The 275860-nt window shown below is 36.9% G+C and overlaps 3 protein-coding genes and 1 pseudogene across 3 annotated transcripts; 1 reads left to right on the plus strand and 3 right to left on the minus strand.

Annotated features, from left to right (window-relative positions):
* Positions 1 to 2202: 2202 nt before the first annotated feature.
* On the minus strand, positions 2203 to 2971 carry LOC118838173 (annotated as a pseudogene).
* A 69323-nt stretch (positions 2972 to 72294) lies between these two features.
* Positions 72295 to 94430, plus strand: HSPA13 (heat shock protein family A (Hsp70) member 13). Its single transcript, XM_036746925.1, has 5 exons — positions 72295 to 72412; positions 75822 to 76162; positions 82949 to 83162; positions 88952 to 89119; positions 91279 to 94430. The coding sequence occupies exons 1-5, from the start codon at positions 72388 to 72390 to the stop codon at positions 91956 to 91958; spliced, it is 1428 nt and encodes a 475-aa protein (XP_036602820.1). The 5' UTR covers positions 72295 to 72387; the 3' UTR covers positions 91959 to 94430.
* A 14506-nt stretch (positions 94431 to 108936) lies between these two features.
* On the minus strand, positions 108937 to 215138 carry LOC118838340 (multidrug resistance-associated protein 1-like). Its single transcript, XM_036745602.1, has 28 exons — positions 214969 to 215138; positions 198808 to 198869; positions 193627 to 193780; positions 192649 to 192791; positions 189799 to 189976; positions 178678 to 178932; positions 177436 to 177501; positions 175848 to 175985; positions 172581 to 172727; positions 171939 to 172023; positions 171771 to 171837; positions 170815 to 170941; positions 168920 to 169096; positions 164765 to 164932; positions 162254 to 162416; positions 156867 to 156942; positions 144095 to 144155; positions 143594 to 143813; positions 138502 to 138656; positions 133046 to 133201; positions 132108 to 132307; positions 122861 to 122987; positions 120388 to 120489; positions 114705 to 114848; positions 113252 to 113410; positions 110143 to 110309; positions 109491 to 109685; positions 108937 to 109309 (listed from the first exon to the last, which is right to left on the minus strand). The coding sequence occupies exons 1-28, from the start codon at positions 215038 to 215040 to the stop codon at positions 109180 to 109182; spliced, it is 3894 nt and encodes a 1297-aa protein (XP_036601497.1). The 5' UTR covers positions 215041 to 215138; the 3' UTR covers positions 108937 to 109179.
* Positions 118971 to 119204, minus strand: LOC118838339 (U6 snRNA-associated Sm-like protein LSm6; the record flags this gene model as incomplete). Its single annotated transcript, XM_036745601.1, is given in 1 exon segment — positions 118971 to 119204. A coding segment is annotated over 1 exon segment (234 nt), but the record flags the coding sequence as incomplete, so codon positions are not given.
* Positions 215139 to 275860: the final 60722 nt, after the last annotated feature.

The raw sequence follows: 275860 nt of genomic DNA on the forward strand, positions 1-275860 counted from the left end.
GTACTGGGGCATAAAGACTTCATGAAATATAGAAAAGCAGGTATATGAAACCTTTGCTGATAATTATTCAATAAAGGGTATTTAAAGAAAGAATTAAAAGGCAATTGGTGCCTAAATAATATAATACTGAAGAACAAGTAGTTCAATCAACAAGTTATAGAACAAATAGAAAGTTTCATCAAGGAAAATGACAGTGAGTTGTTGCTGTTCAGTCATATCCAACTCTTCATGACCCCATTTGAGGCTTTCTTGGCAAAGACCCTGGAATGATTTGCCATTTCCTTCTCCTGTTCATTTTATACATGAGGAAACTGGGCAAATAAAGTCAATGACTTGTCCAGGGTCACACACCTAGTAAGTGTCTAAGGCTATATTTGAACCCAGATTTTTCTGACACCAGGCACAACACTCTATCCACTGTACTACCTAGCTGCCCCAGTAAAGAGATAACATAGCAAAACTTATGGGATAGAGCTAAAGCAATTCTGAAAGGTAGATTTAAAAAAAGAGACAAAGAACAAACCAATAAGATCAGCATGAGTTTTATTTTAAAAAAATTGAACAGCAAAATAAAAATCCTCAACTAAAGAGCAAAGTAGAAATTATGAAAATTAAAGAAGTGATTAAATTGAAAGAAAAGCATAGCACTTTTTATAACAGTTAAACAATTAGATGATTTGAGGGAAGGAAGGAGAGAGAGACAGAGAGAGAGAGAGAGAGAAAGAGAGAGAGAGAGAGAGAGAGAGGAAATTGTTTATATTTTTTAAAAAGTAGGTTCTACAGCAATTGAAGAAGAAAGAATGGAAATTGTCAGAAACTCTTCTGCCCAAATATACACTAACAAAACTGGGAGAACTTGGAGGAAAAAAGATAAATGCTACAATTATTAAATACCCATAATTAACAAAAGATGAAACATACTATTTAAGTAAAGCAATATTAGAAAGAAAAATTGGACAAGTAATGCATGAATTCTCAAAGGAAAAATAAAAACTCCATGCTCAGATGGATTTACAAGTGATTCTAATAAGCACAGTGACAGTGGCAGGGTAGATTAAAAAAAATGAGAACAGAGGATGTTAAAAGAGTCACAATTTTTAGGCCATCTATAAATATTAATTTAATTTTTTGTAATTTAAATGTAAGATCTTTGACCAACAACAAATAAGTTGATATACTAATAAAAGAGTTAACTGACATCCATATTGCAATTTTTGCTATATGAAACAAGAAGAAAATGAAGTTGCATCAATGAGACAATAGCTCACAGTTTCTTCAACAGATAAAAGAGTTAGCAGAGTTATTTTTAGTTTGTGTTCGGGAATAACAAGAAACATCATTTCAGAGACATGTTGCAGGACTTATTAATGATAATACCTAATATGTTTATAGCGCCTATTCTATGCCAGGCACTGCACTAAGTGCTTTACAAATGTTTTCTCATTTTGTGCTCACAACAACCCTGAGAGGTTGATGTTATTATTCTCCCCATTTTACAGAAGAGGAAACTGAGGCAAACAGAGGTTGTTACTTGCCCAAGCTCACACGCCCTATTGTCTGAGGCTGGATTTGAACTTGTCTTCCTGATTCCGGGTTCAGCACTCTATCAACTACGCCATCTAGCTGCCCTAATTGAGTATAAAAACAAAGGCTAAGGTGGACTTCCTGTTAAGGTGGTAACGTGAAAACCTAGTTCTCTGACATAGATCCCAGCAAATATCTTTAAAATGTGGAGGGGCCCCCTGAGCTTGCTTTCTTCAGGAGCCCTGTTTTCCAGAAATGAAGCGCCCTTGAAGTAACATAATAGTTATCTTTTGCAACTGAACTCTATTAAACTCTCGGGGCACTTGAAGCAAAGTCAGCAACAATCTTGGCTCCAGCCGGCCTATCCCAGACTGATAAGCTGTGCAGATTAGGCTTTTCAGATGAGCAAGACCATCCTACCTTCATGGTCTAGCAGTTCCCAGGAGGGGCCCCAGCAATGCTTCATTTTTCTCATAACTTGATTCTAAAGAATTTTCCCTTTTCCCCCTCCTTCTCCTCTTGTAAGTTCCTATTCTTGATGTAACATGGATACCCAAGGCTTTGCCTGCATCCCTGGGCTCCTTTGTACTTGATATAGGGCATTCCCACATCCATGTACGTTTCTCTTATTTTTTTTTGTTTTTGTTTTAAAAAAAAGATTTTATTAAAGATCTTTACAGAAGAGCTTCAGGCACACCATTCCAGGTGTCACAGAGTCCTGTTACGCAGTGGGCACTGGCTGGGGCATAGCTGGTTGCTCTGCCTTCCCACTCTATGGGGGTGGTAGGAAGAATCTCATCCTTGGGCTCTACGATGCTCACATGGTCAGGCAGGGGCTTCTTAGGGCCAATCTTGCCACTTGGGTCCCAGGGCAACATGATTTTGACTTTAATTCCCAATACACCCTGTCTGAGGAGGACATGACGCACAGTTGTGTCGACGTAGTAGTTGACGGGGTCTCCACTGTGGATCATCAGGCCATCCACCAACTTCATGGACTTGGCCCTCTGGCCTCTGAGCGTACCAGACACCACCACCTCACATCCCTTTGCTCCACTCTCCATAATGAAGCGGAGGACACCATAGCAGGCCCTACGAACAGCAAGACCTCCCAGCAGTTTGTAATGCAGGGACTCAGCCTGAGCAATAGCACAGAGACCTCTGGTGGTTACCTTCTCAGCATACAGCTCTACACTGCCTTCAGGGAAGCCAAACCTCTTTTGAACCACCGCTGTCAGTTCATGAATCCGGCGACCCTTCTCTCCAAGGACATTCTGAGTCCTGGTGGCCAAGATGATGATTTCTGTCCTGGTTGGAGTAACTCGAACCTCCACCCCAGAATAGCCATCCTCAGCCAGCTCCCTGGTGAGAAACTCATTCAGCTCGGCTTTGAAGATGCCATCAGCAACAAACTTCCTCTTCTTGGAGATCTGCACCACCATCTTGCACCGACAGGAAAGGACCTTTCTCTTATAGTGAATCAAGTTAGTGCTCATATCTTGTGGGGGTGTGTATTGGTAATTAAGGTGGGACTTTTTACTCTTTTCCCTTTTGGAGCACTGAAGTAATCAAGTACCTTTGTTTCTTTGATTAAATAGGGAATCTTTGATGACCTGCTTAAGGAACAAGAAAACCTAGTTCAAATAGGTTTAAGTCGCATGATTGTGTTGCCATTTAACCCTGAACAGGGTATATAGACTCAGAGGTTGGCATTTTGTTTGGGGCTCTCACTCACTAGAAGAGTGTTGTGTGATTTGGCCAGATGAGACTCTGGGTAGCCGTTGTTAAGGAGCCCTCTGCCTTGAAAACTCAGATGTCAGTGCTTCCCTGGTAACTATGTACTGAGATGTTGGACAAATCCATGTTCATGAACTCTGAAATTCCTTTATCTAATCATAATCTGTTGTTGTTCCACCCCTTTGTTTGCCTTGCAGCTCCTTCTGTTCTTTGTCCTGATTGTGACCTTGAATCCCTCAATCCTTCAGTTTTTTCCCAGATCATCTCCCTTGTACTGGCTACACTCTTTTCTCTTCCCCATTTTAACTCCCTTTTGTTCAGCTTTACCTTCCATACTCTACAATTCTCTTGAGTCCCCTGTCCCTTTATCCTATAGAAGACCTTGCCTTTCCAAATCCCAGCCTTGGATTATTCTCATCATCTGCTGATACATAACTGCTGGTGAACAAAACTGGAGAAAATCGTGGAATTATGCTGATTGGGTTCACTGCAAGTTTGTCACATAATCTGAAGTGGGCCCTCACTGTGGCAAGCAATCCTTTTTAACATGTCCCAAATCTATTCACTATCTTAGTCACCCATACCTTCTACCTTGGCTCATATTTCTTTGAAAAAAATTGACACCATCTGCTGAAAGCTCCCACTTCTCCCCTCTTTTTCATATCACATGGCTCAGATGCCATCTTCCCCATCTCCCTCTTCACTGTAGCTTCACATAAAGAGATATCCTTTCTCCTTGCCAAGGCAAAACCCTCTATGGACAAATGATCCCATTCTATCTCATCTTATCCAGAAGATTACCTTCCCCTCCCCTTTATCCCTACTTTCTTACTAATATTAAATTGCTCTGTTGTGTTGGTAAGCAAAATGGCCTTTGTTTTCTTTGAGTAGCTCAGTGTATTTCATTGAGCCTTGCTGGGTGCTGGGCCCCAGGCCCAGAGCCCTATTGGGTGTGGAACCTATGTGGATGCGGATTGGTGACTGGGGTGGGGCCCAAGATGGGGCTGGCTAAGGGGAACTGTTAACTTCAGAACCATGCCCTATTGGGTGTTAACCTAATCTATGTGGATGTGAAGCTCCCCGGGGTCCTAAGGGGAGGGGCCAACTCAAGAACCAATCACCAGAGCCTGGGCTCTGGTCATTCAGACGACGCTTGATGATGTCAAAAACTCTATAAGAGGAGAGAAGACAGCTGGATGATCCTTTTCTGTTGGAGCTCTACCTGCAGCAGTGGTGGCGAGTGTGGCTCTGGGCCAGCCCTTGTCCTGAGCTCCCGGTCTGAACCTAGATGTTGGTAACTATGTATTGTGTTGGGTCTGTCTGTTGATGTTTGTAATTTTCTTTTATTTTATTCTGAAGTTCAGGGTACTGGCTTTTTCCCTTGAACTAAGTGAATGATATTTGTATGCTGAATTAAAGTAAGCTTTTCTGTTGGAGCTCTGTTACTCACAGCAGTGGTGGCACGTGACTCTGGGCCAGCCCTTGTTCTGAGCTCCCGGGCTGCACCTAGATGTTGGTAACTATGAATCTGTATTTGGTCCATCTGTTAATGTTTGTAATTTGTTTGTATTTTGTTCCGAAGTTCAGGGTGCTGGATTTTTCCCCTGAACTAAGTGAATGCTGTCTGTATTCTGGATTAAAGTAAACTTGCCAACCCCTTCACCTTGCTTTCCTTATTAAGGCAGATCAAAAGAACCTGTGCTGTTGGCAGCTTTCCAGGTGCTGGCTGTGGGTGGATCTTACACCTCCACAGAAGCTGCTGGCCAGATTGTGGAAACATCTGTCTACATTGCTTTTCCTATTGCCTATAAACATGCTCATGTCTCACCCATCCACAAAAATATCTGTCATCCTCCCAGTCACCCAGATTTGAAACATAGGTTTCATCCTCTACTTCTCACTCTCATTACCTCCTATACTCAACCAATGATCAAGTCTAATCATTTGTACCTTTGTAACATCTTTCATATATGCTTCCTTCTCTTTTCGAACATGGCCACCACCCTCATACAGGACCTTATTACCTCAGTTCTGGACTATTGCAATAGCTAGATGGTTGATTTCTCTGCCTTGAGTCCAACCCAGTCCACATTTGACTCAGGTATCAAACCGATCTTCCTAAAATATAAATCTGATCATATCATCTCCATGTTCCATAAGTTCCCATGTCTCCTTATCATCTCCAGGATCAAACATAAAATCCTTTGTTTGGCATTCAAAACCCTTCTTGTCCTGCCCCCTTTCTACCTTTACAATCTTCTTATACCTTACTCCTCTCTGGGCACTCTTCAATCCAGGGCCACTGACCTCCTCACAGTTCCTCCCCTGTGGCACCTATCTCTCATTTATTAAGTATTTTTCATTGGTTATTTCCTCCTTTCCATCTCTTATCTTTGTTGGCTTACTTCAAGTCTTTTCTAAAATCCCTCTTTCTGATCATAAAAAAGGGAAAAGGACCCACATGTAGAAAAAATATTTATAGCAGCTCTTTTGTGGTGGAAAAGAATTAGAAATTGAGGGAGGCCCATCGATTGGGGAATGGCTGAAAAAGTTGTAATATATGAATGTAATGGAATACAATTGCCCCATAAGAAATAATGAGCAGACAGATTTCAGAAAAACCTGGAAAGACTTATATGAACTGATGCTGAGTGAAGTGAGCAAAACCAGGAGAACATTATACACAGTAACAGCAACATTGCACAATGACCAACTTCGATAGACTTAGCTCTTCTCAGCAACGCAATTATCTAAGACAATTCCAAAAGACTTATGACAGAAAATGCTATTCACATCCAGAGAAAGAACTGTGGAGTCCAAATTCAGTTCAAAGCATACTATTTTCACTTTTTTTTGTTTTTTTTCTTTCTCATGTTTTTCCCTTTTGTTCTGATTCTTCTGGAAACATGTTTAATATTATTGTACATGTATAAGCTATATCAGATTGTATACTGTCTTGTGGAAAGAGGAGGGGAGGGAGAGGGAAAAATTTTAGAACTCAAAATCTTATAAAAGTGAATGTTAAAATCTAAAAATAAGTTAATTAAAAAATAAAATAAAATCCGACTTTCTCCAGGAAGCCTTCCCCAGTTCTCCTTAATCTTAGTGCCTTCCCTTTGAGATTACCCTCAATTTATCCTGTATGTATCTTGCTTGTACATAGTTATTTGCATGCTATTGTCCCCTATTCAACAATGAGAAGAAATTGCTTTTTGCTTTTCATTGTATTCCCAGTGCTTAGCAACAGTGACTGACTCATAGAAGGTATTGATATATACTAGTTGACTGAATATCTAACTGACATATGCTGCCTGTCAAATGATCAGTATAAACAATAAGAATTATCTATGCTTGGAGGAAGGAGAGAATATTATAAATTGCGTTGCTCAGGAAATTTCTTTCCTAACATCATTTACAATTTGATTTAAAATTTATGGCTTTACTACCCCCAAATAACTTCTTAGGAGGCAAATCAAACATATGACTAAGCTATTGTGAACACCATTATTCATGTTAGTGAAACATCTATTGCTGATATTAACAATGCTTTTTATACCGCTTAGCAATTATCACACCCTGTACCTCCTATATTATATAATGCAATCTTATTGCAAGCTGTGTGACTTAATAAAAATGTATTTTCCAGAAAATACCCCCAAATAACTGACCATTACATTAGTGCAGATGTCTGTTTACTGAAGAAGATCAGATGATGAGTTTGTACATACAAATAAACTATCTCCATGCCCTTCAATAATTTTTGAGAAGTAGAAAATAAATGTTAGTGAATAAAAATAACTATTTTTTATATATATTTCTAAGAACTTTTAAAATAACATTTTATATGATTATATTGTTACTAATAAACTGTCATTGAATGTCAATACATAAGGCACTATGGATCTTGAACTGCCTGCTAGATATCTCCATCAGAATGTTCCACAAACATCACAAACTCAACATATTCAAAATAAAACCTTGTTTTATCTTTTCCTTTAAACTCACTCAGCTTCTAAGTTTCCTATTTCTATCAAGGGTAGTATCATCCTTCCAGTCACCCAGAAGTTGCCATTAGGTCCTCCTCATTCTCCTTTACTCCCCATTTCCAATTAGTTGTCAAGTTTTTTAGATTCAATTTCTTGAACATCTCTCATATCCACTTCCTTTCTCTACTCATACCACAGCCACCAAAGTTCAAGTCTTCATCACCTCTTACCTAGACAATTGCAATAGCCTCTTGATGCCAATAAAAACCAATCTCATCCCTCCAACCTGTCCTCCATACACAATTGCCAAATTGATATTCCCAAAGCCCAGATCTGATTATATCAGTGGCTCCCATTCCCTCTAGGACAAAATATGAACTCTTCTGTCTGGTCTTTAAATTCCTTCACAATCTAGCTACAGCCTACTTATCTAAGCTGATTACTTACTAGATGGGGATTTCCTCCCCTCATAACTCTTAGCACTAGTAAAATGTATTTGCTGCTTCCTATAAAGATATGCTATCTTCACTTCACACTTTTATAAAAGGTTGTTCCCCAAGCATGTGATGCTTCTCATTATCTCTACCGCTTGAAACTCTTGGCTCCATTTACAATTCAATTTCACACCCTTCAAAAGTCCTTTCCTAATTCCTCTAGTTAGATTCACCTCTAGATTACTGCATTGTGATATAACTTACATGTATTTATCTATAAACATGCCATATCCCACAATAGAGTGTAAGATCTCTTAGGGCAGAGGCTGCTTTGCTTTTGCATTTTTATCCCTGGCACCTAAACATACAATGGGGTGCTTAATAAATATTTTAATAAAATAATTAATAAACATTGATTGATTGATTAATGCTATAAATACTGAATGTGCAAAGTCCCATCGTTCAAGGGGTTTATAAATATGGAATAGCTATAAATAATAATATAGTATAGTATGATAAATGACTATCAATAAATAATACCAATTGTGTGTCATAGAATTCAAAACATTTACTATAAACAAGAGATCCCTTCTATGTCCAAGATTCTATAAGAATTCCAACTGTTAGATTACATGAGTCTAACAAATAATAGCTTTCTGGTTTAAAACTTCCAAGACATTAACTATGTTCACAGCATAGAATTTGGCATGAGAGCATCATAATTAGTAATACCATCATTATCATAGCAGCTCAGATAATACTTTAAAGTTTGTAAAATATTTAATGTACATGATCTTATTTGATCCTCACAATGTGGTGTAATGTTAATGGAATAGGAAGATCTTTCCCGCCCATTAATAGGCCTGTGTGACCACATGTGGTGAATCACAGATGTCTTGCTGCTTTGAACTCTGGCCCAGCTGTGATACATCTTTAGTCACATAGAGCCCATTGGGGGAGGAACTTGTCCAAGGAGGAGCTTGCTTAGGGGGAGGTTTATTGGGAGGCTTGCTTTTAGGAAGGCTTTCTCACCTTTGGTACTAAGCTAATTAGGTACTGAGTCACTGCTTTCTGGCTCTAAGCCTATTAGCCAAAAGTGTGTGTGTGTGTGTGTGTGTGCGTGTGTGTGTGTGTGTGTGTGTGTATACATACACACACACATATATGTACATATATATATATACACATATATGTATATAAATATTCTGAGGTGAGATTTTGCCTTGGGGGCTTGCTCACAAGACGGACCTTTTGATTCCCTGGACAGGACTCTTGAGTAGCCATTTGTTAAGGGTCCCCCAACTACTTAGATGTTAGTGCTTCCCCATCTGGTGGTGTATGTAGGTGGTTGCATTACTTTGTTCAGACAGTTGGAGCCCTGTCTGTTGAATCTCTGCTAATTTCTCTGACTGTATTTTCTACTTATCTGTAATTAAAGTAAAATTGTTGACCCCCTTAACGTTGCTTTTCCTTTAGAAAAGCAGATCAAAGAACCTGTGCTAGCAGGTCATCCTGGATGTGCTAGGGGACTTGCTGTTACATGCTGTGAAATAGCTAATATTATTCCCATTTTATAGTGGAGGAAACTAAGTCTCAAAGAATTTTAAGTGACTTGCTAAAAGACACATAGAGGCAGGTTTCAAAATTAATTCTTTTCTGTGAGATAAACATGCTCTCCCCTAGGCCACACTACTTGTGAAACAATAAAGTGCTCAAGGGGAAAGATCATATCTTCTACTTCCTTCTCAATTCTCCATTTGCAGGTAACAAATTATTCTGCTTAATATAATGATATTGTATGAAACAAGAATTCATTAATAAAGAGAAAAATTCCTCATCTACCTATTTCTTACATCCTCCCAACTCTGTCTCATCCTGGAACTGCCTTTGGCAAGTGAGACCTCCATGTCCTGTGGTCTTCTCACCTTGGGATATTGCCCAACTAAGCCAGTTCCCTTCTGCTACTGGTGAATTCCTCCTTGTGCCTCTGTTTTGGGAAGGAACCCAGACCAACCCATTTTCATTCCCCTCCTAGCTCTGCTCCTGACTTTTTGGACTTCAAAAACATCCCCCAACACTCACTCCCAAACACACTACCTCCACTTTTCAGCTCCCTTTTGTGTCTTTGTCTTCACCCTGTTAAAGTTATCTTGACTCAGTTATGCATTGCTCCTAGTCCTACTTACCAATTAGTGTTGGAGGAGGCTCTGGTGTCATGTACCCCATCTGCAAATTGTCACATTCTTTTTTTTAATTAATTCATTTTTAGTTTTCAACATTCATTTCCACAAGATTTTGAGTTCCAAATTTTCTCCCCATCTCTTTCCTCCCACCACCCAAGATGGCATGCACTCTGATTACCCCTTCCCCCAGTCTGCCCTCCCTTCAATCACTCACCCCCCACCTCTTGTCCCCTTCCGCCCTACTATCTTGTAGGGTAAGTTAGATTTCTATACCCCATTGCCTGTATATCTTATTTCCCAGTTACATGTAAAAAGAATTTTTACCATTTGTTTTTGAAACTTTGAGTTCCAAATTCTCTCCCTCCCTCCCTCCCCTCCTACCCTCGTTGAGAAAGCAAGCAATTCCATATAGCTTATACATGTGTAGTTAAGCAAAACACTTCCATAATAGTCGTGCTGTGAAAGATTGACTATATTTCTCTCCATCCTATCCCGCCTTACATTTATTCTATTCTCTCCATTGACCCTGTTCCTCCTCAAAAATGTTTACTTCTGACTACCCCCTCCCCCAATTTTCCCTTCCTTCTATTATCCCCCCCCCCACTCTTATCCCCTTCCCCTGTACTTTCCTGTAGGGTAAGATAGATTTCCATACCCAATTGAGTGCCTATGCTATTTCTTCCTTAAGCCAAATCTGATGAGAGTAAGGTTCACTCATTCCCTCTCACCTCCCCGCTCTTCCCCTCCACTGTAAAAGCTTTTTTCTTGCCTCTTTTATGTCAGATAATTTACTCCATTCTACCTCTCCCTTTCTCCTTCTTCCATTACATTCTTCTCACACCCCTTAATTGTGTTTTTTAAATATCATCCCTTCATATTCAACTCACCCTGTGCCCTCTGTCTATATCTATCTATATCTACATATATATGTACATATATGTATATATTCCCTCCAAATACCCTCATACTAATAAAGGTCTCAGGAGTTACAAATAGCATGATTCCATGTAAAACAGTTCAACTTTAACAAGTACCTTATGATTTCTCTTTCCTGTCTACCTTTTTATGCTTCTCTTGAGTCTTGTATTTGAAAGTCAAATTTTCTATTCAGCTCCGGTCTTTTCATTAAGAAGGCTTGAAAGTCCTCTATTTCATTAAATACCCATTTTTCCCCCCAAATATTATACTCAGTTTTGCTGGGTAGGTGATTCTTGGTTTTAATCCTAGCTCCTTTGACTTCTGGAATATCATATTCCAAGCCCTCCAGTCCCTTAGTGTAGAAGCTGCTAAATCTTGGGTTATCCTGATTGTGTTTCTATAATACTTGAATTGTTTCTTTCTGGATGCTTGTAAATTTTCTCCTTAGAACTCTGGAATTTAGCTACAATGTTTCTGGGAGTTTTCCTTTTGGGATCTCTTTCAGAAGGTGATCAATGGATTCTTTCAGTTTCCATTTTACACTCTGGATCTAAAATATCAGGACTGTTTTCTTTGATAATTTCTTGAAAGATGTCTAGGCTCTTTTTTTTAAATCATGGCTTTCAGGTAGTCCAATAATTTTTAAATCATCTCTCCTGGATATATTTTCCAGGTCAGTGGTTTTTCCAATGAGATATTTCACATTGTCTTCTATTTTTTCATTCTTTTGGTTCTGTTTTATATTTCTTGATTTCTCATAAAGTCATTAGCTTCCATTTGTTCCATTCTAATTTTTAAGGAATTATTTTCTTCAGTGAGTTTTTGGACCTCCTTTTGGCTAATTCTGCTTTTTAAGACATTCTTTTCCTCATTGGCTTTGTGGACCTTTTTTGCCATTTGGATTAGTGTATTTTTATAAGGTGTTATTTTCTTCAGTATTTTTTGGGGTCTCCTGTAGCAAGCTGTTGTCTCATTTTTCATGATTTTCTTCCATCACTCTCATTTCTCTTCCCAATTTTTCCTCTGTTTATCTTGATTTTCAAAATCCTTTTTGAGCTCTTCCATGGCCTGCAACCAATTCATATTTTTCTTGGCGGCTTTAGATGTAGGAGCTTTGACTTTGTTGTCTTGTTCTGGTTATATATTTTGATCTCCTTTGTGACCAAAGTAAGATTTTATAGTCTGAGGTTTGTTTTTTTTTACACTGTTTGCTCATTTTCCAAACACTTAACCTTTTAACTCTTTGTTAAGGTAGGACTTTGCTTCCAGGGTGGAGGGTGTACCTTAGGGGTTTTGTGCAGCTGTTTTCAGTGATACTTCTCAGGGTCTGTAAATTTTCAGGCACTCTTTTCTGCCTTGGAACTGTGAGGATGATTTCCTCTCTGCCACAGCCACAAGCTCCACCACAGTGGTCCTCCTCACCCCAGGACCGCCACACAGGACTGTGACCCAGATCCACTCAAGGCAAAGCAAGAGAATCCTGCCTCAGAGCCAAGAAAAGATTCCTGCAATCCTGCTCTGATTGGCCACTCAATCCCTCCACTGTGTGCGGGCCGAGAGCGCCAGAAGCAGCCACCACTGCACTGCTGCTGCCTCTGCCATCATATCTACAGAGCCAAGGCTCGGTCCAGGACTGCACTCCTCTCTCACCCTCATCTTGTGAGACCTTTCCCACTGACCTTCTAAGTTGCCTTTGGCATTTGTGGGTTAAGAAGTTTGGAAACTGCCACAGTTGCCAGAGATTCAGTTCCCTGAGGCCTGCTCCAGCCCTGTCTGTCTTATGTGGACCAGGCTGGACTGTTTTCCTGTCCCAGCCTGGTGGAATAGACCTTTCCTGTTGACCTTTCATGTTGTCTCAGGCTAGAAATTTGTTTCACTCTGTCATTTTGTGGGTCCTGCCACTCTAGAATTTGTTTGGAGTCACCTAAGTCAGTACTGAAGACCTCATTTTAATATAGCCCACTCCCATCATGTCAACAAATCAGAATTGATTGGCATCCCTTGGTAATAACCTATACCTCCAAATCCCAAATCAAGCCAGTTCTGAACTTCTCCCCCTAGGGTGGGCCAAGTTTTGTACTGTAAGTCCCATGCAATGCATGTCAAGCCGGCTTGAGAAAAATTAAATTGTGGACACACACCCCTAACTTCATTTGTCTCTTTCTTAGAATAGACTCTGTTTCAAATTCGTGGGGTTCTTGGGGTTCACTTATATAAAGCACTATGTATCTTCAACTGTCTGCTGGACATAGAGTGCTGGACCTGGAATCAGGCCTGAGCTTTAATCCACCCTAGACTAGCCATTAGAGTTAGTGACCCTGGGCACGTTACCTAACTACTCTCTCTCAGTTTTCTCATCTGTATAGGGGTATAGCAATACCACATGGTTGTGAAGAGGATTAAATGATAAAATATTTGTAAAGTGGTTTGCAAACATTAAAGAGTTATATAATTGCCAACTAGTATTATTATTACAGGGGAACAATACTTCACAGATCATGCCTGTTATTTGCATTCTGTCGGTCAACTAGGAAAAAGATAATACTTACTATAAGGTTTTGAACACAATCAGGGCCTTGTAAAACAACATTTTGATTAGGAAAGTGAAAATAAATCATGAGTGTTGGCTTAAGGCTATGTCGGTTTCATTCAAATCGTGATTAATTGGTTAAGGGGAGATGAAAAATCAAATAGAAAGATTCACTCTAGAGGGAGCATTTTTTTTTATCATATACCTAGATCCCCACATAGGGTCCATGCCTTATTTCTCATCAGCTGCAGATAATAATTTTACAAGGTACGATAATGGAAGGCTCTAAATCAAAGTCGAGCTGCTGTGTCTGCAAGAACCTCCTTGTTGTAAGCTGGCCAGCAAAGATTTGCTTGCCTGTTAGCTGGCACAGTGGGTCTTATAATTGGCACAGTAATAGTTTCTACTTTAAATCTTCCTATGATGTGCCTTGATAGAGTAATTCAGCTAATTGGAGATATTGGTCGTAGGAGGGGGAATCTTTCATAATGCTAGTGCCATTCCTGACTCACTGTGAAAATGGTCCAGAACCAAATGGCTGAATGCAACAAAGTACTCCCTCCCTAAACAAGTGGTGTTCCAAAGAAGACACACAAACCAGGGACACTTGAGAATCTGTCATTGCAACCAAAATTGGTAACAGAATATATTTGACAAGATTGCCTTCATGAGAAGACAAAGTTGCCCAATAATGCAAATGGCAAAAAAGAAATGTTTCCCAATCCTTAATTTCTAACACCAAAAGATGGATCTAAATAAAAAAATTTTTAAAGTATTTTTGAAATTTTTCTCAAAAGTAAATAATTTTTTTAGAAAATGTATAGCACAAAGTACTTTTTTGGAGAAGGAAAAAATGTTAAAATCAAACAATGATTAGATAGAGGAGGAGGAGGAGGAAGAAGAAATCTAAGAATTGAACAGGACCTTTTTTCTCTTTTGTTTACTCCTTTGCCTTTTTTTTTTTAAAGAAGCAACCATAAGCGGAAGGAAAATAAACCAAATAGAATTTCTTTCACAGACTATTAAAACCAGCTGAGATGTGACTTCCTGAGAACTATGTGGGTAAAGGTTGGAGGGTTTGAGTTGTTTGTTACTCATTTCATTTCCTTTACATTAGAACTAATTTTCCTTAATATCTAAACCACAAATTTCTTATGCATTTTTGGTAAGTGAGCAGGGGTACAAATACTAGGCTTTAAATGGCAGGATAAACCACAGACCAAGACTCTATCAGCACACATAGTTTTTCTATGAGTTTAGAGGGTTTTTTTGGACGGGTGTGATTCTATGGGTTGGTTTGGGGGGATAGCATAAACACAATTATAAATATAGAAAAAAATCTGAAATTAAATGATTTTTCTAAAATCATATTATTAATAAGTGATGGGACTAGAAATTCAGTAACTAGACTTGTAATCCAGTATATTTAATAATAACACCTTGAACAACTGGAGGATCACTATGGTGTTCATATGGGAGGTGAGATTTAGGCTGAATCTTGAAGGAAGCCAAGGATTCTAGTAGGTAGAAATGAGGAGGGAAGGTATTCCAGGCATGGGGTTTAGGAAACTTATATAGTTATGGAGGTAAAAGATGGCATACCCCATATGGGCAATAGAAAATGGGCTGCTTTAACTGGAATGCAAAGTATATGAAGGTAAATAATGTATAATAAGCTTGGAAAAGTAGGCTGGAGACAGATAGTGAAAATTTTTTTTCCATTCTTTTTTAAAATTTTATTTTTAACTTATGGAATGAAACAATAACACAGTATAATAAAAAAGATGATTGAACATGAAACCACAAAGTTACTATGTACAACTTGCTATTCCTTTCAAATATACAGCAAAATTATCATGTAAATTTATTTTTCCCTCCCCCCCCGAGATGGCTACCATCAGATAGAAATAGGTATGTGTGTGTATATATATATATATATATATATATATACACATATATGTATATATATATATATACACATATATGTATTATATATATATATATATATATATATATATATGAAATGATTCTATATATTCTTCTAGTTAGTTCTTTCTCTGGATGCAGATAGCATCTTTCTTCATGTCCTTTATGATTAATTTTGTATTTATAATAGTCAAAATAACTTATTCATTCAAAGTTGTTCTTAAAGCGACATTGCCCTTACTGTATACAATGGTCTCTTGGTTCTGCTCATTTTGCTCTTCAGTATTTTGTGCAAGTCTTTGAATGTTTTTCTAAGATCATGGAGCTCATCATTTCTTATGTGTTCCATCACAACAATATACCACAACTTGTTTAGCCATTCCTCAATTGATGGGTCCCCTATAATTTCCAATTCTATGCCACCACAAAGAGAGCTGCTATAAACATTTTAGAACATGTAGATTCATTTCTTTTTTCCCTAATTATCTTCAGAAATAGACCAAGTAGTAGTATTGCTGGGTCAAAGGGCATAGGTTGTTTAGTAATTCTTTGGGCATAATTCCAGATTTCTCTCCAAAATGGTTGGATCAGTTCACAATTCCACCAAAAATGAATTAGTGTTCCAATTTTTCCACATCCCATCCTACATTTGTCACTTTCCCCTTTTGTCATTTTAGCCAATCTGGTAGGTATAAAATGATATCTCAAGGTTGTTTTAATTTGCATTTCTCTAATCAATAATGATTTCTAGCATTTTTATATGACTATAAGTTGTTTTTATTTCTTCATTGCAAAACTACCTGTTTACATCCTTTGACCATTTATTATTTGGGAAATAACTTGTATTCTTATGAATTGTGCACAATTCTTTATAAGACCTTTATCTGATAAACTGTCAATAGAATTTTTCCCTCAATTATCTGCTTTCCTTCTAATCTTGGCTACATTTATTTGCACAAATCATTTTTAATTTAATGGAATTAATATTTTCCATTTTACACCTAACTTTTCTCTCTGTCTCTTGTTTATTCATAAAATGTCCACCTACCCATAAGTCTGTTAAGTAATATGTTCCATGCTCTTCTAATTTTCTCAGAAAACCTCTCTTTATATCTAGGTCATGTATCCATTTTGACTTTATCTTGGTAAATGGTCTAAGATATTGGCCTATGTCCAGTTTCTGCCACATATCTTTCCAGTTTTCCAACAATTTTTGCCAAATAATGAATTCTTATCCCCAAATCTTAAGTCTTTACACTAGTCAAATACAAGATTATTACATTTATTTGCTGCTATAAATTGTATTTCTACTCTATTCCATTGATCTACCTTTGTATTTCTTGGCCAATACTACCATATTCAAAGTTATAATTACTTATTTATGAATTTCACTCCATCTTATTTTTAACTCTATTTTTCCTTCTCAGCCTCTTTTTTGCCCTATCTCTGTTACCCTGATGTTTACCCTCTTATTCCTTACTTTAGCCAACCCCCTAGAAATTCATCCCTTATCTATTCACCCTACCCTCCTCATCTTATTCTATATACTCTTCTAAAAGTCTAGAAGCAATTACTAGCCACTGAAAATTCTAGAGAAGGGAAATGACATGGTCAGCCATGCTTTAGGAATATCAATTTGGCATGTGGTGGATGTCAGATTACATTAGAGATAATGAAGGGAAAGTTACTTAGGAAGCTATCATAATAGTTCATTGAAAGGCATTTATTGGTTCTTCCCCAATAAACCTGGATCTATTCATAAACAAAATGGGCAGCTACCAACAGGTTGTGACTAGAGAGGCACTTGACTAAGCTTATCTCTTCTCATGTACCACCAAAAGGCCTTGCTTCCAGTAATATATTACACAGATTAATTTTTCTGCAGAATGCAAATCTCTGACAAAATTGCATGCAGAGCAGTTAAGTTTTTACAGTGTATATGAGAGAGGATTTGGTCCAGCAGCATTGGAGGTAGAATGGTTATCATAGGAGCATTAGAAGGGGCGTTAGAGGTTTTTAACTACAACCCTCTCATTTAACAGGATAGGAACCAAAGGTGCAGAAGGGTTAAAATAAGGATTAAATTACTAATCTATAATCACATTGAATAAATAATAGAGGCAGGATGCATACCCAGGCCCTTTGATTCCAAATCCAGAATTTCAAGTCTTTCTTTACCTGCGAAGTGTAAAGAGGTGAGAAAAGCACTAGATGCCAAATCTAATGACTATCTAGTTTACTTCCATTAATGATATGATTTTAGAGAAGTCATTTAATCTCTCTGAGGTTCATTTCCTCAAAATTCACATACTCACCTTGTCAACCTCCCATAGTTGTTGTGAATCAAATAATCTAATGTATATTGAAACATTTTGAAAAGAGTAAAAGGATATACAAAGTTTTTATTAAATATGCTAATTTAGACCTTGTTGTAAACTTAGCTATTTGGACCTGGCAAATGTCACTGCTCTGAATCAGGTCAGTTGGAGCTGTCTTGAATAGAATGGAAGGCTTGAAATACAATTTAATAATACTCTCTAGTCCTATATGACCAGCTTTTTTAGTTCACAGAGATAACATATTTGTTATAACATATTTTGTGAATATTCAGAAATATCTAATGGAATCTGATTGAGACTATTTGGTGCTAAATTCTATTGTGTTACCCATTTGGATTCTTGTCACCCAGACAGGTGGATAGAATCATGGGAGGCAAATATATCAGAATGATTGTTAGTTTCCTACTGATTTTCTCGCTGGGTGAGGTGGGAGGGAGACAGTGGTGATGGCAAAACATCCCAAAATTGCTGAATCATTAATCTAATCATGAAATGCATCATAAAAGTGTCCGTTTATAGGCTATCCATGACATTTAATTGGTAATTAAAATGTCTTTTGACTCTTCTCAACACCTGTTTTAGTGTAATTATAAAGGGTAATTCATCAAATTCTTTAGTCCATAATGTCTGCATTTAGGGGCAGTTGCCCTCTAATGTGTGATTTTGTGACAAAATAAACACCATATTCAGAGAGGAATGAAACACATATCCTAATGAAATTTATTGAAACATAATCTTTTGTCAGTTGAGGTATCCAGAGGACTAAAGATGAAATGAGACACTCTGCAGGCCTTTGTCCCGAGCAGGTATAATAATAATGTTGCTAGCAGCTGTTATGGGGTGAAAGGCCAACAAGAGCACACAGAACAGCTGCTAGCACAGGTCCGTTGATCTGCTTTTCTAAGAAAAGTAACTTTAAGGGGTTTACAATCTCACTTTAATTAAACATACATATATCATTTACTTAGTTCAGGAGGAAAAGCCAGCACCCTGAACTTTAGAGAGAATACAAACAAAAATTACAAGCAGGAATTATATAAACAGAGCAAATAACACAAACCAGCAGGCAGGCTTCTAGCTGTCCATCCAACATCTAAGTACATAGTCACCAGAGAAGCACCAACATCTGGGTTTTTCACAGCTCGGGGGTTGGGGAGACGCTGATTCAACGGCTACCCACAGTCTGGTCACCAACACTCTTTCAGTAAGTATGCCCCCAAAGGCAAAATGCTAACCTCTGATCTTATATACAAGTCTCAGGGTCAAAGGAATCATAACCATGTGACTCAAACTCATGTGAACTTGGCCTTCCTTAGTGCTGAGAAGCACTCTAAAACAAAGACAACAAAAAGTCCACTTTGCTTGCCATTACATTTGAAAGGCAGGACTCATCAAAGGTATTTGATTACCTTAGCATTCCAAAAGAGAAAACCATGAAAAAAAGTCCTACCCTGATTACCATTACAGTTGGGTCAGTTATCCAGGCGAGGCAGAGGTCTGTGATCTTCTATCACCTAGGGGAAAGGGGATGAGAGGAGATATGGCAACTCTCTAAATGGGTAGAGAGAAGTTGTGGCAGCCTCAAATATGGTTATCTGTTAGGGAACTGAACAGAGCCTCAGATCATCTTGTGAGGTGTGGCAACTCCCAAATGTTTCACTGTATCTTGTGGCACCAAAGATGAGATACCAGGACCAAAGAGGGCTGACTCACTTTGTTTCTCTTTTTTATACAGGAAAAGTCCCATCTCTAACATGTATCATTACCTGACATTTATGTTTCAGTTTTCTACCTCCCAGCAATTCTAGAGACTGGCAAGAAAAAGATCAGAAGGCTCATCTTTCTTATTATTTTTAGGATTCAAAAACCCATTATATAACTGTGGTACTGGCTAATAAATAGAGTAATTGGTGGAATGGATTACATTATAGTAACTGACCATAGTAATCTAGTATATGATAAACCCAAAGATCCAAGCTTTTGGAACAAAAACTCATTACTGACAAAAACTGTGGGAAAACTAGAAAACAGTATGGCAGAAACTAGGTATAGATCAACATCTCACACCATATATCAAGACAAGGTCAAAATGAGTACGTGATTTACACATACCATAAGCAAATTAAGACAGCATGGAATAGTTTGTCTATCAGATTTATGGATAAGGGAAGAATTTAGGACCAAAGAAGACATAGAGAGCATTATGAAATATAAAATAGATCATTTTGATTACACAAAATTTAAAAGGTTTTGCATAAACTAAACCAATGCAACCAAAATTAAAGGAAAACAAAAGGGAAATTTTTTCAACAAGTATCTCTGGTAAAGGCCTCATTTCTCAACTATACAGAGAACTGAGACAAATTTATAAAAATACAAGTAATTCTCCAATTCTCCAATGGTCAAAGGATATGAACAGGAAGTTTTCAAACAAAGAAATCAAAGCTATCTATAGTCATATGGAAAAAAAATGCTCAAAATCACTACTGATTAGAGAAATGCAAATTAAAACAACTCTGAGATATCACCTCACACCCATTAGATTGGCTTCCAAGAACTACTCCAAGGAAGATCTGCTAAAGATCTCAGAAGAGCACCTGATAGAGTAAGGATCAAAAATCTAACGAAAAACCGTAGTGGGTTATCTTCTAATTACAAGATCACAATTTTGACCCATAGTCAAGTGACTAACACAGGAACTATAAAACGAGGGTTAAGCTGATCAACGTTTTCAATCCACACCCCAGGAGTTAAAGAGGTTAGCAGGTATTGCTGTTCTAAACCAGGAGAAGAGGTTGCAGAGCCAGTGCCTCAGAAGCAGAGTAGGGCCATCAAACTTGTGCTCTAAAGCAGGGAGAAAGGATCTCTGACCTCTGAGTATCATAGCATCTTTGTTACTATGGGCAAGCCATTCGGCCTCCCTATTCTTCAGTTCCTTAGCTGTAAAATGAAAATAATAATACCTGTAGTACAGAATTACCTTGAAACTCAAGTAAGACAATATATGTAAAGTGCTTTGTTAATCTTAAAGCGTCATACAAATGTCAATTATTATTAATAACTTTCTGTTGTCTCCATTGGCAAGCTTTTATATCTACCGACTCTATGAGGTTTGTTAAAATAAAAACCCCTGTGAACTGCTAAAACAGAAGAAACCCAGATCCAAAAGGGGGACCTGGAATGAACCAGGGTCTGGTCATAGTTTACAAAGATTATAACTGCACAATTAGCTAAATGCATTTATTGCCTGAGAAGAAGAAGCCTTTAAGCTGGAGCAGTGAGGCAATGTTCTCATCTTCTCAGAGGGGAGTGGGAAAGGGTGAGATATTTATACATATTTGAAGTATTTAGGACTTTTTGAGGTATTTATCTCTAAGTCAGGGTTAAGAGAGAAACACGATAAATCGGGAAGTCAGGAGGAAAGTGGGGGTCTAGGGAGAAGATATCTGTAAATACAATAAATCATAAAGCAAGACTTTTGCTGTTCTTTAGATAAGTCAGGAACTATGATGTTTGCTTTTGTCTCTGAGCCGGTCAACCCTAGTTTCAGCAATAGCAGGCATTTCTGAGTTCAGGGAACGTTTATTTCCCAAAGGATCACTGCTATGTCAAGCAGCCCTGGCCATCAGAACTCTTCCTGATTGGCTAATTGTGCTATTCCATTGTCTGGCTCCCCTGTGAAAAAGGAAAGCTCTAGCATATTTAATTGGTTAGTACAGTCATTACAGAGCCCATATTCACAGGTTCTTGTCCCTTTTCCTTTCGATTTCGTCCCATTCATATAAAGTTTTCTATTCTACTTTCTTGTCATTTGTTCTCTCCTCTCTTTTCTATGGTCACCTAAAATTCTTCCTTAGACTCTTGGACTTCTCATCTATCATTTACCCTAGTTTTCTCATCATCCTTAGCTAATCTTCCTTTTTTCATGGTCTTTTATATTGTCAAAATTATGTTGTTGTTACACTTTCTGCAGGAGGCATCTCCCAGTCTCCTAACTCCCTCAGTGCCTCCTTTCCTATTATTTTTTCAGTACTATCCCCCTCTTGTTTATGTAGCTATGTCAGTTATTTACATATCTCCACCTTCATTGTGAGATCCTTTGGGGCAAAGACTCTGTTTTTGCCTTTCTTTCTATCCCCAGCTCTTAGCACTACACCTGGCACACTGTCATTGCTCAGCTGTGTATGACTCAGACAATGGGGTTTTCTTGGCAAAGATATTGGAGCGCTTTGTTGTTTCCTTCTGCAGTTGATTAAGGCAAACAGAGGTTAAGTGCCTTGCCCAGGATCACACAACTAGTAAGGGAGTCTGAAACCACATTTGAACTCAGGTCTTCCTGACTCCAGGACCAGCATTCTCTCCACGGTGTCATCTATCCAGCTGCCTCACCTGACACATAGTAACTGGTTAGTAAATGCTTATTAACTGACTACTGAAGGAGCTGCATACTTTAGCAAGGGCTTTCAAAAGAAGCAGAAGACAATGTCCTTACCAACAAGGAGTCTACAATCTGGTAAGACAGAGCTTAAATATGTGCAACAGCTAAGAAAGACTGGAGAGAACTTATAATCAAATACAAGGGTGTAGTACAGACCCTGAGTGGTATAGAACTTTAGAGGCAGAACTGGAGTAGGCAGAGAAAATTTCATGCAGTATAGATATGGATTGTTGGAAAACAGAGGGGAAGACATTCCAGTTACTTTAGAAATGCATGAACATAGTCTCAATAGCCAAAATAAATCAGCCAAATTGACTTGGAAACACACCTTGAAAAGCCAGGAGCAATCAAGTTGAATAGATAAGGAGGCATTTCTTGAGTATCTTGAACACCAAGTTTAGAAATTTGGTGAGGCAAACTCTGGGACCCACTGTAGGTTTCTTAACGATATAGTAAAAATGCAGTTTTGGGGAAATTAATCTGGCAGAAGGTATTGGGGGAGGTAGGAGGAAAGGAGGGGGATGCGCTTTTTTATTAAACTATTTTAAATCATTTTCACCCACATGGGAAAGCAATATGATTGTTTAAGAGTAGCAGAATATAGAAGCTCAGAAATAAGTTGTCGATGGTCAACATCGTTTAAATAACCATGTTTTAGTTGTTACTAACTCTTTAGCTCCATAATGACTAAAATCTCATTCAAATTTGAACAATGGATACAGCTAGGTAGTGCAGCAACAAAGTATTAGACTTGAAATTATGAAGTCCTCAGTTCAAGTCCTGCCTCGGACACTTATTAGCTGTGCGATCCCTGGGAAAGTCACTTAAGCTTTCTATGTCTCAGTTTTCATATCTGCAGAATGAGGATAATAATAGCATCCCAGAGTTGTTGGGGGAATAAGATGAGATAATATTTGTAAAGTACTTTGCAAGCCTTAAAGCACCATATAAATGTCAGGGATGAGTGATGAAGAAGAAGCAATAGAAGCAGAAGAAGAAGCAGAAGAACAAGCAGCAGCAGCAGCAGAAGAAGAAGCAGCAGAAGAAGAAGAAGCAGCAGAAGAAGAAGAAGCAGCAGAAGAAGCAGCAGAAGCAGAAGAAGCAGCAGCAGAAGAAGAACAAGCAGAAGAAGAACAAGCAGAAGAAGAAGAACAAGCAGAAGAAGAACAAGCAGAAGAAGAACAAGCAGAAGAAGAAGAACAAGCAGAAGAAGAACAAGCAGAAGAACAAGCAGAAGAAGAACAAGCAGAAGAAGAAGAACAAGCAGAAGAAGAACAAGCAGAAGAAGAACAAGCAGAAGAAGAAGAACAAATAGAAGAACAAGCAGAAGAACAAGCAGAAGAAGAAGAACAAGCAGAAGAAGAAGGGAAGGGGTGAGGGGAAGGGGAGGGGAGGGGAGGGAGGGAAGGGAAGAACAATTTCCTCTGCACTACAACGTCACAACCTCTAACGTGTGCCTGCCCACAAAAACAGCTTAATTTACTCCTTTCTACCTCAGACTCTTTTTTTTCCTCCAGCATAGGGGAAAACAGATTTCTTCCATTCAGATAAGAGATTATCCTTTTCGCCTAGGTGTATCAAGAGGACATTCAGAGGATGTTATTTGCAACTCCACACATACAGTGACTTTCACGCTCTCTTTAAAGAATAAAGGATCCAGCGGGGTATGAGGGTGGGTGGTTAGAAGGAAAGAATATGAAGACAGTGGGGTACACTAGAAAAAAGATAAGAGGTGATCATTCAGTCTTTTAATACCTCAATTTCTCCCTGTCTTGCTACAATCCATACTTTGGGCTGGGTTAAGGTGGCAAGGCTACAAAAGGATTGTGAAAAAGCTGTATGTTGTCTAACTATAATGATCAAGCTTGACTCTGAGGAAGAGATAAGAAAATTCACTCCCTTTTTTCATTGTGGAGGTGTGGAGGTATGGAGGTCTGTAAGTGGGGAACATTGTTTATACTGTTAGTTGATGTGCTGGTTAGTTTTGTGGAATAGATTCTGAGGCAGCTAGGCCATGCAGTGGATAGAATGCCAGGCCTGGAGTCAGGAAGACCTGAGTTCAAATCCAGCATTAGATACTTAGTAGTCGTGTGACCCTGAGAAAGTCACTTAACTCCTATTTGCCTCAGTTTCTTCATCTGTGAAATGGAAATAATAATCGTATCAAATGAGATAATAATTGCAAAACTCTTGGCACAGTGCCTGGCACATACTGGGCACTACATAAGTGTTGGTTGTCATTATTATTTCCCCTTTTATTTTTAATTCTTTGTTACGAGGCACAGCTTTTTGGGTAAGGGAGAGGACAAAGGTATATTTGGAAATGAGGATGACATAAAAGTAAAAGATGCCAACTTTTTAAAAAAGCATTTTGTATAAAACATCTCTGTTCTTTTGGCGAAAGAATGATATAATCTCCCTGATCTTTCATCCCTCAACATCCTTTTGCTAATAGAATGGGCACTGGTTTGTGGCATCCCATTCTCTGCGATACAAAGAGCAGACTCAAATACTGAAGCAACTAAAAGGAGAGAGCATAAACAAATAAAGAAAAGTGATGAATCAATATTTGTTCTTAACACATTTAGGCAAGGAGATATATACATAGCACCGGGATGTAAAGAATTCTGATGAGAGTATAGAAGCCACTCCATTCTTGAGTTTGCAAATGTGGGATTTTCTTCTTTGTTATGCTAACAGCCAAAATAATGGACACACTTTACAAGTCCGAGAAAAGAGCTGTGCAAAGAAAAAAGAAAAAAAATTGTACAAATTCTGTGGCTAAGCACTTTGTTGCCACAAATAGAGCTATATGCATCAGTTTGATTGGAAATATTGTTTTTGTCAATCTGAAATAAAGAAGACTACCAAAGTAGCAAAAACTAGGGTCTTTAATGGAGGCAAGGGAACTGCAATCTGGTGCCACCACCAACCCCAAAGTACTGGAGTATCCAAGAGGGGCAGGATTAAATACATTTCACCAGGGAGGAAAGCTTGTGGGAAGTACAGCCTCCAGAAGCTGTTACATAAGTTGTTTTGTATAACAAGCTGAAAATCCATAGAGAAGGTTGGGGGGAAAGGGCAACATCTGGTTAGAATAGCAGGCTCAGGCTCCAGGTGAAACAATGGAGAAACTGGTTCTCCAGTCTTTAGGTCAATTGGGATGTCTGATGTCTGCATTCAACATTCTTTTTTAAACTAGTTGCCATCAGCCTCTTTTAGCAGTTTTTGATTGCTTTGAAATTTGTTGCTTTAGAACAAGGCTAGGTCAGTAGATGCATTTAACACTTTGTAAAGATATCTGAAACTGGAAAATCTGTTGGAAGTGTATATATTCACCAGCTATGCAAAACTTCACTTTATAACTTATCAGAGGAAGAATATAGAATGACTTATTTTACTCCCTGCTTTAAAGGCAAGCAAAGTGTGACTTTTTGCTGTTTTTTCTTTTGGAGTGCTTCTCAGCACTAAGGCAATCAAATGCCTTTGATTGAGTCTTGCCTTTGTTTGAATCAAGAGTCTTTGATTGAATCAAGAGTCCTTGATTGGAAACAGTATATATACTTTGAGTTAGCATTTTGCTTTGGGGCTCACTCATTGGAAGAGTGTTCATGTGATTTGGCTGTGAGAGCCCCCCTCTCCCCTGCCCCCCCACTTCAAAAACTCATATGTTGGTGCTTCTCTCTCTGGCAACTATGTATGTATTGTCTTGGTCAGACAATTAGAAGTCCTGTCTGTTGATTTGTGTTTATTTTCTCTGTTTATAATTTCTGTTTGTAATTTCTGTTTGTATTTTCTCTGAAGTTCAGGGTTATGACCTTTCTCCTGAACTAAGTTAATGATATATGTATGTTTAATTAAAGTAAGATTGTTAACCCCTTCAAGTTATTTTCCTTTAAAAAAGCAGATCAAAGAACCGATGCTAGCAGCCCTCCTGTGTGCTGGTGTTATTGGTGTTACACTCCCACAGCAGCTGCTAGTAACGCTGTTGTTGCACTTGCTTCTCTTTTCACTTTCTCAAAAATAAATCCTTTGCAATCAAAGAAACAAAGCTGCAAAAGCATTTGGAGATCATTAAAAACAAAACCAAAAGATTTAACTTCTAATTTAATATTGCAAGTTCTTTCTGAATCTGAATATTTTTGACCTTGTAAACTCTTTTTTTTGTTAAAGTTGATGCTTTTTAGAAAATGAAGGTACCTTAGAGATTACTTAGTACAAATCCCTCATTTAAAAGATAACAAAATCGAGCCCTAGAGAGGTTAAATAATTTATGCAGGAGTGAACGGCCAGTACCCATACCAGAAATGGAACTCATATCTCTAAACTTACAGTCTTGTATTTTTTCCAAAATAACATGACAGAGACAAATCCTGTTATTCCATTTATGATAACAGAAATCGTATCACACCTGATATTAATTCTGTTCTCTAGAAAAGTCAGCTTCTCTCTGCTAAAAAATATTTTTCTTTTCCGGAGTGGGAATCACTTGGAAAAGATTTTTTTAATGTATAGTAGTAGAAGCCTTTATACTTCTATCAGGTGAAGACACATATATCAATAGTTTCAGTCAATCAGTGAACTAAGTGTCAATAAGGACTTGGCACATCCATTGAACCCATCCAACAATCAATCAAAGGCGTTTCTACTAAGTGTGACTAGAAATCTGCTTCTGATTAGGTGAAGGGTTTGGTCTCTCACGCCTTAATGCATTTCTAAAGTTTATTACAGGGCATTTGAGTTTCTGGTGGTATAGTGGCAGAAGTCTCCCAGCCAAGACACTCAGAGAAATCACTTGTAATGAAAAGAAGTGCCCCAGCCTGGGCCTTGGTCTTCTCCCCACTCCTTGACCTTAGGAGGAGGACCTTGCCAGGTAGAAGGAGTTTTGCATTTTCCATAGGCAGCAACAACAAATATGAAGGGGGAAAAAGAATTGCAAACAGCCATTTATGCCCCCTAAGCTTGAATCAACTTTCTCCTATACTCATTGTGGAAAGCCTGTCACAGACTTTTGTAGGGAAATTTTATACCAATTCTTCTTTTGTGCAACTTCAATAAATACTGAATGCTAATTGTCTGGCTGACCAGCCTCTTCTCCTGCCCTTTTCTAAGAGAGATTTTAATTCCTGCCAAGAGGAGAAACAGGAGGTTGGGACCAGAAGCTTAGACACTTTGCTCTCCTCAAAGAGATAGGGTACTAGGCTAGAATTATATCTATTCGACCTTTAAGGATTATTTGTCTAGGAGATATGTTTTTTCAGGTTCAAGGTAACTTCTGATAGCTTTTATTGGAGAGAAGCATGGCTCCAAATATTCAAAGCTTGACTTCCCACCAGTTCTACAATGAATATATATACTAATTATCAAAGAAACCCATTTATCCAAATCAATAGCAAAACAGAAATCAGAGAAAGTATAAATGTGACAATAAGAAACAGAAAATACAGAGTGAATGAATTCTTCCACTGGGGAGAAAAGTAGCTCAGCTCAACTAAGAGTCCTAGATCTCTCTCTCTCTCTCTCTCTCTCTCTCTCTCTCTCTCTCTCTCGGAAGTTCCCCAAATTCTCTAAGTACCAAGCTGGAGATAGGGACATAACAGAGAATGCCAGCTCCTCTAATGTGGGCTTCTTCCCAGAGTCTTATTTTCCCTTCAGCAGTCTGAAGTGGGGTTGGCATTGTCCATCTTCTTTTTAAAGCTGGAAACCAGAAGATACTACAAAGACTGAAAACCTTGAAGAGATTCCAAGCAATCCTAAAGGAGGCCAGAACTTTCCTTTCCCCATCTCTCCAATTCTGTCCTGACCTTTATGCAAGGATGGAGTATTGCTCTCTACCCATAAGGAGTCTCATACCAATGAGCTTTCAAACTTCGGGTACATAAATATAATGAAAAAGCCCTACTTTAAAAAAATACTAATAATAAAGGGTTTAGTCCTAAGGAGATGGCTAAAAAATTTTCCCAAAAAATATTCCTGTGCTATATTTTCATAATCAGTAGTATGATCTTAGTAGATATGCCTCTTCTTGATCCCACAACCTGATGGGATGATAGGACATGGACCCCTAGAAGGAAAAGATCATGTCTTTGAAAGCAACTCAGTCCTTGAATTTTCCCATACATTTCAGCAGCCCCAATCACTGGTGCCTCCACCCAAGGCAACTGGCCCACCCTAGCCAACTTAGGTATTCAACAGTCCTTTCACAGTCTTCTTGGCCCACCCCAGTCCCCTTAACTCATTTTGCCATGTGTACCTGGCCCACCCCAGGCTACTTACCACTCCTTAGTCCCATCTAGATCTTTTCACTGATCATTTTTGTATATAAGTATCAAGTTACAGATTCACTGGGAATCTAGCCTGCTGCTATTAGCCTTACAATAAACCTTGCTACACTGACTGAAGGCTTGCGTGCTTGAATTCTTTCCAGGTGGATCCCCTTATCCCCAACATTTCAGGGTTCCCAGCATCCCAAACCACAATAAACCCACCTCACTTCTCTTATGCATGTGGGCTTATTTTCACATAAGCATGTCCCAAAAGCTATAGCAGATTAAGGAAAATGGATGACCTAGTCACAAATGTTTACATATCCAGGGGCTTGCTTTTAAATTGAACTTGAGCATGATAGACCAAAAGAAGCACTTGAGTAGCCCAGTACAGTATTAAACTTTGTAAAAAGTGAGAAAGCAGAACGACCAAGTCACATAAGTATACACGTAGACATATGAATGAATAAATAAGAACATGGTGTTCGTGCTGGGGTTCTACCCTATTATGGGGCACAAGTAGTTCCAGGAAACATTACAAATCAGTATTTTCTAAGAAATTAAAAAACAAAATGGAATCTCTCCACAAAGAATGAGAAGTCTTCTTACTTTACTTGTGTTTCATGTCTAGGTGGTATTTGTTTCTGCTTGAAGTTAGAAAAAATTTTGACTACCTGGACTATTTTATTTATATGTGTTTATATACTGCAGCTTCAGAAATTTTTCCCTGCAACTTTCCTGTTTATTGTTACCCATTGTACCAATCCAAAATGCTGATATTCTGATGGAAAAGTTTTGCTCTATTTGGATGTCAGACTGCCTGAGTGTGTGATAGGATTCTTTTTTGTCTTCATATCAACAACTGCCACCACACTAGAGACAGACAGACAGACAAACAGACAGATTCAAACAGAGATACAGAAACAGAAAGACACACAAAGGGAGAGACAGACTGAGAGACACAAACATAGAGACAGTGACAGATGCAAAGATTGATAGAAAAGATAGACACAGAGACAGAGAGAGATCCTTTCAATTGATTGGAGCTTCCTGGCATGAGGACTTGGAACTGAACAAAAAGAAAACATATTTATGTTTTTATGGTGACAATGTGGATCTGCACCAATTCCTGGTGAAAGGAAAGTTTGGAGTTAGTATTCTTTAGGTAAGAGTCTGAAGTACTTTATCTTCCTTTTGTCTTATCTTAGAAGTTTTGAAAGAAAAGCATCCTCACGCTCTGAGGAGCAGAGGCTAGAGAATTAACAAAAGAGAAAGCTGCCAAGAAGGGAGGAGCTGAGCTACCCAAATGAAGGTAGATGCCACTAAGAGGAAATAAATAACCTTCCCCTCACTTGACTAATATAGTAACATACACACAGCCAGGTGCTAAATTTATAAAAAAATTACTTGCTAAACAGAAAATAAGTGTTATGGGATGACTTTGTGCAAGAAGATTTAGTGGAGGGAGTGGAACTTAGGCCTAGAAGGTCAAGTAGGGTTTGAATAGCATAGGTTAAGTGGGTGGGGGCCCCAGGCAGGAGAGACAAAGCGAGCAAATCAATATTGAGCAAGAACAAGGGACCTTGCAGGGTCATTTAGCATAAAGTGAAGGGATGAGTCCTTTTATACTTCCAAAAGACTATGAGGAACACTTAAGAACCCTTTTACATCCTTGCCCCCAAATCCTCATCCTTCCTGCACAGTCTATGAGGAGAGAGAATTAGGCTAATAAATAATAAAAATAATAAGATACTTATATCTTTCTAGAATAGACTCACACACCCTATTTTCCACCTGTACAGTATCAAAAAATACTTTACACGCAGTGTCAGCACTGCATGTTGCTGTTTCTGCATATGCTTTTGCTAGTCTATATTGCCTTAGCAAAGGGCCTCCAATCTTCCTCAGAGTCCAGAAACTTTTAATTTTCCTAAACTCTTAAGACTGCATGGAGTTGGGGAGACATTGGTGATGGGGAATGGTATGGAGATGGCGTGAGGCGGGATGGAAGGCAGAAGGATGGTAGGGTAGTGTCGATATATATTGAATGTTAGGAAAGTTGAGGGTTAGGAATGCTAAAATTGCTGGGGGAGAAGAACAGGCAGGAGACTAGGCAGAGAGGTCCCTCATTAGTCAGGTGTGAAAATGGACTTGTTGGGTAGCTGCCTTGCAGTTTTATAACTTTTATTACTTTACTATTTTACATATAGAAGGTAAAAAAAATCAGTAGAACTAATGAATCAATGTATAATCAAAATGATGGTTAATGGTCATATGCCATGTACATACATATAATTTGAAATTTTGTATTTAAAGAATATACTTACCTTTTTCCTTTAAAGGCTCTCCAATAGAACAATAGCTGTATTTGGTAATCATTAACACTACATTATAGGTCATTCCACCATTGTGACTTGACTACAACGTAGGACTCATCCCCTTTTCATATGATCTGGCATAGAAATAATCATTGTTATTATAACCAATAATTAAAAATAGAAAGGATCCCAAGTTTTGTGATCAATGTATATTAATCAGAAATGGTAGAAACTGCTTAAAATTCTCAATAAACTTCAGGGTGCAAAAATTTAGCAGCTACCAAAAACCTAGCAAACCTACTCTGGCACACCAACCTTAGGGCAAAAGTCCCTGATGGGGTGCTGGGGTGCTTGTGCGTGGACCCCAATTCCAAGATGACATTTCTCCCCAGACTCAAAACACTACCCTGGCACTTTCTCCCCAGCTCAAGGACACTATGCCTAGGAATAACTCATGATTGAGCCCCAGCAAAACACTTGTCTCTCTCCCTGTTCTAGTAATAAACTGCACCCATAGGAATTATTAGTTTGAATTGGCTTTGTATTGGCTCATAAAGATATTCAGTACCCACTGTACTGTCTATACCAACTCTCTAGCTCATTATATTCATCCTGGACTCCTCATTATGTCTATCCTAGACTTAAGACACAGGTACACTCCCTAAATCTATTTTGTCAAATAAGACATTGATTGGTGGCACACTGGGCAATCCTTAGCTGGTCCTGACAGCTAGTTAACTTAGTGACATAGCAGACCTAAAAACCACACCTCCCTGTGCCCCTGTCCTCTCCCCACCCCACCACCTTGGGCTTTTCCTGGTGAATTCTGAATAAAATGCCTTCCCAGTAGATGCTAAAAGTGCATGTTCCTTTAAGAACTGACCACTCCTTAACCACTCCCTAATCCCACCCTGAATCACCTAATTAGCATACCTGGCACATGCTTTACTCTAATTTATCCTATATAAACTTTAACTGTACTTCTCTAAGGTCGAAGTTTCCTTAAGAACTTTTGCCCACTGAAAAGCATAAAAATAAAGCTTTGCCTACTTGACTTAAAGAATTTTTGAGCTGTGAATTCTTCCGGACAACCCTGTCCTGCACCCTAGTCCTCCATGTAAGAGATGAATTGAACTTTTGTTTCCACAGAAATCTTGTAACACATGTAATACCAGAAAATCTTTTATTTGCTGCCAAATGCAGGAAGATAAATTGATTAAAGGGAAAGTCCTGAGGATATTGATTAACACTTCATTCAGCCAGATGTGGGGAACTTTTCTTATGTTAATGGTAAAGGAAACTCAGACATCCTGGGTTCAGCTCTTATCAACTAAGAAAATTCCTTTAAAAGTATTTATGACTTGTCATTCCCTTACTAAATAAAGTATAAAGCAAATGAGAATGGGGGAGGGGGAAGGGGCCTGAAATATGAATCAATAGTAATCAGGGGCAGAGACGCATGTGGGGATGGACTTTAGGCATTTTCTGATAGGCTGTGAACCCAGAAATTCCCAATCAATGGGAACAAGGGAGGGAAATGCGAATCAGGATAAGGTATAAAAGTTATATATTTGCCTTAAACAAATGCGCCTATGTGTAGGTTACCCACTCTTGCAAGAACATAATAAGTGCCTTCCTGGGTTCAGTAATTAATATGTCCTCTTCTTTTTGGGAGCACATTTCTCACTTTGAGGATCCCTGAACCCCTCAAATCTGCATCAGTCCCCACCCTGAATCTGTTACTTAGTATGAGGTGACAAAGCTGCCAGATGGCATCTATTCCCATCATGGTGCCCAGGTATGGGTCTGGGACCCCCTCTCATCCTCTTGCACAATGTTTCCCTCAGAGTCTCACTGTCAACAGAACTCCCTGTCTGAAGAGGCAGTTGGTGGTGCAATGGATAGAGCTGTGAGCCTGGAGTCAGAAAGACTTGGATTCATCTGGAGCCTTAGTCACTTCATTAGTTATGTGACTCGGGGCAACTTACTTAAACTCTGCTTCAGTTTTTACATCTGCAAACTGAGAGTAATAACAGTACATACATTACAGGGTTGTTATAAATACTAAATAGTAACTGTTTCTCTTTTGGTCAGGAACCTTGAGGGTCTTCCCCTCCCAGTTTGATTTTTTTCTCCTTTTTCCGAGTTTTGCTTAAAGGGGCCATCCCTTAACTTCTTAAAGAGGCCCATTCACTGAATGGGCATTACCTCAATCAAAGTGAGAATCTGAAAAGACCTCAGCCTGAAAGGGCCAGGGTCTCCCAACGCATCCTGAGCCATCTCTAGTCATCCTGGTAGGCCACTGGACCCAGATGGCTCTGGAGGAGCAAGTGAGGCTGGTGACTTTGCACAGCCCTCTCTCACTCAAATCAAAGTCAACTGCAAGTCATGCCATCATTTCCCTGATGTCATCATCTTCTTCCAGAAGAAAGACAAATACAACAACCTGTTATAAGTATTAAATTATATATTTGTAAAGCAACACCACTCCAATATGCCTACTTCTCTCCTCTGATACTGCTACCACCCTGGTACAGGCCCTGATTTCCTCATGCCTAGACTATAACAATAAGTGGGTTGGTCAGCTACAAATCCTTCTTCACCCCAGTCTATCTTCCATTCAGCCACCACAGTGATTTTCCTAAAGATCAGATTCGGCCATATGACTCTCCTAAGCAATTAACTCCAGTTGCTCACTATCACCTCCATGATCAAACAGAAAATCATCTGTTTGGTGTTCCCTTTATAATCTAGCCCATGCCTACCACTTTTCAGGTCTTCTTATATCTTATATGTCCTTTATGTGGTTAGTATATTAGTCAGTCTAAGTGTGCGGGACTTGAATACCAAAAGAAAGAAAAAAAGACAGTTCTTGTCCTCAAGGAGTTTGCAATCTAATGAGTCAAGATAACACACAGTCAAGGAAGCAGAAAGGGAGGTTCCTGGCAAGGTGGTAAATTGGAAAAATCCAAAGGAGTTCAGTGGAGTGGGAAAAGAAGAGAAGGTCCACCTGCACACCCATTCCCCAAATGGAGACTTTGGGAGGAGTCTCAGTTCAACCTCCAAACAAAGCAGAAGAGGTAACTGATGAGGTATGAACACCAGGTATGAACCAAAGTAACATAGGTTAATGAGTCTCTCAATGATGAGGTTCCTGGCAGTCATGCTGGAGAAGTCCTCTTTGATGTTGCTCAAACAACATGTCTTGGCTCTGGGCATTTTCACCCGTTGTCCCTCATGCTCAGAAAGCTCTCCCTCCTCATCTCTGCCTCCTGGGTTCCCTGGTTTAAGTCCCAGCTAAAATTCTGTCTTCTTCAGGGAGCCTTTCCTAATCCTTCTGAATTCTAGAGCCTTCCCTCTATTGAGGAGAGAATTATTTATTTATTTGTACTAGTTGTCCTGTTCATAGCTTGTTTGTTTAATGTTGTTTGCATTTTGTTTCCTCCTCGAGGGCAGGGACTTTCTTTCACCGTTCTTTGTATCCCCAGGGCTCAGCACAGTGCCTGGCACATAGCTGGCACTTAATAAATGCTTACTGATTTACATGCCAATACCCTAGAGAGCCTTGAATCTAATGAATGAGAGAAAGGACAGTACAGTGGAAAGAGTACTATACTTGTTGGAAGATCTGAGTTTGAATCCTACCTCCTTGGGCAATCTATCAGCAACGAACATTGATTAAACATACACTAGGCACTGTGTCAGGTCTTAGAAATACAAAGACAAAAGTGAACCAGTCCCTGCTTTGTAGAAACTTTAATTCTATCAGGGAAGAGAACTAGTACATAGACAGCTACCTACAAAATAAATACAAGGTAATTGGAGTGAGATTGCAAGGAGAGGGCTCATTAAAAGCTGAAGAAAATGGTATTTCACCCAAGTCCTGAAGGAAACTAGGTATTCTCAGAAGGCAGATCATTTAAACTTGCTAGGCCTCTGAGGTCCCTTTCCCCCTAGGTCTATCATACTATTATCTAATGAGGGTCATTAAAAATAAAAAGCCATGTACAATCAAAATGAATTTTTCCTATTCAGATTTTAAAACTGTCAGAATTCTTCAAAGTTCCTTTTAAAACAAGAACCACCTTTACTCTACTGTGCATGTCTCCTAAGAATAGATCTGTTATTTGTTGCTGCTCTTTTCAGTTTGCATGGTACAAATGAGAGAATAGTAGGTAATATAAACAGTTCACTAATGAACATTCCAGGGTTAAATCACAATGGATAGGACTGTCACAGATGCTCTGGTAAGTATGACTTAAATGTGCCATAATCCCCTGAGCATAAAACAGAGCAAGATTCCCCAGAAAACTGATAAAACTTGCTGAGTCACCCACATTTCCATTTCCCTGATTTCCAATGCTTTCTTTTCCAAGTTTTTTTTTTAAACAACTACTAATTAGCTATTATTTACAATATCCCTCTGGAGTGGATCAATACTATTCTCCTTAGTATATGTCAGTGTCAGAAATCCTATAACTTTTCATCAACTGGTTAATCTAATTATGTTATTAGACCTGTATAGATGTCATATTTCAATACCACAGCACTTAATTCAATCCTGCAGATAGATTAAAAAGACTTTGAACCTTCAGAAATTTCTACAAACCGGTAGCACAATCTCCAGCCCATTCCACAACATGGCAAGAATATATCTTATGGCAGATGACTCAAGTTCAATAGGATTAGGAATATTCAACACCACTCATGGGGTTTAAAAACATTTCCATTGGTCAATAAACCAATGATCACTGCCTAGTATATATGAATGTTAAAGGAACATCCCTTGGACAAAGGAGTACTGTCAGTGTTCACTATATCCACAAAACCCTTTAATTCATAGTTAGAGATGTAGGTGACCTTACAGAAGAGTAATCCAAGTCCCAGAATGGTTAAATGACTTGCCCTAGTTCAAATGCGTAGTTCATGGCAGAGCCAGGATCTAAATCAACTTTCTCTGACTCTAGAGCCAGCCTTCTTTCCACAACACAACACAACATCACCTCAGTTATTTAGTGAGTGCTTTGGCTGTCCTAAATCACTTTCGTGTAGGAAATAGAATGAAGGTGAAAGGAGATGGGAAGTAAATAATAATAAAAATAATTATAATTCATTTATTAACAAGATACTTTTCAGTTTATAAGGAACTTTCCTGATTTTAAAAAAAAACTCTCTATGGCAGATAGTTTATGTATCAATCGTCCCCATTATATAAATGAGAAAACTAAGGTGAGAAAGTTCAGTGACCCTGGGCAAGGTACTAGTTCTCTTAATTTCCTCATTTGTAAAAAGAGGACTTTAGACTAGATTATTTCTAAAGTCACTTATATTGCTAACATTTTATGAGTCTGTGAGATCAAGTGAACTGCCAAAATTACTCAGTTAATTAACATCTATGCCTGAACACAAACCTGAATTTTTTCTAAAATCAAGTATGGTAAACAGAAAGTATAATAGGGACAAGGCTCAAGATCAGCTTTACTTCACCTCACCTTACCTTACCTTATGCTCACACAATATCCAAAGCTTATCCCTAGTTCTTTCAACTGCTCTGAGCATTTGAGAGAGGCAGGTAGCAAAAAGCCAAGCAAGCACTAGACACCTTGGGAGCATGCTTCCCCAAGTTCCATGTTTCTGGCCTTTTGCCACCGTAGAATGTCAGGATCAGGAGCCTTGAGGTAGTTGCTCAATAAAATGTATCTCCATTGATATTATTCTAATATAAGGATTTCTGATTAAGGTATGATATGACAAATTGAAACTATATCCATATCACTAATCATTATGAATAGAGACTATTTAATGCCACAGGTTCAGATGATAAGGAGAAATTAAGCAAAATTAAATCCAACAGGACTCTCTTTATGCCCATATGCAACCTACCCTAGGCTCCTTACCAGATTCTCCATGTTAGACTCCTTTAAAGCCCAGAAATTACACAAAAGATAAAATTTGGTTTTACTTTTCTTCTTAAGTTTCTGGATTTCTTAGTTTAAAATTTACTCAAGACTTTCGACATCATGATCACAAAACAAATTATTTTTATCAAACATCCTAACACCAATAGCCCAGAAGATTTAGAGTCAAAAATTTTAATAGAAAAATCTTCCATTTAAAAGATTTAACTGAAATCTCCATTTAGAAAACAACAGGCTACAGGAAAATAGAATGGAAAGGGTAAGAGAAGGGGGGGTAATAGAAGGGAGGGCAGACTGGGAGAAGGAGTAATCACAATGCATGCTGTCTTAGGATGGAAGGAGGGGGGACATGGGGAGAAAATTTGGAACTTAATTTATGGATTCAAGCAAGCATTTCTATAACAGTACAATAAAAACATGACTGCACATTAAAAAAAGAAAATAACAGGGTGAATCCTTTTCTTTTAAGCTCTCTGATTCACTATAAAGGAATAGCACTTGTCCTAATGGTACTAGAAAAGCAACACTATTATAGTACACTAAAAAACATACAGAGGCATTCCCTGATCAACTAGATAAGCTTACAGGTGGGCAAGCCTTTTGGAGGACTTTTGATTCCTATGGAGGAAAGGGACATGCTCTCTGACATTTCATAAAAATGAATCTCAGTAATTGGAAATGAGTTAGCTAGTTCCCACTCTTACAGGAATGGCCTGCTGTGAAAGAAATCACATCTTTGTGATAGCCTATGAAAGGGGAATATTCAATTGCAGCCTGGGACTTTTCCTTCTTCTCATTTAATACTTAGGAAATTTACTAACCCAACATTGTAGACTGTCAAGATATTTTTGATCCAGATTCTTTCCAACAAGTTAACTATTGCTCCTAGATATTTGTCATTCATTTATTGGATAATCATGTCATTTATGCCTCTGTTGAAGTTATTGTTAAAATAGAATTGGGCCAAGCAAATATCCCTGGGCACTACAATAGAGACTGCTCCAAGTTGCTAACCAGTTCTAAATTCACCTTAATGTACTTAGGCATAAACAGAAGATACTCATGAATTATCCAGAAAGTTGTTCTAATTTTCTACTTTCCTTTGGTTGTAGAGACCTGTCTCTGAAACCGCATTAATCCTGCTACCACCATCAAAAGTAATTAGAAGGTAGGAAAAGTAGCAACAGGAATACTGGAATGATATGGATAATTATAGAAAGGTTTATATTGTTATTTAACTTCACCTAAGACTCAAGGTTTCTGTTGTTATTTAGCAACACCCAAGACTGTGACCACACTTCAAAATGAAAACTAGTGCCTTCTGTTATTACTCTCAAAATGACACAATAAGTAAGAAAATCATTAGATGTAAACCAGGAATAAGAAACTTATATACCCCCATGTAAGATGCTGTGGTTCAAGGTAATTCTTGGGTGATAACCACATATTTGGTAATTCTTTAGTTTTTGTTGAGTAATTTACATTTTTCAAAATCAGTAACACTATGTTTTCAAGAAGAATGTCAGTTGGCCCCTGACTTGAGGAGAAAGAAAAGTAGAAGGACTTAAGAAAGTGGAGTGGGAGGACACTGACTAGAAGAAATTAAGAAGTATTAACCTAAAGAGAAAGATTCAAAGATAAGGAGGAAGTGGGGCAGGAAAAAGAAAAAGAAGTTAGTAAGACAAGAGAAAGGAAGTTGGTTGTATCTGTCAGTGTGCTAAAGAGGTGAGAAGGTAGTTAACAAGATGAGGGCAGTGGCTATTGGATAGTTGAGACACTTTGCCATGGCATTTCTACATCAGAGTTGGCACACGAGCTACAAGCAAGACTAAAGTTCTAAACGGTGACTGAGAATCTTGGCTGCCTCTCTGCTCAGGGGAGAGACAACTTTGCATTGGCCCAGTGTGGCCTGCCCCATGAGATGCTCCTCTCTCTTCCAGGGGCTTTCTACTACCTTCTGAGGGTATTTTTGGGTGGGCAGCTGCTTTGTATGAATGAGGGGAGGGTTGCTCCTTCTGGGCTGCTCCTGAGGGGCTTACAAAGCTCTCCAAGGTTGGCATAAAAAGTCTGATTTTCCAAATCCAGATATAAATGTTCAACCTGGATGGCGCTATCAGCCAGTCAAGGAGCAAAAGTGAGGAGATGGAATACACACAGGTGAGCTTTGGGTTTTCAGTCTTTGACTCTCTGTTGTTACTACAGTGATTTGGGGGAAAGGTGCTTAGTGTTCTTTTCTTCCTTGAATCAAGGCAGGATAAAGTTCAGATGAGCTGTTTTTTACCTTTCTGGCATCAAAAGGCTGAGTATAAAGGAGGTTTTTATTAAAATCCAGACATGAGTTTCATTGGAAAACAAAAACAAATTGGCTAAACAAAACCATTCTCCAAGGAAACAGTATCAGTACCAGCAGTCACTACTGCCACCACTACCTACAAATGGGCAGCTGGCTAACAGCCAGAATGAAGGTGTGACTATTGGTTGATTTGAACAGTTTTTGGCAGCCAGGAAAGAAGATTCACCTAAGTGATTGCCTCTTTTGTGGGCAATCTCTTTCCTGACATCACTGAAGAGGAGATAAAGAAATCGTTAGAGCCAGATGGATATAGGAGGTGGTATCAGCATAAACAAAAGAGGATTTGGGGGAGTGTTAACGTGCCAGCTCATGCCCCAAGTGCTCCAGGGCCTGGTCTAATGATGTTAAGTGGACCTATGGGAATGACTCCACCACCCAGCAACCACTTTGGCCAGAGTAGTACAATAGAAGGACTTGGAGCAATAATGGGTAAAAATCTTCCCACATAGTCCAAGCAGAACTCCTGGAGGGCACTTTGACCTCAACAACTATTGAAGATAATAACGAAGTGTTCAGTTTCCTCTGTTCCTGCAGAGAAGGATCCTTTCTGCACTAGCCAGAATTCTACCTTAAAGCGGTGTCAGGGGCTTTGCTCCTGACCACTTGTACTTCTCTAGGAGTACCGAGGGCAGAGGGGCTTAGGAAGGGGTATTTAGTGAATCAGTTCTAATAGTGCAATCCTAAAATTTCAGTGTGAAGACTACAGAGAGGCTAGAGGGAGGAGGCCATGGCATAAGCAGACCCAGTTATATCCCTAGTCCCTTGACCATTCTACTTTCCTCCCTCACTGTTCACTCAGCAGCTTAAGACACAATTTGCTTAGCCCCATTTCCTCTCTGATTAGGACTTCAGATGAGTCCATGAAGTTCAGGCAACAATTCCAGTAGAAAACCCCTTCCCTCTTCCCAACCCAGTGTTCCTTTATTTCGTGAGAAGGTTTTGTTGTCTGTTTTTAGGTTTTCATTACCTGTGGGTTGTTTGTTTGTTTTAAACTTCTCTGTTTCATGGATGGGGGTGACACAGCCCAGAGATGAGGAGCTTTCTCTCCCTCTGGGAGGTGCTGGTATGTCCGTGTTCGCAGCCTCTCTTGTTGGTTCAAGTACAAGGTTGGGGTAAGTAAGGGGCAGGGTTTCCGTGTGCTGATGCTCCCTTAACCTTACCTGTCTTCCTGGATGTGTGCTACACAACTTTTACCGGTGTATGTGATGTTTGGCCTTCTCACAGTCCAGAATTTATTTGCAAAATGAGACAGGAATGCAGTGGCCATATTATTATTATTATTATTAAAAACTGATTTCAAGCCTTTAAAAAAAAAGCTGAGAATCTTGCTTCCAGCAAGTATAGAGAACAGTAAGATTTTGCTCTCACCTGCAAAGAATGCACATCTTGTAACAGCAATGTAACTGTTATTTGTTCAAACTGAAAGCTGTGTACCCTTCTCAAAGACAAAGTAAAGGACTTCCTGATCCTATGACTGGCCAGATGGCAGATTAGATACTATCTCCAGACTATTTTTAACTCTTTAAACCTCCAAAAAAAGAAATTATATACTAGATGTAGAGTGATCACAGCTCAAGCCAGAGGACAAGGAAGAGAGAAGGTTAATGAGGTAAATCCATACAAATTAATGTCAGAGAGTTATAATCCTTAAAACACTCAGAATTCCCACCTCATCACCCTCTCTACAAGCTCAGCAAGGACGCAAAGTGTATTAATACACTTGTGCCTGCATCCCATCTTGATCTTTCTTTGCTACAGAAACTCTGACAGCATACTTCCTGTCTGCGTCATCCTCTCTACCCACAAATGGCAGATACTAACTGTACCTAAACATGTAAAGAGGAAGTAGGGGGTTAAAAATATTCTGGCTTGTATGTAGTGTCTAGCCAGAGATTAGGAACTCCCAAGTGTGCTGGGTGAAAGATGAAATGACTGAGGAAACAAAGGTTTGAGCTTCTGAGAATATTGATTTATCAAGTAATGCATGCCAATTGCATAAAATATCAGAACTTGGCCTCCTCAGTTTTGGCACTGGATCCTGAATACAGGGGGAGACAGATTTTTATGCCTTAAAAACAATTAATCAAATAAGACCAATTAATTAAAAGAAAACAATTAACCAGGATATAAAATTAGATATTCTGATTTCTAATTGGAGGAAAGATTAAAGGCTTTCCAAGTTGGAAGGGTGAGAGCAAATAGGTACAATTCCATGAAATCACAAAAAGAGGTATACCACTCCCTTCAAGTGCCTCTATTCAAAGAAACATGGAAACAATAACTGATTGACCAGTACAAGGCCAATTTTCAGGTAAGACATATAGGTTTCTTGAGATGTATAATTGTGAGAAAATTCTTTGCGTCAGTCTTCAGATCTGACTGGGTTTCTGGTCAGCTTAACCTATGTCCTTAGGTAAGGGGCTCTAAGCAACACATAGAAGTAGTCCAGCTTCCTGGCCAAGCAGGACTAGATTCAAATAATGCAACAAAGTTTTCTCACAGGACAGAAATTGGAGTAGGCCCATAATTGAATAGAAAGGAAACGGAGCCAGATCCCAAATGGAGTCAATGTAGTTCACTCAGTTCCCACAATTCCCTCACAAGGATGCAAAGACTCTATTCCAACACTCTCTTTTTGCCTTCCTTTCTGTGTAAAAATCAGAAGATACTGATTCAGCCAAGCCATGAGAAGAAAGGAAGGAGAAACAAAAGAGGAATTGAGGTAGAGAATCTTCATGTACAGATGCACCAGGCTTGAAAGAAAGAGGACTGAATCAGGTTGGGGGCAGTCCTGTCCCCAAGAGGCTGCTCAGAGCAGGGATCCAAGGTAGTGAACCCTAAACTTCCCTACCTATGAAAAGGCTAAAGCAGCTTTGTAGTCCAGAGTCAGGAGTATACCCAATAGAAAAAGGGGAAGTATCAACAACTTACTAACAAAGGACTATAAAAAAAGAGGTTAAAATACCAAATATTTCAAGAGGAAAAGAAGTCCTTCAAAAAAGTCTAGAGTACAAGCAGATAAATCGATAAATCAACAGAGAGAATTCTACAACATGAAGAAAGGATAAATACACAAAGAGATTTTAAAACTTTTTAAACAAATATTACAAGATAAAGACAAAGGAACCTTATCTGATGGAATATAGAATTCTGTGGACTCTCAAGAAATCATGGAGCAAAAACAAAAAACTCTGAAGTCATTCAAAAGAGAAATGAAATCCATAAAAGAAATTAGGAATTAGTATAGCTCAGAACTTAGTGTTCTCAATGCAGAATTTAAAAATTCAAATAGCAGGGGGAAAATGGAATCCATAATGGAAAGTCTCTAAAGAAGTGAGGTTCCAACAGATTCAGAACACAAAAATATTGATAGAGAAAGAAATATGACAGAAGACAATTGAAAGGCTGTTAAAAGAATACATGAAATTTAGATAAGCCAAACTGATTGAACTTGAAGACATGATGCATAGAAGCAAGTTAAGCATCATGGGTCTCCCAAAATAACATGACAAATGAAAAAAAATTGAGGACCGTACTTCAAGAAATAATAAAACTTTTATACACAGAACTTTTGAATACAGAAAACAAAATATCAGTCAAAAGAACTCATAGATCATCTCCAGAAAGAAAAATTGCTCCACTTTCCAAGATACACAGTGCTTATATTTAACAATTTCAGAGATTTTGTTGTTGTTGTCGTTCAGTCATGTCTGACTCTTCCTGACCCCATTTGGGGTTTTCTTGGTGAAGATACTGGAGTGGTTTGCCATTTCCTTCTCCAGTTCATTTTACAGATGAGGAAACTGAGACAAACAGGGTTAAGTGACTTGTCCAGGGTCACATAGCTAGTACGTGTCTGAGGCCAGATTTGAACTCATGAATATGAGTCATCCTGATTCCAAGTCCAGTTCTCTTTTTAAGGAGCCACCTAGCTACCTGAACAATTTTAGTGGCTCACAACAAATACTGCAAGTAGCCAAAAGTAAAAAAACAACAACAACAAAAAAAAAACTTCAAATACAACAGAAAGGAAATCTGAAATATGCAGGAGTATTCTGCAGGCATGAAAACCGGAAAGAAAGAATAGAATGATATATTCTGAAAAGTAAAGCAGCACATGCTGCAAACCAAAATGGCATGTTACCTGTAAGCCTGAGGCTAATGAGCACTGAAACCTAAGATCACAAATATGGATGTTCAACAAAAGAGACAACTGAAGCATTCAAACAACAGCAAAAACACAACCACATCTGAGCACAATATTTAATTAGCAAACACCCTCAAACAAAAGAAACACAAGGCAAATTAGTACACTTACAAAAGATAAGTAAGGAAATAAATTACTACATGTTCAGAACTTATTTTTTTTCCAAAAGAATAAGAGAGTAAAGACTGAGCTACAGAGTTTATTTTTTTAAATGGTGAGAGAATCACACACACACACACACACACACACACACACACACACGATGATCAAAGGATAAAAAGGCACACAATCAGCTAAAAATATAAGAAAGAAGAGAAATGAAGATGATAGAGAAGAACTGCATGATGCATCTCTGCCCCACCCCCAAAAGGAACTGCAAAAGAGCTGAAGAGGCAGAATAAAGTAGATATTTAATCTAGGCATATAAAAGAGGGGAGCGAAATCTATGAGTGGGAGAGAGTGCCGCTAAAGAGTGAGGCTGTGGAAAAAGAGGTGTAATGCCTGGGGTGACAGATCAGGACCTGAAGAGAATTTGTGACTTGGGGCACCAACTTCACTGACATGTGAAGTCATGCAAAACACATTTCCATGTTACGCATGGTGCAATACATATACATATATATATATATGTGTGTGTGTGTGTGTGTGTGTGTATATATGTGTATATGTATGTATATGTATGTATATGTGTATATATATATGTATATATACATATATATATATATGTAGAATCATATAGAAAGTGAAAAAAAGTGTGCTTTAATGTGCACTCAGATTTCATCACCTGGAGGTAAATGGAATTTTTTTATCATGGGTCTTTTGGAATTGTCTTGGATCATTGTGTTGATCAGAGTAGCTAAGTCTTCCACAGTTGATCAGTGTTATAATATTGCTATTACTATGTTAAATGTTCTCCTGGTTTTAACTTTACTTTGCATCAGTTCTCGTAAGTCTTCCCAGATTTTTTGAAATCATACCGCTCGTCATTTTTTATAGTACAATAATGTTCCATCACAATCACATACCACAATTTGTTCAGCCATTCCCTGTTTGACAGGCATTCCTTTGATTTTTGGAAGCTTGCCCCCACAGAAAGAGCTACTACAAATATTTTGGTTCATATAGGTGCTTTTCCCTTTTCTTTTGTCTCTTTGGGATACAGACCTAGTTGTAGCATTGCTGGGTCAAAGGGTATAATCGGTTTTATAGCTATGAAATTGAAAATTGATTTTTTAAAAAATTTTATTTTGGTACCCTTTATTATGTGAGTCTAAATTCCTTACCCCTGCAAGTTTACTTTTCTAACCTCAGGTCACTTGGGTCACAATTCTATTCTTGTGCCTTGGACTTCCACCCTTGTCTCGTGACTTATACCTCTATTCTTGTAACTTCATCCACTGCCCACATTTTGGAGAAACTTGATTAACTCAAAGGTCAAGCTTGTTCAATCTACACTGTTGTAGCAATTCCCCAATTTCCTGAATCACATGTCTTATTTGTGGTTAAGTGGGTTTCAGAAGGGGAGGTCCAGATGTAGTAATATCAAGCTGATACTAGAGGTTTTTTACTTTTAAAAAGTAAATTGGAAGAGGGCACACCTAAGTTAGTTGAGATTTTGTCATCATCTTATAAACCACTGTAAAAGACCCTGTCAACCCTCACTTGGGGTCTTTGGTTTTTGAAAGTTCATTGACCCCATTTACTGGCATTTGCTAGTCTTGCTAAAAAATTGATCGTGCTTGGAACTTCGTTTCTCAGAATTTCTCACAGCATAGCCCTTTGGAGTCAGATTTTAAAAGAATAACCTTTTTATTAAAAGGATACCTCAGTACCAATTGTCTTTACTATACTATTCACAAACAGAACCATTAAAGGGGTGGGGAGAGAAAAAGAATCAAAAATGAAAAAGGAAGTGAATTTAGAGATTGCTAAGATTAGCAAGTAACTGCAGTCAAGTGGGAAAGAACACTAGCTTTCTAGTCAAAGGACTTGTGTCAAACCCTTACTTTGAAACTTATTCCCTGTGTGACCTTGGGCAAATCACCTAAACCAAATTTCTCTGGACCTCAGGCTCCTCTTATGTAAAATGAGGTTTGACTAGAACCCCTGAGGGTCCTTCCAGCTCTGAAGCTATGGGTCTATGACCCAGTGTTTTTCAAATTAAGAACCTGAGTCATAGATGGACTAACAAGTTACTGAAACAAGATTAAGGATGTTAAAATCTCATTTGAAAGTATCTATCTGCCTGGCACCTTTTTTCTCTTTGAATACAGTGGTAACTTTGTGTTCAGACAGGATACAAGGGAAATAGGGAGGAAATAAATCAGCATCGTCTTTATTATCCATATAGTTAAATTATTTAAAAAGTTAACACAATTATTCTACTTGAATGTGTGATGAGTGGAGAATGTGGAATTTCTCGTTTTTCTGAAAGATTAAAAAATAGAAGAGGTGACCCTTTTTCTGGACCCAGTCATGTTTATCATCTGTCCTGCTGCTACTGCACGCTTTGAGTTGGGCATCCAGAAACCATGCCCTGGAGGAGCTAAGTCACATATCTTTGCAACTTCTGACCTGGAGCCACACTGTACTTATTTCTGAGTGTCCACTGTATCTAGCCAGTCTCAGATTCAGCCATGCTTTATCTCAGCCTTCCCACAGGAAACCTGCTTTGTACCTCTTGCTCTGAGAACTACAATTAAATTAAGATTACTGCTGCTATGAAGGAAGAGGTTATCCACCCTTAGAGAAACAGAGGATAAATAAGTATAGTAGGGTCTTACATAGATACATATGAATATATATGTCTATATATGAGTATGAGTATAGCTATCCAAGTATATGTATGTGTATGTAAGTGCATGTATGTATGCGTATATGTAGGTATGTATATGTATATATATTATATATATATATCTTTATGTATATGTTTATATATGTATGTCTATATGTATATGTGTGTGTGTGAAAGTGTATGTGTGTGTTTATCTGCGCTTAACTGTAGCCTTGGAGGGGGGATGAGGGGGGGGGCAAAAGAACAAAGTAAAAAGTACCCAGCAGAAAACAAAAGAAAACTTAAAAAGAAGCAAAGAAAACACAGACAGCTCTCAACACAATGCACTGTATTTATCATATAGGCTTTCTTGAAATGGAAACGTATTGCTGTATATTTTGAATCCTCTCTTATGTTCCACTGTGCACATGGCAATGCTTTTTTTTTCTTTTCTTGTTTTATATTTATGTTTCAATATTTAAGTTTAAAACATTTCTTTTTCTTTTCTTATTTTATATTTAAGTTTAAAATAAATATTTTTTAAAAAGGATTATCATTGCTTCTAGTATGGGAGCATCAATTGACCACATTATTGCTACAATCACCAAATCTGAGACCAAGACACCCCTCCTAGGCTGTAGTTCCCTTATGTGTTGTCTTCTCATAAAATTCAAGCTCCTGAACCACAGGAGCTTTTGCATTTGACTCCCTAGCTTTTTACACAAACAAGGCCTTTTTAACTCAAATATTTTCATTTTGCCAAGTACTTTAAAAAGGCAGGGGGATAAATTATTTATGGTGTGACCTTTTATATTCAAGTTGCATATCCATTTTAAGCTTATTGTAGAATATTATATAAAATATTGCTCTCAACCTAATTTCTGCCAAGCTACTTTCCAATTTTCCCCATAAGTTCTTGTCAAATGGAGAGTTCTTTTCCAAGTAATTTCTTTTCTGGAACACTGGGTTATTGAGTTTGATTGCCTCTGATTCTTCCCTTTCTAAACTGCTCATATTTTAATTCATGCTACAATAATCCTGTGAGTTCAGGAACTAACTTGTATTATTTTCTGCCTCTCAAAGAGGAGGAAACTGAAATATGAAAAATACAATAATAAGAAAATTGCCTATATTTTCTAATTTCTACATGCATACCCCACATGAAGTACTAATTAAGCTTTTTCACACGATGATCCACAAGCAAACTGTTGAATACACAAACACACAGGGAGACAGGGAAACAAAAGTACAGCTTTCCTTTTTAATTTGCTTGTTTTACAGGAGAGAGGCCAAAGAATTGTATTGATGAAGTGATGACAGGAAAGAGCAGCAAGCATTTTAGAAGAGAGGAGTAGCCGAGGCAGACAAACATGGCTAGTATGGGGGGAGAGGGGGTCGGTACAGTGGTAACACAAGCAAAGTATCATTTGGGATTCTGTATTTCCAGTCTTTAAGTGGTTTTAAATTCTTCTGCAACAAATTTGGGAAAAAACCTACATTGACTGATATTTTAATATTTTAGGCAACATGTAGGCAAAAGTTTTCTAGAAGCCAAAACAGAGAAAAGATGTAAGCTATTCATTTGCTTATAAATGACTAATTTAGTCATTTGGCAGTCATATATTAAGAACTTATTATATGCAAAATACTGAACTAGACACCTGGAGAGCTATAATATCTCTGATCTGATGGAATTTGTAATCTAACAAGGACATCATTTCAATAATCCTAACTGGCTTACAATTGTCTTCTTTTTCCTCTCTACCCATTTTCATTTATCAAATCAACACCTAATATGCCATAGTGAACCACCACAAAGGATCAAATTTAATACCAAAATAAAATCAATCCCAAGTCAAATTTAATGTGATCTTTTTCAGAAAAATTTAAAAGATATTAGTAAAAAATAAATAAGGATGCTTGTTATTTTTCTGTCCATTTAACACCAAGCCATCGAATAGGAGTAGTGCAGTGGATAGAGTTCTGGATTTGGAGTCAGAACTTCAGAAGCTTACTAGCTGTATGACCTTGAGTAAGTCACTCAACTTCTATCTGTCTCATTTTCCTCATCTAGCAAATGAAGATAATCATAGCACCTACCTCTCAGGATTGTCTTAAGGAGAGGAGGAAATGTTATTTAGATTTAATTTAATTTTCAGATTTGCATTCTCTTCCTGCCTCATTGAAAAAGGAAGATAAACAAAATCCATTACAAACATGGATAGTCAAAGAAACCCTAAAGTACTATACAAATGCTAGCTATTATTATTATTAACAAAAAAACTAATGTTATTTGCATTTCCTTGTCAAAATAAGGAATTCTGTTTCAAAGTTCCTGTAAGACAATAAACAAAGAGTATGATTCCAATTTTTTCATTTCTTTCTGAGGCATGAAACTTCTAATATTTTTTGAAAAGAAAATATGTGCAGTGGTTAAGGTCATAACTACACCAAATGATATAGGGATTCAAATTCAATTAAATAAGCATTTATTAAGTGCCGAAGATAGACATTTTGCTAAGTGCTAGGATACAAAGAAAAAAATGAAACAGTCCCTGCTCTCAACATTCCTACCCAGTCTTCTTACACTTTATTGCCTTTTAGAAAATTTAAGATAAAACGATATTGGCTACTTGGAATTCTTCAGACATGCCATCTCCTGTCTCTGTATTTATACTGCCTTTTCCCCATGCTTTTGGTTGATTCAATACAGATGTTCTCACTTGATGGCAGTATTAGGTAATAAAGCATCTTGTCAGGTACTTTAAGTGGGGTGGTTGTGATTAACTGATTCAATCTACCTCCACTATTACAGAGTATATGCAAAATGGATATAAAGTTAATACGAGATAATTTCTGGCAAGAAGACAGATGTTGGAGGCATGAGCTGGATGAGGATCTAGTGAAGGAGATAGAGGAGTGGTCAGACAGGAGGAGAACCAGGGGAGACTGGTGTCGCAAAAACCTAGAGAAAAGAGAGTATCAAGGAAAAAATGAGCAAGTGTCAAAAGCTGCAGAGAAGTCAAGGAGAATGAGGATTGAGAAAGGGCCTTTGGATCTGGCACTAAGAGATCATCAGTAACTTTGGAGAAAGCAGTTTTGGTGGAATGATAAGGTTAGAATCCAGGTTGTAACAGGTTAAGAAGACAGTGGGAGGAGAGAAAATGGAGGCACCTGCTTTTTAAGGAGTTTAGCTACAAAGGGCAGAGCAGACATAGGACAATAAGGAGGGGGGCTGGAAGGATTAAGTAAAGGTTTTTTTAGAATAGGCAACTGTAACCAGAATGGCCTTTGTTTTCTTTGAATGACTCAGCTTACCTCATTGAGCTTCCCTGGACGCTGGGGCTTGCTCTTCCGGGGCAGGACCAGAACTTCCTGTGTGATGAGTCATGGGGCTGGCTGAGGGGAGGTGTTAATGTCTATGCTAGGGGGAGGGGCCAACTCAGGAACCAATCGGCCCTGGTCATTCGGGCGGAGCTTGATGATGTAAAAAACCCTATAAGAGGGGAGAGGACAGCTTGAGGAGTTCTCTCTTTTCCTTTTCCGGTTGGAGCCAGCGACAGTTACGTCAGTTACAGCCACAGCCACAGACACAGCTGAAGCAGGAGCTGCCAGTAGCAGAGCTAACCTACGGGAGAAAGCTGAACAAAGACTTCAGGCCGTTACAGCGACAGTTACATCGTCAGTTACAGTTGCAGCTTCAGTTACAGACACAGACACAGCTGAGGCAGGAGCTGCCAGTAGCAGAGCTGATCTACGGGAGGAAGCTGAACAAAGACTTCAGGCCAGTGGGTAATCTTATTACCATCGAGGGGGAAGCATGATTTTGCTTTACGCAATCATGCTTCTCTGTAGCCTCCTGGTTACTCTTGCAAGGCCTCTTATTGGGCCTGGAAGATTTTGATCAACATATCAAAATGGGGCTTCTGGTTCATGGGTTGGTTACTGTGGAGCCTAAATAAATGTTTTGATTCTTCTGCCTTCTACTTTGAGAGTTTCTTATATCCGGCGGTTCCGAACCTTTCAGACATGTTTATGATCCTCTTTGAGATTATAAACTCTGCCCTCCTATTACATTTGGCGTCACGAACAGGATCACTAGGTATAAGATCTCTATTTAGAAGCAGAACAATTTCAGAGGAAGAGATGAATATCCCAGGATGGGAGGATCCATTTTATTCCTCCCTAGCAAAAGAATTGGCTAAAAAAGCTGGACCCTGTGAAAACTGGGAACCAAGGCTACGGAGAGGAGATCCTAGGGATTTGGAAAAGTGTTTACGAGAAGTTGGGATTCAGTCAGGGGCATCACTATCTAGGCAAAGCTGGATAGTGTTATCAGCCTACCGGCTAGTATACGAAAGATTGAGATTAAGTGAAAGACATGGGGGCACTCCTACCCCACAGGAAGAAGAGGAATCTCAGATAGCAGGAGACCAAACTGACTCAAATGAGAACTTTTCTATTAATGTGGCTAAGAGCAACAGGAGACCAAAAAGCCCAGAGTGCATTTCAACCCAGCCCAGAAAGAGCCTGACTGCCTGCTTCGTCCTAGCCATGGTGGCAGAGGAAGTGAGTGGGGAGAGAATGAGACGATGTTAGGGGCTGAGGCACAAAACACTACTGGGGTTCAGGATGTGCCTCACACAGAGAATAGGAGATGGTTAAATGATCAGACAAGGGCTCGACCCATACAAAGGAGGAAGACAGAAACCCGAGGTGAAGATTCAGTTACAAGGGAAATTCAGGAAGATTTCTCACCGCAAGAGGTCACAGATATTTTGAGTAGATTCAGCCAAAGAATAGGAGAACCATTGATATCTTGGATGGTAAGACTCAGTGATCAAGGGGCCGGTGGAATATCAGTAGATGGGACAGACTGCATGAGATTCATAGGTATCAGCCATGATCCTCTAGTTCAACAAGCTTTTAGGGAACATCATCAGCAAGGAGATGGTGATAGCAGGACTACTCTGTTGGCATTAGCCGCTGTGGGATGCAATAAGAGATATGCTACTGATTCTATGTGGCCCACTGAGCACAGACCCTGGTATTCACTTAGAGATTGTATCATGAGACTAAAGGAGGAGGTAATGAAGACTGCCATTATGACAGGAACTGCAGACAAATATTACAATGATTCAATGGAACTGCCTCATAGGAATTTAATAATTAAGACAGCTCCCCCTGCTTATAAACAACTAATTTTGAATTTATTACTTGGAGAAGTAGGGAGCCGTCTTACAACAGTGATAAATAAGATTTTACAGTTACATGACTTAGGTGACTGGGGAGGGGATAGATCTCCTCGAGAGAGAAGGGTGAATAACCAGCAAACTTGGCGCCAAAGGAGAGTAACAAGGAAAGAAATGTTTACTGCTTTATTGAGAGCAGGAGTAGGTTTTGAAATGATAGATGGAATTCCAACCAATGAATTATATAGAATGTACAGAGATAAAGGCCTTGATAACAGGAGAGATAGGGAAATCAGAACTGCTCCTGCAAATGCTACAGATGTTGAACCTTCATACCCAAGTGAATCACATGAAAGGGAATACTAGGGAACAGGCCAGGCCCCAGCCCAAATTAAGGAAATACACAGGCTGGATTGTAGACCTCACATTAACTTGACCATATATTGGAAAAATGGGTCAAGTACGGTAACTGAGGCATTAATAGATACTGGGGCCGAGGCCACCCTTATTTATGGAAATCCAGACAAGTTCAGCCATGGAACTCCTATTACCATTACAGGACTAGGAGGGACTGAAATATCAGCCAGACAAGTTAAATTGATGATGAAAATTGGACAGTTGCCCAAGAAAGAATATAGTGTGGTTATTGTGCCTATTCCTGAATACATCATTGGAATAGACATTTTGAAGGGTATGACCTTAAATTTACCTGAAGGGAAATACCAATTTGCTGTGAGGAAAATAGGCATTAATGCAGTCTTAGTGGGGAAAATCAAGATGGATCCAATCACTTTGCCCGAACCTTCTGAAGTAATTACTTTGAGGCAATATCGTGTGCCAGGTGGGCAAGATGAAATTGCCAACACTATAAGAGAATGTGTTGAGGCAGGAGTGTTAGTCCCTACAACTACTCAATGGAACAACCCTGTCTGGCCAGTCCGAAAATCAGATGGAACATGGAGGATGACAGTAGATTATAGACAGCTGAACAAAGTGACTCCTCCCTTGTATGCTGCTGTCCCAGACACGGTTACTTTAATAGAGAGAATACAAAAACGTGAAGGGACTTGGTATGCAGTTATTGATTTGGCCAATGCCTTCTTTACAATCCCAATAGACCCCAAGCAATGGAATCAGTTTGCTTTTACTTGGCAAGGCCGACAGTATACATTTACACGCCTGCCGCAAGGATATATTCATAGCCCAACTATTTGCCACAGGATTGTAGCTGAACATTTGGATGAATTAAAGTTACCTGGTGTACAGCTTACACATTACATAGATGACATCATGATACAGGGAAAGAATATAAAGGAGGTGGAGGAGAGTTTAGCATTATTAATTGACCATATGAAAAGCAAAGGATGGGAAATCAACCCCGCAAAGGTTCAAGGGCCAGCTCAAACTGTAAAATTCTTGGGGATACAGTGGAATAGAGGACTGCGAGAAATTCTCCCACAAGCTCGACAAAAAATCCAGGATTTTCCCACCCCTACCAATAAGAAAGAGGCCCAAAAGTTCATAGGGCTGTTTGGTTATTGGAGACACCACATCCCACATTTGGGACAGATTTTAAAACCCTTGTATAAAGTCACCAGAAAGAAATATGAATTTGACTGGGGACTTGAACAAAGTAGAGCTTTTGAGGAAGCAAAGGCTGCTATTCAATTAGCTCTAGACTTATGGCCTATGCAAAATGGGCCAGTGGAGTTACAAGTGACTGTACAAGATGACTACGCAAATTGGAGTCTGTGGCAAAAACAACAAAGCCGAAGTGTACCTTTAGGCTTTTGGTCAAGGAAACTGCCCTCATCTGGAGTGCAATATACACCTTTTGAGAAGCAGCTGTTAGCTGCATATTGGGCTTTAGTAGAAACTGAGCAACTAACTCTGGGTCATGAAGTGGTATTAAGGCCTGGAATTCCAATTATGACTTGGGTAATGAGTACCCCAGCTTCTCACAGAATTGGACATGCACAAGAGGCAAGCATAATCAAATGGAAGTGGTATATTCAGAATAGGTCCAGAGCAGGCAAAAATGGAGTTTCTGCTCTACATGAATCTGTGGCGAACATTGATACTGAGAGCAATGAAAAGCCCCTTGAATCTAAGCAACAGATGGTACCATCCTTAGTGAAATGGAATAATGGATATGACGGACTAAATGAAGAACAGAAGAAACATGCTTGGTTTACTGATGGGACAGCAAAATATTTAGGACAGAAGAGACATTGGAAAGCAGTAGCCTATAACCCCTGTACAAGGAGAACTCTGGAAAGTTCTGGGATAGGTGGAAGTAGCCAATATGCTGAACTGATGGCAGTGCATCAGGCCATCAGAGCAGAGAAAGGAGGACAGTGTCATATATTTACTGACTCGTGGGCGGTAGCTAATGGATTAGCTACGTGGATGCCTATATGGAAGAATCAGAATTGGGAGATTCATGGCAAACAAGTTTGGGGTAAAGAGTTATGGGAAAATATATGGGACATGTCTTTGGTTACAGATCTGTCAGTTTTTCATGTTGATGCTCATGCAACCCTGACCACACCAGAACGTGAGTACAATGCACATGCGGATCGACTAGCAAAGATTGCTACTGAATGTATTGTCCCTACTCCGACTCCAACTGATGACCCAGCCTTAGCAAGATGGGTCCACCAGACTGCTGGCCATTTAGGGGTCCAGGCCACCCATCGATGGGCACAGGATCGAGGTATCAGTATTTCTCATGCGTTGTTAAAACAAATAACAGAGGAGTGTTGTATATGCCAATTAGAAAAAGAACGAACTCTTCCTAGGATAGTTACTGGAGAAATAGCAAGGGGAAAAGTTCCAGCCCAAATTTGGCAGATAGATTATATTGGCCCACTACCCCAGGATAAAGGATGTAAATATGTATGTACGTGTGTTGACACCTATTCAGGTGTACTAGTGGCTTGTCCTTATAAAGACGCAACTCAGAAAAACACCTGTAAAACTCTAGATATTGTAAGTTTATATTATGGAACCCCAATGCAGATTCAAAGTGACAATGGGTCACATTTCAAGGGCAAAGAAGTGAAAAGATATTGTGTGTTGAATAATATAGAATGGATATATCATATTCCATATTACCCACAAGCATCTGGGCTAATTGAAAGAATGAATGGATTGTTGAAAGAACAGCTGAGAAAATTAAGCTCAAATAATTCATATCGACATTGGAAGGATAATTTGTCTATTGCCTTACGTAATTTGAATAATAGACCCTTAGGGGGGAATACACCTCTAGCCAGAATGATGACCCCAAATCTGCAGATCAGAGAACAGCAAACATGTGAGATCCAAAACATTGAATTTTGGACTGTGAGGGAAGATGTCCCACTACCAAGTCCAGGAACACCTGGTTCAGCAGGATATGATTTACATTGTATAGAGAATTTTAGGTTAAATAGGAAAGAGATAAGAAAAACCCCTACTGGAGTATGTATGAGAATCCCCAAGAATCATCTTGGATGGATATTACCTAAACCAGGATTAGCGGCTCAAGGAATACATGTATTGGCTGGAGTGATAGATTCTAATTATCAAAAAGAAATTGTTGTGACACTCCAGAATATGGGTAAAAAACCTGTACAATTTTGTAGAAATGATAGGATGGTTCAAGTCATTATTATCCCCTGTGAAAAAATACCCTTTGTGAAAACTGACCCTCCTCCCAAAATAACTACTAGAGGGGCAAAAGGGTCTTGCTCCATTGATAGAATAAAGTCAGGAGCTAAGGTATGGGTAAAACGGAAGCCAGATGATATTCCAAAGGCTGCAGAAGTTATAGCCCATGGGAAGGACAACACTGTAACAGTTGTCTATTCAGGGGAAAATAATTACCAAATCGTACCCCTGAACCATATATTTTACCGTGAATAGGTTATAATAATAGATTCACAGACTATTCTTTTTGTCCTTTGTTTTGGCTAACCTTGTTGCTAGTTTTGTTTCCTTCAGGCTTAAGCACCCTGCACTTTCCGGTGACTGCCTAAGCATGTAGCATTCTTGGAATTCCTGCCAGCTTGTTAAAGAAATGACCTCTGGAATGGGACTTTTTGGGGGCAGGGCCATCTCTACATCCAATTTCAGCATGAAGAAGCTATGGAAAATGAGACCTTCACCCCTCACCCCAAGATTTTGAGCCCCAATCGTTCAAGGGGGGTGGAAATGATGATAGTGTTCTGTTTACTTATTTTGTGTTATCCTTGCTGTGTTGTTTTATTGTTATGATATTATTGATCCTATGTAATGGATACAAGGATTTAGGGGTGGACATTTGAATTATTAATAATTATTTTGGGGATGATTGATTGAAGAGATTATTTTGCTGGGATCTAGGGGTGGATCGCATTTGAATCGTTAACCAATGTTTGGGAATGTCACTGAATGATATGTTTTGCTTTATAATGAATGATATGTTTTAGTTTCCTTTGTAATTGGATCACAATGTATGTTCTAGGATACATGGCTGATTAGATTATGTATCCTATAACAAGGGGTGGAGTGTAACCAGAATGGCCTTTGTTTTCTTTGAATGACTCAGCTTACCTCATTGAGCTTCCCTGGATGCTGGGGCTTGCTCTTCCGGGGCAGGACCAGAACTTCCTGTGTGATGAGTCATGGGGCTGGCTGAGGGGAGGTGTTAATGTCTATGCTAGGGGGAGGGGCCAACTCAGGAACCAATCGGCCCTGGTCATTCGGGCGGAGCTTGATGATGTAAAAAAACCCTATAAGAGGGGAGAGGACAGCTTGAGGAGTTCTCTCTTTTCCTTTTCCGGTTGGAGCCAGCGACAGTTACGACAGTTACGTCAGTTACAGCCACAGCCACAGACACAGCTGAAGCAGGAGCTGCCAGTAGCAGAGCTAACCTACTGGAGAAAGCTGAACAAAGACTTCAGGCCGTTACAGCGACAGTTACATCGTCAGTTACAGTTGCAGCTTCAGTTACAGACACAGACACAGCTGAGGCAGGAGCTGCCAGTAGCAGAGCTGATCTACGGGAGGAAGCTGAACAAAGACTTCAGGCCAGTGGGTAATCTTATTACCATCGAGGGGGAAGCATGATTTTGCTTTACGCAATCATGCTTCTCTGTAGCCTCCTGGTTACTCTTGCAAGGCGTACTTATTGGGCCTGGAAGATTTTGATCAACATATCAAAATGGGGCTTCTGGTTCATGGGTTGGTTACTGTGGAGCCTAAATAAATGTTTTGATTCTTCTGCCTTCTACTTTGAGAGTTTCTTATATCCGGCGGTTCCAAACCTTTCAGACATGTTTATGATCCTCTTTGAGATTATAAACTCTGCCCTCCTATTACAGCAACAAGACATGGGCATGTTTGTAGGCAGTAAGAAATGAACCAGTAGGCAGGAAAAGATTGAAAATGAGTGAAGATGACAGAGGAAATAAGATGGAATGGGACTGTTTGAATGGGTAGAGCATTTTATCTTTAGTAAGGAGTAAGGCCACCTCATCAGGTGAGACAGATTGAAGGTGATAGGGGCAGAAGGCATCTGATTGATAAGAGATAAGGAAGAGGGGGAGAAACAGGAACTTATGGCAATTTATTTTCTGTAAATATGAAGCAAGGTTCTCAACTGAGAGGGTAGGGGGAGGCAGAGCCATGAGTGGTTTGAGGAGGGATAGAATGATTTGGAAGAGCTGCTATGGAGAGTGGAATAGTGAGTTGCTAATGGTGGTATAGAAAGATTGCCTAGCTGCAGTGAGGGCCCAGTTGAGGTTGTATAACATAAATTTGTAGTGAATCTAATCAAAATGGCTGTACGATTTTCTCTGTCTTTATTTAGTAGCCCGTGTGTAGGATTGAAGGTGGGAGTGATCCAATGCTGAAGCTTAGCCAGGTGTAATTGGCAATATAATGAGGAGGCTAGGGATTCAAGAGAGGAAGACAGTGTAGAGTTGAAATAATTCAACAAGGGATCAAGATGGGGAAAAGAGAAGAAATAGTGTGATGGAGTCCTAACAGAGCTGCTCCCAGCCCCAATAGTCTAACTTCATTACAGGCCCACGGTACCTACCTAGACCCCCCCCCACCTGCCCAATGTCCTCACTTATGCCTCACTGCTCACTAGAAAAACAGGCGTGTTCCTAAACTCTTATTTCCCATAGAAACAGAAACCCAGCACTGTCCTACAGACCCTTTCCCATGAAACAGGTGTGCTATCACAATCACATCATCCATCCTGACCAGACAGGACCACAATAGCTAGCCAATCAGAAGATACCACGACTAGGATATAGAGCAGGATGCTTGACCACCTAACCATAGAAGGGGCTCACCCTACGACAGTGCCTGAGCAGTTCTGCTGAGGCTGGGACCCCTCCTCCATTACCTCATCCTTTAACAAACTCCTCCTCCATTTTTAATATTAATCATATTCCTATATTCTATGTAAATTTTGATTGTATGATCAGCATCATATTCTCTATAAAATTGTATGTCTTGCTTTACTAAAGTTGCTAGTTCCACTAGGGGACTTAGTCACTTGCCAGACCCTGAAACCTCAAAACTATAATAAATCTTTCCAACTGGCTTGGAGTTGACCTGAGTCTTTTTAATTCTTTAGAGATGTCCCACCACAACTCTACCTGAACTCATCAAGTGCAAGGGAGAAAATTGAGGGGTCAAGGGATTGAGGGCATTGTGCAGGTCAAGAGTAGGGTTTTATAAGAGAGAGGTAAAAAGCCAATAGGTTATGATCAGATAAAGGGATTTCAGAATCTTTGAACACAGAAGTGGTACACTTGTGGGTCAAAGATATGACCATCTTTATGTGTATTTGAAATGGAGTGGATGAGTAACTCATAGAAGATGAATAGTTAGAAGTGAGTGGTGAGGGTGTTTTAGGAAGAATCAATATATATGATGAATCCCCTAGTATTAAGGCAGGAGTTGGTAGGAAGGAGAGGAAAATTGTAAGCCAGGTATTAAAGTCATTGAGGAAAGAAGGGGAGTGACTTTCTGTAGATAGCAGCTACCAGGATTTTGATTGGGTGGTAGAGATGAAGAACATGAACCTCAAAGGAGGTGAGGTTCTGAGTAATAGAAGTAGGGAGAGAATGTGGAAATGGCAATGGGGTGCAAAATGTATTCCAACTTCCTGGCTTCAACCAGTAAGCCAGGAAGAATAAATGAAGTTCTAGCCAGTACTGGAAAGAGTGGTCAGGGAGGCTGTGTCAACTGGTGGGGAGCCAGATTTCAGTAATAGCTAGTAGATGGAAAGGTTGAGAGAGGAAAAGACTTAGCATAAAGGGAAGTTGTGGCCTATGGAACAGACATTCCAGAGACAATAGTGGAAGGGCTAGGTGACGTTTTGTTGAAATTTTGGGGTGGGATCATTGAGAGGAATGAAAATAAGGAATCAGGTGGTAGGGGTATGGAATGGGGTTTGGATGTTTATCTACAGGGATTCAGAATCACAGGGATGTGAAGAGCATGACTAGCTGTTCATCATTGAAATGAGGGTGCCAGTCCTTCTCACAGAGGTTGGAGAATAGTTTAGAGGCTGGTGTAGTATGAGATGGTAAACATTAGGTCAGATGGAAGGCCCTGTTTCACTTCTCTTCCTTCCAAAGGGAGGAGATTAGAAGGAAAAGGGAACAGCAGGAGATGGAAGACTAACTGGCATAGCAGAACTTTCCATTTCTTCTCCCATAGGACAATTGCAATTGGAGATGGAAGGCCTGAGGCCAAAGGTGGTTCCTCTTTGCACAAAAGGTTCACCACACCCCATTTGGCAACTAGGCTGGTGTCAGGAAGTTGACGCTGGCACAGATGAAGTTATTGCTTTGGGGCAGATGGAAGATGCCTGGCCCAGCCATCCCTCAGGGGACATATTACACCCAGCAGGAGACAGAAGGCATAAAGCTAGGAAAAAGGAACATTAGGCTCCTCTTCTCACCTGGAGAAGCTGTTGATGAGGTGGTAGGAGGAAGTGACAGACTCCCTACACAGGTCTCACATAGAAAGTGACCTTTGACCTCAGCTTTGAAGGAAACCAGGGATTTTAAGAGATAGAGCTGAGGAGCTATGAAGCAAAATGAACTGCTCTCCCCTCCCTCCCCACCCCCCCACTCCCCTAAAAAAAAATTTGGTGAAAAGATTGGTTTCAAATTCTTAATATGAACTTGTCAAGTATTCTAAATGATACTTAATTTTCACAAAGCTTCTGAAAATGCAGTTGTGTTTCATTTAGAACTTCAGAGTCTCAGAAACAGCAATAAAGTAATGATGATCAGCTGTGACTTAGCTACTCTGATCAAGACAATGATCCAAGATAATTCTAACAGACCCATGATGAAAAGTGTTATTCATCTCCAGAGAGAGAACTGATAAACTGAGTACAGATTGGAGCATACTTTTTCACTTTATTTTTCTTGGGTTTTATTTTTTTGCTTGTGTATTTCTTTTGCAACATGGCTAATATGGAAATATATTTTGCATGATTTCATATGTATAATTGAAATCCTATTGCTTGTCTTCTTAAGGGGTGGGGGAGGGCAGGGCAGGCAGAAGAGAATTTGGAACTCAAAATTTCAAAAAATGAATGTTAATTTTTGAAAATGAGATTGGGAAATATTTAATGAAGTAAAAAATTTTAAATGAACTTCAGTGTCAGAAGATGTTATAAAAATGCAATTAGAGAATTATTAGGTAGAGCCTATGTTATACAGGGTGAGGACAATATTAAAAGAAATATTGAGGAAGAATAATAGGCAAGTATGGAAATACAGTGGAGGCTAAGGATTCCTTAAAGCAGAAGATGGGGAAAATTAACATACAAAGTGGAAAAGAGGAAATTTTGGTCAGATGCAAAATAAAGTCATTAACAGAAAAACTTAGAATTATAGGTATCCTATATAATAGAGACACCTACTGGCCATTTAATTTCACTCATCTTACTTAAAATCTTTTGAATATAGAATTCTATCACTCATCAATTAAGTATTCACATCATGAATATGATACATGATTTATGCCAGCAATTTAGTGAAGTGCATTTTGTTCTTTGAGTCTAGAAAGAAAACAGTGCTACCATGTCAACTTTGCTACAGTCATTTTAATAGATTTTTAAATTAAACTTGGTGCCTAATCTGCTATTAAAGTATTTAAAACTCATTGAACAAGTCTACTTAATAGAAACAATGAATTATTCCCTGCTTTTAAAGTACAAAATAATGCTGACCAAAACAGAAAGACGAGTTACTAAAGAACAGTCATTCCTCAACAAAATGATAAGCTACTTGGCATCAGGGATCATGTCTTATGCTATCTCTGCATTCCCTGAAGCACCCAATACAGTACTGAGCAGAGCAAGTACTAAATAAATACATGATTGGCTTACTATGGTAAGTGTATGGCATGCATAATTCATTTATACTTTATATACCTGAAAATCCAAATTTTTCAAAGTATTTCATTTTAATTTGAAGGACTAGAGTTTTTAAGTTTTAAGTGAAAATGCATGTTGTGGTTGTCAACATCTTATATGCATATACAAGTATATTTATAAAATTTAAAACAAAGAATATATTATCACTATTTTTTCATTTCCTTAGGGGATGGTTCAGCAAATAGTTAATTAGAACTAATTGGTCAATTTTCAAATTGGATCTCATCAGTCTCACTGCTGGCAAACACTATTCCATGCTTTCCCTCTCCATTTTGACGAACTGAAAAGCATATGATTACAGATCTAGTTAGTTCACCTTTTCAAAGTTAATTAACATTAGGTTAATCTTCAACATTTGCCCATTTAACTTTGACAACTTCAAGCATTCATGTGACTTTATTACTAACTTCATTTTCACTTTCTCATTTTATGACTATGCACAGTGGAGAAAAAAAATGAGAGGCCCAATGCAAACAAGTTTGTGGAGCAGAAGGTATTTTACAAGGTGCTTCACTGGTCTTGTGCATCCTACCATTATAAAGAGCAACCCAAGCATTCCTTGCACATTTTTATTGTCTACCTTTAAACTCAAATTTTGTGTTGAAGTTAGGGCCCCAAAGTATAATGCAAATCCTTTGGGCTGTAAGCCCAAGTGTGCAGTTAGTGATGCGGCTTAGTGATAAAATAAAGTTAAATTGTGCCAAATGCCTACAGTCACTGTTGGCTGCAAAAGATTAGTTTTTGGTGGTCATGGGAACCTAATCCCCTATTTCCCACAAATTTAATGTATCAACATACACATTTTTTACTTTCATGCCATTTTCTAGGAACCTTGCCCCTGCAATTGACTATATATCAAAATTAACATTACGTTCCTTTTCTAAGATAAAAGCCTTTTAATGTACTAGCATGACTATCTCTTTGGAGAGCTTTTCCATCTTGGCATTTTTATCATTAGCTTCCTTTTCTAGCTTTTAATTAAATAACCCTTTAATTACATATTCCAGATTTTTTCTAGGAATTGAAGTTAAGCCTCCTAAACTCTAGTTGGCAGGTCTATTACCTTTTTTGAAAATTGAGACATTGGTCCTCTATTCCTACAATGCTGCTATTTTTTTCTAAGCTCGTTCAAACATCACTGACAGTGATACAGTAATCATGCCTGTAGTTCTTTCCATACCCAAGGATGTAATTTACCTGGTTAAAGCGCCCTGCTTCATCAAGGGCAAGGAAGTGCTTTCTATCGCCATACTTAATCTTGTGTACCAACTCCCTGTTAGCCACTTTTGTTCAGTTATTTCCAGATCAAGGAAAATAAAAATTAAGTCTCTGCTGTCTCTCTGTTGTTAGTACCATGTAGTGCTGTAGTAAGAGATGTATACAAGGGAGATACTTATCTTTGCCAAGGCATGTGAGCTCTAGAATACCACCCCCTACCCCCCAAAGAGATTGGCTTCCGACAGAGAGACTGCAAACTGAGAGTGTCAGAAGAGAACTGTTACCATCTGTTGGAGAACCACAGGCAAAGTGATGCTTCACAAGACAGAAGAGGTTCAATGATAGCAAACTGATGGGGAGCGATGATCTCACCATCTGCTAGGAATGAGAGAGAATAGAGGTAGAGTAATGAGTTGTACTGTGCCAGAAGAACTATGGAGCCTCAGTAAAAAAAAATATATGAGATGCCACATAATACACAGAACCAATCTGCAAATATATTTGTTCATTCTTTGAGACTTTTGAATTGTGTGTGCAAAGAGAGTTGGTAAAAACAACACGGACAGTGTCAGACACTAATGTTCTCAAATTCTCTTAGAGGGTACAAGGAATCACAAAACTGAAAAATCCTCCAAAGCACAGCCAGTTCTATCGGAAAATCCAAAGATGCTGCAAAGCTTCTGACAGAAGGGCTATGCTCATGATTATTATGGTTAGTTAAGTGTGGGGTAGAGGGAGGAGTTGGCTAGGATGCCCATCAGCAATTAATTCTCCCACCCCATCCCTAGTCCAGTTCACAGAAATGAAAGTTAATATAGACAAGGTGATAATATGTTCATCAAAATGCAAAGAAAGTGTGAAGAACTTCTCTGATGGAATTAAAGAACAGCTAGTGATTGCTTGGCCAATCCTGTCCCAGTCATTCTACATCTAGTAGACTCAAAAGAAAGTCTTTTTTTTTTTTTTTTTTACTAAAAACATATTCCAATATTATCAGGTAGAAGAGTTTTTTTTAAGATTAAGAATATTGAAATAGATAAAAAAAAAAACTGCTGGCAAGGAAGTTCCCTGACGTCTCAGGAAATTTCTGCAAAAGTCCTAAATCTGGTATTATACCCTTCTTTCACAAAGGGCCCACAGCTGTATCCCAAAGAAATCCACCTGGGGACAAAGTTAACACAAACTACCTCAGATCTGCACCACAATTTCCTTGCTTACAACAGCCCAAATGGTATTGAGGAAATATCAGAGGCTAACTCATACCATCCTAGTATTCCCAGTACCCCCACATAAAATGTAGGTCATCCCCTTTGGAAGCCTTTAAAATGAAAGACACAAACATACATGCTCAGTTGAGTATAGAAATATATCTTATCATACAGGAAAGAAGGATAAGAGAAGGGAGGGGAGAGGACTGATAGATAGAAGGGAAGACAGAATGGGGGAGGTAAAAGTCAGAAGCAAAACACTTTTGAAAAGTACAGGGTAAAAGGAGAGAAAGTAGAATAAATGGGGGAAATAGGATGGAGGGAAATACATAATTGGAAAACATTACTGTGAAAAACAATTTTTGTAGTGAGTTTCTCTGACAAAGACTTTATTTCTCAAACATATAGAAAACTGAGTCAAATTTATAGAAATAAGAGTCATTCCTCAATTGATAAATGGTCGAAGGATATGAACAGGCAGTTTTCAGACAAAGTAATTGGAGCTATCTGTGGTCATATGAGGAGGTGTTCTGAATCAGTATTGATTGGGAAGGTGCAAATTAAAACAACTCTGAGCTACCAGCACACATCTAGCAGATTGGCCAATATGATAGAAAAGAAAATGTTGGAGGGGATATAGGAAAATGAAAACACTAATGCACTGTTGGTGAAGTTGTATACCGATTTAACCATTCTGGAGAGCCCAAAGGGCTATAAAACCATGTATACCTTTTGACCAAGCAGTATCACTACTAGGTCTGTATCCCGAAGAGATAAAAAAAGAAAAGAAAAGGACCTTTCTGTACAAAAATATTTATAGTAGCTCTTCCAGTGTTGACAAAGAATTGAGGGGATGTCCATCAATTGGGGAATGGCTGAACAAATTTTTGTATACGATTATGATGGAATACTATTGTGCTTTAAGAAATGATGAGCAAGATGATTTTAGAAAAACTTGGAAAGACTTACATGAACTGATGCAAAGTGAAATGAGCAGAACCAGCAGAACATTGTACACAGTAACAGCAATATTGTATGATGATCTACTGTGAATAGCTTAGCTATTCTCAGCAATCCAATGATCCAAGACAATTCTGAAGAACTTGTAATAATAAAAGGTGCTGTCAGAGAGAGAACTGGTGGAGGCTGAATGCAGATCAAAGATACTTTTTCTTTATTTTTCTTGTTTTTTTTGTCTGTTTTCTTTCACAGTATGACTTACATGGAAATGTGTTTTGCATGATTATACATGTAAAATCTATGTCAAATTGCTTGTCTACTCACGGGGTAGGGAAAGAGAAGGAGAGAATTTGGAACTCAAAATATGATTTCTCATAAGGTCATTAGTTTCCATTTCCTCCATTGTGATTTTTAGTAAAGTATTTTCTTCAGTGAGCTTTTGGACTTCCTTTTCCATTTGGCCAATTCTGCTTTTTAAGGCATTCTTCTCATTGGCTTTTTGGACCTCTTTTACCATTTGGCCTAGTTTGTTTTTTAAGTTGTTATTTTATTCAGTATTTTTGTGTGTCTTTTAGCAAGCTGTTGACTCTTTTTTTCATGATTTTCTTGCATCACTCATATTTCTCTTCCCAATTTTTCCTCTACTTTTCTTACTTGATTTTCAAAATTCTTTTTGAATTCTTCCATGGCTGCAGAACAATTCATATTTTTCTTGGAGGCTTTGGATGTAGGAGCTTTGACTTTGTTGTCTTCTTAGTGTGTGTTTTGATCTTCCCTGTCACCATAGTAACTTTCCAAAGTCAGAGTTTTTTCCTGTTGTTTGCTTATTTTCCCAGTCTATTGGCTGACTTTTAAGTCTGTTAAAGTAGGCCTCTGGTTCTAGGGTGAAGCACTGTGCCAAGCTTCAGGGGTTTTGTGAAGCAGTTTTGAGAGATACTTCTAGGGACCTATGAGTTTTCAGTTATTCTAAGGTGGTGTGATCTAAGGAGAGGTATTCACTCTTCTCCAGGCCTGTGCTCTGATCTGTGAGTGACCACAAGCTCTCTTTTCTGCCCTGAAACTGTGAGGAGGGCCCCCCTCCATTGTGGCCACAAGCTCTGCTATGCTAGTGCTCCTCCTCACCCTGGGACTACCACCTGGGACTACAATCCAGACCTGAGTATGGGCCAAGCAACAGAGTCCTGCCTCAGTGCTAGCTAAGGGCTCTCTGTAATCTCCTTCTGACCACTCATCCAACCCTGCTGCCCTCTGTGGACTGAGAGGTCTGAAAACCACCACTGCTGCCAGTGATTCAGTCACCCAGAGGACTGCTCCAGGTTTGTTGGGGCCAGGTCTCTCCTGGCAAGGCCTGCACTGGACTGTGCTCCTCTCTCACCCTGGTGCAACAGACCCTTCCTGCAGACCTTCCAACTTGTCTTGGGCTGGAAATTTGTTTCACTCTGTCTTTTTGTGGGTTCTGCTGCTCTAGAATTTAAGGCCATTTTTTAAAGGGATTTGGAAGAGCTTGGGGGAGAGCTCAGGCGAGTCACTGCCTTTACTAAGCCATCTTGGCTCTGCCTCCCTGGAACTCAAAATTTGAAAAAAAGAATGTGAAAATTATTTTTACATATATTTGGGAAAAAATAAAAAAAAATAAATTAAATTGAGGACACAGGGGCAGCTAGGCGATACAGTGGATAGAGCACCAGCCCTGGAGTCAGGAAGACCTGAGTTCAAATCTGGCCTTAGACACTTAACCCTGGGCAAATTATTTAACCCAGATTGCCTTGTTCTCTGCCCCCTCAAAAAAAAAAATGAAGGACACACTTTCTAAAAAGGTAACAAGGGAGGAAAATCCAAGGATTTTCTGCCAACAAAGAAGAAACTTAGACCTGGCAGCCAGGAATCAATCTGTTTAGAGGAACAATCAGGGAAACCATCTAAGTGATATGACCGAGGAGAATCAGTGAGATGACACTGTGGTGAATGATAAATCATTATAGAAGATCCTCCATATTATAGTGTCAGCCCCCCCCCCCCCCCCCCCGCCCATCCCTCAGCTCCTGCAAGACCTTTTAGACTTTCTGGCTTAGAATAAAGAATCAGACATTCCTCTCCAACTGATAAACCCTCAGAAAGAATGAACCTCTCAGACATTCCTCTCTGGTGATAGGCCTGAACAAAGGATGGAATACACTCCTGAACAAAGGACAGGAAATATTTCTGAAGCTGCTTCTTGAGGACCTAGCCAGTTCTCAAAAACAAAATGGTTGACAAGATCTTCCCTTCCCAAAGGGAGTGGCTACCCTCTCTGGCAGAGAACATGGGGCAGTTAGCAATAAATCTCCCCTCTCTGGCGGGAAAAACTTTCTTTGTTCAGCATCTTATGAAAGTCACCACATGGGACAGGCTCATTGGGATCTCGCCCATGGGGAGGATGCTTTGCCTAGGACCATTTTCCCTCTTGGGCCTTGATCAAGCTGTGTAAACCGGCATTCCCTCAGCTTTGAGAGGATCAAGTGCTGAAGTTCCTCTGAGAGGTGATGAATCTATGTCCTCTGTGTCTTTGTCTTTGTTGTGTTCCTGTCTTTCAGTAAAATTTGGTTCTGTTGGGAGCATGCCTTATTGCCAGCGTGAAACCGAATCCGAACCTAACTTAGCTTAACCAAACATATGGAAAGAAAAAAATAAGAGTTAAAACAAGGACTTGGAGCAAAGTCTATTATGCCTCAGGCAAAAACCAAACCAAACCAAAAAAAAAAGCAAGGTTAGCAATTACGATTTCAGACAGGGCAACAGCAAAAAGACTTAATTTTCATAGATAAATATGGAAATGACATTGCTTAAAGGTAACGTGGATAAAATGAATTCATTTCAATACATAACATATATGCACCAAGTAGTATGGTTTCTATATTCTCAAAGGAAAACCAAATCAAGTATAAGGAGAAATAGACAGTAAAAGTATAATAACAGGAGATCTTATCTACCCCTTTTAGCCCTAAATAAATCTAAGAGAAAAATAAACAAGAAAAATATTAAAGACTTGAATAGAATTATAGAAAAATTAGATTATTGATATACCTCTATTATTGAATAGAATTAGAAATAAGTATTCAATTCAATTAAAAAAACATTCATTAAGCACCTACTACATATCGAGCACTGTACTGAAGTGCTGAGAAGAAAAAAGAAGTAAAAAACCAGACCCTGCCTTCAAGGAGCTTACAATCTAATAGAGGAGACAATATCATACACACACACACACACACATGCACACACATATATACACATGCATGCATACATATATGTATGTATATATACCCACATATATGTGTGTATATATACATACACACATACATACAAATACACACAAATCAAGGATATACAGGATAAATAAGAAATAACTAAGAGGGAATGCACTGGAATTTAGGGCCAGGGAAGGCTTCCTCCAAAAGGTGGGATTTTAGTTGGGACTTAAAGGAAGCCAGAGTAGCACTTAAAGTAATCACAGCAGAGAAAGGAGAGGGTTCCAGGGAAGGGGGAAAGAGAAAAGGCCCAGGGCCAAGAGATGAGTTTCTTGTTTGCCAAACAGCCAGGAGGCCAGAGTCGGTATTGAAGAGTAAGTGTTGAGGGGTAAGGTGTAAGAAGACTGGAAAAATAAGTAGGCACTAGGTTCTAAAGGGTTTTGAATGCCAAAAAGAACATTTTGTATTTGTTTCTGGAGGTAATAGGAAGCCACTAGAATTTATTGAGTGGGGGGGATGACATGATCCAACCTACATTTTAGGAAAATCACTTGAGGTGCTGAGTAGAAAATGGATTACAGTGGGAAAGAGACTTGAGGCTAGTTATTTTGCTGATAGGTTGTCTCATTATCATTCTCTTTAATAAAAATTACTTGTCACTTCTATGACTTGTTCTTTCACCTTCTCATTCTTTAAGATTAGGTTATTTGGTTTCCAATTAATTTTTAATGTTTCCATGGTCCTTCATTTAATGTAATTTTTATTGCATTTTGATCTGAAAAAGATGAATTTAATATTTCTGCTTTTCTGCATTTAACTATAAAGTTTTTAGGGCCTAATATGTGGTTAATTTTTGTAAAGATGCTAATCTGAGATTCTATCCACCTCCTTGACTTCTTTCTTATTTATTTTTTTGTTATGGTTCTGAGAGGGAGAGGTTGAAATCCCCCACTGTTATAGTTTGGATATCTATTTCCACCCGTAATTCATTTTTTTCTTTAAAAATTCGGATGCTGGAAATGCGCAGACACAAGTGCCTGGATCCCCCCATATAACCCAGCATGACCAGACAAACAGGTAGACATCAGTGCCTGGACCCACTACTTGCTTCAGTATAGCCCTGGACAAACAGGCAGGGACCTGCCATGGGCCTCAGCACACAGACCCCAGATAAGCACTAGGGAAGCTGCCAGACCCCTACAGCCTCCAGCTGTGCTAGCCACTTACCACCTCAAGCCCCTCAGCACAGGACCGGACATAAGGCTGTCCCATGGGCCTCAGGGCAACATCAGTCCTGCACCAGGTAAAGAACCAGGTTCTGTAGCCCCCAGAACAAGAAGCTTGGGACAGTGTTCCTTTCACCCCAGGAGAAGAGCTCAAATTTAAAACTAAAGGAAAAGGCTGGAAACGATGAACAAAATAACAACAAAAAGAATCTGACCACAGTAACTGGCAAGATCAAGACACAAACTCAGAACAGGGCAATGTCAAAACATCCGTGGGCAAAGCCCCAAAGGAAAATGGGAATTGGCCTCAAGCCAAGAGATAACTCATGGAAGAGCTCAAAAAAGAAGCTTAAAACTCAAATGAGAGCAAAAGAAAAATTGGGAAAAGAAATGAGGGTGATACAAGAGAATAATTTTTTAAAAAGAGTCAACAGTTTAGAAAAAGAAAACAATTTTGAAAGTACAATTAGGTAAATGGAAAAGGTACAAAAATCCACTGAAGAAAACAACTCCTTAAAAAAGTAGAATAGGCCAAATGGAAAAGGAGGTACAAAAAGCTGAGGAAAATAATTCCTTAAAAATGAGAATCGGGCAAGTGGAAGCTAATTAATCTATGAGACCTCAAGAATCAATCAAACAAACTCAAAAGAATGAAAAAAAAATAGAAGAAGATGTAAAATACTTCACTGGAAAAACTGACCTAGAAAACAGATCCAGGAGAGATGATGTCAGAATCACTGGACCACATGAAAACCATAATAAAAAGGAGGACCTGGACACCATGTTTCAAGAAAACTGCCCTTATATCCTGGAACCAGAGGGCAAAATAAATATTCAAAGAATTCATTGATCACATCCAAAAAGCGATACCAAAAAGAAAACTCCAGGGAACATTGTAGCCAAATTGCAGAACTATCAGGACAGGGAAAAAATGCTGCAAGCAGACGGAAAGAAACAATTCAAAAATCGGGGAGCCACAGTCAGGATCACACAGGACTTAGTAGGTGCAATGTTAAAGGATGCTCATGAGGTCATGGAACTTGATATTCTGGAAGGCAACATAGCTAGGACTACAACCAAGAATCACCTACTGACAAAATTAAGCATAATACTTCAAGAGAAAAAAATGGTTATTCAATGAAATAGAAGGATTTCAAGCTTTTATATGGAGAAGACCAGGGCTGAACAAAAAATTTGGTCTCCAATATTTGCAAGACTCAAGAAAATCATGAAAAGGTAAAAAGGAAAAAGAAAACGCAAGGGATTTACTAGGACTAAACTATTCACATCCCTACATGGGAAGATGGTTTCTGTAATTCTTAAGAATTGTACCACTAATAGTGAGAAAAGTTCATCAGCATTAAACGTCAATTTCATGGAAGCGTGTTTGCCCGGGTTCTGGATAATAAACAATGCTCTCATGCTTTCCCACTCACCAGTGGAGTGAAACAAGGCTGTGTACATGCTCCCATGCTTTTTAGCATGACATTTAGCAGACATGTTGTCAAATGCTTTCAATGAGGATGAACATGGCAGCAAGGTCCGCTACTGCACTGATGGTAAATTCTTCGTTTTGAAAAGGCTACAAGCCAAGACCAAAGTGGAAGGAGTTTTGTTGCATGATTTTCTGTTTGCAAATGACTGTGCACTCAATGCAGCCCCTGAAGCTGAGATGCAACAAAGTATAGATCAATTTCTCTGCTGCTTGTGCTAATTTAGGCCTGACAATTAACCACTAATAGCACAGCCAGAAGGAATATACATAGAGAGAGGGTACAGGTATAAGGTGAATTGCTCATTCCAGTCAAACTAGACTATTAGCTATTCTCTGAACTTAACAATCTGTCTCACACTCCTGATTCCCTAACTACAGTTCACTTTCCTCTCAAGCAGCTTAAGCTTAAACCCAACTCCTCTTTGATATAAATGGACACTAAGGAGTCATACAAGGGATATAGCTTTAGCTCTAGACAGCCTAGAGCTAGTAAGTATGACTGAATGACAAAGGAGAGGGGAGGAGGGAGATGAAGGAATAGAAAACAGGAAGAGAAAACAACAGCAAATATGAAAGAGGAAGTAAGAAGACAAAAAGAGGGGTATAGGAAGGCAGAAATAAGATAAAAGCAAATAAGACTATTGAAGGAGAATAAGGGAATTGAGAGAGTGGTGAGTGAAGAAGCCAGACAATGAAACCCTTGAATGGTATAAGCCCAGAGGATCCATTTCAAATTCCAAACTGCGGTCCAAGAAAATGATCCAACTATATGTGTGTATGTATGTTTATATATCTATATCTATATACACACACTTTTTTTGTTCAGCCCTGGTCTTCTCCATATAAAAGCTTGAAATCCTTCTATTTCATTGAATGACCATTTTTTTCTCTTGAAGTATTATGCTTAATTTTGTCGGTAGGTGATTCTTGGTTGTAGTCCTAGCTATGTTGCCTTCCAGAAACACTGTATGTGGCTGTGTGTGTGTATTTGTGTGTATATATATATATATATATATATATATATATACATATATATATATGCTTTATAGTATATTATTTTGTGATTCAGTTAACTGAGAGCTTAAAAGCTGTTTTTTGTCGTTATGAAATCAACCCTAATATTTAGAGTGTCCCAAAAGTCTTAGTGCAGCTTTAAGCTTTGGTAAACTTAAAGCTTGAGCACTAAACTTTTGGGAAAAGCTGTTTTGTTAGCTCCAGGTTTCTATGACTCTGCGTATCAAAGATGAAAAAAAAAAGCCACCACAGTCTAATTTTCAAGCTACTTGGCGTTACAAATTCTAAAATTTAGGTTGTTGGGTACTAGATTGTATCAGAATGTGCTAGAATGGAACCAGAAGATCGGATTCTAGTTTTTTGCTGCTCTGTCACTAAAACATCATTTAAAACTGCTCTGAACTTCGCTCTTTTTTCGTCCATAAAACAAGGGAGCTGGACTAGTCGGTCTCTAAGACCTGATCCAACTGTAATATTGTACGATTACATCACTTTAGGATGGGGCGGGGGGGGGGGGTTGGGGGGGGCCAGAATGCTGGAATCTTGGAGCTAAAAAGGAACATTATCATCCAGTGCAGAGACTCTTAAAACTGTTGTTTCAATATTATTTTATTTAATAAATTTAAAAAAATATTCTGAGGAGTCCACGACACACACAAACACAAAGGAACCATCACCACCCACACACACTTTTTTTTTTTTTTAAACAACTACACTATCCAGCGTTTTAAAAGTTAGCGGGGTCAGGAAAACCAGGTCTCCAGGCTCCCGGGTAAAAGTTCTTCCAAATTACCATACGGATGGATTCTTCAAAAGACCCGGTGCTTTCATCCAGCTTTCCCTACGGGGCGGCTCAGTCTTTCCCTAAACTGGGGCCCCGCACTCTCTCTTCCTCGGTCCACAGCCCAGGCTCGGGGATGCAGATGAGGGAGTGTGGGGGAGGTGGGGGAAAGGAGAGAAGAGAGGAGGAGGATGACAAAGAAGGGTAAAAAAAAAACCAACCAAACAAAAAAAACTCCCGCGCCTGCGGACACGGCGGCATCCTCGCGTGGGCTGTGTCCGTGCCAAGCACCGAGTCTGTACCACGAACCCTCGAAGCCCAGGAGTGGCTCAACCGCTCCGGCGAAACCGGGCAAGATGACCCAGGGAAATACATCTCCCAGAATGCCCAGCGGCGGAAGGGGTTCCGATTTTGTATTCCGGATAAAAAACAAATGCGAGAACGAAAAAAAAACCTCCCGCCCTTAACTCCTGACTCCTTTCGGCTCAAAGAACACGCGTATATTGTTTTCGGGCTCATTGGCGCCGGTGAAGCTGTAGCCCCCAGTCCTTCCGCCTCGCCTGCCGAAGGGCGATGTAGGGAGATGTAGTTCCCACCCGCCGGGCGCCTACTCCCTGGACGTAGCTGTGTGCGGGGAGCGGGGGGGGGAGGGGCAATAAGTGCCTACATTTCCCAGAGAGAACCGCGTTGCCGGCGGGCGGGCCATCCTTTGGTGACGTGACGGTTTGTGCTAAGATACAGTCAGCGTCTGGCAGCCCCGGCAGCAGCATCACCATGGCTGGGGAGATGACAATTCTCGGTGAGTGACCCCGTCCTGGGTGCCCGTTTTCGGGAGGAATAGAAGCGATCGGGTTTTGTCGGGACGGTGGTGGATGTCGCTGAGCGTCCCTTCATGTCGCTGGGACGGATCGATAGAGGGCTGATAGAGAGGAAGGGAGGGCTGTCTACTTGCTCTCCTGGAGGGAAGGAGACACTTGTGGCGCTGGAAGGGAGGGAAGGGGGCGTCGTCTGCCCGGTCACCAGCCGCGGCTGATGATTGTGTGAGAGCTGCAAGGATCCCCCTAGGCTTTTCCCAGGCGCAGGGAGGGATGGGCAGACTCTATTTTAGCATCCTCTGTGAGCGGAGCACCTGTCTGTGCTGCTAGGGCAGATGCCGGAGGTAGGCAGCAGGCCTGTGTCCTGTAGGAGCTCGCGCAGGCTTAATTGGAGATGACCCACCCTGGGGTGGCCGCCCCACTGGTAGGAGCGGAAGAAGTTACGAAACAAAGCGCTTTGTGAGCTCCGAGGTTTCCTTCCCCGGGAGCATCAGGACAGGATGGGATGTCGGGATGACCTTGAAAGAATGGCCAGGGGAAGGTGGTACCTCCTCTGGAGAGAGAACTGGCTTTTTTATTTTTTTTTTGGAGGGGGGAAAGCAAGGCAATTGGAGTTAAGTGACTTGCCCAAGATCACACAGCTTGTAAGTGTCAAGTGTCTGAGGTCGCATTTGAACTCAGGTCCTCCTGACTGCAGGGCTGGTGCTCTTCTCACTGAGCCACCTAGCTGCCCTGAGTGACCTGGCTTCTGAGTCAAAAAGAGCTGCTGTTAAATCAGCCTGCCCCTGACTTGTGTCAAGCCGTGAGATTTGTGTCTCACTGTGGCTCAGGGAAAGTCACTCAACCTCTCGGTGGCCTAAAGGAAATAATGGGGACTGTAAGTCTTAGAGCAAGTGGGATCTGCATTGGTTCTGGTAGTTTTCATACTGGGACTTCCCTATGCCAACAGAATTTCAGGTCTATTTAAAAGAGGTGGAGGTGTTGCCATCCGGGATTAAACAGAAGCTGGGTCCAATAGAAACCTCTTTTTAATTACCCTGAGTTGGTAGCTGTGAACATTCAGGTTTGGAAGGAGTTGTAGGTGAAAAGAGGAAACATCACGTTTCATGTTTGGGGTTTCATAGGTATTGAATTACTGTAAGTAATCCTGAAAAGATTTGTAAAGTAGCTTCTGTATTAAGGCATTGTAGACTTAATGAAGACTGAATAAATGCTCTCCGGGATCCAATGAATGGTATTTCTTTTACTCTTAGGTAGGAATTAATATGGACAGCTTCAAAGGGGATGAAATGTGTTTGAAAATTTACCCAAAGGAGGGAGGGAAAAGAGATTGGCAGATGACATACTATCTATGAGTCATTTGTAGAACAAGTTGTTAATTACTTCATCATTGGAGAAGAGTGTGAATTGAGTGCTTGAAGGTTACTACTGATGGAATCCTAATAAAGCCCATCCTGCCCCCCCTAGCCCCAGTATTCTAACTTCCTTATAGGCCCCACTGAACAGCAGGCCCACTACCTAGCCCCTCCCCCCTACCCCCCGCATACTTAATATTTTAACTTCTTCCTATATGCCTCACGGCTCACTTAGAACAGGTATGTCCATGAAGAAACAGCAGGTGTGTCCATGCACTCAACCACAACCATATCCATCTAGTCTCAGACAGGACCACAATGCTCAGCCAGCCAGAAAGCAGCACCACCAGGATGCCCAAGCAGGATGTGAACCCCAAAACAATAAAAGGGAATTTCCCTAAGTAGGCACCTGCACAATAATAGTAAAGAACTGACCTGGAGTGAACTTATGATGTAGAGGCTTGTTACAATGTCATTATTATATATACATATCCCACCCCCAATGGGGATTCCTGTATGCATTGTGGGCAATCACATTGGAAGTTCTACTGTGGCCAGGACTCCTCCCCCCATTACCTAATCTCTTAACAAACCCCTCCTGGCTTTTTAATATTCATAACTTCTGTTGCGTAATTGCATCTTTACCCTATAAAAATCCCCCTTGCTTTCTCTGAAGTTGCTGGTTCCTCTTGGAACTTAGCCTGCTTCTTGAGAGGTATAAATCTCAACAAATGACTATACTTGGATTAGAGGTGGTCCGACTCTGAATTCTTTGAGATGGATCCACCGTAACACATCGTGAAACCGTAACAGTTTTTGGCATCCCCAGTTGGGCAGAGTCAAAACCACAACACTACTATTTACTAAACCAAATGCTGGGAGAACCAGAGGCACAGAATTTTAGAGTTGGAAGAAATGTCATTGGTTATCCATTCTAACTCATAATTGAAAAAAAAAATCACTACTACAAGTGTGGTCGTTTAGAACTACAGGCAAAGACCTCAAATGACCTTCCAATATTGCTTCCAGTTCAACATTCTAGGATTTTTCTTCTACGAAGCATCCTTTTAAAAACTTGACAGCTATCCTGTCCCTACTAAGTCTTGCTTTCTTCTGGCTAAACATCCCCAGTTCTTTCAGCCCATCCTTCCATGGCATTATCTTAGCCTTGACCATTTTAGTTATTTGCTTCTGGACATTTTCATGCTAGTCAATGTCATTCATAACTTTTGAGCCTGGAATGGAATAGATCATCCCAAAGGTAGTCTGATCAGGGAATTTATGCTATCACCTCCTTATTTTAGAAGGATGCCTCTCAGTGCAACACAAGATGACCTTAGATTGTTTTAGTTGTAGCACAAAAAATAGCTTCTTTCTTCAGTTTTTAAATGGACTGTTTGTACTACATTCTCATATAGTTCCTCATATGTTGGGTTGGAACTGTCATTCTTAGGTGCATGAATCATCTTAACACCCTAGATTATGAATTATTTTGGGGTAGGGATTGTGAACCCCTTTTTCTTTTAACCTTGTTATCACTCCAATCAAACTTAGTGCAGGCTTTTGTTGTTCAGTTGTATCTGACTCTTTGTGACTCCCATTTTGGGTTTTTTTTGGCAAAGATACTGGAGTGGTTTGCCATTTCATTTTACAGATAAGGAACTGAGGCAAACAGGGTTAAGTGATTTGCCCAGGGTCTCACACAGCTAATAAGTGTCGATAAGGTTGGATCTGAACTCATGAAGCCTTCCTGATCCCAAGCCTAGTGCTCTATGCGCTGTGCCACCTAGCTGCCCTATTAGTTCCAGAAGTAGATATTTAATAAATGTTTATTGAATAAATGAAATAAGTAGATATGCAAGAAAACAAATGTTGAGAGTTTGTGATTTTAATATTGACCCAGATCCAGTGAAATTCAAACAGGTTTGTTCTAAATGGTCTTTATTTTAGGAACTTAAGATATTGGTGAACTTGAGTACATTACATTGATGTATTATGATATGATTAAGTTACATATTCTAATTTGATTATATTTCAGGTTCAGCCGTCCTAACTCTTCTTTTGGCTGGCTATTGGGCACAGCAGTATTTGCCGCCGCCTACTCCTAAAGTGATAGGCATTGACCTTGGTACCACCTACTGTTCAGTTGGGGCATTTCTCCCTGGCACAGGAAAAGTGAAGGTCATTCCAGACGAAAATGGTCATAATAGCATACCTAGCATGGTATCTTTTACTGAAACTGATGTTCACGTAGGATATGATGGATTGGAGTTGGCAGATTCAAATCCACAGAACACAGTATATGATGCCAAACGATTCATAGGAAAGATTTTCACCCAGGAAGAACTGGAGACAGAAAGTAGTAGATATCCATTTAAGGTAAGAGATTATCCAATAAGTCCGATATCTCCTTTACCTCCCTTGACTCAGAGATAAAGAACTTGTGTGATTATAAATTGTGTGTGTGTGTGTGTGTGTGTGTGTGTATCTCACTGGTTCCTATCTTATAATTGATCTACAGACAACCATTTATGAAGCATGTACTCCAGGCACTATGCTAGGTTGTGGGGAGCATAAACATATATATACATATAATAAATTGTGCATAAGTGAGGGTGAGAAGGGAGCACAACCTAGATGTTAGGAACAACTAGTTCAAAGGCAGGGAAATAGTACAAGGGGTGTCGTGTATATAAATGGTAAGAACGCCAGCTTGACTGAGATACAGGGTGTGTAAGAGGGAGTAATGTGTAGCAAGAGGGGAAAGGTTGGGTGAGAAGGGATAGCAAAAAAGAGGAGTTTATATTTGATCTTTAAGCGGTGGAGAGCCGGTGGAGTTTATTGAACAGGGGGTCGACAAGCAGAGGAAAGACCTTACACTGTAGGGAAATCACTTTATCATCTGCATGGTAGATGGATTGGAATGAGGAGAGATTTAAGGCAGGGAGATCAGTTAGGAAGCCATTAGAGTAGTTCAGGTGAGAAATGATAGTGTTGTGGCTGTGTGAGTATAGAGAAGGAGGTGAATGCAAGAGATGTTGTGAAGGTAGAAACAAAAAAGTTTTGTAAGTAATTAGATCTCTGGGGTGAGTGAAAGTGAAGAGTCAAGGATCACACTGAAGATGTGAACCTGGGTAACTGGTAGTACCTTCAGTAGAAAGAGAGACAGAAGACGAATGGGTCTTCAGGAGAAAGGTAATGAATTCAGTTTTGTAAGTTTTTGAATTTTAGGGGGCTACAGGACATTCAGTTAGAAATTTCCGGTAGGTAATTTGTGATGTAGGACAGAAGCTCAGGAGAGACTAGGGATAGATTCATATATCTGGGATTCACTGGGGATACAAGACAAAAATGAAATAGTCCCTATACTCGAAGAATACACATGTGCATATATGATTATATACATAAAGAATACAAGGTGTTTGGGGGATGGAGGGAGCCAGCTGCTGGGAAGAAGGATCAGGAAAGGCTTCATGTGGAAGGTAGTGCTTGAACTGAGTTTTGTTGTAAACCAGAGATTCCAAGTGATGGAGATGAGGAGAGAAGGCATTCCAGGAATGGGGGAAAGACATGGCAGATAGGCAGCATGACTGAACTGCAGAATGTATAAGGGAGTAATGTCTAAAAACAGAGGAAGGGGTCACTTAAAGAATTGCTTAAAATGCCAGACAGGACTTCGTATTTGATCCTAGAAGCAATAAAAAGCCTTTTGAGTTTATTGGAGGTTGACATGGTCAGATTCGAGCTTTAGGAAAACCACTGACATCTAGATAGGGTAGATTGGAGTGGAAAGAATCATCAAGTAGAGAAACTAAATGGAAGGCTCCGGGTGCAAATCAAATCAACAAGCATTTATTAATCACCTGCTGAGTTCCATGAACTGGAAATACAAAGAAATGCAAAAACAGTCTATAATCTCTAGTACCTTAGCAGGAAGGAGGAAATTTCAGCCATGTGGGACAACCAGTTAAAACGCACAGAGTTGAAAGACTGAGTGTCTTGTGTGAGGAATAGCAACAAGGCCACTATTCCAGAATACATGCAAGGGAGTAAGAATGGGAAGATAGGAAAGGAATAAGTTATGAAGGGCTTTAAAAGTCAGAGACACTTCCAGTGCCAAGGTGGCAGAGTAAGGAGAGAATTCCCAAATTCTCCTCCAAACACCTTGAAAAATGCCTCAGGACCAATTTAGGAGCTGGGAAGCAATTTGCCAGCTCAGCAGAAAAGGTCTTTTTTACTGAGGTGGCTAGCAGCAGTGTCAGGCTGAACCACAGGGGTCTCATAGAAAGGGCTAGAGCCCCAGAGCAATCCACCAGTGAAGCCTTGCCCTCTTGAAAGCCAGCAACTCTGGAGGCAAGCCAACAGTCCTAGACCAACAGTACAGGCCACCAGCATGGCCCCAGCCCTATTGCTGACCAGGAGTGAGGCTCCACCCCTGGGGCCAGCCATCAATGAAGCCCTGCCCCCAATACAAGCCAGCAGGGAGGCCCTGAGGCCCAGTGAAAGCCAGCAGCAAGGCCCTGAGCCCCAGCACAAAAAGCTTGAGACAGTGCAGGAGGAGAGCCCAATTCTTACATAAAAAGCACAGAGTTACAAAATATGCAGGAAAAAATAAGCAAAAAAGAACTAGATTATAGAAAGTTATAGTGGTAGGGAGGATCAAAGCACAAAATTAGAAGAAGATAACAGAGCTTAAAAAGGATTTTAAAAAGCAAATTAGAGAAGTAGAAGAAAAATTGGGAAAAGAAATGAGAGTAATGCAAGGGAATCATGAAAAAAGAGTTAATAGCATGGCAAAAGAAACACAAAAAATGTAATAAGATATTTTTAAAAATCCACCAAAGTAAGTAACTCCTTAAAAAGTAGAATTGGCCAAATGGAAAAGGAGGTACCAAAACTCAATGAAGAAAATAATTCCTTAAAAATTAGAATTGGGCAAGTAGAAGCTAATTGACTCCATGAGATTTCAAGAAACAATAAAATCAAAAGAATAAAAAAATAGAAGAAAATGTGAAATTTGTCATTGAAAAAATAACTGACGTATTATGGGAGAGCCTGTTGAGATAGAAATGACTCATCAGATATGAGGGCGTGTGGAGGTATCTATAGGGACATTTATTGGAAATATCAATAAGTAGTGTATGATGTGGAACTGAAGTTAAAGAGCCCTGGGCTTGAACTATAGATCTGTGAATCAATAGTAGAATTCATTGTTAAACCTGTGTGAGCTGATGAGGTCACTAACAGAGACAGAAGGGGATGTAGAACAGAGCTTTGGGGAACATGTACCATTTGGAAATACAAGACGAATGATGATCCATCAAGAAAGAGTGAAAGGTAAAAGGAGAGAGAAGTGAAAGGAAACCCAGAGAAAAGGGTACATCAAGAAAGGAAGTGTGGTCCAATGCTTCAAAGAAGTCAAGAAGGATGAAGATTGAGAACAAGCCATTAGATCTGACAAGTAAAAACTCTGGAGTCAGAAAACATGGGTTTGTGGTCTGGTTTCAGCAGTTTTACAATGATGGACACCAGCTATTGTTTATTGAAAAGAACAACAGATTTTGAGGGAAAAGACCCGAGTTTGAAGCTGGACTCTGCCTCTTCCTGAGCGGCTTTGGGCAATCTGTTCTTTTTGAAATTCAGTTTTATCTGTTGTAAAATGGAAAAAAATAATACCTGTTTGCCTGCATCACAAGTTGTTGTGTGAGAATCAAATAAGAAGTGCTATAAATACCAGCAGCTGCCAACGGTGGTGGCACAATGAGGCCATCCTCTATTTAGCAGACATGTTCACTCTATATATTTCTCGTAGCTATGCAGTTGGGGAATTTAGGTAGAATTTCAAGTATTTGGAAACTGGTCACATTTATATACTTCATAAATTCAGTGTGCTTTGTCATGAATGGAGGGGAGGTGTGCTTTAGTGAGATCAGAAGTGAAGAGGCGTAAGAGGTCTCAAACAGAGGACCCAGTCTAGGAAACTGAGAAGAGTGGTTTGGGATGAAACCTTGTGATATTGCTGCCAAGTTGAAGTGAGGACATCAAGAGACTGAGCACCAGAAGGGAGGTTCAGTGTTATTCAGTTCTAGGAGAAGGGCATTGTCTCTTGAAAGACGTGGGAAACTCAGGACAGTGACACTGGCTATCTGAGAAAACCTTAGGTTTCCTTTTTCTTCAGCATAAACAGATCAAATTGGCCCTTTCTTGTTTCCAACATGGAAAACATCTTTTTACATTGACATAGACTGTGATTAATATGTAGAATATAAAGAAGTAAGATAAATGAGAAAGTACATTGGGCACATATTTTTCCACTCCAGAAGTCAGTTAATCACTCGGAGCTTGAGTTTTCTGTAAAATACTATAAATAATCTTATACCATTCTCACAGAGTGGTTATAAGGAAAGTGCTTTGTAAACCTTAAAGTGTTAAATGGATGTGCATTATTATTCTATGAGCCAACAGAAGACATGAATTTTGCCTGTGAAGTTGTCGTTTAAGAGGATTAGGAGCAGGATTAAAGCAGAGTGGTTATTCTGATTGTCGAAAGACTTGCTCTCAGTGCTCAAAAATGAAGGATATACCGCACCTTGGTTGTTTATATTCCCTACCCTGGAGAGTGAAAGAATATAAGTTAATTTATTTGGTATTTGGAGAGTGAAAGAATGTAAGTTAATTAACTTAGCATTTTGAAGAAATTAGTGTTTGAGACAGAAGGGGTTAGGGAAGGAGAGGATGAAGATTGCTATGTGCCAGACTCCACATTACTTAAATTTGTAAGATTTTTTTCCCTTAGTTTTTTTTGATCCATATTGTTTTAGATAATGATCTTGCCAATTTTTGCCTTGTATCACCAGTGTCTAATGCAGATTATCTAGCCTCTGGTACATACTAAATAAATGTTTGTCAATTGATTATATTGTGAAAAGTGAGTGAAGCAGAGATAAGAGGAAATGTGTATTCCAGTATAAGAGTTTAGTTTCTTTTTTTTCTTTTTGGCCTTGTACAAAGTGTCTTTTATATTTAATTTTTGATGTTAATTTTTAATTTTTTATTTCTGAATATATCTCTCCCTTTTCCCCTACCCACTCCACACCTTTTAACAAAGAATAAAGCAAGAAGCAAGAAAAAAAAGGCAGTGAAGCAAAAGAAACCAACACATCAATCAAATCTGACAGAATAGATGATGTTCTACCCTGTTAGTCATTTATCTCTGTAAGGAAAGAAAGGAGGGGTATTTTCTCATCTCTTCTTTGGGGCCAAGCTTGGTCATTATGTTTACAGTGTTTGGTTTCAGGATGTTTGTTGTTCTTTCTATTTACCTTGTTATAGTTACTGGGTTTTTTTTAATTCCTTTTTTTCATCATATTTGAAAGAATTCAGATGCTAGGTTTGAAGCCATGGCATTCGAGTCCTAATGACTTTACATTGTGAGCCTCTTTCTTTGCCACCTTATTGTAGAAACACAAATAACATTCACAAAATTCTTTCTTCCTTACTTTACATAAAAAGGTACCGTTATCAAAAAATGAAAATATGTTAAAGAGAACATCTGATTTTTTGGAACTATCTTGGTATTAGCTCCTTTTATCCATTAACCTGTTTCACTGTTAGATATTTCCTTAGCTATAAACTTGGCAAGAGAAATAAAAGAATATTAAATTCAACCAGTAAGTTTTCATCTTACTAACAATTTTAGAAGATGAACTTTAAAATTGCTGGCTAAATAAAATTTGGGAATTGCCTCTGAATTAGTTACTTTGTTATTAGTATATACCACAGCAAATAATAGATAGTTGACTCAGTTTTTCAAAATATATTTAATACTAGCACCTGGACATTCTAGACAATGGTGATTCATAATAGTGGTCAAAAAATCTTTGTATTCACTAACTTTTAAAAATTGTGTGTTACATTATGAAGACTGAACAGAATTAACAAACTCCTTGCACTGTCTTATATTGCTTGGGGAATGTCACTGGCATTATTACATAAAATAGTTTGGTATAAACACAGATGGTGACTTGTTTCTAGGTTATGGCCCATCTTGGTTGAACTGGTTTATGAAGGATAGTAATGTCATGCCTAATCACACAGTACAATGTGCGTAGAGGGCCAGCCTTGGAGTCAGGAAGACCTGTCTAGCCTCTGATAGAGACTGGCTTAATTCGAATGGCCAAGTCACTTGATCTTTCTCTCAGTGCCTCAGGCAACTTCCTGACCTTCTAAATTATGGATGAGTTGCTAAGCTTCATTAATAAAAGTAATTTCTACCAATGGGAGTTCCCTACCCAGATGAAATTACAGATTTGGATCAAATTTGGATTTTCATGGCTGTAAAAGACCACTGCTTTTGGTAATTTCATAGAACCAAATCCTTTTATATAAAAAAAACATTCTTGAATAGGACAGTCATTGTGACGGACTTTACTATGAAGTGTTAGGAATTGTTGTTTTGTGATTGGAAAAGTGAAACCTGCTATCTCCAGAATATTTGTTCTCTGGTGAAACTGCCACATTGTTGATCCTGATATTCAGATTTCAGAATCTGTGTACCCCATGATAGCAGCAGTCAGGGACTAATATAAAGTCTTTTATGATAAGCCACAGTGGCAGCAATTAAATGATGTTTGCTACTTACATGAGAACACAATGAAGTGAGAAAATATTTCTATAAATATACAGTAATGTTCTTTCAGTATGTGTTCATTTTGATGTATATATAAAAAAGCAAATGAAAACATGACCAGCTTACTACCCACAGTCAACTGTTTATGCTTAGTATTTATTTCGTTTGTGTCTGATTTTGCCAGAGAACAAAAGATGTTCATCTTAGCAGATCTGAAAAAATAAGCTTGTTATTGGTTAATTTAATGGCTATTTAGGCAGCCAGATAGGACAGTAGATTCAGTGCTGGACTTTGAATCAGGAAGACATGAGTTCCAGTCCTTCTGCAGATACCCACTGTCCGCCTTTCCTCATCTGTAAAATGAGGGGATTGGATTTGATGGTTTATGAGGCCCCTTCCAGCTCAAAATCTCTGATCCTCTGATCATGAATTTATGAAGTGAGCACATGACATAATGTTAAACAGTTTTGCACAGTTTCTTTTTTGTTCTATAAGGCCTCAATTTCTTCTTGGTGGCTTATGGCATGTATTCACAGGTCTTATATAAGAATGGAACAGCAGAATTTTCTGTGACAAGCAATGGGACTATCACTGTTTCTCCAGAATATATTGGCACCCAGCTGCTCTTGAAGCTGAAGAAGATGGCAGAGGACTACTTCGGGATGCCAGTGTCCAACGCTGTTATTTCTGTGCCAGCAGAATTTGATCTAAGGCAGAGAAACTGTACTGTTCAGGCTGCTAATCTTGCAGGTAGTACTTTAGTTATATTTCTCTTTATGATTTTGTTTGCTTGTCAAGTACAATTATATTCCTTACAGTTATGCCAAGTGGCCCTACTTCTTACCTAGAGGCCTAAAAATGGTCATTTATACCCAGGTCCTTCAATTCTTACATATATTTAAATTAATTCATGGAAAATTCAGGAATTTTTTTTGTTTTGAGGAGGGGGACATATTTTTCTTTGTTGATATTCAGCGTTGCAGGGATAGTGCATGGCCTAATAAATATTAAGATAGCTAATTTTTCACAGCAAATTTTATTTCCACAGACAATCCTCACTAACAGTGTTTGGAAACAAGAAGTGTTTTTGTTTCCAAATCAGCAGGCCTGATCTTCCTTATTCTTGAGATCTCTAATGCACTCACAACTTTAGAAGTTTGCTATAGTTATCATCTACCTTGGGGTGTCACAGCCTTGATAGCTAGAATCCTTTCACATAAAGCAAAGACTCAGCTTTGCAAGGAGCTCAGAGACCATCCAGTCCAATCTATACCTAACTGAGAGTCCTTTTTACAGCATCATTTACAAGTGGTTGTTGGAAGACCTCTAGTGAAGATGTACTCACTATCCTCCTATGTTAGATTGATACAGTCTTTTGGAAATTTTTCATTACAACTAGCCTAAATCTTCTTTTCAGCTTCTTTCCACGATTTGTAGCTCTGTTCTCTGGGGCCAAACAGAACCAGCCTAATCTTTTAAATAAATTTTAAAAAAGATAATAGCATTTGTTTAATTAACACTTTAAGGTTTGCAAAGTTCCATGTGGGTTTTCTCATTTATTTTCCATATGACAGTCTTTCAAATACTTGAGGATAGTTATCATGTCATATCTCTATCCACCAGGTTTTCTCTTTTCCAGGTTAAATAATTCCATTTCCTTCAAATACTCCTTGAATGTTATGATATCCAGGCTTTATCCTCCTAGTTACTTGCTTACAGTCAATGCCCATGCCAAAATATTTTGCATTGAAATGAACACAGTATTCCAGATGCTGTCTGACCACAGGATTATCATTACCTCCTTTGTTCAAAAGAATATTTCGTTTCATTCAGCTTAGGATCAGATTATCCTTTTGGACATCCCAGTGTGTGTATCCCAGGCTCTGACTTCCTGCTTATCAGTTTTTAGTTTCCTTCAAGATATGGGTCATATGTCTTATTTGATTCTTATAATTGTTAATGTTCTCTTGCTCCACATATTATCACACATTCATTCGTTTACATACGGAAATCCCTTAGTAAAATGTAATTTTATTAAGAGCACGGACAGTTTTTGCTTCGATTTTTCTGTCCTTAGCCTTATATGTAGTAAGTTATCCATTGTGCCTTAATAAGTGTTTATTGAATTGAATATAGCACTGTTGCTTCACATTGGGCTTGCAGTCTACTAAAAACCTCATATTCATATAGGAAAAAATTCTATAGAGCCACCATTCCCCCATCATGCACTTGTAAATTTTTTTTTAACTAAGGCATATGACTTTATATTTATGTCTTTTAAATTTCATCATATTTTATGAACATTCTAGCTTGTGGAGATCTTTTTTGAATGCCTGGCTCTGTCATCTGTCATATTAACTATTTCCTACCAGTATTATATCTTGCAAATTTGATATAGTTTTGCTTTTATCCAAGTGTCCCAATCTGAAATTACAACTGAAATTCCCAAAGTTTCCACAGAAAAGGAAGACCAGTGATGATAAAAAAAAGCAGACCTTTATTATAAGCACATTTAAACTCGCAAAAGAAAGCATAAAGCTTAACTTGAGACACTCATATGCATTGGGAGAAGTGTTTCACAGGGAGGGGGGTTAAGGGCAAAGATTACATGGAGATTAGTCAGTGAAGAGATGATATAACTAGGTCACAGTTTCTGGAAAATATGGTATTTCATCCTCAGCTCAACCATTGGTGGATATGGGATGAGATTACATTCAAGAGGACAGAAAGGATCAATGATCTTATGAGAAGCTTCTTCCAAACTTGACATACAGCTTCAGTGCAACAAACAAAATTTATTAAGCATCTGCTGCGTGCATGGTGTGATTTATTCACTGGTTACACAAAGACCAAATCAAAAATGGTACTGTTCCCGAGGGAGCTTAACATTTTAATGTGGAGATACACATACACAGAGAAATAGATGTAAAGTCTATGTAGAAAATAATACACTTTCCATATAGAAAGTAATAAAACAGGAGGAAGAGAGTATATCAACTGAAGGGATCAGGAAAGGTTTAATGTAGGTGAGTCCTGGGTGAAGTTTTGAAGGATGCTAGGTACTTAGAGTCAGAGGTGGGGGGGACTACTTTGCAAAAGCATAGTGGTAGGGGATATAATGTTCCATTGGGGAATGGCAATCCACCCAGTTTAGTGGAGAAATTGTGTGAAGGATACTTTTGAAATAAGACTAGAAAGGTAGATGGGAGTCATAATGTAAAGAACTTTAAAGGGCAGGTTAAAGATTTTTCATTATGTCCTAGAGGTAATAAGGAACCCTTATAGGTTTATAACTCATTAAGTGTCACAACCAGAGCCCGTGTTTTAATAATATTAGGCAGATGGGAGGTACCTAGTTTTCATTTTTTGTTGTTTGCTCTTCTGGCCAACTTTTGGCTGCATTTCACTGTTGTGCCTGGTTGTGGCAGGCTTCCACCTTTTCCTGAAGACACGAGACTAGTTTGTTCACCTGCCTGCTTTTGACAATTAGAAGCTTACTGCCAGGGAGCCAGTGCAAAGAGCAGCAGAGCACAGGGGATGGGTGCCAGGGGAAATATAACAGGAGTTACCAGCTACTTTCTACCTTTTCTTCTCACCTAGGTCAGCATTTTGAAAGTTCTAGGAGCCTCTTCTTGTCTTTGCTTTCTCTGCAGTCTGTTTTCACACACTCTTACGTAGGGTTATTGGGAGGAAAGTGTTTTGCAAACCATGAAGTGCTATTTAAATGAGTTGTTATGAATTCTTTGGTCTTGGCAATACATTTTTAAAAATGCAACATGCTCCCCTTCTTCAGTGACAGTGGCAGGGTAGGGTAAGAGGAGGCAGAAGGTACTAAAAATATCTTGTAGCCTATCTATTAATACTAACTTAGCTATTAGTAAAATCCATATCCTGTTGGAGGAACCCCGGCCCCCTCTCAGTAGAATTCATAGGAGTTAAACAGGGTTAGAGGAGAGTAGTATATACAGACATCTGAATCTTTGGAGGGAGTACTCACATGATCTCACATAAGTATCATTATCAAATCCTTTACCTTGTCTTTCAGTTGTGTCCCCATTTGGGGTTTTCTTGGCAAAGATACCAAAGTGGTTTGCCATCTCCTACCCCAGCTCATTTTATGGATGAGGAAACTGAGGCAAACAGGGTTAAGTGACATGTCCAAGATTACATAGCTAGTAAGTGTCTGCAGCTGGATTTGAACTCAGATCTTCCTTCCAGGCCCAGCACTCTATATCTACTGCTCCACCTAGCTGCCCTTAACATTAGGGGCCCTAAATTACAGAAAGGCCCAAGGATGAAAGAGGAACAATGGGAAATTCTAGTACCTTACTGATACTCAATAAATTCTTAAATGACAAGGTATTCGATGTTCTTAGTGTGATTGTTTTCAAATCACTTTAAAGGATGACTTTCGGATAAATTACTTGTAATAGTCACTTTTAAATTTCAACTCCATTTGACTTATTGGCGTTTCCTAATATTTTCATTAAAAATGTTATTTTATTTTTAAAAGTTTATTTCTGTCTCCGTGAACCTATAATTTTTACCTAAACTTGCCTCTTTTTTTAGCCTTGTCTTTTTTTTCCCTGATCTCTCTGTCTCTATCCCTTTGTCTCTGTCTTGTTCTTGCTCCCCGCTTCCCCCCCCCCACTTTTCTCCACCCCCAATCTGCCTCTATCCGCCTAGTACAGATGTGGCAACTTAGAGATCATTATTAACTTTGGAGAGAGCAGTTGGTGGAATGATAAGACCAGAATCCAGAGGGATTAAGAAGGGAGTGAGAAGAGAGAAAGTAGAGACATCCATTGTAGACAGCCTTTTTGAGGAGTTTAGCTAAAAGTGTAGAAAAGATATAGGCGATAGCAGAAATGGAAGGATCAAGTGAAGGGTTTTTTTTCAGAATAGGGGAGACATAGGCATGTTTGTAGGCAATAGGACATGAGCCTAAACAGGAAGAGATTGAAAATAAGTGAAAGAGTGGGGAAGACAGGGAGCAGCCTGTTGGAGAAGATGAGACGGAATGGAATTACTTGAACAAGTAGAGGGGTTAACTTTGGGGAGGAGTGAGGCTACTTCATCATGTGAGACAGGAGTGAAGGAGGAGAAAGTGGCAGAAGGTGTCTGAGTGATGGGAGATGAGGAAGAAAGGAGAAGAAGAAAATCACAGTGAATGGCCTCATTTTTTTTTCTATAAAATATAAGCCAAGGCTCTCAGCTGAGATGGGAGGAGGAAGAACCTGGGAGGTTTGAAGAGGGAGGAAAAGGTTTGGAGGAGTCCCTGTGGAGAGTGGGATAGTGAGTTGATAAGGGAGGTAGTTAGGACCCAGTTGAGGTTATGTAACATTAATTTGTAGTGGACCCAGTCAGAATGGTTGCTCGATTTTCTTCACCTTCATTCAGTGGCTGCTGTGTAGGAATGAAGACGACCAATGGTGGGAGTGATTCAAGGCTTGGCTGGGTATGATCAATAATATGATGAGGGAGGAGGGCAGTACAGAGTTTAATTGGTTCACCATGAAGTCAAGATGGGGGAAGAGGAAAGAGTGGCTAGTGCAGGCTGGATGGCCTGAGAGAGAATCAAGTGGTAAAGGAATTGGAGGTCATAGTGTGGATGAAGAGTAGGGTTATGTAAGGGAAGACACAGGGAGAGGTGAAAAACCAGTAGATTGTAGTCAGATAATGGGATTATGGGTTACAGCAAGATGGAGGGTATGGCCATCTTTGTGTGTACCTGAGCCATGGGCTGGAAGAGCAGTTCGTGGGAGGTGAGTAGTTTGAGGAACTGAGCTTTGTCAAACTCTTTGAGGAGAGAAGAAGAGTCCCCTTGGAGGCCTGTAAACAACAGCTACCAGGATTTTGATGGGGTGGTAGATATGAATAGCATGAACCTCAAAGGAAGAGAGGTTCCTGAGTAATGGAAGAAGGGGGAAAACCTTGGTAGTCTAACTCCTCCACCTCGAGCAAAATGAGTGAAAATCTAGCCAGTTCTGGAGAAAGTGGCTAGTGAGGCTGGCTCATCTGGTGGGGAGGCAGAAAGCACTTAATACCTGGCACAAAGTAGGTACTTAATAATTGCTTGTTCCTTAACTTCCTTTCCTGCGTTGCAAACCAAATGCATTACTGGAATTCAGGGCCCTCTCCATCTGACTTCACTTCAACTTTCCAGTCTTCTTGCACAGTATTGTACCTTATTGTAGTTTCCAACCGAATAAAGTACTGATGGTTCCAACCCCACCCCTCCCCAACAGTTCCCATACTGTCCTACTTCTTTGTTCATTCAAATGTAAGCTTCTTACGAGTAGGAATTACTTGATTCTTTCTATTGCCACCACCTGGTAAGTAGTAGGTACTTAATAAATTACTGTTAATTGATTTGTTGCCCATCTTGTTCCCTCTCTGCCATAGCTCCCTTTCCTTGTTTATCTCATGACAGTCCTTTAAGGTTCAGCTCTGCTGCTACCTGCTCTGTGAGGTCTTCATTCTCTGTAAATCTGTAAATGATTGCTCCTTCATTACCACTTTTCCTTTTCATCTTACAGGACTAAAAATCTTAAGAGTAATTAATGAACCCACAGCTGCAGCTATGGCTTATGGACTTCACAAGGCGGATGTTTTTAATGTCCTGGTGGTAGATTTGGGTGGAGGAACACTAGATGTTTCCTTACTCAACAAACAAGGAGGAATGTTTTTAACCCGAGCCATGGCAGGTAAGAAGATTTTATGGAAGTTCAAGTCATAATGGCTGTCTAGTGAACAGACCAATTGTTTGTTTTACATTCTTTGTCTTTATTTTGGGTAATATGCATAATTTATACCGTCACATGGAGGCTTATAAAGTATATCAATAAAAGTTCTGAGTTGCTTTTTGAAATCTTGTCTACTCTGACACAATCCAATGTATAATATAAATATATAGGGTATATAGTCAGTTGTAGCACATTGATATAGTTAAATTATTTTTGTATGTAAAGAAATATATGAAAGGGGGTGAACTCTTTAAAAATTAATAGAATTGACTTCTTAATTTTAATAAACTGACTGAACATTTTGTACTGTCCCCTACTCTTGAATCTCTTGCCCTCTTGTTTTATTGCTTACTCCCAAGCCTCAGCCCTGGATTACTCTCATCATCTACTTCCTTCATTCCTATGCACATGCAGCTGAATGGAGCTGGAGGAAATCATGGAGACTGTGTTGATTGGGTTTACTATGCATTTATGGTATTTAATTTCAACTGAGTCTTCACCGAAGCACAGCAAACATTTTATTCCTACCTAAATCTGTTCACTATCCCATTCCATAACAGCTGTTCTAGACCTTCTCATCTTCACACAAACCTTCTCCACTGAAAAAAAGTCCAGGCTATTCAACAAAAGCTTCCTCTTTCCCCTCCTCGTTTTATGTCATTTAGACATCTTTCCCAACTATTTTCCCTTTCTTCTGAGTCTCGGATGAAGTAGTAGCCCTTCTCTTTGCCAAAGCCAGCCCTTCTGTATGCATTCTTAATGCCATCGCCTCCAGACTTCTCCCTCAGGTTACCCACACTATTTCCACTCTCTAATCTTCATTCTCTCCACAGATACTGGCTTCTTCCCTGCTGCCTACAAGTGCTCCCATTTCTCCCCTATCTTTAATAAACTTTCTATTGATCCTATTATGCTTATCAGCTGGTGTTCTATATCTCTTTCTACTACAGCTAAACTCCTTGTAAAAGCTAATTAGTGCCTCTCCTTCCTTTCCTCCTAGTTTCTTATAAGCTTTTGGCATTCTGGCTTTTGACCACATCGTTCATTGAAATTGCCTTTTCCAAAGTTAACTGGCATATTAAATGGTCTTCATTTTTCTTGACTGCAGCGGCGTTTGATACTGCTAACTACCCTCTCTTCCTAGATACTTTCTCTTCATGACATTACTCTCTCCTGGTTCTCCTGTCTCTCTGCACCTTCTCAGTTTCCACTAGCTGTAGTTGTCCCAGGCTGTGTTCTGGCCTCTCTCCTGTTTTTGTTCACTGCTATATCATGTGGCAATTTTATCATCTCCCATGGAGGGGGGAAGGGGGAGCGAGGATTAGGTCTCTATGTAAGTGATTCTCAGAACTATGTATTTCGCCCTAGGCATGTTTCTTGAGCTGTGGTCATGCATTACTAGCTGCCTTTTAGACATCTCTAACTTGGTGTCTTACACGCATATCAAACTCTACCTATCCAAAACAGAACCCTTTGTCTTCTCTCTGCCTCCCAAACTCTCACATTTATGCACAGATTCTCATTTACTGTCAAAGGCACCATTCATCCTTGTCACCTCAGCTCAAAGTCTTGGTATCATCCTCCGCTGCTTTCATCCCTAATCATCACTTTTCATCTGTAATCTCATGTTAAATCTTGCCAGTGTTATCTTCAGAACATCTCTTCCATATGTTTCCTCCTCTTTACTCACATAGCCACGATCCTAATTCAAACCCTTATCACCTCTCACGAGACTGTTTCAATAGCCACATATCCCAATTCTCTGTCTCAAGTATCACCTTATATCACTCCATCCTTCACTCAGCCACCAAGGTGAGTTTTCTAAAGCATAGGTATGACCATGTCATCCCCTACCCTTGCACAGTGAGTTCTGATGGCTCTCTGATATCTCTCAGATTAAATATAAAGTCACCTTTTTGACGTTTAAAGGCCTTCCTCATTTGTTCTCCTCCACCTTTCCAGTCTTCTTATGCTTTACTCACCTCCACACAGTCTGTGATCCATTTAAAAAAATCATTTTCTTTTAAAGTAGACCTTGGGAAAAAACCTGTTAGTTTAAACAAAACTGTATTGGTGCCGAAGATAATTTGAATTCTCATATTCTTTTTTTTTTAACTTAGGAAACAATAAACTTGGAGGTCAGGACTTCAATCAGAGATTGCTTCAGTACTTTTATAAGCAGATCTATCAAACTTATGGGTCCTTGCCTTCCAGAAAAGAGGAGATCCATCGATTAAGACAGGCTGTGGAAATGGTCAAGTTGAATCTGACTCTTCATCATTCTGCCAAGATTTCAGTATCACTTACCCTAGGGGAAGCAGAGGACTTCCAGTTTGCTGAACAAAATAAGGAACATGAGAGTAAACCTTCAGAGGACAAACTGTCCCCAGAAAATGCTCGTCATAAGAATGTTATGTTCAGAGTTAACTCTTCTGAAAGAGGTGGAAAACTAAGTCAGGTTCTTTTTGAAACGGAAATCTCAAGGAAACTATTTGATACATTGAATGAGGATCTCTTTCAGAAAATCCTTGTACCAATTGAGCAGGTGCTGAAAGAAGGGAATCTGCAGAAGACTGAGATTGATGAAGTGGTTTTGGTAGGGGGTTCTACTCGTATTCCCCGAATACGCCAACTAATTCAAGAGTTCTTTGGAAAGAGTCCCAACACATCTGTAGACCCCGACCTAGCTGTTGTGATGGGAGTGGCTATTCAAGCAGGGATTGATGGTGGATCTTGGCCTCTTCAAGTCAGTGCTATCGAAATTCCCAACAGACATTTGAGAAAGACCAACTTCAATTGAATCAATCCTTCTCACCTAGTGACATTTTCTCTTTATTATACCTCTTTAACACAACAAAGGGTAAAAGCAAAGCTGAGATACTGTAATGAAGATAACTCTCAAACTTACCTGGAAAGAGCAACCTCTAGACATTGGCAAATTTTGCAAAGCACTTAATTTATTCAGATTAGCTGTATCCCCAGGCTCCTTCCTCTCCTCTATACTCATTCTTGCTTGCTTTTGAATGGATCCTTTTCCAAAGGAAAGAACTGCTCAAAAGTGATGTAATTTAACTGAATTCTCCTATGGTGGTCATCTAGAATATAGGCTCTATGGGTCAGAAAGGATCATATGCGTTATTTATAATTGTGTTTTGTAAAAATGAATAGTGCTATTTGTTAAGATGCTCAGTTTTCTACAAAATTTTATTATTGGAAGTTGTCAGATTGTTTACTTAGTGAACTAGTAAGTAACTAGTAACTTACTTTTACTAGTACTTTGAAATATCTGTCCTGGAAGTGTTGCTATAACACCTGGCTCCACACCCAGGTATTTACAGTGAATAGATGATAAAGCATAGCAGTATTAATACAGGTAGCATCTACAGTGCTCACCATAACTTTACCCAAACTGTTCTTGTTAAATTTGATGAAAAATTGACCTTCAAAAATCACAGTGTCTTATAAATACTTGTTGATATATTTTATTTTAAAGAACTAATGGAAAAAAGCCAAAGATGAATTAAATTATGGGAGAAATTGTACTTTCTTGTACTTTTGAAACCGTAAACTTTTAGGTTTTGGAACTTCAAGTACTCTTTTTCAAGGTGCTTAAAAAGTTTCCTAATGCTAAAATCTCCGTACTGTTTAGATTTTTAACCCAAAAGTAAATAAGTCAAAATTGTCTAAAATATTTAGGTTAGTTTTAATAAAACATTTAAAAATTTTAAACATACAAAAACTGGTTTTTCCCATAATTTGAAAATATCTTAGAGAAAGAAAATAGCAGCATGACTCCTCTAGGCAATGACTTTGCATCCTTCATTACATTTGAACCTTTAAATAAAATGAAGTCTAAACACACACACACACACACACACACACACACACACACACACACAGCCTTGTTAATGAGTAAGGAATGTAATTTAATTTTTTAAACTCTCTAAAAGTGTTTATTTAGATCTACAATGAAAATATGACCAGTAGAAATAATATTCTTCACATTCCTCAAATTAATATCCATTCTTCCATTTTCTACCTCTCAACTTAATGTAGACTAGGAAGGGATTGTGCCCTGCAGGTGCCCCCATGCAAATTGGGGAAACAGGACAGAGTTTTGGAGGCACTGAGTACTGGCTGTTCATAGCTATCTCAGTTGTTAAATGTGGTTTCTATGAGAAAAACAGGACGCACATCTTGTATGGGATAACTTGTATGTAAATGTTTTACCCCATTTAAGAATATGGTACGTTTCGGATGTGTATATATAGCTAGTGATTTCTAGTATATGATATTTTTGTAGCAAGGTCCTTACGTAGTTACAGAAAGTGAATGAATTATTTATTTTTTATCAGAGGGAAGTCTCAGTACTGTATTTTGGCTCAGACCACTGAATTAGCAACAGATTTTGAGTTTAACAAATTGTACATAACAGATAATGCAGATTTTTTTACATGTACAAATGATTCTATATCTCAGCGAAGTAAATCTTTCAGTTTCTTTTTTAAATTGTGCACTTTACTTTCCATTTTGTACCATTCAGCTATACCACTACTTGGCAATCTGGTACAGATTTTGTGGAATATGTAGAAGATGGGAATAGTAGCTGTGGAGAATGAATCTGAAGCAACACACGTAGCCATTGCTAAAACCAGAGTGTCAATTTCCAGTATGTAAAATTCTAATAAGCCTTAGTGCTTATCCTCAAGCCTTTCTTCCCATTCTCAAAACTACAGCATTGAGATTATCACAATCTGGATAAACAGCAAATGACCTCAAAATATAAAAATGTTGCCAATAACCTAGACAATTCCTGTTTATATATTATAATCCAAAAATAATGTAGTACTAAAAGGTGGAGCAAGAGTGAAAACTTTAATTTCTTAATAAAAATACTATGTTAATATTTGGAACAATTCAGCTAAATTGTAATTTTTAATAAATTTTATTAATGTACCCTTTTAAAAATGAGCACTTTTCAATAAAAATTACAAATTATTTTCTATAATACAATTTGTTTCTGAGTGCCTCTGTTTTGTTCTTAGTGGATTTGCTAACCTTTCAAATTAGGAATACTTATGGCTTTAGGGATACCACAATCTAAATAAGAGTTTGTACCTTTGAGTTTCCGCTCATTTAACCTTATTCAGCATAATGACACATTGTGTTCTCTGTTACGATCTCCATCTTTATGATGAGGTCCTTTCTAAACCACCTTGGAAAGGGCCACCTAGCAATTGCTGGTTTTTAAATAAAATTTTAATTTATATCATTGGGTTGTTTTTTTTTTATTTAAATATCACTGTATCTCTGCCAATATCTCTTCCTCTGCCACCTGCCAAAGAACTATCCTATCCAAACAGATATTTTTTTTTAAAAAAATAAGAGAACAAAGAAGAAAGTCAGCAAAATAGATCAGTATTTTGAAAAAGTGAAAAATATATTCAGTGCATCATACCCACAGACCTCCCACCTCTGTAGAGAATTTGAGTGGAGGGTCCTTCTTAGAGCTCTTCTTTGGAGCCATGCTTGTTCTTTGTAATTCTGTGGCATTTACTTTTGACTATTTTCCAGTTGTTCCTTCCATCCACATTGCTGTAGCCAATTTTTTTTTGTTTCCTTGGTTCTGCTTTCTTTACACTGCTTCAAGTCATATAAATCATGTGTTTTAGTACACTGATGTTCCTTGATAGTCATGTCACAAAGTTTGTTTAGACGTTTCCCAGTTAGTGGGCATCTACTTGGCTTCCAATTCTTTGCTACCACAAAAAGTGCTGCTATCAATAGTTTGGTATGTAGAGGGGGCTTTCTTCTTATCAATGATCTCTGGGTTATAACAAATATTTAGCAACTGATTCTCTGGGGGGAAAATGTACACACAATACACTTATAAGTTCAATCTTCATTATTAATATTATTTTCTTAATTCCTGACAATCAACGAAACAATAAATAAACCCCTGATTTGTAGTGTTTGCTGATTTCTGAGGTCTAAATGCTCACCTTGAAAATTTAAGTCAGTTCTCATGAGACAGTTCAAGCTGGCTTCTGTCTTTGGGTTATATGGGTACATTGGGTACATTTTAGTTTCTTTGTATAATTCCAAGTTCCTTACAAATGGTTGTACTGATTCATAACTGTACCAGCAATGTGTGTGGCTATCTTTTCTCAACCTCTCCAAAAATGACTATTTCCATCTTTGCCAATTTGCTGTATTTTAGGTAAAATTTCAGGATTGTTTTGATACACATTTCTCTTATGGATTTGAAGCATTTTTATATGGTCATTAAGAATTTGCAATTCTTTTGAGAACTGTTGGTTTATGTATTATGCAATAACTTTCAGATATGTAAGTTTGTGTATGTTTGAGATATATATATGTATGTCATGTGTATATGTTTTATCTTGAATAACAAACTGAGAAATATGAAACTAGGATTTTTATTTCCCATTTGCCCTACTTCCTTTCCTATTCTGAGGAATTAAATTTCTGCAGAAGCTTTTCAGTTTCGTATAATCAAAAGTATCCATTTTATCCTTTGTAATTGCCTCTATCATTTGTTTGGTTAAGAAAATCTTTCTTATCCATACTTGGGAAAATTGTATTATCTTCCAGTTGTTTTATGGCATGATCTTTAGTATTAAGGTCACATCCATTTATAATTTATTATAGAATATGGTGTAAGGTATTAATCTAAATTTAATTTCTGTCAGTCTTTTCCAGTTTTCTCTGCAATTTTTATCAAAGAGGAAATTGTTTTTTTAGTAATTTCTGTCTTCAGGTTTATTAGACATTGGGTTATTGATTTCCATCATTTCTGATTCTCCCTTCTCTACTTGGTTCCATTGAGCACATGGTTTTGATGACTGCTGCTTTATAATAAATTTCAAGGTCTAGAAGTGCTTTTCCCCTTTTATTCCTACCTTCTTTCCCTTGATACATTCATCATCTTTATCTCTCCAGGTGAATTTTTGTCATTTTATGGAGTTTTACAAGGTAAAACTTTGATAGTTTGATTATTAGATCATTAAAGTTGTAAACAACTTTGGTATTATTGTCATTTTTTATAGTCATGATCCAGCTGTGAACACTGAATATTCCTCTAACTATATAGGGTTATTTTTTTTTAATCTCTTTACGGAGCACATTGTAGTTCAATGTATTTTTGTGAACCTTGGTAGATCAATCCCTAAACATTTTGTAGTTATTTAGCATATTATTTTCATTTTATTAATACCTCTTGAAATTTATTGTTATAGAATATGTAGAGAAATGCCATTTTTTGTGATTTATTTTGTGGCCTGAAGCTTTGTTAAGTTCGTGTCACTATATTTGCTGATTCTTTAGGATTTTCTAAATGAATCCTCGTGCTATCAATCAGTCAGTCAGTCAATAAACATTTATTAATACCAAACGTAGAAATACAAGCAAAAAGAAAGTCTCTAACTTACATTCTGAAGAGGGAAGACAGTATATAAAAGGAGGGTGAAAAGGGGTTGAGGGAATTGAAGGTAGTTGATAAGGAGCCATGGTGGGGAAAGACTGGAGTGCAGCATTGAGAGGAATAATGAAATGTCTGGCCTGGGCACTCTCCTTAAAAGGAGGCTCAGGGAGCAACCATCCAGTCGAAGAGAAAAGCCAGAGAGAGGGAGGGTCTTTCCAGTGTGAATTCTGGGATTGAAATGAGCTTCCAGAATGGAGAGGATTTGGGGTCATGGTAGAGAAAGTCCCGGATTCAGCCTGGATAGGAATTAAGTAAATAGGAATAGCTTTATCTTTCTTTTTTCTTATTACTACTGCCAGTATTTCTAGGACTACATATCAAATTATAGAGGAGGAGTGAGCATGCTTGCTTGTATTTATTGGAAAAGCTTTTAGTATGGCCCTATCGCATATGATGCTTTGTGTTCTAGATGGATATAATTTTATGATATTTTTTAAAGGACCCTCCGATTGTAACTTGTGGTATTTTACTATACGTGAGTATTGTATGTTGTCGAAGGCCTTTTCTGCATCTATTGCAATAAGCATGTGGTTTTGAATGTTTTGGTTTTTGACATAACTAATTATGCTGATTATTTTCCTAATATATCACCCTAGCATCTCTAATATAACTCCAAGTTGGTCAAATCAATGAATGATTTCTTTGCTGTAGCCTGTATAACAAGATTTTTTTTTAAAGTGTGAATTGATAATTATTAAAGATAGTGGTTCTTTGCTTTATCTTTTCCTACTTCAGGTACTACAACTGTATTTATCTCAGCACTAGAATCCATTAGAGTGTTTTCTCAAGTTTTGAGAATTTTTTTTTATAAAATTGGTACTAATTATTATTTAAAAATTGGATGAAATTCTCAGAATTAATCCTTCAGGACCAGGAAAGTTCTCTACCCCTTTTGCTAGTTAGTTTACTAGTTCCATAGTTTTTCTGAGATTGAATTAAGATTTCTGTATGGTCTTCTGTCAGTTTGAGTATTTCATATTTTTGAAGGTGTCTTTATATCTTTTTTGTTCTCAATTTTCTTAGCATATAACTGCAGAGTAGGTTCTGATAATCGTTTTTATTTCTTCTGATTTTTCTTGCAGTTTTACTTTGTTCCTTTGCTATTCTCTTGATTTGATTTTCTGCTCTTTTTAATCAGATTGGCTACAGGTTTTTAATCAAGCTGGCTAAACAAATTATTTGTTTTCAGGGAAACAGATTTTAAATTTATTTATTATTTCTATATTCTTTTCAGTTTTTAGAATATCTACTGTAATTTTCAATATTTAGTCTTGTGCTTATTTTGGGTTTATTGTTGGTTTTCTAATTTTTTGAAGTGCATAATTAACTATTTACTCCTTTCCTTTTCCATTTTGTTACTGGATATTTTTAGGGTTTTTTTTATCTGAGGACTGCTTTAGCTGAATCTTAGAATGTTGCATATCATTTCATGATCATGTTCTTTCACAATCATTAATTGTTTTATGATTTGTTTTTTGACCCACTCATCATTTAGGATTTCATTAAATCTGTATTTGAGTCTGTCTTTTGTTTGTGCTCCCTTAACTATTTTTATTACATTATGATCTGTAAAGGATATACTTACTATTTCCATTTTACCTATATTTTCAAGTTATTTAAAATATTTTACCTATATTTTCCATTTTTTCAATAAATTTTTATTTATTTAAAAATATTTCCCAGTTACATGTAAAAAAGATTTTTCACATCCATTTGTTAAAATTTTGAGTTCCAAATCCTCTCCCTCCCTCCTTGAGAAGGCAAGCAATTTGATATTGATTATATATGTTAAAAGAAGCTAGATAAATGGTGCAGTAGATAGAGTACATCTTTCTGAGTTCAAATCTGGCCTGAGATACTTACTAGCTTTGTGGCTCTGGGCAAGTCACTTAACTCTACTTGTCCCAGTTCCTCATCTGTAAAATTAGCTGGAGAAGGAAATGGCAAGCCATTCTAGTATCTTTGCCAAGAAATCTCCAAATGGGATCACAAGAGTTACACATAACCGAAAAATTACTTCACAACGATGAATACATTGTGAAGTCATGCCATACAAATTTCTATATTAGCCATGTTGCAAAAGAAAACACAGACAAAAAAGAAAAAGTGAAAAAAGCATGCTTCAATTTGCATTCAGAGTTTATCAGTTCTCTTTCTGGAGGGGAATAGCATTTTTTTTGTTGTGAGTCTTTTGGAATTGTCTTGGATCACCATCTTGATCAGAGTAGCTAAGTCTTTCACAGTTGATCATCCTTACAATATTGCTAGTTGCTGCGTACAATGTTCTCCTGGTTCTGCTCACTTCATAAGTCTTCCCAGATTTTTCTGAAAACATCCTACTTATCATTTCTAATAGTACAATAATATTCCATCATAATCAAGTACCACAGCTTGTTCAGCCATTTGCCTATTGACGGGCATCTCCTCAGTTTGCAGTTCTTTGCCACCACGCACAAAAAAGCTGTCATGAATATTTTTGTACAAATAGGTCCTTTTCCCTTCTCTTTGATTTCTTTGGGATATAGACCTAGTAGTGGTATAGCTAGGTCAAAGAAGGTTATGCACAATTTTACAGCCTTTGGGTATAGTTCCAAATTGTTCTCCAGAATGGTTGGACTAGTTAATAATTCCACCAACAGTACATTAGTGTCCTATTTTTTTCACATTCCATCAAGCATTTGTCATTTTCCTTTTTTGTCATGTTGTCTGGTCTGATAGGTATGAGTTAGTATCTCAAAGTTGTTTTAATTTGCAGTTCTACTGAGCATTTTTCATATGACTTTAGATAGTTTTAATTTCTTCTTCTGAAAACTTCCTGTTGATGATTTCTTTTTACCATTTATCAATTGGGGAATGGCTCTTATTTTTTAAAAATTTGTCTCAGTTCCCTATATATTTGAGAAATGAAGTGTTTATCAGAGAATCTTGCTGTAATTTTTTTCCCAGTTTGCTGTTTTCCTTCGCATTTTGTCTGCGTGTGTGTGTGCAAAAGCTTTTTAATTTCATGTAATCAAAATTATCCATTTTGCTTCCCATGATCCTCTCTAGCTCTTGTTTGGCCATAGACTCTTCTCTTATCCATATATATTTTCCATGCTTCCCTGTTGTTGTTGTTCATCCTTTGTCTTTGAAGAGCACCAGTGACATCATGATGTTGGGGTAAAATAGTGGATGATGGGTGATGTCTTGATTTGTTCACAAATTGTATTTAAGCGAGGCAGAGTTGCACAAAGTCATCAGCCTCAGTCTTCTTTAGTTATTAAAGTCCAGTGGCCAGATAAGAGTCAGTACAACTGGCAATGACCCAGGATTCAGTAAATGACCTTGGTGTCTTCAATGTCTGACCAAGGTCTAAGGACTCCACAGCACCTGCTTCAGCCACCTTCATGGCTACTGGAACAAATTGTTCTCATCTGCTCATTCCCCCAGGGTACATTTTCAGATGCTTGGGGTAGACATCCCACTAACTCACCAATGGCTTTGAGGCTTGTTGGTTACCCTCAACCTGGATTAGCCCATCTGCTGAGACAGTTTTACTGGGGAATGGCTGTTGCACATGCTACAGTTTCTTAGAGCCACAGGTCAGAGTTGGGTAAGGTGGACAACAAAGGTGGATTAGCAGCCCTGAGAAGGGTTCAGCAAAGCCTCACACCAAAGGTATTAGTTCTCCCTGAACATCCCATATACCTAATGTTCCCCCAGTTTACTTATGCTATCACCCTTTATGTCTAAATCATTTATCCATTTTGACCTTGTTTTGGTATAGGGTATGAGATGTTAGTCTATGTTTGCCTATATTTTTAATATTCTGTGCCCTAATGCACGGTCAACTTTTGTACAAAGTTCCATGTGGTACTGAGAAATTCTTTAGCAGTTTCATTTATAAGACTCCATTTATCTCTAGTTTCTTCAGCAATTTGTTTAATTCTAATTCCCTCATCCCCTTTTAAATCTCTTATATTTAATGGAGAGGGTATTGAAGTCTCCTACTATTATTGAACTACCATACCACATACCATTTTCCTATATAAATTTAGTTGCTAAGAAATTTGAAGCATATAAATTTAATATTTAGAGTGGTCTATGGTTTCTTTCAACATAATGATCCTCCTGGTCTTAATTTGTTGTTGTTTTTAACCCTATTCATATCTTTCTATTTTTCAATCTTTTTTTTTTCCTAGAGTAACTTATTTCATTACTTGGTTGCTATATTAGTTTATTTCTCCTGTGTTTCTGCTGTCTAGAGTGTTTGCAAAGCAAATACCTTGGTAACTTTTTTAACAGGAATGCTTCAAATGCCTGTCATATAAAATCCATCTTTTTCTTTTACGTTTAGGCTCAAATTTGTAGGCTATTTCACTCTTGGTTGTGTCTTGAGCTCCTTTGCTAATCAGGACACATTATTCAATTCCCTTCTGTGGTTTCATAATATTCAAATATCTGTTATTTTATAGTTGAAGGTCTTTCTCTTGGTGACTGAATTCATCATTTGTCCTTGTGATTATAAATTTAACCACTATGTGTCTTGGAATTTGCAACATAGATCTTCTGGAGGCTACCTCTGGATTCTTTAAGTTGACACTTTATTATCTGGGTTCAGAAGTTCTGGGATGGTGTGTTTTTTGTGGTATTATATTTTCTTCTATAAATGTATTTGCTAAAGCATTTAGAACATACAAGTTTAATATTTATAGCGGTTTGTTGTCTCTGGTTCCTTTCAGCCTAGCAAGTTCGGGTTTTTTGATCAGTCATGTTCTTCTGGGTGACTCATGATCCTTGAAATCAATGTGTTTTACTTACAAAGAGATAATTTTATATCGTTGTTATTACTCTTACAGATTTTTCCTTCACTTCTATCTTTGCATTTCAAATCAATTGTTCTTTCCTTTGTTTCTTTGTTGATGTTTGCCACCATGGATTCTGGTTTTTCTATTCTGCTGATTATTTCTGCTATGGAGGCATAAAATCTGCTTTCATGATTCTTATTTCTCCCCTGAATCACTTAGAAACACTCTGCTGTTGTTTCCTGCTGTCCTGGGAATCATGCTTTCTTCGGTCCTCTACCTAATCAAGGGCTCTGCCTTGTTTGCCAGCATTATCAGCCACTGTTCTGTTAGTTGAAAAGGCATGTGATTTGGTTTTAGGGGCCCCAGTTGGAGTACAGTGAAGGGGATGGTGGAGGCTAGGGGAGGGGAGTGCATGAATCTTTATTGTGCCTTAAGAAATCACAAGCAGGATTCTCTCAGAAAAATCTGGAAAGACTTACATGAACTGATGGCAAAGTGAAATGACCAGAACCAGGAGAACATTGTACACAGTAACAGGAATATTGTATGATGATCCACTGTGAATAACTCAGCTATTCTCAGCAATAGAATAATCCAAGACAATTCTGAAATACTTATGATGAAAAGTATTGTCTGTCTCCAGAGAACAAAACTGGTGGATCCTGAATGAAGATCAAAGATACTTTTTCTTTGTTTTCTTTATTTTCTTGTTTTTTTAAATCAATGTTTTCTTTTACAGCATGACTTACATGGAAAAGTGTTTTACATGATAGCATATGTATAACCTGTCAAATTGCTTGCCTTCTCAGTGGGGGAAGGTGGAAGGGAGGAAAGGAGAGAATCTGGGATTCAAAATTTGAAAAAAAGAATGTTAAAATTGTCTTTACATGTAATTGGGAGAAATAAAATATTAAATCATATCCACTAGAGCGACCATGATCAATAGGTAGTATTCATTATTACTGAAAACTAAATTCTCCCACAGCCAGCCAAATCCATTGACTCTGGGTATCCTAAAACATCACTTTTGAAAGGAGCTTTTGCATGCTTTGCTTTGAGTAACTTGTATTTATGCCCCTAGAAAGAAAATAGAAGATAATAAACCAAAACTACTATCACTGACCCAACTTTATAACAACCAAGCTATTTTCAAATTTAAGGGACCCTTGATGGCATCAAATTTAGGATTGTATTGTTTAAGGTTGCCACTCCCTTTTTGAGTTTTCATTTGTGTTACCAAGAAGAAAGGTCCTAATGGTAATGTATATAATGTAAACTTAGGAGATTTGAAGATGTGTAGATTAATTTTCACTTTTACCAAAAGATACCTTTTTATTTGTGCTAAAACCTGCTTCTTTAAAAGGATTAGAGACAAGAAATCTCATACTATTTCTTTGGCCAACCTTACTATAACAGCTCTTAGTTGGACCAAGTATCATGCCAACCTTTAGAACAAATTTGGGAGAATTAAATATCCTCCTTCAGAAGTTCCTTGGAGACTAGTTACTTCAGGATAATTTTTTGTTTGTAGCAATAAAGCTCCACTTCCTCTAAACTGGTTCAGATGATGTATGAGGTTGCCTATTTGACCCCACCAATAAGTCTTTAATCATATCATAAGACTAGTGGGAAAGAAAGCTACCAGAAATTTGGGGGCATGGTGGTTTAAATACCAAAAAAGAGGCATGGTTACAATCCAAAATCCCATGAAGAATAGGGGAAAGAGATAAAGAGCTTCTGGACCCTATTTCCATCTGTAGGGCTTACAGCACTAGAGCAGACTGATAAGAACCTCTCACTTGAAACGGAAAAACTTGCCCAAGCCACAAGTGAGTCCATTTTCTTCCCCCCAAATTGAGGTAGATTACTTGGCACAAATGGTCTTACAAAACTGTCTTATAACTTATTACAATTCCACAAAGAGGAGCCTTTGTTATCATCAATCTTGTTATTCCAACATTCAACAATTAGGGGTGGGGATGGAAAAGGCAGGGGGTTGTGATAAGCCTTCCAGAAATCCAAAGGGTTATAGCAGAAATGCAATTGCTTAAACCAAGTGACCCTAGTGGTTCACTTGGGTGCGGAGAATGGCATATTAGCCACTATAGGTAAATGGGGTCTCTGCTTTATGCTTTATTATTATTCTTACACAATATTAGCTGCTGTTCTAAACTATTCAAAAGTGTCCTTCCCAGTGGTCTTTTCTTGGTTCATGATGCTGATGAGCATATAAAAACCCTTATAAATTTGATTTATTGATAGTGATCCATGCTGGGAGGGGACAATCCCTCACTCCCACCCCCCACCCCCAAAGGATGAAAGAGGACAATTGTGAGAACCAAACTGACTCCATCTTGTGAACACTGACTGAACCTCAATTTTGTTGTTTTCCTGTAAATCACCTGATTTGGGAAAATTCCTCTCACTCTCCAATCTCTCAACTTGGAAAGTCCCTGATTTTTCCCCCAATAAGAAATCAGATGACCTAATCCTAAATCCTGTTCTGTATCCTGTTTAGTTTCTTCTAATGTATAAAAATTTGTGCGAAATCTGTATTCAGGGTCCTTGTGTCTGCTTAGGAGCCTTGGATTAGATTTTTTCTGCATCTGCATGCCCTGCAAATAAATCACATATCTCAGACATGGTTCCTCAGTTATTATAAATTCACTCATGCCACCTGGTATACATAGATGTTCTACTGCGAGAGCAAAGTGTGCCTCAGAGGCTCTTCCATGATGGGTTTTTTGCTTTCATTCCTAACCCTTGTTATTGACTAATAAATAGAATGCAATGGAGAGCCAGCTGAATAGGATCATAACAGTCAGGGGCAAACCATGGAGTAAAGCTATCTTGGTCTCGGTGACGGTCACATTCAAATGCTGTAGCCAACTGAACTTACCAATCAAAGGAATATATCAGTTTCATGAAAAGAATAACATCTAAGTCTGTTCATTTATTTAGGTTTTGAAAATAGTAAAGTAACAAGGAGACTCACTTTTGTACCCCCAAATCATTTATTATTTATGAGATACATCTTTTCAAGTCCCTAATAAATGATGCCACCAAGATTAGAAGGAAAGTAGAAGTCTGGGAAACAATTTTTACTCCCCATGTTTCTGGTAAAGTCCTCATTTCTAAAATATATAGAAAATTTACTCAAATTTATAAGAATACAAGTCACCCCCCCCCAATTGATAAATGGTCAAGGATATGAAAGCAGTTTTCAGATGAACAATTTAAAGCTATCTATAGTCATATGAAAAAATTCTCTAAATCACTATCGATTAGAGAAATGTAAATTAAAACAACTCTGAGTTACCACCTCACACCTATCAGATTGGCTAACGTGACAGAAAAGGAAAAGGATAAATGTTGGAGAAGGTGTGGGAAAATTGGTAATCATTGTTGGTGGAGTTGTGAACTGATCCAACTATTTTGGAGAGCAATTTGGAACTATGCCCAAAGGGCTATAGAACTGTTCATACCCTCTGATCCAGTAATGCCACTACAAGGTGTGTAACCCAAAGACATCATAAAAAATGGAAAAGGACCCACATGTACAAAAATATTTATAGCAGCTCTTTTTGTGGTGGCCAGGAATTGGAAATTGAGGGGATGCCCATAAATTGGGGAATGGCTAAACAAATGGTGGTATATGAATGTAATAGAATACTGTTGTGCTATAAGAAATGATATGCAGGCAGATTTCAGATAAACCTGGAAAGACTTACATCAACTGATGCTGAATGAAGTAAGCAGAACCAGGGGAATATTATATATAGTAACAGCAACATTGTGCAATGATCAGCTTTGATAGACTTGGCTCTTCTCAGCAATGCAATGATCCAAGACAATTCAAAAGACTCATGAAGGAAAATGCTATCCATAGCCAAAGAAAGAACTATGGAGTTTGCATGCAGATCAAAGCATACCATTTTCTTCTTTCTCATGGTTTTTCCTTTTTGTTCTGATTCTTCTTTCATAACATGACTAATGTGGAAATGTGTTTAATATGATTGTACACATATAACCTATGTCAGACTACTTGCTGTCTTGGGGAGGGGGAAGGGAAAGGATGGAGGGAAAAAATTTGGAACTCAAAATCTTATAAAAGTGAATGTTGAAAAAATAATAATAAAAAATCCCCACAAAAGTGTGTGTACAGAAATGATTTGCAAACTTTAAAGTGCCATGTAAATGCCTATTGTCATTGTTAGGACAACATTGGTCATTCAGCTGAGATACGGTCCAGTTAATTGAGAGGAGAAGAGGAAAGAACTCCATCATTGTCTATTTGGATGTTATAAACATGGTATCACTGTAGAATGTATTGGTAAACACCAAACATACCATGAACCTGTAGTCTGATTTGCCCTATACAAGTAGGTAGATATCAACTTTAGAACCTGCAACCCACAGGTTAAAGTCATAAATCCCGCTTCTGTTATACTGTTCTAATATTGTATTGGCTAATTGGATTACTGACTGGTCTTCTTAAAAAATGGCAGTTAGACTTGCAGCACATGGAATGTGTCTGTGATGAACATCACGAGATGTCTGCATTCCATTGCTGTTTTCCTTGTTCTTTTGTTGTTCCTCACCCTTCACTTTCAAAAAGGACTGATGATATGGGTGTATCCTGATTTGCTCATGAATTGAATTTCAGTGAGGCAGAGTTGCACAAAGTCATCTTTTCCTGAGTCACTGAAGTCCAGTGGCAAGACAAAAGTCAGGACAACTGGTGATGGTGATGACCTTGGTGTCTTCATTGTCTGACCAAGCTCTAAGTACTCCACAGCTCCTGCTTCAGCCACTTTCATGGCTGTTGGAATAAATTGTTCTCATCTGTCCATTCCACCTGGAGAAGTCTTCACATGCTTAAGGTAGACAACCTCCCAACTCACCAATAGGTTTGAGACCTGCCATTTACCCTCAACTTGATTTAGCTCATCTGCTGAGACCGTTTTCCTGGGGTGTGGCTGCTACACATGTTACAGCTTCTTGGAGCCACAGATAAGAGTTGGGTGAAAGGTGTATACCAAAGGTGGATGAGCAGCCCTAAAAAGGGCTCAGCCACCCCTCACACCAGAAGTGCTAGTCCTCCCTGAACATCCCATACACCCCACTATTTGCCTCAGTTTCCATAACTGTAAAATGGGCATTAGCTGCTATTAACTGAGGAATCCCCCTTGTTGATACTGTTCTAAATCATTGAACTTTATCACTGTATCAGTATCAGTTTAGAAGCATCTAGGATTCTAGGCGGTGCGGTGAATCAGGAAGATTCATCTTCCTGAGTTCAAATCTGGCTTCAAACACTTACTAGCCATGTGACCCTGGGCAAGTCACTTAACCCTGTTGCCTCAGTTCCTCTCTTTGAGCAAGGCCCACATCTCCTGTTTCCCATCTCCTGATATCAACTATCTGGATTTTCTCTGCACATAATAGGTGCTTATGGACACTACAAACTGAGAAAGACAGGAATTAGACCTGTAATCTCATTAATAGAGGGAATTCCTACATGAGGAAAACTCCCAACAGTGCAGATTATCACTTTCTCTGCAATTTATCATCTTATAGAGTTGCCTAGAACACTGAGAAGTCAACTGACTTATTACTCCTGGTCAGACTGCCTGTAGGGACTTAAACCCAAATCTCCTTAGTGCTCAGTCCAGCTATGCAATAGAACCCACTGTTCCTCATATTGACTAACAAAGCTGAAGAATTTCTATTTACATGGGAAAAGGAGTTACAGCATTCTTTTTATTTGGTTCTATAAATTTTGTCAAACAGAAAATGTGCAGTCTTTAGCTCTTGGAGTTTGTCCAGGGCACAAATATTCCAAACCTGTGTCATAAACTCCTGGACATTTTGAATCAATTTTTAAAAATCACCTCTCTTTCACACACACACTATCCTAAAGCAATACGTTTATTTGCAAATTTCTGTGCCTATAAGAGCCTAAAACTTCTTTTCAACACAAGGCAAGAGAGAAGGGACCTAACAGGTATTGAATTTGAAAAAAAAAGCTACAAAATTGGCACATTTACTCACCCTTGTAAATAAAACTATTAGCTTTAATCCCTCTCTTCCTCTCTCCCTCATCTCCATGTAATAACTAGAACTAAATATGGGTGAACTAGGACTATAAGATTTCACTGAATTCCTATCCCAATGTCTACCTGAATTCTCAAAAGCTATGCCAGGAGAACACAAAGTCACACCAACAGCAAGAGCTTTGGGTATATTGACAGCAACAAATTATGTCTTGCGCAAGGACCAGCTTCCCCCAGGTGTTTCAATACGTACCCAATGTTTGGCTGCTGGGTAATGATTTTTTTTCTGGTTCTAAAATCTTGAAGATCCAAGGAACATCGGAGTCATAGAGATGAAAAGACCACAGGAACCATATAGTCCAATATCATTTAACAGGAAACTGAGACACAGGGAGTTTAAATGATTTGCCCAAGGTCACACAGGTAGTTAGTGTAAGAGGCAGGACAAAGGGGCTAGAATTTGAATCAGTTGGATTACTCACAATCATAAAACCACAAATTTCTTGAAGGCGAGTGAAATCCAAAAGGGTTTTTAAAAGAAAATTTGGCAGTCATAAAGCAATCTGTCTTGTAATGTTTCTATATTTGAACAATGTCAAATTTTATTATTATTAATATAAACTCATTTTGCATCAACATCTACTTTTTAAAGAAAAAACAGGGGATATGCTGGAACCAGCTATAGTGGACCTGTGCCTAAATTTTCAGTGTGAATGAACATGTATACCTGAGAAATCATCAGTTGCTACAAATCAGACCTTGATTTTATAATTTCGTTGATTGTTGTGATAGGACTGGCGTTTTCCTGGCACAGATTCCTTGACGTCCTGCCTCCCAGTAAACTGATTGACCCCAGGTTTTCTGACACAGCTTCTGGCCCTGGAGCCATAAAAGGTTCAAACTATATTGGTGCCTTGAAGATTTGATGGGTGCCTGAGAGCATGCCAGTTGCCATACTCTGATGACATACTGACCAGAGCTCACAGGGTTATCCAAAGAAACTAACTGTCATTGTATCTTTGCAGGATACTCTAGCTTTGTTGAACAAAATAAATCTCCTTTGTTCATTGACTTACTGAGTGCCTCATTTTATCCCATCAAACCTGAATTAAGAGGATGTTGGGATTTAGAGCCACACCCAGACCAGTGGTGTCAAATTCAAATAGAAATGGGGCCACTATTCTATGTACTATATAGAGGCATCTATCTACTATATATATAAGGATCCCTATAGGCTGCATATTAACTTAGAAAACCACACATTTGTATATTTCTTTATTAATACATCAACACATTAAAATCAAATAGAAATGACATTTTAATCTGGTTTGGGCAGTACAGGAGTGACACTTCTGATTTGGACTTTAGAAACTGTTTATAATGTAGATTAAACTGAAAAGTATAAATGCATACTTTTTTCCCCCAAAGCCTTATAATTTGCCAGCACACTATATGTGTGTGTGATCCAATTAACATACCATTATGTAACACACATATACAGCCAAGGTTCCAACTAATAGAGCATTATATTTATATGTGTGTGTCTATGTATAATAGTTTATTAGTTGGAACTTTATTGCATTTCTCTCTAATTTACTATTCAACAGTGAGTAAACAATATGGTTTACAAACAAAACAAATTTTTCGTAAGAACCAATCAATAAATCCAAATTATTAATGTATTATATCTATATCTGATATAATTCCAGCCTCTTTTACCATTTCAGAAAAAAGCCCTTTCTGACGGATCAAATTCTGAGGTGTTTCAAATTCTATAATTCTTCCAGAATCTAGCACAATTATTCTGCAACAAGAAGAAACAGCAATGAGTAAGGATAAATATTTCATCTCTGTTTTTCAGTCTTATGAAGATAAAGATATTTATTAGAAGTAAATATATTATTTAATTATCTCAGTTCAAAAATCTAAAGTCACAACTAATTAAATGAGTAAATTACATTGACTTTAAAGAAAATGAAACATACCTTTCTGAATCCATGACAGTATGCAACCTATGGGCTATAGTCAGTACGGTGCAGTCAGCAAATTCCTTCTGGATGGTGGACTGCACCAGGTTATCGGTCTCATAATCCACAGAGGCTGTTGGTTCATCTAGGACAAGAATTTTTGTTTTCCGAAGCAATGCACGAGCAAGACATACAAGCTGCCTTTGTCCAGCACTGTGACAATAAATTTAGTTGTCATTGTGATGCTTTGGTAGATATCCTATCTCTTGGCAATCCCTTTTGTCTTCAAAGGTTTATAATCTGACTACTTTTTGAAAATTTCCTTCCTTTGCTTTGAGAATGATATGAAAGATATACCTACTTTCCTTCTCATATGAAGAAATTTCCTTTCATCCTGATACTAAATGCAATCTGGCTTACTGCCTTTGGTGCCACTAGTACTATGGATCCTTAGATGCTGACAGCTTTAAGAAGAGATAAAGAGACAGAAATGGAGAAAACATAAGCTACAGTAAATGTTTATCTATCCACATTGCTCAGGCTGGGGCTGCTACTTTGCATTTTGGGCTTCTTTCTTACAGGGGCTCAGGAAAAGAGTGCTGTTAGCTCTTGTGGACTTGTGGCAGCTAGAGTAGTGATGGAAATTAAGCCCTTTTTTTTCCGTTCTTACCTGAGGTTCTCACCACCTTCTGAAATCTCGTGCAGCAGCCTCTTGGGAAGAGATTGCACAAAGTCCTTTAGGTGACATAGTTCTAGCACCTCCCAAAGCTCACTATCTGAGTACTTGTCAAGTGGATCCAGGTTCATTTGGAGTGTGCCAGAAAACAAGACAGGGTCCTGTGGAATAATGCAGCCCATAGCAATATAACTGTTACCAGAATAAGGAAATTTGAACAGTAAAGTTAGCTGAGAAAAAGAATAATAGAAATCTAAAATAAAGAAAGCTAACAATTTTCAAGCTTGTGCTATAGGGAACACAAAACAGTGGAAGAATTAGGATAAATTTTAAAGTACACGTGTAAATTAAACTTATCACACATCCATTTTGTGTCTTGAACAAACTAACACTATAAAATGTAAAACTATATAAACTATACATACAGTTAAAGGATTTGTTATGGAAAATTGCAATTTGGCCTATTTAGAAAATCTGTTCTCTGCAAAATATTCCTTCCCTTTGAGAGTTACAAGAGTGAATCAAATTAGTTTGGAAGAAAAATTCATAAGCACAGAGATATAAACCTATTGGCACAATGACACAATGATTATAGAAATGCCTCAAATGTTCAGAGAAATAGTATTATCCAGGCGACTTCCTCTAGTGTTATGAGTAATTTGTTTGACTTTGTAGTCGTTTCTCATACTTGTTAATGATCAACTTCCTTTGACTCTACAGACAACCAAGTAAAGACTGAGAAAATCAAATATTGATTTTGTATTTTCTATCTGAATCCATTCTGTAATTGATTCTTTTCTGTAGCTGCCTGAGAAGCATTCCTTTGTCTCAGAGTTAAGTTCAGAAGTTCATGAGTCCAGAAGTTCAGTTTTCCTTTCTGAGTTAAGTTTAAAAGCTGTTTCCCTATAAATCATTTCAATAGAAAGAAAACGGTTATTTCTATAGTCTTGCATACCCACGAACAATTAAAGGAGATGTGTTATCTTACTAACAAGCAGGTGGGCCTCAAGAACTCTGTTATTTCTGTTCAACTAATGAGCAGATGTACTCTACCAATCAAATCAATCCTCCCTGACAGCAGCATGGAAGGAGGGGTTATTACCAGCCCCAAAAGTCCAGCCAATCATATTGCTTTTGCCACCTATGACACTTCAGATTTTGTAACAGATAATATTGTTTTCCATCTGTGATGCTTCCTCTTCTTTGTTCCCTTGTATTTCCCAAAATGAGATGAAGGTTAGTAAGCTCTATCTTGTGATCTTTTGACTGACTGAGGAGTCAAGGGACCACTTTTATTGATAATTGCTAGCTTTATTTGGAACTTTGTGCCTCAGTTTATCTTAATTTTCAAACACAACAGGACCTTGAAGAATTCAGAAATGAATTATTGTGATTAAGAGCTATCCTAATACCGTACCCACTTAGAGTACCAAATATAATTGAAGTTAAAATGTATTCCTATTTTTTTTATTGTCGCTACTTCTGAATTTCTAAAGTCAAAGGATTTCATATACACTCCGATGATCAAGCATTTTAAATACCAAAGGGACATATGTGTTTACAAGCATATGTACATATGTATATATATATATATATATATATAGACACACACACATATATATACTTGATCAAAAGTAATATGTACATTATGCATATATATGTACATATTATTTTGATCAATTCATCTGTACTTCAAAGACAGAAGGCTCTTAAATTTATACTTAATTCTATGTTTTCCTTAGAGATGCCTCCTAATATATATATACATGTACACATCTACAAATATGTGTACACACATATGAATATATGCACATGTACATACAAATATATAATAAATACAAGTAGTTATATATACATAAAAATGAATTGTTAAACCGGTAATTAGGGGGCATTACTTGTGTTACAATTGAATTCTATACAAAACAATTCTATTTGCTCCTCAGGCAATATATTGTTTTCTTTATGTGTTTGTAGGGTTTTATGAAACAGCAAAGTGAAAAAGTTGGCTTGAAGCTTAACATAAAAAGAAACACTTAAGATCTTGGCAACTGGTCCCATCACTTCCTGGCAAATAGAGGAAGAAGAAATGGAAGCAGTGTCAGATTTTATATTCTTGGGATCACTGTAGTCATGAAAATAAAAGATGCTTGCTTCTTGGAAGGAAAGGTATGGTAAATCTGGACAGCATACTAAAAAGCATTGCCAACAAAGGTCTGCATAGTCAAAGCTATGTTTTTTGTTTGTTTGTTTCCAGTAGCAATATACGGCTGTGAGAATTGGACTATAAGGAAAGTTAAGACTTTCCAGAATTGACACTTTTGAATTGTGGTGCAAGAGAAGACTTTTGAGAGTTCCTTGGGTAGTAAGGAGATCAAATCAGTCAATACTTAAAGGAATTAATTTAGGCTATTCATCGGAAGGTCAAATACTGAAGCTGAAGCTTAAAATATTTGACCCCATAATGAAAAGATCGGACTTATTGGAAAAGACCCTGATTTTGGGAAAGACTGGAGGCAAAAGGAGAGGGGGATGGCAGAGGATGAGATGGATAGATAGTGTCATGGAAACAATGAACATTAATTTGGACAGACTGCGAGGAATAGTAGAGGATAAAAGGGCCTGGTGTGCTATGGTCCATACGGTCATGAAGAGTCAGACGCAACAACTGAACAACAAGGGTTTTTTTTTTAGCAATAAAAGTTTGAATGCTTTGTGAAAAGTACACAAACACATGATTTAGACAGGTCATTGATATTCTCAATTTTTGATAATAAATATGTGATGACTTCTGTTAAGAAAAGTGGAATCATGGTGAAAGCTGGTAAAGTGACTTGCTGGTAATTCACACTTCACTGTGAAGCATTTGAGACAATAGTTATGGGATTCTATGACTCCAAGGCCAGCCTTCTACGCACAACCACATACTATCTCTTCTTTAAAATATTCAGTTCATAAAATTATCTTTATCCATTTATTACGCAAAGTTCGGAATTCTTATAATAGTAAAGAGAGGCTATTAGCATAAGCACTTTCACAGCCCTGAGTTCTTATGCTTAGAAATACACCCCATAGTAAACACATTTTATTTTACTAGATATTTTACCTGTGGAATAATGTTAAGTTTGCCACGTAGATCATGAAGTCCAATAGTTGATATGTCAATTCCATCAATAATAATTTTGCCACCTGATTTCTCTACAATTCTAAATAAGCAATTTGTCAATGTTGATTTACCAGCTCCAGTTCTTCCTACAATTCCAATCTGTAATGAAATAGATTATTATGAATAGCTCATATGTTTTTGTTTTTAGAAAGAAGATTCTTCTAATTAAAAATGAATCACAACAGCTCTCAGATCACTAGAATCCCATTCTTGTACATTGTAATTGTAATCTACTAAATATGGGACGCCAACGGTATGATATATATAACATTCTTCCCCAAATGACCATCCTGTAACCACATAATAATTTATTTATCTAAGAGGCTATGACTATGGCCTCCTAATTATTTTCCCTGTTTCCAGTCTCTCCCCTCTTGAAACTCCCCCAGTTTTCTCTAGGGACTTCTGATTGTTATGCAAAACAAGTTATGTAAGGCTGTTCCCTGCTTGTTGAAATGTATTTAACCCTGCCCACCTCTGCCCTCCTTGGACACTCTAGTACCTTAGTGCTGCATGGTGCCCCGAATTATAATTCTTTGTCTCAATTAAAGATCCTAATTTTTGTTACTTTGGTAGTTTTCTTCATTTCAAGTTGATGTAACTCTACCCTTTGCCTCTCAAGCAGGCATGCAATATCCAGTAAATCCTTTTCCAACAAAGGAGAGAGTCTTATCAAAATGTGTTTGAGACCTCAGTTATATTCAAGTTGTGACAAGACTAATATCTACCAGGAGACCACTCTTCCTCCTCCTTCTTTCCATTACGGGTTAAGAAAAGATAATAAAACCAGAACTTTATTCCAGATAGTAGGGCAAGGCTCAAGCCGTACCTCCCTTGACTTAGCTTCCCAAAGATTTCTAACTATGCTGACAAGACTTCCTGGTTACCTATGGAAATAAAAGGCCACTCATGTAAGGTCAGGGCACTTTCAACATGGTGGGTGTTTAAAAACCACTCATCATACCCTGGCCTCCTGAATAAACTGTATGGAAATGACAGGGACCCTGTTACTATATCCTTTCATATCCTTGCTAAGTAAACCTGTTTAACTGTTCAGATGTCTTACAAGTGCCTCATTTCTTCCCATCACTTGAATCTGAATAAGAAGTGCCAGGCCTACCCAGAATACAAATGAATCTTCTCAGAGGATTAAGGAAGAATGGAGAATGTACTTCAAAGAGTAATTTAATTTAAAAGGGTCTGAATTCTATAAAGAAGGAAAAATAGATTTGGTTGGTAATTTTCTGAAGGATGGACAATCAAGACATGTACTTTAGAAATGCATTTCCATGATATAAAAATCAGAGGAAGAAAATAATTTCATATTTAAAACCATTTTATATTCGGGTCATTGCAGACACGGTGATTGAAGAAAGAATTGTAAACATTATACCTTTTCTTCACTGTGAGTTTGGAAAGTAACATCTTGCAAGGCAAGACCATGATCTGGGTGATAACGAGCTTCATAATTAACAAATTCTACTACCCCTTTATTGGGCCATTGTGGTGGAGGCCTGTTAGACTTTATCCATGGTGCCTAAAAACAAAGAAAGATAAATGTATATTAATGACAATTTTAAAATAGCCTACTCTTCCCAAATGACTTTATTTTTTACACTTTAGTAAATTCTGAAACCAGATAGCTCTCATTACTGTGGTTTGCTGCAAATTTAGCATTCAATCTGGATATATGCATTGCTGCCCACATAAGTCTGGACAGATCCTACAAACTGATGTTTAACAAGTATCAACTTCTCCCACTTCATATGAACTATCAAGGAGATATTTTCCACAGTAACAGAATGGAATAAGCTCTCCTAATATTAAGATTGAGGTTTATACTGCGTACTCTATTCCACCAATGTTTTTAAATCATTGGCACACTTTGGAATCCTTTCAGATTGTTCCAACTCAGTTGGGTACTTTTGTATTTTCTTGAGCTAATTTGGTAATAGGAATATTAAGCATTATTCATCTGCCCATTTGGGGATTTGACAAAATATGTATTAAGTCATATGTTATTTTGTTCATAATTAATGAAGAATTTAAAATAGTTCAATAATTTTATTTCATTGACCTCAGTATGAATGACAGTTTTGCAAAAGTAAAGTTGTGGGCTGGTATAATACTGATATCTTAAGGCAAAGAGAGGAGAGAAGGAAGGTACCACCACTTCTGCTGGCATTTTTTTTTCTTTTGTATGATATAATGATTTTATTCAATTGGTACAATAATAAATTCCTTTTTCTGTATTTTGAAATTTTGCATTTCTAAGAAGAGATCAATTTGTTTTCAAAATGGATTTTTTTGGTTAACTTTTTTTATCGATGGCTTTTGAGGTTTTTGTTGTTGTCCCTTATAAGTGGCTTCTCAGTATAACACCACCCTGCAACTTCCCTTGTAACACAGAAAAACAATTAAGTAAAATCAACCAGCAAAGTAGTCACACCTGACTGTATATGTAGCATTCTGCACCCATAATTCTCTAATTCTGTAATGAGAGGAGGTGTATCTTTTATATTTTCTTCTTCAAAACCAACATTGCTCATTGCATGTAATCTGAGTTCGGCTACTTTTTAGTTATTTTCAGTTGTATTATTATAGTGACTATTTAGATTGTTCTTTTGCTTCTGTTTTTTTTTTGATGTGCACCACTTCATATGTTTTCTTATGTTTCCTTGAATGTCTCATATTTATAATTTCTTACAATATAGTAATATCCTTTTAAATTCCTATAGCAATATTTGTTCAGTCACAGTCACTACCTCCAGCCAACGATTATCCACTCTGTTTTTAGCTTTTTGCTATTACACACTGTTGCTATGAATGTTTTGTTATATGTGGGATCTTTCTTTCATTGATCTCATTGGGGTTTATGCCCAGGAGTACAATTTCTAGGTCAAATAATTTAGTTATTGTTCTTGTAAAATTCTAAATTATTTCACATCTGATTATCACTGGGCTTGATACTTAGTAGGTGTTTAATAAATTCTTGTGGATTCATTGACTATGTAATGATATAATATTACTTGGGACTCTCTACTGCCACAGGAAGATTTAATTAACAAAACAATCATTTTTAAAGTATTGAAAGAATGCTATAAGAAAAATAGAAAAGCTATATGCCAAGAAAAGATTGACAGGTAAGAATATTCTATTTATTTAATTCAAATACACCTAATATGGCCAAAAATGGCTACACAAAGAAAGACGAAGGAAGTTTTACACAAAGTTGCCTTTAATTCTTTTGAGATAACTTATCAGAAGTTAACATATCTTAGGGATTTTTGTTAGGGAACCTAGAATGGGGTGACTTCAAAATAAAAAAAACCATAGAGACTCATAATTCCTAGTAAACTCCTAAACTTTATTTAATCTGATCCACTTTGACATGAAATATAAGAGCAAACCAATGTATTACTTAAATCTTGCTTTTCTATTCCAATTTTTTTCTATTCCCTCTTGGGAACTACATCTGGTTGATATATAAAGCCACTCTTTGCTCCTGGAGCATAGAGAGTGGGATTTTCTGCCAAATCTCTCTCTCTCTCTCCCAAAGCATTGGCTTGTTCTCATATACTCTCATATTCTCTCCAGTGGCTCTATATACATATCACATATAACTGTCATAGACCACTTCATGATATGAGGAGCCATTGAAATATGAATCCCTACATGTAAGATTAAGGGCTGAACTAATCAACCAATAACCATTTATTAATCTTCTCTGCACCAGGTGCTATGCCAGATACTGGGGATGAAAAGATAGAAAATGAAAGTCTCTGCCTTCAAAGAGAGTCACTCTCAATGCAATTTTGTTTCAAGGTTTTAATTCTCTCTTGCAGAATGTACTTTGTAGAATCTTTTTTCTTTGTTCTAAATTCTCATCTCATCGATCTTCTTGAGTTGTATGATAGCCCCAATTTCCATCTTTATTTTCTTTGATATGTCTTTTATCTATCTATCTATCTATTTATCTATCTATTTATTTATTTATTTTGCTCATTTGAACCACTCTGGAGGTTGCTCAGAAATAATTTCAGGGAGGGTGTATCATGTTAGTTGTTTGTAGTACCTTGCCCCCCTTTTTTAGGGATTTTCAACTTGATTTTTCACTTTTACTAATTGTGGTGGTTTCTTTTCTTGACTGTACATTACCATTCTTTCTGCCAGTTTTTCTGTGAAACTGATCTTGTTATAAATTTTCTCATTCCTCCCTCTTTTTTGGTGTTCTTGCTATTTTGAGATGCTCAGGGGTTTGAAAGAGGCTAGATTCATCCATGATTTGCTGTTCATACATCTTGCCCACAGATTTCCTCTTTTCCTCCCAGTTTCTGTTGCTATATTTGTCCTTAGTTGTTTCAGGAGGCTCGGGGCAGAATTTATGCTCAACATTTTGATCTTGCTGGAAGCCTGTTAAAAGATAGTATTGATTCTGGCTTTCTACTACTGGGCCCTTCCCCCACCCAAGGCCGACTTTCTCTGCCGTCTAGGTCAACAAAACTGGGTGGGTGATTACCTCCTGACTCCTAAAGGACAGGTGAATGCTTCCCACAGATTTGCTACTCAAGAGAATAATAATATTAATAGTAATAGAGCCACCATGTGGTATCAAGTGTGGGGCAGATGGCAACAGGCAAAGCTCAGTGCATCTAAAAGTAGTGATGAGGTTATGTGACTTTCTGTTCTTTAGGAATTGCCTTGCTTCTTTTCTTTCTGTCTTTTTACTGCTGTTTAACTGGCACATTTCTTGCAGTGGCCAGAGTTGGGACTGAGATCTCATTTTGTCGTTTTGCAGGAAGTTATACTTCTACTTATTACTCTTTCAGAAAAGCTCCAGAAAAAATCTAACGCTTATTAGAAATAAAATTTCCAGAACTAAGAAATAATTATATGGAAATTTCTGCTTGGATATTTGTACATTTTTGGCTGTGGTTAATATAAGCAATTGTTATTCTCTACTTCGGGGCAACAGAAATGAATGAAATCAAATTACTTTGAAATGAGAGAAACTGACAAATAACTGAAAAGATAATTTTGAACAATTGATTCATTCTTCCTACTTGCAAAATCTTAAAGAATTACTAAAAGGAATTAAATAAGCTGATATGAGTCTCCTATCTTTTCTCTACCTAAGGCCAGAACAGGAGAGAGGACAGCTCTGACTTTTTTGGACTTGCTTCAGTCTCTTCAGTTTCTTTAGTCTCTTTGGGCACTTCTGGCTTCCAACTTGGAGAGAGAAGATGGATGGTACCAGTCCCACTCCAGGTTGCTGACGTGAAAAGAGCTGGCAGTCTCCATCACATCCCTATCCCCAGCCTGCTATACTAGACACTTGAGGGAACCTCCCCTTGTGTGAGATCTAGGACTGTCTCTCTCTTTTTCTTTTTCAGCAGCAGTAGGTAACAATCTGTTATTCATATCACTGACACAGTCATAAGAAAGTTACCAAGACTTCAAGGGTGAAAGAGCTCTGTACAACTGAAGCCATTAGTTTGTGTATGTTTAAAATAGCTCCACTTCCTCCCCCAAGTCAGTGCATAAGCTATAATGAAAACAGGAAAATTTACATAACAAAAATAGGAACAATTTTGTAAAAAAATGTTTAAAAATATATGAAAACACAAAAATTATTCCTTTCCTGGCATTTTCCCATTCTTCTTGTCTGTATAATTATATATAACACATTGTTTCCTTGAATAAATGCATTCCCATACTTATTCTTTAGTTGTCCGTTTACACATTCTTCTGTTTGTTCCCGAGTTATATTCACGAAGCCATCCAGGGAAGCCAGGACATCTCAGTAATCAACTCCAGACTTTCACTTTACTACAACCAGTCTTCCTATGATCTGCTTTATGAAATCACTGGGAGTTTGCTTCCATAGATTCATTTTAGTAAGTCTCTAAGCTCCTTGGGCCAACGCTAGCCTCCTCTAGGACTCTCTCTTGCTTGAACTTAGTAATGGGAGAGATCTTTCACTCTGTATCATCTGATAGATATTCTCCTATACATACTTTCTTTGATTTCTATCTTGCTAGGGACTTGGATAAACGGTTTCCTACATATGTTTATTATGAACTGATATTTGGAAGGGAGGAGGTCAAGCCTTGGTGCTCCTTACTCCCATTAATGAAACATTAATCGAAGCTGAAAACCACAACCCCTAGACTAACAATATTTAAAGGAGCTGATAGATATAATCACAGCCAAGTACAACTCTCTCTGAGGAGAACAGAGTGTCCAGCTTCTGGCTCTAACCTCCTACTTCCCCTCCTTGAAGAAGAGTGGGAGGAGAAGTAGTTAGAAATGTTTATTCAATCTCCCACTGAGGCACACAATGACACTCTCATGCTGATGTGGACACAAACGGTATCTTAGGGGTTAAGAAGAATATTAAGGGTTGGTTTTCCAGTATTTTGTGAGGCCCCTTCTGGGGTGGGGGAGGCTCATTCTGTAGCTCATCCTGTAACTTGAGAGTGTCCTAAAGTCCTTTGCCCTTTATCCTGAAATACTATAAAACTCCTTAACTTGTACCAAAAGAATTGCTTTTGTCTCCCTTATCCTGTGTCCCCTTGTCCCTAATCTTTAACCTGAGTCCCTCCTGTCCTATCCTTACTCCTTAACCTGTGTCCCGCTCATCCTATACAATAAAATTCATTGTTTCCCTCATCCTGTGTCATAAAATTTTCTCTGTTTCCCCTATTTTGTTCTTAATCTTTAACTATCATAAAATCCTAAAAATACATCATCATCCTAAACAGGCTGTATAGCTTCTGTCTATATAAGCCTAGTCCCGCCCCACCTTCCATGCCCTCCCCTCAAATATCAGTACCTTTCACTCAGCCCTGTGGCTACAGTAAAAGGTCCATGTGCTCTCAGTGGGTACAGAGAACGCCTAAGTGAATTCTTTCACAGTCAGACCACTCTTCTGAATCTAACCTCAACAATGCTATATGTAGGGGACAAACTTTGCTTCATTTTAATAAATTACTCCTACAAAAATGACTTCCAATTCAAATGAAGCATATCTGTCTTCTTCCTATACTAATTGATAAAGTGTTTGGAAAGCTCACCTCTTTCTTGATGTTTGTATATTCAAAAACTCTTTCAATGGAAATTGCATTGGTTTCAATTTCACATGCTTTTCGAACCCAAAAGTTCAAAGACTGAGTAATCTGAAAAAAAAAATTAAATTTATTTTCTGGTTTGTTTGACATGTATACATAAATTCTGTCTTTAAATATTAGATGATATAAATAATGGAATTCAGAGAAAAAAAGAATAAAAGTTCATTCATTATACAACAACATTAAGAGCTGGCATCATATAGCATTTTGTAGCATATAAAATATTTTACAGCATTCTTTAAAAAAAATAGGTAGCACAGACATTGTTACCAACACATACTGAGTTGCTGGTTCCCCTTAACAGCCAGAAGACTCAGTTATTTAGCAAAGGCAAATTCTCAAATGCCATATCAAGAACAGTAGTTACAAAGCATTGTGTTTCCCAAACCTGGAGTATACACACCCACATGTGGGGACAAACTTAAATACCATGGTAGTGAAGTATGTATATAAGAAACACACAAAATCAAGGCGGCTTAGAACTCCAGAACTGTATGACTTGATATATGAAAGACAAAAATCATTCTTTTTCTGGAGAGTCCTCACAAAGTTTGTTGCAAAACATGGCAAGTGCGATGGATAAGTGGTCCTAGTGTTCACTTGGGCTAGCGTTTTACAGGGCACAGTGTCTATTCTGGAGGTGTCCATTCATGGTAAGATATGGCATCTTGGCTAAAAGACTCAATAATCTGCTGGACTTGGTCAATCAGGTCTCTTGGCTACCAACAGCTCTTCCTCAGGCCATGCTGCTTCTAGACTAGTCTAGACTGCTCAGCATCTGGGTATGCCTGCTTCTGTGTTGGGCTGAACAAACTGCCTATCCACTTGGTATCGCTGGATTGGCTACCCAGCCACTGAGCAGGTGCTGCCATACTGGGTAGGCTAAGTGAGTAGGGTGCTTGGCTACTGGGCTGGGACACATTGCTCCATCACTGGGTTATTTTCTGGGCTGTAGTCTTTTCTAGATAGATAGCCAAATCTATTGAACTCCCTGGACCAGGGCCACATGTGGCCCTCTAGGTCCTCAAGTGTGGCCCTTTGACTGAATCCAAACTTCACAGAACCCCCTTAATAAAAGGATTTGTTCTGTAAAACATGGACAAAGAAGGCCACAGGTTCCCCACCTCTGCCCTGGACTTTCTCTTTCATGGACTCTTTCTATCTTTCATCACCTTCAGCCCCTAGCTTCACTGGGTGGAACTATTTTCTTCAGCTGTCATGTAAATGTGCTCCTTCATTTAAGGCAGTCATCCTTAGCCTAGGTCTGAAAGAGGCATCTTATCTTAGGTTTCCTCAGTCTGAATTGAGTTTTATTGCCTGTTTGCAAGAGGTGGGAGAGATGTAACCTTTCCCATTTGATGGTTTCTTGGTTTAGAGTCAGTTCTCTCAGCAAGAGGTTTCCATGTTTGCTCGTGGTAATCAGACCCAATTCAGTCAGTTATATTTCCCCAACCCCTACTGAGATGGGTAAGTGGCTAGTGGTACAGGTATGACTGAAGTCTGTGGCCTAGAGGCAAATTCATTGCTTGTATTGGCCTTTCCCTATGCAGTTGAACAATGGTAATGCCCTTTCAAAGGTGTGGAGAGCTTTATTTTCACTACAAAGGTCTTTGCCTTTGCCTTTAGATTTCAATTTCTATTTTTTGCCCCTTACAACTTCCAACCTTGCTGAATTTGAAGGGGGTGCAATCTTATTTATATAAAGAAGTAGTAGAAGATAATCTGTGGAAAGATAATCTGTGGCCAAATTTTGATGGACTTAGAATGCCAGTCTATGGAACTTGGATTTTGTATGTAAAATATTGGTAAGCAACTGAAAAAACTTTGAATATAGGCTAATATGAATAGAGATGAGCCTTTGGAAGATTAATCTGGCCAAGATTTGACCAGGAATTGGGGTCAATACTGGGAGATTACAAACAAAGAGAATAGTTAGGGGTCTATTTCATTAGTATAGAAGACAGGTAATTAGGGCAACAATAAATGGAAAGGAAGTGATGAATACACATGACACTGTAGCCATGAATCTCTATTGAAACCTTAGGAATGGAATTCAGTCTTTCACTTTATAAAAGCTGAATATAAACAGTAATATCAAAATGAAGTCCTGTTACCCAGTTGTAGTAACAATGTAGGAAGAGTGGGTTTATTTAAACTACGTTTATGCAAAGAAATTATAGAATTAGAACTATTCTTTGACAAAGTTATCTCAAAAAAAGTGCAGAACTTGATACCAAATTTACACAGAATTGCCTAGGATTTTTTCTTTTTTGGATTATATTTAATTGTACCTAATATTTGATTTGAATTGCTTGTGATAATTGGATAAAGGAGAATTCAAAGGAAACCATATTTTAGTCAATCATCCTTTGCTCTCTGGAAAACTCCAACAATGTCAAAAACCACGATCGTTACTTACATTTAATGCATAAGATATGATTAAACCAACTGTTGCGGAGTCCATCGCATCTCCTGCCAACACAGCAAGTAATGCAGCAAAGAAAACCAGTAAGTTTCCAAGGAATTCAAGTCTGACAGAGAGCCACCTGCAATGAAAATGATAGTCATCAGTGGCAATGAAGGCTGAAGAGTATAAAAAAGTCAGCCACTACAGCTGGTATGACATCTGGCGTTTGAAGGAGCAGGAAACAATAACTTTGCAGAATTTCGCTTTTGGCCCATCTCATTAAAAAGAAAGAAAACTAAAACCTATTCTTGTTTAGATTTCCTTTATTATGAATTTAATCAACATCAATAAACATAGATGCTTCAATATAAAGCAAAAAACAAAAATAGCATTCTATATGAAACAAGTTCTGTTATGTATAATTTGGGTTATTTTCTTCTATGCAGTTTTTTTTACAATTAAAATTCTGAAATAAATTTTTTTAAACTTCAAATCAAAATTGACCATGGCAATTCCAACACTGCCTGGCTTACCTATGTGCCCTTCTGAAATCCTTTTCTGCTCTATTTATTTTTTAAATAATTTATTGACTGTTCATTTTCTCTCCTCTCCTTTTTTCTTTTCCCCTCTTCTCCTCTTCTCACTTCTTTCTCTTCTCCTTTTCTGTCCTCTCCTTTGTTTCCCTTTCTGTCCCATTATCACAATTTGCACACTCCTTTCACTTCTCTCTCTCTTCCTCTCCCTGCCCTCAACCATCTTCAAAAAAGAAAAATAAAAGTCCTCCCTTATAAACAGATAAATATAATCATACAAAATTAATTCACACATTGGCCATGTCTGGAAATGTGTCTCATTTTGCGTCTCTATTTCATAACTTCTGTGCCAAGAACTGGAAAGCATTATTCATCATCTCTCTTCTGGAGTTGTAACTGGTCACTGATTTGATCATAATTCTCAAGTATTTCAGAGTTTTTCTTTGTAATATTATAGTCATTGTATAAAATGTACTCCTAATTCTATTCACTTCACTATATATTGGTTCCTAAAAGTCCTCAGATTTTTTTCAATCCTATCTCTTGTGCCATTTTTAATAGCAAATAAAATTCCAGTGCATCCACATACCATAGTATGTTCAGCCATTCCCCACTGTGTTTCCTATTCTTTGCTATGACAAAAAAGTGATGCTATAAATATTTTTGTACATATAGGTCCTTTCCAATGGTGTGCTGCAGCCAGTTCATACCAACTTGTGAGATCTGATTGTCAAATTTTCAATGTAAGTATTTACACCTTGAAAATCAGTAAATGGTAAATATTGGGGCTTGATTTATTAATTTTTATTTTCTAGACTTCAGAATAAGTTGGAGAAAATGTTAAAAATGCAGATTAAATTTAAAAGTGTTTCATGTATATGTTTTCATCCTAGAGGGCTACTCATTAAACATTTACATCAGGACTGGTCCTTTCCCTCTTTCTTTGGTCTCTTTGAGGTATAATATTAGTAGTGGTATCACTGGGTCAAAGTCACAGTTTTTTGACTCTGATGGCAATGATACGTGGGGGAGAGGGGAGCATAATTCCAATTGCTTTCCAGGCGAGTCAAACTATTTTATTACTCTATCAACAGTACATTTGCGTTCATGTTCTTCAATGGTCCTTCTAAAAATTGTCATTTTCCTTTTTTGTCATCTTTACCAAATTGTTTTAATTTAGATTTCTCTTATTATTAGTGATTTACCCTTTTTGTCCTTATGTTTGTTAGTTACTTATCTTTTTTTGAGAACTGAGAGATTATATCCTTTGACGATGTATTGGGACATGCTTTTATTCTTATATGTTTCTATCACTTCCTTGTATAGCTTTGATATCAGACATTTATTTGAGAAATTTGTAATAGAGATTTATTTCCAGTTAACTGCTTCCCATCTTATCCTAATTGTGATGATTTTGTTTGTGAAGAAACCTTTCAATTTTATGTAATCAAAACTTTTTATTTTCTCTCCTGTGAGCCTTTTAATTCTTTGATCAAAAAGTCTTCCTTATGCATAGTTAGAAAAGGTATATCCTTCTCTGCTTTGTTTTTATATTTCTTTTTATATCTAGCTCTTGCATTCACCTGGAGTTTATTATGATAAATGGTGTGAGATGTTTGTTTAAACTTAATTTATGATAGACTATTGGCAATTTTGTCAAATAGTGAGTTTTTATCCCAGAAGTTGCAGTCCAGTCCTTGCTTAAAAAAACACACACACACAATGTAAACACCATCTTTGATTACTCCTAGGTCTTGTATAGCTAATCCAGGGATTCTTAATTTTTTTAAGTACCCATTTGGCAGTTTGGAAAAATCTATACACCCCTTTTCAGAATGTTTGTTGCCTACATTCATAACTGCAGTAAATGATAAATTTTAGTTAGAGTTTATTGAAAATAAAGTATTTTCCCTCATCTAACTTCACATACAACCCTAAAATCTATTTATAGACCCCTGATCTAGTCTATTCCACTGATCAACTTTTTTATATTTTAATCAGCACTAAATATTTTTGATTATTTGCTATTTTCTTTTATGTTTTGTGATCTAGTATTATTAGCCTCTCTTACTTCTCATGCTTATAAAATTATTTCCTCTGAGATTCTTGCTCTTTAATTCTTATACTTTGGAATTGTGATAATTGAGTGAATCATACTGATTCTATCTTGTGACTCAATTCTGTATCTAGCTTAGTTCCCTTTCTATTCAATTATGGATCCAGTGACAAGGTGAGGAGGCCTGGTCCTAATTTGTTATGGAATTGGCGTGCGTTGCTTAATAAACCCATATGCTCAGAAGCTGCAAGCTTTGTTTCCTCAGTTATTTCAGATTTCACCCATCACAGTATGTCACTGAACATATATATTTTTATAGATAGTATTGTCACTTTTACTATTTGCCTACCTTAATTTTGGTACTCCCAGTTAATTTCTTCTTCATGTGATTATTTTTCTCCCTTACTAATAGATTTTGTTGATAATATAAAGAAATGCCGATGACTTGTGGACTTACTTTATATTGTATGATTTGCTCCTTTTATTTCCTCTATTTCTTTTTCTTGCCTTTTAATCTTTTCAAGCAAAAGGGTGTTGTATTTTATTAAAAACCTTTTCATTATCTATTGATATAATTATAAGTTTTAGATTATTTTTGTTACTAAACATAAGATATTATGTTTATTGTTTTCTTGATGTTGAATCAACCTTGCATTCCTACCATAAATCAACCCTAGTCATAGAGTATAATCTATTTAAATTTTATTTTAATCTTTTAGCTAACATTTTGGTATCCATGTTCATTATGGATAAGGGACTATATCTATCCTATCTTAGAAGACAGTGATGTAATTTTAGAACTAATTATTCTTTAAATGTTTGGTAGAATTCAATTGCACATCAATCTCCTTGCATCTCCCTCTCTTTTTAAAGAAATTCTGTTATCCATTCCTCCCCCAGAGATTGGGTTATTCTCTGGTTTTTGTTCAGTTAATTTAGGCATTTTATATCTTTGTCAATATTTATCCATTTTGTATCATTTTTATTGGCGTATAAGTGGGCTAAATAATTTCCAGTAATATCCTTTATATTCTCTTTAATCGACGTGAATTATCTTATTATTAATTATTAAGTTATTAATACTGACAACTTGGTTTTCCTCTCTTTTTAAAACACCAAATTTCTAAAAAGTCTATGTGATAGTTTTTTTTAACTAGCCAATAGATTCATGTATCTATTAGATAGATTTTTATTTTCAATTTCACCTCTTTGATTTATTTATTTTTTACTTTTTGATCTCTTGTTACTTTTCTAGAGTTTTTTTTGGGGGGGTTGCATGCTCAGTTTATTGATCTGCTCTTTCTTTTGTTGATGACACTTAAGAGATTAAAAAATTTCCCTAAGTATTGATTTACCTGTATCCCAAAAGTTTTAATATATTGTCTCATTGTTGTAATTTTCTTTAATGCAGTTATTTTGTTTCCATGGTTTTTATTCTTTGAGCAATCAATTCTGTACAATTAAATCATTTAATCTCCATTTAGCTTTGATTCCATTCTTCAAAAGCCCTTCAGTGACTGTAATTTTTATTGTGTTGTGATCAATAAAGGATTTTATTTTACTATTTTTTCTTTTTGTACTTGTTTATGAGGTTTTTAAACCCTAGTATGTAGTCAATTTTTGTAAAAGTGGTGATCAAAGCTGAGAAAAATGTATACTTCTTTCACTTTCCATTCAATAATTGTCAGCAATCTATCCTATAGAACTTCTCCTAAATTCTATTCAAGTCCTTAACTTCTTTCTATTTTCTTATTTCTTCAATTTACATTATTTCTATTTTTATTAGATTTTTCTGAAAAGTCTAAAAGGGATGGTTTGGGACTTCCAATTATTGCTATTTTATTATCTATTTTCTCTTGTGATACAGTTAGCTTTTCTTTAAAGTACTTAGATACTATGTTATTCAATGTATATATTTATCAAATATTGATATTATTTCAGGACCTAAAATGTCCAATCATCATATACTTTTCCTGCTTATATCTTTTCAAGTATGCACATTTTAATATTACTTTGTCTTAGATCATGACAAAAGTAGGGTAGTAACCCCTACTTTTTCTTTACTCATCTGAATCAGGGGTCAGTAAACCACCGCAGAGTGCTAAATCCAGCTTTTGAGCTAAGGATGTTTTTTTTACATTTTTAAATACAATAAAACTTTATTTAAAAATGTAAAAATAATTCTTGTAAGCCATACGAAAATAGGTGGCCTACAAACTGTAGTTTGCTTTGTTTATAATATTTCTTTTTATATCTAGCTCTTGTATCCACATGGAATTCATTATGATAAATGGTGTGAGATGTTCTGCTATGGCCATTCATTTAAATCTCTGTGAATGTTAATGTTTTTTATAAACAACATATTGTTGAATTGTAATTAATAATTCATTCTGTTTCTTTTCTCCATTTTATGGCAGCTAGGTGTCATAGTAGGCAGCTAGGTAATGTAATATATAGAATTTGAAGTCAGGAAGGTGAGTTCCAGTACTGCCTCAGACACTATTTAGCTCTTGTGGGCTGCAAAATTCCAATCAACAATAAAGCAGCACTGAGGCACTGAGGTCTGAGCTGTAATTGATGGATTTGAGAGACTGGTAGTCCTAAAGCAATCGGGTCCAAGACCTTCCTCATGGCCTAGGATCATGATGCTCAGGGCTGAGGAATTTTGTAGATCTAGGAATAGTCTCTGGGAAGTCCTCTAGTCCTTGGGAGGGTCTTTCTAAAGCATGAAAAATACTATGATGGGTTAATCTTGAGAAGCAGAGGATCTCATGATTGGATCAGTCATACCCATTTTGTCAATAGGCTTTTCACAGGTCCTGACCTATGTCTTGCCATTGGACTCAGATGACCCTAGAGGAGAGAGTGAGGATGATGACTTTGCACAGGCCTGCCTCACTTAAATCCAATTTACTTGCAAGTGACGACATTACCCTTCTGATGTCATTGCTCTTCTTTGAGAACAAAAGACAAACAATGACAGCTACAAATTGTCAATTAAAGGCCATCAATTGCAGGCTACCTCAGCAGGGGTTTAGAAAACTCTCATCTTAATGGGTTTTCCACAGCTCCTCAAATAATGTTTGACTAGCCATTTCCTAGGTACCAAGGAAGTTGTGGTTTTGAAGCCAAAGATCACAAGGAAGTAGATGTTAATGATTCATGAGGGTGGAGAGGCAAATGATCTTTATTAGAAGCACTTTGCTCCAAGTGGGGGTGGTTAGGGTAGCAATTACATTCTTGGTTAACAATATGAATCTATCTGATAAATCAAGTGCAATTAACATAATCATCAATACAAGGTGGAATAATCAATCATAACTTTTAATCTAGCAATGTTAACTAACATAATTACCTTACTGTGAATTCTATTCTGCTTAATTCACTAATCACTGATACCTATCACATCACAATGAACTGTATAGATGTTGATTAAATTGAGTAGGTGTATCAAAATTATCTTTATTCACATTGTATAACCCTGGAGAAGTCATTTAACCCATCAGAACCTCAATTTCCTCACCAGTAGATTGTGTATAATAAAATCAGATGGTTATGGTCAACACCAAATGTTTTATACTTTGTAAACTTTAAAGTGCTACAACAAAAATGTTAATTGTGATGATGATGAGTGATTCATCCCATTCATTTTCCCTGTTATCACTGTTAATAATGTATTTCCTTCCATAATAACCTTTTATACTTTTTTTTTCTTTTTCGCTCATGCCTCTATTTAGTAATCAATATTCGTGGTGGTCCTTTGTCCTTCCTCTTCTAAACAAGCTCAGACTAATTCCTGGTACTTAACAGTTTCCCTCTTTTTAACATTCCTTTTACAATCAACCCTACAAAGGTGAAATTTGTTATATTTGTGCCTATTCCATCCTCAAATCTACTGTCTCTTTTGCACCCCACTTTCTTTTTCTTTTCCTGTTGAGTTTACAATCTACACTAAACTATTTGTGTGTGTGTGTGTGTGTGTGTATGTGTTCATCTCTCCTTTATCTGGTTCAGATTCTTCCTCCTTTCTTCCCTAGTGTATTTCTTTTGCTATTCGTTTTCTTTTCTTCTTAAACCCAGCAAAACAGAACAAAACTACAGCCAGACCCTACATTAGTCTTTTTAACTCCATTATGCTTAGGATTCTGCAGAGATACTTTTAGTTTCTCCCCATATTAAAATTCAAACACATCATTATCCTACAGTCCCTTCCAACTGTGCACATCTATACAGCTTCCTACATTTCTTTAGATGCCTACATTTGCATTTCAAAGTTTCTACTTTGCACTGGTCTCTTTATCTGAAACCCTGAAAGTCTTCTATTTATTTTTTTCTACTATATCTACACTCAGCTTTTCAGGGTATATTATTTTTCATTATAAACCTTGTTTACCTTTTGGAATATTATATTAAAGCCAAATCAACAAGCATTATTAAGCTCCTACTATGTGCCAGGCTATTTGCTAAATGCTGCTGCTCTCAAGGAGTTCCCAACTGATAAAGGATATAATACACAAATGACTATCTGCAAACAAAATATGTACAGGATAAAGCAGAGATAATCACAAAGTGAAAGGAGTTGCATTAAGGGGGATTGGAAAAGGCTTTTGTAGAAAGTGAGAGTTTAGATTCTGATTGGTATTCAAACTCTTTCTTTATGGCTCCTTAGACTAATTTTTCCCCTTTTACTTGGAATCTCTAGATTTAGATTATGATAGCCCCAAATAATTTCAATTTAAGGTTCATTTCTGATGTGATTAATAATTTTTTTCTATTTTTACTTTGCCCTTTGGATTGAGTTGATATGGAAAATTTTGTGGTTTATTGAAATATATTTTTTGTTTTGTAGTGGTTTTAGGGAATCCAATGATTCTTCAATTATCTATCCCTGACCTATTTCTGGGTCAGTTTAAAAAAAATAATTGTTGTTCAAACATGTTCAACTCTGTGACTACATGAGCCATTCAGTCCATAGGGTTTTCTTGGCAAAGACACTGGAGTGGTTTGCCATTTCCTTCTCCAGTCGACTATGGCAAACAGAGGCTAAGTGACCTGCCCAGCGTCAGTCACACAACTAGTAAATATCTGAGGCTGGGATTTGAACTCAGGTTTTACTGACTCTGGGCCTAGTGCTCTATTCACTGAGCCATCCAGCTGCCCCAACTTTTTTTAAAATAGTAGATACCTTTTAGTCTATTTTTTTCATCTCGACTTTTTTTCTAATTTTTCTTGTTCTCTCACAAAATCACTGAGTTAATTTTTTTTCCTCTTCAGTTCCATTGGGAGTATACTTCTTAAGCAAGGCTTTCCACCTTTTGATTTTTTCCCTCCTTGTTCTCCTTTCAGTTCCTCCCAAACACGCATTTCTAATTTTATGTTTTATCTCTTGCTTTATTTCTTCCACAAATTTTTGTAGCCCTTAAAGTCAAGCTATTTTTCCCTTTTGAGTCTTTGCTTGTAGTTGCTGTGGAGCCATTCTCTGCTTCCGCGTTTGGCTCTTACCTTACTACTCAGAATGCTGGCTGGCTAGCTTAAGTCTGGCTCATGTTTATTCTGGCTCCTCCTGCTATCTCTGCTGGACTGTTTTCCTTTATTCATGCTATCTCCTTTCCCTCTCTCCCCACTGGCATCTGCCTGGTATATCTCAAATGCTGCTGGCTTCCCCGGTGCACCCCTTTCCCTACATCTACATAGTTCTGGACTGGATGGAAGAATTTATTTCTGGTTCTTTTCAGTTTTCTTAATCATTGGTCTTTCAGGGATTCTTTTCAGATATCTACTAGCATTTAAACGAGAAATCTGGGCTTCTCAAGACCTTTCATATTACCAACTTAACCAAAAAATGTCAAAAATCCATCCAAATACTTCTTACATTTACTTAAAAATAAATCATCTTGGAAAAGAAATATCTCTCCAATTTATGTTTTCCAGTAAATGAAAACAGAAAATAAATAAGAGGGAAGAATGTGTCTGAGTACTCTAAAAATAACTCATTTTGTTACTCTCAAAGTGAGTCAAACCTCAAAAGAGGTTTATTATACTTTTCATATTACGTTTTATAATCTGACTTACAAGTATAAAAGTATACTATAGTATATCATTGGTAAAGGCCTTAGCCTAAAAGGGCCAGGGTCTCATCCTGGGCCATCTCCAGTTGTACTGATGAATATCTGGTCAATGGATCCAGATGGCTGTAGAGGAGAAAGTGAGGCTGGTGACCTTGCACGGCCCTCCCTCACTCGAATCAAAGTCAACTGCAAGTCAAGTCATTTCCCTGATGTCATGGTCCTCTTCAAAAACAAGGACAAACACAATCATTAAATTTATTCTATCCTTTAACAAAAACCTTATCTATACTGTTTTTTCCTATAGACAGTAAATTTATTTTTAATTTTATATAATATTTTAATATGTTCTATATAGTATTTATATATAGCCCACTACACATTTTACATAGTATTTTATATATTTATAGTAAATATTACAAAGTAAAGTAAATATATTTTTCTTAATTGTGAAATCATAGAATCTGGAAATAATTAGGGCTCTAACATCTAATATTTTTAAAATTTTTATTATGTAGAGTGTAAACCTTTATTCTATTCTTCCAGAAGTTGGTGGAAAAGATGATACACAGGAAAGATATTTGTGTGTGATTGTCCATCCTTACCTGTTTGAGATAATATTGTTGTAGAAGCAAACCAAATTCTCATTGACAACATCTCTGTTTTGGCTGATGAACCTCTGCTGGTGTCCAAAAGCTCGGATTGTTGACACTCCTGACAAAGTTTCACCAAAGTGTGAGATAATAGGAGAACGGGATGCTCCTGCTAACCTCCGGATTTGTCGAGAACTTGCAATGTAGTATCTCTAATCAGAACCCAAAAGCGCAAATTACAAACTGGCAATAGGAAAACTGGTTTTTGGTGTTAAAACAATAAACCAACAACTGAAAGAACTCATTTAAAATACTAGCTTTGCCCAAAGGTTCATTATTAAGCGAGGTATTATTTCTATACCCCCCCAACAACACATTTATTGTGCCTGCTCTTCAGAGGATTTTGTGCAAAGAATCATGCTATTTTCTTTAATGCTTACAAAAACCTTAGAGTTCATCTAGTTTAAACATCCTAATTTCACTAATTAATAAAATGAGACCCAGAGATATTAAATAATTTACCAAAAGCCATACAAGGGTAGTTAGTGGAGAAGGCAGGACCAGAACTCAACTCTTCTAAATGCTCTGCTATACTCCACTGTGTTCTCTTAACAAGGCATGGCTTCTAGACCCCCTCATCATCCTAGTCACTTTTTTTTCTGGATGATTTGTGGGTAGTTGCCCTCCATATATGCTATAGACAGTTCCCCTCATCTTCCCGCACCTCAAGTGTCGCTTGATTCAAGAGTTGTTAGGCTGTTTTATTAGTAAGAATTCTATATTAATTCTATATTCTATATTAATAAGAATTCTAGATCCTTTCAGAATTTGTTTCTTTTCTACTCTTCTCTTTGCCGAGTTCTAAGAGTGAGAGACCAAGGGGAATTTTAGTATCATTAATAAATGATGCATTAGTGAGGTTACAGTAAGCTAAAAATTCATCTACTTACTTGTATAGTGAAATATATGAACACAAGGGGGATCACCACAAGAATGAAGAGTGGCAAAGCACCCACGATGACTAAGATTGTTCCAAGAACATCCAGTGTACAGTTCACCCAGGTCCGTAAGTAATAATGGAAACGCATATCAACGATAAACATGTCCTAAAAAGCCAGGATATACATTGAGTTATCATTCTCAATTCTTAAATTCGGCTTTAGGGATAAAGCAGCAACACTGATGCACTGAAAACATTTTTGCATGCCACTCTCTTTGATGACTGACTCCATTTTCCCTGTTCTTTTTTGCCTCTTTTTTATTACCTTCTGCCCCATCTCATTCCCAACACTACAAAATAATAGGGCAAGTGACCATAATTAGACAGCTTGTATTTTTTTTTCAGCTGATCAATAGCTTTATCTCATTTGTTGACAAAAAAAATAAAGGAAATTTTAAAAACAAAGACAGGAGAATCTATTGAAGAAATGATCCAACACAAAATTGACCCTCTGAGGAAAGAAAGTGAAAAGCAGGAGGATAACCCTGGCCTAAATAGACTCAGCAGACAAGGATCCACCCTAGACATGGCCCGTGCTTGCATCATCCACATTGTTTTGTACTAAGGCAGTCCCCATGGCCACTTATGTTTCCAGGTCTGCAATCTTTAGCATCTACCTCCTCCTTCCTTCCTGTCTGCTGCTTTTTTCTTCTTTCATTTATTTATTTATTTGCTTGTTTGCTTGTTTGTTTGTTTATTTATTTTTAGTTTTCAGCATTGTTTTTCACAAGAGTTTGAGTCACAAATTTTCTCCCCATTTCTACCCTCCCACCCACTCCAAGATGGCATATATTCTCATTGCCCCATTTCTCAGTCAGCCCTCCCTTCTGTCACCCCCCTCCCCATCCCCTTTTCCCTTACTTTCTAGTAGGGCAAGATAGATTTCTATGCACCATTGCCTGTATATCTTATTTCCCAGTTGCATGCAAATTTTTTTGTGAACATCAGCTTTTAAAATTTAAAATTTTGAGTTCCAAATTCTCTCCCCTCTTCCCTCCCCACCCACCTTCCCTAAGAAGGCAAGCAATTCAACATAGGCCACACACGTATCATTATGTAAAACCTTTCCACAATAGTCATGTTTGCTCCTTCCTATCCTATCCCCCTTTATTCAATTTTCTCCATTGACCCTGTTCCTTTTCAAAAGTGTTTGCTTTTGATTATCTCCTCCCCCTATCTACCCTCCCTTCTATCATCCCCCCTTTTTATCTCCTTCCTCCTTCCTTCCTGTGGGGTAAGATACCCAATTGAATGTGTATGTTATTCCCTCCTCAGGTCAAATCCGATGAGAGCAAGATTCACTCGTTCCCCCTCACCTGCACCCTCTTCCCTTCCTACAGAACTGCTTTTTCTTGCCACTTTTGTGTGAGATAATTTACCCCATTCTTTCTCTCCATTTCTCCCTCTATCAATATATTCCTCTCTCATCCCTTAATTTGATTTTATTTTTTTAGATATCATCCTTTCATGTTCAACTCACCCTGTGCCCTCTGTCTGTCTCTCTCTCTCTATATATACATATATATATATATATATATATATATATATATGTATGTATGTATGTATGTATGAATGTATGTATGTATATTCCCTTCAGCTACCTTAATACTGAGATCTCATGAATTATACACATCATCTTTAGATGTAGGAATGTAAATAAAACAGTTCAGCTTTAGTAAGTCCCTTATGATTTCTCTTTCTTGTTTACCTTTTCATGCTTCTCTTGATTCTTGTGTTTGAAAGTCAAATTTTCTATTCAGCTCTGGTCTTTTCACTGAGAAAGCTTGAAAGTCTTCTATTTTATTGAAAATCCATATTTCACCTTGAAGCATGATACTCAGTTTTGCTGGGTAGGTGATTCTTGGTTTTAATCCTAGCTCCATTGACCTCCAGAATATCGTATTCCAAGCCCTTCGATCTCTTAATGTAGAAGCTGCCAGATCTTGTGTTATTCTGATTATGTTTCCGCAATACTCAAATTGTTTCTTTCTGGCTGCTTGCAGTATTTTCTCCTTGATCTGGGAGCTCTGGAATTTGGTGACAATATTCCTAGGAGATTTCTTTTTGGGATCTATTTGAGGAGGTGATCGATGGATTCTTTCAATTTCTATTTTGCCCTGTGGCTCTAGAATATCAGGGCAGTTCTCCTTGATAATTTCTTGAAAGATGATATCTAGGCTCTTTTTTTGATCATGGCTTTCAGGTAGTCCAATAATTTTTAAATTATCTCTCCTGGATCTATTTTCCAGGTCAGTGGTCTTTCTAATGATATTTGACATCGTCTTCCATTTTTTCATTCCTTTGATTCTGTTTTATAATATCTTGATTTCTCATCAAGTCACTAGCTTCCACTTGCTCCAATCTAATTTTTAAGGTAGTATTTTCTTCAGTGGTCTTTTGGACCTCCTTTTCCATTTGGCTAATTCTGCCTTTCAAGGTATTCTTCTCCTCATTGGCTTTTTGGAGCTCTTTTGCCATTTGAGTTAGTCTATTTACTAAGGTGTTATTTTCTTCAGTATTTTTTTAGGTCTCCTTTAGCAAGTCATTGATTTGTTTTTCATGGTTTTCCCACATCACTCTCATTTCTCTTCCCAACTTTTCCTCTACTTCTCTAACTTGCTTTTCCAAATCCTTTTTGGGCTCTTCCATGGTCTGAGACCAGTTCACGTTTTTCTTGGAGGCTTTTGGTGTAGGTTCTTTGACTTTGTTGACTTCTTCTGGCTGTATGTTTTGGTTTTCTTTGTCACCAAAGAAAGATTCCAAAGTCTGAGTCTGAGTTTGCATCCTTTTTTGCTGCCTGTTCGTGTTCCCAGCCAACTACTTGACCCTTGAGATTTTTGTAGGGGTATGAGTGCTTGTAGAGTATAGAGTACTTTGTCCCCAGCTTGAGGGGCTGTGCTGTTGTTTTCAGAGCTTTTTCTACACAGCAAGGTCTGCCACACCAGTGCTCCTCCTCCCCCAAAAACCGCCAACCTGGACTGCGACTCAGATCTGAGCAGGCTCTGCACTCCTGCTCAGATCTGCCACTTAATTCCTTCCACCAGTTGGGCCTGGGGCCTGATGCAAATAGGCTGTAGTTCTGTAGCTGCAGCACCTTCACTGCTCCCGAGGCAGTCGCTGAACTGTGAACTGTCCCCGCAGCTTTTCCCACTAACCTTCTCTGTTGTCTTTGGTGTTTGTGGGTTGAGAAGTCTGGTAACTGCCACAGCTCACTGATTCATGGCACTAGGGCCTGTTCTGCCTGGCTCCTGGTCTGGTTGGTCTGGGCACAGCTCATGCTGGGCTCTGTTCTGCTCCCAGTTCTGTGTAACAGACCTTACCCAGTGCCCATCCAGGCTGTCCTGGGCTGGAGCCCTGCTTCCCTCTTCTATTTCGTGGGTTCTGCAGTTCTAGAATTTGTTCAGAGCCATTTTTTATAGGTGTTTGGAGGGTCCCGGGGGACAGCTTTAGGGAAGTCTCTGCTTTGCAGCCACCATCTTGGTTCCACCCCTGATAGCTTGTATTTTTAAAGCATGTTATACCATGACAGTTTTAACAATCATAATCTAACTACCTCCACAAAATAGTTTAGGGAAATTTCCACAATGATGGTTCAATGCTTATTGCAGGGGTGACCTTGAGTCCACATGTAGACATTACATTAAAGAAGAAGCATTATCAACTGCTTTGTTGCTGTACCCTAAGGATGATGGGCATTTTCCTTCTGACTTACACCTGAATCTGCTTGCTATGCATATTGTCTTCCCTATTAGAATGTGAGTTCCTTGAGAACAGAAGTTGTTTTACTTTTTAACTTGTACTGCCACAGGGTTTTAGAAATACTAAGTGCTTAATAAATGCTTTATTAATTCATTGAAGTGTCGGAGTTTGGACCATAAAGAACCTGTGATGTTATGAAGTGTGACTACACTAAATCTGTGTATTCTTATCAAATTATCAAATCTTTATTTGGGTGCCTACTTTTTGAACTTTGTAATAGGGAAACCATAGAGGAGGCACTAAATAGTTATAATTCACTTACACTTAATATACATGGAGACAAATTAGACACCTTTCCCAAGTAGATTGGGGGAAAAATCTAAACAAATTATAGTACATGGATAAATGGAATATTATTATAATATAAGAAATGAAGAATACAGAGAAGAATGAGATTTATGTGAACTGTTGCATAGTGAAATTAAATACAGCCAGGAAAACAATATACATAATGGATACAACAGTAAAAATGGAAATAACAGCAAAACCAAAACTGAATGCTATGTAAATGAGTACAATGAATAACCTTGCTACCTAAGAATAGATATGGGAATGCATTTCTCTCATTTCTTTGCAGAGATGGAGGAGATTATGGGTATAGAATATAACATATAATTTCCAACCTGGTTGATAAATTCATTAGTTTTTCTGAATGTTTTCTTCCTTTTTTATTTTTGGTTAGAAAAGATGGCCCTCAAGGCGAGCGGAAATAAATATATTAGGAAATGAAGGTGACATAAAAACAAGTTATTAATAAAAATAAATTTGATATACTTATTGAGCAGACAAGGTATTTTGTTAGACCAGGATATGGATAAAAATGCATCATTCTCTTTCTGAAGGACTAACATTCTACAAGGAATCAATAATAAATTCTCTTAGAGATCTAACATTTTGAGATCTTTTATTTTTTGTAAAATTGTCTATTCTATATTACCATGCATATTTCTTTTTTATAATATTATTTTGTTTATTTAATTTTATTTTCACATTCATTTAAAAAAATTCTCTCCCTTCCTCCAGACCCTCCCCAACCTATTGAGAAGGCAAGCAATATAACATGTATATTTCAAAAAGAAGTGTCACAAAAATGTCCTCAATTGAATATAAACAAAAGTCCTCCTATGTTGCTTTATCTTTGTTTGAAGGTGAGGCTGAGTTTGTAAGACCATATTAAAAGAGTGTAAGGTCTGGTGGCTTCTACAAAGCTAGTATGACTTCAAGCATGGTTGCAGCAACAGACCAAATCTGCTTAACAAGAATCAGCTTAGTGAAGTACTTAAGTATGTAGCATCAGTAGGATGACCAGTAGGTAAGGAATTTGTTGGCCATGGCAGCTCATGAAAGAAATTGAAATATAAAATGGTCCTCAGTCCTATGTGGCCCCCTCTTACTTGTCAGTGTGGTGGGAAAGGGACAGAGGATGTTAAGAATCATACACTTTTGAGACTACTTTTAAAATTTAATTTAACTTTTGGTGCTATTTAATCTGTCCACCAATGCTGTCATTTTCCGTCAGCCACTACAAGATTCAGAACTTGGAATATCATTGTTCTCTATTGTTTGTTAACAGAGATTTTCCAATGGATCAACTTCAGATAAATTAGCTTTTCCTGTAAGAAGAGTTTTGCAATTTCACTTATTTACCTTAGTAAATCGGTTGATGATCTGGCCAATGGGATTGGTTTCAAAGAACTGGAATGGAAGATGCATCACACTGTCCAGCATCTGATTGTGTAATGTTTTAGAAGCAGCAAAGGCTCCATTGGTTAGTGTATAAGCTCCAAAACAAACCAGAAAACCTGTAAAATAATTTGTTAGAAAAAATCTCTTCATCTGTCAAAGAAATATCATATATCTACATTTTCATAAGAGCAATTTTGTGTTCAAAGTTCAAAGAAACGTTTGTGGTGGACAGGTTTTTTTAGGCTGGGTCATTTGCTTAAGGTGTGTATATTTAGGTGGAACAAAATATAAAAGCGATTGGCAAAGGACGTGTTATAAGTAAACAATCCTTTTCTTTTTTATATAATTTATAGTTTTTTACTTATTTAGTATTTTACTTTTCCCCAATTACCTGAAAAAATTTAACATTTGTTTTAAAATTTTTGAGTTCCAAATTCTCTCCATTCCTCCCTCCCCACCCCTCTTATTGAGAAGGCAAGAAATTGGATATAGGTTATACATGTCTAGTCATGCAAAACATTTCCATATTAGTAATACTGTCAAAGAAAACATAACACCCCCCCCAAAAAAAACCTCAAGGAAAATTAAAAAGTAGAAAAAGTATACTTCCATCTATATTCAGACACCATCAGTTCTTTCTCTGGGTATGGATGGTATTTCTCATCGTATGCCCTTCAGAGTTGTCTTGGATCATTGTATTGCTGAGAATAGCTAAGTCATTCATGCATTACATAATATTGCTGTTACTGTGTACAATGTTCTCCTGGTTCTGTTTATTTCAATTTGCATCAGTTTATGTAATTCTATCTGGGTTTTTCTTGGAGCATCTTGCTCATCACTTCTCATAACACAATAGTACTCCATCACAATCATATGCTACAATTTGTTCAGTCATTTCCAATTGATGGGCATCCCTGGAATTTCCAATTATTTACCACCAGAAAAGAGCTGCTATAAATATTTCTGTATATGTAGGTCCTTTTCTTTTTTGTTTTTTATCACTTTTGGGATACAGACCCAGTAGTGGTATTTCTAAGTCAAAGGGTATGCATGGTTTCATAACCCTTTGGGCATAGTTCCAAATTGCTCTACAGAATGGTTGAATCATTTCACAGCTCTATCAAAAGTATATTAATGTCTCAGTTTTCCCACATCCCCTCCAACATTGCAGTTTTTTTTCTTTTCTGTCCTATTAGCCAATCCAATAGAATTGTTTTTATTTGCATTTCTCCAGTCAATAGTGATTTAGAGCATTTTAAAAAAAAATATGGCTATAGATAACTTTGATCTTCATCTGAAAACTGACTGTTCATATGTTTTGATCATATATCAATTGGGGAATGGCTCTTATTTTTATAAATTTGACTGAGTTCTCTATATTTGAGAAATGAGGCCTTTCTCAGAGAAACTTACTTCAAAAATTTTTTTCACAGTAGTGATTGCTAATTGTATTTCCCTCCATACTATTCCCCTTCCTCTGTTTATTCTATTCTCTCTTTCCTTCCACCCTATCCGTCCTCAAAAGTGTTTTGCTTCTGAATACCACCTCCCCCAATCTGTCCTCTCTTCTATCACCCCTGCCCTTCTCTCATCCCCTTCTTTTCCTACTTTACTGTATGGTAAGATAGATTTCTATACCTAATTGAGTGTGTATGTTATTCCCTCTTTGAACTAATTCTGATGGGAGTAAGGTTCACAGCCTCCTCCCTACACATCCCCCATCTTCCCCTCCACTGCAAAAGTTTTTTCTTGACTCTTTTATGTGAGATAATTTACTCCAGCATTCATCTTTCTTGCCCCTTAATTTGGTTTTTTAGATATTATCCCTTTATATTCAACTTACACCTGTGCTCACTGTCTATATATACTCATTCTGACTGCCCTAAAAATGAGAAAATTCTTATGTTATAAGCATCATCTTCCCATGTAGGAATGTAAACAGTTTAACATTATTAAGTCCCTTATGATGTCCCTTTCTTGACAACCTTTTTATGCTTCCCTTGAGTCTTGTATTTGAAAGTAAAATTTTCTAATCAGCTCTGGTCTTTTCATCAAGAATGCTTGAAAGTCTTATGTTTCATTGAATATCCATTTTTCCCCTGAAGGATGATACTTAGTTTCGCTGGGTAGGTGATTCGTGGTTGTAATCCTAGCTACTTTGCCCTCCAAATTACCGTGTTCCAAGTCTCCCAATGCTTTAATGTAGAAACAGTCAAATCTTGTGTTATCCTGACTATGGATTCATGGAATTTGAATTGTTTCTTTCTGGATGCTTGCAATATTTTCTCCTTCACTTGGCAGCTTTGGAATTTGGCTATAATATTCCTGGGAGTTTTCATTTTGGAATCTCTTTCAGGAGGTGATTGCTGGATTCTTTCCATTTCTATTTTACCTTCTGGCGAGTTTTCCTTGATAATTTCTTGAAAGATGATGTCTAGGATATTTTTGATCATGGCCTTTAGGTAATCCAATAACTTTAAAATATCTCTCCTGGATCTATTTTCCAGATCAGTTGTTTTTACAATGAGATATTTCACATTTTCTTCTATTCTTTCATTCTTTTTATTTTGTATTATTGTTTTTTGATGTCTCATAAAGTCATTAGCTTCCACTTGCACAATTCTAATTTTTAAGGAATTATTTTCTTCAGTTAACTTTTCTACCTCCTTTTCCATTTGGCCAATTCTGCTTTTTAAGGAGGTTTTTTTTTTCTTCAGTGAATTTTTGTGCCTCTTTTCCATTTTGTCAATTTTACTTTTCAAGGACTTCTCTTCAGTGAACTTTTGTATATATTTTTTTCCTTTTGGCCAATTTTGCTTTTCAAGGCATTCTTCTCCTCATTGGATTTTTCTACTTCTTTTACCATTTTGCCTACTCTATTTTTTGAGGTGTTATTTTTTTCAGCATTTTTTGGTGCCTCCATTACCAAGATGTTGACTCTTTTTTCATGATTTTCTTGTATCACTCTTGTTTCTCTTCCCAATTTTTCATCTACCTCTCTTATTTGATTTTCAAAATCCATTTTGTGTTATTCAATGGCCTAAGACCGATTCATATTGTTTGTGGAGACTTTGGATGTAAAAGTTTTGACTCTGTTATCTTCTTGTGAGTTTGTTATTTGATCTTCCTTATCATCATAGTAACTTTCTATGGTCAAAATTTTTTGCTCATTTTCAAGTCTATTTCTGGACTTTAACTCTTCGTTAAAGTGAAGTTCTGCTTCCAGGGTGGAGGATGCACTGTTCCAACCTCAGAATATTCTGTGCAGCTATTCTAAGAAATACATCTAGGGACCTCTATGTTTTGAGTTTTTCTAAGTTGGTATGATCTAAGGAGAGGTGTTTTTACTACTCTCCTGGCCTGTGTTCTGTTCTGTAAGTGACCACAAGCACTCTTTTCTGCCCTGGAACTGTGACAAGGGTTCCCATTCCACTGATGCTACAAGCTCTGTTATGACAGGGCTCCTTTTCACCCTGGTCTGCAATCCAGATCTGAGTATGGGAAAAGCAACAGAGTTCTGACCCCAGTGCCCACAAAGGGTTCCCTGTAATCTCCTCCTGACCAGTTGTTCAATCCCCCCTACCTTCTGTGGGCTGAGAGCTCTGGAAGCAGTTGTTGCTGCTGCAGCTAAGTGGCTTCCAAGGCCTGTTTCTTGGCTTGCTGGGGCTAGGGCTGGGGCTGGGGCTGTGCTGTTGCAGCCTACACTGGACTGTGCTCCATTCCCACCCAGGTGTGTCAAACCTTTCCTGCCAACCCAAGTTGTCTTGGCTAGAAAATTATTTCAGTCCGTTCTTTTGTTGGTTCTGCCACTCAATAATTTGTTTTAGGGCATTATTTTAAAAGTGTTCAGGGAGGTTTTGAGGAGAGCTTAGGTGAATCCCTAACTTTTCTCCACCATCTTGGATCCACCTCTTTCAACACAGTCCTTTTCTGTCAGGTTTTTATCATCACATAAGATTTTAACAACTCCACCAGGCCTTGGTTGCCAACACATAAAGATGAACAGCTAAAATCACATCTCAGGACCACAGGGCTTGGAACTAGATGGTGTTTAGACATAATTCAGTTCAACCTCTTAATTTTATGGATGAAGAGGCAGACCCAGAAAAACAGAATGTAGTAGAGTTAGGATTTAAACATAGTTCATAGGATCATAGATTTAGAGCCATAAGGGACCTTCAAAGCCTCTGAATTCCCCTCCCTTATTTTATAGATAAGGAAATGAGGGCAGAGATGTTAAGCAATCTGCCCAGGGTGACACAGTTGATAAATAGTATCTAAGGTGGGATTTGTGTGCAGGTTTTCTTGACTCCAAGTCCAGCCCTCTGAATCCAAATAAAATACTGCCTTTTATATTATACCTGTAATTGCCTTATAGAACATGCATCACTCTTTCTAGTTCCTGGAACTTACTCTGCCTACTCTGAATTATGACTGAACAGATTTTTCTGACTATTGTCTCTTGGCTAACCATCAAGCATCCTTACTCAGTTCTGTCCCTTCATTTCAGCAGTTCAAAAACTCTGGTTTTTTTCTGTCTTGCTCTCATACTTGAAAAACATCATTTGAACTTCTCTCAGGACTATACATAAAGTGGCTGATCTCACTGATTGTCCTCTGCATGATCCATCCTTGGTATAATAATTAGCTCTTGGCCCCAGCCACCTGATTATGGAAGATTTTCCCAACACTTAAGGTCATGATTTATAATCTTTCCAGACTCTGAAAATTTCATTAGATACCCAAACTATTAATCATATTATCAAATATAATCATCTTGACTCTTCATGATAATGTAGGATAACATTAGATGGAGGAGCTGACAAGTAATATTGTCTAAGAGGAAGGCAAAATGAAAGGAGAGAAAAAAAGATCAATATGCATTCCTTTCATCTTTTAAATTACATAGTCTCTGTTATATAGAAGAGATGCATATAAATGTCAGAAAATACATGGAAATTATTGGATTTCATTGAGATAGTATAGCAGGAAATCCTTATACCTCAAACAAGAAGAGATAAGTGACAAGGAAGCCACTCCGACATTTTCCTACCTTGTATCAATCCTAGTAACCCATAGACATTAAGTTTATGGTTTCTTAATTGTTTCCATTCCACGGTATCTTTAACTTGCTTGGCTTCTTTAGTCCAGGTGCTTAGCCATAGATTTTGTCCTATGCTTGCTAAATTCTGACCTAGGTAAGTAGCAACACATAGCCACATCCAGAGCCAGCCAAAAGCCTGTAGGTATTTCACAATGCTGGAAAATTTTACCTAAATGCAAAGTGGCCACAAGAGAGTAGTTATTAAAAGTAGGTTTCAAGTTAGTGGACTACTAAGTTCTGGAATACTATCAATAAGAAATTTTTTTAAATAGTATGTAATTCTTCCAAACTGCTATTAAAAGACTTACAAATTCAATATTAATTGATTTCATTTGAATGATGAAATGTTAATTGAAATAGTACTAGAGGTTTATGAGAACTCTATGAAGCTGTTAATAAAATGCACAATCTTATAAATGGGTAATTTAATAAAAATATAGCAGTGCTTACACCACCAGTTGGGATTTTTTCTTTCTTCATAGAGAAACGTTTTTCTTGATCCAAAGCAAGGCTGAAAAAGAAATGTGGGTTTGTTTTTTTAGTTTTTATATCTACATATTATATCACATGTGATATTTCATATTACCAAGAATGTGCTCTTCTGTGTTTCAGTACCAGTCTTAAGCCAGTAACCAATGAAACAATAGATTGAACAATAGAGACAAAAGCAATAACCTGAAACATAAACTTATTTTAAAGTCTTACAAAAATTTACATTAGATACTTCACTGTGTAATAGAAATAATTCTGGGTTGTTGAAGACTATGCCAGTGGAACACATGTGCAACAGCTTCAAATTTGACCTTTGTGACATACTCTATCTGTTGTCTGAGAACTAGTAGAGCTAAGTTTGAAAATAATTATTACTCGAAGGTTGACTGTAAGGTGATAAATTTTACTGGCCATAGAACACGTGGAACACCCACACCCACACCCAAACCCACACCCACACCACAATGATGTTAAGAATTACACAGTTTTTAGGATGTCTACAAGCATTAATTTAATTGTTGATAGTCTCAATATGCTATCTTTATCCAATCACTAACTAGTTGACATGCTACTAAAGCATCTTAATTTTGTATATTGACATTCTTGATAGAAAAGGAGCCAGAAGAAACAAAAAATCAAAGCTAAATGAGAGATGGCTGTCAACTTTTCAAAGAATGAGGAGCTAGTAGAGTTGGTTTTATTGCACAGAAAGAGGCAACAAAAAACAGTAGACTATAAGCCGTTTGAAAGCAGGGACTTTGCTATATTTTTATCCATGAAAAAAGTAATTAGGAAAATATCAGTAACTATTGAACTATATGTCTATTTTCTCATCTTTATAAAAATAATTTACACATGTATCAAAGATAGTATTGTTTAGTGGATAGAGTGCTGGGCTTTGAGTCAAGAAGATCTGAGTTCAAATGTTACCTTTGATACTTTTTCGTTTAGAGAGTCACAACTTCAATGTGCCTCAGGCAACTCTCTGGACTTATCTAGTAAGTCATAGCGAGGTTGTGATAGCCATTGAAAAGTGAATGAATGAATAAAAAAGCATTTATTAAGCGCTTACTATGTGCCAAGCACAAACCAAAAAATAACATTTTCTGTTCTTGAGGAGCTCAGATTCCAATAAGAGAAGATAATATAGTCAACTACAGGGTGGATGGCAAAGTCCAGTGGTCCTTAGCATTTAGGGTCAGGGCAGAAGGAATTAGAGATCTCAGGCTGAGAGTTTCCCATGCTGACAAAACCGTGGATCCTTCAGATGTTTGCATATGATGGGCGGTCCTGGTGAAGTTAAGTGAAGAAAGCAGGTAGATTTTCACACTTTTCTATAGCAGACCTTTATGATCACTCAGTTGATTGAAAGCTATTTAGCACAGAAGATATCCCTCTGCTTATTGTCTTATTGTTTGGTTACTCTAATGAAAGCATTTAAATAGACATGACCTTGTTAGACAATTTTAAGATTATTTTTATCTTGAGGCATAATATGAGTCCATGCTTATTCCATTGAAAAATAAGTGATAGGGGCAGCTAGGTGGAATAGTGAGTAGAGCACTGGCCCTGGAGTCAGGAGGACTTGGGTTCAAATTTGGCCTCAGACACTTGACATAACTTACTACCTGTGTGACCTTGGGCAAGTCACTTAACCCCAATTGCCCAGGCTTCCCTCCTCCAAAAAAAAAGAAAAAGAAGTGATAATTCTAGTTACAGAATAGTAGTTAACTATTTTATTATAAATAATAAATTAATTGCTTTGCTAGGAATTTTAATGTACTAGTTACATCATGCTGATACTGTTTTACTGTCTTACATTTAAAATCATATTTGTAGGACCTTTACTAAATCATGAGCTGAGTTTTAAGTAATTAGTCAACAAGCATTTATAATTCAGTGACCATATTGTTACATTGAACATATTTTTGAATAAATAATCAGGACATATATAATGAAGAGTATTCCTGTCCTAAGTCTTTTTAAAAGTGCATTTTCTTTCTAGAGATCAAGACCACCCCTAGGAAACTATGATGTGTGATTGCCCTATAGTGTTTCTCTTATTCTGTTGTCAAAATCCCTAGTAATTTATGAGTAAGTATAAAAGGTGGAATATAAATAATATCATGATGCAATTAAAATTGTATTTAATAAGGGACCATGGAAACAGATTAAAAAGTAGTTGGATCCCTAGCTGATAAATGGTCAAAGGATATGAACAAGTAGTTTTCAGATGAAGAAATTAAAGTAACTGATAGTCAGCAATACCACTGCTAGGTATGCATCCCAAAGAGATCATTAAAAAGGGAAAAAGACTCACATGTACAAAATATTTATAGAAGCTCTTTTTGTGGTGGCAAAGATTTGGAAATTGAGAGGATGCCCATCAATTGGGGAATGTCTGAACAAATTGTGTTATATGAATGTAATGGAATACTATTGTTACATAAGAAATGGTGAGCAGGCAGATTTCAGAAAAACCTGGAAGACTTATGTGAACTGATCCTGAGTGAGGTGAGCAGAACTAGGAGAACATTGTACATAGTAACACCAATATTGTACAATGATCAACTATGATGCACTTAGCTCTTCTCAGCAATATAGTATTCTAAGACAATTCCAAAAGAATTTATGATGACAAATGGTATTCACATACAGATAAAGAACTATGGAGTCCAAATCCAGACCAAAGCATACTATTTTCACTTTTTTCATGGTCTTCCCCTTTTTTCTATTTCTCCTTTTATAGCATGACTAATATGGAAATATGTTTAACAGGATTGTACACATATAACTCATATCAGATTTCTTGCTGTCTTGGGGGAGGAGGGAAGGGAAGGAAGGAGGAAAATTTGGAACTCAAAATCACATAAAAATGAATGTTGGAAACTCTCTTTATATGTAATTGGAAAAAAACACTATTAAAATGCAAGAGGAAAAAAAGGAATATCTTCTCCCTGGCTAGTCACTGCTCTACTTACTCAGGATCATTCTTTTCTTTTTGTTCATCATTGTCATACATAGATTCCATGTGTTATCATTTAGAAGGAAAAAATAGATAAAAATTGCTTGTTTAACTGCCAGGTTTGAATGCAAATGAAATAGATGGAAAGTTGATTATGCAATAAAACACAATTTTACTCAAAAGAAAAACTAATTGAAGACTAAACAACCTAATCTCAAAGAATGAGTGATTTAAAGAAAAAATTTAGAAACAATCAGTAATTTCATTAAAGCAAATGACAATAATGAAACACCATATCAAAATCTATGGGATACAGCAAAAGCAGAGGAAAAGTTATATCTCTAAATGCTTACATCAATAAAATAGAGAAAGAGCAGACCAGTGAATGGGGTATGCAATTAAAAAGAAACTAGAAAAAGAACAAACTAAAAATCCCCAATTAAGCACTAAATTGGAAATCCTAAATATTAAAAGAAAGATAAAATTGAGTGTAAAAACCCATTGAATTAATAAATAAAACTAGGTGTTGATTTTACAAAATAATAAAATAGATAAAGTGTTGGTAATATGATTTAAAAAGATAAAAAAGAAACCATATCACTAGTATTAAAAATGAAATGGATTAATATACCACAAACAAAGACAAAATCAAAGCAATCAATTATACAATTATTTCACCAAATTATATGCCAATAAATTTAACAATTTAAGTGAAATGGAAAAATATTTACAAAATATAAACTGCCTGAATTTGCAGAAGAGGGAACAGAATATATAAAAAGACCTATTTTAGAAAAAGAAATTGAACAGGACATAAATGAGCTTCCTAAGAAAAAAGCACCAGGACCAGATGGATTTAAAAGTGAATTTTGTCAAACACTCAAAGACCATCTAATTCCAATATTAAATAAATTATTTGGAAAAACAGGCAAAAAAGGAGTTCTATGAAACTCCTTTTATGAAACAAATATGATGCTGACACCTAAACCAGGAAGAGTGAAAACAGAGAAAAAAATAGACCAATTTCATTAATGAATATGGATGCAAAAATCCTAAATAAAATACTAGCAAAAAGATTGCAGCAATAGGTTACAAAAATTATTCATTATGACTAAGTGGGCTTTATACCAGGAATTTGTGGATGGTTTGACATAAGGAAAACTATTAACATAATTTTTTGTATCTATAACAAAAATAAGAAAAATCATATGATTATAGCAACAGATGCAGGAAGAAAGTACTTGATGAAGTACAACACTCATTTTTGTCAAAAACACTTGAAAATATAAGCATAAATGGATTTTTCCTCAAATTGATAAAAAGCATTTATCTAAAACCGTCAGCCAGCATTATTTGTAATGGAGATAAGCTAGAAGCCTTCCCAGAAAGATCAGGTGTGAAACAAAGATGCCTACTGTCACCAATATTAATCAATACTGTTTTGGAAATGCTAGCAATAGCAATAAGAGAAGAAAAAGAAATAGAAAGAATCATAATAGGAAATGAGGTAATAAAATTATCTCTTTTTGCAGATGACATGATATACTTTGAAAATCCCAAAGACTCAACTAAAAAGTTACAATTTATAGCAGCAAATGACTATACTAACCTCATGTTTGACATGTATAATGACTTAAGTTTTGAGGATAAGAATTCATTATTTGGTAAGGTTTGTTGAATAAGCTGGAAAAGCAGTCTGGCAGAAATTGGGCATAGACCAATATCTTACACCATTTACCAAAATAAGGTCAAAATGGATAAATTACCTAGATATAAAGACATTACAAGAAAATTTGAAGGAACATGGAATATATCACCTATCAGACTTATGGATAAGTGAACAATTTATGAATAAACAAGAAATAGAGAACAGTGGGGGTGTAAAAAGAATAATTTTGATTACATTAAATTAAAAAGCATTTGAAAAAATAAAACAAATGTAACCCAGATCAGAAGGAAAGCGGAAAATTAGGGGAAATTTTTATAGATGGTTTCTCAGATAAAGGTCTCATCTCTCAAATATATAAAGAACTTTGTCCAATCTATAAGAATGAGTCATTCCCCAATTGATAAACAGTCAAAGGATACTAACAGGCAGTTTATAAAAGAAGAAACCAAAACAATTTATAGTCATATAAAAATGCTTTAAATCATTATTGATAAGGGAAATACAAATTAAAATAACCTTGAAATATCATTTTATACTTATCAGATTGACTAAAAATAATTGAAGGAGAAAGTAACAAATGTTGGAGGGGAAATGAAAAAAATGGGACCTTAATTCATTGTTGTTGGAGATCTGTGAGCTGATCCAACCTTTCTGTACAGCAATCTGGAATTATACCCAAAGATGTATTAAACTGCCTATACTTTTGACCTAGTGATACCACTACCTAGATAGTTTTGAAAGATGATCAGAGAAAAAGGAAAAGAACCTATATGTTCTAAAGTATTTGTAGCAGCTGTCTTTGTGGCAGCAAAGAATCAAAAATTGTAGGGTGCCCATTAGTTAGGGAATGGCTGAACAAGTTTTGAAATGTGATTATAATGGAATACCGCTGTGCTACAAGAAATAATGAGCTCGAGGATCTTAGAAAAACATGGATAGACTTGCATGAAATAATGAAGAGCAAAATGAGCAGGATCAAGAGAATGTTGCATACAGTAACAGCAATATTGTTTTAAGAACAACTTTGAGTGACTAAGTCATTTTGACCATTTTGACTATACCAAAATTGACTACAAAAGACCTAAGAAGGAAGATGCTATCTGCATCCAGAAAAAAGAAATGATAAATAGAAGTAGATACAGATATAGAGTAATTGTTTTTGTGTGTCTGTATACACACACACACACACCTACATATTTGTGTCAAGTGGTAGCCATCTCTGAGCAGAGTCAGGGGAGAGAAGAAAAAAAAAAAGAAACTTACATGAAAGTCTTATATATTTAAAAGGAATAGTAAGTTGTACATAATTAAGTTGCAGTTTCATGTGCAATCATATTTTTTCTATTCTACTATGTTATGCTTGTTTTCTTTCTTAAATTCAGAATAAAATAAAAAATTTTAAAAACCAGTCAAAAATAAAGGAAGAAAAAAGGAAATAAAATTATTTTTCTCATTACTTTTCTCTTCTCTTCTTCTCTGTTCCACTCCCCTGCTTTGGAATCAGGCAATTTGTTTTGCTTGAAACAATTCCTTCCCTGGCATCATCTTCCCTCTTTCATGTTTCTCTCCCTATCCTCACCTGTTTTCCTATTGAGTTTGAGATAGTTCTACAGCACATTTGTGTGTGTGTGTGTGTGTGTATCCAACCAACACTCTTCCTCTATGTTTGTTTGCTCTTCCTCTCACAAATTCCAATTATGAGAAACAGCAAGTTCCATTTCATTTTTCCTCTGTTCCACACAAGTAAATTCCTTTTGCACTTCCTTTGTTTTCTTTCCTTAAAACCCTCAGAACAGAACCAATCCACTCCCCAGGTACTATTTTTCTTTAATTATCTCCCTCAATGCTCTCTGAAGACATTAAGTTTCTCAAGGGGTACTTGTTTCTCCTATTAGGATTCTGGGGTATGGTGTGTGTTCAGGGAAGACAGGTATTTCTGGTGTGAGGGCTGCCAAGCCCTTTTCAAAGCTGCTCGCCACCTTTGGTGTCCATCTGATTTACCCGACTCTCACCTGTGGCTCCAAGAAGCTGTAGCATTGCAGCAGCCACATCCCAGTAAACTGTTTTGGCAGACAGGCTAAATGAGGTTGAAGGTAACCAAGGGATCTCAAATCCTTCAGTGAGTTAGAGGGTGTCTATCTCAAGCATGTGAAGACTTCCCCTGATGGAATGGGCAGATGAGAACGATCTGTTCCAATGGCTTCAGACAGCTGACACAGGTGCTGTGGAGCACTTGCAGCTTGGTCAGACATTGGAGACACCAAGGTCAACCACTGCATTCTGAGCCATCACTAGTCTTGACTTTGTCTTGCATTGGACTTTGATGGTTCTGGAAGAGAGTGTGAGGCCAACGACTTCTCACAATTCTGACTCACTTAAATCCAATTTATGCATGTATCAAAATACATCACCCATTTTATTTTACCATGTTTACCTATCCCAAAGTTCTGTGGTGAAAGGCAAGTGATGAAGCAGCAGGTACAGATACACTGGGAGCTGTAGTCACAACTCTGCACACAAGGGGCCCAGGCCATAGAGTTGTCTACTTACTGCACTGACATGGTATTTGGCAGTCCCCTGTGTATCTTAACAGACTTTTTTAATTTAAATTTATTTATTTAACATATTTGGTTTTCAGCATTGATTTTCACTACAGTTTGAATTACAAATTTTCTCCCCATTTCTACCCTCCCCCCCACTCCAAGATGGCTTATATTCTGGTTGCCCTGTTCCCCAGTCAGCCCTCCCCTCTATCACCCCCCTCCCCTCTCATCCCCTTTTCTCTTCCTTTCTTGTAGGGCAAGATAAATTTCTACGCCCCATTGCCTGTGTATCTTATTTTTTAGTTGCATGCAATAACTTTTTTTTTGAACATCTGATTTTAAAACTTTGAGTTCCAAATTCTCTCCCCTCTTCTCTTCCCACCCACCCTCCCTAAGAAGACGAGCAATTCAACCTAGGCCACACATGTATCATTATGTATAACCCTTCCACAATACTCATGTTGTGAAAGGCTAACTACATTTTGCTCCTTCCCAACCCATCCCGCTTTATTGAATTTTCTCCCTTGACCCTGTCCCCTTTCGAAAGTGTTTGTTTTGATTACCTCCACCCCCCTCTGTCCTCCCCTCCATCATCCCCCCCTTTTATTTTATTTTTTTATCTTCCTCCCTCTTCTTTCCTGTGGGGTAAGATACCCAACTGAGTATGTATGGTATTCCCCTTCAGGCCAAATCTCATGAGAGCAAGGTTCACTCATTCCCCCCTCACCTGCCCTCTCCCCTCCTCCCACAGAACTGCTTCCTCTTGCCACCTTTATGCGAGATAATCCACCCCATTCTATCTCTCCCTATCTCCCTCTCTCAGTATGTTGTTCTCTCATCCCTTAATTTCATTTTATTTCTTTTAGATATCTTCCCTTCATCTTCAACTCACCCTGTGTCTGCTCTCTCTCTTTTACATATATATATATGTAAACACATACATATATATATACATACACATACATACACATACACACAGATATATACATACATACATATTCACCTACATATATACATAAACATATATATACATATACATATATATACACATACGTATGCATATTCCCTTCAACTACCCTAATACTGAGGTCTCATGAATCATACTCATCATCTTTCCATGTAGGAATGTAAACAAAACAGTTCAACTTTAGTAAGTCCCTTGCAATTTCCGTTTCTTGATTACCTTTTCATGCTTCTCTTGATTCTTGTGTTTGAAAGTCAAATTTTCTATTCAGTTCTGGTCTTTTCACTGAGAAAGCTTGAAAGTCCTCTATTTTATTGAAAATCCATATTTTGCCTTGGAACATGATACTCAGTTTTGCTGGGTAGGTGATTCTAGGTTTTAATCCTAGCTCCATTGACCTCCGGAATATCTCATTCCAAGCCCTTCAGTCTCTTAATGTAGAAGCTGCCAGATCTTAGGTTATTCTGATTGGGTTTCCACAATACTCAAATTGTTTCTTTCTGGCTGCTTGCAGTATTTTCTCCTTGATCTGGGAGCTCTGGAATTTGGCGACAATATTCCTAGGAGATTTCTTTTTGGGATCTATTTGAGGAGGCGATTGATGGATTCTTTCAATTTCTATTTTGCCCTGTGGCTCTAGAATATCAGGGCAGTTCTCCTTGATAATTTCTTGAAAGATGGTATCTAGACTCTTTTTTTGATCATGGCTTTCAGGTAGTCCAATAATTTTTAAATTGTCTCCCTGGATCTATTTTCCAGGTCAGTGGTTTTTCCAAGGAGATATTTCACATTGTCTTCCATTTTTTCATTCCTCTGATTCTGTTTTATAATATCCTGATTTCTCATAAAGTCACTAGCTTCCACTTGCTCCAATCTAATTTTTAAAGTAGTATTTTCTTCAGTGGTCTTTTGGACCTCCTTTTCCATTTGGCTAATTCTGCCTTTCAAAGCATTCTTCTCCTCATTGGCTTTTTGGAGCTCTTTTGCCATTTGAGTTAGTCTGTTTTTTAAGGTGTTGTTTTCTTCAGTGTATTTTTCAGTATTTTTTTGGGTCTCCTTTAGCAAGTCATTGACTTGTTTTTCATGGTTTTCTCGCATCCTTCTCATTTCTCTTCCCAATTTTTCCTCTACTTGTCTAACTTGCTTTTCCAAATCCTTTTTGAGTTCTTCTATGACCTGGGGCCAGTTCATGTTCTTCTTGGAGGCTTTGGTTGTAGGCTCTATGACTTTGTTGTCTTCTTTAGGCTGTATGTTTTGGTCTTCTTTGTCACCAAAGAAAGAATCCAAAGTCTGAGACTGAATCTGGGCGTGTTTTCGCTGCCTGGCCATATTCCCAACCAACTAACTTGGCCCTTGAGTTTTTCAGTGGGGTATGACTGCTTGTAGACTAACGAGTTCTATGTTCCACTTTTGGGGGGGAGGGGCCAGCTCTGTTAGACCCGCACTGCTCCTTCCCCAAGAACCCCCAACCCAAACTGGGCTTAGATCTTCGGCAGGCTCTTCATTCCTGCTCTGATCTGCCACTTAATTCCTCCCACCAGGTGGGCCTGGAGCAGGAAGTAACAACAGCTGTAGCTGCCCCACCTCCGCTGCCCCTGGAGCTGGAAGCCGAACCGTGAACTCCTTCCACTTCCGCAGCTTTTCCCACCAACCTTCTCTGCAGTCTTTGGTGTTTGTGGGTCGAGGGGTCTGGTAACTGCCACAGCTCACATATTCAGGGCGCTAGGGGCCCCATCCACCCGACTCCAAGTTTGGTTGTTCCATGCCGCTCAGGCTGGGCTCTGCTCCACTCCGTTCCCAGCTCCCAGCTCCCAGCTGCCAGCTCCGTGTGAAATAGACCTCACCCAGAGACCATCCAGGCTGTCCTGGGCTGGAGCCCTGCTTCCCTCTGCTCTTCTGTGGGTTCTGCCATTCTAGAATTGGTTCAGAGCCATTTTTTATAGGTTTTTGGAGGGACTCGGTAACGGAGGTCACTCTAGTCCTTGCTTACCAGCCGCCATCTTGGCCTCCTTTCTCCTTAACAGACTTTTTAAAGGACCTCACTTCTCATCTCCTGGTGTGAGGAAGGGGCCAGAAAAGGTACCCTAAAATTGTCTGCTTCACCCCCATCCTGGCCTGCTTACTGTGGCTGGTGGGGATCCTACTCTGCAACCAAAATACAAAAATAGTACAAAAACTTTTGCAGAGATGATTCCACTCACCATTAGTATATGAAATGTGCACACGCTTATGGACAACACAAAATCTAGTAGTCCTGAAAGATGAACAACTCTTGTTACAAGAAAATTCAGCAGGTATTGCATCCAAATAGCAGGCCTGAGTGAAACAAGGCTGGCAAATGAAGGCCAGCTTACCAAAGTAGGAGCTGGATATGTGTTCTTCTAGAGTGGCTGCAGTGAAGGGAAGTGCCATGAAGCTGGTATATATGTATACCTACATATACATTCACATGGAATCCATATTCCATAATCCAATAATAATTTCACAATCCAATTTGTGTGCTGTTCCCAGGTGGGAGGAACAGGAAAAGGTTCAAGCACCAAGTTTTGAAAAAACTGCTTAGGATGACCAACCAGAATTTAGTCTTCATTTGCATCAGGTTATTCCTAGTAACACAACTCAAGGAATTAAAGGATATTTTTCTTCCATACTTCACTCCTAAATTAGGTCCTATGTTTAGATTCTCAACAAGTCCTACACTCAGATATACATTTAGACTACTAATCTACTACAGTGTGAAGAACTTCAGGATAAAACCAGGCATTTAAATTAGAAATTGAATCTGTCTGGATTAATTTTAACATACAAGTCTAGTTTTTACATATAATTTCAACCTGTTTTTCCACCAGATTATTCAGCTCACTTGTATCACAGAGTCTGAGACCTGGAAAGGATTCGAGACCAAATAATGGATGTAACTCCTGAACAATTGCCCTCAGCAATATGCTCAACAAGCAGTCATCCAATCTCTGCTGCCTTGAAGACTATCAGTGAAGTAGAACCCATTACCTACTGAGACAGTTGATTCTATTTTGGGATAGCTCTACTTGTTAGAAAATTTTTTGTTCCCCTTGGAACTAGCCTAAATTTGCCTCTTTGTGATTCCTACCTAATTGTTCCTAGTTTTTCCCAGCTCTAATAAAGCAGAACGAATCTTAACCCTCTTCCATGTAGCATCTCTTCAAATAGATAAAGATAACTAAAATCCCCCTATCTCCCTGCCACCAGTCGTCATTTCTGCAGAGTAATTATCACCAGTTCCATGAGTCAAGCTTTATATGGTATTATCTCAAGTTTCTCACAAAAGTCCTCTGGACACTCTCCAGTGTATGCCCTTCTTAAAATGTGGCATTCAGACCTGACACAACATAAGGAGTCTTACCAGAGCAGAATCTAGCAGGACTATCACTTCTCTAGTCCATCTTTGGAATCATTCAGTCCTTCCTTGATGTACTTTTAAATAACTCCATTCAAAGTCAAGTTTGCCCCATAGAAATTCATCAAAACCAGAATCTAAATCTTTTCATTCAAGATGGAGAAAAGTAGACTAGATGTTAAGGTAAATTTCTAGCTATTTCAATAAGCTTCCTCAGAGTGGTTCAGTGACTACAAGCATCTCTACTATTATGTTGGAGGCTATATCTTTAACATTAAAATTTTCAGCATGTTTATCAGTAATTTAGATGAAAACATAAGAAATCAGGCTTATCAAAATTGTGACTGACAGAGAAATAGAAGGCATAATTAATATACTAGTAGACAAAATAAAGATTTAAAAATATCTAGGGTGGACCAATGGGTTGAAACAAAAAAAGAAATTTAATAGAGATAAATTCAAAGTTTTATACATGGGTTCAAAAAGATAAGCTACATGAATGAAGGATAAGAAAACTGATTTGACTGATGGATCATTGTGAATCTCGTCAACAGTGTGACACAACTATGAAAAAATGTTATTAGGCTGCACTTATTTAAACAGAGTATCCATTAAGATATGATAGCATTAAGAAAGCATGCCTTTCAGGAATAAGAGAGTAAGGTAGTCTTGTACTTTCTGGGCTCCCATTTTAAAAGAATCATTGATGAACCCATCCAGAGGATGATGATGATTGTAGCAAAGTGTGTGAAAACCCTGTTGAAGTGGGTTGTTGTTTTGCCTGTTAAGAGAGAAGACTTACAGGGAATATAGCAGCAGTTTTCAAATATTTGAAGAACTGTCACGTTAAAGGTTCGAGTTTGTCTGTGTAGTTATGGAAATTTGAACTAGGACCAAAGAGTGGAAATTATAAGGAAAGAGATTTCTGGAAATTAGAATAGTCCAAAAGAGAAATGAGATGTTTTGTGCAGCCATTCCTTTATCACTACTATGAATGTTTATGAAGAGGTTGAATGAGGTGTCAGAGATGGTGTGGAGATTTCTGTGTTATTTGGCAAGTTTTCAACTCTATGATTCTATAACTAGAAACAATCAAGAATCTTGACTCTTTTGATAATATATAATTGTTTCCCCTTTCTAGAATGCTACACACATTAAATAATTGAGAATTCAAGTAATTTTTTTCTGAGTGTTGAATTATTCCAATGCTTACCTGTCCTTCTGCTCCATTATTTTGTCTTTTGGTATAGTTCTTAAATTGCTTTGACTGACTTCTTTTGAAGGGGGAACTGTTGAGAAAGATGGTAGATATTTTAATTATCTCAATTGTAATGATAAAATAACATGAAGTCATTAATTGAAATTGTACCAGATTCCCAGATTAGGATAAAAAGTAGAAGGTAAACTTTGCATGGGATAAAAGCAGTGGAAATAATGCTATTGAATTCCATAAGGTTAAGAGAAAAATAAGGCTGAAGAATATGAAGAATCTCAGTTCCTAATTGCTAAATTTGAATGTTCTAAATCTATGGGTGTCCTTGGATCATTTTATTTATTGCTGACATTCTACCCTAATTTCCTATATAAATTGGTTTTGAAATGTTCAGTTATGGCTAAGGAAGTTCTGCAAAAGGAGTAGAACAAAGAAGGGTTCTATTTTGCTTTGGGTCAAATACTAATCAAACTTTCTGGAATATTCATGATAATTAACATTAGTCAAACTGTTGGTAGCTCTTATATAGGGCAGCTGAAAGTCCTGATAGACTTGTTGACAGCTGTGCATACATAAAATTGGGAACAAACGCTTTAAAGTTAACAAAAATAGCCTTACAGCATCCCCAGCTGGCTTTTTTTACTCATGCTTTTCCATTCATTTGCATGGGAGACCTAGAGACCCTTGTGGCCTAATGGAAAAATAAAATGAGATCTCAGACCCACAGAACCCAGATGATTTTCTTTGGTAGGCCTTCACCCCACCTCAAAATAAGATTGAGAACAAAGGATCCCCATATGAAGCTAAATGGATTTGGAAAGAATTTCTAACCCTAAGTAAAAGGGTTGTTTCAATCCCAAGAGCAAGGAGTTCAAAAGATAAAATAAATGCCTCTAGGAAACCTGGAAACTTAGCTAGGCCTTTCCATATAGAGAAAAAAAACATGGCTTTGCCTTATTCTGATGCCTAGATGTATAGAAGCCTTTCCTTTCCTTTTAAAAGACATAAAACTTGCTCTTTGGGCCACAAGTCAAAAGGAGTCTATCAGAACCTACCTCTCCTCTACTAAGGATTATAGAAGTTAGAACTGGAAGGGGCTTTAGAGATGACTGTTTAAACCTCTCATTTTACTATCTATGAGTAAAATGAGGTACAGACTGTTTAAGTGACTTGTCCTGGGTGGCATATGTTAAATGGGATTTGAATCTATGTCTTCTGAACTCAAAATTCAAGTCTTTTCTCTAGTACATTACAAAACCTCCGGTTGCTTAAAATAAAGGCCCAAAGCAACATCAAATATCAAGAAAGGTTGATGACGAAAAGATGATACTGAATGAAATTACAATAGCTTCTGCCTGATCTATTCAAATAAACTATGTTCACAAAACAAGAGAAAATGGATGATATCTGTTAGCCAGTGAAAGATAGTTTGACTGGTGTGGTCTCAGTCTTCTCTCCTTTACCCCCCACTATTTCAGCCCCTTGTTAGAGTGGAGCCATTAGGATTAACATTTCTCCTGACCTCTTCTTCATTCCTACCTCCCTGCTCTGCTTTTCAATCTCCTTGTTGATTTAGAGAATTCCTTAGTTTTACTGGTCCTGTAGATGACAAGACAATTTTTACTGGTATCATATTGGCTCTTTATCTAAAAATAATAGGCCCCTGCATCTGGGACCATGTTTAGTTGTCCTTTATCTATATCTTGCCGCTGGACCCAGATGATTCAGAGGTAAGAGTGAGGCTGGTGACTTTGTACAGATCTGCCCCACATAAGTCCAACTCACTTGCAAGTCAAGACATCACTTTCCTGATGTCATTAGTCTTCTTTGAGAATGTAGGATAAACAACAATCTGTGAGTAGTACTAGATGCTCCACTGAGGAACAAACTGGCTAGTTCCAGTTGGGAAGTCCTGCTTCTTCCTCCCTCCCTCGCTTCCTTCCTTCCTTCCTTCCTTCCTTCCTTCCTTCCTTCCTTCCTACCCTCCCTCCTCCCCCTTTTCTTCCTTTGTCCATATCATACCTTTACCTGTGGGTACTCTGCCCAAAAGAATATAAATTTTGATCATTGAAACCTTGCAAGATATCTTGGGGTTTACGGGCTATATTTCTTTTTTTTTCTCTTCCCTACTTTTTTATTCTATCATTAAAAAAAAACTGGGACAATTAACTCTTTTGTCCCATATAGTTTCATTTATGATTTGTGAAATACAGCACTGGAAAACCAGGCTTTGATAAAGCCCATTGAGATTCAAATGGAGCTACCTGACCATGCCTTAAACCCAAATCACTCTGGTTCTCGGTGATTGGCCAACAACAGGTCCCAGCTCAACCCTCACTTGGTCATTGTTTGGGTTTTGATGGCTCAGAGTGAGTGTAAATAGCAATAGTTTCTGTTTTGGCCAGAAACCCTGAGAGTCTTCCCCTCCAAGACTGATTATTTTTAACTCCCCTTTTTACCTCATTTCTTACCTAGCCCTAAATTACTGAATGGGCATTGCCTCAGACAAACTGAGACCTGGAAAAGACCTTAGCTTAAAAAGGCCAAGATCTCCTGCTACATACAGGGTCATCTCCATTCATCCTGGTCAATATCTTGCCACTGGACCAGATGGCTCTGGATGAGAAAGTGAGGCTGATGACTTTGCACAGCCCCGCCTCACTTAAATCCAACTCACTTGCAAGTCAATACGTCACCTTCCTGATGTCATTGGTCCTCTTTGAGAACCAAAGGGCAAACAACAACAACAAAGTAAGGTCAAGTCCTGAGGGTCTTGGGGGCTTTCAGCTGGCGAGTGAATACTCCTCCACAAAATTCCTAGCATCTGCCTTACATTTTCTATTCTCACTGTCACTATTTTACTATAGGCCCTTCCTGGAGGATTTTAATAACTACATAATAACTGTTTACCTTGTAAAACAAGAAAGTTAGAACAAATAGCCTCTAAGGAGACTTCTAACTCCAGATCTGTGAAATTAATTTTTTACATTAATATTAGCCTCTGCTCAGAAATTTCCTGTGGCTTTCCATTGCATGCTGATTAAAATTTAAATTTCTTTGCTTGGCACTCAAGGTTCTCCATAATGTTACCACTCCACTTGTTTAACATTATCTTATATACTCTCTTTGACATGGTCCTGTCCAACTAGATTAGTCTTTGCAATAGAAATAGCTACTATGTAGTATTTATGAGATAACATAGAGAAGAATTTACAGTAGATGGACAGGTGCCATTAGAGGGAATGGCCACATTAATGATATAAAGATTTAAGTATTTACATATATACACATATATTTATTTTTCCCAAAAGAGTGGTATCAGTAACTGAATTAAATCTTTTTTTTCTCTTAAGACACTGACAATTATCAAGAGAGTAGAATATTTTAGAGTTCTGGACTTGGAGTTAGGAAAAGCTTATGTTTGATATCCAACTCTAATATTTATTAGCTGTCAGCAATTCGGAACTATGCTAATAAAGTTCCTAATTCATACATATTCCTTGACTCTTCAATACCACTATTAGATCTATACCCCAAAGAAATTAAAGAGAGAAGGACCCAAATACACAAATATATTTAATGAGGTTCATTTAATAGTCATAAAGAAACTAGTGGGGTACACATCAATTTTGTAATGGCTGAACAAATTATGGTAGATGAATGCAATAGAATACTGTGTTTCTATAGGAAATGATGAGAGGACCAGTTTCAGAAAAATCTAGAAAGACTTCGATGAACTGATGTAGAGTAACGAGAACACACACAATAACAACACTATAAGAACAAACTTTGAATGACTTAAGCCCTCTAATTAATGCAATGACCAACTATAATTCCAGGGGCCTGATGATGATGAGAAGCGGTGAACACAAGATCCAGGAGTAATTTTTAATTTCTTTTCTATTGGCTCCAGTATACCCATTTTATTTTTAGAGAAAGTCACATATTCAGCTGATACTTTTTCTTTTTATGGACCTCCAAAAATTTAAGCCAGGTGATTAATTGGTTAATGATAAAAAATTTCTGGCTCAGCTTTATTTACTCAGGATGAGTATTTCCTGGCCTGTTGTAAATTCCACAGAAGAGCCCCTAATATTAACTGATCAATTTACAAGTTTTTCTTAAATAAATCTTCATCTTCTATTATCTGTTCTTTGAAACATAAATCTTTACATAATCCTTTGCCCTCCACCCGGCCTTGTCCTATAAAAGATTGGTGAAAATGCCATTTGTGACCCATTGGTCTTTGTTTGCCATGCGATTATGCACTGAACATATGATAAACCAGTTGTTTAAATGTCTCTGCATGTTGATAAGTCTGACTGGCAGAAATACCTATCAACAAATCCCAGAATATTTTTATATCATAGAATAGGACATATATTTTTGGACATGGCCAATATCAGAATGTATTTTTCTTGGCTGTGTATCTTTGTTGAAAGGATTTTGTTTTTCTTTTTTCAAGGAAGGCAGAAGGAAATAAAATTGTTTACTAATGAGAATATTAAAATAACTTTTAAAAATTGACTGATGTAGAATTATTGGCCTTGGTTTCCTCATGTGTAAAGTAGGAATGATATCTGTATTACCTATCTTATAGAACTGTTGTAGAGACTAAATGAGATATTAATTTATTTTGATAATTTTAATTTATTCAAATTTGAATGAAAGATGGTATAGTGTGGTGGATAAAATGTCAATCTCAAGACCAGGAAGGTTTCTCTTAAAGTTCTACATCTAACCTATACTAGTTATGTGATGCTAAACAGTCATGTAACCTCTCAGTGCTCCAAACAAGACTCTAAGACTTTAGGATGCAGATAAAGTGTTGACCTGAATTCATAATAGAAGTTTCTTCACCTGGAACTTCCCTATATACAAATTCAGGGTACAACATGTTATATAAATGTTGGCTATAATTATTGTTCTGCATTCATTTTCTGTCTTTCCCACCTAACTCTTAACTCTCTGTAATATTGTGTCAAGGTAATCTAAAAATCTATTATTTACCATATTTATGTAATAGAGTTCCATGTTTCCTATTGTTAATTTAAAAAAACACAACTAAGTAGAATATGTCTATTCATTGAATGTTAGAGCTGGAAGGGACCTTAGATATGATTTAATTCAGCTCTAGCTGGGTCCCATTTAATATTTCTCATTTTCTAAAAATGACATTTTAAAAATCATAGACACAACTTAAATCAATTTTACCTGTATCATCTTCAATTCCCACCTCACCCCCACTTTAGCCAATGTTCTAATTCAGGATTAAAAGAGTAAGAGAAAACACAATGATTCACATGCACACAAAATTTTTGATTTATTGATTGAAAAAAACAAACAAATAGAAGGAACTATGTGATAACTTTTCATTATGATTTTACCTTTCTCTTGAACACTGGAGATATGAAGCAAGTTGGTGAAATCTTTTGTTTTAGATAGCAATTCTTGATAAGTTCCCAATTGTGCTACCTTGCCACTTTCCATTACAAGTATAAGGTCTGTGTGAGGCAGAATTGTAAGGTTGTGTGTCACTAAAACACGAGTCTGAAATACAAAATGTTTCACTTCTTAGTAAATGACTATAATTTGCATGAATTATACAATTTTATTAAAGATACAATTAATCAGTGTTTCCATGTGTCCTCCTCAGTTGTGGTGTCTAAGATAAAACCTATATTTCAAGATGAATTAACCAAGTATTAAAGTAAGAATAAGTTGAATCAGTGAGTAAGTGAATACCTTATCACCAATTGCCATTTGGTCATTAGATTTGAATCTATCTTAACACTAAAATATATGTATTTTACATTCTTAATACTTTACACACATCATGCAGTATAGTATCTACTGTTACTTTGAAAACTCAATGGATAAACTAGTAGGATCTGATGAAATGGCACAGCTTCACCACAAGACACCACAAGACAGCCACTGCTCTTTGCAGCTCTTTGATGAGAAGACCCAGATCCATTCTTGCTCCATTGTGGGATGTTTATAGAAAAAGGGAATCACTATCAATAAGATTATCTCTCATACAGCTCCTCAGTCCTCAACTTTTTCCACACCAGCAATTCTGATGGTCTCTATCTCTAACATGCCAGTTACTCTTCAGCAACGTTCACAAAAGCAAACAAATGAAATTAAAATTGATAGAACAGTTATCTAAGCTAGCCATGGTACTAATTAAAATGAAAAAATCAAATGAACTTTAAAGAACAAGAAAACTTTAGAATCAACTTTTGCCTTCTGGGACAGAGAGAGAGAGATGGGAGACAGTCAAACGTTTCATTGTCTCTGTTGGCCATAATCAGGCATTTCAGCCCCAGAACGTCAGCCAGAGGAGGGAGCTCCCTAGGAAGCCTGGTTGTAACCTCTAAGACTCATTCCTACGTAGTACCTATTACAGACTCTCAACCCATAATCACTCAAATAACCTAGTCTTTTTTTTTCCCCTTTGCTCAAATCTTCAAATCAAAAGGAAGACACTAATGGGAACTGTCCACACTGCCCCACATAAGTTCAATTCAAATCTCCTTCCCACCCCACTCTTCAGGATGAGAAAAAAATCAGACTTTCTCAGTTTAGTGACAGCCTCTCTGATTCCAGCAAATTACACATATAGGCACTGAAGACCTTATTTCTGCCATAGAAACTGGTCTCCAAATGTCCCCCACAGAGGAATTATCATTACGGTGAACTAAATGAAACTTGCCAAATTATTTATTAAAAGTTGCCATTAGAAGATCACTCTTCCTCCTTTATTTTTTTCTTATGAAACTTCAAGCCACAAAAAGTACATTTACTATAATAAAATAAATTTGCTGAGGAAGATGGGTAAACAACGACACTATTACTATACTACTTAAAGCAGGAAACCCATACCCATTCCTTCTGACTGGAGTCCTCATACTGGAGACCAACATCCTTCCTTGGAACCTAATGACTTGTAGGGGCACTAGCATTTCTGCACTAAGTTACCCAATCTGCCTAAGGAAAGAATGCTTTAGTGCTAATACTGTGAATCACCCCACCCTGAGAGGTGGGCACCAGGCATATAGCAGTAGGTTCTTAGCTATGGAATTTAAACGTACTCTGTTTCAGACACACTCATATTTGTCTGAGAAACAAGACCTGTGTAACCACCAAGTTCACCTACTCTCTATCTCAAAAACTCTCTACATTATCTTCTATTATCTCTAGTCTCTGAGAAAGTTAAGATAACAATTTTCTAGTCTCCAACACCTTTTGGAGGAGGCGAGCTTGTCAAATACTCTGTCTCTGTCTGTATTTTCTCAACAGCTGAAATGCTGCCCGCCTATATGAGGCCTTTTATTGATTCACACCCCTCTAACCCCACCCTGCCCATGTTCACCCTGCCTCCCAGTACCTTTCTACCAAATTTACTTACACCTTTCACCTTCTGAGCATGTCAAATATCTTCATTGGCTACCTATTGCCTATACAACAATAAAATATAAACTCAGCCTGGCATTTAAAGTTCTTTACACATAATTCCCATTTATAAATTAAAATTTCCAACACACTGCAGAACCAACTGTTCCTCCAACTCGGCAATCTATTGCCCACTTTTTTTTAGAGCTTTCTCCTATCCTTAGACTGCACCTCCTTATCTCTACTTCTTAGAATTATTTTCTTTCAAAGTTTAGCCAAGGTACCACTTCCAAATTTTAATTTTCTCTAATTTTTCAAGTTACTTTTAAAAATTTTTGTGTATATTTTTTAACATACCTACCCTCAGCAGAATAAACTCTTTGAGAGCAAGAGTTGTTTTGTCTTCATCTTAGAAGCCCTGCTACCTAGAATAATGTTGAGTTACTTTATAAGGTCTCCCAGAGGGCGAGAGAAACAAGGTATGTTTCTGCCATGTATACCTTGTTTTTCAAAAGTCCTGAGGATCCTATCACTTTTTCAAAGAGGTGCTTCCCAACATGGACATCGACTGCAGACAAGGGATCATCAAGGAGATAGATATCAGCCCCACTGTAAACAGCCCTGGCCAGGCTTACACGTTGTTTCTGACCTCCACTTATATTCACACCCTGTAAGACAAATGAAGAAAAAGCAAGACTATGTCAGATTTTCCCTAAAATCCAAAGAATACTGGTATGTACCTAATTCAAAAGGATAATATTAAAGGAAAAGGACCTATATTTACAAAAATATTTAAAGTAGCTCTTTTTGTGGTGGCAAAGAATTAGAATTTGAGGGGATGACCATCAGTTGGAGAATGGCTAAACAAGTTGTGGTATATGATTGTGATGGAATACTGTTGTGCTATAAGAAATGATAAGCAGTCAGATTTCAGAAAAAAAAAAACAGGAAAGGCTTACATGAACTGATGCAGAGTGAAATGAGCAAAACCAGGAGAATATTGTACATAATAACAGCAATATTGTATAATGATTAACTATAAATGAATTAGGTATTCTCAACAATACAATGATCCAAAACAATTCCAAAAGACTTATGTTGAAAAATGCTATCTACCTTCAGAGAAAGAACTGATGGAGTCTGAATGCAGAATGAAGCACACTATTTAAACTTTCATTATTATTCTCAGGTTTTTTTTTTTTGGTCTGTATTTTCTTTTTCAACATGGTCAATACAGAAATGTTATACATAACTGCACAGGTATAGTCTATATGGAATTGCTTGCCTTCTCCAGGAGAGGGCAGGGGAGGGGAGAGGAGGGAGAGAATTTGGAACTCAAAATTTTGAAAACTGAATGTTAAAAATTTGTATTTACATGTAGTTGAGATAAAATTCAAATTAAATAAGCGTAATGTTAACAATAATTCACATTTATATACCACTTTCAGATATATAAAATTTTATCCTCACAGTAAGAATTAGCTTCTTTGAGTATTACCACTTCTATTTTGTAGTTGAGAAAAGTAAATCTCAGAGGGGTTAAAGAGATTTCTTCGATGTCACTCATCTAATAAGCAGGATTTCGTTATTTATAGAAGCATGGAAAAAGTCTTAAAATAATCCCCAACCTTAGTCTTATCCAAAAATTTTAGTGTCCTCTTGTTACTACCAAACATTTTTCCAGAGCTAGTACAATGGCCGATGATTGATTAATTAAAAAAATACTCAGACTCCCTATCTTATCTTACTCAGGCTAGCAGTACAGCGACTACTCAAAAGTCTGATCTCACTCTGGTTGGCACAGGAGTTTAACCTCCTCTGTTTCTATCCTGGACCATTTTGTCCCTTGTTGGGCAACCTAGTAGCTCTGCACTTGGAGGAGCTCATCACATTAATGCCAAACTTAGTGCAGATACCTGACTGGCATAGCTCACTGAGACTAATAACTTAAGCTCAAGAGATCTGCCAGCTTCCATGTCCCTGGCAGCTGAGATTATAGGTATGTACCACCAAGCAGGCAACGTGACTGACATCACATTTCTCTTTTTAAATTTTAAATTCTTTTTATTTCATCAAATATTTTCAAATTACATTTAAAAATTAACTTGATACATTTCTAAAGTACAGGTCTGGCTGTGTCAGTTCCTTACTCAGTAAATTCCAGGTGATTCCCTATTACATCTACAATCATATATAAATTCCTCTATTTCACATTAAAAAACCTTTGCAACTCATCCCCATTCTACTTTTCTTTTTCTTTTTTTAATTTTAATAGTATTTATTTTTTTTCTAATTGCATGTAAGGACAAATTTTGACATTCATTTAAAAATTTCGATTTCCAAATTTCTCCTCTCCGTCACCTTCCCCCTCCCTAAAACAGTTATTGATTTGATATGTTATATATGTGCAATCTCGTAGAACATGTTTTCATATTAGTCATGTTGCAAAAGAAGAAACAGACCAAAAGGGAAAAAAAACATGAAGAATTGCTAAGTCATTCATAGTTGACCACTGTACAATGTTATTGTTACTGTGTAGAATGTTCTCCTTATTCTGCCGACTTCACTTTGCTTCAGATCATGTAAGCCTTTCCAGGTTTTTCTAAACTCTGCCTGCTCATTGTTTCTTATAGCACAATAGTATTCCAATACATTCACATGTCATAGCTTGTTCAGGCATTCCCCTGTAGATGCACTGGGGCTCATGGGAAAGGACTTGGTGCTGTGCTGCGGCCGTAGGGGGTAGGGGGAATATAAGAGTCACTTATTTCGTACTGGGCCAGGACCAGTGGGGGTTGCGGTGGGGAGCTGGTGGCTCAATTGCTACTGCATTTGGCCAGGGGGCGCTGGCCATTAACTTGTGCCAGGCTCAAAGCTTCCCCTTAGCTTGCTGAAGCAGGGCCTGTGGGGACACTTCCTGCCCTGGACATCACTTTCTTTTTATCTGAGCAAGGCAGACCTTTCCTGATAGCTTTTCTGGAAAATTGTTTCATCCATCTTTTTGTTGGTTCTACCTTTCCAGAATTCATTTTTAGGTGCTATTTTATAGTTGTTAGCAGTGAATTTGGGGCAGTTCAGGTGATTTCCTGCTTCCCTCTTAGCTCCCAGGAGTCCAACATCTCATTTCTTTATTCCTACTCTCTATAAGAAAAAGGTACTACTGAATAGGACCATAGATTTGGAGGTAGAAGGGACCTAATAGATTCTCATTTTGCGGATGAGTCCTATGGGGAAAAGGCAATAGCTTCAAAATGAAAGATTAACTAAAAATTGACTAAGTAGAAAATTTAGGAAAAATTTTGGTTGCCAATTATAGGTTATCACTATTATTGTAAATTCATAGGTACTTCCAGAAAGCAGAAATTAATAAATTACTAATATAAGCCAGTAACAGATCACACTTATATAACCCTTTGTTATAGTGATTAGGGTGGAATGTTTTTACTGTTTTCTGTTTTGGAATGCCGAAGTAATCAAGTGCCTTTGATTAAGCCTTACTGGGTGCAAAGCCCCAGGCTCACACCCTTTGGTGATTAGATGTGAATCCTTAGGGCCCTAAAAAGGGTATATAAACTCAGAGGTTAGCATTTTGTCTGGGCCTCACTCATGGAAGGAATGTTGAGACTCTGGGCAAGCCTTTGTAATTGCCCCTGGCTTTGCTAACCCAGACCAATTGGTTCTTCTCTGGTAACCGAATTGTGATTTGGTCTGTTTATATTGCTTCTGTTTGTAATTTCTTTGTGTTTGCTCTGAAGTTCAGGGTACTGGCTTTTCCCCCTGAACTAAGTGAGTCATATATGTATATTTGAATAAAGTGAGATTGTTAACCCATTAAAGTTACTTTCCTTAGAAAAGCAGATCAAAGAACCTGTGCTGGCAGCTCTTGTTGCTGGTCTTGTTGGGTCTTACACCTCAACAGCTGCTACTAGCCAAATTTTTGTTACACCCTTTAAGGTTTAAAAAGAACTTTTCTCACAACAACTCTATTATGAATGTAGTATACTATTACTACATTTTTAAATAAGGGGAACTTGAACCTTAGAGATGGCTTGCCCACAACAATATCTTAATAGAACCAAGCCCAGAAAACATAGGCCTTTTAAGTTTAGGACTGTCTAAACAATATCTTCTCTCTTAATTTGGAGTACAATCAATTCTATTTAAGAATTAAAGCTAATACACATGCACATATCCATGAGTATAGTATTTGTAATTTGAGTGCTACTTTCTTGTCAGGTGTATGAGTAGTACCCTTGACACAGTGATATTATCTAAGTCCTGGCTCTGTGCATTTAGAAACTCAGAGGTGAACAAGACTATGATTTCATCATGGCATAGGAAATAGTGGCTGCACTACTGAATCAGAATAGAGTTCTTATGGAATAACTATTATTTATCACCATCATTTTCCTCTATACTTTGAATGCTGATTATAAAACTAACATGTATATGTTTCAGGTAATCATAAGCCTGGAACTTTTTTTTTGGTCCTTAACTACATGATGATCATGCTTCCTATCACACTAGTACATTGTGAATTGTTTAAATTTTTTAATTCAATATTTGTCTAAATCTTTGAGATAATCTGACAAAAAATTTTGCTAGAACAACTGAACAGAATTTTACTGCTGTATATTGATGGAATATATTCTTACTCTTTCTCCAATTTCAGTTTGGTCTCCATTTGGCAATTGCTCCAAATCTGGTAGCAGAGCACAAGCTTCCAATACTCTTTCATAGTACTGCTTCTGCATAACTGAGCCAAAGAGAATGTTTTCTTGTAATTTGGAATTCTGGATCCAGGCCTGCTGGGAGACATAAGCCACTGAGCCCTAAAAGAAAGAAAAAAAGATAGTCTGTTTAAGGCAAGTGGAAGAATTAGAAGATGTATTTAAGTAATACATTTAATTTTTGGTTTTCAAATTTACTTTCTCACTTAACTCTTAAAATTAAAATCTTTTCAAAAATGATTTTCTTAGTTGTAAGATAGCTAATATTATAACAATTTTGAAACAGACTCATGTTTGTTCAATGGCTCCTTCAGAGACCTAGATTACTTTGTCTTTCACATTCAACCTCAGTGAAGTCTCTGTAAGGAATTATAAGTCCTCCTGGTTTTGTCTGTTTTGATTTTTGTCACAATTGCTTCTACAAATTGGGCTCCTGTTGCACAAAATAGAGCAGCTAGGTGCTGCAATGGATAAGAGTCCTGAGCCTGGAGTCAGGAAGACTCGTCTGCCTGACTTCAAATCTAGACTCAGATACTTACTAGCTATGTGACCTTGGGCACATCATGTAACTCTGTTTGCCTCAGTTTCCTCATCTGTAAAATGAACTGGAAAAGGAAATAGCAAGCCCCTAAAGTATCTTTGCCAAGAAAACTCCAAATGAGGTCATGAAGAGTTTGACATAGCTCAACACCACCACCAACACTACACAAATTATACATTTTTTTACATACCATTTTTTTCTAGAACACAAATCTTTATCTCTACAAATTAGAAGGTACTTATTATTTTCTTCTATACCTCTGAAACCACCCTTGTAGTTTCTTGAGATAATTTATTTAACAACCATGCTGGAAAAATTCCAGGAAAGTTAAGTTGCTTCCTGACTGTCATACAATCTCTCTGTCTGTCTCTCTGTCTCTCTCTGTCTCTCTGTCTCTCTCTCTCTCTCTCTCTATATATATATATATATACATATATATATATACATACATATGTATGTGTGTATATATATATGTGTGTGTATGTGTATATATATATATATATATAAATTCTATTATTATGGTATGTATCTTTATACCAGACATTTAAAACATCATAATTAAAGCTATACCAGGCTTAAGAAATACTGTATTTATAGAAGTCCAGCTGCATAGCATACCTGGATAGATAGGCACGTATTAAAAGGCTCCAATGGATACTATGCAAATAACCCAAGTTTATACTATGAAGAAAGGAAAGCAAAACCAGGATCAGGGAGAAGGATTGAGAAAACAAGGAGAGATGTAGAGATTCAAATTAAAGATAAGAGAAAAGAGAAAAAATGTATTTCTGTATAAATTTTGATTAGAAATAAGGTCGTATATGCTGGTTATAAAGGTGATTAAATGCAGAAACAGGCTACTAAAGGACATTGGGTAATTCTCATTCACAAAGACCTCTTCAAGAGTACACGTCATAATTTACAGATTCATCTACATATAGTCATGTAGCTGGGGCATATCCTACAAGTCAGCAGTTACAAAATCACTTCATAAAGAAATAACCACAATTATTTAAGGAATCTTGGAATAAATGATTATTAGAAATCTAATAAAATTAAATTCCTAAGTTTATTAGTTTTACTATAGGTACATATAAATCAGTTAAGCATCATAAATGATTACTAATTATATTATGCAAGTGTTTTTTCAAAGCACCCTGCTGACAGAATGATATTGCAAGTCTACTCACGGTTAATCAATTTTTTTAAAAAATGGCAATATGTAAAATGTGTGAATCTTTAATGAAGAAACCCAGAAAGAATAAATAATTGACTTTACTTTTCTTCGGACTGTTCCTTTAAGTTTCTCCATTTCTCCCAGAATGGCAGAGAGCACAGATGATTTTCCTGACCCAACTTGTCCTATAATTGCCACTAATGCTCCTTCTGGAATCTTTATGTTCAAACTGAAAAAAAAGTGAGGAACAACATAGGAAACAGTCAATATTTATTACTTCTTTATACTTCCAGACCAGTTAGTATTTCCAGAGGTGAGAATCATTATTTTGATTATAACTGTTCACCCCATATTTCTCAAAGTTCAGTCTTCCCAAACAAAGAAAACAGAACAAAATTCTAGAATGGACATGGAGGAGAAAAGAAGCTGGAAATAAGAGAGCATAAGAAGAAATAATATAAAAGATAAAAAAGAATCCTAGAAATAGAAGAGATGCTTAGTTCTCTTTCAAGAACTCAGATCCTCTTTAATTACCATAGTCTCTTAGATTTGCTACAAAGGTACAAATTACCAAATACCATATCTAAGGAATCAGAATGCAAAGTTAGCCAAAGGGAAATGACATGCAAATGGTAGATATAAGTAGCCTGTAGCACATTATAAATAATAACCAATGTGTGAGAAGATATTATTGAGGATTTAAATCATAGTAAAAAGAGGCAGCAAGAATGAGAGACAACAAATGGATACCATAAATGGCACACTGGTGCCAAACGACAACAACCACAACCACAACCACAACACACACACACACACACACACACACACACACACACACACACAAAACAGAAAAAGACTTCTATCATGTTCTACAGGTCTTCTCTCAAGGCCTCAAAGAAAAGACACAGGTAAACACTGTTCAAAATGAGAAGATAGGAAAGGGATGCAAACTGAAATTGTGAAGGGACTACCCCCACTAATGAAACCACAAATCCACCCAAATAAGTACTCTTAAATACATAGTCTTACCAAATGTTATGCCAAGGATAATAACTTACTCGTTTAAGGTTGGAGGCTGACTCTTTTCCCAGGAGAAGGATGCATCAGCAAATTCTATAGCATAATCTAGAAGTAATAACAAAAACAAAAACAATGAGAAATTAAGGAAATAATTAAAATCAACTCTAGAGTAATACCAATTTTATAGAACAAAAAGAATGACTTACCTCCAGGATAGTAACTTTCAATGTTTTCAGGATTGAGCTCCTCAGCATGAAGAAAATCTTGCAAACGACCCAGAGATATTTTTGTCTGTTGATATAAATATATTTGTTTCACTTATTTTGTGCTGAAGTAAAATAGACTTCCTTAATAAGCAAAGTATATTTCAATTTATGGGGTAACTCATGCAACACTTAGAGATATTTATACTGCTGCTTTATTTCTTATTTTTTATTATGAACCTAATCAACACTAACAAACATGAACATTTCAACATGCACAAAAATCCCCAAAAGTGTATGTGTATATATATATATATATATATATATATATATATATATATATGAAATTATGAACTTTGTTTGTATTTTCTCCTGACTACTGAATGTGATAGAAATATACATTGTCAAAGTTTCCACATTTAAAAGTTTACTTAATTCTTTAAAAAAAAAGACTAGAAAGATATAGCTCCTTCCCAACTGGTGATTTTTACTATAGCACAATAATCTAGTGAAACTGATGTGGAAACATTGAAAAAAAAAGTGCAAAAGCTTAGTATAAAAAAACATAAAATTAAAAGAACACAAAATATTTTTAAAATCTGGACAGAAATAATACAGTCATAAACAGCAGTTATGCAACAGTACCTGGACTACAGCAGAGATCACCGCTGGTAAATCAAACAAAGGGAGCCTCAAAATATTAAACAATGACATAGATGTAAAAACTTTATTGGCTGTTAAAATATTCCCTTCATCCAGAAGAAAATATACTCCAAAAGTTGCCAGGGACACCTAAAAAAAGAGATACTTTATTTGCTTTAAATACTTTTCATTTTTCCTTACTGTATTTTTTTTGAGGAAGGGCTACCAAAAAGTTTGGCCAATGACATTACAAGATCTTATATATACGTATATGCACACACACATAAAACATATATATGTGTGTTTACACATATATGTACATTGGCCAATCTGGACTTAGTATTATAGCCAATTAATGAACTGAAGAACATAAAAGATACGTTCAGATCATGTTACTCTTCTACTCAAATCCTTACAATGGTCTTTTGGTACTGGGTAACCTTCAAGTGTCTTAACTTCTATGGCATTTCACAATATTACAATAAATTCTATCTAATTTTTAACCTTATCTTATATCACAAATTTTCATGTACTATGTGCTAAAGCCAAATTGAATATCTTATTGCCCCCCTAATACATGCTCCTTCTATGCCTTATAACATACAGTTCTCTATGTCTTTATTATGCTAATCATTTTCCTCTCTATTATGGAGTTCCTACTCATCTACTAAAGCACAACCCAAATGTCACCTTCTTTCAGAAGCATTAGGTAAATTCCCATATCAGTAACAGTCTTATTCTCCTTGAATTTCACATAGTACTTTGCTGATACATCTCTCGTGCAGTTAGGATTATTGCAGCAATCCGTCTTTTTCAATGGAAGGTTAGATCTACAAGGCAGTAGCTCTCACTGCTTTCAGGATTCTAGAGACAGCCCCACATATGTCCATCCTCCTAAGAATGGCTCATGAGTCCTCATCATTGTGTTTTTCCTTAACAGTCAGGAAACTTAGTTCTTTCTCAAAAACATTTACGCAAGTGGTATACCAAGAACTATGTTTACCAAGCAATTTTCCTTCTCCACTAAAAAAACTTGGAGAGCACTATGCCACCAATAAACACAGATATTTGTTTGCCTAGATAGGCCAGCACTGGTGTACGAGTAAGATGTTACCAAATCTTTCAAAGTTTATTTGCTTCTGAATGGCTTTCGTGCATTTAAGTCACAATGACATCTGCTTTTGTTTTATTTTTGTGATTATATGTCCTTTAGTGAGATCACTGAGGAATTTATCAATAGCAAGTTAGTTGTTCACAAATTTCCAATAGCAGACAATGAAACTGAGAAAAAAAGTCCTTAATTCATACAGATTCTTTAGATGTGGCCAATTGAAGAGTGCTTCTACCTTCTCCCAATCTGTGTTCACTCCTTGTTGTGAACTATGTGGCCCACATATTTGACCAAGGTATTTTTTGCCAGCTGACAAGATCAGAACAATTTCCCTTGGGTATTACTTTAAGCATTTTTTCCCTGTCTTTTTGTGAAAGAGCTCTTAACCTTTTTGTGTGTCATGGAATCCTTTGATTGTCTAATGGTGCCTATGCACCCCTTCTCAGAATAATGTTTTAAATGTATAAAATAAAATACCAATTATTACAAAGGAAACAAATTATACTAGAATACAATTATCAACATATATTTTAAAAACAAATTAACTAAGAACCCCTATTTTAGTGTCTTTCCAAAGCCAATGAGATCAATCAGGTACACCAACTTTGTTCATGTCCTCAATTACTTTGTCCATATGACACTGAAAAGTGGTAAGTGCCCCTGAGATGCCTTGAGGTATACACATTCACTCATCCTATTAAATTGAGGGCTTTTGTTTCAACTTAGGCTCTTTGCTTAAAATCACTCCTGCTTATCCTTGACCTGATATGGGAATATTACAAAGTGTGTCCAATATATTCTTTATCATCCTCATGATGTTATACTTTAATTCTCTTACTCAAATTTTGGTAGATCTCAATCCAGATCTTTCCAGGCTTCTTTTGTGTCACTACAAAAGGCGATCATATGGGCTGCCTGACTCAGTAATGAAACTGTCACTGAGTAGTTCTGTCAGATGGTTTCCAAGATCTTCCAACACAGATAAGGGAATCTTGAAAAGGTCTGTAGTGGTCAATATGGATCCTATGAGTTGCTCTTTGTTTTTTTTTTCCCCCACATTCTACTCACAGCAAGAACACCTTTGTCCTCTCATTAATCTGCTTCCTCATTGAGTCTTTCCATTTTTATAGTGATTCACCAGTCATGTTTTTTCTAGATCTATCCCTGAGTAAGAAAAATCAGTGTTCTGATAGCATTCTCTTCCACCATTTGTTTCTATTTTCCTAGATGTTTCTGCTGTGTAGACAGTGAAAAATTAAGGCACCAACTCCCAGCTTTCTGCTTAAGATATGTTGCTAATAGCTTGAATAAGCTGAAGTTGGTCCCAAGGAATATAGACACAGTCTGAAATGCCAAAGAAAAAATATCCACTTCCCTGTCAACACCAATGACTTTTTTTCTAGCAAACTTTAGGTTCATTTACATGCAGCTCAAGTAGATATAGTCCTTGCTGCTTAGTGGACAGTCTTAAAAATTTCATAGGCTGCAATGGAATTTTCCTCAACAGTCTCCCACAGAAATACTAGAATACAATTTTCACCTGGTACAAGTGGCACAATGGAGCCATCTTGTACTGACTCCTGAGAGCCGATTGGTTAAGAAGTTGCAAGAATACACAGAAGTTAATATTTTGCAAAATGCTCTTTATACTTTTTTCTAAAATACTGTGGCACTCCCAGGAGTCTTTTGGGTGGCTTTAGTCACATTTCTAGTTACTTTGCACTAAGAATGCAACATCCATATTGCTCATATCAGCTTTTTTACTTTCAATATGTGCAGCTCAAAAACAGGTAATAGTACTTAAACATTCAACTATGCATAAATTGTCTCAAAGGAATTGGTCAGACTTGTAAAAGAAATACAATGGGAAATTGACATTCCGGTTATAGTCTAGAACAAAAGGGGGGAAAGGAACTAATTTTCCTTTAGGGAAACCCTATAAAAGCAGGATATCTAAACATAAAAATAGCCACTATAGAAAAATAATGTATATATTCTCTTACTTTTCTTTCCTTAGGACTTCAACACCTAAAGTGTTATATGACAACTCTTTAATTAAAAAAAAATGCATTGTAGATACTCCATTCCAGATAACTTAGAGTGGGTACCATTTAATCAGATTTTAAAAAAATAAAATAGAAAACATTATATAAACTCACCAAGAAAGGAATGCAAGTCAGTGTGAGCATAGAGAATACTGTAAGATATCCAGCTGATTTTTGAATCTCTAATTCACATTTTCGAATTTCAGTGATCTTTTTCTGATAGGAAGGTTCCCATGCATAAAGTTTGAGAATCTATATGACAATTAATTCAGGAGAAAAATAGCACACACATCATTTCTAGAAATTAATAACTTTATATTCCAGAATAAATTGAAAGTTCAATTTTCTTTTGCAATTTACTCATCAATATTTCAACTTTCACAAATATGTAATACCTATTTTTCTCCATAATGCTTCACTATTAGCTAGTTTATTCCTCCTGATACAAAGGCAATAAACTATTACCTTTGAGGTTTATAATTTAGCCCATTCCTTTCAAGTATAAACCATTTTAAGTTATCTCATCAGGATTTCTTCTCATTGAAAAGTAACTTCAGAGAATATCTAATCTATTTCTTACTCTTAATCTATGAATGTTTTTACTTGTGAAACAGATCATTATCTTATATTTAAATGTTTTAAATCCAACAATTTCTCTAAGTATCTCATAGAAATGTTTCATAATTTTGTTTTTTAAGTCTATATATGACAGCTTATCAGAGAGTTTATTGATTTTCAAGTAAACCTGTGAATTTTCTAATTAGCTCCTCAGATCACCTGTTTCCTGGGAGAAGAGATATTTTTTCATTGCAGTAGTACTGCTAAAGGAAACAGTATTCATACTTTGCTAATTTTATAGATAAATTTCCTCATGAAAATATGGTGAGGCAAAATTTTCTCAGGAATTTTCTATGACATACGATGCAATTGTGATATGGTACGGACTTTTCTTTTTAACTGCATACAAAATTATATACCCATTTTGGGGGTGACTTTTCTAGAATGAAATCCATTGCTAAGAAAGAATCCCCTTTGGATGATAATGGTCATCAAATGAGAATTTCTCCCACACTAATTTTACAAGTGACTTCACTGACCACATAGATAGGAATAAGGATGTTTTCACTGATATGGAGAAATGCTGATAAAGAAGCTCCCTCTACCAATTCAGATCTGGACTTTCTATAGAGCTTATAGTTTTAAAGAGGAACCTAGAGCACAGAGAAGTAACTTGTCCAAGGTCACAAAGCCAATATGTATCAGAGTTGGGACTCAGGCCTAGGTTTCCTGAATTTAAGAGCAGCTCTTTATCTATCATACTGCTTCTTTTAGAAAAAGAAAAAAAAGAAAAGAAAGCTATACCATCCTAATCCTAAAGCATATTTCTTTACCTCTAATTATTTTTCTTGCTATTGTGCTAAGTTGCCAAAGAAAAACTAGATAACATTTGGTCTTTTGATCATTTGATATATTTTTGGTCATTTGGTGTAATTTCTTTTTACTCACTACTGAGAATGATAATATTCCTCTTTTTGCTTAGTCTACCTTGAACTGAATACCTAAAATAGTCTTAAGTCACAATACTTAGACCGTTACTTTTAAGACACTGATAAAGTAATATGATTCTTCTTGTATTAGAATATATACACTTGTTATTATTGCATTCTAAAAAATACTGGCAGCATATTATGTTTTATTTTACCTTGATTCCCTGTAAGACTTCATTGAGTAGTTTTATCTGTTGATCTTTGTTCTTCGTTTGACTTTTCTATTTAATGGGCATAAAATTTCAAAAGCATGTTAAAATATTTGATAGAAGTTAAAATACTTTATTACATTTCTAGTATCACCTTCAATAAACTGAAATAGTATGATATTTCACATACATTCTTTTACAACTCATAGTAGTTTGATCACATCTTTTATACTATAGCCTTCAGGTGAGAAAACTGTCCTAAATGTAAAACAGTAGCGCTCTCTCTCTCTCTCTCAGTTGCAAAAAACCTCTAAACAGATAAGTACAACAAATAAGTTGTGGCATATGAATAAGATAAAGTACTATCATGCTCTAAGAAATGAGCAAATAGATTATTTCAAAAATACACGGAAAGACTTCTATGAATTTATGCAAAGCGAATTAAAAAGAACAAAAACAACTTATATTGTAATATCAACATTATGAACAATTTTGAGGACTTTTACAAACCAATTAATGAAAAAATGAACAGAATCAGGAGATCAATATATACAATAACAGCATCACCATAAAATAATTTAAAAACAGAGAGATGGTGAGGGGGTGCTATCTGTGACATGTTGCATGTACTTTCAAATGATGTCACGATATTTTTATTTAGTTTTCCTTAACAGTTTTCTTTGTTATAAGAGCCCCTTCATGAAGGGAAAATAATCTGCAAATATTTGTAATACAAAAACCAAACATCAATAAAACTTTTAAAAATAGTTTACAACAAAATACCCTCCCTTCATAATTTTCTTTTGCTTGACATTTTTAATTGATAAAATTTCCAAAACTGTTTTAGAGGAAGCATATTCAAAATGGCCAAAAGTCAACATGCAAGTGGGCCAGGAATTCATATCGAGAAAAGACCTTCAAGTATTCCTTTTCCTTTTTGGGGACACATATTTTAAGATCTTCTTGGAAAACACCAATTCTTCTTTCATTCACTTAAAAGAGATTTCTAAGATTTTAAAGAACTGGAAATTTACTTCTTAATTAAATCTTGATTAAATCATTGAAACTAATTCATTTGTGTCTATAAGAAAGGGAAGTGAAAAACTGAAATTATCCAGAGAACTTCATTCCTAAAAGTTCCACTTGGAGAAAAGCATAAGGTTTAACATGAAGTAATCCCAGATTTAACATCTCTACTCAGTCTTCTGCTATTTGTCATTTGCATAGACAAGTCATGGAATGCCTTACCTTTAACTTTTTTATTCTGTCAGCAACTAACGCATTTATAGGTATCACCAGCACAAGTACTGCAACACCTGCAAACACAGCTGGGCCCAGCTCTTGCCAAAGTAGTAAAATTGCCATCAGGATCTGCAGAGGTGCAGACCAGAGTATATGGAGATTTACAGTCATGTCCATGAGTTGTTGGGCATCTACTGAAAACAAGTTAATAATTTCACCGGTTGAAAATTTTTTTCTGGAAGAATTAGATAAATTTAAGGCCTAGAAAAAAAAGAGAAATAAAAGACTAAGAGTTATTTTGTATGTGTGACTTCCTGCTCTTCCTAACGAAGGAAATAACACATAAGTCCTATCTTTATTGAAACTTCGACTGAAACAATGAATAAAAAGAATTGAGACTGACTTCCTCACCACAACCTTATGAAACAGGTAGAATAATACTGTTATCTCTATTTTACAGATGAGGAAAGTGAGGGGAGTAGCAACAACATGCTCAGTCACCCAATTAGTAAGTCTTAGGGCCAGGGCTTGAACCTGATCTAACTAATTCTACTGCACCACACTATTTCAAATATATATATAAATGTTCATCATTGTTGTTATTTTACCTTTTCATTCTTCTCAAGACTATGAAGTCTTCGTCATATGATTTTTCCTATCTGATGATCCCTCCCCTTAAATTCTAAACCTTTTTCCTAGCTTGTGTCTCATTTCTTCTGGTACCTACAGGGTGAGGAAGGTATTAGCTGATAAGAACACAAAATATGATTTGGGGTATCTAACTGTAAAAAATAGACTGCTGAAGTCTGTTGCTCTGTTCCCTTTTTGGAAGTAACTTAATTTTTATATTACTATTATAAGATCACATGGCCATAATTTGAGCATTGAAAGAATTCTTAGAGATTAGAAATAAACTGTAGACAAATGTGTTTATGAATAAGGTTAGATAAACTTTGTATTTGGTAAATTTTTGAAAATAAAAGTTCAATTTGCAGAATATTTCTAAACCCTTTTTTCAAAGCAATGCTAACTCTTTTTCTCTATGTAATAGTTATACTAACAAAAATAGACTAAGCTAGTATTATGTGGGAATTTGGGATTTCATATTTAATCTAATGCTCTGAAACCCTTTAGGACTTCCAGTGCCATTACAAGTGAGGAAGGAACCCTCTGAAGGCCTCCCACCCCACCCACCCACCCCAACAACTAGAACACTCCCTCAGAATTGATCTAGGAGCAGGGAAACAGCTTATCAGCCCAGCCAGAAAAGTCTGTCTCAGTGGGATGGGAGGGAAGCAAGGTCCAAGAGCAGAGGGGCAGCAGCCAGCCTCACAGCAGGGGGTCTGCAGCAAAGTTCCAAGCTTGGGGGAATCCACCAGGGAGGTTCAGACCTCCTAGGCAAGTGATCAATCTGTGCAGCAGCAACCTCACCCCCAGCACAAGCCACTAGTGAGGTTTTGACCCAACTGCTGACCAGAAGTGACCCTCTTCCCTGGAGCTGGTCAGAGACCCTGCCCTTGGGATCAACCAGTAGAGAGACCCTGTTGCCATATCCCCAGCAGCAGGGCCCCACCCCTGGCACAGACCAGCAACAAGATCCCTCCTCCAAGGTTAGCCACCAGAAAGACTCTGCTACCATAGCAACCCAGCAGCAAGGCCCCACGCCTGGAGTAGGTCAGCAGCTCAATCCCACACCCAGAAGAGGCCAACAGGGAGGCCCCACACTCCCAGTACAAGCCAGAAGAGATGCACTTATCCTCCTGAGAAAGCAAGCAGCTAAGCCTTGAAACCCAATGACAGCCAACAGTAAGACCCTGAGCCCCAGCACAAAAAGCTTTGGATAGAGCAAGAACAGAGCCCAGCATTCCCATAAAAACCCCAAGTCACAAAAAAAGGCAGGAAAAAATGAGCAAAAACAAAAAAAAATAGCTTGACTATAGAAAGATACTATGGTGATAGGGAGGATCAAGACATAAACTTAGAAGAGGACAATAGTGTCAACATGGCTACATGTGAAGCCTCAAAAAAATGTAATTTGATCTCAGGCCCAAAAGAATTCCAGGAAGAGCTTTAAAAGGACTTTAAAAAGTAAATTAGAGATGTAGAGGAAAAATTGGGAAAATAAATGAGAATAATGCAAGAGAATCATGAGAAAAGAGTCAATAACATGGAGAAAGATATACAAAAATTTACTAGGAAAATAGCTCCCTAAAAATAGAATTAGCCAAATGGACAAGGAAATACAAAAACTCATTAAAGAAAGTAATTCCTTAAAAATTAGAATTGAATAAGTGGAAATTAATGACCATGAAACATTGAGATATGATAAAACAAAATTTAAAAAGTAAAACAAGTAAAAGAATATGTGAAATTTCTCATTGGAAAAATAACTGACCTAGAAATCCAGGAGAGATAATATAAGCATTATTGGACTACCTGAAAACCATGATTAACAAAAAAGGCCTGGACAACATCTTTCAAGAAATTATCAAAGAAATCTACCCTGACATATTAGAACCAGAGGAGAAAATAGAAATTAAAAAGAATCTACTGACCACCTCCTGAAAGGCACCCCAAAATGAAAACTCCCAGGAATATCACGACCAAATTCTAGAGCTCACAGATCAAGGAGAAAATATTGCAAGCAGCCAAAAAGAAACAATTCAAATATCATGGAGCTATGGTCAAGATTACACAGGATTTGGTACCTTCCACATTAAAGAAAAGGAGACCTTGGAGTATGATAAACTGGAAGGCAAAGGAGTTAGGATTACAACAAAAAATTACCTACCCAGCAAAATTGAATAATCTTTCAGGAAAAGAAATGGACATTTAATGAAATAAAAGACTTTCAGGCATTTCTAATGAAAAGACCAAAGCCAAATAAAAATTTTGACCTCCAAATACAAGACTCAAGGAAAATATAAAAAGGTAAAAAAGTAAGAAGAAAGAGAAAACATAAGAAATTCAATAAGGTTAAACTGTTTATATTTCTATGCAGCAATAAAATATTTGTTACTCTTAACAACTTTATTATGATAAGAGGGATCACAAGGAGTATATGTAGACAGAGGGTGCGGATATACGATGATATTGATGAGATGATACCCAAAAACAAATAAAAAAGGATTGAGAAAGAAAATTCCACTGGAAGAAGAAGGAGTGGGGAGATTGAATGGGATAAACTATCTCACATAAAAGAGGCTAGAAAGAGCTATTATAATGGAAGGGAAGATGTGGGGGGGGGAGGGAGTGGTGGGCAAAGCTTAATCCTTACTCTCATTAAAAATGGCTCAAAGTGGGAATAACATACACACTCAGTTGGTTATAGAAGTCAATCTTACCTGATAAGGAAATAGAAAGGGACGGAAGTAAAAAAGGGGAAGGGGGACTTATAAAAGGGAGGGTATATTATGGAAGATGGTGATCACTTGTGGGGAGGGAAAAGATGAGGGGTAAGAGAGAGGAGAATAAACAAGTGAAAAAATAGCATGGAGAGAAACACAGTTAGTTATCATAACTGTAAATGTGAATGGGATGAACCTACCCATAAAATGGAAGTGGATAGTAGGATGGATTAAAAATCAGAGTCCCACAATATGCTGTTTACAAGAAACACATTTGAAGCAGAGGGATATACAAAGAGTAAAGGTAAGGGGCTGGAGCAGAATATACTATGCTGCAGCTAAAGCAGAGAAAGCTGGGGGAAGTAATCATAACCTCAGACAATGCAAAAGCAAAAATAGATCTAATTAAAACAGATATAGAAAGAAGCATATTCTGCTGAAAGGTACCATAGACAATGGAGTCATATCGATACTAAAAAATATATTTACCAAATGGTATAGCATCTAAATCTTTGAAGAAGTTGAATGAGTTACAGAAGGAAACAGATAAAATTATACTAGTGGGAGACTTCAACTTTTCCTTCTAAGAACTTGATAAGTCTAACCAGAAGTAAACAAGAAAGAAGTTAAGGAGGAGAATAAAATTCTGGAAAAGTTAGCTATTATAGACCTCTGGAGAAAACTGAATGAGAATAGAAATGAATATACCTTTTTCTTAGCAGAGTACATGGCACCTACACAAAAATTGACCATGTGTTAAGTTATAAAAAACTTACAACCAAATGCAGAAAAATAGAAATAGCAAACACATCCTTTTCAAATCATAATGCAACAAAAATTATTAAACAGTGGACAATAGAAAATGAGATTAAAATAAATTTGAAATTAAATTTCTAATTTTAAAAAACAAGTGGGTCAAAGAACAAATCATAGAAACAATTGATAATTTCAATAAATAAAATGACAACAGTGAGACAACATACCAAAATTTATGGGATGCAGCCAAAGTAGTACTTAGGGGGAAATGTATATATCTAATTGCTAACATCAATTAAAAAAATAAAAAAGCAGGTCGATGAATTAAACATGCAACTAAAAGAATCAGAAAAAGAACAAATTAAAATCCCCAATTAAACAATGAATTGGAAATCCTGAAAATCAAAGAAGAGATTAATAAAACCAAAAGTAAGAAAATCAAAGAACAATAAAACTAGAAGCTGGTTTTATGAAAAAAAATCAATAAAATAGATAAACTATTGGTTAATTTGATTTTAAAAAGGAAAGAAGAAAATCGAATTACTAGTATAAAAAATGAAAGGGGTGAATTTACCACTAATGAAGAGGAAATTAAAGCAACTTTTAAGAGCTATTTTGCCCAATTATGTCAATAAATTTGACAATCTTAATGAAATAGATGAATCTACAAAAATATAAATTACCCAGATTAAAATAAAAAGAAATAAAATACTTAAATATCCCAATCTTAGAAAAAGAAATTGAATAAGCCATTGATGAACTTCCTAAGACAAAATCCCCATGACCAGATGGATTCACAAGCAAATTCCACCAAACATTTAAAGAATAATTAATCCCAATACTATTGAAACTATTTGGGAAAATAGGTGAAGAAGGAGTCCTACCAAATTCATTTTATGACACGAATGTGGTGCTGATACCCAAAACCAGGAAGAACCAAAACAGAGAAAGAAAATTATAGACCAATTTCCCTAAAGAATATTGATGCAAAAAAATTTTAAATAAAATAACAGCAAAGATAATACAGCAATATATCACAAGAATCATACAATATGACCAGGTGCAATTTATACCAGGAATGCAGGACTGGTTCAATATTAGGAAAATTTTCAACATAATTGACTGTATCAATAATAAAACTAACAGAAATTATATGATTATTTCAAGAGATACAGCACTCATTCCTATTCAAAACACTAGAGAGCTTAAGAATAAATGGAGCTTACCTTAAAATGATAAGTAATATTAATCTAAAACCATCAGTAAGAATGATCAGTAATGGAGATAAGCTAGAAGCCTTCCCAATATGAACGGGGTAAAGCAAGGATGCTCATTATCACCTCTGTTATTTAATATTGCACTATAAATGTTAGCTATAGCAATAAAAGAAGAAAAAGAAATGAATAGGCAATGAGGAAACAGTCACCCTTTGTAGATGATATGATGATATACTTAGAGAATATTAGAGAATCAACTAAAAAAACTACTTGAAATTATTACTATCTTTAGAAAAGTTTCAGGATACATAAATCATCAGCATTTCTATATATTACTAATAAAGTCCAGCAGTAAAAAGGATAAAGAGAAATTCCATTTAAAATAACTGTATACAATATAAAATACTTGGGAGTCTACATGCCAAGACAAACCCAGGAACTGTATGAACACAACCACAAAATATTTTCATACAATCAAGTCAGATCTAAATGATTGGAAACTATTAATTGCTCATGAGTAGACTGAGACAATATATTAAAATAACAATTCTACTTAAATTAATCTATTTATTCAGTGCCATATGAACGAAACTATCTAAAATTAATTTATAGAGCTAGAAAATATAATAACAAAATTCATCTGGAAGAACTAATGCTCAAGGATATCAAGGGAATAAATTTTAAAAAAATATGGAAGAAGGCAGTCTGTCTGTACAAGACCTCAAACTGTATTATAAAATGATAATTATCAAAACAACCTGGTACTAGCTAAGAAATAGAGCGGTAGATCAGTGAAATGGATTAGGTACAAATTTCATTACAGTAAACGACCATAGTAATCTAGTATGTGATGAACCTAAAGATCCAAGCTTTTGGAACAAACATTCATTACTTGACAAAAACCTCTGGGAAAACTGGAAAACGGTATGGCAGAAACGAGGTACAGACTAATATCTCACACCATATTCAAAGATAAGGTCAAAATGGGTACATGATGTACACATAAAGGGTGATACCATAAGCAAATTAAGAGAGTATGGGATAGTTTATCTATCAGATTTGTGGATAAGCAAAGCATTTAGGACCAAAAAAGATATAGAGAGCTTTACAAAATGTAAAATCGATAATTTTGATTATATAAAATTTAAAAGTTTTGGCACAGACTAAAACCAATGCAACCAAAACTATAAGGAAATCAGAAAACTAGGGAAAATTTTTGCAACAAGTATCTTTGACAAAGGCCTCATTTCTGGAATATATAGAGAACTGAGTCAAATTTTAAAAAATACAAGTCATTCCCCAAATGATAAATGGTCAAAGGACATGAACAGGTAATTTTCATATAAAGAAATCAAAGCTATATATAGTCATATAAAAATGCTCTAAATCACTATTGATCAGAGAAATGCAAAGTAAAACAACTCTGAGGTACCACTCACACCTATCAGATTGGCTAATATGACAAAAAAGGAAGATGATAAATGTTGGAGGGGATGAGGGTAACCTGAAACACTAATGCACTGTTGGTGGAGTTGTGAACTGATCTAACCATTCTGGAGTACAATTTGGAATTATGCCCAAAGGGCTCTGATCCAGCAATACTAGGTCTATATCCCAAAAATATCCCCCAAAAGGGAAAAAGACCTACTTGTACAAAAAATTATAGCAGCTCTTTTGTGGTGGCAAAGAATTGGAAATCAAAAAGATGCCCATCAACTGGGGAATGGCTAAACAAGTTGTGGTATATGGTTGCAATGGAATATTATTGTGCTATAAGAAATGACAAGCAGGATGATTTCAGAAAAACCTGGAAAGACTTACATGAACTGATGCATAGTGAAGTGAACAGAACCTTTAGAAGATTGTACATAGTAACAGCAATATTGTTAGATAAAGAATTTTAATGACGTAGCTACGTCAAGACAATACCGAAGAACTAATGCTGATGCATACTATCTGCCTCCACAGAAAGAACTGATATTGATTGAATACAGACTGAGGGCTGCGACTGTTCACGTTCTTTCATTTTTTTCTTTTGTTCAAGTTGTCTTGTACAAAATGACTAATATGGAAATGTTTTTACATAATTGCACATGTATAACCAATATTTGATTGCTTAGTATCTCAGGGAGGGGGAAGTTTAGAGAGAGGGAACAGAGGAATAGAATTTGAAATAAAAATTAATTTAGAATCAGATCATATCCCACTAAATGGGACACCAACCAAAAGAAAAAAAATTACCAAACTTTATATCAAAAGAATACTTTAGGGGGCAGAGCCAAGATGGCGGCTGGTAAGCATGGACTAGAGTGAGCTCCGTACCCGAGTCCCTCCAAAAACTTATAAAAATGGCTCTGAACCAATTCTAGAACGGCAGAACCCACAGAACAGCAGAGGGAAGCAGGGCTCCAGCCCAGGACAGCCTGGATCGTCTCTGGGTGAGGTCTATTCCACACGGAGCTGGGAGCTGGGAACGGAGTGGAGCAGAGCCCAGCCTGAGCGGCGTGGACGATCCAGACCAGAAGCCAGGTGGAGGGGGCCCTAGCGCCCTGAATATGTGAGCTGCGGCAGTTACCAGACCCCTCGACCCACAAACACCAAAGACTGTGGAGAAGGTTAGTGGGAAAAGCTGCGGGAGTGTAAGGAGTTCGCAGTCCAGCCACGGGGGCAGCAGAGGTGGGGCAGCTACAGCTGTTGTTACTTCCGGCTCCAGGCCCACCTGGTGGGAGGAATTAAGTGGCACATCAGAGCAGGAGTGCAACAGCCTGCTGAAGATCTAAGCCCAGCCTGGACTGGGGGTCCTTGGGGAAGGAGGAGTGCAGCTCTGACAGAGCTGGCACCTCCCCCCCAAACGTAGAACATAGAACTCGTTAGTCTACAAGCAGTCATACCCCACTGAAAAACTCAAGGGTCAAGTTAGTTGGTTGGGAATATGACCAGGCAGCGAAAACGCGCCCAGATTCAGTCTCAGACTTTGGATTCTTTCTTTGGTGACAAAGAAGACCAAAATATACAGCCTAAAGAAGACAACAAAGTCATAGAACCTACAACCAAAGCCTCCAAGAAAAACATGAACTGGCCCCAGGCCATAGAAGAACTCAAAAAGGATTTGGAAAAGCAAGTTAGAGAAGTAGAGGAAAAATTGGGAAGAGAAATGAGAAGGATGAGAGAAAACCATGAAAAACAAGTCAATGACTTGCTAAAGGAGACCCAAAAAAATATTGAAAAATACACTGAAGAAAACAACACCTTAAAAAACAGACTAACTCAAATGGCAAAAGAGCTCCAAAAAGCCAATGAGGAGAAGAATGCCTTGAAAGGCAGAATTAGCCAAATGGAAAAGGAGGTCCAAAAGACCACTGAAGAAAATACTACTTTAAAAATTAGATTGGAGCAAGTGGAAGCTAGTGACTTTATGAGAAATCAGGATATTATAAAACAGAACCAGAGGAATGAAAAAATGGAAGACAATGTGAAATATCTCCTTGGAAAAACCACTGACCTGGAAAATAGATCCAGGAGAGATAATTTAAAAATTATTGGACTACCTGAAAGCCATGATAAAAAAAAGAGCCTAGATACCATCTTTGAGGAAATTATCAAGGAGAACTGCCCTGATATTCTAGAGCCACAGGGCAAAATAGAAATTGAAAGAATCCATCGATCACCTCCTCAAATAGATCCCAAAAAGAAATCTCCTAGGAATATTGTTGCCAAATTCCAGAGCTCCCAGATCAAGGAGAAAATACTGCAAGCAGCCAGAAAGAAACAATTTGAGTACTGTGGAAACCCAATCAGAATAAGCCAAGATCTGGCAGCTTCTACATTAAGAGATCGAAGGGCTTGGAATGCGATATTCCGGAGGTCAATGGAGCTAGGATTAAAACCTAGAATCACCTACCCAGCAAAACTGAGTATCATGTTCCAAGGCAAAATATGGAGTTTCAATAAAATAGAGGACTTTCAAGCTTTCTCAGTGAAAAGACCAGAACTGAATAGAAAATTTGACTTTCAAACACAAGAATCAAGAGAAGCATGAAAAGGTAATCAAGAAACGGAAATTGCAAGGGACTTACTAAAGTTGAACTGTTTTGTTTACATTCCTACATGGAAAGATGATGAGTATGATTCATGAGACCTCAGTATTAGGGTAGTTGAAGGGAATATGCATATATATATATGTGTATGTATATATATATATATATATGTTTATGTATATATATAAGTGAATGTGTATGTATGTATATATCTATGTGTATATGTATGTATGTGTATATATATATCTGTTTATATATATATATATATGTAAAAGAGAGAGAGCAGACACAGGGTGAGTTGAAGATGAAGGGAAGATATCTAAAAGAAATAAAATCAAATTAAAGGATGAGAGAGGAACATACTGAGAGAGGGAGATAGGGAGAGATAGAATGGGGTGGATTATCTCGCATAAAGGTGGCAAGAGGAAGCAGTTCTATGGGAGGAAGGGAGAGGGCAGGTGAGGGGGGAATGAGTGAACCTTGCTCTCATCAGATTTGGCCTGAGGGGGAATACCATACATACTCAGTTGGGTATCTTACCCCACAGGAAAGAAGAGGGAGGAAGATAAAAAAAAATAAAAGGCAGGGGGGATGATGGAGGGGAGGGCAGATGGGGGTGGAGGTAATCAAAACAAACACTTTGGAAAGGGGACAGGGTCAAGGGAGAAAATTCAATAAAGTGGGATGGGTTGGGAAGGAGCAAAATGTAGTTAGCCTTTCACAACATGAGTATTGTGGAAGGGTTATACATAATAATACATGTGTGGCCTAGGTTGAATTGCTCAACTTCTTAGGGAGGGTGGGTGGGAAGGGAAGAGGGAAGAGAATTTGGAACTCAAAGTTTTAAAATCAGATGTTCAAAAACAACAAAAGTTTTTGTATGCAACTAAAAAATAAGATACACAGGCAATGGGGCGTAGAAATTTATCTTGCCCTACAAGAAAGGAAGGGAAAAGGGGATGAGAGGGGAGGGGGGGTGATAGAAGGGAGGACTGACTGGGGAACAGGGCAACCGGAATATAAGCCATCTTGGAGTGGGGGGGAGGGTTGAAATGGGGAGAAAATTTGTAATTCAAAATGTTGTGAAAATCAATGCTGAAAACCAAATATGTTAAATAAATAAATTGCATTTAAAAAAAAAAAAGAATACTTTAATACACACACACACACATACACACACACACACACACACACACACACACCCCTTTGTGTGGTGTATGTGGTATGTATGTATGCATTTTGCCTATACAATTATGTGCATATATACACATATATACATATATGAGTATATGTAAATGTATGTGTTTACACATAACCACATATATAAATTTATCTTGGTGAAGTTGACCAAAAAGGAAAATGACAAATATTGGTGTTGTTGTAGAAAAACAGTCACACTGATGAAGCTGTGAACTGGTATGGCCATTCTAGACAACAGTATGGTACCATGCCCCCATATAAAACTGCATAGCATTTGACCCAGAAATACCATGACTAGGCTCATGTCCCCAAAGAGATCCAAGATAGAGAAGGAAAGGGATGTTTACATGCAAAAATACTCATAGCAGTTCTTTTTGTGATAGTAAAAAACTAGAAACAAATGGAGTGCCCATCAATTAGAAAATGGTTGACCAAATTGTGGCTTATGAATATAGTGGAATGCTACTGTTCCACAAGTAATGCTCTAGTGACTTTTTGTTTAGCACGTTAATGAATCTTTCAAAAGAGATACTTTCAAAAGAGATACTTCCTTCCAAAAAGAGATACTACCTTTTTGTAGAGCAGTCCAATTACAGCTGTTTTAATTTTTGCTGAGTTGAGCATATTAAAACGTTGATAGAGCTGAAGAACCAAAGTTTGCGAAATGGCCACAACAAAAAGGGCAACTGCATACCCATAGCCATTCCAACCCAAATCATGGCAGTCTTCACAGAAAAGGATCATCTGCCTGAATCAATAAACAGGGGGGAAAGGATGAGTGTTAGACATTGGCAGCTGTTAAGTCACAAGAGTTAGATACTTATGCATTACAGTTTAATTGACAAATACACAAAGGATCGATTCTACCCTACCCACCCAAAACAGCACTGGCTGGGCATAAAGGAAATAGTGGGGAAAATTCCTTTAACATTGAAGTACTTTTTTGTCATTTCACTCCAAAAACTATTTAGAACTGAGAACTCATACAGCTTAATATCCCGTGTTAACAATACTAGTTAACCTCATTATCCCTCAACTGCATCAGTGGAAATATAAATAATAAAAACACACTTTATAAACCCACACAGACAGAATAGGTGCCCTTTCTTACTAAGCTACTAGGAATCAATACACCATTTATTTTAGAGGTTTATTTTCTGGGGTGTGTAAAATAATTCACGAGTTATTTAACGAAAGAAAAGTTCAGTGCTTCATGTTTTAGGGATTTTCTTTTTTCTTTTTGATGTTAAAAATGTGCTTTGTCATTCTGTTTTTTGAAAATAATCTTTAGTTGTGTGGTCCTCTTTTCACGCAAGCAATTTCTTTTTAAATAATAAGAAAAATTCTTTTGGAAATGGTTAGCTAATGACTGGATTCTGAAAAGTATAATATATGAATTCCCAATTGTTTGACAAGACATCCTGCTCAAGAGGCTAACCTCATCAAAGATCATGCTAAATAATAAAACTGTAGCTTCTCTTTTTTGATATTGTGTCTCCCTATCTCACTGAGGCTTGAAAGCGCAATGACTACTCACAGTTCTTGTCCCCCTTGCTCACTAGCTAAGGTGCTATGTGTTATACCTGCTCCCTTCCTGACCTGGGCTTAACCTTAAAACTGGTGCTGGACTTAGTAAAGATACCTGATTGGCTTGGCTCACTGCATCTGGGAACTTTCAGACTCATGTGATTCCTCAACCTCCTCTAGTAACAGTTATTATAGGCCTGCACCGCCATACTCAGGTTGTTTTTCCTAAATTATATGTATCATCTGGAAGGAAACAAATACTTTCCAGAAAATATTTATTTATTGCTGAGCTGGTTTTGTAAATAAAATGTTTTGAAAGGAAAGAATCCTTATTCACATTTTATAGAACTTTGTTAATATAAGCTTTTGTTTTCCTGTGATTTTTGAAACAAAATCAATCTGTTAACAGTGAATTCTAACTGCTAATGTACTCAGTGACAAAAAGAGTAAGCAATTAGTACTAAATATCATAGCCCTTTTAAGAATGTGGTATGCATTCATTTTGATTGACAGTATTTTAAGTACATAAAAACAGAATAACTAATGAAAATAATAAAAACCATTTGGAAATAAGTTCATGAAAGCATTGTTTTTGCTTCCTGAGTTTTACACATGTTAATACACAAGTAATTATTTGTAATAATTCTTGAAGTTTATAATTTCTATTAATTTATAAATCCTTCTTTGCACAAATAAAGCCTTAAAAATTTATTTCTATAAAGTCCAAGGTCTTGTGATCTCTTTGACAGATCACAGCATGTGCTTGATTGGAAAAATGTTTCCATTTTCATAAAAGATCCTCAATTATTTCAGTCATATTGGATCAATGATCTTTAGGACAAGTATAAATCTGCTGTACATATCTTGGAAGGTCACAGCCACTTTTTTTTTCTATTGACTAATACTAGGATAAGCATAGAAAGACAGACCCTAGGATAACAGGCATCCACAGGACTATAAAGTGGGAGGGGCCAGCTCCCAGTTTATTATGCATTATTTTTGTTCAGTTGTTTCAGTCCTATCAGATTTGTAGACTCTTTGTGACCCCATTTGGGGTTTTCTTGGCAAAGATATTGGAGTAGTTTGCCATTTCCTTCTTATTTTACATTTGAGGAAACTGATGCAAACAGGGTTAAGTGATTTGCCCAGGGTCACAAAGCTAGTAAGTGTCTGAGGCCAGATTTGAACTCAGGAAGATGAGTTTTCCTGATGCTATATACTACACCACCTAACTGTCCTCATTATTCACTATAATGGAGGAAAACAGAGAAATAAGCAATAATATTTTGCTTGCTGATAGTTATTAGTCCTCAATGGGACAAATGCCTTTATTAATGTGGGTCTTATCTGAGGCACAATTAACATAGAATTTTAAATTAAACTTTAATTAAATGGCTGTTTGAAACACAACTTGAAAAGTAATTTTTTTAGGGACAGTAAATTATATTGAAGGGTATTTTTTTTAGAATCGAAGGGAGGAAAAGCAGGCTTTGTTTCAATTCAAAATTTCTTCATGATTTCTTTGACAGATTATGGTATGAGTCAAATTTTCTGGAGAATGGTAGACAAATTATAGAGATCAGAATTTTATTACTATTGGTCAAAGATCTATACAGGAAGTTATCACTGGAATGTAGCCACTCTCCTCACAGACTGTCTTACAATGTTTGCAGTTGAACATCAACATTAATACAACATAAATATAAATTATTTATCTAAGTTTTGTTTTAAATATTTTCCAAAACACATGTATCTTATAAAATATTCAGACATTTGATAAAATATCCATCTTATAGAAATAATAATGAGATTTTCCAGCTAAGATTTTATCATAGAATACTTACACTTTATTTTAATTATCAACAGATTGGGTGAAGAAACTTTGCAACTTACTTCATTAGGAGTGGGCTAATAAAAGATAAAATGTCAGCAAACACTTTGAACAAGGCAACCTGAATCAGTGAAATGTTAAAGGTGGTCCACAATGCATGAAGTAAAGATGGTTTCTTGGCCTTTGCTTCTTTGTGAAAGGAAAACTAAATGATCACAAAAAAACAAACAAATATAAAATCATAATTAGTTCAAAGTTAAAAATAAAGGAAAGCCTGTATAAAAAGACTAACACAGGTAGAATGGACCCAAAGGAGGTCAAGAAATAGACAACAGAAAATTCTGATAAAATTTTAAAATATAGCCCTTAACATTAGTATGGTTAGAACACTGTTCACTTCCATTAGAAATTATTTGTAACTGATACCATCATATCAACTGATACCCAATGTGGTGGGCTAATAGAATGACTCAGGTTTTAATTCCTTCTGCTACCCCACACATGAGTAATGACATGATGGTCACGTTTTCAAACCAGTATTTCTTTTCGTGGTGGGAGGAAGAGAAGGAGGGGAGGTCCAATGAGGCTGCATACTTATATCTTTCCATATGGAATTTCTACATGCAAATTACAAATGTGCAGTTAGGGCAGGAAATATCCTCCTAATCCTTGCAGGGGATTACAAACCTCTCAATGGTAGAGACTAGTTTGTAAAATAATCCATTACTTTAGCTGAAAATATTCACCATAATATCGATACTTCATATTTGTAAAGCATTTTATTCTTTGTATGAAAATGCTTCTAGTTTTTTTTTCATATTATCTCAACAAGTTAGTAAGGTAGGTAGGACAGATTTTGTGTCCATTTCAAAGACAGGGAAACTGAGGTTTAGAGAGGTTGAGACTTGTTCAAGGGGACATAGTTTTTATGGGGTAAGGGATGCTTATTATTAGCCCAACAGCCAGCCTTATTTTGATTTCTCAGAATAAAATAAATGATGTTACTGCTACAGTCAATAAACAGTCTCTTAGGTTTTAGCAATCAGTTTCACCTTTTGCTTCTTTTTATTTGTTAAGATGTTCTTTCTCCATTGCTTTTCAAAGATTGGACACACATTGTAGGAAGAGTCACTATCGTTTAATTCAAAAAGATCCTCTCTTTCCAATGGTCTTTTGTAGCCAAGAATTATTATGCTAGAAAGAAAAAACTGAGGTAAGCACAATACCACAAAGCCAGTAATTATGTTGGGTTTCATTTTTAAGCATTCATTTATAAATCAAAAAATAGTAAAACATGCTTTTCCATATGGCACATAGGTTCTATGGGAATAAATATTATTAATAAAAAGAAAAACCTTAGATGTCTACTAAAGCCATGGATCTAGATCTCTAGTGGTATGTCCTTGTTCTTGACCCCATGCTATTTAACATTTTTAAATCAATGACTTGGATAAAAGCATAGCAGAAATTCTTATAATATTTGTAGATGACACCAACACTGGGAGTGAAAGCTAACAAGTTGGATGGCAGTCATTATCCAAAACGCCTATGGCAGTCTATGAAGTGGAACTCAATCTAAGATTAAATTTAATATTATGTTAATATTATATGTCATGTTAAATCCTTCTATTTCATTCCATTAAATACTTATTCTTTTTCAAAATAAAAGTGCATTGACTTTCACAAAGACATTTTAAATAACATTTACTGTCTCAGCATTTATTTAGAACTGTGCAAAATTCATCAGTTTTAGTTCACATATATAAGTGACTCCTTGCTTTCATGCCATGTCTCTAAATAATCTAGCACCTAAAAGTACATCTAAGTTGTTTTGGTTGATTCCCACAGCCTAATGGTTCCTCTCTTCCTAAGAGTGTATTCTGTCCTTTGTTCTCTTCTAGTGACTCATCCTCATCACACTAATTGTTCCCACAGATTATTCCAATGTTAGGAGGAAATACAGCATTTTATCTCACACCAGCCTATGCTGTCGATTTTTCTTAAATCACTTTGTAATCTAAATCCACAATTTTTTTATTAATAGCTCATCTTACCAGTCACTCTTAATCAACGTATAAATTTCTGCTATTGCTTGCAGGCTGCTACAAGAGGGTAATGACAACAGCAATTAGTGATAATGATAGTAGAAACTTGTCTTTCGATTACAGTGCTTTGTATTTTTGAGTGATTTAATATACATTCATCTCATTTTATTCTCACAACCAATGACCATTTTATTTCTCACAAGCAGTGCAGGGAATGGAGGTAAAATTACATAATAGATGGAGAGTTGACTTCAAGGTTTGGACAGCCTTGGTTGAAGTCTCTGATACATACTGCCAGTTCCCCCTTCCCCCAGCAAATTTCTTACTAGAGATCTCAATTTATTAACTGAAGAACAATTGGAATTTGCTTATGTAGATGTTTCCTCACTTCAAATTCTCATTTCAATTCAATTCATTTCAACTCAGTAGGCATTTACTCAGTGCCTACCTCAATGCATGGTCCTGTTCTAGTTACTATGATTGCAAAGAAAAAATCTAAACAGACCCTGTCTCCAAGGAGCTTACATTCTACTGAGGTGTTCAAATATATACGAAGTAATTTCTGGGGCAGAGACACCTGGGGTTGGCTTCCTATAAACTGTGAAACAATAGATCAAGAACATTTACCTTCCTAATGAAATAAAGACATATTAGTGTCAATTTATAGATGAACCTAAGATAAAAAAGTTCTGTATTCATGCTAATTCTTAGGAAGAAGTAAAAAAGGAACAAGATGTGGCTTCAGGACAGTTCTGAGTTCCACTGTGGGACTGTGGAAGTGAAATAGGCTTAGGAGCAGGGTATATGCATATCTTTGTGACTTTTGACTAGATCTTAGATGTAAAAGAGGGAAGGTAAAGAAAGTCATATCCATCTGATTCCAGAACTCATGAGTGTCTAATAGCAGCTTACAAAAATAAATATCATGTATATCCTACAGGGAAAAAACCCTTTAAAATAAATGGAGAAGAAAATATATTTCTGCCACTTCTTTCTCCTTTTTTATTTTGTTACGTCAGAGGGAAAACTCTGAATGTGTTTAGTGGAAGATGTTTGTGAGCCTGAGACTGTTTTATTTGTGATACTTCTTAAGATATTAAGAGTGTCAACCATTACTAAGTTTGTTCTTAGAAAGACAAACAAAATTAGGCTGAATATGAATGTTTATTTCTCTCAAAGCTCGAAGAACATGCATATAGAGATAGGCACGGGAGCTTATTGTGAGACAATGAAGTCAAGGATGGACAGACAAAGCAGACCTCGTATCTTCAGTTCAATTCCCTCTCACCTCTCCCTCCCTTCCTGGCTCAGGATGCTTACATCAGCCAAAGTTATGGTTAACCATGATATGAGAAAGGAATTTCTTATATGAATAGTTGGTAAATACAATAAGATAGGAGAAATGTTAAAGTGTCAATTGAAACTATAGCTCCAGGATATCGGTGTTTCTTTTACTATTAACATGACATAATATAGTGTATGCTCATAAAATACTTAAGATAAAAAAGTCCCATTATTCAAGATAGTGTCTGGCTCAAAGCACTTTGTTGTTGGTAGAAGAATGCTCCTGGTCAGCTTCATCTGGCCTGGTAGTGTTGACACAGTAAGGGATATTTTGAGTTCGCTCAGAGAGCAAGTAAAGCATGTCTGTTCTGCCAGAGCACACAAAGCAAAGTTCAGAGTGGGCCACAAGGCCTGTCCTGATTGGCCAATCCATGTTTTAGGCCTTTCTTAGGTCTTGGGGTTCAAAATGGTTTGGGGAGGGGATCTACAGAAGACATCTCAAAATTAGGGCTGGATATCACTATTTTGTTTGTGGTGAAATACGTTTGCACAGAAATTGCCTTTAAAGACTGAATCATCAAAATTAACTCTCTGGAGAGCCCACATATAAAAAATAATTTCAATTTTACCTGTTTGTTTTGAATTATATACAATCATGTGGAACAGTGGAAAGGACTCTAGGGCTGTGGTCAGGGAGATGTGACTGCAAATTTGGCCTCAGATGCTTATAAACTGTGTGACCCTGCACAAGTCACTTAACCTCCATATGCCTCAGTTTCCTGAACTGTAAAAAGTGGAATAATAATAGTACCTACTTCACAAGGTTGTTGTAAGGATATACTATTTCTAAAATACCACTGCCTGGCACATAGTAGGTGCCTAATAAATGCTTGTTCCCTTTTCCTTTCCCCTAAAACTATTAATGTCTTTGTCCGGTAGAACATAATTTCCTTGAAGGCAAGAACTGTTTTGCCTTTGTTGTTTTATCCCTAACACCTAGAACAGTGTTTATTGAATTGAATTAAGCTAAGTAATCCTTGTATACCTAGAATTCAAGTTGCCCTAAGCTATCTTGTTCTTTCTTTAGCTTTTTTTTCAAAATTTGTTCCACAAACCCTTATTAAAGTGCCAGGAAGATATGAAGGGGAAAAAGGGATAGCCCCTATGCTTAAGGAACTTCTATTAGTTTACAATATGTAGAAGCAAGGTACATTTACATGAAGACATTCCCAATTATGAGGATTTAGGAATGCATTTCCAAAAGAAGCTGTCGGATCTTTCTATCATTATCTGAGACAGTTCTTCCTAGATTGGATAACTTCTAAACCTGTGGAACCTTATGGCTAAATGATTCTACCACGTCTAGACATAGACTCTACTTATAAAATAAATAATTATTTGGAATAATTATGATTTCTTGTAATAACTGATATATCACCAATAGGCGAGTAACTACCACAACTCAAAGATAATGCAAAGATAGAGAAAAATATGCATCCTCCTGTCTGTGAGGATTGTGAATGTACTGACAACCCTGGCTTTCTTTAAAATAAATAATATTAAAATGTTATTTTATCAAAAAATACTTAGCTTGATTTTTTTGGAGGTGGGAAAGCAGGGCAATTGGGGTTAAGTGACTTGCCCAAGGTCACACAGCTAGTAACTGTGTCAAGTGTCTGAAGCCAAATTTGAACTCAGGTCCTCCTCATTCTAGGGCCAGTGCTCTACTCACTGTGCCACCTAGCTGCCCCACTTAGCTTGATATTTTGATTAAGAATGATCTTTACGTTAGATTGTGTCAGAGCATGCCCAAATCACCTAGAAGCACCCTGTTCTTGGCAAAGATGTACTACATTTCTCTGCCGTGTTGTTTATGGAGTTGATTGCTGTCTGTCATTTTTGAAGAGGACCAAATGACATCACTATATTGGAGTCAAGGTGTAGTGTATCTGACTGCGGCTGATCAGACCAGCATTATCTTGGAAAGCTCTACCATGGGCTGGGCACGAATAGTCCATATGAACATTTGGAGGGGAGAGGTCTTAAATTTGCACATCTCATGGTTCTTTTCGGCTACTGCAATTCTGCTTCACTCACAGAGCACAGAGCCTTCTTTGATGGTCTGTGCAGTCAAAATAGGCTATGCCTTTAAAAACCTTCACTCACAGCACACATGCCATGAACTGAACAAGTAAGGAGGAAAATTTCTGTTCTTTTAGGCCCTATGACCGCAAAAGACAGTTCCTTGGATTTCTGTTCGTTTTGTTTCTTTTATCCTTCTCGGTTTCACATGAAGGAGACAGAATCCCCATTGAACTTGGAATCACTGAGCCATGACAACCTCAGGACCAGTAACATTACAGGCAGCCAAGCCTTAAGAAATCAAGATACCTAGGACTCAAGCCCAAGGTGCCTTTGGACTTGAAACTTGGGACTGTGCTATACAGTAACCGAGCTAAGCTGTGAATCTAACCTCCTTTCTTCCCCCAGTGTATGAGGTGGAGGAGGAAATTATATCTCATGTACTGGGGAATATATTTGTACATTTGTTTTTATATTTTAAAGTAATTATTCCTTTGTCAAAGCCAACCTATTAAGTAGCTAAATAGAATTGGGGTGCAGGGGAACCCCTACAATTGGAAGAACATCAGGGGAATGGGCTGGAACCAGTGGCAGAGAACCTAGACACCCTTAAATCCCACTGAGGGTCAAATGTAACACACCTGGCCTCCAGGCAGTGGGGCCCAGAGTAATCACTGCTAGACTCACAATGCCTCTTTTGACAAGTGTTTTGATCATTAAATTGTGTGATATGGAATGTCCTTGCTTTTAATTATTTTTATAATACTTCACTAGTTTAGATTGCAACAAACAGATTCATCAAGTTCGTACCTGTTAAACCAGGAATATGTTATCTTACTGATGAATGAAGCATGTTTTTCTGGACTGCATTTCTAAAAAGAAAAATAAATTACACATGATGCAGGATGTAGTCAAAACGTATAACTTATGTTTCAAATATCTTCTGTGTGTTTTGTAAAAGCAAAAAGAAAATTATTCTATCAAAAATTACTGAAGTGGTTGCTAAGCTGACCTATGACATATTTATATATTATGTATTATATATTATATATGTTTATATATATATATATTGTTGTATAACATATACTTATGACATAACATATTTATGATTTCAATTTATAGGGTATTCCAAAAGTCTTAGTATATCAGGATACCCTGTACTATATGGCAGCAGAAGGATTGTGGATTTAATCCTAATAGATTGGTAATACATTCTGAATGAATATGACAATATATAACTTCTTTAGCTTATTCTCAAAGTTTGTGTATGTAGCAAACATATTCTCCCCAAAATCCAGGAAGTACTAACAACATTTCTATGGCAAATTATATTTTATTTTAAAATGAACTTTTATTGACGTCTTATGTCTTCTATGTTATCAGTATTTCTCCCAGTACCCCTTGCCCTTCTCCCTTCCATCTTCCGGAGAGCAATCCCACATTGCATATAATATTTTTAAAGGAAAGACAAAAAGCCCAGCAAAACCACTCAATAAATTGAAAAAGTTGAAAACACATGCAATATGCCACATCCTGGACCTTCCACCTGTGCAAAGGAATAAGAAAGGGTATTTTCTCATTTAACTTCTTTCAGGTCATGCTGATCTTTGTAATTTTGGAATGATTACTTTTTATTGTTTTGTTGTTGTTCTTTCAACTTATATTGTTATACTCATTTTGTATATTGTTTTCTTGGATCTGCTTACTTGATTCTGCATCAGAAAATCTTTGCAAACATCTTTGGTTGAGATTTGTTATTTCTTACAATACAGTAATATTTTATTACATTCATGTACCACAATTTGTTTAATTGTTTATTCCCCAGTCAATGAGCATACGCTTTGTTGCCAGTGCTTTGCTGCCCAAAAAAGTGCTGCTATAAATATTTTAGTGTATATGGGTCTTTGCTTTTATCAATAACCTCAGAGTTATCTAAACCTAGTAGTGGAATCTCTGGGTCAAAGGATATGAATACTTTAGTAATTGTATTTGTACAATTTAAGTCTTTTTCAATATGGTTTTACTGATTCATATATCTACCTAAAATGTACCAGTATGTCCATTCTCACAACTGCTCCAATGTTGACTATTCCCAATTTTTGTCACCTTTATGGATTTGAAGGCTATGAGGTAAAACCTCAGGGTTTTGAATTGCATTTCTCCTATTAGTGATTTGGAGAATTTCTTTGTATGGTTGTTAAGAACTTGCAATTCTTTGAAAGCTAAAATAAAAATTATCCAATTTGTCTTTTGTAATTCCTGCTACCCCTTATTTTTGAGTGCTCCTACTAATGGCTGTAAAAGGTATAAGAACTGCTTCTCTTCTAATTTCTTACAGAGTTATCTTTAGTACTAAGGTTACATAAACATTTTTAATTTATTGTAGAATATGTCCAAAAATGTCAGTCAAAGCTTAATTTCTGCCAAATTGCTTTCCAGTTTTCATAACAGTTTTTATATGACAAGGAGGTCTTTGTAGGTAATTTATATTCTTTTGGTTTGAAGAACACTGGACTACCACATAGCATTGTTTCCAGTCCTTCCTTATCTACTGTATTCAATTCATCTGCTTCTGTATTCTTAAAATCGGTACCAAGTAGCTTTGGTCACTGCAGTTTGCTAATATGATCTGAGTAGTGGAAGTACTGTTTCCTCTACATCTCTATCTTTTTTTTATTATTTCCCTTGTTATTCTGGAAATCTCATTTCTCCAGATGAATTTGTTATTATATTTTGAGTGGTACAAAGTATCTCTCGGGTGATTTCTTTTTGATAGTGTTGAAACTATAAATTAATTTTGGTAGTACAAATGGTTTTTTGTAGTATTGCCATTTTTATTATATTGGTTTCATACTAACTTTATTACATTTTAAAAAGGAATAGCAAGTTATACATAACAGATTTGCAGTTTCATGTGCAATCATCTTTTTTTCTACTTTGCTGTTATGGAAATGCTTGTTTTATTTCTTAAGTTCAGAATAAAATAAATTTTAAAAAAATTGGCAAAGCTTGGATATGAGAACTGAATATTCCTTCTGCTATTTAATATGTTCTTTTTTTTTCCTAAAGGAGCACTTTGTAATTGAACATACAAAAATATTCTGTGTACTCTGATAGATTTATCCCAAAATATTTTCTATATTTTGCAGTTGTTTGTAAAAAAAGAAAACAAAACTTTCTATTATTACCTCTTGGATTCTGTTACTATATAGAAATTTTGTTGATTTTTTATATTTAATTGATTTTTGTGGGATTATTTTGTAGCCTACAATTCTGCTGAAGTTATTACCTGTTTTCATTAGTGTCTTTGATGATTCTCTAAAATTTTTTAGGTAAACGATCATGTCATCAGAAAGCAGGAATACTTTTATCTGATCTTTGCCTAGCATTAGGCCTTTAATTTTTTTCTCTTACCTTATTGTTATTGTTAGCATTTCTTGAACTATAGAACTTAATAGTAGGAAACATAAGCATCATTGCTTTACTCTTGTATTTAATGGGAAAGCTTTTAATGTGTCCATATTTCATAAGAACCTTGCTTTTACCTACCAAATGTATACATTTTATGACTTCATAAAGGTTTTTCTTTGCCTATGCTTTGCAGGAATTTTAGCAGAAATGAACACTGTAATTTACCAAAGGCTTTTTCTGAATCAAATATATAATCATTTGGTTTTAAATATTTTTGGTTTTTCAATATGGTTAATTTTTATGATTGATTTCCTAATATTGAACCATCCTTGTATCCATGCTATCAATACAACTTGGTCAAAATGAATGATTTCTTGGATGAATTGCTATAATCTGACAGTATTTTATTCAAAATTTTAAAATTGCTATCCGGTAATAATAGTGGCCTGTAATTAGCCTATGCTTTATCTTTCCCTGCTTTAAGTATTGGGACTATATTAGTTACATTAAAGAAGTCTGATAGAGTGCTTCACTTCTCAATTTTTATAATAATTTGTGTAGTGTCGTCACATTTTTTCTTTAAACATTTGACAAAATTCTCTGGTGAATTCATCAGGACAAGTTTTTAAATCAGATAGTTCTTTAACTCTGAGTTCATTTCTTTTTCTGAAATGGAATTCTTTAAGATCACTGTTTGGTCTTTTTTTTAGGATGTGTATTTTATGTTTTCTTTCCTCTATTTCTTTTTGTGTTATCAGCTTTTTTTTTTAGCATACAAGAGGGGCACAAAATTTTTCTTGTATTTTCCTATTACTGCATCTTAGTATAATTCAATTCATTTTTCCTTTATGAAATTAGATGCTAAGCCATTTGGAGCATATGTTAAGAGGAATATTGGTTTGTGGACTATGGCTCCTTTCAACACAATATCATTTCCTTCCTTATACCGCATTTTATGTTATGAATCTTTTTGTTTTATCTTATAGCATAATTGCAACTGTTGCTTTTTTGGATTCACTTGATGCATATTAAATTTTATTCCAATCAATTATTTTTATTGTGTTCATGCTGCTTTTGGGGTGTATTTCTTGTAAGCAAAAGATTATGAGGTTTTGTTTTCTTCATCTAGTCTATCTCTCTTTTGTTTTATTGGATTAACTAATCAATTAACATGTGAAGTTATGAGAGTTAGTGTTTTCTTCCATTTCTCTGTAATACTTTTTTTTTCCAGAATTAGATTTTCTTATTGTTGTTCTTCTTCTGTAAAGATAGTATTTTGTCTCTTAAATTATTATTAACCAATCTACTTTAAAGAAACCCTATTCCCACAGGCTCTTTTCCTTTAATCTCTGATCTCTGGCCCATCCCATTTGTCATTCCTTTCCCTAGTTTTTTTTCCCATTTAATAACATTATTTTATTTTTTCCAATTACATGTAAAGACAGTTTTCAACATTCACTTTTATGAGAGTTTGAGTTCCAAAAATTTTTCCCTCCCTCCACAGCCCTCTCCCCAAGATAGCAAGCAATCTGATATAGGCTATACGTGGATAATCACATTAAACATTTCCACATTAGTCATGTTGTGAAAGAAAAATCAGAACAAAAGGAAAAAAAAAAGCTACAAGAAAGAAAATAGTATGTTTTGATCTGTATTCAGACTTGACAATTCTTTCTCTAGATGTGGAGAGCATTTTCCATTCTGAGTCTTTTGGAATTGTCTTACATCATTACATTGTGGAGAAGAGCTAAGTCTATCAGATTTGGTCATCATACAATGTTACAGGTACTCAGCATCAATTTCTATAAGTCTTTCCAGGTTTTTCTGAAATCATCCTGCTCATCATTTCTTATAGCACATTATATACTACAACTATTCAGCCATTCCCTAATTGATGGGCATCCCCTCAATTTCCAATTCTTTGCTACCACAAAAAAAGCTGCTATAAATATTTTCATACATATGAGTCCTTTTCCCTTTTTATGATCTCTTTGAGATACAGGCCTAGAAGTGGTATTGCTGGATCAAAGTTTTATAGCCCTTCCAGATTCTTTTTCCAGATGAATTTTGTTATTATTTTTTCTAGTTCTATAAAATAATATTTGGTAGTTTGCATGGCACTGAATAACTAAATTAATTCAGGTAAAATTGTCATTTTTATTATATTAGCTCGGCCTACCCATGAGCAGCTGATATTTTCCCAGGTATTTAGATCTGTCTTTATTTGGGTGAAAAGTGTTTTGTAATTATGTTTATATAGTTCCTGGGTTTGTCTTGGCAGGCAGACTCCCAAATATTTTATATTGTCTACAGTTTTAAATGGACTGTCTCTTGCTGCTGGGCTTTGAAAGTAACATACAGAAATGCCAATGTTTTGTGTGGGTTTATTTTTATATCTTGAACTTTGCTGAAGCTGTTAATTATATCAAGCAGTGTTTTAGTTGATTCTCTAGGATTCTCTAAGTATATGATCATATCATCTGCAAAAAGTGATAGCTTTGCTTCTTCATCGCCATTGTGTAGTTCATTTGTGCAGTTCATTACTCCCCTTCCCTCCATGATCATTTTTCCTCCCATTTGCCACGAAATCAGCTGTCTGGATCCATCACCACCTGCCCCTTCTTGTCAGTTGTTTCCAGGAGCTCTGCTTTCCTCTTCTCTTGAAGCAAGATGCTACCCACGGAAGCACAACCCTTTTTTAATAGGAAATAGCTTCTATAAGCAACAAATCCTAAGAAGTCATACTAATTTTAAGGCTTCAGTTTTCCACAATAAAATCTCTCTCCTCCCAAAATGTCATATATATGTATATGTACACATACACACACACACACACATATATACATGCATACATATACATACACATACATACACACATATACACAAACACACACACACACATATATATATATACACATACATATATATGTATATACATATATATATATATATATGGATGCTTCTAAACCACACTCCCTGCACTCATTCTTTCGCCACCAGAACTTAGACTTTGCCCTAGGAAACCTAGACTCTGGGAAGTGAGCTTTCATTTTATCTAGCCTAGAACCAAGTCAGCATGCCACTTCCAGCTCATTTCCAAATATGTAGTCCTCCCATTTGCACCCATTTTCTAGCCCTCCTTTAACTTGTTTTCTTTCCCTATTAGAGCATAAGCTTCTTAAGGACAGGTATTCTCTTCTTTGTTTATATGTGTATCACAAGCACTTAGTACAGTCCCCAGCACATAATCAGCACTTAAATAAATACTTTTTCATTCATTCATTCATTTAACTTTAACATTTCAAGGATACACATGATTTTATATGTGGACACTTCCTCTAAAAATGAAGATCCTAATCCCTCTATAACAATGTATAATCTGTCCAATAGAGCTGATGTCATTTTTAAAAAGTCTTTCTCTATAGCAATGAGTACCTTTGAACTAAGCTAGGACTGTCTTTAGACAAAAGGTGTATAATCCATCTCTGGATTTACTTAAAGACTTCCATACTGGTATGTTTTGTTCGATTTGCACTTGAATAATACAGCCTTTGAGAACCCAAGGTCACTATGTCAAAATGATGAAACAGTATGACTTTAGTAAACAATTCCACATTTCTTCCACCAGGAATTGATGTTTCTAAAAGGCACAGAAGGAAAAGGGGAAGATGACATAAGATCTACAAATAGCACAATGGAGAAATGAGATAAAGGAAGGAGTTTATAAGCTTTACGCTACTAAGAGACTCAAAGAAAGTAGATAATGGACAGCTTTGGGTATAGCCCATCACTTAGGAAGTGTAGTTAAAGATAAACTAGAGGAAAAGTGAAATAATGAAGAGAACAAATAAAAAAAACTTGAAGCAGGTGTAACAAAAGAACGTTACTTCATAAGACCACAGATTTAGAGCTGGAAGAAACCTCAGCACTATCTAACTGAACGATGTCACTTTACAGATGAGAAAACTAACAATAATTGACTTGGTAGACATCACAAAGGGAGTAGGCATCAGAGGCAGACTTTGAACCCAATTCATCAGACTTCAGAAGCAGTGCTCTTCAGGGAAGGAAGGTCTGAACCATGTACTTTACTGGGTGGGGAAATAAAAAATTCAAATAGGAGAGGAAAATAAATAAATGTGTGCATAAACAAAAAAAAAGAACAAGAAGTTGACAATTTAAGTAAATTCAAAGAATGAGGGATAAGGAAGGTAAAGAGAACAGAGACAGGGCCTATAGTAAAAGACTAACATAATAGTGTAAGGAATATTCATTTCAGAGACAAAGTTCTGACAGAAGGGAAAGGGTATAAAATCAAAAGAAAAGAAACAGAAGGAAAAACCAAACTTAACACTTGTTACCTAATATAATAAAATAAAAGAGAGCAGCAGATTGGATAAAAAAACAAAATCCAAAATTTATTATATATAAAAATATACATATCCAAGAAGTAAAGGTATACAAAATGAAAATGAGTAGCTAGAACAAAGTTTACTTTGCATCAGATGATTCCAAAAAAGCAGGACTTGCAATCATGATATCAGATAAAGTAAAAACAAAAATATGCAATATAGAGAGGAAGAGAAGTAAACTACATTATGCTTAACGATATAAATCCTAACCACATATGCACCAAATGGCAAACATCTAAATTCATAAAGGCAAAGTTAACTGAATTGAAAAAAAGTCAGAAAGTAACACAACAATTATAGCAGACTTTAATTATAGTGGACTTTCTTTTAAACTGGAAATTTAACAAATAAGATACACAAAGGAAATTATGGCAGCTAAGTGACATATGTAGTAGACAGAGTGCTAGTCCTTGAGTCAGAAATACTTATCTTCCCAAGTTCAAATCTGACCTCAGACCCTTATTTAGCTGTGTGACCCTAGGCAAGTGACTTAACCTTGTTTGCCTCAGTTTCCTTATCTGTAAAATGAAATGGAGAAGGAAATGACAAACCACACCAGTATCTTTGCCAACAAAAGGCCAAATGGGGCCATGAAGAGGTGGACATGACTGAAAATGACTAAGCAACAAAGGAAAATATAGAACTGAATAAGTTGTTGGTGAATTTAGAGATGAAATCTTTATGACATCTTCTGAATGGGAACATTAAAGAATATATATTTATCTCAGGATCATCTAGCTTTACAAAAATTGGCCATGTGCTAGGGCACAGAGAAATTAAAAATTAATAGAAAAAAGCAGAAATAATGAGTACATCCTTTACATAATATATATCACAATAAAGTGATAATCTCTATAACAACCTGAGCAAATGATACATACAGAAAATGTAGACAAGAATGACATCCTGAAAAACCAGTGGATCAACTGAAAAAACTGTAGAAACTACAACTGTGAAGGAGAATGATGATTATGAGGTTACATACAAAAATATCTAGGATGTATCTAAAGCAGTTTTCAAAGGAAGGATTCCATATCTGAAAACATTAACAAAATAGAGAAAGAATTATTTAATTGAATCTGAAATTTAATCCTGCCCAGAATCACATAACTAGTAAGTAACTGAGGCCAGATTTGAACACAAAACTTCCTGAATTCAAGTCTGGTCCTTGAGCCACTGTGGAGAAGTGGATCAATGAAACTGATCTGTGAAATCCACTGTGCACAAATGGGTCAATTAAAAAATACCCATAGAAACTAAAATTATGAAGGAGAATGATAACTATGAGATTACATACAAAAATATCTAAGATGTATCTAAAGCAGTTTTCAGAGAAAAGATTCTATATCTGAAAACATTAACAAGATAAAGAATTATTTAATTGAATCTGAAATTAAAAAACCTAGATAAACAGCAAACCAATAAACCTGAAATATACTTAAAAATTGCAATCTTGAAAGTAAGGGAAGAAATAAATAAGATCAGGAAAAGATTAGAGAAATGGTAGGAAAAACCCCAAACTGGTATTAAAAAAACTAACAATGTTGATAAACCTTCAAATAACCTGATTTTTTAAAAAGACAAAAAAATAAAAGTCAATATAGTACTAACATATAAAATAATAATTGTAATAATATAGTTAATATAGTATAGGTTTGCAAAAGTGCTTACAAATATTATCTCGTTGGATCTTCATAACCCTGGGAGGTTGGTGGTATAATTATCTCTGTTTTACAAATGAAAAACTTGAAAGTAAGTAACTTGCCCAGGATTACATAAATAGTAAGTATCTGAGGCTAGATTTGAATACAACCCTTCCTGAATTCAAGCCTGGTCCTTGATCCACTGTGCCACCTAGCAGCTTATTCAAATTACCTTAGAAAATAAAATTACATAAGCTACTATTAAGTTTAAAACAAACAAACAAACAAAAAACAATCTGGTTCCAATAGTATTAAATGTAAATTTCATGCAAATCAAAACAACTGAAGTTTCACATTGCATCCAGCATGTGGACAAATATGATAAAACAAGGGCATAGTCAGTGCTGCAGGGATTATAGAAAGACAGGAACACTAATCTAGAATTAGTAGCATATGAATTGGTCCAACAATTCTGAAAAGCAATTTGGAATCATTCTGCATGTGACAAATAATCACAAATGATGACAAGAGATCCCACTGCACATATACACCTCCAGGAGGTCAGGGATAGAAAAAAAAATCCCACTTGATTATAAATATCCAAATTAACTATAAAGGACGTATGAAGAAAGATGGTATCTGTATCCAGAGAAAGAACTGATTAATAGAAGGAATAAATTTACATATCTACCTATTTGTGTCTAATGGCAGCTATCTTTAGGGTGGAGGAGGGAAAAGGGAAGAAAAAAGGGGGAAAAGAAATTTACATGATAATGATTACATATTTAAAAAGAATAGCAAGTTGTGCACAATAGATTTGCAGTTTCATATATAATCATCTTTTTAAATTCTACTATGTTACGGAAAATAAAAAAAAGAAAAGAAAAATAACACCACATATGCCTATATATATATATATATATATATATATATATATATATATATATATATACACATATATGTGTGTGTGTGTGTGTGTGTGTGTGTGTGTGTGTATAGTTTATGTAGGCATACTTTTTATAGGAGAAAAGAGTTGGAAAAAAGTAAATGTCCATTGACTGGGAAATGACCAAACAAATTGGTTTGCTTGAATGTAATGGATTTTACTTCACTGTAAAAAAAATGTATGAAGAAGTTAACCAACTGGAAAAAGAGGTACAAAATCTTAAAGAAGAAAATAATCCCTTCAAAACTAAAATTGGGCAAGAGGAATCCAATGACATTACAAAACACCAAGAAATAATGAAACTAGAAAAAATAGGAGATAATCTAAAATATTTCATTAGAATATGTTCTAGAGAACAGATTGAGGAGAGACAATACAAGAATTGCCAAACTATCTGAAAGTTATGATCAAAAAAAAGAACCTGGATAAAATATTACAAGAAATTATTAAGGAAAATTGTTCTGACATTCTAAAACACAAGGATAAAGTAGAAATAGAAAAAAAATCTACCATTCACCACCTGGAAGAGATCCCAGGAGGAAAGCTTACAGGAATGTCATAGCCAAGTTTCAAAACTTCCCAGTTAAGGAGAAAATATTGCAAGCAACAAGAAAAAAACAATTTAAGTACTGTGGAAATACAGTTGGGATTTCACAAGACCCAGCAGCTTCTACTCTAAAAGACCATAGGTCTTAGAATACTATATTTCGAAGAGTAAAAGAGCTTGGTTACATCCAAGAATAACTTACCCAGAAATGAAAAAAAAATGGATATTTGATGAGCTGAAAGACTTTAAGGTGTCTGTAGCAAAAGACCAGAATTTATTGGAAAAATTGATATAAAAGATCCAGAAGAAATAAAAGGAAAACATTAAAGACTAATTTTAAGGTACTCATTAAGGTGATTCTAAAAAAACAAAATTGGATAGGAAAAGGTGAAAGGGAGCAAAGATATTATAAAAATGGGGCATGAAAGGAAGAACTAATACAGACGAAGTAGTTTGGGAGAAGGGGTGGTAATGTTGGAAATTTACATCTGGGTTGAAGAGGAGACGTACATCTGGAAGGGTGTAGAAGTCTTATGAATTTGTGGAGATGAGAAAACTGGGGGACGAGGGAGGGGAGGGACTTTTAGAGGGGTGAGTGGATTGGGATTTGGGAGATGCAGGGAGGGGATGGGGGGACTCTTGGAGGGGTGAGTGAAGTGAGAGATGGGAAGATGGAGGGAGAAGATAAATTAACAAGGATAGGCTAAAAAGAGAGGCTGAGAAAGGAAACAGAGTAAAGACAAGATGGAGCAAAAGTTCACAAATAGTAATTATAACTTTGAATGTGGATGGGATGTTTATAAGCAGCTCTCTTTGTGGTGGCAAGGAACTGGAAATTGCTGGGATTCCCATCAGTTGGAGAATGGCTGAACAAGTTGTGGTTTATGGTTGTGATGGAATATTACTGTGCTATAAGAAATGATGAGCTCAGCGATCTTAGAAAGGCATGAAAAGACTTGCATGAAATGATGAAGAGCAAAGTGAACAGAACCAAGAGTCTAATGTATACAGTAATAGCAATATTGTTTTAAGAATAGCAATAATTGTCTTAAGTCACTTTGAGTGACTAAGTCATTTTGACTATTATAAATACACAAATTGGGAGCAGCTAGGTGGCGCAGTGAGTACAGCACTGACCCTGAAGTCAGGAAGACCTGAGCTCAAATCCATCCTCAGACGCTTGACACACTTACTAGCTGTGTGACCTTGGGCAAGTCACTTAACCCAATTGCCCTGCCTTCCCCCCTCCAAAAAAAAAATAAATACACAAATTAAAAATAAAGGACATATGACAAAAGATGCTACCCGCATCCAATGAAAGAACTGATAAATAGAAGTATGTAAGGAATAATTTTACATATTTTCGCATATACATATAAACACAAACATATATATGTTTATACACACACACACATGCACACACACCTATTTTTGTCTAATGGTAGTCATCTCTAGGGCAGGGTCAGGAAGAAAAATATAGTAAAATAAGAAATTTACATTATCTTGTTTTTACTGCATTTTGGAGGGAATAGCATATCGTGCATGGTAGATGTGCAGTTCCATGTGTGATCATCTTTTTCTTATTGTACTGTGTTATGGAAATGTTTGTTTTGTTCCCTGAATTGAAAATAAAATAAATTTTTAAAAACAAGTTAAAATTATTTTAATTTACTTTTTATTCTGAACTTATCAACAAATGCAAAGATTGAAGATATTTTAAAAAGGGACAAGGATTATACAAGAAATTGTGAACTTCTGTTTTACACAGTTTTTAAAAGACATGTAAATATTAAATTTAGCAAACTAAATTCAAAATTGCTCTTGAAAAAGAAACAATGTCTTTGAGGAACATAGAGAAGCATGGAATGACTTTCATGAATTGATGCCAAAAAGACAACATACAAAATTTAGAAGGAAATAATAACAACCTCAAAATGAAACTGAAAGATGTACAATTAAAAAGAACTGAGAAAACTTATTTTCCCCTTCTTTCATTGGAGAGTTGGGAGCTCTAATGGGCTGTAATTGTCATATGGGTTTGCTGAATTATTTTTTTGTCCTTCCTTCTTATTTTTTATGGGTTATGACTCTGGGTAGTGGAATAGGAATAGATATATTCAGAAATGAAAGTGATAAAAAAGTTAAAATATAATTTTTTTAAAGTTCTTAAAAGAAAACAAAAATTAAAAATAGATTCCCAATGAAGCAGATTAACCAGATAAGGTAATATGATCATAGATTTAGAGCTAAGCATGTCCTTAGGGGTCTTCTAGCTGAAGTCCCTCCTCTCCTTTTTTTTCTGTTTACAGATTGAGGGAGTGAGTTCTAGAGAGATTGTATCCCCAAAGTCACAGAGATACTTAGTGAAAGAGCCAGGATTTGAACTCAGGTTCCCTGGGAGAGAGGGATAGCAGTCATAGCCTGATCTGGTATTGGCACCCACATATTTTCAAAAGATCTAGAGGAAGTTCCCAGCATGGTGGATGGAACCCTAAAGGAAGACTTATGGGATGACATGGACAAGATATAGATAGATAGATGATAGATAGATAGATAGATAGATAGATAGATAGATAGATAGATAGATATAGATATAGATATAGATACAGATATAGATATAGATATAAAGAAACCACGGATGGGTTGCAATAGATACCTTTGAAGGAACTCTTCACATCAATGAGAACACCACTGAAATATAATCTAATTCACAGGGCTGTTTGAGAAGAAAGTCCTTTGAAACCATAACATGCTAGAGAAACATTAGTTACTATAATTTTTAAAAGAGGATATAATTTAATATATGTGTATATGTGTGTGTATTTCAGTTCCATCATAAGCATGTCTATCTATATAACTTGCCCATCAATATCAGATTGAGGCAGTTTGGACTAAGACGTAATCTCAACTTTGATTTAAAATCAAAGTGTCTATATATTTTTAGTACATTCGAACTTTGTATGAGAGAGGGGAAAAAGGGCTTTTACTGCTCCTTGGGAAGTGTCTGTTATGCCAAAATGAATAATGGTAATAATTTTAAAAAATAAAATCAATCAACCAATATTTATTAATTTGCCAGGCACTGTGTTTAATACTAGGGATACTAAGACAGAAGTCAGACAATCCCAGATCTCACTGCCCATACACATATATCAATATATAGAATAAGTACAAAAAGAATGCAATGAAAATTGAGGAGAGAGGTCATTAGCATATGGGGAGGATCAGGAAAGGTTGGTAACCAAATCATAGATTAATAGCTAAAAGGGTCTAGAGAGGTCTTCTACTTGTTAAGGTTTGGGAGTTTTTTCTTGTTTGTTTGTTTTTGAAGAAACCATGATTTCAAGGGGTGAAGGTGAGGAGGAAAATTTTCCATGAATAGGGGACAGACAACCCGTGCAAAGTGACAGAAATGGGAGATGGAGTGTCATGGCAAGTAGGCCACTCACCTGCAGAGCATGTAGAGGCAAGTAATACATAAAAATTCTGGAAAGGTAGGAAGACGCCACATTGTGAAGAGCTTTAAAAACCAGACAGAGGAGTTTATAATTCACCCTAGAGCAGACCTGCACAACTTGTAAATGGGCTTCAGGTCGCAGATATGTTAGACTTGAGACAGACTGATGATGGTTGTTTGCTGCAGGTCATGTGACAGATTACACTAGAGACAGGCTGACTATGGTTGGTTGCCACAAGTCACATGACAGGTTCGACTTGAGGCAGACTGACTATGGTTGGTTGCTGCAGGTCATCTGACAGCCCCCTGAAATCCTTCGGCCAGTCATATATTATGCAAGCTTGCCCTAGAGTTAATCTTCTTGATCATTGAGGAAGTGGAAAATGAAGGGAGAAGTGCACAACATAGTCATATTTGACCTTTAGGGAAATTACTCTTGTAGCTGGTGGAGCATGATTTGAGTGGGTAGAGCCTTGAGGATATTGCAGTGGTCTAGGGTTGGGGAACCTATGGCCTCAAAGCCTCATGTGGCCCTCTAGGTCCTCAAGTGTGGCCCTTTGAATCCAGACTTCACAGAACAAATCCCCCTAATAAAAGGATTTCTTCTATAAAACTTGGACTCAGCCAAAAGGCTGAACCCAAGGACCTAGAAGGCCACATGTGGCCTTCAGGCCGCAGGTTCCCCAACCCAGAAGGTCTGAAATAGGATGGTTGCTGTGCCAGTAGCTAAATGTAAGAGATACTGTGGAGACTGAAATTCCTTCACACATGTAAGTACCAGGGACATAAACATCACATATAATGAACTATAGCTCCACAACATATTTAGATAGGTAGTAAGGATTAAGGTAGAGAGAAAGTAAGGAATTGGGCCTTGTATGAAAAACTTCATCAAAGAGAAGAATTTCAAACCACATTTTGAAAGGGAATAGCATTAGGAAAGGAATAAATAGAGGACACATTCCTACTAGTGTGTTAAAATTTCTTATTTATCTCTGGTGTTGATTTTGTTGTGGTGGTGGTTATAAACCCTAAGAAACATAGATTTGGATGACCCCTTATTTAAGATTGTCAATATGTACATGTATAGATGTGTACGTATAGATGTGTGTGTGTATTTCTACCTCTATCCAAGAGCCAACATTATTTGCAGTGGAAAAACACTAGAATTTTAAAAGAATGATCTCAAACCTTTTGCCTCTTCCCTCTGTAACATCACCAATTGTGGCACACAAAATATTTTTGGGGATCTTGAAGAGATCTTAGAAAACATCTAGTCTAAATGTTATAGGAAACTGAGGCTCTGAGAGGTATATTGACTTGTCCAAGACTACATAGCTACCTAATTAACAGGACTAGAACTTCAACTCAGGACTCCTCTCTCCAATCCAGTAATTTTTTGCGTTTTTTTAACCACTACATCAGAATTTTCTATTTCCATATTATATAGACTTCTATTAATAACCTCTATTTGTAAATCATTTTTAAAATTGGCTTTACATTTACCACATTGTTTTAACCTCATAACAATATTCTAAAGTAAACAGTTCAAATATAAAGACCAAGGTCCAAAGGTGTAGTGCTTTGCCTAAAATAAGAATTAGGAACAGAATATTTTAGCCCTGTTTTATTTTATTTTTTTTCTAGACCATCATCTCAGGTAGGAAATCTGTTAATTTATGTGCCATTATAAACGACAGTAATTAAAGCAATTTAAGACTTGGCCTGGCAGTCATAACAGACACCTGTTGTCCGCATTTCTGAGTGCAGTTCTAGCCTTGCTTATGACTTGGAATAACCAGACATAGTTAGACACAGTTTAACACAGGGCTAGAAGAAACTAGAGAGAAGTCTGCCCCTTCCTTTAACAGACAGTACTAGAATAGCGAAGTGACTCATTTAAAGTCACAAAATTAGTAAGGAACAGAGCTAGAATTTTAACCTAGATCTTCTGGCTCCATAAATCCCTGTGATCTGTCCACTTCAACATTATATTATACAATTTATCTGGATTTCACTGCTGCAATACGAAAATCAATTTCCATGCAAAGTCTTGGGTTTATTTCTCCCTGTGAAATGAATCACTCCTGTAATTTAAAAGGTTTGTGCTATTAAAGAGTTTCAGGGATCCCTCTGTGCCTCTCCTTTCTCCTTTCTCCCATTTTAGACTGATGCCCCTTTTCCCCTTGCCTATGTTACAGGTTTTGTCAGTCAGTTTACCAAGCAGGAAAGATCGACGCCGACTGCCTTAAAGAGATTCGTCTCTCTCACCCCTTTGCTCAACACCAAATGCATCAGCTGCGATCCCTCACATCCCAGACGATTCTCTGGGCTGACTACGGGGGACAGGCTGGAACATGTGACCTTGGTTCTTAAACCGGGAGTGGAAGGAGGCAGAAAGAAGAACATCTTTTCACAACTAAAACACCCCATTTATCACCATAACTGGGACTGAGTGAGGAAAAAAGAACAGTGCTCTAAGGGTCTAAAAGTCACAGCTAGCCTTGGATGGACTTTTATCCCACCCTTTCCCCTTGGGGACCAATCGGCTTTACCTTCTGCCTGACGTCCCCGGGGACAGGCTCGTAGGAGCCCTTTCTGTTCCAGTTCCATAGCCAGGAAAACATGATTCGTGTGTATGTGTGTTATTCTAAGAGGCAAGCCGGTGTCCCTGGAAGACCACCAAGGTCTCAATAGGTAGAAGAGCTGAAGGCATACACGAGCAGTCCTGTCTGTTCCCCTGTCTTCCTGTCTGCCTCCTCACCCTGCCCGTTTGCTGAAAGTCACTCCCAGAAATTACTTTAGCTGGCAGTTCTGGGGACTGGAGGCGGAGCTGACCTTGTTCTAAGGGATACATATGCTGGCAAGTCCCAGCCTGTTGTAAAGGAACCACATTCACTGATCTGTGTCTCATGCAATGAAGCCTTCTGCTTTTAGGTACTTTAGAGGAATGGAAAACGGTAATGTTGGAAGTAACGATGGGAACAAAATGAGTAAAAAGCATAGAGGGAAAAGGGACACAAGAGGGTCCTTTGGTGTTGAGGTGCAAGACCAATAAAGGACATATGAAGAAAGATGCTATCTGCATCCAAAGAAAGAACTGACAAATAGAAGTATGTATAGAATAATTTTACATATATGTGTTTATACACACACACACACACCTATTTGTGTCTAATGGTAGCCATTTGGGGGTGAGTAGAGGGGAAAAATAAGAATTTTACATGATAAACTTGTTGTCTGTATAAAAGGAATAGCAAGTTGTGTACTGTAGATTCACAGTTTCATGTACAATCTTTTTTTTAATTCTACTATATTATGGAAATGTTTGTTTTATTCCATAAATTACAAATAAAATAAACAATTTTTAATAATCTGCAAGAAAAAAAAAACATTTAACCACACAATCAGTCCTCAGACTCATTGGATTCTTATCATGGTTGAATTGGAAAAACAAAAACAAAAAACCTCCAACTTCTTTCCCAAGGAAAAGAAAGTCTTAAAGCATTGGATAAAAACACACAGCGACACATAAATGAGTGGAACAGACTTCATGGCATTTTATACCAACCACTTCAGACTTGAGCCCTCTCTCCCTAGTAGAAAGTGCTCCTTTGTTCTGCTCTTTGTTTGGGGGATGTTTTTTATACCTCTGCCCTTGCCATGCCTTCACGGAAAATAGCTCTTTGTAAGAGTTAATTGATAGATAGCAACTGGTTGGTTGATATTAGAGAAATGCTAACTAATTAATCAATATTGGAAGGGACCACATTGGTTCGGAGCTTCCAAGTATTAGAAATCCCAGTCCCCCCAGGCTTACCCCAAAACTGAGGGAAAAGTAGTTAGCTTTCTTCTAGAGACCCAAGCTGTGAGTGTGAATCAGAGTTGAGAGAACTCCAGAAGGGGGATGCTACATTTTGGGGCTTCATTTGTGACAGTTATTGGACACTTCATATTTGCAGGAAACCATTGAAGAAATACTCCATTTGGGACTCTATTTTCTCACTAGTCTAGTTTTCAGTATCTATTAAGTTTTTTTTCTCCTTTTAAAGAATGTATTGTATAGTTTTCTGGTATGTTTCCTTACAATGATGTTTTGTTACAGAATTCTTGTGATTGCTTTTATTTATTTGAAAACTTATTTTTATCTGTTTTATGTCTGTACCCATTATGAGTATCTCAGCTAATATGAAAATCATGGATTTTGCTTCTCCGATATACTGGTGCTGGGTTTGTGAATGTTCATTTGTTTTTTCTTTTTGCCTTTAAACTGGCCTAGACTGCTTGCCTTACTGTGAGGTCCTTATGGCCCTATGAACCCTAATAAGAACCCTAATAAAGATATATCATTCCAGGAAGTTTAAAAAAATGAAAGATGATGCCATGAAATCTGCTCCACTCATTTCTGTGTTTTTGGGTGCTTTTATCCAATGTCTTTAAGACTTTCTTTTCTTGGGAAAAGAAGTATTTAATTTGCAATTCAACCACAAGAATCCAATGAGTCAGAGAACTGATTGTAGATGAATAGAATAAGGTTTGCCTGTTGGCATAGAAACCTGAGTAATCCACCCTATGTGTTTAATTCAATTTGAGAGTTGCATACATGTTTGGAAATTGCCTGTTCCTGGGTTGGGTGGCTTGGGATTTCCCCCACCACCACCACCACTCCGCCTTTTCCTTCTCAAACTGAGTCCGATTGTCCTATGGTTGGAATTCTGTTAGTTTGAACCTTGAAGGCAAGGATTCATTAGGGAAATTTCTGATGACCTTTGTATATGGATCCAGAGGAAATTTGCCTGTATTACCTATAGCATAATAACCGTTGGAGAACTTTTGGTGTGCCCTATATAGAATATGACATATAGAGATTTTGACCAAACTCCAGTTGGATGGCCTACATAGTAAGAGAATCATTCAAAATTTTCACCCAGGGCAGTTTGGCTTCTATTCTCAGGGTAAGGGAGTGACTTCCAGTGAATTCCAAGTCCCATATTCTTACAGGAAGATTTACCGTGTGTTGGAAAGTCTATAGAGACCATGTTCCCTTCTGAGATAAGAAGTTTGTTTTTCTCTACATTTCTCTTTCCCTTTGGACTGGGGGAAGTCACTTTGAGTACCAAGATAGGCCCTTGTTAAGTACTAAGGAAGCAGTAATATTATAATAATGCTCTATGTTGAACCTGTGCGATTCTGTTTTTGTTACTCAGTCATTTTCAGTCTAACTCTTCCCAACTCCATTTGCGGTTTTCTTGGCAAATGTCCTGGGAGTGGTTTGCCGTTTCCTTCTCCAGATCATTTTATAGATGAAGAACTGAGGCAACCAGGATTAAGTGAGTTGCACAGGGTCATGTAGCTAGTAAGAAATTGAGTCTAGATTTTTACTCATGAAGAGGAGTCTTCCTGATTCAACACTCAGTGCTCTATCCACTGTACCACCAAGCTCCCTGAATAATTCTTTACTTGGGGGAGATTGTGATTTTTACCAATACGTGTAGGATTGCATCAGATCTGTACTAAGTTGATTATTTTCAGATTGTTTGTATATGGCCCTAGGAAAGAAACTGAAAGAACAATGCGTAAGTCTTCCTAGTATTCCCAGAGAACTATCTTGATTGAGAATATGGACATGGAGTTCAAAAAATGCCCACAGTTTGCTAAGGATGGCATCATTTTTACAGGTGAAAAGTGAAACATAGGAGTGTGACTAATGTTGTCCCAGTCCTCACAGCATGAATTTTCTCTTCCTGGTAGGTTATATAGGGCATATACAATATGTCCTGCTTGGTTTTAATTTAACAGAAACAGCACTTCCTGGCCCACTGGGTCCTTTTCTCCATTCCTAAAGTCTCTGCCAAGTTCCCTCATGGGCATGGCACAATGAACAGATGAGTCACTCCTTTGTTCAGTTTTCTGAGCTGCCTGGTCACTTCCTTGCTGGTTTGGGTCAATCATGTCTCTCCTCAGGGTTAGCTAGTTCCTCACCAGATTTAGTTACTACCACTACTGGTTCTAGAGGTTCACTGCTGCTGACTCCAATTGCTCCAGTCTCTCTTCCAACCTTTTAAAAATCAAAACCTTGTAGCCTGGTCCATTCTATCTCTGAATACCAATTCACCTAAGATCAGGAGAGAATAAACAAAAGGTGACAAACAGAACCGAAATAACAGAGGCCCATTGTCCTTCCCTGTCCCAGAGGCCCAGTGAGGGCATCTTCAAAGGTGACTTTTAATTTCTCTTCCAGTCTTTTGAAGAACAAAGCATTGTAGCCAGATCCATTCCATCTCTGAATGCCTATTCACCCAGGAAAGAATAAACAAGAAGTGGCAAACAAAACTGAAATAACAGAGGCACATTGACCTTCCCTGACCCAGAGGCCCAGTGAGGGCATCATCAATGAGGAGAGCATCTGCTTGAACCTTTCCTATTCATACCCCATTCTAGCTCAACCTCTACTGAGCACCTTTGACAGACAGCCTGAGGACTTTTCATCATCACAGTCATTCATGACTAGAAGCTGCTTCCCCAAAATTCCATATATTGAACTGAAACCATCTAGGAGATAAATGATATGTTCTGTATAACTTTCAGGAAGAGCAAATCCACACATGCCTTAAGAACTGTGTCCTTGTTGACTGGTCTCTCATCATATTTCTTTCTATATTATTGCATTAGCAATTTCATCCCAGACTGGAAAATTCATACTTTCTTAGCATAAGGTGATAATATTGTTTTACGTTTTCTTCCTAATCTTTGTAATCATAAATGCTACTTTAATTTTTCTCCTAATGTAATGTCATTTCTAAATGTAGGGCATAATATTTTATGCAAAATCTATAAATCTAGTGGCCTATTATAAGTAAAAGAAAAAGAAAACACTAAGACAAATTTGAAAGGACATGGAATGTGAATACCTTTGTTGCTTCATCCCTTCTACATTAAGAGATAATTTGTTAGTTATTTTCTACAGATACTTATGATCTAACATGCATCCTATCAGGGATGGTGCCTTATACATTGTGGATGCTAATTTTTAAAAAATTAATCAAATTGACCTATTGAGGACAGACTTATGATGTTATTGATACCTTTAGCAATTGGTTATATTGGAACATGGGTGAGGAAGGCTAAGAAGTGGAAATGAATACGGGCTAAAATCAGATGGATACGCATAAATTGTAAATTTCAAAACATTAAAGGAACATAAATGATCTCTTCCTGGAATATCTTAGTAGTAAGACTAATAGTCTTAGTAGTGACACTCAGACTAATAATGATTGTTTTTTAGCAAGTAAAACCCATGACCCTTTTTCCAACTAGAGGACTCAAATTGTATGCATTGTATTATCGCAAGTGAGAAAACCCATATCCCTAAAAATAAAGCTCCATTTACTTTGAATTTGTTTTTTAGATTGTATTTCCTTTATTTTTTTTAATTTAAATTTATTTATTTAACATATTTGGTTTTCAGCATTGATTTTCACAACAGTTTGAATTACAAATTTTCTCCCCATTTCTACCCTCCCCCCCACTCCAAGATGGCTTATATTCTGGTTGCCCTGTTCCCCAGTCAGCCCTCCCCACTATCACCCCCTCCCCTCTCATCCCCTTTTCCCTTCCTTTCTTGTAGGGCAAGATAAATTTCTACGCCCCATTGCCTGTGTATCTTATTTTTTAGTTGCATACAAAAACTTTTTTTGTTTTTGAACATCTGAATTTAAAACTTTGAGTTCCAAATTCTCTCCCCTCTTCCCTTCCCATCCACCCTCCCTAAGAAGTCGAGCAATTCAACCTAGGCCACACATGTATCATTATGTATAACCCTTCCACAATACTCATGTTGTGAAAGGCTAACTACATTTTGCTCCTTCCCAACCCATCCCGCTTTATTGAATTTTCTCCCTTGACCCTGTCCCCTTTCCAAAGTGTTTGTTTTGATTACCTCCACCCCCATCTGCCCTCCCCTCCATCATCCCCACCCCGCCTTTTATTTTTTTTTTATCTTCCTCCCTCTTCTTTCCTGTGGGGTAAGATACCCAACTGAGTATGTATGGTATTCCCCCTCAGGCCAAATCTGATGAGAGCAAGGTTCACTCATTCTCCCCTCACCTGCCCTCTCCCCTCCTCCCACAGAACTGCTTCCTCTTGCCACCTTTATGCGAGATAATCCACCCCATTCTATCTCTCCCTATCTCCCTCTCTCAGCATGTTGCTCTCTCATCCCTTAATTTCATTTTATTTCTTTTAGATATCTTCCCTTCATCTTCAACTAACCCTGTGTCTGCTCTCTCTCTTTTACATACATACATATATATATATATACGTATATATATATATATATACATACGTAAAAACAGACATATATATATATATATATACACACATACATACATATACACATAGGTATATACATACATACACATTCACTTATATATATATATATATATAAACATATACATATATATGCATATTCCCTTCAACTACCCTAATACTGAGGTCTCATGAATCATACACATCATCTTTCCATGTAGGAATGTAAACAAAACAGTTCAACTTTAGTAAGTCCCTTGCAATTTCTGTTTCTTGATTACCTTTTCATGCTTCTCTTGATTCTTGTGTTTGAAAGTCAAATTTTCTATTCAGTTCTGCTCTTTTCACTGAGAAAGCTTGAAAGTCCTCTATTTTATTGAAAATCCATATTTTGCCTTGGAACATGATACTCAGTTTTGCTGGGTAGGTGATTCTAGGTTTTAATCCTAGCTCCATTGACCTCCGGAATATCGCATTCCAAGCCCTTCGATCTCTTAATGTAGAAGCTGCCAGATCTTGGATTATTCTGATTGGGTTTCCACAATACTCAAATTGTTTCTTTCTGGCTGCTTGCAGTATTTTCTCCTTGATCTGGGAGGTCTGGAATTTGGCGACAATATTCCTAGGAGATTTCTTTTTGGGATCTATTTGAGGAGGCAATCGATGGATTCTTTCTCAATTTCTATTTTACCCTCTGGCTCTAGAATATCAGGGCAGTTCTCCTTGATAATTTCTTGAAAGATGATATCTAGGCTCTTTTTCTGATCATGGCTTTCAGGTAGTCCAATAATTTTTAAATTATCTCTCCTGGATCTATTTTCCAGGTCAGTGGTTTTTCCAAGGAGATATTTCACATTGTCTTCCATTTTTTCATTCCTTTGGTTCTGTTTTATAATATCCTGATTTCTCATAAAGTCACTAGCTTCTACTTGCTCCAATCTAATTTTTAAAGTAGTATTTTCTTCAGTGGTCTTTTGGACCTCCTTTTGTGTTTGGCTAATTCTGCCTTTCAAGGCATTCTTCTCCTCATTGGCTTTTTGGAGCTCTTTTGCCATTTGAGTTAGTCTGTTTTTTAAGGTGTTGTTTTCTTCAGTGTATTTTTCAATATTTTTTGGGTCTCCTTTAGCAAGTCATTGACTTGTTTTTCATAGTTTTCTCGCATCCTTCTCATTTCTCTTCCCAATTTTTCCTCTACTTCTCTAACTTGCTTTTCCAAATCCTTTTTGAGTTCTTCTATGGCCTGGGGCCAGTTCATGTTTTTCTTGGAGGCTTTTGTTGTAGGCTCTATGACTTTGTTGTCTTCTTCAGGCTGTATGTTTTGGTCTTCTTTGTCACCAAAGAAAGATTCCAAAGTCTGAGACTGAATCTGGGTGCGTTTTCGCTGCCTGGCCATATTCCCAACCAACTAACTTGACCCTTGAGTTTTTCAGTGGGGTATGACTGCTTGTAGACTAACGAGTTCTATGTTCTGCATTTGGGGGGGAGGTGCCAGCTCTGTCAGACCCGCACTACTCCTTCCCCAAGAACCCCCAGTCCAGACTGGGCTTAGATCTTCAGCAGGCTGTTGCACTCGTGCTCTGATCTGCCACTTAATTCCTCCCACCAGGAGGGCCTGGAGCCGGAAGTAACAACAGCTGTAGCTGCCCCACCTCCGCTGCCCCCAGGGCTGGAAGCCGAACCGCGAACTCCTTCCATTCCCGCAGCTTTTCCCACTAACCTTCTCCGCAGTCTTTGGTGTTTGTGGGTCGAGGGGTCTGGTAACTTCCGCAGCTCACATATTCAGGATGCTAGGGCCCCCTCCGCCCGGCTTCTGGTCCGGATGGTCCACGCAGCTCAGGCTGGGCTCTGCTCCACTCCGTTCCCAGCTCCCAGCTTCCAGCTCCCAGCTCCGTGTGGAATAGACCTCACCCAGAGACCATCCAGGATGTCCTGGGCTGGAGCCCTGCTTCCCTCTGCTGTTCTGTGTGTTCTGCCATTCTAGAATTGGTTCAGAGCCATTTTTATAGGTTTTTGGAGGGACTCAGGTACAGAGCTCACTCTAGTCCCTGCTTATCAGCCGTCATCTTGCCATTTACTTTGAATTTTAAGGTTTACAAGACACTTTCTTCATAACCACGTAAACAGGTAGTGCAAGTTTTATCATCCTATATATTACAAGTAAGGAAACTTACTTGTAGGCTCAGAGAAATAAAGGGACTTGATCAGGGTATATAGGTAGTAGACATCAAATCTGGAGCTTTTAGACTGTGTATTCATCCATTGTGCCATCCTGACTTTGTAGATGATATAGTTGCGCGCGCGTGCGCACACACACACACACACACACACACACACACACACAGTGTCTTTCTTCAGAATGGCGTGGAGCCTGAGTACTTAAAGGCAATCTTAGCAGGGCATTTAGCTCTGGCAGATTCCAGCAAGCTGGAAAGACTTTGAGTACGGAACTGATGACATACATGAACAGGAATAAGCCTAGTTAAATCTGAATAAACTCCTTGACAGATTGGTTTCAAAGTAATTGATTTCTCAGTCACAGAAACTCTCAAAATATGTTCCACCAAGGTGTGAGAGGGTTACTGTCTATGTGGAAAGTGCCCACATTGACAAAGTCTCTGATTCCATTTGTTTTTCACTGATTTGTTGCTTTTAAGTCATTTTGGTCATGTCTGACTCTTCATGGTCCCATTTGGGTTTTTTTGGCAAAGATATTGGAGTGGATTGCTATTTCCTTCTCCAACTCATTTTACAGATGAGGAAACTGAGGCAAACAGGGTTAAGTGACTTGCCAGGCTCACACAGCTAATAAGTGTCTGAGGCTAGATATAAACTAATGAAGAGTCTTGCTGACTTCAGCCCCACCTAGCTGCCCTCTGGAAATATTAGAATATGTTTATGTGCATATAGGTGCATAAAGACAATGACATATCCACATATACACATGGATACAGACACATATTTCCACATGTATTTATCTGTGTATCTCAAAGTGGGTGTAACAGCAAGGTTGCTCGCAGCTGTTGTGGGGGTGAAAGACCAATAACACCAGCACACAGGAGGGCTGCTAGCACAGGTTCTTTGATCTGCTTTTCTAAAGGAAAGGAACTTTAAAGGGGCCAACAATCTTACTTTAATCAAAACATGTGTGTATGTATAAAATTCACTTAGTTCAGGGGAACAGTCAGCACCCTGAACTTCAGAGCAAAATACAAACAGAAATTACAAGCGGAAATTACATAAACAGAGCAAATAACACAAATCAACAGACAGGACTTCTGTCTGACCAAAAGCAATACATACCTAGTTACCAGAGAGAGAAGCACCAGAATCTGGGTTTTCAAAGCTGTGGGCTTCTTAATGGCTACCCAGAGTCTTGTCCGGCTAAATTACATGAAAACTCTTCCAATGAGTGAGCCCCAAAGCAAAATGCTAACCTCAGAGTATATGTACACACTTCTTCAGGGTCAGAGGGCATCACAACCCTTGTGACCCAGGCTTATGTGAGTTAGCCTTCCATGTGACTTAAGCAGTTCACATGGGCTGATTAATGGATATGAAAGATCTTCCCATTAAGCAAAAATACATTAACAATACAGTGAGTTTCAGGAGTCATAATTTCTTAAACTTTATCTAGGGGCATCATTTATTGACTTAATATTCCAATTTACAACAATGAAATTTCCGGCCTGAGCAAGAAACTACTGTCTTTGTCAAAAAGTTCTCTGCTTAACAAACACAAACTTTATTTAACACAAGGATGAACTTTTGAACAAGTCAAGTACAAGCCAGGCCTGGTGGTACACAACTGTAATCCCCGCTCCTGGGGAAATTTAAGTTGGTAAATTGCTTCAATTCGATGGTTCAAATTAGGGTTAAGGCTAATTCAGTGACCACACAAAATCTGGTACTATTGTGGCTAGACCTGGGAGCTTAGGGCTACCAGGCTGCCTAAGGAGGGGTAAAGTAGCCTAAACTGGAAAAAACAGTGCAGGTTAAATCTTCTATGCCAATCAGCATTGGAATTAGGATTGGGTCTTCCAGCCTGGCAAAAATAGAAAGATATTCTAAATAAATAAATGGATGGATAGATAAATAAATGCTTCTTATTTGAGGCAGTATATTTTGTCTACTATGGACTCTCTATAATAACTATGTGTGCAAAACTAATTTCATCGGTATTTCTAAAGGTAATTATTCTTCTAAATTATTAGAAGGACGTCCTAGCCAATTACAGCATATATGCCTATTTTAGAAACTCATAATGGAAATAAGGATGTACTAATATTAATTGTAAACAGATTCACTTTCTCAGAAAGGGGTTTACTTATTAAGTAATGGTCCATATGATACTATAGGGCAAATTGGTGAAACACACACACACACAAATTGTATAAGTAAAACCTGATGGAGCAAGAGAAGGGGCTTTGGAGGCATGTGATAGAGGACAAAAGAAAATTAGTTGTGAGAAAGAGGCAAGGTACTAAAGGGAAAAAAATGAGTGTAAGAAAGGGCAGAGAGTCCTGTGACTGCACTAGCTTGGCATTAGAAACCAGAAAAATCAAATGAGATATGTATATATACATGTGTGCATATGTGTATATATATATATATACACACATTATATATATATATATATACATGAATGTAAAGCATCTTATAATTTTTAAGTGCTAGATAAATGTCAGCTATAATAATCCATAATATGATATATTATATCAGTGTCCCACTTCTCTATACCTGGAAAAGGAAAAAAAAATTCAAAATAATTATGAGAGAAATCAATCTTAGAGGAGAAATTTAAGATCTAAAAAAATATAATGTTTTAAAAGCATCAGCACCACTACCAAAAGCAAGAGGCATTGTAAGTGGAAGATGCAGGCAATTAGAAGCTACAGGACTATGAGGACTCCCCTAGAATACAAGGTAAGCCAATGGAGATTTGATTGGTTTGGAGGGTTCACCAGAGAACACAGGTAGGTGATGTATTATAAATCTCCTGTTTGTGGAGCTCCCCCTCTGGGCTACTTCCTCAAAAAGGCATTTGTTATTTTCTTGTTCTATGGGTCTAGGCTCCTACTACTATAGTTTATGACCCATCTCTGGTCTGCTAACGGTAGTAATCAGTCACAATTAACTCAAAGCAAAGGCATTTACTAAGAGGGTATAGTTAGAAAAGCAGATGCAAAATACTTCCTTCATAAAGCTGAGGTATGCGTTCAATCTGTGGGAAGTGTGGGTATACATTTAGAGTACAATGGTAGTGAGGCACACATGTTGGGAACACGTGCCCAAGTAACTCACAAATCCAGAACTGGGTGGCCTTGATTTCTTTCTTTATGGAGTAAATAGGAAGTCCCCCTTCGGCTCAGCTGAGCACCCAGGGTTAGTCAGCTCCTCTCTGAAGTTCAACTTTTGAATGCCAGGGCTAGTTCTTTCTTAAGACTAGCTTACTCACTTCTTTGCTGCCAAAGATCATGCTCCTTGAAGCTGCTTCTGGACTCTACTGCATTATATCTGTATTTAGATATGGATTTACAGACAAATCATTGGACTCAGAATATATTGGAGGAGGTCGTCAGACTTGAGGATATTTGGGAAAATGCCTTCTACGATCTCAGGCTGTTCACTGGAACATATACCCGTATTTTTAATATCAGAGTTCTCCCACTGAATCATTCATGCAGAAAATTCATCTGCTAGGAATCATGGAATAAAAAAACCATGTTTCAGATAATCCAAGAATGGTATATGAGTCAGATACACACACACACACACACACACACACACACACACACACACACACAAACACATGCATATCAGATATCATTTTCCACATTATTTTACTCCCTTCAGGCAAATCTTCTACAACCCTACAAATTTTGTTCCTTTTAATGTATTTAATTAATTTAATATTTAATAAAAATTTAACTAATAACTAAGATAACAAAGTCTACTTTGCAGAATTTAATATTTGTTATAGTTAGAGAATGTTTGTAATTTTAAAGAACTCTGAGCCAGTCTTCTACACAAACCCAACATTTTGCATCATACCTCTGTACAAAAGGTACACAACTTAGAAACTAGGGGTCCAAGATTGGATTCAAGTCTTGTTTCTGACACATTTTATAGCTGTGAGTGTGAGCAAAGCATGAAGTTCAGAACAGCTTCCAATCTGCATCAGTGATGAGTATTTCCACAATAGAATCACAAGTTCATATTCTCAAATCACCTCCTCCCCAAATTTCTAAGGGAGAGGGAATTTAAAAAAAAAGAAAAGAAAAAAGAAAAAAAGTCAGTGTTCAGCCAACTTTGTTTTGCAGAGACACCTGCTGGTTACAAAAATATCTGCAGGCTTTTACTTCATTGTTAAAGTCTTTAAATATGCCTTAATATTGTTCTAGATTTTTACCACGTATAACACTGAGATACTGCTTAGTGTATAACCTACTAATAACACTAGCTAGTGTTCAAATAGATTGAAAAGTTAATTTACACCTCTTATCACACATTCTATTATCACGCATAGAAAGGAAAGCAAGGTAAATGCTTGGCTTCCTACTATAGAAGTTTCTTTCAAGAGACATAGTGAAAATAGCCACTGGATCAGCCTTAAAGTAAAAGACTGAGCTTATCTCTCTTTGTCTCTTTGTCTCTGTCTCTGAACATTTAAAGCAAGAAGGAGAAAAATCAATTTGAAAATTTGAATAAAGTTTTGGAGGGGAAACTAGGCAAAAAGTTTTATGTGGGCTACAGAATTTAATCTTGGAATATGAGTTATATTATTTATACAGTAGCAGGGACAATAGGGTTAGTCTTTTTATGAGCTATACAAAAAGGTCATAGCAGTGTCCATGTCTTATTTTTCATACCAATATTTTCAAACTCAGTGCCAAGGTCAGAAGGAGAGTTCAGTTGGGCATGAAAAACTGGCTAATTATAATAGAAACTCAAGTAGATTTGAGAACTAAAGATGAACTATAGAAGATATAGGATTTCCAATTTAACATTTAAAAGTAACAACAACGAACTAGAAGAAGATACATGGGCCTTTGTATTTATTAATAACTTATTAAATAATAGGGGTGGCTGGGTAGTATAGTGGGTAGAATACTGGGCCTAGAGTTAAGAAGACTCATCTTTCTGAGTTCAAATTTGGCTTCAGACACTTACTAGTTCCATGACCTTTGAAAAGTTACTTGAGTCTGTTTAATTCAGTTTCCACATTTGTAAAATGAGCTGAAGAAAGAAATGGCAAACCACTCAATACATTTGCCAAGAAAACCCCAAACATGGTTATAAAGAGTTGGACATGACTTAAATGACTGAACAGCAGCAATAATTAAATAATAATCTAGTTTTTAATTGAAAGAACTTCTGATACTATGGAAACAATATTTTCTTCTTTTGAATTTTAAATTGAAAAATTGAAAAAAAAGGCCAAATTCAACTTTCTTTTCCAACCTGTACAAAACATAAAGAGAAAATTGAAATCTGAGCTGAGAAACCCAGTACCAGTATTTTTTCATATTGAAAGTTCATTTTTTTTTATTTTATTCATTTATTTTGTTTTTAAAATAAAACAAAATGTATACGCCAAGCGCCATCCCCTAATGGAAAAGTGGACTAAAACTGAAAACAAACTGTCACAAAAAGAATTGCAGCCAATAACAACCATATGAAAGATTGCTCCAAATCACTAATAATAAGAGAAATTCTTATTTCATGTTATAACTAGCAAATTGGCAAAAAATAATAAAAATGGGAATAATTGATGTTTTGAGGGGTTCTAGAAAGAGATCTCCGTTAATTCTCTCTCCTGGTTATTCCATTTATCTGATCACTCCTTCTCTGTCTCTTTTCCTAGATCCTCTTCCACATAATTCTCTCTAACCACTAATGTCCCTCAGAGTTCTGTCCTAGACCCTCTTCTCTTTTCTCTATATATTACTTCTTGTGGTTCATTTCACCATCAATTCCCATGGATTTAATCACCATTATTATGCTGATGATTCTGACTTTCGGTTGTCCACTATTCCCGGACAACTCTCCCCTGCTCTGACTACTAACCTCTTCGGCTTCCTTTAAGTCCCAACTAAAATTTCACCATCTACAGAAAAGCTTTCCCAACCCCTCTTAATTCTGGTGCCTTAACTCTGTTAATTATTTCCTATTTATCTTGTATATAGCTTGCTTTGTATAAATTTGCTTACATGTTGCTTTACCCATTAGATTATAAGCTTCCTGAGGGCAGGGATTGTACTTTTTCTCTTTTTGTATCCCCCTAGCCCCCAGCACAGTGCCTGGCACATAGTAGGCCTTTAATAAATTTTTGTTTATTGACTAACACATCATGTATGGAATTGCACATTGATCCGGCAGCTCTGAAAAACAACTTGAATTATGCCAAGAAAGAGCCAGAGAATTCATTTCTAGGATTACATACATCAAGTATATCAAAGTCAGAAAGATACTGCGTACACCAAAATATTCGTTGAAACACTTTTTTAATGTTAGCATAGAACTAGAAAAAAAAGTAGATGCCCACTCATTGGGGAATGGCTAAATAATTTGTATTAAATGAATGTAATGGAATAATACTGCATTTGTAATAAACAATGAATCTGAAGAATTTAGAAAAGAGTAGATATAAAGTGAAGTAAAAAAACCAGGAAAACGATATGCAGCCTAAAGTGCAGGTTCACTTACGTCACATTAATTTTCAATAAACTCCATGGCTCCCTGTCATCTCTAGGATCAAATACAAAAACCTTCTCTTTGGTGTCCTAAGCCCATCATAACCTAACCCTCTCCCTCTATACTTTCCCATTTTTCTTACACCTTCAGCCTCCCTCTCTTTACTGTTCCTCAAACAAGGAACTCCATCTCTTGAGCTCTGGGCATTTTCACTGGCTGACTCCCATGCCTGGAATACTCTCCCTCCTCAACTTTGCCTCCTGGCTTCCTTTAAGTCCTATCTTCTACTGGAAGCCTTTCCTAATCATTCTTAGTTCTAGTACATTCCCTCTACTGATTATTTCCAATTTGTCTTGTAGATAGCTGTTTGAATATAGTTTTTTTTGTATATTGCCTTCCCCACTAATTTTTGAGTTCCTTCCTATTTCTTCTTTTTTGCGGTGGTAGGGGGGGATAATTCATGCAAAATATTACAAATATTACCATTTTCTCTTTTTTATTATTTTTAAAATTTATTTAATATATTTAGTTGTCAGCATTGATTTTCACAAAAGTTTGAATTACAAAATTTTTTCCCCGTTTCTACCCTCCCCCCACTCCAAGATGGCATATATTCTGGTTGCCCTGTTCCCCAGTCAGCCCTCCCATCTGTCACCCCATTCCCCTCCCATCCCCCTTTCCCTTCTTCTCTTGTAGGTCAAGATAAATTTCTACGCCCCATTGCCTGTGTATCTTATTTCCTAGTTGCATGCAAAAACTTTTTTTTTGTTTTTGAGCATCTGTTTTTAAAACTTTGAGTTCCAAATTCTCTCCCCCTTCCCTTCCCCACCCACCCTCCCTAAGAAGGCAAGCAATTCAACATAGGCCACATGTGTATCATTATGTAAAACCCTTCCACAATACTCATGTTGTGAAAGATTAACTATGTTTTGCTCCTTCCTAATGTATCCCCCTTTATTGAATTTTCTCCCTTGACCCTGTCCCTTTTCGAAAATATTTGTTTTTGATTACCTCCTCCCCCCATCTGCCCTCCCTTCTATCATCCCCCCTTTTTTATCTTCTTCCTCCTTCTTTCCTGTGGGGTAAGCTACGCAAGTGAGTGTGTATGGCATTCCCTCCTCAGGTCAAATCCAATGAGAGCAAGATTTACTCATTCCCCCTCACCCGCCCCCTCTTCCCTTCCTATATAACCACTATTTCTTGCCACTTTTATGTGAGATAATTTACCCCATTCTTTCTCTCCCTTTCGCCCTCTCTCAATATATTCCTCTCTTATCCCTTAAATTGATTTTATTTTTTTAGATATCATCCCTTCATATTCAACTCACCCTGTGCCCTTTGTATATATATATATATGTATATATACATAAATACGTATATATACATATATATACCTACATAGACACACACATATGTATATATACGTATACACATACACACACATATACATATATATATATATATGCATATTCCTTTCAGCTACTATGATATTGAGGTCTCATGAATCATACACATCATCTTTCCATGTAGGAATGTAAACAAAACAGCTCAACTTTAGAAAGTCCCTTATGAGTTCTCTTTCTTGTTTACCTTTACATGCTTCTCTTGATTGTCATGTTTGAAAGTCAAATTTTCTATTCACCTCTGGCCTTTTCACTGAGAAAGCTTGAATGTCCTCTATTTTATTGAAAGTCTATATTTTGCCTTGGAGCATGATATGCAGTTTTGCTGGGTAGGTGATTCTTGGTTTTAATCCTAGCTCCATAGAACTCCGGAATATCATATTCCAAGCCCTTTGGTCCCTTAATGTGAAAGCTGCCAGATCCTGTGTTATCCTGATTGTTTTTCCACAATATTCAAATTGTTTCTTTCTGGTTGCTTGCAGTATTTTCTCCTTGACCTGGGAGCTCTGGAATTTGGCAACAATGTTCCTAGGAGTTTTCTTTTTGGGATCTATTTGAGGAGGCAATCTGTGGATTCTTTCAATTTCTATTTTACCCTCTTCTTCTAGAATATCAGGACAATTTTCCTTGATAATTTCTTGAAAGATGATATCTAGGCTCTTTTTTTTGATCATGGCCTTCAGGTAGTCCAATAATTTTTAAATTATCTCTCCTGGATCTATTTTCTAGGTCAGTAGTTTTTCCAATGAGATATTTGACTTTGTCTTCCATTTTTTCATTCCTTTGGTTCTGTTTTATAATATCTTGATTTCTCATAAAGTCACTAGCTTCCACTTATTCCACTCTCATTTTTAAGGTAGTATTTTCTTCAGTGGTCTTTTGGATCTCCTTTTCCATTTGGCTGATTGTGCCTTTCAAGGCATTTTTCTCCTCATTGGCTTTTTGGAGCTCTTTTGCCATTTGAGTTTATTTTTTAAAGTGTTGTTTTCTTCACTATATTTTTCAGTATTTTTTTGGATCTCCTTTAGCAAGTCATTGACTTGTTTTTCATGGTTTTCTTGCATTATTCTCATTTCTCTTCCCAATTTTTCCTCTACTTCTCTAACTTTCTTTTCCCACTCCTTTTTGAGCTCTTCCATGGCCTGAGACCAGCTCATGTTTTTCTTGGAGGTGTTTGGTGTAGGCTCTTGCACTTTGTTGACTTCTTCAGGCCATATGTTTTGGTCTACTTTGTCACCAAAGAAGGATTCCAAAATCTGAGACTGAATCTGGGTGCGTTTTCACTGCCTGGCCATGTTCCCAGCCAACTTCCTTGACCCTTGAGTTTTTTGTCGGGGTATGACTGCTTGTAGAGCAAAGAGTACTTTGTTCCAAGCTTGAGGGGATGCACCGTTGATTTCAGAGCTATTTCTATTCAGCCAGCTCTGCCACACCAGCACTCTTCCTTCCTCAAGAACCACCAACCCGGACTGGACGCAAATCTTCAGCAGGCTCTGCACTCCTGCTCTGATCTGCCACTTAATTCCTCCTACCACCTGGGCCTGGGGTTCTGTAGCTGCACCTCCCCCACTGCCCCTGGGGCAGTGGCCAAACTGAAAACTCTGTCCCCCGCAGCTTTTCCCACCAACCTTCTCTGTTGTCTTTGGTGTTTGTGGGTTGAGAAGTCTGGTAAATGCCACAGCTCACTGATTCAGGGTGCTAGGGCCTGTTCTGCCTGGCTCCTGTTCTGGCTGGTCCTGCTGCCTCCCATGCTGAGCTCTTCTCCCCTCCACTCTGTGCTCAATAGACCTCATCCAGCGACCATCCAGGCTGTCCTGGGCTGGAGCCCTTCTTCCCTCTGGTATTTTTTGGGTTCTGCAGTTGTAGAATTTGTTCAGAGCCATTTTTTATAGGTTTTTGGAGGGATGTGGTGGGGACATCACACAAGTCCCTGCTTTCCAGCCACCATCTTGGCACCACCTGAGCCAAATATTACCATTTTCAATAGATATCTTGGTTAATTTTGCTGACTGTTCTTTTCCCTCTTTCTTTTAAATTATTTGTTATGAGGGCTGGTTATCTGGATAGGGAAGCAGAGAAGGATATCTTTGTAAATGGTAAAATTAAAATTAAAATAAAGAAATTCCATGCATCCTATTAAAACTAAAATAGCTAGTTTTTCTATCATTACACATATACACATATAAGTTTGTTTCAACTAAAAAGTTGATATCTTTCAATGGTTCCTCTAAATGCTCAATGAAAACACTATCTCTAAACATTTACGGTTAACCTGTTAAATGAAGATGGTCACTTGTATGTAAAAAAATGTCAAAAGTGAGCACAAAATAAGAAATCTTAATAATTAGAGAAGAAACTGAAAAACTAGAAACCGAAAGGACTGATAAAGAACTGATAAAGAAAACTAAAAGTTGTTTTTATTTTTTTAAAAGAAAAGCATAAAAAACAATCAAAAGTTTAAAAAATGACCAAGGCAAAAATCACAATAAAACCAGAAAAAGTAAAAACAACGATCAGAACCTACAGTTCAGTTATACATCAACTTTTATACCAAGAGCGAGTGAGACATTCCACAGAGTATAAGTTTTAAATGGAGAATTTATTAGCCGGTGTCCATTCGGGGATCAACCCAAATCAAAATGGCCATGAATTAGGGTGAAGAAGTAGTTTATATAGAAAATACAGGGTGCAGTGGTTAATTATCTCTTGAAATTTACAAGCCAGGTCACAGGGTGGTCTGGGGGTACAGGAACAAAGGTCCTGACAGATCACAGATTCTGACTGGTTATCCTTAAGTGGGATAATCTTATCTATTGATATTCCTTGGAGGAGTCAGGGAGCCCCAGGGACATTTGCTAAACTGAAAAAGGTCTGAGTCCATTCTTTATTATGCAAACTGGGGTTTTAGTTAGGGGCTGGGGGCAAAGTTCTCTTTAGCAATAACTGATTTTTCCAGTACCACACAACAACATTTAGAAAACAAAAAGATTACCTTTAAAAATATAAAATACCAAAACCAAAAGAATACCATATGGAGATCTTAAATAATCAAATCTCAGAAAAGGAAATAGGACTAGCAGTAATGTGAGTATTGGGGTGGGGGTGGGTGGTGGGTGGAGGGTGGGTGGGGAGAAATTGATGGCTCTGGTAGACATACTGGAGAATTCTGCCAAATTTCGAAAGAACAAGTAAAGCAAAGACTACAAAAATTATTTTTAAAAACTGAGGAAGAATTTTACCAAACGCTTTTCATGAGATAACTATTGCCCTAATACCTAAGAAGTACCTAGGCCAATATATTACCAAATACTGATTCAAAAATTTTAAATAAGATTCTGTCCAACATATTCATACAAGAAATCATTCACTATAATCAAGTTGGATTTATAAATACCAGGAATGTAATGATAGTTTAACATTAGGAAAATAATAATTATAATTAACAATAATTATAATAACATAATTAATCATATTAAAAGCCAAAACATCTAACAACATGATTATCTCAAAAGAGGTAGAAAAGAACGTCAACAAATTTTATGACAAAAATCCTACAAAGCACAAATAAAAGGGATTGTTTTAAAATACATAAAATTTCTAAAACCAAATAAAAACTTTGTATGAAATGGGGATACACTATGTTTTCCCAACAAATGTAGGAGTAAAACCAGGGTGCCTTCACCCCTGGCTATAATTTCATACAGTTGTAGGGATGCTTATAAATACAATAAGAGGGGAAAATATACAGCCATAATATAGGCAAAGAGGAGAGAAAACTCTTCCTATTACTGATGATATGGTGGTTTGCTTAGAAAAACTGAGACAATCAATATCTTTAATAAAGTTGTCAGCTAAAAAAAATAAACCCACCAAAATCCACAATAAATTTCTATATAATAACAAGAATATTCAAAAGGAAAATCCCACTCAAAACAGCTACAAAATGCATAAAATATTTGGGGTTCAAAATATCTGTGCATGCATAATATTTACATACATTCAGTCACACAATATTATTTAAAGAAATAAAACAAGTTAAAAATCTGGAAAGATATTCTATACTCATGACTGAGTGATGCCATAACAAAAACAATGTTACCAAAATTAACTTAAAGATTCAATGCTGTTCTTATCAAGTTAAAATTTGGATATTGTATAAACCTAGACAAAATTATAAGAGTTCATTTGGAAAAACAAAAGATCTAGAATATCATAAGAAGTAAAAAAAGAAGTTAGGAATGAAGGGGGAATAGTAATTCTAGACCTCAAACTACATTCTAAAGCAGCAATTTGCTACTGCTTAAAAATATAAATGTGGATAAATCAACAGAAGAGACCAGACAAAGGAGAATCAGAAATAATGGAAGTCAATAACTCAATGTTCAATGAAATTGGAAATATGAAGTATTTAGGAATATATTCTCTATTTGACAAAAGTTGTTAAGAAAATTGGAGTGCAGTCTGACAAAATTAGCCCTAGCCAACATTTTATATCATATTATGCAATAAATCAGGAGAGAAGGAAGAAGAGATACAGAGGAAAACTAGGCTGTGTAAAAACAAAAGACATAAAAACAAACGCTTCTCTTTCATTAAAAGAAAGTTCTTCAGGGGCCTACATTAGAGAAGCAGTTGTGTGCATGGAGAGAACAGGACATATACAGAAGATGTGATGATAGAAATGATGATTTGACAATAAATTTTTTAAGTTGGTTAAGTATGAGTAAGGTGTGAAGGGTGACTCCATGGTTGCCAGCCTGCATGACTGGGACTTTGGTGTCCTCATCAGTAATAGGGAAGAAAGGAGGTGAGGAGGGTTTAGGGGAGAGTTAATAAGTTCCATTTTAGACCTGATGAATTTGGGATGCCTATAGGACAAGTAATTTAAGATATCCAAAAAGCAATTGGTTATGGGATAGAGATCAGGAGATTAATCTGAGAATTGAGGTTTGAAAATTAAGAGATCCTAAGAGATTTAGGAAGCCACTTTTTAGAGTTTAGAGAGGAGAGAAAGTAATAATAGTATAGACAGCTTTCTCAAGATGTTTGGATAAAATGAGAAGAGACATAGGATAATAGTTGCCAAGGATATTTGGAAGAAGTAAGTTGTTTTTTGTTTTGTTTTTCACATAGGGGAGTATGCTTCCCTTTCAATGGACTGACCTACTGACACTAACCATATCAACATGACTGGGTCCTTGAACCCTCAGCTGTAGTCAAAATATTCAACTTCCATCTACTATGATGCTCCTTCTCCATGATCCAGCTGAAAAAAATTATATTTTACATCACTCCTTTTTTTGATAAGGGACTATAAACACAAAGCATCTCTAAAGCACCTGTGAGTACACTGCTCACCAACATTCTGGAATCCCCCAAAGTAGGACATGCCTGGACCAAGGATGTCTAAGAAATGTACAATTTGAATTTGTTTACTTCCCCATGACTTTCAAATTGGGCAAAGAAAACTAAACAATTTTCACAGGATGTTTGATTCACTACAAGAGGAGGCAGAAACCCTCATTTCAACTTAGGCAGGCATATGTAATTTAGGGCCTAAGTCTTTGCTTCCTGGTTACCTTTAGGGACTTCTGATTGTAACCAGTCACAGCTTGCTTATGGATGAACTTAAAGGCCCACCCCAGCAATGAGCCATGCAATTATCCTGGTTCTGGTATCTCTTCCTCCCTAAACTTACTGAGAGCCTCCTTTCACTATTATTGGTGCATCTCTCTCTTTTCCTGTTTCCAATTCCAAGACAAAGTCTTCACCCCCATAAGTGGCAAAACCAAGGAGGGGGCAAACATTTTTTTTCACCCAAATTTTCTCTACCTTGCTTCTCAGCCCTGGTTCAAAGACTCTATCTTTTTCAAATATAGTACTACTCTATTTCTCTCTTCACATCCCTTTTGGGTTTTATTTATTAGCCTATTCTTTTGAATAAGATCTAGTTTTCCTGAGTCATATTCATATCATAGACTTCATGCTATTGCCATCAAGAATATTTGTGAGATCAAATTTCCCTACTTGTGTATAATGCTGGTGAAGTTTTTGTAACACAGTGCTATATGTGTATACATACACACACACGTGTCTTGGACATATAGTGTGTGTGTGTGTGTGTGTGTGTATCTTGGAGCTTAAGACTTTTAATAAATGCCTTTTTGGTGTTTATGAAAACTGCAATAATGTATTTTTTTAAAAATTATATCAATGAAAAAAGCCACAATAATGCATTTTTAGAAAATAGATATATAGAGCTTCTCTTGAGTCTTCTCACTTCATAGATATAAGTGTTAGGGCTCATATAAGTGGAATCATTGGAAGCCAATTTCCTAGTCAACATGGGAAAATAACAGGTAACAGTTTTATGGGGAATTTCTATCTCAAAGCACTACTTTTATCATCAAAAGTTATTTCTTTTAATTTGCAGGGGGTACATTTTTTAAGCAATGGCTAGAATATAACTATTTCTTATCTTAATTGTTTTTTTCCTTGGAATGGTCTTTAATTAAAAATTGTCCACTGGAAATCATTAACAATTAACAGTTATTAACAAAGAAAAAATATTGCTGTGTAGCTACTTGTCATATATTTCATACATTAGCTTGAGATTTAAAATTGTAAGGGGCCTTAAATCTGAGGGGAAAAAGCGGATCTAAAATTTGAATAACAAGGATCTTAGACTCTCTTTTATTAGAATTATATCAAAGATAATATACATAGGCAATTCACTATACAATCAAGTAATGATCCACTCACTTATTAGCTACTTCTTAAGATCGAGAAGTTTAATGCACTTTGAAATGATGAAATAATCTATTCCAGAACAACTACATTTAGGAATAGGGGATGACAAGACAGGGTCCTATGCTTTAATTAGTACAAAGAATGCTTGTGAGAAAGTGAGCAAATTGCCTCTACCAATGCAGATGAACAATTTCTCTGCAATTTAGCCTTAGAGTATTACCTGAGGGTACACTGAGAGTCTATAGACTTAACTAGAGTAATATAGCCAGGTTATGTGAGAGGTATGGTTTGAATTCTATTTTTTAAAAATAATATTTTTATATTTTTCAATTACATGTAAAAAAATTTGGCATTCATTTAAAAAAAATTGAGTTCCAAATTCTCTGCCACACTCCCCTAGCTTCTCCCTGAGGCAGTAAACAATTTGACATAGGTTATACACGTTGAAACAGTAAGGCAATAATAAAAATATAGATGATAATTGTCTAAATGCCTATGTAGTTCTGTATCACAAAGTATATGAGACTCTCCACATAGAAGGTAGAAGTAAACCATTTATTCAGACACCAAAGAACCATATCCCATAACCAAATGTTCAGCTTTCACAGTCAGTCAGTCCACTTCATCAAAACAGCAAGGAACCCAAAACACTCAATACAGATAATCACAACATGGAGCCTCATCATCCCAAAACTTCACTGACCCCCTGCTGGGGTCTTCCCCAAAACAAACTCACAGTACAGCTAAGTCAGCTTGTTCAGTTCTAACAATAATGAGGGCAGCCACTAGCAGCCACCAGCAGCCATATTGTCTTTCTCTCTCTCTCAGCATTTTCCTGTGTCATAACTTCCTTTTCCTGTCAGGAAGCTCCTCCCACCACATATTTCCTAGGCTTCCTGTGATGTAAGCAGGTCACATGGCCTATTAATGGGTGGGAAAGATCTTCAAATCAAAATTGCTAATACATATGTGCAATCATGCAATATATATTTCCATATTAGTAATGTTGTGAGAGAAAATACAGACCAAAAAGAAAAAAGACACAAAACAGTAAAGTGAAAAATAGTATGCTCCAATCTTCCTTCAGATTCCATTAATTTTTTCTCTAGAAGTGGAGAGCATTTTTCATCATGAGTTGCTTAGAATTGTCTTCTCTCATTGTATTTCTGAGAATAGCTAATACATTCAAAATTGATCATCATACAACATTGCTGTTACTATGTCCAGAGCAGTACTGGTTCTTCTCATTTCTCCTGGTTCTGCTCACTTCAAATTAATTAGTTCATGTAAGTTTTCCTAGGTTTTTCTGAAATCTGCCTGCTAGTCATTTCTTATAGAGCAATAGTATTTCATTACCATCATATACCGCACCTCGTTTAACCACTCTCCAAAGGATGGACAACCCCTCAATTTCTAATTCTTTGCCATCACAAAAGGAAATGCCATAAATATTTTTGTACAAATAGGTTCTTTCCCCTTTTTGCGGGTCTCTTTGGGATACAGACCTAGTAGTGGATTACTGTGGTATGCACAGCCCTTTAGGCACAGTTCCAAATTCCACCAACAGCATCCCAATTTTCCCACATCCCCTCCAACATTTTTCATTTTCCTTTTCTGTCATATTAACTAATCTGATAAGTGTGAGGGGGCACCTCAGAGATGTTTTAATTTACATTTCTCTAATCAATAGTTATTTAGAGCATTTTTATACGACTATAGCTTTGATTTCTTTGTCTGAAAACTGTTCATATCCTTCGACCCTTTATCAATTGAGAAATGCCTTTTATTCTTATACATTTGACTCAGTTCTCCATCTATTTGAGAAATAAGATCTTATCAGAGATACTTGCTATAAAATTGTTTCCAAACTTTCTGCTTTCATTCTAATCTTGGCTGCATTTGGTTTTGTTTGTGCAAAATCTTTTTAATATAATATAATCAAAATTATCCATTTTACATCTTGTAATGCTCTCTATCACTTGTTTGGTCATAAATTCTTCCCTTCTCCATAGATCTGACAGGGAAACTAATTCTTGCTCTCCTAATTTGCTTATGGCATCACCCTTTATGTCTAAATCATGCATCCATTTTGACTTTATCTTAGTACATATCATATCAGTGTACATAAACTATACCTAATTTTTGCCATACTGTTTTCTAGTTTTCCCAGAAATTCTTATCAAATAATGAGTTCTTGTTCCAAAACTTGGGTCTTTGGGTTTATCAAATAGTAGATTATTATGGTAATTTACTATTGTGGATTGTGTATCTAATCTATTCCACTGAACCATGGCCCTATTTCTTAGCCAGTACCAAAGAGCTTTGATGACTACTGCTTTATAATATAGTTTGAGATCTGATATGTCAAGGCCACCATCCTTCACATTTTTTCTCATTACTTCCCTTGATATTCTTGACCTTTTGTTTTTCCAGATGAACTTTGTTATTATTTGTTCTAGCTCCATAAAATATTTTTAGGTAGTTTTATTGTTATGGCACTGAATAAGTAAACTAATTTAATGAGAGTTGTCATTTTTGTCATATTGCCTTGGCCTACCCATGAGCAATTGCTATTTTTCTAATTTTTTTGGTATTTTTGGTATTTTTGGCTTTATTGGTATGAAAAGAGTTTTGTAATTGTGTTCATATGGGTCCTCGGTTGTCTTTGTAGGTAGACTCCCAAGAATTTTATGTTGTCTATAGTTACTTTAAGAGGAATTTCTGTTTCTATCTCTTGCTGTTGGGCTTTGTTAGTAATATATAGGAATGCTAAGGACTTATGTGGGTTTGTTTCATATCCTGCAACTTTGCTTAAGTTATTTTTAATTTCAAGTAGTTTTTTTTTACTTGATTCTCTAGGATTCTCTAATTTTACCATTATATCATTTGCAAAGAGTGATAGTTTTGTTTCCACATTGTCTACTATGATTCCTTCCAATATTTTTCTTCTCTTACTGCTATAGCTACCATTTCTAGTACAATATTGAATAAAACTGATGCTAACAGGCATCCTTGCTTTACCCCTGATCTTATTTGGAAAGCTTCTAGCTTATCCCCTTTACAGATAGTGCCTGCTAATGGTTTTAGATGTATACTACTTATTTTAAGGAAAGCTCCATTTATTCATATGTTTTCTAGTATTTTTTATAGAAATAGATGTTATATTTTGTTAAAAGCTTTTTCTGCATCTATTGATATAATCATATGATTTGTGTTGGTTTTGTTATCTATATGTCAATTATGCTGATAATTTTCAACCAGCCCTGCATTCTGGGCGTAAATCTCACTTGGTCATAGTGTATGATCTTCATGATATATTGCTGTAATCTCCTTGCTAGTATTTTATTTAAAATTTTTGCATCAGTATTCATTAGGGGAATTGGTCTAGTTTTCTTTATTTTTGCTCTTCCTGGTTTAGGCATCAGCATCATATTTATGTCATAAAAGGAATTTGGCAGGATACATTTTTTTGCTTTTTTATATATTTTTTTAAATATTCAACTGTTTCACTTAGATTGTCTGATTATTCGCATACAATTTGACAAAATAGTTCCTAATAATTTTATTAATTTCCTTTTCTCCAGTGGGGAATTTACCCTTTGCATTTTTCATACTGGTATTTTGATTTTCTTCTTTCTTTTTTAAATCAAATTAACCAATGGCTTATCTATCATATTGTTTTTTTCCATAAAGCCAGGTCCTAGTTTTATATATTAGCTCAATAGATTTCCAACTTTCTGGGAGGTGGAGCCAAGATGGCAGAGTAAAAGCAGAGACTTGCTTGAATTCTCCCCCAAGCCCCTCCAAATACTTGTAAAAATGACCCTAAAAAATTCTAGAGCTACAGAACCTGCAAAATGACAGAGTGAAACAAATCTCCAGCCCAAGACAATCTGGAAGGTGGACAGGAAACATCTATCACAGTTGGCTGGGAGTGGAGAGTAGCCCAGTGTGGGCTGTGCCAGCACAGATGGGGCTGAAGCAGACCTCAGAGGGCTGAATCACTGGCCGCTATGGTGGTTTCCAGACTTTCAACCCACAAATGCCAAAGACAATATAGAAGATCAGTGGGAAAACTCTGTCAAAGCTGGACAAGAGAAGAGTGTGGTCTTGCCTCAGCCCTGGGGCAGCGGAGATGGTGGTGGTGGTGGTGGCAGCAGCAGCAGTGGCTGCTTCTGGAGCTGCAGGCCCACAGATGGTGAGGGGATCAGGCAGCTGATCAGAGGGGGATTTCAGGGATATCTTTCCTGGCACTGAGGCAGGATTCTCTTGCTTTGCTCTGCTTGGAATTGAGTACCAGTCCTAGGTGGCGGTCCTGGAGTAAGGAGGAGCACATGTGTGGCAGAGCTTGTGGTGACTCTGGAGAGGGAATCTTTCTCACAGGTCCAAGGCAGTAAAGGGTGCTTGAGATCACTTACAGGACCAGAGTACTAGCCAGGACAGGAGTAAACATCTCTGCTTGAATCATACTACTTTAGAAGAACTGAAAATTTACAGGTGCCTAGAAGTATCACTGAAAACAGCTGTGCAAAACCCCTGAAGCTTGAGACAGAGCACTCTCTACTCTGGAAGCAGAGTCATACCTTGACAAAGAGCTCAAAAGTCAAATAATTGGCTGGGAAAATCAGCAAACAGCAGGGGAAAACTCAGACTATAGAATCTTACTTTGGTGACAAAGAAGATCAAAACATACAACCAGAAGAAGACAACAAAATCAAAGTCCCTACATCAAAAGCCTCCAAGAAAAATATGAATTGGTCTCTGGCCATGGAAGAGCTCAAAAAGGATTTGGAAATGCAAGTAAGAGAAGTAGAGGAAAAATTGGGAAGAGAAATTAGAATGATGCAAGAAAATCATGAAAAACAAGTCAACGATTTGCTAAAGGAGACCCTCAAAAATACTGAAGACAATAACACCTTAAAAATAGATGAAGCCAAATGACAAAAGAGGTCCAAAAAGCCAATGAGGAGAAGAATATCTTAAAAAACAGAATTGGCTGAATGGAAAAGGAGGTCCAAAAGCTCACTGAAGAGAATAATTCCTTAAAAATTAGAATGGAGCAAATGGAAGCTGATGACTTTATGAGAAATCAAGAAAGTTTAGTAGTAGAAATTCTTCTATTAGTGAATGTGACATATGTCATTGGAAAAACCACTGACCTGGAAAATAGATCCAGGAGAGATAATTTAAAAATTATTGGACTACCTGAAAGCCACAATCAAAAAAAGAGTCTAGACATCGTCTTTCAAGAAATTATCATGCCCTGATATTCTAGAACCAGAAGGTAAAATAGAAATCAAAAGAATCCACTAATTTTCTCTTAAAAAATATCCCAGAAGGGAAACTCCTAGGAATATTGTAGCCAAATTCTAGAGTTCTCAGCTTAAGGAGAAAATATTCTGAGCAGCCAGGAAGAAACAATTCAAGTATTGTGGAAACACAATCAGGATAATACAAGATCTAGTAGCTTCTACATTAAGGGATAAAAGTCTTGGAATATGATATTCTGGAGATCAAAGGAACTAGGATTAAAACCAAGAATCACCTACCCAGCAAAACTGAGTATAATACTTCAGGGGAAAATATGGACATTCAATGAAATAGCGACCTTCAAACATTCTTGATGAAAAGACCAGAGCTGAATATAAAATTTGACTTTCAAATACAAGAATCAAGAGAAGTATGAAAAGGTAAACAGGAAAAAGAAATCATAAAGGATTTATTAAAGTTGAACTGTTTACATTCCTACATAGAAAGATGATACTTGTAACTCATGAGACCTTTCTCAGTTTTAGAGTAGTTGGAGGGAATATATGAATATATATATATATATATATATATATATATATATATATATATATATATATATATATATATGTGTGTGTGTGTGTGTGTGTGTGTGTGTGTGTGTGTGTGTGTGTGAGGGTATGTATGTATGTATGTATATGTGTTTGTGTGTATGTATATATATAAGTATGTATATATGTTTGTGTGTATATGCATATGTGTATGTGTATATAGACATGCATATGCATGCATATTCACATGTATACATACATACACCTATAATATGTGCATATGTACATTTGTGCATACATGCATATATCCTTCATACATGCATGTGTATATATATAAAGAGAGAGCACAAGGTGAGTTGAATATGAAAGGATGATAAAAAAATGAAATTAAGGGGTGAGAGAGGAATATATTAGGAGAAGTAAAATGGTAGAGATAGAATGGGGTAAATTATCCCACATAAAAGCAGCAAGGAAAAACTGTTACAATGGAGAGGAAGAGGGGGGAGGTGAAAGGGAATGAATGAACCTTACTCTCATTGGATTTGGGTTAAGGAGGGAATAATATATTCAATTGTGTAACTTACCCTACTGGAAAGTAGTGGAGAGAGGATAAGGAGGGTGGAGTGATAGAAGGGAGGGCAGGAGGTGTTAGTCAGAAGCAAACACTTTTGAAAAGGGATAGGATTAAAGGAGAAAATAAAATAAATGGAGGGCGGGATATGATAGAGGGAAGCATAGTTAGTCTTTCATAACATGTCTATTATTGAAATGTTTTGCGTGACTACGAATATATAACCTATATTGAATTGCTTGTCTTCTCAGTGAGGATGGTGGGGCAGGGAGGGAAGAAGGGAGGGAATTTGGAACTCAAAGTTTTAAAAACAAATGTCAAAAATTGTTTTTACATGCAACTGTGGTATAGAAATCTATCTTGCCCTATGAGAAATGAAGAGGGAAGAGGATAAGGGGGGTGGTGACAGAAGAGAGGGGAGACTGGGGGAAGGTGTAATCAGAATGCATGCCATCTTGGGGTGGGAGGAAGGGGAAAGATGGGGAGAAAATTTGCAACTCAAAATCTTGTGAAAATGAATGTTGAAAATTAAAAATAAATAAATAAATAAAAAGAGTTTTCTTGCATTCAATTTTATTAATCTCACTTTAGATTTTTCAAGGATTTCTAATTTGGTATTTAATTGGGGGGGTTGATATTTTTTAAGTTTTTAGTGGTATGCCTAAATAATTGATTTATTCTTTCTCTATTTCATAATGTAACTACTTAGAGAGATAAAGTTTCCTGTAAGTATTGATTCAGCAACATCCCATAAATTTTGGATGTTGTCTCACATGTTCTCATATTCTCTTTAATGAAATTATTGATAGTTCCTACGATTTGTTCTTTGAGCCACTCATTGTTAAGGATCAAAATATTTAGTTTCCAATTAATTTTTAATTTATCTTTCCAAAGCCTTTTATTGAATGAAGTTTTTATTGCATTATGATTCCAGAAGAATGCATTTATTATTTCTGCCTTTCTACATTTGATCATAAGGTTTTTAATGCCCTAATACGTCATCAATTTTTGGTTGGTTCAATATACCACTGAAGAAAAGGTATATTCCTTTCTAGTCCCATTTGATTTTCTCCAGAGGTCTATTTCTCACTTTTCTAAAATTCTGCTTACCTCTTTAAGTTCTTTTTTTGTTTCTTTTTGGGTTAGATTTATGTAGTGCTGAGAGGGGAAAGTTCATGTCTCCCACAAGTAAGGCAAGTAAGTCTTAAAGATGGCTTCACTACTTTTTAAAGGTAAAATTATTTTAGCCTTCATAGCAGATACTGTTCCTACAAAACAAGCCATGAGCAAAGTAAAATGTTGTCAAGCCACACTGGATGGGGGAATTTCTCCTATAACTTAATCAAGAAAGAGATAAGAAAATTAATATAAAAGAATAAGGTAAATATAGTGATACCTGTTGGAATCTCATTAAGTTGAAAATCCTATTGCAGAAATGCAATTACTTTTCCTTCACCTTTATGTGCTTTTCAGAAACTTTGTGGCTCCTATAATTTTTGTTAAAGTCTACAAAGTAATTTATAGATTAGGGAGGGATGCTCAAAAAAAATACAAAAAGAGGAAGAAACCTGAAGATTTTAAATGCTACAAGTTCAATATCAGTCAACAGCGTGAAATGCTAGCCCAAAAAACTAATGGGATATTAAACTGTGTTTAGAGAAGTGCAATGCAGTAACTCTGATAGCGGCAGATACACAATTTTGGGAGAAACAAGTGCTGAGACTGTCACTAATAACATTAATAATTAACTTACTCATTGATACTTTAAAGATAAGATCTTTGTAGAAGGAGCAGTAATATGGCATACTACTGGAAGAAGAAAGCTGCATCAACACTGACAAAGTATTGGCTTGACAGAGTTCTATTCTGATATCTCATCATGGTAGAGTAATAACCATTGCTTTCTATGCAGCCTATGCTTTGAAGCATATGCTCTTATAGGTTCTATTAATTTACTAAAGCTAAGGTATTCGTTAATGAGAGAGAGAGAGACTCTTTTTTTGGTAATTTGGACAATATATCATTAATTCTTTGGACACCACAATTAAAGAAACAAAGAAAATATGATCTTTAAAAAAACCTTAGCCTTATGAATTCCCTTTTAGTTCTCTGGCCTTCTCGCACTGGAAGACTTTTTACCTTCCTTTAACAGGTGAGCTCAGCTTGGATGCTGCATTTTAAGAAGTGCCCAGGCCTGTCAAGCTCACTCCTTTCTATAACCAGACTTACAGACTTTCTGCCTCTACAGACTTTCTGCCACCACTCCTCCCCTATACCCACTTTTCATTTCCCTTTCATGTGTTGTTTCTCACTTGAGGTCAGGGGCTGTCTTTCTTTTTTGTTAATATTTGTATTTCTAGTTCTTAGCAAAGTGGCTTGATGAACTCTTGTTGACTTGACCTCTGACAGTGCCAGTCACAAATGTGGGAGAAACAAGTGCCAAGACTGTTACTAATAACATCAATAATTAACTTACATGTTGATGCTTTAAAATAAGATCTTTGTAAAAGGAGCAGTAATATGACATACAATTGGAAGAATGAAGGTGCACCAATACTGACAATCTCATGATAAATAAAGCTAGAAAAAAATGGCACCCTAGCTTACCCTCACATCTGCCCATATTTTGTCTGTCCCCTAAATTCTCTTTCAGGACAAAGGGAAGGTGATACTGTATCTTTAAGGTATATTCCATTAGTCAATAAACAAACAAAATTGATATTTTGGTCCTGACAAAAAGGCTCCACCCTCCATATTCTAATTCCTTGACTGACAGGAAAAGATGAGAGTGGGATGGGATGATACATCATGAACTCAGAGAAAGATGGGAAGAATTTTAGGAACTGATGCAGATTGAAGTAGTTACAACCAAGAAATCAATATGCATAATGATTATAGAGATGTAAAAAAGAAAGCAAAAAACAACAGAATGCTTTGCAATTATAGTAACAAAGCTTAAAACTGGAAGGGGGAACCTACTTACCTTCACTGCAGAGGTAGGGTGAATATAGAATGTGAATGTAGACTGTTACATATTCTATTACACAATATCTATTTCTTGGTTGGTTTTGCTAAATTGTTTCTCACCCCATCCTCCATTTATAAAATCTTTATTATAAAGGAGGCATCATCGGATAGGTGGGTAGGGACATATTTAGAAACAAATCAATGGAAAAAAAGACATCAACAAAACAAAAAGAAGAAAGAAGAAAAAAGCCAGTGTTTTAGAAACCACTCAGTCTTAGAAAAGAGATGAGGAAAAACATCTTGTATTCCTTAGAGAGGTGGAAGCCTATGTGTACAGAATGAAATCAGCAGAATGCTGCAAGTCCTGAAAGTGATGGCTGATTTTGCTTAACTATTCATTTGTTTCAAGGGAAAACTCAATGGGTAGGGCATGGAGAAAGGAAAATTACTATGAAGTAACAAAAAACACCAACCTTTAAATATACATTTATAAACACACATACACACTTATATATATATATATATATATATGTATATATGTGTATGTGCATGTGTGTGTGTGTGTGTGTGTAAGGAAGGTAGAAACTAAATAATGTGAATTTGAATATATTTATATTTTCTGGTTTTCAGCATATCATATTATCGATATTAATTTTTGAGACAATTGTGAGGAAAAGTTATATTCAAATTAAGTTAAAGGACAAGTATCGTAAAGTAGAATATAAATATGAATATATAGTATATAAATATATATAGTATATAAATATAAAGTAGAATATAAATATAAAATAAAAAAGAAAGTAGTGTTACAGTTAGAGAGTATCTTTTTTTTAAATTGTAGCACAAATTTAGCTTGCAGGAGAACCCATTCAGGTAAATTTCAATTATGGAAAATTTCTATTCATATAATTGTACTTATGAAAGAGATTATTTATTTCACCTGAAGGCTTCATTTTATAAGTGATAGACATATCCATGGAGTTAAAGTGACTTGACTGAGGTCACAGATAGTGGTCAAGATTAAACTAAAAGATCAGTATCATTCTGACTTGAAGCTTTTTAAATTGATTACTACTTGATTAGATAGCCATTCTCCCCCAACCTCTGCAAATAATCCTTCTATTTCTCCTTTTTGGGATGCTCTTCCTTTTCATGACCCTTGAATGTGAATTTTTCCCAAGGTTTGGACCTTGACTTCATTCTTCTCTTTGGCCTTTCTTCTTTGGTAATATCTTATGTAATTACTGTTTCAATTATAATCTGCATTAAGATAATTAACAATACAGATGGCTCAAGTTTATAGATTTATTCTCAATCTTTCTGCAGAGTTCTTCACCTCTTTTTACAGATGCTTGATAAACATCACCATATGGCCATGCAATTGGAACCTTAAATCCAATATATTCAAAACTGAACTAATTTTCCTACAGCCTATTCCTCCATTCTTTTTAATATCCCATTCTTTATTGCTTTTTGTGATATCACCATTTTCTTAATTACCCAATACCAGAGCAGCCAACCCTTGATTTTTAGGGTTTAATAGCTACTACTATTGATATGTCCTTAGCGTGGAAAAATGACTCAGAGAAATGTTTCTTGGGGAGATAATAACCCCTTCTTTTTGCTAAAGTGTTCTAGTCATATCTTTGCATTTATAAATAGCTACTCCTAGACAGCTGGCAACACCACAAACCCACAAAGTTTGAAGAAACATAGACAACAGTGGAGATCCTGATCATTTATAACAGGGGATCTCTCTGCCTCTTTATATCTCTGCTTCTCTGTGTTTCTCTTTGTGTCTCTCAGTCTTTCTGAGTGTCTCTAACTCTCTCTAGTTCTCTCTACATAACAATAGCTCTAATGTGATCCCCTAAATGGGGGTGAACAGGGAAGTTCATGAACATCACTTAAAATGAACAGGCCCAGGGGCCAACTACTTCCTATCAAGGGTACATTCCAGAGGGGGCTTGGGCATTTGCCTGAAGGACAACCTGTGACAATATGCATATGCAACAAAACAAGACTTCTGAGTGACTAAAGGACCTTTGAGTCTATGCTGCTGCCTACATGTAGGGAAATGTGAGTGGATTGGTGGAGAAATTTAGATGAGAGAAGCAGAGACAATGGGACAGGCAAGCATAGGTCACTGTCTAACAAAGATCATATCACAGAGAGTAGCTGGACTAAATGTAGCCTACTGATGTCATGAACCTACGTATTGTATGAAGAGGACAGTCAATCAATAAGTATTTATTAAGTGCTGATTATGGGCCAGGCCCTGTGCTAAGTGCTGGGGATACAAAAAGAGACAGAAGACAGCCTCAGCACCCAAGAAGCTTACAATCTAATGGAGGAGACAATATGCAAACATGCATACACACTTACATGTGTGTCTATCTATCTATCTATCTATCTATCTATCATCTGTCTATTTATTGATCTATCTATAATCTATTTATCATTTATCTATTTATCATCCATCATCTATCATCTATCTATCATCTATTTATCATCTATCATCTATCATCTATTTATCATCTATCATCTATTTATCATCTATTTATCATCCATTTATCATCTATCTATCATCTATCTATCTATCATCTATCTATTTATCATCTATCATCTATTTATCTATCATCTATCTATCGGTAGCTATATGAAGGATAAATAAGGAATAATTAACAGAGGGAAAGCCCTGGAATTAATAATGGCTAGAAAAGACTTACTGTAGAAGGTGGGATTTTAGTTACGACTTAAGGGAAGCTAGGGCAGTGGGTAGCTAGAGTGGAGGAGGGAGAGCATTCCAGGTATGGGAGAAAACAAGAGAAAATGTCCTGAGCCAAGAGATGGAGTGTCTTATTTGTGGAACAGCCAGGAGGCCAGGGTTACTGGATCAGAGTATGTCTGCATTTTCTCCTGAAGGCAACAGGAAGTCACAAGATTTTATTGAGTAGGAGGGTGACATGATCGGTCCTAAGATTTAGGGAAACTACTTTATTGGCTGAATAGAGGATGGAATGAAGTAGAGAGACTTGAAGCAGTAGACCCAATAGCAGGCTGTTCTAATAACCCCGGCATGAAGGCCCAAGCCAGAGTGGTGGCAGTGTCAGAGGAGAAACAGGGTTATAGTTGAGAAATGCTGCAAAGCAACTGGTCTTGGTAACAGTTTGAATATGGCTTTTGGGGGCAGGCAGGGAGACAGCAAGCAATTGAGGGACCCAGGGTAACTCCTAGGCTGTGAGCCTAAGGGACTGAGAGGATGATATTACCCTCCACAGTAATAGGGAAGGTAGGATGAAAGGTAGGAATTTTTCCCAGGTTCATGAATTGCTAATAAATTGATAGAGTTCAGAATTTTGCACCTCAGTTTATTTTTATTAAATTCTATTGAGGAAATTAGTGTCAGTGGTGGGATTGGGGGGAAGAATAGTCCCTGAAATAGCACTCCCCTCCAAAATAAAATCCCCCAAGTGCTCTCTGTTCCATACATCCCTGGATAAACTAGGGGAAAGTTTCTCTTAATTCAATGAGAATTCTCAGTTTAAATCAGGAGAAATTAGGAGAAAATGATAATCAAAATATATGTAGAAAGATTCCAGAATCAGCCTGACAAGAGATCATTTAATTTCTTCGACACTCCATGTCTTTGTCTCTGTGGGGCTCTGTGTGTCCTTGGCATGGTCTTTGCCGACATCTAGTGTTCAAACTGAAAATAGTTACTCAGTTGTTTTCAATCCTGTGTTTTTTAATAGGTGCTTCTGTGTGAGTTTGATATATGTACTTTGACAGAGAACCTAGAATGATGGAGTTTTAAAACAGTTTGACCAGCTAGTAGGGACTTACCCCTCAGAAATATGTAGTGAGGGATAAGGACTTTGCCAGTAAATGACTCTCTGATTCTGTCTTGTCATATTATCTATGTTTGAAAGCTAATCTAGCTTTTCTCCCTAGGGCATTATCAGCCCATAGAGTAAGAGTAAAAGAAAATTTTTTCTTCAGAAAGAGTCTCTCTCTGTCTTTTAACTTTAGCAAAGTTAGAAGGCACACAAGAAACACAAATAAGGATGGCATCTTTTCCTCAATTTGTGTAAATTTATGACATTGTAAACTAATTAGAAACTTAATTAGTACTTCCGGGGGTGGAGCCAAGATGGTGGCTGGAAAGCAGGGACTTGCGTGAGCTCCCCACCACGTTCCTCCAAAAACCTATAAAAATGGCTCTGAACAAATTCTACAACTGCAGAACCCACAAAATAGCAGAGGGAAGCAGGGATCCAGGCCAGGACAGCCTGGATGGTTGCTGGATGAGGTCTATCACGCACGGAGTGGAGGGGAGCAGAGTTCAGCATGGGAGGCAGCAGGACCAGCCAGACCAGGAGCCAGGCAGAACAGGCCCTAGCACCCTGAATCAGTGAGCTGTGGCAGTTACCAGACTTCTCAACCCACAAACACCAAAGACAACAGAGAAGGTCAGTGGGAAAAGCTGTGGGGACAGAGTTCTCGGTTAGGCCACTGCCCCAGGTGAAGCAGGGTGCAGCTACAGAACTACAGCTGCAGTTACTTCCGGCCCCAGGCCCACGTGGTGGGAGGAATTACATGGCGGATCAGAGCAGGAGTGCAGAGCCTGTTGAAGATTTGCGTCCGGTCTGGGTTGGTGCTTCTTGAGCAAGGAGGAGTGCTGGTGTGGCAGAGCTGGCTGAATAGAAATAGCTCTGAAATCAATGGTGCATCCCCTCAAGCTTGGAACAAAGTACTCTTTGCTCTACAAGCAGTCATACCCCAACGAAAAACTCAAGGGTCAAGGAAGTTGGCTGGGAACATGGCCAGGCAGCGAAAATGCACCCAGATTCAGTCTCAGACTTTGGAATCTTTCTTTGGTGACAAAAAAGACCAAAACATATGGCCTGAAAAAGTCAACAAAGTGCAAGAGCCTACACCAAAAGCCTCCAAGAAAAACATGAACTGGTCTCAGGCCATGGAAGAGCTCAAAAAGGAGTTGGAAAAGCAAGTTAGAGAAGTAGAGGAAAAATTGGGAAGAGAAATGAGAATGATGCAAGAAAACCATGAAAACAAGTCAATGACTTGCTAAAGGAGACCCAAAAAAAATACTGAAAAAAATACTGAAGAAAACAACACTTTAAAAAATAGACTAACTCAAATGGCAAAAGAGCTCCAAAAAGCCAATGAGGAAAAAAATGCCTTGAAAGGCAGAATTAGCCAAATGGGAAAGGAGGTCCAAAAGACCACTGAAGAAAATACTACCTTAAAAATGAGAGTGGAGCAAGTGGAAGCTAGTGACTTTATGAGAAATCAAGATATTATAAAACAGAACCAAAGGAATGAAAAAATGGAAGACAAAGTCAAATATCTCATTGGAAAAACTACTGACCTAGAAAATAGATCCAGGAGAGATAATTTAAAAATTATTAGACTTCTTGAAAGCCATGATCAAAAAAGAGCCTAGATATCATCTTTCAAGAAATTATCAAGGAGAATTGCCCTGATATTCTAGAAGCAGAGGGTAAAATAGAAATTGAAAGAATCCATAGATTGCCTCCTCAAATAGATCCCAAAAAGAAAACTCCTAGGAATGTTGTCGCCAAATCCCAGAGCTCCCAGGTCAAGGAGAAAATATGCAAGCAGCCAGAAAGAAACAATTTGAATATTGTGGAAAAACAATCAGGATAACACAGGATCTGGCAGCTTTCACATTAAGGGACCAAAGGTCTTGGAATATGATATTCCAGAAGTCAATGGAGCTAGGATTAAAACCAAGAATCACCTACCCAGCAAAACTGAGTATCATGCTCCAAGGCAAAATATGAATTTTCAATAAAATAGAGGACTTTCAAGCTTTCTCAGTGAAAAGACCAGAGCTGAATAGAAAACTTGACTTTCAAACACAACAATCAAGAGAAGCATGAAAAGGTAAACAAGAAAGAGAACTTATAAGGGACTTACTAAAGTTGAACTGTTTTGTTTACATTCCTACATAGAAAGATGATGTGTATGATTCATGAGATCTCAATATCACAGTAGCTGAAAGGAATATGCATATATATATATATATATATATATATATATATATATATATATATATATATATATATATATATATATATATATAATGTGTATACATATATATACATATGTATGTGTCTATGTATGTATATACATAGGTATATATATATATATATATATATATATATATATATATATACACACACACACACAAAGGGCACAGGGTGAGTTGAATATGAAGGGATGATATCTAAAGAAAATAAAATCAATTTAAGGCATAAGAGAGGAATATATTGAGAGAGAGAGAAAGGGAGAGATAGAATGGGTTAAATTATCTTGCATAAAAGTGGGAAGAAAAAGCGGTTCTGTAGGAAGGGAAGAAGGGGCAGGAGAGGGGGAATGAGTAAATCTTGCTCTCATCAGATTTGACCTGAGGAGGGAATACCATACACACTCAATTGGGTATCTTACCACACAGGAAAGAAGGAGGAAGAAGATAAAAAAGGGGGGGATGATGGAAGGGAGGGCATATGGGAGGGGAGGTAATCAAAAACAAACACTTTCGAAAGGGGACAGGGTCAAGGGAGAAAATTCAATAAAGGGGGATAGGTTAGGAAGGAGCAAAACATAGTTAATCTTCCACAACATGAGTATTGTGGAAGGGTTTTACGTAATGATACGCATGTGGCCTGTGCTGAATTGCTTGCCTTCTTAGGGAGGGTGGGTGGGGAGGGAAGAGGGGAGAGAATTTGGAACTCAAAGTTTCAAAAACAAACATTCAAAAACAGCAACAACAAAAAAAGTTTTTGCATGCAACTAGGAAATAAGATACACAGGCAATGGGGCATAGAAATTTATCTTGCCCTACAAGAGAAGAAGGGAAAGGGGGATGGAAGGGGAGTGGGGTGACAGATGGGAGGGCTCACTGGGGAACAGAGCAACCAGAATATATGCCATCTTGGAGTGGTGGGAGGGTAGAAATGGGGAAAAAAATTTGTAATTCAAACTTTTGTGAAAATCAATGCTGAAAACTAAATATATTAAATAAATTTTAAAAAAAGAAACTTAATTGGTGACTAAAATGAAAGTTCTCTACTGTGAATTTTCAAATTGTGATTTGTGAAGATGGTGGAGTAGGTCAGAAAATGCTATGCTTTCCAGACTTCCTCCATGAACAAGACAGAAGAATACCTCAGAGTGAACATAGAGCAGCAAAAATAAACAAGAGTTGGGGTAGAGCAGTGGTCCTCTTGGACAACTGGAAAGTACCCACGGAAAGACCCAGGGGTCAGAGGTTTGGCCCAAGTGAACGGCAAACACCTCCAGGACATCTTTCAGATGAGACAAGCCCTGGGGCAGCTGGGTTGGAAGGCTGCCACAGCCTCAGCCACAGGAGGTTTCACCTAACAGTGTGTGGTCCAGAAATCTGAGCAAGAGTGCCTGCTGTAGAGGGATTCCTGGCCCAACTGTGTTGACTAGATGTGGTCCCGGGCTGTGGCTGACAGCAAAAAGGAACTAGTATATACCTGGTGAGTGTGGTAGCAGTGGGGTGGGGACATTACTAGCTGTGGGGACTTACAGAAGAGCTGAGTCCCCAGTTTCACTTCCAGACCAGAAGGGAGAGCTGAAGGTTTCAGCTGGAGGATCTACAGGGAGCAAGTGTGTTTTCAGTGCAGAATGTCTGGGGACCCTCTGTAACACCATTGTTGCTAGCAGCTGCTGTGGGGGTGTAAGACTAATAACATCTGCACACAGGAGGGCCACTAACACAGAATCTTTGATCTGCTTTTCTAAGGAAAGCAACTTTAAGGGGTTAACAATCTTACTTTAATTAAATATACATATATCATTCGCTTAGTTCAAGGGGAAAAGTTGGCACCCTGAACTTCAGAGAAAATACAAACAGAAGTTACAAACAGAAATTATATAAGCAGAGCAAATAACACAAATCAATGGATAGGTTTCTAGCAGTGTAACCAAGACAATACACACATAGTTACCAGAGAGAGAAGCACCGATATCTGGGTTTTCAAAGCCTGGGGGGCTCCTTAACTGTTACCCAGAGTCTTATCTGGCCAAATCACAGCAATACTCTTTCCAAGAGTTAGTACCCAGAAGAAAATGTTAACCTCAGAGCATATATACGCTGTTTAGGGCCCTGAGGCCTAGCATCTACTTAGCAAAAGGGTGTGGGAAAGATCTCTAATCACGAATAGCACCACATCATATATATATGTATGTATGTATGTATGTATATGCATACATATATACGTATGTATGTATGTATGTATGTATGTATATTGTTCACAATCAGTGACGGACTCTTGATTCAAACAAAGGCAAAACTCAAAGGCACTTGATTGCCTTAGTGCTGAGAAGTACTCCAAAACAAAAGACAACAAAAAGTCCCACTTTGCTTGTTATTACACCCTCACTGTGGCTTTGGGGTGGAAAGGAGTGTTGAAGGTAGGCCCTGGACAAAGCTCACAAAATAACAATAAGAAGGACCTGAGGCCTGGGTCACCATTCCCCACACCTCGGGACTAGAGCTAATTATAATAATAAGGGGTCAAAAGCAAAAAAACAACAACAACAACAAAACAACCAAAAACAAAATAAAAATGAGTAAGCAAAGGAGAAAGATACCTGCTATGGGGATAGAGTTGATCTGGGTTCATATTCAGAGGAAAATATTGAAGTAAAAAAAAAATCCACTCCCACTCAAGAGAAATGTAAAACGGTAACAAGCCCAAAGACAGTTATTGGAAGAACTTTAAAAGGACTTTAAAATCAAATAAGAGAGACTGAGGGAGTTCAAACCCGGCCTCAGTCACTTGACACACCTATTAGCTATGTGACCTTGGGCAAGTCACTTAACCCCAATTGCCCTGCCTTCCCCCTCCAAACAAAAATAAAAGTTAAAAAAAATAAAAAAAGAGAGACTGAGGAAAAATTAGGAAACAAAATAAGAGAAATACAAGAAAATCATGAAAAGAAAGCCAACTGGAAAAGGAGATTGAAAAACTTAAGGAAGAAAATAACTCCTTGAAAACCAGAATTGGGCATGGGGAAGTGAATGTTATAAGACACCAAGAAATGATAATAATAATTTAGGTAGAATTGTCATTTTCATTATATTAATTTGGCCTACCCATGAGCAACTGATATTTTTCCTATTATTTAGATCTGACTGTATTTGTGTGAAAAGAGTTCTGTAATTGTGTTCACACAGTTCCTGGGTTTGTCTTGGAAGGTAGACTCCAAATATTTTATATTGTCTACACTTACTTTAAATGGAATTTCTCTTTCTATCTCTTGCTGCTGGGGTTTGTTAGTGATATATAGAAATGCCAATGATTTATGTGGGTTTATGTTATATCCTGTAACTTTGTTAAAGTTGATAATTATTTCAAGTAATTTTTAGTTGATCCTCTAGGATTCTCTAAGTATACCATTATATCATCTGCAAAGAGTAATAGTTTAGTTTCTTCATTGCCTATTCTAATTCCTTCAATTTCTTTTTATTCTCTTATAGCCAGGGCTAACATTTCTAGTACAATATTGAATGACAGTGGTGATAATGGACATCCTTATTTCAGCCCAGATCTTACTGGAGATACTTCTAGCTTATCCCCATTATATATAATGCTTGCTGATCATTTTAGATAGATGCTACTTATCATTTTATGGGAAACTCCATTGATTTCTATGCTCTCTAGTGTTTTTAATAGGAATGGGTGTTGTATTTTGTGAAAAGTTTTTTCTGTTTGAGATAATGATATGATTTCTGTTAATTTTGTTATTGATATGGTCAAGTATGCCGATAGTTTTCCTAATATTGAACCAGTCTTGCATTCCTGGTACAAATTCCACCTCGTCATAGTGTATTATAATTGTGATAAGTTGCTATAATCCATCTGCTAATATTTTATTTAAAATTTTTGCATCTATATTCATTAAGGAAATTCATTTATAATTTTCTTTCTCTGTTTTGGCTCTTCCCAGTTTAGGTATCAGCATCATATTTGTGTCATAAAAAGAATTTCATAGACTCTTTCTTTGCCTATTTTTCCAAGTAGTTCATATAGCATTGGAATTAATTGTTCTTTAAATGTTTAGTAGAATTCACTTGTAAATATATCTGGCCCTGGAGATTTTTTTCTTAGGGAGTTCGTTGATGGCTTGTGCAATTTCTTTTTCTAAAATGGGATTATTTAAGTATTTTATTTCCTCTTGGTTAATCTGGGCAATTTATATTTTTGTAAATATTCATCCATTTCATTTAGATTGTCAGATTTATTAGCATACACTTGGGCAAAATAGCTCCTAATTATTGTTTTATTTTCCTCTTCATTGGTGGTGAATTCACCCTTTTGATTTTTGATATTGGTAATTTTGTTTTCTTCTTTTTTTAGTCAAATTAACCAAACGTTTATCTATTTTATGATTTCTTTTTTCATAAAACCAGCTCTGGTTTTATTTATTAGTTTAATAGTTTTCTTAATTTCAATTTTATTAATCTCCCTTTTGATCTTCAACTGTCTTTCTTCTTGAACCCAAAGGGAGAGATTTGCTAAAATCAAGGACTTGAGGGTGGATAAACTTAATCCTTATTTTTAAATAGCTTAATTGAAACTGATTTTAAATGTTAGAAATTATTTGAGTTCTAACATTTCTTTTTAAGAATTACTCAGGATGGCATGAGAAAAGAATTGATGAGTTAAAAGATACAGTCCAGAGTGTTTATGAGGGAAAAGGTAAGGAGAAAAGAAAAATTAAGCTTAGGGACCAGGCTAGATGTTTCTACTCTCTGAAAGAGGGTCATATTGTTAAGAATTGTAAATAAATAAAGAAAAAGAAAAAAAGAAAAAGAAAAAAGAAAAAAAGCAGAGTATAATTGTGGAATTGACATTGTGCAAAGAAGAAAGATTTGAGGAATAAAAAGTCTTTCAGATAAAATTAGCCCTGGAGATTATTAGATATAGATTATTGCTGTTGAACTTAATTTTCATCTTGTCACCCAATATTTGACATGAGGGTAATGTGTTTAAAAACTGCAAAAACAAATTTTTCTCTTAAAGTATACCATGATCAAGATATCTATATATTGGTCTTGAATGCAATCAATTGAGAATATCAGCAATTAATATTTTAAATGTATGAACTGAAATGCAATATTTTTACTGTAAATTTTGTGTTACATTTGAAAGGTTTTTATAACTGCTAAGAACATCTTAATGGATTTTTGAAAGTTTACGGTGAGGATTAAGACTAAGATTATACAGCATAAGCCTCTCTCTCCCCTTCTGGAAAGGTAAGAGAAGCACAAGGTGCATTCATCTCCTAAAGAATCACAAAATTTCAACTTTGTGGCAATAATTCAACAGAGTTTAATTGTTATAGGTAAATTAGTACCAAAATCACAAGTTGAAAAAACTGTGCAATTTAGGAAGTAAAAGTTTAGTAATTCATTGGTTTTGTCTAACAATAATTTATGCTAAAGGAGAAATTTAGTGCAGTAAAGGTGGGTTTTATGCGCAGTCTGGTACAAAGAAATATATACACTAGAGTAATTAAATAAGTAAAAGAGACTAGGAAAGAAATAAGAAAAGTATGGTTTTGAAGGCCACTGGAGGGATATATACAGAAAAGGAAAAAAAGTTTAAGCATGTTGGAAAGAAAGGTTTGAGGGAGGTTTTTGTTTTTATTTTTTAAAAAGCACATGAGAAACTTCATGTGGTTATTCTTTATGATATGGAAACTTGAGATATAAAATCATCATGGGCCCCACAATAGAAGGATAAGAATACAACACTGTTACTTTAAATCTTTGGTAGTAAACTAACTGAAGGTAGCAGAACTTAATGTCACATACTGGGAGAAAATGGTTCTTGAATAAAAAAATGAAATTCTGTATGACACCTTTTGTAAAAATAGATCCAGGTATGATTGAATTTATTCTGTTCTCACTTTAAGTAGTATATGTTCTCCTATTAGGGTGATTATGATGTCAGAATTTACTATTTGGCAGTAAGACAAAATGTTGGGAAAATGCATAAACCAGGGAAAGCTGTGTTACACTCGAGTCTCAGGAAATTTGTTGTCTGTCTGATTTTAAGCAAGTAACCTCATCTCTGTTTATTTCAGTTTACTAATCTCTAAAGGGTACAAAAATGTCACCTATCTCCCAGGGTTGTGAGAATCATATGATTGCGAGGTGTTTAACACAAGATCTGGAATATGGTAAGCACTACACAAATATTAATTAACATTATTTCTTTAAATTAATGCTGTTCTGGAATTTAGATGTGATTAGTATAAAAATGCCAAAGGTTTTTTGTGTAAGATAATTTGGAAGTGCATTTAACTGATTTGATGTCATCTGATTGGTGATAAGTTTTATTTCATACTTTCAATTAACATTGTTAATGTCACTATTATGTTTCTAAATTTTCTTGTATTACAAAACCTGGGAAACCATTGTATAAGATATGCTGTTAAGAGGATGAGAAAACTGTGTCATTGGAGAATTTAACTCCTTTTGATTTGGATACTCAGAAATTATTAATTATTAGAGGCTATTATTATAATGTTAAAATCAATGAAGCATCTAACTGGGTATATTGTAAGAATGGAAGAATTATAATTACTTTGGGGCAAAAGAAAAGACAGAGGGAGAGATCTTGCAAAAATCTCCTTATCTATAAATTTGCCAGCTTTCTTGGGCCCATCTTTTTGAGCAAGGTCATAAAATATCAGGCCCATGAAAGAACTTATGAATTACTGAGAAAAATGGGATCCTCTTTTGAATTAAAAACAGTCCTTGACAAAGGAAGGAGTATTTCTAACTTTTGTTTATAGTGTATCAATGATTTGTGTGATTATTTGGTATTACGAAAATTATGAAGTTATACGAGGAATGGTATACATTGAAGTTACATCTTGGGCCAACTTAGTCTCAGCAGATGCCAGTCTTAAAGATTGTTGCCTTAAAGGGTTAATATCAAATACCTTGAGAGAAAGACAGCTGCAAATCTGAAGATTTGCAATAGTCACCCTGTGTTTTTCTGGGGTTTTTTTGAGTGAATGTGGAATTCCAGAATGTAATTACTTTCTTCATCTCTAATGATTGATTTTGACACCAGGATGAGTTTAAACTGGGAAAGAAGAAGAAAAAGAAGAAAAGGATGTTGAATGAAATTTTCTGTGTGCATGCGAGAGGCCTGACAAACTTTTATTGCTAACTAACTTATTGCAACAACATGAGAGTGATAATAACTGAATCCGACCCTAAGCTATGATTAGTGAAACTTTGCTGTTTGAGTTAAAATTTTTTGGGACTGGGATTTGATTTCTTCTGAGAAGTCAGGAATAATTGTCTGAATGATCATTAAGCCAATAATGCACCATTTGAGGGAAATGTCAGTAGCTGCTCAAAGGGAGTCCAGTCTAAGAACTGCTACAGGTAGGTGTCTGTGCTTGGGAAAAGTTGAGAGGATGATCTTGGTATGGCCTAAGGTAAGATTGCCATGACCCAGTTTCCCCATTGTGTTATTTCCTTTTTTGGCAACAGATGCAAATGTGGAATTTATTTTCTCTTCTTAAAGTGCTGAAATCTCTTCTTTGATTTTTGGGGATTTTTTATTCTGAACTTACAGAACAAGCATTTCCATAACACAGTAGAATAGGGGGACAAAGATGATTGAATATGAAACTGCACATGTATTATGTGCAACTTGCTATTCCTTTTTAAATATACAATAAAGTTATGATGTAATTTTCTTTTATTCCTTTTCTCTTCCCTCCTCCACCCCTGCTTGGAGATGGCTACCATTTGACACAAATATGTATGTATGTGTGTATACTCATATGTGTATATATATATATATATATATATATATATATATATGTATATATATATATATGTACATATGTAAAAATCATTCTATATATACTTCTATTTATCAGTTCTTTTTCTGGATGCAGATAGCATCTTCCTTCTTAGGTCCTCTGTAGTTAATTTGGGTATAGTCAAAATAGTCAAAATGACTTAGTCACTCAAAGTTGTTCTTAAAACAATATTGCTGTTACTATCTAAAATGTTCTCTTGCTTCTGCTCATTTTGCTCTTCATTATTTCATGCAAGCCTATCCATATTTTTTAAGATCATGAAGCTCATCATTTCTTACAGGGCCATAGTATTTCATCATAACCATATGCCACAACTTGTCCAGACACTCCCCAATTGATGGACATCACTGTAATTTCCAGTTCTTTGCCACCTCAAAGACAACTGTTACAAATATTTTAGAACATATAGGTTCTTTTCCTTTTTCCCTAATCATTTTGTAAATAGACTGTGTAGTGTTATTTCTGGGTCAAAAGGTAGAGGCAGTTTAATAACTCTTTGGGCATAATTCCAGATTGTTCTCCAAAAAGGTTAGATTAGGTCACAGTTCCACCAACAGTGCATTACTGTCCCAATTTTTCCATGCCCCCTCCCACTTCTGTCACTTTCCCCTCCAATCATTTTAGCCAATCTGATAGTGTAAAAATGACATCTCAAGGTTGTTTTAATTTGCATTTCTCTAATCACTGATGATCTAGAGCATTTTTATATGACTACATATAACTTTGATTTCTCCTTCCAAAAACTATCTCTTCAAATCCTTTGAACATTTATTAATTGGGAGATAACTCATATTCTTACAGATTTGACACAGTTCTTTATATATTTGAGATATGAGACCTTTATCTGAGAAACTATCTATACATTCCCCCCCCCAATTTTCTGATCTGCTTCTGAACTTAGCTATGTTCTTTTTTTACAAAGCCTTCTTAATTTAATGTAACCAAAATCTTCCATTTTATACCTCACACTGCTCTCTTTCTCTCATTTATTCATAAATTGGTCACATATCTGTAAGTCTGATAGGTAATATATTCCAAGTTCTTTAAATTTTCTTGTAATCTTTCTCTTTAGGTCTATATATTCATTTTGACCTCATCTTGGTAAATGGTATAAGATAATGGTCTATGTCCAATTTCTGTCAGATTGTTTTCCAGCTTTTTCAACAAATTTTATCAAATAATGAATTCTTATCCCAAAAACCTAAGTCTTTATGTTTGTTGCTGTAAATTGTATGTCTATTCTGTTCTACTGATCTGCCTTTCTATTTCTTAGCCAGTAGTAGATAGTTTTGGTAACTACTGACTTATAAAATAGTTTAAGATCTGGTACTGCTAAACCTCCTTCCTTCACATTTTTTTTCAATGGTTCATTTGATATGTTATTTCCTTTTGGTCAGGAATGTTTCCAACTTGATTAATCCTGAAGCTTTGCTATATGATTGGCTGTTCCAAATAGTAAATATGACTCTTACCTGAAATCAAATTGAACTAAGAATGCTTTAAACTATTAAACCTGTGCAGAGTCATTCTGTAGCCTTAGGCTTAGGCCTGGAGGACCAGTTTTTCTGCTGCTGTAATCATAGGTATATTTCTTCCTTACATAGCAAATCTTTCTAGCCAGGGCAGGTGAAGCTGTAATTTTTTTAAAAATACAATACATCTTGCTGCTGCAATGCTTGGGCAACTCAGCACTGCTCTAATAATCTGAAATTTTTAGTGAATTCTGTATCCTAAACGACTAAGTAGATGAGTACCTGGGCTTGTCATCCACCTGTTAATCATAGTTTCATATATCAGATAAAATCGTTGAAATATCTCAGAATGATATGGGAACAATTAGATAAAGACAAGGAAATTTATGGAACAAAGATACGCATCTGTTAATTAGTAAGGCTAAAATCAGGAACACCTTCTGTTTGGTGTAACAACAATGCTGCAAGTAGTTGCTGTGGGGGTGTGATGCCAATAATACAGCACAAAGGAGGGCTGCCAGCAGAGGTTCTTTTATCTGCTTTTCTAAGGAAAGCAACATTAAGGGGTTTACAATCTCACTTTAGTTAAACATACATACATCATTCACTTAGTTCAGGGTAAAAAGTCAGCACCCTGAAAGTCACAGAAAACACAAACAAAAACTAAAAGCAGAAATTATATAAACAGAGTGAATAACACAAATCAGCAGATGGGGGGGAGGAGCCACGATGGAGGCTGGAAAGCAGGTACTTGCTTAAGCTCTCCCCCAAGTCCCCCCAAACACCTGTAAAAATGGCTCTGAACAAATTCTAGAACTGCAGAACCCACAAAATAGGAGAGGGAAGCAGGTCTCCAGCCCAGAACAGCCTGGATGGTCACTGGGAAGGGTCTATCACACAGTGCTAGGAGTAGAGCACAGCCCAGGAGCAAGCCTTAGGGCCATGAATCATTGAGCTGTGGCAGTTACCAGACTTCTCAACCCACAAAAGCCAAAGACCATGGAGCAGGTTAGTGGGAAAACTGCTAGATCAGATGAGAAAGCAGTCTGGCTCCAGCACTGGGGGTGGCGGAGATGGTGCGGCAATTGTGGCAGCAGCGGCAGGAAGCCACTGTGGCTGCTTCCTGAGCTCCAGTGTCAGCTGCTTCCAGAATCCCTGGCTCAAACAGTGGGAGGAATCAAGCATCAGACCAGAGCAGGAGGGCTTGCTTTGCCCTGCTTGGATCTGGGTCCCAATACTGGTTGGCAGTTCAAGGAGGAGGAGGAGTGCTGCTGTGGCAGAGCTTGCTGTGACAGTGGAGTAGAGGTAGTTCTGAAAACAGCAGCACAGCCCCTAAAGCTCGGGACAAAGCACTCTCTACTCCACAAGCAGTTATACACTGACAAAAACTGAAAGGTCAAGGAGTTGGCTGGGAACATGGTCGGGTAGCAAAAAAGGACACAGACTCAGACTCAGACTCAGGCTCTAGAATCTTTTTTTTCATGACAAAGAAGATCAAAACATACAGCCAGAAGAAGTCAACAAAGTCAAAGAGCCTACATCAAAAGCCTCCAAGAAACATATGAATTGGTCTCAGACCATGGAAAAGCTCAAAAACAATTTGGAAAAGCAAATAAGAGAAGTAGAGGAAAAATTGGGGAGAGAAATGAGAGAGATGCAAGAAAACCATGAAAAACAAGTCAATGACTTGCTAAAAGAGACCCAAAAAATACTGAAGAAAATAACACCTTAAAAATAGACTAACTCAAATGGGAAAAGAGCTCCAAAAAGCCAATGAGCAGAAGAATGCCTTGAAAGGCAGAATTAGCCAAATGGAAAAGGAGGTCCAAAAGACCACTGAAGAAAATACTACCTTAAAAATTAGATTGGAGCAAGTGGAAGCTAGTGACCTGATGAGAAATCAAGATATTATAAAATAGAACCAAAGGAATGAAAAAATGGAAGACAACGTGAAATATTGGAACTACTGGAGTACCTGAAAGCCATGATCAAAAAAAGAGCCTAGACATTATCTTTCAAGAAATTATTAAGGAAAGTTGCCCTGATATTCTAGAGCCAGAGGGTAAAATAGAAATTGAAAGAATCCACCAATCACGTCTTGAAAAATATCCCCAAAAGAAAACTCCTAGGAATATTGTAGCCAGGTCAAGGAGAAAATACTGCAAGCAGTCAGAAAGAAAGAATTTGAGTATTGTGGAAACATAATCAGGATAACACAAGATCTAGCAGCTTCTACATTAAGGAATTGAAGGGCTTGGAATATGATATTCTGGAAGTCAAAGGAACTACGATTAAAGCCAAGAATCACCTACCCAGCAAAACTAAGTATCATGCTCCAAGGCAAAATATGGACTTTCAATAAAATAAAGGACTTTCAAGCTTTCTTAGTGAAAAGACCAGAGCTGAATAGAAAATTTGACTTTCAAACACAAGAATCAAGAGAAGCATGAAAAAGTAAACAAGAAAGAGAAATCACAAGGGACTTACTAAACTTGAACTGTTTTGTTTACATTCCTTTTGGTTTTTGGGGGGGGAATTGTTTTTTTTTTTTGGCAGGGCAATTGGGGTTAAGTGACTTGCCTAAGGTCACATAGCTAGTATAAGTGTCAAGTGTCTGAGGCTAGATTTGAACTCAGGTCCTCCTGATCCCAGGGCTGGTGCTCTACTCACTGCACCACCTAGCTGCCCCTTGTTTACATTCCTACATAGAAAGATGATGTGTGTAATTCATGAGACCTTTCTCAGTATTAGGGTAGTTGAAGGGAATCCACATATATATATAGAGGGCACAGGGTGAGTTGAATATAAAGGGATGATATCTAAAAAAAATTAAATTAAATTAAGGGATGAGAGAGGAATATATTGAAAGAGGGAGAAAGGCAGAGATGGAATGGCATAAATTATCTCACATAAAAGTGGCAGGGAAAAACAGTTCTGTTGGAAGCGAAGAGGCGGGCAGGTGAGGAGGAATGAGTGAATCTTGCTGTCATCGGATTTGACTTGAGGATAGAATAACATACACACTCAATTGCATATCTTACCCCACAGGAAAGTAGGAGGAAGATGATAAAAAAGGGAGGATGATAGAAGGGAGGGCAGATGGGGGAGGAGGTAATCAAAAGCAAACACTTTTGAAAAGGGACAGGGTCAAGGGAGAAATTTGAATAAAGAGGGATAGGATAGGATGGAGGGAAATATAGTTAGTCTTTCATAACATGAGTATTGTGGAATTTTTACATAATGATACACATGTGTCCTACATTGAATTGCTTGCCTTCTTTGGGTGGGGGGGTGGAAAGGGAAGAGGGGAGATAATTTGGAACCCTAAGTTTTAAAATATGATGCCCAAAAGAAAAAGTTGTTTTTGCATGCAACTGAGGAATAAGATATATAGGGAATGGGGCATAGAAATCAATCCTGCCCTACAAGAAAGTAAGGGGAAACAGTATGGGGGGGAGTGGGGTGACAGAAGGGAGCACTGACTGGGGAATGGAGCAATCACAATATATTCCATCTTGGAGTGGGGAGGAGGGTAGAAATGGGGAGAAAATTTGTAACTCAAAATGTTGTGGAAATCAAAGTTGAAAACTAAAATATTAAATAAATAATAAAATTTTTAAAAAATAAAAAATGCTAAAAAAAATCAGCAGACAGGGCTTCTAACTGTCTGTCCATAGCAATACATATATAGTTACCAGAGAGAAAGAAGCACCAACATCTATGTTTTCAAAGCCAGGAAGCTCCTTAATGGCTACCCAGAGTCTCCTCTGGCCAAATGACACAAACACAGTGAGCCGCAAAGCAAAATGCTAACCTCAGAGTATATATACTGTTTCCAATCAAGGATTCTTGATTCAATCAAAGACTCGATTCAAAAAAAAGAGCAAGACTCAATCAAAAGCACTTGATTGCTTTATTGCTGAGAAGCCGTCCAAAAGACAAAAACAGCAAAAAGTCCCACTTTGCTTGTCATTACATTTGGTTATAAGGAAAAGAATTTCATTGCAATCAGTTATCATAGAAGAGAGTAATTTATGAACTTTTTGTGTTACCTCAAAGAAAAGTCCAATTTTGCTTAGGTTTATTATTTAATTTGGGGCTAAACATCTTTGTGTAGAGCATGTCCTGAAGTGCAAGTAATTTACATATAGACTACTCCTCTGAGATATATATTTCTTGCTGTATACAATCTGAGATTAAATGCTTAGTATATTTATGAATACCCTCCCAAGTCTTTTGTTGCCTGTTGCAATTGAAGCTAAATAAGCATCTTTTACTTACTGAGAATGCTGATAACTATGTATTCATGTTTAGGATTCAATCCCTAAAGTACCTCTTCCTTCTAAAAGTAGAATTAGCTAAAATAGAAAATTTTGATTATGTATAGGTTGGTTATATATGTTGAATGTAAATAATTCTAATGGAATATGCAGGCCTTGAGCATGTTCTAATAGTAACTTATAAAAATTGGACTCAGGATTTATATATATATATATATATATATATACACACACACACACACACACACACATACATAAAATCGCATTGTTTACCCTCTGCACAGACCAGGCATTTTCTGTTATTGTGGTTTTTAAACACTTAATCTGAAGGGTTTTCAGAGTTCTGCCCTCTGAAGTACTTTAAAAATGTTTAGTTTTTTATCTCTTAGTTGTTACTTGAATTTCATATATAGATAGATAGATAGATATACAATATATATATATATATATATATATATATATAATATATATCTCCACAAAACAATTTGCTAACTTACATCACTGGGAAATTATAAATAGCAAAACTGAAATTTTCCCCTTTATGAGGCTTAAATACAAGATAATGAAATAAATGAATACTAGTCTTAAAAGTTAAATGATAATGCAGTCAATGTGATTTTTTAAGAAAAGCACTCAATCTTAGCTTATATGTCTACTTTGGTAAATATTAAATCTTTAACCAGAAGGGTTCATTTTACAAGTTAAATCCTCATAGACTCTCAATCTTTATTGATCAGAGAAATGCAAATTAAGACAACTGAGGTACCACCTCATACCTATCAGATGGGATAACACGACAGAAAAGGAAAAATATAAAGGGAGATATGAGAAAACTGTGATACTAATGTACTGTTAGCGGAATTGTGAACCATTCTAGAGAATAATTTGGAACTGTTCTTAAAGGGCAATCAAACTGTGCAAACCCTTTGATCCAGCAATACCACTACTAGGTCTGTATCCCAAAGTTATAAAAAAGGAGAGGGGGAGAAAGGGCCTACCTGTACAAAAGTATTTATAGTAGCTCTTTTTGCAGTGGCTAAGAATTGGAAATCAAAGAGATGCCCAACAACTGGGTAATGACTGAACAAGTTGTGGTATATGAATGGAATGGAATGAATCTATTGTGCCATAAGAAATGAGCAGGCATATTTCAGAAAAAGCTGGAAGATTTACATGAAATGATATGGAGTGTAGTGAGCAGAACCAGGAGAACATGGTACACAGGAAGAGCAATGTTCTTCAATGAAGAATTGTGATGACTTAGCTATTCTCAGCAATACAATGATCCAAATCAGTTCCCTAAGGACTCATGATGAAAAGTGCTATCCATTTCCAGAGAAAGAACTGATGGCATCTGAATACAGACTGAAGCATAATATTTTTCACTCTCTCTTGTTGGAGTTTTCTTCCACCAAATGACTAACATGGAAACGTTTTACATGATTGCACATGTATAACCTATATCAGATTTCTTATTGAGGATAGGATAGAATTTGGAGCTCAAAACTTTAAAAAAAAGTATTAAGAATCATTTTTACCTGCAATTGGAGAAAAAGTAAAACATTATTAAAAAAAAGTAAAGAGGAAGACCAGAGACAAAATAGTTTGAAATTAGAGGAGGTATACTTTGGTAGAGGGCAAATATTCTTGAAGTGAAAACTAGGTGGTACTAGTGTGACACTCCCTTTGTAATATCTTCCCAACTTAGGACTCATAGGTTGGCAGGTTCAGCTGCTTAATGTGTACATGCTGTCACAGGTTTTATGGTTCCCTGTGGTTCCTCACTCTTAAAACTATAGTTCATTAGCCTTGATTGGTGAATTTCCTCTTAATCATCAGACAGTTAACACAATTTCCTCGAAGTAATGATATTTGGTAAGATGGCAATAAATGCTAGCCACAAAACATTCCCCCATAAATCTGGGCCATACTTTTACAAAAATCGAATATCCATAGGAAAAAATGCACACAAACTTAGAATGCAATTTTAATAAGGTGCACATAGTGAACATATGTTACCTTGGCAACTCTAACCTCTAGAATTTTAGGGCTTCAATGTCCTTTTGCTTCTTGCGGAATTCTTATTCTACTCCCTTCCCCAGGAACAACATCTCTCCTGGGCAGCTCAGTGAGCTGGGCTCCCAGGATCTGCTCCTCTCTTCATCTCAATTTTTACCAACTGAGAAAATGACAACTTTACATCCTCCTATACTGCTTTGGTGTTTTCAGATTCCTGGGAATAGGGTTAAGACTTGGGAAGGCCAAAGGATTTCTGTTAATCATTTTCATCCTATGTGTTAAATTTTATTGAAGACATCTAGGAGGGCAGAACCTTTCTAGTTATTACTAGGAATCTTTGATGCAGAACTAAAAGTAACCCATACCCCTGGCTTTCTTGAGGAACTGACTCATGTGAGTCCATAATAGTTATTCACTCTCCCAAGACAACTTGGTCCTACGCCAAAATTCTTCAGGCAGTGTCTGAGTCTCCCACTGTTATCTGAAGGATCCTGGTGCAAAGACAGGAAGCCCAGTATCTTAAAGGGGTCTTATCCTGATATAGGCTACTTGTAGTTAGCTAGCTTGGCAGCTCCAAATTAGTCACAGGAAGTAGTTGTGTGAAATCACTTTGTGAAAAGCTGATGTAGGTATAGAGCAAATAAAAGGTTAGATGACTCCCTACAATGAAAAATGCATCAATAGAAACAATAACATATATACTACTGGTCTTTACATTCCTTGGAGATCAGGATGAGTTTGTGGTTTATTATTTTTCCATCTGACTGGTGAAAGGGGGAGTGAGCAGAGACTAAGTGCTAACTTCCCAGGTGCCACCCTCTGGGAAGAACAAAATGTAATGAGAAGTGGTTCTCTCTAGATGAGCTGCCAAGTACATGGAGTCCAGGAACATCTAATACCTAAACTCTTTTCTAAAAATACTGCAAGTTATAAAACTAGCCATCTATGATTATTGACTCGTGGTCAGAAATAAAGTTATTAAAAATAGAAAAACTGACAGAATTCTTTTTAACTCTTTTATATGTCATTTCAATTACTCTCACCACATGGGAGAATACCTTTTCTTTTAGATCTATAATTCTCAGGTCATTGCAGATGTGCTAGAGAGAATTTGATTTCTAGTCATAATGTTGTCCAGGAGGACTACTTAACTGTTATCTGTTGGTGTTGGGTTGGTGCCCTATCCCAATCCCTATTCTTTACCTATAATCACCATCTGCCCAGAGTCTAGCTCTGGGTGAAGCCTGATTCCTGAGTAGTGGAAGTAGATGCCTCAGTTCTCATTTTCATTTGCTCATTACTCCAACCTTGGCTTCTTGAAGAATGTATATGATTATAGTGATTTTGCTTTTATTCTCTCTAGAGTTTCAACAAAATATGGAGAAGATATGAAGGGATTAAAAAAAACTCAATGAACAAATATTTCAAATGTGAAATAAGTTTATTCTCACTCAGAAAATGGAATTCTAAGTATAAAAATGCCATAGAATGATTAGAACAGGACTCAAAAACTTGTCACTACTAGAACAATCCGATAGAAGGATAATATTCAAGACTTGTTTGGATATAAACAATGTCTTCATTTTTTATTCATTCACCATTTTACATTTCGTCCTCCCCAAGTACAGTCTGCTCAAACACCAAGTAAGATCTTTCTTTCCAGTGGCTTCTCTATCTGATGAAAACCTTTACCTTAGTGTCAGCCCACTCATGCTGCTGTTGCTGTTGCTGTGACCTCAACTCTTCTGCTGCATGCTGCTGCTTCTTACTACTACTTGAAGGCCTATCAGGACATTGTGATCTTCACAAGGCTGATGCTGAAGGATTCCTTCTTCAGATTTTGACTAGAAGCTTCCTTCTAGATGCTAGTTCTGAAATGGCTCACTATTATAGAGAGGACTCATGGGGTATGACCAAGATTTCTCAACAAAATTCACAGACTTTCCCTGAAATGTCACTACACTTTATCCAGTACTTTTCAAAAACACCTAAATCAAGTACTTTTCACACTTAATCAAAAACCTATAATTAATTCGTGGACTGATTCAATAGAAGTATTTAGACCTTATTCACACTTAATTTATACTTCTGATGGATTGATTCAATTGAGAAGTGTGGTGCTCTATAATTATTGAGTTACGGTTATATGACCCATCTTTTATATTAGTAAGGAAGAAAAGATGGTATATGATCTGAGCTTTGAAGTAAGAAAAGGAGAGAAGGATGTAATACAATTCAAGAATGGGGTGGAGTAGTTTGTATAAATGTATAGGAGTGAAAAACAGAAAGTCTTGGGTGTTTTTTTAGGACATAATAGTCTAATTTACCTAGAAACTAGTTTATGTGAGAAGGGGTGCTGGAAAGGTAGTTGGAATCATATTGTGGATAGCCATAAATGCTAGACCAAATGAAGGATCAGTACTTTATTCTTTTTTATTTAATATTTTTAGTTTTCAACATTGATTACCACAAGATTTTGAGTTACAAATTTTCTCTCCATTTCTACCCTTCCCCCTACCCTAAGATGGAATATATTCTGATTGCCCCTTTCCCCAGTATGCTCTCCCTTCTATCACCCCTCCCCCCCTCCCCTTATGCCCTTTCCCCTTACTTTCTTGTAGGACAAGATAGATTTCTATACCCCATTGCCTGTATATCTTATTTCCCAGTTGCATGTAAAAACAACTGTTTTTTGAACACTTGCTTTTAGAACTTTGAGTTCCAAATTCAATCCCTTCTTCCCTCCCCACCCACACATGTATTGTTATGCAAAACACTTCCACAACAGTCATATTGTGAAAGACTAATTATAGTTCCCCCTCCATCCTATCCTGTACCCCTTTATTCAATTTTTTCCTTTGACCCTGTCCCTTTTCAAAAGAGTTCACTTTTGACCACCTCCTCCCCCAATCTGCCCTCCATTCTATCATACTCCCACTTATTCCCTTTCCACCCACTTTCCTGTAGGATAAAATTCCCAATTGAATGTGTATGTTATTTCCTCCTTAAGTCAAATCCACTGAGAACAAGAGTCATTCATTCCCTTTCACCTGCCCCTTCTTCCCTTCCATTATAAGTTTTTTCTTGCCACTTTTATGTGAGAGAATTTACCCCATGCTATCTTTTCCTTTCTCCTTCAACCAATATATTCCTTTCTTACCCCTTAATTTTATTTTTTATATATCATCCCTTCATATTCAACTCACCCTGTGCCATCTGTCTATAGATATGTATATTCCCTTCAACTACCCTAATACTGAGAAAGGTCTCATGAGTTACAAATATCATCTTTCCGTGTAGGAATGTAAACAAAACAGTTCAACTTTAGTAAGTCCCTTATGATTTCTCTTTCCTATTTACCTTTTAATGCTTCCCCTGAATCCTGTATTTGAAAGTCAAATTTTCTATTTACCTCTGATCTTTTCATCAAGAATGCTTGAAAGCCCTCTATTTTATTGAAAATCCATATTTTGCCTTGGAGCATGATACTCAGTTTTGCTGGGTAGGTGATTCTTGGTTTCAATCCTAGCTCCTTTGACCTCTGGAATATCATATTCCAAGCCCTTAAATCCCTTAATGTAGAAGCTGCTAGATCTTGTGTTATCCTGATTGTGTTTCCGCAATATTCAAATTGTTTCTTTCTGGCTACTTGCAGTATTTTCTCCTTGACATGGGAACTCTGGAATTTGGCTGAAATATTCCTTGGAGTTTTCTTTTTGGGATCTTTTTCAAGAGGTGATTGGTGGATTCTTTCAATTTCTATTTTACCCTTTGGTTCTAAATATCAGGGCAATTTTCCTTGATAATTTCTTGAAAGATAATGTCTAGGCTCTTTCAGGTAGTCCAATAATTTTTAAATTATTTCTCCTGGATCTATTCTCCAGGTCAGTGGTTTTTCCAGTGAGATATTTCACATTGTCTTCCATTTTTTTTTCATTCTTTTGGTTCTGTTTTAAAATGTTTTGATTTCTCATAAAGTCACCAGCTTTCACTTGCTCCATTCTAATTTTATTATTATTATTACTATTTATTCAATATTTTTAGTTTTCAACATTGCTTACCACAAGATTTTGAATTACAAATTTTCTCCCCATTTCTACTCTTCCTCCCCACTCCAAGATAGCATCTATTATGATTGTCCCATTCCCAAGTCAGCCCTCCCTTCTGTCACCCCACAACCCCCCCATCCCCTTTTCCCTTACTTTCTTGTAGGGCAAGATAGATTTCTATGCCCCATTACCTGTATATCTTACTTCCCAGTTGCATGCAAAAACAACTTTTTTTTGAACATCTGCTTTTAAAACTTTGAGTTCCAAATTCTCTCCCTTCTTCCCTCCACACCCACCCTCCCTATGAAGGCAAGCAATTCAACATAAGCCACACATGCATCATTATGTAAAACCCTTCCATAATACTGACATTGTGAAAGACTAACTATATTTTGCTCCCTCCTATCCTGTCCGCCTTTATTCAATTTTCTCCATTGACCCTGTCCCTTTTCAAAAGCATTTGTTTTTGATTACCTCCTCCCCTTATCTACCCTCCCATCTATCATCCCCCTTTTTTTATCCCCTTTCTCCTTCTTTCTTGTGGGGTAAGATACCCAATTGAGTGTGTATGGTATTTCCTCCTCAAGTCAAATCCGATGAGAGCAAGATTCATTTATTCGCCCTCACCTGCCCCCTCTTCCCTTCCTACAGAACTGCTTTTTCTTGCCACTTTTATGTGAGACAATGTACACCATTCTATCTCTCCCTTTCTCCCTCTTTTAATATATTCCTCTCTCATCCCTTAATTTGACTTTTTTAGATATCATCCCTTCATATTCAACTCACTCTGTGCCCTCTCTCTCTCTCTCTCTCTCTCTCTCTCTCTCTCTCCATATACATATATGTATATGTATATATACATATGTATATATGTATGCATGTATGTATATTCCCTTCAGCTACCCTAACACTGAGGTCTCATGAATTACACACATCATCTTTCCATGTAGGAATGTAAACAAAACAGTTCAACTTTAATAAGTCCCTTAGGGCAGCAAGAAGGAGTCTATACAGAGAGTGGTCATGGGTATGAGTTGATCATATTAGGTTGATCTCCAAAAAAATGAAGGGGTGAGAAAGAGGAATGCATTAGGGAAAGAGGGAGGGAGAGTAAGAATGGCGGGATCATAAAAGAGGCACAAAAGAAGAGCTTTTGCAATGGAAGGGAAAAAGAAGTAAATACTTGATCACACTCTCATCTGAAATAGGAAAACTATATATACACACTCAGGAATAGAAATCTGTTTTTCCAACAGTGAAAAATAACAGGAAGTGAAGGAGCTAAGAAAAGGAGTGGGCATGATTAGAGGGAGGATAGATTAAGAAAGGCAGTGGTCAAAAGCAAAACTGACTTTTGAGAAGAGACGGTAAGAAAGAGAGAGGAAAGGATAAATAGAAGAAAATAGAATGGAGGGAAATACATAGTTAGCAATCAGAACTGGGAATGTGAATGGGGTGAACTCACTCATAAAATGGAAGTAGAGAACAGAATGGATTAGAAACCAGATTACAAGAAACACATGAAGCAGAAGAACACATGAAGAATGAAAAGAAGAGGCTTGTGCAAAATCTATTATGCTTTGGTTGAAGTAAAAAAAGTAAGGGTAGCAATCATGTTATCAGACAAAGCAGAGGCAAAAATAGATCTGAATAAAAGAGATAATCAAGCAAACTACGTTTTGATAAAAGGTACCACAGATAATGAAATACTATTCATACTAAACATATATGCACAAAATGGCATAACATCCAAATTCTTAAGGGAAATGTTAAATGAGGAGGAAAGAGTAAAAAAGTACTAATGGGGGACATCCTCTCAGAAATAGATAAATCTAATCATGAGACAAATAAAAAAGCTATTGAGGTGATGAATAGAATTTAAGAACAGATGGATATAATAGACCCCTGAAGAAAATGAAATGGGACTTGAAAAGCATATACCTTTTTTCTCAGCTGAACATGAAACCTTTACAAAAGGTGACCATGTTTTAGGGCATAAAAACCTCACAGACAAATGCAAAAAACCAGAAATATTTAATGCACTTTTAAAGCCCATAATGCAATAAAATCATGTTTAATAAGGGCCCTTAAAAGCATAGATAAAAAATTAATTGAAAACTAAATAATCTAATCCTAAACAATGAGTGGGTCCCAGAACAAATCATAGAAACAATCAATAGTTTTATTAAGGACAATGACAGCAATGAGACAGCACACCAAAATTTGTGGGATGTAGCCAAAGCAGTACTTACAAGAAAATTTATAACCTTAAATGCTTACATAAATAGGAAAGAATAAGTAGATCAATGAATTGGGTATGAACCTAAAAAAAAACAAAACAACTAGAAAAAGAACACATTAAAAAATCTCTTTTCAGAACCAGAGTAGAAATTCTGAAAATTAAAAGAGATATTAATAAAATGGAAAGTAAAAAACAACTACTGAACAATAAATAATACTAGCAAGTGATTTTATGAAAATAAAAACAAAAAAAATCAATAAATCATTGGTTAATTCAGTTTGAAAAAAGAAGAGAACTAAATCAAAACTGAAAAGGGTAAGATGCACTACCAATGAGGATGAAATTAAAGCAATTATTAGGACTATTTTACCTAATTATATGAAAATAAAATTAACAATCTAAGTAAAGTGTAAGAATATTTACAAAAATATAAATTGCCCATAGTAACAGAAGAAGAAACAGAATACCTAAATAGACATACCTTAAAAAAGAAATTAAATAAGAAGCCTAAGAAAAAAATCCCTGATCTGTATGGATTTATAAGTGGATTTTACCAAACCTGTAATGAACAATTAATTCCAATATTATATGAACAATTTTTAAAAAATAGATAAAAGAATCCTACTAAATTCTTTCTATGATGCAAATATATTATTTTGATATAGATATTGATAACTAAATCAGGGACAGCAAAAACAGAGAAAGAATACTATAGACCAATTTTTCCAATGAAATATCAAAGAAATAACAGGAATATCTCACAAAGATCATACACTATGAACAGCTCAGTTTTATGCCAGGAATACAGGACTGGTACAATATTATGAAAACTTTATAATTGAACATAACAATAACAAAAATTACAAAATCATATGGTTATCTCAGTTGATGCAGAAAAAGCTTTCAGCAAAGTACAATATTCATTCTTATTAAAAACACTAGAAACCATAAGAATCAATG

This window comes from Trichosurus vulpecula, chromosome 2, assembly GCF_011100635.1.
Source record: "Trichosurus vulpecula isolate mTriVul1 chromosome 2, mTriVul1.pri, whole genome shotgun sequence".
NCBI lineage: Eukaryota > Metazoa > Chordata > Mammalia > Diprotodontia > Phalangeridae > Trichosurus > Trichosurus vulpecula.

Bases quoted from the DNA above. Each gene is read 5' to 3' on its own strand.
- HSPA13 (XM_036746925.1), top strand. From the start codon at position 72,388: ATGGCTGGGGAGATGACAATTCTCG. The intron at 76,163-82,948 runs GTAAGAGATTAT...ATGTATTCACAG, and splicing joins GTAGTAGATATCCATTTAAG to GTCTTATATAAGAATGGAAC. The intron at 83,163-88,951 runs GTAGTACTTTAG...TTCATCTTACAG, and splicing joins TCAGGCTGCTAATCTTGCAG to GACTAAAAATCTTAAGAGTA.
- LOC118838340 (XM_036745602.1), bottom strand. From the start codon at position 215,040: ATGTTTTCCTGGCTATGGAACTGGAACAGAAAGGGCTCCTACGAGCCT. The intron at 122,988-132,107 runs GTAAGGATGGAC...TTTTCATTGCAG, and splicing joins AACAATATTATCTCAAACAG to GTGGCTCTCTGTCAGACTTG. The intron at 109,686-110,142 runs GTAAGAACGGAA...TTATTGTCACAG, and splicing joins GAAGGTGGTGAGAACCTCAG to TGCTGGACAAAGGCAGCTTG.